Genomic DNA, 288,358 nt, shown 5'->3' with positions numbered 1-288,358 from the left:
CCATATTTCTCTCTTCCTTCTCTCTCTCTCTCTCTCTCTCTCTCTCTCTCTCTCTCTCTCTCTCTCTCTCTCTCTCTCTCTCTCTCTCTCTCTCTCTCTCTCTCTCTCTCTCTCTCTCTCTCTCTCTGGCTCTCTCTCTGGCTCTCTCTCTCTCTCTCTCTCTCTGGCTCTCTCTCTCTCTTCTCTCTCTCTCTCTCTCTCTCTCTCTCTCTCTCTCTCTCTCTCTCTCTCTCTCTCTCTCTCTCTCTCTCTCTCTCTCTCTCTCTCTCTCTCTCTCTCTCTCTCTCTCTGTATCTTTCCATGATTTTTTCTCCCTCTCCCTTCTCCATCCCTTTCTCATTGTCTCCTCTTTCTCCCCTCCTGTCCCCTCCCTGTCCTTGCTCCGTCCTCTTGCCATCCCCTGACTCTTCCCCTGGCCTCTTCACCTTTCCCGCTTTTCCCCAACTCCATCCTCCCCTGGGACTCTTCCCCCCGCCCCCACTTTTCTGACTTTTCCATTACCTACTCTCTCATACCTTCCCCTCTTTCGTTGCCACACCCACTCCCTTCCCTTTCCCTTCCTTCCTTCCCTCTGCATCCCCCCTCTCTTCTCCCCTCCCCTCTTTATCTTCTTTCCCAGGTCTATCTCTTTTTTTATTCACGCCTCTCAACCTGTTTTTCTACTTCCCTTTTTACTGGGGCATCTACGAAGGACTCCGGCACTTCATTTACACTCTTGGAGGGCAACAGCAATCGCACATCCAGGATCAGCCAAAGGAAAGAAATCCCTGGCTTCTCCTTGGACAGGGGAAATGCGGGAAAGAGCCTCGCAATGGACAGGCTTGCTTGAAACAACAAAGGACCTCCGCCTTCACCCAGGAGTTTGCTCAGCGGAGCAAACAGGAGTCCATCCGGAGACATTCTCCAGAACACAAAAGGGTCTTCCAACCTCATTTACCAAAGGGATCAGGCAGAAATTAGGGCAAAAGCCATGAAAGGGTTCAAGTCAACAAAATCGAGTGCGTGCCGCTCAAGAAAAGCAGCATAGGAAGCGCCGAGGCTCAGAGCTCACAAAAGACCGATAGTGAAAAAAGACAGGGTCCTTTTCCAAGGGGCTGAAAGGTTTACCTCCGAAGTTGGAGCAAAAGCAGTTCAACTTTTCTCCCAGGAAAACCTGGAGAAACTGAAAGGAACCGCCCACCCAGCAACTGGCAAGCAAGGATTCTGATTGGACGACGGACAGGTCAGTGAATGGCCCAGTGGAGGATTCCAACTTCCCGAGCGGCAGAGGGGCGTGTGTGGGAGGGACCACAAGCTGGGGGTGGCTGCTGGCCCCAGATACCAACACCCCACTTCCACCTGGGGAAACGCAGGACCAAAGGGAGAAACTTGCTGGCCCTTAGCGAGTGCCCAGGTGGCGGGCAACCTCGCATGCCTTCCTGACACGTTTTCCCCCTCGCCAAACTCCCCCGCCCGCTCCAACTTTCTCCCTTGGCTGGCCCTCTTCTCCCTCCAACACTTCCCTTTTCTCTCCCTTTCATTCTCCTTTCCCTCCTTCTAGCCATATGACTCTCCTCTTTGCCCCTCTCTAGACCTCTTTCTAGTCTGTCCTTCGCAACTGTCATCCCCTCTCTCTTCTCCTTTTCTATGCCCCCCTCTTTCTCTTGCTCCTCTCCTCCCTCTTTCATTGCCACACCCACTCCCCACCCTTTCCCTTCTTTCCCTCTGCATCACCTCTCTCTTCTCCCCTCCCCTCCTTACCTTCTTTCCCAGCTCTCTCTCTTTTTTTTATTCTCCCCTCTCAACCCGTTTTCCCACTTCCCAGGTCACAAGAGACTCCAAGAGGAATCCTGTACGCGATATACACTCTGAGAGGGCAGCAACAAACGCACATCCGGGATCTACACTGAGAGCAAAGAAATTCCTGGCTACTCACTCCTTGGATGGGGGAAATGGTGAAAAAAGACCCCCGAGGTACAGGGAGCCCTGAACCAGCAATGGCCCGCTGCTGAGTACCACCGCCCTCACCCAGGATATTTTGCTCCCCGGGGCAAATACCACTTCACCCAGAGATGTCCTCCGGAGCAGAAAGGGGTCTTCACGCCTCATTTACAAAGGGGATCAGGGAGAAATCAGGACAAAAGTCCTTAAGGGGTTCAAGTCCACAAAACCTTGGACAATTTAATGCTCAGGAAAAGAACCACCCAGGCCACTGAGGCTCACAGAAGATTGATGGTGGAAATGACAGTCATTTCTCAAGGGGCAGCAAGATTTACCTCCCAAGTTGGAGCCGGGGGAGTTCCATTTTCTCCCAAGAAAACAGGGAGAAACTAACAAGAACCGCCCACCTAGCAACTCCCAGATTCTGGTTGGACAACCGTCACGTCACTTCCACAGCCCGGACAATTCCAATGGGCCAGGGTCGGGGGGAGCGGCTGGGAGGGGGAGGGACACCTGACAGGGAGGACCCCTCACGGCCTGGCCGCAGGTCCCAGAAACCCAACAGCCCACCTCCACCCGGGGAAACCAAGCACCCAAAAGGAAAACTTGCTGACAATTGGCAAATGCCCAGGTTGCCGCCAACCTCAAATACCTTCCTCACACGTTTTCCCCCTGGCCAACCTCCCCCGCCCGCTCTAACTCTCTCCCTCCCTCCCCCTTCCCCTTTGCTCTCCCTCCAGTCCTATTTCTCCCCTCTTTACCCCTTCCTTTTCGCCTTTTCTACGCCCCACCCCTCTTTCTCTGGTCCTCCCTCCCCCTCCACACTCATACTTTTCCTACTCAGTAGGCAGTCTAGGGGTCTTCAGCCCTCTAGTCTTCTCCTCCCCCCCCTCTTTCCATTCTTTCTTTTTTCTCCCTCTGTCCTCTCCATTCCTTTCTCATTCTCTCCTTTTTCTCCCTTCTTGTCCTCCTCTCTCTCTGTCTCTCTCTCTCTGTCTCTCTCTCTGTCTCTGTCTCTCTCTCTCTTTCTCTCTCTAATTCCTCATTTGTATTAATTAAAATCTCTATAAAACCCAGCTGACAGGGTATATTTAATATTTGGGAATTTTTTCCCTGGCGACCACCTTATATTTGATTTAAAACAAGACACTCTCTTGAAACCATTTTTTCTGAGGTCACAATTTAAGCCAACCACTCTTTTGTCTGCCACAGTTTATAACTCCCACTATTTTAATCATGACAATAGGAAGCAATGGTAGTATCTTCCCCTAATACTGATGTAAATGCAGGGGGAAAAGGTTTAGCCTGTATAGGCTATAGCATCTCAAATGGTGAGATGAGTAGCTCTCCTCTAGGCCTGCTTCTGAGATAAAATAGGGCCAGAGGGAGAATTTCAGGCCATTTTGAATGTGTCTCTGTGCATCATTTTCCAGGCATCATCTTAAGTTCTTTGTTCATCCTTTCCACTTAGCCTGAGCTCTGAGGATCATATGGAACATGGAATTTGGGAGTTTTTCCCAGTCAAGAATATATATGGTTTAGGAGAGAATCACTAAAATGACTTCCTGTATCTGAATCAATACGTGCTGGCAGTCCAAAGCAAAGAATAATTTCTTTTCAAAGTACTTTAGCAACAAAATGCACTGTGGCTTGGGACACAGGAAATGCTTCCAGCCATCTGGTTAGTTGCTCTACAATAACTAGACCAAATCTATAATATCCAGCCTTTGGCATGGTTATGAAATCTATCAGGAATTGTTCTTGTAAGGCAATAATAAGCTTTGTTTGTAGATATAGCAACATGATATATTTGGCAACTCAGGAGAAATTGGTGAATTAGTTTTATGGGGACATTTTCTCTAACTCCTATATTCAATTTCTATCCAAGTATTAAAATTGTACTTCTTGGGTAACTACTGACAAAGTAGAGAGAATCTACTTTGCTTTAACAATTGCAGCTATTATGAAGTGGAATGCTCAGTGTTCAAAGTTCTGAAAGAGAATTTTCTGTGTACTTCTCCAAAGCTATTTCTGTTTCAGAGTCCAGATCAAAGTGTGGCAGATATTTCAGTTGTGATATTACTCAGACCAGAGGGAAAAAGAATCTTTGAGTATTTATATATTTTCAACATTCTGGTGACTGGTAAGAGAACCTATTTGGTTCACTATCCCACATATTTGATTTTCCATGGAGAATATTATATCTAAATAGATTATATAGAATTAGTTATTTAATATTATATATGTAATATAAAAACTATATTATGAGGAAATTATGTTAATTAGATTACATTAAAATATTACATAGAAAGTTAATGTTACTCTGTACAAAGTAAATCCATACTCTTAACATTATTACAAATTTAAGTTACTTAAATAAATTTTCACTTACCACATTGTGTCAAATAATTTTCTCCTCGTTAATCTTCACTTAAGTCATCCAGCATTCAGTTTATCTTTAATAAGTGTCTTTAGCAGTTTTAAAGCTCTAACTAAATTGAAAGTGCTTTGTCGTGCTGATATTGTGCTTAGTAATTCTGATATTGTGCTTAGTAATTCTTATTTTTAAGTGACTTAATAAAGGCAAGATAGATAACATTTTGGTGAAATATCTGAGTAAGAATGTGACTGGATATAATATAGGTTTTGTGATTCCAGGCACAATACTTAAACTCTGCCATAGTGTTCTCCTCAATAAGATGGAAATAAGTCTATACATAAGGTTATATATGTGGTGTAATTTCTAACCCTAGGTACACACAACATAAACATAGTCTCCCAGCTTTGAAGAATAATAGAGATGGGATGGGATGGGAGGCCAGCCCAAAACAAAGACACACTCCTGTTCAAGTCTAAGAGACCCTGAGAACTGTGAGAGACCTTCTTTTCTACCCCTAAGCATTAGAATTTTATAGAGACAAAGAGCAAGGTGAAGACACAGAAGGGGACAGTGAAGGTATGGAAAACACACACAAATTCCAAAAGAAGAATATGGAAAGGAAACAGTCAGGAATAACTAAAAAAATTACTTCACAAACAAATTGAGTTAGGTAGAGGAAAATTTAGGAACAAAAAAGAAAATAATGCAAGAAGAAATTGTGAAGCTTAAAAATTCCCCATTGGGACTATTCCCCATTTTAAACAGTGAAGCTACTTAGATCTAAAATGTGAGAACTCTACTTAGATCAGAAATGGGAAGACCTCTAATCCACCCATACTGAAGACTGTTTTAGGGGAGAAAACTCCTTGCTGAACAATGAAAAGTACTTAAATCCATACTTAAGCCATGCTTATTTTTAGAATTAATACAAAAGGTTGATAAGTACCTATAAAGGTCAGGCAACCTGTGAATTTAGGAACAGAGAACTGGGAAACTTACTCAGAGCTTTCCTGGTGTGAATTACTCAAAAATCCACACCTTCTTAGGTGTGGTCTAAGAATGGTCTGTCCTTTGAAAAATGTCTACTGTGATTGGTAGATAGAAGAACTTAGGGGAGGTGACATAGGAAAAAAAAACCCTATATAAGAAAAAACAGTCTCTTGAGAGACAGTCTCTAAGGAGGTTGTTGAGAGGACAATCTCTAAGGAGGTCTCTCAAGGGAGGCTGACTCTGGCTGGAACTCCCTCTGGGGAGACTCTGTCTCCCTGAATCTTTGCTTGAATAGATCTTATGGTGAGTGATTAAGGACTGACTGATCTTTTCTTTTAGGGTTTGGGGCTGGGTTGGCCAGGACTGCCTGGGCCGGCCTATTCCACTTTGTTTTTTGGTCGGAGTCTGGGTGATACGGGTGGGTTTCCTGTGAATTTAGGTTGCCTCAGACTAGTTCTTCCCAGCCTCCGAGGTTTCTTAGAGCACGGGCCCCTTTGTTCAGCCCAACCACGCAGGCAATCAGTGCGGCCCGCCCAGGTGTTCAGCGCAACCTCCCCGGAGGTCAGCTCCGCAGCCCCCTTGGTCAGCTTAGGATTCTCCCGTGAAAGTGCCCTGAGAGGTTGTTTCCTTACAGTCAGTAGATCCCAAGGATCCTGGTGTGCCCCCTCAGACAGAGACTCTCCTCACTCACTCGCTGTCCCAGTGAGAGCTCTGATAGCTTACTCTGTTTTGTTGGGGGGTGAGCGGGATGTGCAGCTCAGTTCATGTCTTTGTGTGAGCTTTTCCTCCTCCTTATAGTGTAGAAATGTTCAAACCCCACATACCTTCGATTCTGTGGGGGTACTGGAGTGTCCTTCCGTTCTTCCAAAGGTGATTTTCATGCTCTATTCAGGTAGTCTATTTCGTTCGGTGCCGGGGAGGGGAAGCGAGTCGCGTCTAGATTGCAGCCATGATTACCCGGAAATCCCCATCTCTCTGATTATAAGAGATTTAGACCACTTTTTCACATGCTTATTAATCGTTTTGATTTCTTTGGCTGAAAACTGCCTGTTCATGTCCTTTGCCCATTTATCAATTGGAGAATACCTTGATTATTTTGTAGAATTGATTTAGCTCTTTATGATTTGAGTAATTAGACCTTTGTCTGAGGATTTTGTTATGAAGACTGTTTCCCAATTTGTTGCTTATCTTCTTATTTTGGCTATATTGATTTTGTTTGTACAGAAAATTTTAATTTTGATGTAATGAAAATTGTTTATTTTACATTTTGTGACAATTTCTATGTCTTGCTTGGTTTTAACGTTTTCCTCTTCCCACAGGTCTGATATGTAGACTATTCTGTGTTCAGCTAATTTGCTTACACTTTCGTTTTTATGTTCAAATCATTCACCCATTCTGAGTTTATCTTGGTGTAGGGTATGAGGTGTTGATCCAAACCCAATCTCTCCCACACTGTCTTCCAGTTTTCCCAGCAGTTTTTCTCAAATAGTGGATTTTTGTCTCAGAAGCTGGGGTCTTTGGGTTTGTCATATACTATCATGCTGATGTCACTTACCCCAAGTCTATTCCACTCATCCTTTCTGTCTCTTAGCCAGTACCAAATTCTTTTGAGGACCACTGCTTTATAATAGAGTATGAGATCTGGGACTGCCAGGCCACCTTCCTTTTTTATTTATTTTTTCATTATTTCCCTGGATATCCTTGATCCTTTGTTCTTCCAAGTGAACTTTGTTATGTTTTTTTTTTCTAAATCAGTAAAAAAAATTTTTGAGGTCGTTTGTGTCGTTGAGTTTGAGGAAAGGAAGCGAGCCTTGTCTACTGTGCAGCCATGTTTACCTGGAAATCGCTCTGGAGGCTTTTGATCAGATGAAATTCAACTGGGTTGGTCTGGATGTGCCCTGAGGAAAAAAGCTCCTGTGAGACTGCAGCCAGAAGGTATGACCCAGCCGTGGGGCTTCAGGCTCCCTGGGCTCTCCATGGCTTCCTCCCCACTGCCCGCTCTGGACGCCCCACGCCCGGCACCCCAGTGCTCACAAGGTAGACCCTCCAAAACAGCACCTTTGCCCTCCCAGAAGTTCCTGCTGCCACTGGGGGCTCAGGGTTCCGGGCTTGGGGGTGGGGGTAGGGGTCCTGGGACCTTCCTTCTGCTTTCCCCATAGACCCGAGTGTTCTCGGACTCCGACTTTCAGGGGAGCATACCTTTTTTTTTACTTATATAAACATTATTTTATTTGTTCGTTTTCATACATTATTCACTGGAAACAAAGATCATTTTCTTTTCCTCCCCTCCCCACCCCCCACCTGCCATTCCCTCTCCCATAGCCGAATCATGATTCCACTGGTTATCACATGTGTTCTTGACTCGAACCCATTTCCCTGTTGTTGGAATTTGCATTATAGTGTTCATTTAGAGTCTCTCCTCAGTCTTATCTCCTCCAACCCTGTAGTCAAGCTGTCGCTTTTCATCAGTGTTTTTACTCCCACAGTTTATCCTCTGCTTGTGGGTAGTATTTTTTTTAGATCCCTGCAGATTGTTCAGGGAAATTGCATTGATATTAATGGAGACGTTCATCACCTCCGATTGTACCAGAATGTATCAGTCTCTGTGTATAATGTTTTCCTGGTTCTGCTCCGTTCCCTCTGTATCACTTCCTGGAGGTTGTTCCAGTCTCCATGGAATTCCTCCACTTTATTATTCCTTTGAGCACAATAGTATTCCATCACCAACATATACCACAATTTGTTCAGCCATTCTCCAATTGAAGGGCATCCCCTCATTTTCCAATTTTTGGCCACCACAAAGAGCGCAGCTATGAATATTCTTGTACAAGTCTTTTTGCCCATTATCTCTTTGGGGTACAAGCCCAGTAGGGCTATGGCTGGATCAAAGGGCAGACAGTCTTTTATAGACCTTTGGGCATAGTTCCAAATTGCCCTCCAGAATGGTTGGATCAATTCACAACTCCACCAGCAAAGAATTAATGTCCCCACTTTGCCACATCCCCTCCAGCATTCATTACTTTGCATAGCTGTCATGTTAGCCAATCTGCTAGGTGTGAGGTGATACCTCAGAGTTGTTTTGATTTGCATCTCTCTGATTATAAGAGATGTAGAGCACTTTTTCATGTGCTTATTAATAGTTTTGATTTCTTTGGCTGAGAACTGCCTGTTCATGTCCCTTGCCCATTTGTCAATTGGAGAATGGCTTGATTTTTTGTACAATTGATTTAGTTCCTTATAAATTTGAATAATTAAATCTTTGTCAGAGGTTTTTATGAAGATTGTTTCCCAATTTGTTGCTACCCTTCTGATTTTGGTGATATTAGTTTTGTTTGTACAAAAACCTTTTAATTTGATGTAATCCAGATTATTTATTTTGCATTTTGTAACTCTTTCTAATTCTTGCTTGGTTTTGAAGTATTTCCCTTCCCAAAGGTCTGATATGTATACTATTCTGTGTTCGCCTAATTTTCTTATAGTTTCTTTCCTTATGTTCAAGTCATTCACCCATTTTGAATTTATCTTGGTGTAGGGTGTGAAGTGTTGATCTAAGCCTAATCTTTCCCACACTGTCCTCGAATTTTCCCAGCAGTTTTTATGAAATATTGGATTTTTGTCCCAAAAGCTGGGATCTTTGGGTTTGTCATATACTGTCTTGCTGAGGTTGCTTGCCTCCAGTCTATTCCACTGATCCTCCTTTCTGTCTCTTAGCCAGTACCAAATTCTTTTGAGGACCGGTGCTTTGTAATATAGTCTGAGATCTGGGACTGCAAGACCCTCTTCCTTTGTATTTTTTTTTCATTATTTCCCTGGATATCCTTGATCTTTTGTTCTGCCAAATGACCTTTGTTATGGTTTTTTCTAAAAAAAAACTTTTGGAAGTTCCATGGGTATGGCACTAAATAGTTAGATGAGTTTGGGTAGGATGGTCATTTTTATTATATTGGCTTGTCCTACCCATGAGCAGTTAATGTTCTTCCAATTGTTCAAGTCTAGTGTAGTTGTGTTCATATAGATCCAGTGTTTGTCTCAGGAGATAGATTCCTAAGTCTTTTATTTTGTCTAAGGTGATTTTGAATGGGATTCTCTTTCTAGTTCTTGCTGCTGAGCTGTGTTGGAATTACATAGAAATGCTGATGACTTATGCGGGTTAATTTTGTATCCTAGAACTTTGCTAAAGTTGTTGATTATTTCAATTAGCTTTTTGGGTGAATCTCTAGGATTTTTTAAGTAGACCATCATGTCATCTGCAAAGAGCGATAATTTGGTCTCCTCCTTGCCTATTTTGATGCCTTCAATTTCTTTTTCTTCTCTAATTGCTACTGCTAGTGTTTCTAATACAATGTCAAATAATAGAGGTGATAATGGGCATCCTTGTTTCACTCCTGATCTGAATAGAAATGGATTTAGTTTATCCCCATTGCAGATGATATTAGCTGATGGTTTTAGATATATACTGTTTATTATTTTTAGGAAAGACCCTTCTATTCCTATGCTTTCTAGTGTTTTTAGTAGGAATGGGTGTTGTATTTTATCAAAGGCTTTTTCTGCATCTATTGAGATAATCATGTGGTTCTTGTTGGTTTGCTTGTTGATGTGGTCAATTATGTGGATAGTTTTCCTAATGTTGAACCAGCCCTGCATCCCTGGTATAAATCCTACTTGATCATGGTGGATGACCCTTCTAATCACTTGCTGGAGTCTTTTTGCTAGTATCCTATTTAAGATTTTTGCATCTATATTCATTAGGGAGATTGGTGTATAATTTTCTTTCTCTGTTTTTGGCCTGCCTGGTTTTGGAATCAGTACCATGCTTGTGTCATAAAAGGAGTTTGGTAGAACTCCCTCTTTGCTTATTATGTCAAATAGTTTGTATAGTATTGGGATTAACTGTTCTCTGAATGTTTGATAGAATTCGCTGGTGAATCCATCAGCCCCTGGGGATTTTTTCTTAGGAAGTTCTTTGATGGTCTGTGGGATTTCTTTTTCTGATATGGGATTATTTAAGAAAACTATTTCTTCTGTTAGTCTAGGCAATGTATATTTTTGTAAATATTCATCCATATCACCTAGGTTGGTATATTTATTGCCATATAGTTGGGCAAAGTAGTTTTTAATGATTGCCTTAATTTCCTCTTCATTGGAGGTGAGATCCCCCTTTTCATCCTTACTGCTGTTAATTTCCCTTTCTTCTTTCCTTTTTTTAATTAAACTAAGCAGTACTTTGTCTATTTTGTCTGTTTTTTCAAAGTATCACCTTCTAGTCTTGTTTATTAGCTTAATAGTTCCGTCACTTTCTATTTTATTAATTTCTCCCTTAATTTTTAGGATCTCTAGTGTGGTTTTCTTCTGGGGGTTTTTAATTTGTTCATTCTCAAGTTTTTTGATTTGCATTTCCAATTCCTTGGTCTCTGTCCTCCCTAATTCGTTAATATATGCACTCAGGGATATGAATTTTCCTCTAAGTACTGCCTTGGCTGCATCAATTAAGGTTTGAAATTATGTTTCGCCGTTGTTATTTTCTTCAACGAAATTGTTAATTATTTCTATGATTTCTTCTCTAACTATCCGATTTGGGAGTATCATGTTATTTAATTTCAAATTAATTTTTGATTTGGGATTCCATGTACCCTTGCCGATCAATATTTTAATTGCCTTGTGATCTGAAAAGGCTGCAGTTAATATTTCTGCTTTTCTGCATTTGAGTGCCATGTTTCTATGACCTAGTGTATGATCTATTTTTGGGAATGTGCCATGTGGTGCTGAAAAGAAGGTGTATTCTTTTTTGTCCCTATTTATTTTTCTCCATATGTCTATTAACTCTAATTTTTGTAAAATTTTATTCACCTCTTTTACCTCTTTCTTGTTTATTTTTTGGTTTGAGTTATGTAAATTTGATAGTGGTTGGTTCAAGTCTCCCACTAATATGGTTTTCCTATCTATTTCCTCCTTCAATTCTCCTAGTTTCTCCATTAAAAATTTGGATGCTATACCATTTGGTGCATACATGTTGATTAGTGATATTTCCTCATTGTCTATACTCCCTTTTAGCAGAATATATTTACCTTCCCTATCCCTTTTGATCAGGTGTATTTGTGCTTTGGCTTTGTCAGATATCATGATTGCAACTCCTGCCTTCTTTCTATCAGTTGAGGCCCAAAAGATCTTACTCCCACCTTTAATTCTAACCTTGTGAGTGTCAACCCGTCTCATATGTGTTTCTTGAAGAGAACATATGGTAGGGTTTTGGGTTCTAATCCAATCTGCTCTTTGTCTACGTTTTATGGGTAAGTTCATCCCATTCACGTTCAAAGTTATGATTGTTATTTGTGGATTCGCTGGCATTTTGATATCTTCCCCTAGTTCTGACCTTTCTTCTTTAGCTTTCTCCATTTGAACCAGTGATTTACTTTAGGTCAGTCCCCCTAGTCCCCTCCCTTGAGATGCTTCACTTTCTAGCCCCTCCCTTTTTATGCTCCCTTCACCCCCCTCCTTCCCTCCCTTGTTCTACTCCCTCCTCCCTCCCCCTCCCTGATTTTCCTTTCTTTCTTGCTCTAATGGATAACATAGAATTCAGGATCTCATTGGATCTAGATGTTCTTCCCTCTCAGATTTGATTTCACTGAGAGTAAGGTTTAAGTAATTCCACTTCACGCTCTCTTCCTCTCCTTCTCATATGAGAGTTCTTCCCCTCCCTTCCCATGTGTATCTTTATATGGGAAAGATTATTCTATTGATTCCCCCCCTATTTCTTGAAGTTAATCTTAGTATTATCTCGGTTACCCCCTCCCATTTCCTTTCTTTGCCCCAACTTTCCCAAATCTTCTTAATGCCCCAATCTTTCCCTATGCATGTTTCTTCTAACTACTCTTATGATGATACAATTTATGAGAGGTACACAAAACATTTTCCCCACATATTAATATATATAATTTGATGTAAAAGTAGTCCTTATAGAAGAGAGTTTGACTTAAAGAAAAAGATAAGATTTATCTCCTTTTCCCTTTCTTGAATATTTACCTTTGCATGTTTCTATTGCTTTCTGAGCTTGGATATCGAACTTTCCACAGAGCTCTGGTCTTTTCTTAGCCAATGCTTGGAAATCTTCTATTTTGTTGAATGCCCATACTTTCCCCTGGCAGTATATAGTCAGTTTTGCTGGGTAGTTGATTCTTGGTTGGAGACCCAGCTCTCTTGCCTTTCTAAGTATCATGTTCCATGCTTTGCGGTCTCTTAGAGTGTTAGCCGCTAAGTCGTGTGTGATCCTTACGGGAGCCCCCTTATATCTGAAGCTCTTCTTCTTGACTTCTTGTAGGACTTTCTGATTCACTTGGAAGCTCTTGAATTTGGCAAGTACATTCCTAGGGGTTGTCTTTTGGGGATTTAGTATAGAAGGTGTCCTATGAATCCTTTCTTTTTCTATTTTGCCCCCTTGCTCCAGAAAGTGAGGGCAATTTTCTTTTATAATCTCCTGTAGAATAATATCGAGTTTATTGTTTACCTCGGGTTTTTCTGGGAGACCGGTAATTCGGAGATTTTCTCATCTCCCTCTGTTTTCCAGATCTGTGACCTTCTCAGTGAGATATTTTATGTTTTCATCTAATTCATTGATTTTTTGGGTTTGCTTTATTGATTCTTGCTGTTTTATCATCTCGCTTTCTTCGAGGTGCTTAATTCTGGTCGTTAGGGACTGGTTTTGCTTTTCAGCCTTGTCTGCCCTCTATTGGATGCTTTGACTTCTTTTTCCAATTGAGCATTCTTATCTGTCAGACAGCTGATCTCTTTCTCCCATTTTTCTTTCCCGGTTTCCATCTTTTGGATAAGTTCCAGTTTGAGATCTTCCAGAGCTTGTTGATAGTTTCCATTTTGGGAGGAGTGTTCTGAATTTTTTTGGATTTCCTCCTCATTCTCCTCTTTTCCTTGGGTACTTCCACCATAAAAGTTTTCAATAGTCACTTTTTTCCCTTTCGTCCTGGAGGCTTGATTTTGGGTCATGTGAGCCATCCCTTTGGTGGTTATATTCCCCTTTCCTTTTTGGTCTGGGATCTGGGTTATATGGGTGGTTTTTCTATGAAATTTAGGTTGCTTCAGACTAGTTCTTCCCAGCCTCCGAGGTTTCTTAGAGTGCTGGGTACAAGATCACAGCCGCACTGCCCAGGTGTTCAGCTCCTCCCAGACAATCAATGTGTGGTCCTCCCCTGTTCTTTAGCTCTGCGGAGATGTTCCAACCTCTGACCCTCACTTGACACCCATCTCTCACTTGTAGCTCCTAGTAGCTGCTAGCATGCGGCTGCAGCCACATCCCGGGCAAAGGCTTTGACAGGCCGGCTAAACCTTGTGAGGGTAGCCATCGGGTCTCCCTGGTGAACTAAGGCTTTGCTCCCCCAGCATGTGAAGACTGTTTTGGCCAAACAGATGGAAGAAACCAATAAAAAGATTCAGTGGCTGAGAGGGCGATGCAGCAAAGCACTGTGGAGTGTTATGGGCATGTTGGAACACAAAAGACAACCCGGTCCTTCAATCCCGCTGAGGAAGTCTCCATGTGTAATGATTTTTCATGCCAATGGACCCAGGCTTCCAACACTGAGACAGTGGGACTGTCTCTCTGCATCGACTTTTCCTCTTAAATCTCCTTCACGCACAAATGTTTCTGTGCACACCTCTACAACCCAGATGAATGGGCACAAAGACATTCCTCATCCTTGCTTACCGAGAGACTACTACTACACTGGTTACAATAATCACAATATTTCCTGCCCTCGCCTGCACCCACCCTTCACGAAGCCAACACACAATTTCATTGAGTATTACTTGTGTCCTTGACCAGAACCTATTTCTCTGCTGCTTATGTTTGCACTACGATGTTCATTTAGAGTCTACATCACCAACCATATCCCTTCAACGCATGCCATCAAGGAGTTGGTTTTCTTCAGTGTTATTACTCCCACAATGTTTCCTCTGAATGCAGAGAGTTGTTTTTCTCGTGGATTCCCCCATGTTCTTCAGGATCCCTTCATTGCCAATAATGAAGCAGGCCATTATGATCGATTTTACCACAGAGTATCAGTCTCTGTGGACAATGTTCATATCCCTTGCCCATTTATCAAGTGGAGAATGGCTTGAATTTTTGTACAATCGTAGCTCTTTATTAATTGGAGTAATTAGACCTTTGTCAGAGGTTTTTGTAATGAAGATTGTTTCCCAAGTTGTTGCTTCCCCTCTAATTTTGGATGAATGAGTTTTGTTTGTACAAAACCTTTTTAGTTTTATGTAATCAAAATTGTTGATTATACATTTTGTGATTTTTTTCTACCTCTTGCTTGGTTTTAAAGTCTTTCGCAAAGATCTGACAGTTATACTATTCTGTGTTCACCTAATTTGCTTATAGTTTCCTTCTTTTTTAAAAAAATTTTATAATATTTTATTTGATCATATCCAATCATTATTCATTAAAGACAAAGATCATTTTTTCCTCCCCTCCAACCCCCCATAACCGATGCGTGACTCCACTGGGTATCACATGTGTTTTTGATTCGAACCCATTGTGATGTTGTTAATGTTTGCATTAGAGTGTTCGTTTAGAGTCTCTTCTCTGTCATGTCCCCTCAACCACTATAGTCAGGCAGTTGCTTTTCCTCGGTGTTTCTACTCCCACAGCTTGTCCTATGCTTATGAATAGTGTTTTTTCTCCCAGAAAATTATTCCTTTTAGCACAATAGTATTCCATCACCAAAATATAACACAATTTGTTCAGCCATTCCCCAATTGATGGGCATCCACTCGTTTTCTAATTTTTGGCCACCACAAAGAGTGCAGCTAAGAATATTCTCGTACACGTCTTTTTCTCCATTATCTCTTTGGGGCACACACCCAGCAGTGCTATGACTGGATTAAAGAGTAGACATTCTTTTGTCGCCTTTTGAGCATTTGGGCATCCAAATTGCCCTCCAGAATGGTTGGATCCATTCACAACTCAACCAGCAATGAATTAATGTCACTACTTTGCCACGTTCCCCTCCAGCATTCATTACTTTCCTTTGCTGTCATGTTAGCCAATCTGCTAGGCATGAGGTGATACCTCAGAGTTGTTTTGATTTGCATCTCACTGACTCTAAGAGTTTTAGAACATTTCTTCATGTGCTTATTAATAGTTTTGATTTCTTTATCTGAAAACTGCCTGTCCATATCCCTTGCCCATTTATCAATTGGAGAATGCCTTGATTTTTTTGTACAATTGATTTAGCTCTTTATAAATTGGAGCAATTATACCTTTGTCAGAGGTTTCTATAAAGATTATTTTCCCAATTTGTTGTTTCCCTTCTGAATTTAGTTAGATTCGTTTTGTTTGTTAAAAGGTTTTTAATTTGATGTAGTCAACATTATTTATTTTACGTTTTGTGATTCTTTCTATGTCTTGCTTGGTTTTAAAGTTTTTCCCCTCCCAAAGGTCTGACATGTATACTATTCTGTGTTTACCCAATTCACTTATGGTTTCCTTCTTTATGTTTAAGTCAATCACCATTTTGAATTTATCTTGGTGTAGGGTGTGAGGTGTTGATCAATTCCTAATCTCTCCCACACTGTCTTCCAAATTTCCCAGTAGTTTTTATCAAATAGTGGATTTCTGTCCCAAAAGCTGGGATGTTTGAGTTTATCGTATACTGTCTTGCTGAGGTCGCTTGCGCCCATTCTATTCCATTGATCCTCCTTTCTGTCTCTTAGCCAGTAGCAAATTGTTTTGATGACAGCTGCTTTGTAATATAGTTTAAGGTCTGTGACTGCAAGGTCCCCATCATTTGTGTAGGTATTTTATTTTGTCTAAGGTGATTTTGAATGGGATTTCTCTTTCTAGTTTTTGCTGCAGAGCTGTGTTGGAGATATATGGAAATGCTGATGACTAATGCGGGTTTATTTTGTATCCTGCAACTTTGCTAAAGTTGTTCATTATTTCAATTAGCTTTTTGGGTGAATCTCTAGGATTCTTTAAGTAGACCATCATGTCATCTACAAAGAGGGATAATTTGGTCTCCTCCTTGCCTATTTTGATGCCTTCAATTTCTTTTTCTTCTCTAATTGTTACTGCTAGTGTTTCTAGTACAATGTCAAATAGTAGAGGTGATAATGGGCATCCTTGTTTCACTCGTGATCTTATCTTATGCATCTAGTTCATCCCCATTGCAGATGATATTAGCTGATGGTTTTAGATATATACTGTTCATTATTTTTCAGAACGACAGCTCTATTCCTATACTTCCTTGTGTTTTTAAGAGGAATGGGTGTTGTATTTTATCAAAGGCTTTTTCTGCATCTATTGAGATAATCATGTGGTTCTTGTTGGTTTGCTTGTTGATGTGGTCAATGATGTGGATGATTTTCCTAATGTTGAACCAGCCCTGCATCCATTGTATAAATTGTACTTGTTCATGGTGGATGACCCTTCTGATCACTTGCTGGAGTCTTTTTGCTAGTATCCTATTTAAGATTTTTGCATCTATGTTCATTAGGGAGATTGGTGTATAGTGTTCTTTCTCCGTTTTTGACCTGCCTGGTTTTGGAATCAGTACCATGTTTGTGTCATGAAAAGAGTTTGGTAGAACTCCCTCTTTGCTCATTATGTCAAATAGTTTGTCTTGTATTGGGATTCACTGTTCTCTGAATGTTTGATAGAATTCACTTGTGAATCCACGAGGCCCTGGGGATTTTTTCTTAGGAAGTTCTTTGATGGCTTGTTGGATTTCATTTTCTGATATGGGATTATTTACGAATTCTATTTTTTTTTCTGTTAGTCTGGGCAGTTTGTATTTTTATATATATTCATCCCAATCACCTAAATTGGTGCATTTATTGCCATGTATCCCCTTTGGTTTTCCCTTCTCCCTTCCCTTGTTGGGTAACATAGAATTAAAGATCCCAATGGATCTGGATGTTCTTCCCTCTCAGAGTTGGTTTCCCTGAGAGTAAGGTTTAAGTAAAAACTCTCTTCCTCTCCTTCTGATAGGAGTTTTCTTCCTCTCCCCTTCCTGTGTGAATCTTTGCGTGAGAAAGATTATGCTATTTGGTCTTTCTTTTCTCCCAATTTACACATTACATTTTCTCCACATGTTAGTATACATAGATTGATATAAATGTAATCCTTATAGAAGAGAGTTTGAGTAAAAGAAAAAGATAACATTTTTCACCTTTTCCCTTTCCTTCATATTTCCTTTTTAAGGTATTCCATGCTCTTTGCTTTTTGATATCGAAGTTTCCACAGAGCTCTGGTCTTTTCTTTGCAAAAATTTGGATATCTTCTATTTTGTTGAATGCCCATACTCTCCCTTGGAAGTATATAGTCAGTTTTGATGGATAGCTGGTTCTTGGTTGAAGGCCCAGCTTTCTTGCCTTTCTGAAAATCATGTTCCATGCCTTACATTCATTCAGAGTGGAACTTGCAAGGTCCTGTTCAGTAACCCTGGGATTGGCATTCCTTTATATCTAAATTGTATTTTTCTGGCTTCTTGTAAGTTTTCTTTTGCTGGAAAACTTTGGAATTTGGCCATTCCATTCCTGGGAGTTGTCTTTTGGGGATTTAGTGTAGAGGGTATTCTGTGAACTCCTTCATTGCCTGTATTGCCCTCTTCTTCGAGGATCTCTGGGCAATTTTCTTTGATTATATCTTGTATTACGATATCGAGTTTGCTGTTTATTCCTGGCTTTTCTGATGGTCCAAATCATTCTTAAATTGTCTATTTTCCCTCTATTTTCCAAGTCTATGACACTGTCAGTGAGATATTTTATGTTCTCTTCTAATTTCGTAGTCTTTTGGCTTTGCTTTATCAGTTCTTGCTCGTTGTCTTGGAGTTGCCTAATTCTGATCTTTAAAGCCTGGATTTCCTTTTCACTTTGGTCAAACTGGTTTTGTAGATGGGTGAATTTCCTTTGCATTATTTCCCACTTTTCTTCCCAGAAGGCTTCGATCTGTTTGATCCTTTCTGAATTAAATTCTTCATGGGTGTATGGAGAGTTTCTATTTTCTTTGGAAGGGTTCGGAGCATTTGCTTGTGTTTAATCTTCTATCTCCTCTGTATTTTATATTTCTTCACCATAAAATGTATCCAAAGTCTTCCCTTTCTTGTTGTTTTTCTTGGAATATTGGGGCTTTTGTGCTTCTGTGGAGTTTGCCATCTCTATCTGAGTGGGGAAGGCTAGCATTTCTTATCTCTGTCTGGTGTTCAGAGGTTTTCGCCCCAGGCTGATTGTCTGTTCTATGCAGTTGTTGTTCTGTCTTCCCGGGGAGCCAGGAATTGCTGGTGTTTCCTAGTCACTGCCCTCCTCAGTTCCCTCTCGATGCTTCTCCCTTGCCTTACTTCCAGGCTTGGCCCTTTCTGCTGGGTGTTTGTTTCTGTGCCATAGCTGGCCAGAAGAGCCAGCACTCTGAGGGGGGAGGGGTCGCAACTTCCAGGAGCTCTGAGGGCTCTTGATAGGATTAGTTCTCCCTGGGTTGTACTGAGTATGCCCTGAGGCAGGGACCTTCCCTGAGACTCGGATGGAAGGATCCAGCCAGGGGGTTACAAGCTCCCCCCACACCCCAATGCCCTTTCTCTCTCTGTTTCCCTGATGTCTGTGTTGGGTGCCCACTCGTCTGAGTCAGGTTGTTTTCAGGAAGCATTCTTCAGAATAGCCGGCCCTGAGGCTCTGAGGTTCCTGCTGCTGCCTCAGACTCAGAGCTCTGTGTTGGGGGGGATGGGTCCTGGTACCTTCCTTCTGCCTACCACATAGGTCCAAGTGATCTCGGTTTCTGGCTTTTGGGGGGCCGGACCTTTTGGTCCAGGTCCAGGAGGAGGATTCCTGGGGTCTATGCTGTTGTTCCTTTTGAATTTCTGTGCACAAGGAGCATATAGTTTGAGTTCGGTAGGGAAGATGTACCTACTTTCTTCTCTAGATTTAGGATGATTGCAATCCTGTATGAGGTTTTTAGTGGAGGTGGAAGTTGTAATTTAGGAGGAGTGGGAGGAAGAGAGGATGGAGAGAATCCTTCTAAGGTGAGGGAGGGTCAGACTTCCTCACAGCTTCTGTAGCAGCCTCATGTGAGAAGTTAGGAAAAGAATTGATAGAATCAGTTAAAGCCATAAAAGTTGAAAGAGTAATCGTAATATACAAGTGTCAGTAGAAGTAGGGAAATGTGGGGTCAGAACCTGAGAAACAGCTCAACTCTCCACATTTTGTGCAGTATTCTGCCCAGATTCCATGTGATCCAAATTGCTGGTAATATTCTGTTTTCTTTTTACTTTGTTTCATAGCTTGCCCTATGAAATGCCATTCTTCTTTAGTAAATACTCCTCGTTCTGAAATGTTAGGACAACATTTCAATATAACTTTAGTAAGGCCTTGAGCTAACCTTCTGAAATCTTAATTCCTACTTTTAAGGATTTTACAGTCCTTAAGCCAGCAGGAATCCTCCTTTGGGGCAGCCCTAGCGCCTAGCACTGCAGTCAGTAAATGGTGATCCTTTGCTTACTTGCATTGTCTCTGGGTCTCCATTCTTGGCGGATTTTCCTGTACACTCTTCGTTTACTGTGTCTTTCTCCCTCTCCATTTCTCTCTCCTTCCCTCCCATCTGTGTCTTTTTCTCACTGTCACTTGTCCTCTCTGCCTCATCATCTCTGTGTCTATCCTCTATCTCCATTTTTAATACATCTCATTCTGTTTCTGTCTCTCCCAATCACTGTCTGTCTCTGTGAGCTTTTCTCTGTATCTCACCCTCTGTTCTTTCTGATTCTTTTTCCTTCTATCCACTCCTCTCTCCTCTCCCTTGATTGCTCTTTCCCTGCTTTTGGTTTCTTCCTATTCCTCTCTATGCCCTCCCTGCCTTACTTCTAGTCTCTGTCTCCGTCTCTTTTGCTCTCCCTAAGGACCCTGGGCCCAGAATGGGATCTTGAAGTCTATCTTGCCCTACAGGGTAAGGAAGAAGTACAAACTAAGGGGGGTAGGGAGGAGTGAGTACAAAAAAGGGAGGGAAGGAGAGTGGGGAGGGAACTTAGCAGACCGTAAAGAAACAAGAAGGGAACAAAAAAAGAGGGCCAGAAAGGGAAGCATATGAAGGGAGGGGAATAGGGGGCTTGACTAAAAGTAAATCACGAGGTTTAAAGGATAAAGCAAAAGAAGAAAGGACAGAAGTAGGGAAGGATTTCGAAATGCTAGGAAATTCAAAAGTGACAATCATAACTTTGAACGAGAATGGGATGAACTCACCCATAAAACGTAGAAGAAGAAGAGAGTGGATTAGAATTTAGAATCCTACCATATGTTATCTACGAGAAACACACCTGAGGGGGATAGAGACTCACAAGTGTCAGAAGTAAAGGTTGGAGTAAGACCTATTGGGCCTCAACTGATAGAAAGAAGGCAGGAGTTGCAGTCGAGGTATTTGACAGTCAAACTAGACCTGGTTAAAAGGGACAGGGAAGGTAAATACATCCTGAGGAAAGGGATGATCGATAATGAGGAAAAAACACTCATCAACCGGTATGCACTGTGAATCTTAAAATTTCTCAGAGTCTACCTTAGAACATTTGGTTGGGGCTATTCCCCATTTTAAACAATGAAGGTACTTAAGCAGGAATGTATTGGGAAGTTTAAAATTACTTCACACATACTTAGGCATACTTTAGGGGAAGGTAAAGTTGTAAAATTCCTTACTGAACGATGAAAAATTACTTAACTCATACTTCCAGTGAGGCAAAAGCCCTTAAGTTAGCTCTATTTTTAGATCTAATACAAAAGGGTAAATAAAGTGGAAGGGGAAGTACATAAAGGAGATTAATTCATTTATTCATGCTTTAGGGCACTGACAGAGTCCCTCCAGGACGCCAAGCTGCTCATGCAGGAGGTAGGATAGAATCCAATTAAACTAAGCCTGAGAAAGAAAGATCAGAAAACAAAGGAAGATCAGGACAAACAAAGAGATCACAATGGAATGCAAAGTAACACATTGCTAACTATGGATACCTAATTAGGTATCTGTGAAAGTCAATAACCCCTGAGTTTTATCCACTTATCCCTGACCACACACAACTGTGCATGACCTATGTGCTATCCACTTATCACTTACCACAGACATGTATTCATGATAAGCTTGCTTGGTTGAAAAATAAGGACCTGTATGGGAAAGGAAATAGCCTGGATGCTTGTAACTTATATAAACTGTCTCGCAATGCCAGTCGGATACCATTTCCTCTAGGGTAGACTGTTCCAGTTTGTAGGTATTTTATTCTTTCTCAAACAATAAATAACAATTACAAGAAATAATTTTCTGCTTGTCTGATGTAGCTTTAGGGTCTATCCCACATCACTCTGATGATCATCAATTTTTCTGGAAGTCTCATGATCAATTGCTATATAAAGTCAGCTATTCTGAGAAGAGAAAAATAATCATCAGTAAGAGTAATTATATTCTGAAATCTGAACTCTTTTATTCCCACAAAAAAATTACACCAAGAAACCCAAAAAATGCACATTCAGCTTTTTATCCCTACCTTCAATTTATTTCAACCTTGTCCTGTGTCTACATTTATCTGTGATAACTTGCCTTTCCTTATGAACTGATTTCAGATATTTTGGTAGGAAAATTGCCTGTATAAATATATCTATGTGGTTTCTCTTTTTATTTTCTCAGCAATGAAATTTTTTCATTTGTTTGATGCTAAGAAAATCAATGAATGCATCATCTGTTCTTTCTCGTACAAGAAGAATGAACAAAAATCATTTTATGCTCAACGGGTGTCATAACAATTGTCTTTACTATGAAAACATTAACATATACTGAACTAATTTGTCTAAAATGAGGGGTAATTGCAGGAATGAAAAAGTTTTCTGTTTGCTGATAGTGGAATTGAAAGAACTAGGTGGAGGAAAAAGTAAAATTTTAATTTATAGGAAGAATCCTAAATGTTAAAGATCAAAATCATAGGAATTATTTTTATTGTAAAAGTAGATTTAATTCCTTAGTTTCTGTTTTGAAGATCACACAAAATTTGGAAAACAATATTAAGCTTTCTTTGTAGATAGAGCAACATGATATATTTGACCCACGCTTCCAATGCCGAGAGAGTGGGACTGTCTCTGTGCATCGACTTTTCCACTTCAATCTCCTTCACACACAAGTGTCTTTGTGCACACTCATCTAAACACCATTGTAAACCTCAAAATTTCTCAGACTTATGAATGTTAGGGGTTTCCCCCATTGGGGAATCTTCTACTTAAAAAAAATTCCCTAGCAGATGGTGAGAACTCTACTTAAGTGTGGGGGCTCCTTACCTTGGGAATATCCCTGCAACACCCTACTTAGGCCTGCTTTAGGACAGAGAGGTCCTTGAGAACAATGAAAAGTACTTTGATCGATGCTTATGGAAGGGACAGGAAGTTCTTTGAGTCATGACTGTTTTAGAATTGATACAATGAGATACTGAGTACCTATAAATGTGGGGCAACTTGTAAACTACTTAAACCTAAAAGGGTGATAACTTATTCAGAGGGTTTTTCTAATGAAATTTGTCGACACAGCAGCATTTTTTCCCTGACTTACTAAAGAGATTAAAACTACTCAGCTGTATATTCAAAATGGGCGATCCTTTAGAAAACATCTATAGTGATTGGTAGATGTAAGGACTTAGGGGAGGTGACAGAGAAGATTTTGCCCTTAAAAAGAAGAGCTCAGGGAAGAGCTGGAAAGTAATTCTGAAACATTCAGATTGGAGAGACTCATTCTGAGGACACTGCTTCTGAATCATTCAGATGGAGGAGGGACCTGGTGAAAGCAGCTGAGATGCTGCTGGCCTGTTGTCATTAGAAATCCTTACTTAGGGGGCAGCTGGGTAGCTCAGTGGATTGAGAGCCAGGCCTAGAGATGGGAGGTCCTAGGTTCAAATCTGGCCTCAGCCACTTCCTAGCCTTGTGACCCTGGGCAAGTCACTTGACCCCCATTGCCTAGCCCTTACCACTCTTCTGCCTTGGAGCCAATACACAGTATTGACTCCAAGACAGAAGGTAAGGGTTTAAAAAAAATCCTTACTTAGACAGATCTTATGATGAGTTATAAAAAAACTGTCTGATTTCTCTTTTAAGACTCAGGTCTAGGCCATATTGGCTTTGAGGCCCTTCATACTTATTCCTTTCTTACTCTCTATCTCTTTCTTTGATTACTCATTGTATTGTTAATTAAAATCTCTATAAAACCCAATTGACATGGGTATTTGAATAATTGGGAATATTTCCCTGCCGACCACCTTATATTTGATTTTAAACCCAAGACACTGTAGTGAAACATATTTCTGAGGTCAAATTTTACTCACCCTCTCTTATATCTATCATCATTTATATCTTCCACGATTTTAATCACTACAGTTTAAGACCTCAACCATTTTAAATCTCACACCATAGACGAAAACGCACAGAGAAAATCGTCATCCTCGGTTACCGAGAGACGACTACTACTATATTTGACAATGCAGGAGAAATTGGTGAATTTACCTTAGTTTTATGGGGACATTTTCTCTGACTTCTATATTCAATTTCTAGTCGATTTCTAGCCCTGTATTAAAACTGTACTTCTTGGGTAACTACTGACTACAGAGAGAATCCACTTTGTTGAACAATTGCAGCTATTATGAAGTGGAATGCTCAGTGTTCAAAGTACAAAAAGAGAATTTTCTGTGTACTTCTACAAAGCTATTTCTGTTTCAGAGTCCAGGTCAAAGTGTGCCAGAGATTTCAGTTGATATATTGCTCAGACCAGAGGCAAAAAGATCTTTGAGTACTTATATATTTTCAACATTCTGGTGACTGGTAAGAGAACATATTTGGTTCACTATCCCACATATTTTATGCCCTTTTCTCTCCCACTCTCTTTTCTTCCCTCTAGCCATCTTCAATTCCTCTTTCCCCCTCTACCTTTCCCTGCTCTGTCCTTTCGAAGGTTTATCCCCTCTCCTCTTCTTCTACATCCAAACTTTCTCTGATCCTTCCTACCCCTCTCCCCTTTTGACTACAACTCCTATCCTTTTCCTACTCTGTGTGCTGTCTTGACCTCTTCATCCTTCTACTTTTCTCCTCCCCTTCTCTCTTTTCTTCAACTGTCTTTCCATTCTTTCAATTCAACCTCTTCTGATTCTCTCTTCTTTCTCCCGTCTTGTCCCCTGATCCGTCACTTTGTCACCCTCCTCACTTCTTCCCCTAAGCCTACCATGTCCTGACCTCTCTTTCCCAACCCCACACTACAGCTACCCCCAATTCCAGATTGTTCTCCTCTTTCAATGCACTTTTTTTTATACTCTCTCACAGCATTTTCCTTCCTTTGCTTTCTCCCCTCTGTGTACCGCTTCCCCCCCCACACCCCTGCTTACCTTCCTTCCTCTGTCTTTTCTATTCACCCCTCTCAGAGGGGATTCAGAGCGGGAATCCGGTATTTTATTGACACTCTCAGGGGGGAACAGCAATCACACCTCCATGATCAGCAAAAGGACAGACATCACTGGCTTCTCCGTGGATAGGGGAAATGCAGGAAACAGCCTTGCAATGGACAGGGTTGCTTGAAACAGTACAGGACCACCGCCCCCACCCAGAATTTTCTCACCAGAGCAAACACGAATCCATCCAGACCCACTCTACGGAAGAGAAAGGGGTCTTCCAGCCTCATTTAAAGGAAGGATCCGGGAGTGGGGGTGTGTGTGGGAGGGGAGTAGAATTAGGGCAAAAGTCATGAAAGGGTTCAAGTCAACAAAATCAAGTACATTACTGCTCAGGAAAAGAGCCACAGAAGGCACTTGAGGCTCAGAGAGACGGGCTCAAAAAGACTGATAGTGTCAAAGCCAGAGTTGCTTTCCAAGAGGCTGAAAGGCTTACCTCAGAAGTTGGATCAGAGGCAGTTCAATATTCTTCCAGGAAAACCAGGAGAAAAGAACTGAAAGGAACCCCCTACCTAGCAATGCCAAGCGAAGATTCTGATTGGACAAGGGATAGATCAGTGACCCTAGAGTGAACAATTCCAAGTCCTAAGCAGCAGGGGTGGCGGGGGAATGGGGAGGTGAGAGGCTCCACGAGCCTGGGGTGGATGCAGGCCAGAGATCCCCAACATCCCACCTCTACCGGAGGAAACCGAGTAGGAAAAGGAGAAACGTGCTGGCAATTAACGAGTGCCCTGGTGGAGGGCAACCTGACATATCTCCCGGACTCATTTCCTCCCCTAACCAAACTCCCCCGCCCGCTCCAACAACCTACGTGGGCTGGCCCAATTACCCTCCAACATTTCCCTTTCTGCTCTCTGATTCTCTTCACCTCCTTTTAGCCGCATTTCTCTGCCTTCCGCCCACCCCACCCCCACACACCCCTCTTTCTATTCTGTCCTTCGCAACTTTCATCTCCTCTCTCTTCTCCTTTTCTATCCACCCTCTTTCTCTGCTCCTGCCTTCCTGCTCCCTCAGCCTCCTATACTTGTTCGACTCTGAATCCAGTGTGGGTCTCTTCATCTCAATGCTCTCATCCTCTCCCCTCTCCCCGTCTCTTCCTTTAACTCTCTTTACATTATTTTTTTCCCTCTCCCTTCTCTATCCCTTTTACTCATTTCCTCTTTTCCCTCTCACCTGCCTCTTTGGCGGACTCCCGACTTTCTCCCTGGTCTCCCCGCTTCTGCTGCTCGCTCCTTCTTCTGCCTCCAGCCCCTGCCCTCCCATTTCTCTCCCTCTCTCTCTCTTCTTTCCATTTTCGACCCCCTCATGTCCCCTCCCACCTTCCTCTTGCCATACTCCTCTCCTCTTTCCCCCTCTCTACCTTTTCCTGCTCTGTCTTTCCCAACTTCCATCCCCTCGGCTCTTCTTTTCCATTCAACCTTTCTCTGATCCAAACTCACCCTTCCCCCTTCTTACCTCCACAATAATCCTCATCGTCTTTCTACTCCGTATGCTGTCTAGATTTCCTCAGTCCTCTAGTCTTCACCTCCCGTTTTTTCTTTTCCTTTTCTGTTTTTTCCTCTCTCCTACCTTCCTCTTTCATTGCGAAACCCACTCCACACCCTTTCCCTTCTTTCCCTCTGCATGCGCCTGTTCCCCCTGCCCTCCTTAGGTTCTTTCCTCTGCCTCTCTCTTTTTTATTCACCCCTTCTCAACCTATTTTTCCACTTCCCATTTGACCGGAGATTCCAAGGGGGAATCCTGTATTTTATTGACACTCTCAGGGGGAAACAGCAATCACACCTCCATGATCAGCAAAGGGACAGAAATCAATGGCTTCTCCGTGGATCCGAGAAATGCGGGAAACAGCCTCGCAATGGACAGGGTTGCTCGAAACAGCACAGGACGACCACCTCCACCCAGAATTTTCTCACTGGACCAAACACGAATCCATCCAGACCCATTCTCCGGAAGAGAAAGGGGTCTTCCAGCCTCATTTACAGGAAGGATAAGGGGGAGAGTTAGGGCAAAAGTCCTGAAAGGGTTCAAGTGAACAAAATCAAGTACATTACTGTTCAGGAAAAGAACCACAAGAGGCACTGAGGCTCAGAGATACAAGCTCACAAAAGACCGATAGTGAAGAAGAGAGAGTCATTTTCTAAGGGGCTGAAGGACTTACCTCAGAAGTTGGATCAAAGGGAGTTACATTTCCTCCTTGGAAAACCCAGAGAATCTAAAAGGAACCGCCCAGGTAGCAATGCCAAAGGAAGATTCTGATTGGACAACGGACACGCCCATGAACTGCAGTTCACTAGACTGTTCCAAAGGCAAAAGCTGTGGGGGGCGGGGAGGTGGGAGGTCCTGGGAGGGACCACAAAGGGGCGGGGGTGGAGAAGGTGGCTGCAGGCCCCAGAGGTAAAATGCTACACTTCCACCTCAGGAAACCTGGAGGACTAACAGGAGAAATGTGCTGGCAATTAGCTAGTGCCCTGGTGGCGGGCAACCTGACATGCCTTCCAGACTCGTTTTCCCACTCGCCAACCTCCCCAGCCCTCTCCAACAACTTACCTGGGCTGGCCCAATTACCCTCCAACAATTCCTTTTCGCTCTGTCTCATTCTCTTCACCTCCTTCTAGTCGGATTTCTCTGCCCTTCGCCCCCCCTTCCCTCTTTCCATTCTGTCCCTCCCAACTTTCTCTCCTTTTCTAACCACCCTCTTGTTCATCTGTCCCTGACCTCACTCATACTTTTTCTACTCTTCATCCAGTCTAGGTGTCTTCATCGCTCGAGTCTACCACCATGGAAAATTGAAAGAAGAGAGAGAGGGAGAGAAATGGGAGGGCGGGGGCTGGAGGCAGAAGGAGGGGAGAGCAGGAGAAGCGGGCGAGACCAAGGAGAAAGTTGGGAGTCCGCCAAAGAGGGAGGAGAGAGTGAAAAGAGGAAATGAGAAAAAGGTACAGAGAAGGGAGAGGGGGAAAAATAATGCAAAGAGAGTTAAAGGAAGAGACGGGGAGAGGGGAGAGGATGAGAGTTGTAGGATGAAGAGACCCACACTGGATACAGAGTCGAACAAGTATAGGAGGCTGAGGTAAGGGAGCAGGAAGGGAGGAGCAGAGAAAGAGGGTGGATAGAAAAGGAGAAGAAAGAGGAGATGAAAGTTGCGAAGGTCAGAATAGAAAGAGGGGTGTGTGGGGTTGGGGTGGGCAGAAGGCAGAGAAATACTGCTAAAAGGAGCTGAAGAGAATGAGAGGGAGCCAAAAGGGAAATGTTAGAGGGTAATTGGGCCAGCCCACGGAGGTTGCTGGAGTGGGGGGGGGGAGTTTGGCGAGGGGAGGAAACGAGTCTGGCACACATGTCAGGTTACCCTGCACCAGGGCACTCGCTAATTACCATCACGTTTCTCTTTTGCTACTCGGTTTCCTCGGGTAGAGGTGGGGTGTTGGGGATCTCTGGCCTGCAGCCACCCCAGGCTCGTGGCGCTTCTCACGTCCCCATTCCCCCGCCACCCCCGCTGCTTAGGACTTTGGAATTGTCCACTCTAGGGTCACTGACATGTCACTTGTCCAATCAGAATCTTCGCTTGGCATTGATAGGTGGGCGGTTCCTTTCAGTTCTTTTCTCCTGGTTGTCCTGGGAGAAAATTGAACTGCCTCTGATCCAACTTCTGAGGTAAGGCTTTCAGCCCATTGGAAAGCAACTCTGGCTTTGACACTATCGGTCTTTTGTGAGCATGTAATCCTGAGCCTCAAGTGCCTTCCGTGGTTCTTTTCCTGAGGATCACGTACTTGATTTTGCGGACCCGAACGCTTTCATGACTTTTACGCTCATTTTCCCCGAATCCCTTTTGTAGAAGAGGCTTGAAGACCCTTTTCCCTTCTAGAGAATGTCTCTGGATGAAGTCGTGTTTGCTTCGGTGAGCAAAATCCTGGGTGAAGGCGGGGGTACTCAGCAGGGTCCCATGGTGGTAGACTCGAGCAATGAAGAGATCTACACTGTATGAAGAGTAGAAAAAGTATAAGGGTGAGGTCAGGGAGGAGCAGAGAAAGAGGGTGGTTAGAAAAGGAGAGAAAGTTGGGAGGGACAGAATGGAAAGAGGGGTGGGGGGGCGAAGGGCAGAGAAATCCGGCTAGAAGGAGGTGAAGAGAATGAGAGGGAGCGAAAAGGAAATGTTGGAGGGTAATTGAGCCAGCCCACAGAGGTTGTTGGAGCGGGCTGGGGAGGTTGGCGAGGGGGAAAACGAGTCTGGAAGGCATGTCAGGTTGCCCGCCACCAGGGCACTCGCTAATTGGCAGCACGTTTCTCCTGTTAATCCTCGGTTTCCCGAGGTGGAGGTGTAACCTTTTACATCTGGGGCCTGCAGCCACCTTCTCCACCCCCGCCCCTTTGTGGTCCCTCCCACGACCTCCCACCTCCCCGCCCCCCACAGCTTTCGCCTTTGGAACAGTCCTCTCTGCAGTTCATGGGCGTGTCTGTTATCCCTTGGGAATCTTTGTTTGGCGTTGCTATGGGGACGGTTTCTTTTAGATTCTCTGGGTTTTCAGAGGAGGAAATGTAAATTCCTTTGATCCAACTTCTGAGGTAAGTCCTTCAGCCCCTTAGAAAATGACTCGGTCTTCTTCACTATCGGTCTTTTGTGAGCCTGTATCTCTGAGCCTCAGTGCCTCCTGTGGTTCTTTTCCTGAGCAGTAATGTACTTGATTTTGTTGACTTGAACACTTTCAGGACTTTTGCCCTAACTCCCCCCTGATCCTTCCTGTAAATGACGCTGGAAGACCCCTTTCTCTTCCGGAGAATGGGTCTGGATGGATTCGTGTTTGGTCCAGTGAGAAAATTCTGGGTGGAGGCGGTCGTCCTGTGCTGTTTCGAGCAACCCTGTCCATTGCGGGGCTGTTTCCCGCATTTCCCCTATCCACGGAGAAGCCAGTGATGTCTGTCCCTTTTGCTGATCATGGAGGTGTGATTGCTGTTGACCCCTGAGAGTGTCAATAAAATACCGGATTCCCCCTTGGAATCTCCGGTCAAATGGGAAGTGGAAAAATAGGTTGAGAGGGGTGAATAGAAAAGACAGAGGAAGGAAGGTAAGGAGGGGGGTGGGGGGGAAGCGGTCCACAGAGGGGAGAAAGCAAAGGAAGGAAAAGGCCGTGAGAGAGTATCAAAAAAAAGTGCATTGAAAGAGGAGAACCATCAGGAAATGGGGGGGCGCTGTAGTGTGGAGTTGGGAAGGAGAGGTCAGGACACGGTAGGCTTAGGGGAAGGAGTGAGGAGGGTGACAAAGTGACGGATCAGGGGACAAGACGGGAGAAAGAAGAGAGAATCAGAAGAGGGTGAAATGAAAGAATGGAAAGAAAGTTGAAGAAAAGAGAGAAGGGGAGGAGAAAAGTAGAGGGATGAAGAGATCGAGAAAGCACACAGAGTAGGAAAAGGATAGGAGTTGTAGTCAAAAGGGGAGAGGGGTAGGATGGATCAGAGAAAGGTTGGATGTAGAAGAAGAGGAGAGGGAATGAACCTTCGAAAGGACAGAGCAGGGAAAGGTAGAGGGGGAAAGAGGAATTGAAGATGGCTAGAGGGAAGAAAAGAGAGTGGGAGAGAAAAGGGCATAAAATATGTGGGATAGTGAACCAAATATGTTCTCTTACCAGTCACCAGAATGTTGAAAATATATAAGTATTCAAAGATCTTTTTGCCTCTGGTCTGAGCAATATAACAACTGAAATCTCTGCCACACTTTGACCTGGCTCTGAAACAGAAATAGCTTTGGAGAAGTACACAGAAAATTCTCTTTCAGAACTTTGAACACTGAGCATTCCACTTCATAATAGCTGCAATTGTTCAACAAAGTAGATTCTCTCTGTAGTCAGTAGTTACCCAAGAAGTACAGTTTTAATACAGGGCTAGAAATCGACAAGAAATTGAATATAGAAGTCAGAGAAAATGTCCCCATAAAACTAAGGTAAATTCACCAATTTCTCCTGCGTTGTCAAATATAGTAGTAGTCGTCTCTCGGTAACCGAGGATGAAGATTTTCTCTGTGAGTTTTCGTTCATGGTGTGAGATTTAAAATGGTTGAGGGTTTAAACTGTAGTGATTAAAATCGTGGAAGATATAAATGATGATACATATAAGAGAGGGTGAGTAAAATTTGACCTCAGAAATATGTTTCACTACAGTGTCTTGGGTTTAAAATCAAATATAAGGTGGTCGCCAGGGAAATATTCCCAATTTTTCAAATACCCAAGTCAATTGGGTTTTATAGAGATTTTAATTAACAATACAATGAATAATCAAAGAAAGAGATAGAGAGTAAGAAAGGAATAAGTATGAAGGGCCTCAAAGCCAATATGGCCTAGACCTGAGTCTTAAAAGAGAAATCAGACAGTTTTTTATAACTCATCATAAGATCTGTCTAAGTAAGGATTTTTTTTTAAACCCTTACCTTCTGTCTTGGAGTTAATACTGTGTATTGGCTCCAAGGCAGAAGAGTGGTAAGGGCTAGGCAATGGGGGTCAAGTGACTTGCCCAGGGTCACAAGGCTAGGAAGTGGCTGAGGCCAGATTTGAACCTAGGACCTCCCATCTCTAGGCCTGGCTCTCAATCCACTGAGCTACCCAGCAGCCACCTAAGTAAGGATTCCTAATGACACCAGGCCAGCAGCATCTCAGCTACTTTCACCAGCTCCCTCCTCCATCTGAATGTTTCAGAAGCAGTCTCCTCAGAATGAGTCTCAGGCTTAGTTTAATTGGATTCCATCCTACCTCCTGCATGAGCAGCTTGGCGTCCTGGAGGGACTCTGTCAGTGCCCTAAAGCATGAATAAATGAATTAATCTCCTTTATGTACTTCCCCTTCCACTTTATTTACCCTTTTGTATTAGATCTAAAAATAGAACTAACTTAAGGGCTTTTGCCTCACTCGAAGTATGAGTTAAGTAATTTTTCATCGTTCAGTAAGGAGTTTTACAACTTTACCTTCCCCTAAAGTATGCCTAAGTATGGGTGAAGTAATTTTAAAGTTCCCAATACATTCCTGCTTAAGTACCTTCATTGTTTAAAATGGGGAATAGCCCTAACGAAATGTCCTAAGGTAGACTCTGAGAAATTTTAAGATTCACAGTGCATATTGGTTGATGAGTGTTTTTTCCTCATTATCGATCATCCCTTTCCTCAGGATGTATTTACCTTCCCTGTCCCTTCTAACCAGGTCTATTTTGATTTTGTCAAATACCGTGATTGCAACTCCTGCCTTCTTTCTATCAGGTGAGGCCCAATAGTTCTTACCCCAACCATTAATTCTGACACTTGTGAGTCTCTATCCCCCTCAGGTGTGTTTCTCGTAGATACCATATGGTAGGATTCTGAATTCTAATCCACTCTCTTCTTCTTCTACGTTTTATGGGTGAGTTTATCCCATTCTCGTTCAAAGTTATGATTGTCACTTTTGAATTTCCTAGCATTTCGAAATCCTTCCCTACTTCTGTCCTTTCTTCTTTTGCTTTATCCTTTAAACCTCGTGATTTACTTTTAGTCAAGCCCCCTATTCCCCTCCCTTCATATGCTTCCCTTTCTGGCCCTCTTTTTTTGTTCCCTTCTTGTTTCTTTACGGTCTGCTAAGTTCCCTCCCCACTCTCCTTCCCTCCCTTTTTTGTACTCACTCCTCCCTACCCCCCTTACTTTGCACTTCTTCCTTACCCTGTAGGACAAGATAGACTTCAAGATCCCATTCTGGGCCCAGGGTCCTTAGGGAGAGCAAAAGAGACGGAGACAGAGACTAGAAGTAAGGCAGGGAGGTCATAGAGAGGAAGAGGAAGACACCAAAAGCAGGGAAAGAGCAATCAAGGGAGAGGAGAGAGGAGTGGATAGAAGGAAAAAGAATCAGAAAGAACAGAGGGTGAGATACAGAGAAAAGCTCACAGAGACAGACAGTGATTGGGAGAGACAGAAACAGAATGAGATGTATTAAAAATGGAGATAGAGGATAGACACAGAGATGATGAGGCAGAGAGGACAAGTGACAGTGAGAAAAAGACACAGATGGGAGGGAAGGAGAGAGAAATGTAGAGGGAGAAAGACATAGTAAACGAAGAGTGTAGGGTTCAGGAAAATCCGCCAAGAATGGAGACCCGGAGACAATGCAAGTAAGCAAAGGATCACCATTTACTGACTGCAGTGCTAGGCGCTAGGGCTGCCCCAAAGGAGGATTCCTGCTGGCTTAAGGACTGTAAAATCCTTAAAAGTAGGAATTAAGATTTCAGAAGGTTAGCTCAAGGCCTTATTTAAAGTTATATTGAAATGTTGTCCTAACATTTCAGAACAAGGAGTATTTACTAAAGAAGAATGGCATTTCATAGGGCAAGCTATGAAACAAAGTAAAAAGAAAACAGAATATTACCAGCAATTTGGATCACATGGAATCTGGGCAGAATACTGCACAAAATGTGGAGAGTTGAGCTGTTTCTCAGGTTTTGACCCCACATTTCCCTACTTCTACTGACACTTGTATATTACGATTACTCTTTCAACTTTTATGGCTTTAACTGATTCTATCAATTCTTTTCCTAACTTCTCACTGGAGACTGCTACAGAAGCTGTGAGGAAGTCTGACCCTCCCTCACCTTAGAAGGATTCTCTCCATCCTCTTTTCCTCCCACTCCTCCTAAATTACAACCTCCACCTCCACTAAAAACCTCATGCAGGATTGCAATCATCCTAAATCTAGAGAAGAAAGTAGGTACATCAGCTTCTCCAATAGAAATTAGGGATCAATCTGAGAATGCAGAAGAAATTTAGAACAGCACAATAATGTTGCCAGTGCCTAGTTCTGCAATTCATCAATTCATGTCAGAGGAGAGTCCTGGAGAAGACCATATTTCAGGATATAGCATCAATTTAAAAGACACCCATGATATCTATCCTCTTTAGATCCTGCTCTAATTCCTGTCATTCTGTTCCTCCTCACCACTATTTCAAAAACTAGTGATCATTTTTTCCCTGAAAGAAGATACTCATTTTACTGGTTGCTGACTCTACATTACAAACCAATGCAAAGGAGCAGGAATAATCAGTGTAACCTTCTCAGATCACAATGCAATGAAAACAACAATGAGTAAGGTTACATGGAGAGGCCACTCCAAAATTTACTGGAAATTAAACAATCTGATCTCCAAAATTGGTTAAAGTACAAATCACAGAAACAATAATTTCTTTGAAGAAAATGACAATGATCAGACAGACGAAGAAATAGAATACCTAAACAACCCTATATCAGAAAAATAAATTGAACAAGCCATCAAAGAACTCCCTAAGAAAAAATCCCCGTGACCCGATGCATTGACAAATTAATTCTATCAAATATTCAAAGAGCAATGAATCCCAATTTTATATAAACTATGTGACAGAATGAGCAAAGAAGGACTTCTACCAAATTCCTATTATGACACAAATATGGTACTGATTCCAAAGTCAGGCAGGAAAAAACTGAAAAAAAACCCCAACAACTACAGATCAATCTCCTTAATGAACATAGATGCAAAAACCTTAACAAGAATACTAGAGGAGACTTCCGGTTAAGATGGCGGCTTAGAGAAAGCTAAAGTTCAGATCTCCGGAAAACCCTTCCCAACCAATCTCAAACTATAAGCTCCTAAGGCGCCGAAATTCAAAACGATCAACAGCACAGACCCTGGGAACCCTCCTCCTGGACCTGGACCCAGATCGAAAGGTACGGCTCCCCTCAAAAGCCAGAACCCAAGATCACTCTGACCTACGGGGTAGGAGCGCAGAGTCCAAGGCTCCCGGAAGACGCAGCCCGGCCTGGCTCAGAGAGCAGGGTCCTCGGAACAACAACCCTCAGGGCCTTCTATCCAAGTCCCAGTGAAAGTCACTGCCTGGAGCAAGACAGCCTCAAGGGCTGGATCCTGCTATCCAAGTCTCAGTGAAAGTCCCTGCCCTCGGAGCTTGGGGAAGCTGCAGCCCATCCCCCCGCATGCCGACGAAACATCCTCACGGCCAGCGATTCTGAAGGCAACTTCCGGAAAGCAACGTGGTCCGACCCTTCCATTCCAGTTCCAGTGAGGCATATTCAATTTAACCCAGGGAAAGCTTACAGAACCGACAATCTGCCCAGGACTAAAGCCTCTGAACACCAGACAGAGATAAGAAAAGCTAATCCTCCACTTTCAGAGATGGCAAACTCCACAGAAGCACAGAAGCTCCAAAATACCAAGAAAAATAAGAAGAAAGGGGCGACTTTGGACACATTCTATGGAGCCAAAATACAAAACACAGAGCAGATAGAAGATAATATACAAGAAAATGCTCCAAAACCTTCCAAAGGAAATGGAAACTCTCCACAAACCTATGAAGAATTTGAATCAGAAATGACCAAAAAGATGGAAGCCTTCTGGGAGGAAAAGTTGGAAATAATGCAAAAGAAATTCACGCATCTACAAAACCGGTATGATGAAACTGAAAAGGAAAACCAGGCTTTAAAGGCTAGAATCAGACAGCTGGAAGACAACGATCGTGTAAAAGAGCAAGAATTAATAAAGCAAAGCCAAAATACCAAGAAATTAGAAGAGAACATAAAATATCTCACCGAAAAGGTGATAGATCTGGAAAATAGAGGGAGAAGGGATAATTTAAGAATAATTGGACTCCCAGAAAAGCCAGAAATAAACACCAAACTGGACATGGTGATACAAGATATAATCAAAGAAAATTGCCCAGAGTTTCTAGAACAAGGGGGCAATACAGCCACTGACAGAGCTCACAGAACACCTTCTACACTAAAACCCCAAAAGACAACTCCCAGGAATGTAATTGCCAAATTCCAAAGCTATCAAACAAAAGAAAAAATCCTACAGGAAGCCAGAAAAAGACAATTTAGATATAAAGGAATGCCAATCAGGGTCACACAAGACCTTGCAAGTTCTACTCTGAATGATCGTAAGGCATGGAACATGATCTTCAGAAAGGCAAGAGAGCTGGGTCTCCAACCAAGAATCAGCTACCAAGCAAAACTGACTATATACTTCCAAGGGAAAGTATGGGCATTCAACAAAATAGAAGACTTCCAACTTTTTGCAAAGAAAAGACTCAGTGGAAAGTTCGATACCGAAAATCAAAGAGCAAGGAATACCTGAAAAGGTAAATATTAAGGAAAGGGGAAAAATGTTATCTTCTTCTTTTACTCAAACTCTCTTCTATAAGGACTACATTTATATCAATCTATGTATACTAATATGTGGGGAAAATGTAATGTATAAATAGGGGGTAAAGAAAGACCAAATAAAATAATCTTTCTCACACAAAGATTCACATGGGAAGGGGAGGGGAAGAAAACTCCTATAAGAAGGAGAGGAAGAGGGGGGGGGGTTACTTAAACCTCAGTCTCAGGGAAATCAACTCTGAGAGGGAAAAACATCCAGATCCATTGGGATCCTGAATTCTATCTTACCCAACAAGGGTAAGGAGAAGGGAAAACCAAGGGGGTGAGGGGGAGAGGGAGAACAAAAATGGAGGGAAAGAGAAGGGGGAGTGGGAGGGAAGAAAAAGGGAGGGACTAAAAAGGGAAACATCAAGGGAGGGGACAAGGGGGACTGATTCAAAATAAATCACTGGACTAAAATTTAGAGCCGAAGAAGAAAAGGTTAGAATTAGGGAAGGCAATCAAAATGCCAGGGAGTCCACAAATGACAATCATAACTTTGAACGTGAATGGGATGAACTCACCCATAAAACGTAGACGAATAGCAGAATGGATTAGAATCCAAAACCCTACCATATGTTGTCTTCAAGAAACACACATGAGGCGGGTTGACACCCACAAGGTCAGAATTAAAGAATGGAGTAAGACCTTCTGGGCCTCAACTGATAGAAAGAAGGCAGGAGTGGTAATCATGATATCTGATAAAGCCAATGCAAAAATAGACCTGATCAAAAGGGATAGGGAAGGTAATTACATTTTGTTAAAAGGAACTCTAGACAATGAGGAAATATCATTAATCAACATGTATGCACCAAATAATATAGCACCCAAATTTCTAATGGAGAAACTAGGAGGATTGAAGGAAGAAATAGACAATAAAACCATACTAGTGGGAGACTTAAACCAACCATTATCAAATTTAGATAAATCAAATAAAAAAATAAATAAGAAAGAGGTAAAAGAAGTGAATTAAATCTTAGAAAAATTAGAATTAAGAGACATATGGAGAAAAATAAATAGGGATAAAAACGAATACACCTTCTTCTCAGCACCACATGGCACATTCACAAAAATTGACCATACATTAGGTCACAGAAACATAGCACACAAATGCAAAAAAGCAGAAATAATGAATGCAGCATTCTCAGATCACAAGGCAATAAAAATAATGATTAGTAATGGTACATGGAAAACCAAATCTAAAACCAATTGGAAATTAAACAATATGACACTCCAAAACCGTTTAGTTAAAGAAGAAATCATAGAAACAATTAATAATTTCATCAAGGAAAATGACAATGGTGAAACATCCTTTCAAACCTTTTGGGATGCAGCCAAAGCGGTAATCAGAGGTAAATTCATATCCCTGAATGCTTATATTAACAAACAAGGGAGAGCAGAGATCCATCAATTGGAAATGCAAATGAAAAAACTCAAAAGCGATCAAATTAAAAACCCCCAGCAGAAAACCAAATTAGAAATCCTAAAAATTAAGGGAGAAATTAATAAAATAGAAAGTGATAGAACTATTGATTTAATAAACAAAGTACTGGTCAATCTAATTAAAAAAAGGAAGGAAGAAAAGCAAATTGACAGCATTAAAGATGAAAAGGGGGACAGCACCTCCGATGAAGATCAAATTAAGGCAATCATTAGAAATTACTTTGCCCAATTATATGGCAATAAATACACCAATTTAGGAGAAATGGATGAATATATACAAAAATACAAACTGCCTAGACTAACAGAAGAGGAAATAGAAATCTTAAATAATCCCATATTAGAAATTGAAATCCAACAAGCCATCAAAGAACTTCCTAAGAAAAAATCCCCAGGGCCTGATGGATTCACCTGTGAATTCTATCAAACATTCAGAGAACAGTGAATCCCAATACTCTACAAACTTTTTGACATAATAAACAAAGAGGGAGTTCTACCAAACTCCTTTTACGACACAAGCATGGTACTGATTCCAAAACCAAGCAGGCCAAAAACAGAGAAAGAAAATTCTACACCAATCTCCCTAATGAATATAGATGCAAAAATCTTAAATAGGATACTAGCAAAAAGACTCCAGCAAGTGATCAGAAGGATCATTCACCATGATCAAGTAGGATTCATACCAGGGATGCAGGGCTGGTTCAACATTAGGAAAACCATCCACATCATTGACCACATCAACAAGCAAACCAACAAGAACCACATGATTATCTCAATAGACGCAGAAAAAGCCTTTGATAGAATACAACACCCATTCCTATTAAAAACACTAGAAAGCATAGGAATAGAAGGGTCTTTCCTAAAAATAATAAACAGTATATATCTAAAACCAACAGCTAATATCATCTGCAATGGGGATAAACTAGATGCATTCCCAATAATCTCAGGAGTGAAACAAGGATGCCCATTATCACCTCTACTATTTGACATTGTACTAGAAACACTAGCAGTAGCAATTAGAGAAGATAATGGAATTGAAGGCATCAAAATAGGCAAGGAGGAGACCAAGTTATCACTCTTTGCGGATAACATGATGGTCTTCTTAAAGAATCCTAGAGATTCAACCAAAAAGCTAATTGAAATAATCAACAATTTTAGCAAAGTTGCAGGATACAAAATAAACCCACATAAATCATCAACTTTTCTATATATCTCCAACACAGCTCAGCAGCAAGAACTAGAAAGAGAAATCCCATTCAAAATCACCTTAGACAAAATAAAATACCTAGGAATCTACCTCCCAAGACAAACACAGGAACTATATGAACACAACTACAAAACACTCGCCACACAACTAAAACTAGACTTGAACAAATGGAAAAACATTAACTGCTCATGGATAGGACGAGCCAATATAATAAAAATGACCATCCTACCCAAACTTATTTATCTATTTAGTGCCATACCCATTGAACTACCAAAATACTTCTTCACTGATTTAGAAAAAACCATAACAAAGTTCATTTGGAAGAACAAAAGATCAAGGATATCCAGGGAAATAATGAAAAAAAAACACATATGATGGGGGCCTTGCAGTCCCTGACCTAAAACTATATTACAAAGCAGCAGTCATCAAAACAATTTGGTACTGGCTAAGAAACAGAAAGGAAGATCAGTGGAATAGACTGGGGGAAAGCGACCTCAGCAAGACAGTATACAATAAACCCAAAGATCCCAGCTTTTGGGACAAAAATCCACTATTCGATAAAAACTGCTGGGAAAATTGGAAGACAGTGTGGGAGAGACTAGGAATAGATCAACACCTTACACCCTACACCAAGATAAATTCAAAATGGTGAGTGAATTAAACATAAAGAAGGAAACCATAAGTAAATTGGGTAAACACAGAATAGTATACATGTCAGACCTTTGGGAAGGGAAAGGGTTTAAAACCAAGCAAGATATAGAAAGAATCACAAAATGTAAAATAAATAATCTTGATTACATCAAACTAAAAAGCTTTTGTACAAACAAAACCAATATAACTAAAATCAGAAGGGAAACAACAAATTGGGAAAAAATCTTCATAGAAACCTCTGACAAAGTTTAATTACTCATATTTGTAAGAGCTAAATCAATTGTACAAAAAATCAAGCCATTCTCCAATTGATAAATGGGCAAGGGAAATGGATAGGCAGTTCTCAGATAAAGAAATCAAAACTATTAATAAGCACATGAAGAAGTGTTCTAAATCTCTTATAATCAGAGAGATGCAAATCAAAACAACTCTGAGGTATCACCTCACACCTAGCAGATTGGCTAACATAACAGCAAAGGAAAGTAATGAATGCTGGAGGGGATGTGGCAAAGTAGGGACATTAATTCATTGCTGGTGGAGCTGTGAACTGATCCAACCATTCTGGAGGGCAATTTGGAACTATGCCCAAAGGGCAACAAAAGAATATCTCCTTTTGACCCAGCCATAGCACTGCTGGGTCTGTACCCCAAAGAGATAATGGACAAAAAGACTTGTACAAAAATATTCATAGCTGCGCTCTTTGTGGTAGCCCAAAACTGGAAAACGAGGGGATGCCTATCAATTGGGGAATGCCTGAACAAACTGTGGTATATGTTGGTGATGGAATACTATTGTTCTAAAAGGAATAATAAAGTGGAGAAGTTCCATGGAGACTGGAACAACCTCCAGGAAGTGATGCAGAGCGAGAGGAGCAGAACTAGGAGAACATTGTACACAGAGACTAATACACTGTGGTATAATCGAACATAATGGACTTCTCCATTAGTGGTGGTATAATGTCCCTGAACAACTTGCAGGAATCCAGGAGAAAAAAACACCATTCATAAGCAAAGGATAAACTATGGGAGTGGAAACACCGAGAAAAAGCAACTGCCTGAATACAGAGGTTGAGGGGACATGACAGAGGATAGACTCTAAATGAAAACTCTAATGCAAATACTATCAACAAAGCAATGGGTTCAAATGAAGAAAACATCTAATGCCCAGTGGACTTACGCGTCGGCTATGGGGGGTGGGGGGAGGAAAAGAAAATGATCTATGTCTTTAACGAATAATGCTTGGAAATGATCAAATAAAATATATTTTTTTAAAAAAAGAATACTAGCAAAAGGTGACCCTAGTTTATAAATCAAATCTTTTCCTTCTTGAATAGCATATTCCAAGTCTTTGAATCCTTTAATGTAGAAGCTATTAGGTCCTGGGTGAACCTGATTGTAACTCCAGGGTCCTTCAGTGGTTTCCTTCTGGTCCTTGAAGTACTTTTCCTTGACTGGGTATCAATGTGATGAGGAATTACTTCCTAGTAGTTATCAGTTGGGAATTTAATTCTGAAGGCAATCTATGAATGCTTTTCATTTCAATTTTGTTTTCTTGTTGAAGGATCTATTGGCAGGTATTTAAAATTTTTTTCATAATGAAATTAAAATACTAAATTTAAAAAATAATCTTTATTATGGCCTTAAGGTAATAAAATAATTCTGAGATTTTTTTCCTCATAGATCTATTTTCCAGGTCAGTTGATTTTTTTAATATGATATTTGATTGGCCAGAGTCAAGATGGCACCATCCCAGCAGTAGAAGATAAAAGGTAAGACCTCTGAAAACCCTTCCATACCATTAATAAACAAATGCTCCTAGGGGATTGAAAATCAAACTGAACAACAAGACAGAGCCAAGGAAACCCCCTGCTGGTCTCAATTCAAAAGGTACGACCCCCAAAAGCTGGAAATCGAGGACATTTGGGTTTATGGTGAAGGCAGAAGGAAGATCCCAGGACCCCCCACCCAGCACCAGAGTGCTAAGCCTCCAGAGGGAGCAGGAATGTCTGTGCAGGCAAAGGCACTGGTCTTGAGGGAGTACCTTGCAGGCAGGGCTATGGCATGCTCAGAGCATCAAACTCAGGTGGTGAGGAAGGAGCTGCAGAGGGAGCACAGAGCACGCAGACTGGTCAGAACAGCAGAGACCCTCCATATTGCTCCAGCCTTCCAGGAAGTTTTGGCCTCGGGACAGATCTACTACAACCCAACTGAACTTAATGCCATCAAAAGTCTTCAGAGCTCAGTGAAGCTAAAGGGCCAACACCCCTCCATCACAGACTCCTTGGCTTTAATCCTATCAAAAGCCTCCAGAGGTTGGGCAGCTGAAACTCAAAGTTCAAATGGTAAAAAAAAAATAAATGAGTACTGGCTAAGATAGAGAAAAGAGGATCAGTGGGATAGACTTGGGGTAAATGACCTCAGCAAAACAGTCTATGATAAGCCCCAAATTCCCAGCTTTTGGGACCAAAACCCACTATTTGATAAAAACTGCTGGGAAAATTGGAAGACAGTATGGGAGAGATTAGGTTTGGATCAACATCTCACACCCTACACCGAGATAAACTCAGAATGGGTGAATGACCTGAAAAGAAAGAAGGAAACTCTTTCGAATATTTTCCCACCTTGCTTCCTTAGCCGTCTAAGCAGCCTCCTGTGCACTTCGCTAAATGAATGATCATCTTGACTTCCTGTCAGGATGGCGGCTTAGAGAAAGCTAAAGTTCAGATCTCCAGAAACCCTTCCCTACCGAACTCAAACTATATGCTCCTAGGGCACAGAAATTCAAAAGGAACAACAGCATAGACCCCGGGAATCCGCCTCTAGGATCTGGATCAAAAGGTCCGGCCCCCCAAAAGCCAAAACCCGAGATCACTCGGACCTAAGGGGTAGACAGAAGGAAGGTCCCAGGACCCATCCCCCCCAACCCAGAGCTCTGAGTCTGAGGCAGCAGAAGAAACCTCAGAGCCTCAGGGCCGGCTATTCTGAAGACTGCTTCCTGAAAGCAACCTGACTCAAACGACAGGGCATCCAGCAAAGACAGCAGGGAAACAGAGAGAGAAGGGGCGTGGGGGGGAGCTTTAACCCCCTGGCTGGGTCCTTCCATCCAAGTCGCAGGGAATGTCCCTGCCTCAGGGCATACTCAGTTCAACCCAGGGAAAGCTAATCCTCTCAAGAGCCCTCAGAGCTCCTGGAAGCTGCGGCCCCTCCCCCCTCAGAGTGCTGGCTCTTCTGGCCAGCTAAGGCACAGAAACAAACACCCCGAAGAAAGGGCCAAGCCAGGCTCAGAGCCTGGAAGTAAGGGAACTGAGAAGCATCGAGAGGGAACTGAGGAGGGCAGTGACTCGGAAACACCAGCAATTCCTGGCTTCCCCGGGAAGACAGAACAACAACTGCATAGAACAGACAATCAGCCTGGGGCGAAAACCTCTGAACACCAGACAGAGATAAGAAAAGCTAGCCCTCCCCACTCAGATAGAGATGGCAAACGCCACAGAAGCACAAAAGCCCCAAAATTCCAAGAAAAACAGCAAGAAGGGGGCGACTTTGGATACATTTTATGGAGAAGAAATACAAAATACAGAGGAGATAGAAGAGGAAACACAAGCAAATGCTCCGAACCCTTCCCAAGAAAATAGAAACTCTCCACACACCCATGAAGAATTTGATTCGGAAAGGATCAAACAGATGGAAGCCTTCTGGGAGGAAAAATGGGAAATAATGCAAAAGAAATTCACCCATCTACAAAACCAGTTTGACCAAAGTGAAAAGAAAAACCAGCCTTTAAAGGTCAGAATTAGGCAACTTGAAGTCAACGAGCAAGAACTGATAAAGCAAAGCCAAATGACTAAGAAATTAGAAGAGAACATAAAATATTTCACTGACCACGTCATAGACTTGGAAAATAGAGGGAGAAGAGACTATTTAAGAATGATTGGACTACCAGAAAAGCCAGAAATAAACAGCAAACTCGATATTGTAATACAAGATATAATCAAAGAAAATTACCCAGTGATCCTAGAAGAAGAGGGCAATGAAGTAGTTCACAGAACACCCTCTACACTAAATCCCCCAAAGACAACTCCTAGGAATGGAATGGCCAAATTCCAAAGTTTTCCAGCAACAGAAAACTTACAAGAAGCCAGAAAAATACAATTTAGGTATAAAGGAATGCCAATCCCAGGGTCACTGAAAAAGACCTTCCAAGTTCCACTCTGAATGAACTTAAGGCATGGAACATGATTTTCAGAAAGGCAAGAGAGCTGGGTGTCTTTAATGAATAATGCTTGGAAATGATCAAATAAAATATATTAAAAAACAAAACAAAACAAAAAAACTACTAGGAAGTATAGGAATAGAGCAATCATTCAGAAAAATAATGAACAGTATATATCTAAAACCATCAGCTAATATCATCTGCAATGGGGATCAACTAGATGCATGAGATAAGATCACAAGTGAAACAAGGATGCCCATTATCACCTCTACTATTTAACATTGTACTAGAAACACTAGCAGTAACAATTGGAGAAGAAAAAGAAATTGAAGCCATCAAAATAGGCAAGGAGGAGACCAAGTTATCACTCTTTGCAGATGACATGATGGTCTACTTAAAGAATCCTAGAGATTCAACCAAAAAGCTAATTGAAATAATCAACAACTTTAGCAAATTTGCAGGATACAAAATAAACCCGCATTAGTCATCTGCATTTCTATATATCTCCAACACAGCTCAGCAGAAAAACTAGAAAGAGAAATCCCATTCAAAATCACCATAGACAAAATAAAATACCTAGGAATCTATCTCCCGAGACAAACACAGAAACTATATGAACACAGCTACAAAACACTCTCCACACAACTAAAACTAAACTTGAGCAATTGGAAGAACATTAACTGCTCATGGATAGGACGAGCCAATATAATAAAAATGACCATCCCACGCAAACTTATTTATCTATTTAGTGCCATACTCATTGAACTCCCAAAAAATTTCTTTACTGATTTAGTAAAAAAAAAGTTCATTTGGAATAACAAAAGATCAAGGATATCCAGGGAAATAATGAAAAACAAAACCACAAATGATGGGGCCTTGCAGTCATACATGTCAGACCTTTGGGAGGGGAAAGACTTTAGAACCAAGCAAGACATAGAAAGAATCACAAAACGTAAAATAAATAATGTTGACTACATCAAATTAAAAACCTTTTAACAAACAAAACGAATCTAACTAAATTCAGAAGGGAAACAACAAATTGGGAAAAAAATCTTCATAGAAACCTCTGACAAAGGTATAATTACTCCAATTTATGAAGAGCTAAATCAATTGTACAAAAAAATCAAGCCATTCTCCAATTGATAAATGGGCAAGGGACATGGATAGGCAGTTTTCATATAAAGAAATCAAAACTATTAATAAGCACATGAAGAAGTGTTCTAAAACTCTTAGAGTCAGTGAGATGCAAATCAAAACAACTCTGAGGTATCACCTCATGCCTAGCGGATTGACTAACATGACAGCAAAGGAAAGTAATGAATGCTGGAGGGGAATGTGACAAAGTAGGGACATTAATTCATTGCTGGTGGAGTTGTGAACTGATCCAACCATTCTGGAGGGCAATTTGGATGCCCAAATGCCCAAAGGACGACAAAAGAATGTCTACCCTTTAATCTAGTCATAACACGGCTGGGTCTATACCCCAAAGAGATAATGGAGAAAAAGACTTGTAGGAGAATATTCATAGCTGCGCTCTTTGTGGTGGCCAAAAATTAGAAAACGAGTGGATGCCCATCAATTGGGAAATGGCTGAACAAATTGTGGTATATGTTGGTGATGGAATACTATTGTGCTAAAAGGAATAATTTTCTGGGAGAAGAAACACTATTCATAAGCAGAGGACAAGCTGTGGGAGTAGAAACACCGAGGAAAAGCAACTGCCTGACTATAGCGGTTGAGGGGACATGACAGAGAAGAGACTCTAAACGAACACTCTAATGCAAACATTAACAACATGACAATGGGTTCGAATCAAGAACATATGTGATACCCAGTGGAGTCACACGTCGGCTATGGAGGGTTGGAGGGGAGGAAAAAATGATCTTTGTCTTTAATGAATAATGCTTGGATATGATCAAATAAAATATTATAAAATTTTTAAAAAAAGAAGGAAACTATAAGCAAATTAGGTGAACACAGAATAGTATACCTGTCAGATCTTTGCGAAAGACTTTAAAACTAAGCAAGAGGTAGAAAAAAAATCACAAAATGTATAATCAACAATTTTGATTACATAAAACTAAAAAGGTTTTGTACAAACAAAACTCATTCATCCAAAATTAGAAGGGAAGCAACAAATTGGGAAACAATCTTCATTACAAAAACTTCTGACAAAGGTTTAATTACTCCAATTTATAAAGAGCTACGATTGTACAAAAATTCAAGCCATTCTCCACTTGATAAATGGGCAAGGGATATGAACATTGTCCACAGAGACTGATACTCTGTGGTAAAATCCATCCTAATGGCCTGCTTCATTATTGGCAATGAAGGGATCCTGAAGAACATGGGGGAATCCACGAGAAAAACAACTCTCTGCATTCAGAGGAAACATTGTGGGAGTAATAACACTGAAGAAAACCAACTCCTTGATTGCATGCGTTGAAGGGATATGGTTGGTGATGTAGACTCTAAATGAACATCGTAGTGCAAACATAAACAGCAGAGAAATAGGTTCTGGTCAAGGACACATGTAATACCCAATGAAATTGTGTGTTGGCTTCGTGAAGGGTGGGTGGAGGCGAGGGCGGGAAATATTGTGATTATTGTAACCAGTGTAGTAGTAGTCTCTCGGTAAGCAAGGATGAGGAATGTCTTTGTGCCCTTTCATCTGTGTTGTAGAGGTGTGCACAAAAACACTTGTGCGTGAAGGAGATTTAAGAGGAAAAGTCGATGCAGAGAGCCAGTCCCACTGTCTCAGTGTTGGAAGCCTGGGTCCATTGGCATGAAAAATCGTTACACCTGGAGACTTCCTCAGCGGGATTGAATGGCCGGGTTGTCTTTTGTGCTCCAACATGCCCTAAACACTCCACAGAGTTTTGTTGCGTCGCCCTCTCAGCCACTGAACCTTCTTACTGGTTTCTTCCGTCTGTTTGGACAAAGCAGTCTTCACATGCTGGGGGAGCAAACCCTTAGTTAACCAGGGAGACCCGATGGCTACCCTCACAAGGTTTAGCTGGCCTGTCGAAGCCTTTGGTCGGGGTGTGGCTGCTGCCGCATGCTAGCAGCTACTAGGAGCTACAAGTGAGAGCTGGGTGTCAGGTGAGGGTCAGAGGTTGGATAGCTGCCCTAAGAGGGCACGACAAGCCCTCCATACCAGAGATACTACTCCTCCCTGAGCACCCCACACACCCCTGTAATCAAGGAATAATGTTCTAAATTGGCTAAATAAATTAATTTTAAAAATAAGATATTTGATGTTTTTCATTATCATTCCTTTGAATTTCCTTCATTTTTTGTTGACTTCTCAAGATGATATTAGTTTCTCGATAGTCAGTTCTCATTTTAAGGCCTTATTTCCTTCTGTCAGTTTTTGATTCCCCTTTCCCAATTGGCCCATTTCTTCTTGCATTCTTTTCTTTTTTTGTTCCTAACTTTTCCACTACCTCTCTCAATTTGTTTTTGAAGTCATTTTTCAGCTGTTCCGGACTCTGTGTCCATTGCATATTTTTCTTTTGGAATTTGTATGTTTTTTCTGTACATTCCCTGTCCCCTTCTGTATCTTCACCTTGCTCTTATTCTATAAAAAATTCTTATTGGAAGGGGGTGGAGTCAAGATGGGGGCTTAGAAGCAGCCGAAGTTCAGACCTCTGAAAACCCTTCCTTACTGATCAGAAACTGAATGCTGCTAGGGGACTGGAATTCAGACTTAACAATAGGACACAGGTGGGGAACCCTCCTTCTGGACTCAAATCAAAAGGTATGCCCCCGGACTTCCGGGTAATCATGGCTGCAATCTAGAAGCCACATGCTTCCTATCCCTGGCAACGAACGAAATAGACTACATCAAAGGAGCATAAAATCACCTTTGGAGGAACAGTAGGACTCCCCAATACCCCACACAGGCAAAGGTATTTGGGGCTTGAACATTTCCACACTAAAATAAGAAGGAAAAGCTTGCACAGAAAAGTGAACTGAGCCGCCCTTCCCTCACCACACCTCCCCCACTAAACCAGAGTGAGCTACCTGAGTGCTCACCGGGACAGTGAGTGAGTGGGGAACGTCTCTGTCGGGGGGAGGGGGGGCACTCTAGGGTCCTTGGGATCTGGGGACTGCCAGGAAAAAACGTCTCAGAGTGGTTTCATTGGAGAATCCAGCGCTTCAGCGGAGCTGTACTTGGGGCGGCTGCGCGGAACATCTCCCTGGAGCTAAACAACAGGGGGGGACCACGCGTTGATTCTCTGAGCGGAGCTGAACACCTGGGCAGTGTGGCTGTGATCAGGGACCCAGCACTCTAAGAAACCTCGGAGGCTGGGAAGAACTAGTCTGAAGCAACCTAAATTCACAGAAAAACCACCCATATAACCCAGATCCCAGACCAAAAAGGAAAGGGGAATATAACCACCAAAGGGATGGCTCACATGGCCCAAAATCAAGCCTCCAGGAAGAAAGGGAAAAAGTGACTATTGAAAAGTTTTATGGTGGAAGTACCCAAGGAAAAGAGGAGAATGAGGAAGAAATCCAAAAAAATTCAGAACACGCCTCCCAAAATGGAAACTATCAACAAGCTCTGGAAGATCTCAAACTGGAACTTATCCAAAAGATGGAAACCTGGAAAGAAAAATGGGAGAAAGAAATCAGCTGTCTGACAGATAAGAATGCTCAATTGGAAAAAGAACTGAAAGCATCCAATAGAAGGGCAGACAAGGCTGAAAAGCAAAACCAGTCCCTAACGACCAGAATTATGCACCTCGAAGAAAGCGAGATGATAAAACAGCAAGAATCAATAAAGCAAACCCCAAAAAATAATGAATTAGAAGAAAACATAAAATATCTCACTGAGAAGGTCACAGATCTGGAAAACAGAGGGAGACGAGAAAATCTCCGAATTATCGGTCTCCCAGAAAAACCAGAGGTAAACAATAAACTCCATATTATTCTACAGGAGATTATAAAAGAAAATTGCCCTCATGTTCTGGAGCAAGGGGGCAAAATAGAAATAGAAAGGATTCATAGAACACCTTCTATACTCAATCCCCAAAAGACAACCCCCAGGAATGTAATTGCCAAATTCAAGAGCTTCCAAGTAAAGGAGAAAATCCTACAAGAAGCCAAGAAGAAGAGCTTCGGATATAAGGGGGCTACCATAAGGATCACACACGACTTAGCGGCTAATACACTAAGAGACCGCAAAGCATGGAACACGATATTTAGAAAGGCAACAGAGCTGGGTCTCCAACCAAGAATCAACTACCCAGCAAAACTGACTATATACTTCCAGGGGAAAGTGTGGGCCTTCAACAAAATAGAAGATTTCCAAGCATTTGCTAAGAAAAGGCCAGAGCTCTGTGGAAAGTTCGATATCCAAGCACAGAAAGCAAGAGAAACATGAAAAGGTAAATATTCAAGAAAGGGAAAAGGAGATAAATCTTATCTTTTTTTTAAGTCAAACTCTCTTCTATAAGGACTACATTTACATCAAATTATATATATATTAATATGTGGGGAAAATGTTTTGTGTAACTCTCATAAATTGTATCATCATAAGAGTAGTTAGAAGAAACATGCATAGGGAAAGATTGGGGCATTAAGAAGATTTGGGGAAAGTTGGGGCAAAGAAAAGAAAAGGGTGGGGGGTGTCAGAGACCATGTGTGGGGCAAAAACTTATGACCAAGAATGAGATAATTGTCAGAGACTATGTGTGGGGACAAACTTATGACCAGGAACGAGATAAGGGTTTCTGAGAATATGAACAAATAGGTCACCTCCTGGAAACTGGCGTCGTTAAGACCAATGGCCACAAACCATAAAAATTCTTCACATTCCCTTTCTATTACAACCTGTCCTTATTCACCACACCCCCGCTACTTCAAGTGTATATATTCTCGCGCTGCGCCTGCCATAAACGAGCCTTGCCACTATCAGACAGACTCTTTGTCTTTCTTGCGTGCTCAGTCTCCTCTCTCTCCCCCTATGGTCTTTTAGGTGGCTGGGTCACGGACCCCACAATTGTATCTGGGCAGGACCAGGATATCTGGCGCCCAACGTGTGCGGGTTTGAGTAAGACAGCTTACCGGACAACTGAGAAACAAATTCCGCGGACAAATTAACGGTAGAGGCTGAACTGACAGCCTTGAGATAAGGGTAAGTCGTCCCATCCCCCATAGGCATAAAAAATTGAGAGTGATTACCCCAGAGTGTCTGTAAGTGTGACTGTGTGTGTGATTGCAGAGAGGAGAGGAAAACTCAGTCCACGATTCACATAGGAGTAACAGGGCGATCTCCTGATGGGGGTTTATACCATCCGCCTAAGCTCAAGCGACGTGGTCCATCCCGTTCTGGGGTGAGTGAAAGGCCTTGGCCGGACCGACTTTGACTGAGCCCTCGAATCGCTCACGAGTGTTGACCCATTAGTATCCGTTTCTATACCCTCGAGAGAGGATTGGCGAGAAAGTGGGGAAGAGTATGTGATAACTGTGTGAATGAGATGGGGAAGACACTCTCAAAAGAAGCTCTATTTGTTAAAGAGTTAAAAAATAGTCTCAGGGAGAGAGATATTAGGGTAAAAAAGAAAATTTTATTTAAGTTCTTCTGCTTTATAGAGGAACGTTGCCCCTGGCTTATTCTATATGGCCCAGGAATTCACCCCCTTACTTGGAACAAAGTGGGCAAAGAACTGAACGGCCTAATAAAATCAGGCCAAGAGATCCCCGATGAATATTTTTCTTACTATGGACTAATCCGTGATATTCTTAAAGAAGCTGACACTAATAAACAGGTCTCCCACCTCCTTAGCTTAGCTGAAGATGCTATCTTAGACCATAAAACAAAAATTGAGGAAGAGGAAATACCACCAGAAAAAGACAAACGCCCTCCTTCTCTCTTAGATGAACCAATTGAAAATCCCTCCCTTAGGGAACCTCTTGTCCCTTCCAAACCCAAACCCCACCTGTACCCCGTTCTATATACAAACCCTGATTCAGAAGACACACTTAATCCCACTTATCAGACAGAACTAGAAGAAGAGGCCGCCTGCTATCAGGACAGTAATCGCCTGGAAAACAGACCTCCCCCGCAGTATAAAAATAAGTCTCCCCCATACAATCTCTGTGGCAGCCTCACTCTTCCTGTTTTCCCCGTACTCCCTGGCTCTGAGAATCTTAAAGAGGCCACAAAACAACTCAGCTGGCAAATTGCTGACCTTAAATATTTCTTAGGACTTCAAAAGGAGGTGCATACATTAACAAACCAATTACATGATCTGCAAATAGATATTTTCCGGCCTCTGATTCCTAAGTCCAAGCCACCTCAATTAAAAGATAAGACTGCTCTCGCCTTCCCGATTGTTACTAGGCAGCAACAGGCTGCTCAGATTCCACCTGAGGACATTTCCCTCCCCCCTTCTGCCGAATCCTCTGACTCCGAAGGAGCAGAGGGAAATGAGACCGATGGTGAAAACCCTAGGGGGGCTGATACTTCTGGCTTCCCACAGTCCCGTACTCCGATCTATAAAAAATTAAAATTCAAAAACATTAAAGACCTCCATTCAGCTGTTAAAAATTATGCCTTAACGCCCCATTTAAGCTCTCCATTCTGGAGGGGCTTGGAGGAGAAGGACACATGCTCCCCTCCGAATGGTCCAAGGTAGTACAATCTGTCCTCTCCAGGGGACAATTCTTAATTTGGAAGGCAGAGTTCCTTGAAAGGGCAGAAAATCAGGCTAAACTTAACTCAAAAAATGCCCAGACAGCCGCTTGGACGATTGATAAAATCGTCGGTCTTGACCACTTTGCATTAGAAAACCAGCAAATGAGACTACCCCCTGGCTTGCTCATGCAAACAGCGCATGCTGCTATGGCTGCTTGGCGGGCAGTTCCTGCCGCTGGGTCAGTCACAGCACCCCTCTCAAAAATTCACCAGGGACCCAATGAACCATAAGCTCAATTTGTTGCAAAACTTTTAGAAACTGCCGAAAGGGTCTTGGGCCAGGATGGAGCAGATAACCCGATGGTGAGACATTTGGCAATCGAAAATGCTAATTCTGCCTGTAAGGCTGTCCAAAGAGGAAAGGCAAGAGAACTTGATCTAGATGGGATGATCCGTCTATGCAATGATATTGACGCTTATGATCATAAAATTAACAAGTCCATCTCCTTAGCCATAGGGGCTGCCATTCAGGCTTCTCGCCCCAACACCCCTCAAAATTGTTTTCAATGCAGGCAACCTGGCCATTTTGCACGTCAATGCCCATTCGGACAAAATCCTAGGCAGACCCCCGCACCAATAGTAGCCCCCCCTAAACCACCACCTAGCATTTGCCCGAAGTGTAGGAAGGGCCGGCACTGGGCCCGAGATTGCCGATCCAGAACCACCTTTGATGGGCAGATACTTCCCCCAGTACAGGGAAATGGGATGCGGGGCTCCCTCGGGAGCCCCTGTCCAGCTCCCTTACTCGAGCCACAGCAGGTAGCGCAGGCCTGGACCTCTGTGCCTCCACCACCAGAATATTGACACCTGAGGAAGTCCCAATAGTTCTCCCTACTGGCAAATTCGGACCACCACCCCCTGGCATGTTTTTCTTGGTCATCAGCAGAGCGCTCACCACCCTGCAAGGTGTGGTGGTGCATCCCACCCTTGTCAATAATGATTATAAAGGGGAAATAAAAATTATCATAGAATCCCCACATGGCCCTGTCACCATCCCTGCAGGCAGACGCTTAACTCAAGCCCTCCCCCTCCCTATGATTGGTAATTTCCCTGTGGTAGCCCACACACGGGACCCTTCCTCTCCAGGCTCCTCCAATATTTACTGGGTGCAGCAACTTACTGAGTCCCAGCCCACTCTCCAGTTGAAAATCGAACGGAAAACCTTCATTGCATTACTAGATACAGGAGCGGATTCCACTGTTATCTCTCAGGCTCACTGGCCCCGCTCCTGGCCCCTTTCATCTACCCATCTATCAGGAATAGGCCAAGTCCAAGACACCCTGCAGAGTTCTAAGGTCCTTACTTGGCAAGATACTGAGGTCAATAGAGGCATCACACGCCCATATGTAGTTGCAGGGCTTCCTGTCAATCTCTGGGCAGAGACATCCTAACCCAAATGCGACTTCTCATGGTTAGCCCTAGTGACCCTGTCACCACCATGATGTTAAAATCTGGATACCTTCCAGGAAAGGGCCTTGGAAAAAGGGAACAAGGCCTCCCCTACCCCATTTCCTTTCGACCTCATAAGGAAAAGGAAGGTCTGGGGTTGCAAAGTTTTTCACAAAATTTTTCATAAGGGTCACTGATCCCCCTGCACTCCAGGCTGATAAAATCACGTGGAAATCTGACTCCCCTGTCTGGATTGATCAGTGGCCTTTAACATCTGAGAAGGTTCAGGCTGCCATAACGTTGGTGCAGGAGCAACTTTCCTTGGGCCACCTCGAACTTTCTACCTCCCCTTGGAACACACCCATTTTTGTTATCAAAAAGAAATCTGGGGGATGGAGGCTCTTGCAGGACCTAAGAGAGGTCAATAAAACTATGCTTCCCATGGGGGCTTTACAACCAGGCCTTCCATCTGCAACTGCTATCCCAAAAGGTTTTAGTAAAATAGTCATCGACATCAAGGATTGTTTCTTTTCCATTCCCCTTGACCCAGCCGACAGTCCCCGCTTCGCATTTTCTATCCCCGTAGTTAATCACATTGGGCCCAACCCTCGGTTCCAATGGCGTGTCCTCCCCCAGGGAATGGCTAACTCCCCCACCTTATGTCAAAAATTTGTAGCTCAGTCCATTGACCCTGTAAGAACACAACACCCTTCAGCTTACATCATTCATTATATGGATGACCTCTTTATAGCAGCTTCATCCTCCCCCTTAACACAAACTATAGCTCAGACCATCATATGTGCACTTCAGGCCCGAGGCTTCAGAATAGCCCCTGACAAGGTCCAGACCCAGTATCCCTTCATCTTCCTGGGATTTCGTCTTGAGCTTGACTCCTTATTTTCACATAAGGTTTCACTTACACGCTCCACTCTCAAAACCCTTAATGATTTCCAGAAACTTCTAGGGGACATTAATTGGCTCCGCCCCTATTTGCAACTTTCCAAAGCGGACCTTCGCCCTCTGGAGGACATCCTTCGAGGAGATGCTGACCCCTCCTCTCCTCGTTCCCTAACCCCAGCAGGCGAAGCTTCCCTTAAGAAAGTAGAGCAAGCTATAGCTACACAGAACATTGGATATTTTTCTCCCCACCTTCCTCTTTACCTTCTCATCTTTCCCACTGAATTCTCCCCCACGGGACTTCTATGGCAAGATCCCTCTCCCCTCATTTGGATCCACCTCCCTATGTATAACCGAAAAATTCTAGCCCCTTATCCTGACCTGATCGCCCGATTAGCAATGGTGGGTATCCGTCTCTCCACCCGGCATTTCGGCCGCTCCCCTGACCATGTGGTTTCCCCTATAACAAGGAGCAACTTGACTGGCTCAAATCTCAAAATGATAATTGGGCTATACTCATCTCTACCTACCAGGGCAGCTTGGACAACCACATGCCCAGTAATAAATTATTGCAGTTTTTCTCTCTTACCCCCTTCATACTTACACGCCAAACCCGATCCTCGCCTATCCCGGGGGCACCCATGGTCTTTGTGGACGGCTCTAAAACTGGTCTTGCCGCCATAGTTATGAATAACCACCCCCGCTCTATTAAAACCCCTTATGAGTCTGCACAGTTAGTAGAGCTTTATGCTGCTCTAACTGTCTTCCATTCCCTGCCTGTTACCCCATTTAACCTCTACTCAGATAGCAGATACGTTGTTCAATCCCTATTCCGACTCGAGATTGTTCCCTCTGTTCAGCCAACAACCGCCACCTTTTCCCTTTTTTCCCAACTTCAACAAGCCATTAGACGGCGGTCCTGTCCCTTTTTCACGGGTCACATACGTGCCCACTCCGGCCTCCCAGGTCCTTTGTCTTTGACTATATTATAAAGCAGTGGTCCAGAGGAGATGAAAGTTGCGAAGGACAGAATAGAAAGAGGGGTGTGTGGGGGTGGGGTGGGCTGAAGGCAGAGAAATACCTCTAAAAGGAGGTGAAGAGATAGAGAGAGAGCCAAAAGGGAAATGTTGGAGGGTAATTGGGCCAGCCATGGAGGTTGTTGGAGCGGGCGGGGGAGTTTGGCGAGGGGAGGAAACGAGCCCGGAAGACATGTCAGGTTGCCCTCCACCAGGGCACTCGCTAATTGCCAGCACGTTTCTCCTTTTACTCCTCCAAATTTCTCCAGTTGCTTTTCCTCGGTGATTTTCCTCCCATAATTTATCCTCTGCTCGTAGATAGTGTTTCTTAGATCCCTGCAGATTTTTCAGGGACATTGCATTGATACTAATGGAGAAGGCCATGGCCTTCGATTATACCACAAGGTATTAGTCTCTGTGTACAATGTTCTCCTGGTTCTGCTCCTCTCCTTCAGCATCGCTTCCTGGAGGTCGTTCCAGTCTCCATGGCAGTGCTATGGCTGGAGCAAAGGGCAGACAGTCTTTGATCACCCTTTGGGCATAGCTACAAATTGCCCTCCAGAATGGTTGGATCAATTCACAACTCCACCTGCAATGAATTAATGTCCCTACTTTGCCACATCCCCTCCAGCATTCATTACTTTCCTTTGCTGTCATGTTAGCCCATCTGCTAGGTGTGAGGTGATACCTCAGAGTTGTTTTGATTTGCAGCTCTCTGATCATAAGAGATGTAGAACACTGTTTCATGTGCTTATTAAGAATTTTGATTTCTTTGGCTGAGAACTGCCTGTTCCTGTCCCTTGCCCATTTACCAATTGGAGAATGGCTTGATTTTTGGTACAATTGATTTAGCTCTTTGTAAATTTGAGTAATTAAACCTTTGTCAGAGGTTTTTATGAAGATTGTTTCCCAATGTGTTGCTTCCCCTCTGATTTTAGTTACATTGGTTTTGTTTGTACAAAAACTTTTTAATTTGCTGTAGTCCAGATTATTTATTTTGCATTTTGTGACTCTTTCTAAGTTTTGCTTGGTTTTAAAGCCTCTCCCTTTCCAAAGGTCTGACGTGTATACTATTCTGTGTTTGCCTCATTTTCTCATAGTTTCCTTCTTTATGTTCAAGTCATTCACCCATTTTGAATTTATCTTGGTGTAGGGTGTGAGGTGTTGATTTAATCCAATCTTTCCCACACTGTCCTCCAACTTTCCCAGCAGTTTTTTGAAATAGTGGATTTTTGTCCCCAAAGCTGGGGTCTTTGGGTTTGTCATATACTGTCTTGCTGAGGTCACTTGCCCCGAGTCTATTCCACTGATCCTCCTTTCTGTCTCTTAGCCAGTACCAAATTGTTTTGATGACCGCTGCTTTGTTCTATAGTCTGAGATCTGGGACTGCAAGAACGCCTTCCTTTGTATTTTTTTTTTCATTATTTCCCTGGATATCCTTGATCTTTTGTTATTCCAAATGAACTTTGTTATGGTTTTTTCTAAATGAGTAAAAAAATTTTTTTGGAAGTTCAATGGATATGGCACTAAATAGATAGATGAGTTTGGGTAGGATGGTCATTTTTATAATATTGGCTCGTCCTACCCATGACAGTTAATGTTCTTCCAATTGTTCAAGTCTAGTTTTAGTTGGGTGAAAAGTGTTTTGTAGTAGTGTTCATATAGATCCTGTGTTTGTCTCAGGAGATAGATTCCTAAGTATTTTATTTTGTCTAGGGTAATTTTGAATGGGATTTCTCTTTCTAGTTCTTGCTGCTGAGCTGTGTTGGAATTATATAGAAATGCTGATGACTTATATGGGTTTATTTTGTATCCTGCAACTTTGCTAAAGTTGTTGATTATTTCAATTAGCTTTTTGCTTGATTCTCTAGGATTCTTTAAGTAGACCATCATGTCATCTGCAAAGAGCGATAATTTGGTCTCCTCCTTGCCTATTTTGATGCCTTCAATTTCTTTTTCTTCTCTAATTGCTACTGCTAGTGTTTCTAATACAATGTCAAATAATAGAGGTGATGATGGGCATCCTTGTTTCACTCCTGATCTCAATGGGAATGGATTTAGTGTATCCCCATTGCAGATGATATTAGATGATGGTTTTAGATATATACTGTTTATTATTTTTAGGAATGACCCTTCTATTCCTATACTTCCTAGTGTTTTTAAGAGGAATGGGTGTTGTATTTTATCAAAGCCTTTTTCTGCATCTATTGAGATAATCATGTGGTTCTTGTTGGTTTGCTTGTTAACGTGGTCAATTATGTGGATAGTTTTCCTAATGTTGAACCAGCCCTGCATCCCTGGTATAAATCCTACTTGATCATGGTGGATGACCCTTCTAATCACTTGCTGGAATCTTTTTGCTAGTATCCTATTTAAGATTTTTGCATCTATATTCATTAGGGAGATTGGTGTATAATTTTCTTTCTTTGTTTTTGGCCTGCCTGGTTTTGGAATCAGTACCATGCTTGTGTCATAAAAGGAGTTTGGTAGAACTCTCTCTTTGCTTATTATGTCAAATAGTTTGTATAGTATTGGGATTAACTGTTCTCTGAATGTTTGATAGAATGCGCCGTTGAATCCATCAGGCCCTGGGGATTTTTTCTTAGGAAGTTCTTTGATAGCCTGTTGGATTTCTTTTTCTGATATGGGATGATTTAAGAAAACTATTTCTTCTTCTGTTAGTCTAGGCAATTTATATTTTTGTAAATATTCATCCATATCACCTAGGTTGGTATATTTATTGCCATATAGTTGGGCAAAGTAGTTTTTAATGATTGCCTTAATTTCCTCTTCAGTGGAGGTGAGATCCCCCTTTTCATCCTTGATGCTGTTAATTTGCCTTTCTTCTTTCCTTTTTTTAATTAAATTAACCAGTACTTTGTCTATTTTGTCTGTTTTTTCAAAGTACCAGCTTCTAGTCTTGTTTATTAGCTTAATAGTTCTGTCACTTTCTATTTTATTAATTTCTCCCTTAATTTTTAGGATCTCTAGTATGGTTTTCTTCTGGGGGTTTTTAATTTGTTCATTCTCAAGTTTTTTGATTTGCATTTCCAATTCCTTGGTCTCTGTCCTCCCTAATTTGTTAATATATGCACTCAGGGATATGAATTTTCCTCTAAGTATTGCCTTGGCTGCATCCCATAAGGTTTGAAAGGATGTTTCGCCATTGTCATTTTGTTCAATGAAATTGTTAATTGTTTCCATGATTTCTTCTCTAACTATCCGATTTTGGAGTATCATGTTATTTAATTTCCAATTAATTTTTGATTTGGGTCTCCATGTACCCTTGGCGATCAATATTTTAATTGCCTTGTGATCTGAAAAGGCTGCAGTTAATATTTCTGCTTTTCTGCATTTGAGTGCCATGTTTCTATGACCTAGTGTATGATCTATTTTTGTGAATGTGCCATGTGGCGCTGAAAAGAAGGTGTATTCTTTTTTGTCCCTATTTATTTTTCTCCATATGTCTATTAACTCTAATTTTTCTAATATTTCATTCACCTCTTTTACCTCTTTCTTGTTTATTTTTTGGTTTGAGTTATCTAAATTTGATACTGGTTGGTTCAAGTCTCCCACTAATATGGTTTTACTGTCTATTTCCTCCTTCAATTCTCCTAGTTTCTCCATTAAAAATTTGGATGCTATACCATTTGGTGCATACATGTTGATTAGTGATGTTTAATCATTGTCTATACTCCCTTTTAGCAGAATATATTTACCTTCCCTATCCCTTTTGATCAGGTGTATTTGTGCTTTGGCTTTGTCAGATATCATGATTGCAACTCCTGCCTTCTTTCTATCAGTTGAGGCCCAAAAGGCCTTACTCCAACCTTTAATTCTAACCTTATGAGTGTCAACCCGTCTCATATGTGTTTCTTGAAGACAACATATGGTAGGGTTTTGGGTTCTAATCCAATCTGCTATTTGTCTACGTTTTATGGGTGAGTTCATTCCATTCACGTTCAAAGTTATGATTGTTATTTGTGGATTCACTGGCATTTTGATATCTTCCCCTAGTTCTGACCTTTCTTCTTTTGCTTTCTCCTTTTGAACCAGTGATTTACTTTAGGTCAGTCCCCGGAGTCCCCTCCCTTGAGATGCTTCCCTTTCTAGCCCCTCCCTTTTTATGCTCCCTTCCCCCCCTCTCCTTCCCTCCCTTTTTGTAGTCCCTTCTCCCTCCCCCTCCCTGGTTTTCCTTTCTTTCTTGCCCTAATGGATAAGATAGAATTCAGGATCCCACTGGATCTAGATGTTCTTCCCTCTCAGATTTGATTTCACTGAGAGTAAGGTTTAAGTAATTCCACTTCACGCTCTCTTCCTCTCCTTCTTATATGAGAGTTCTTCCCCTCCCCTTCCCATGTGTATCTTTATATGGGAAAGATTATTCTATTGATTCCCCCCCTATTACTTGAAGTTAATCTTAGTATTATCGCGGTTCCCCCCTCCCTTTTCCTTTCTTTGCCCCAACTTTCCCCAAATCTTCTTAATGCCCCAATCTTTCCCTATGCATGTTTCTTCTAACTACTCTTATGATGATACAATTTATGAGAGTTACACAAAACATTTTCCCCACATATTAATATATATAATTTGATGTAAATGTAGTCCTTATAGAAGAGAGTTTGACTTAAAGAAAAAGATAAGATTTATCTCCTTTTCCCTTTCTTGAATATTTACCTTTTCATGTTTCTCTTGCTTTCTGTGCTTGGATATCGAAGTTTCCACAGAGCTCTGGTCTTTTCTTAGCATATGGTTGGAAATCTTCTATTTTGTTGAATGCCCATACTTTCCCCTGGAAGTATATAGTCAGTTTTGCTGGGTAGTTGATTCTTGGTTGGAGACCCAGCTCTGTTGCCTTTCTAAATATCGTGTTCCATGCTTTGCGGTCTCTTAGTGTGTTAGCCGCTAAGTTGTGTGTGATCCTTATGGGAGCCCCCTTATATCTGAAGCTCTTCTTCTTGGCTTCTTGTAGGATTTTCTCCTTTAGTTGGAAGCTCTTGAATTTGGCAATTACATTCCTGGGGGTTGTGTTTTGGGGATTTAGTATAGAAGGTGTTCTATGAATCCTTTCTATTTCTATTTTGCCCCCGTGCTCCAAAACGTGAGGGCAATTTTCTTTTATAATCTCCTGTATAATAATATCGAGTTAATTGTTCAAAATTTAATTATTTGAGAATATGACCTCCAACAGACATGTACAAAGCCACAGACCTCTGGGCGGTCCTGGGTTGACCTAGAGCCACCATTGGCACAGGGAAAATGGACAGTGATTGGTAGATGTGAGAACAGAGGGGAGGGAACTTGGATAGTTTCCTTAAAGATAGAGGGGTCTGAGGACTGAGGGGGTTGGTTGGAGAGTTTTGGCTCTGAGTGGTTGGAGAGGTGCTCTGAGAAGCTTGCTCTGAAGGAAGCTGGAGGTGGAGGCCCCGGAGACTGTTTCTCCATTTTGGTCACGTGAGTAATAGGGACTGATCTCCTTTCTTTGCCCAAGCTATATAAGGGCTTGGGCCTTTTGGCCCAGCCTAAACAGAGGAGGTATTTAAGCCCTATTCACTTCTCTCCCCTCTCTCTCTCTGTCTCTCTCTGTCTCTCTCTCTCTGTCTCTCTCTCTCTGTCTCTCTGTCTCTCTGTCTCTCTCTCTCTCTCTCTGTCTCTCTCTCTCTCTCTCTCTCTCTCTCTCTCTCTCTCTCTCTCTCTCTCTCAATTCCTTTCTTCCTCCTGTTTGTAATTAAACTCTATAAAAGGTTGACGGCTGACTTGAGTTTTCATTTAGGAATTACATAGCTGAATTCCTTGGCGACCTTAAATTAATATATATCAGTCTTTTAAAGTGATTTCCATGTCACAAGGGTTAGTGTTAGGGTTAGCGTTAGAGTTAGGGTTATGGTTAGATTTAGGGTTAGAAACATATTTATGGTTTAAAAACCTATTTAGGTTTAGTGGTAGGTTTATGGTTTGACAGTACAGGACAGAAATCGGCAAAAATCGGCAGGAATCGGTAGGACAGAAATTGGCAGAAATCTGCACATATTTAGGTTTAGTGTTAGGGTTAGGGTTAGGGTAAGGGTTAAAGTGAGGGTTAGGGTTAAGGTTAGAAACATATTTAGTGTTTGGGTTAGGGATAGAAACGCAATTAGGGTTAGGTTTACGGTTAGAGACTTATTTAAAGTTAGGGTTAGTGTTAGTGTTGGTTTTAGGGTTTGAATTGTATTTTGGGTTAGAGTTAGAAACCGTCAGAAATCGGCACATATTTAGGGTTAGAGTTAGGGTAGGGTTAGGATTTGGGTTAAGGTTAGGACAGAAATCGGCAGAAATCGGCACAAAGTTAGGGTTAGAGATAGGGTTAGGGTTAGGGTTAGGATTAAGATTAGGGTTAGATTTAGGGTTACGTTTAGGTTTATGGATAGGTTTAGGGTTAGCTTTAGTGTTAGCTTTAGTGTTAGGGTTAGGGTATTAAGGGTTAGGGTTATGTTTAGGGTTAGGGTTTGGGTTAGAGTTAGGGTTAGAGTTAGGGTTAGGGTTAAGGTTAGTGCCAGAGTTAGGTTTATAGTTAGAGTTAGGGTTAGAAACATATTTATGTTTTAAACACGTATTTAGGGTTAGGGATAAGTTTAGGGTTTGACAGTATTTAGGGTTAGGGTTAGGGTTAGGTTTAGTGTTAGGGATATCAGTAGGGTTAGGGTTAGGGTTAGGGTAGGACAGAAATCGGCACATATTAAGGGTTAGAGATAGGGTTAGGGTTAACGTTAGGGTTAGATTTAGGGTTAGGTTTAGGTTTATGGTTAGGGTTAGGGTTAGGTTTAGTATTAAGTTTAGTGTTAGAGTTAGGGTATTTAGGGGTAGGGTAAGGGGTAGGATGGGTTTGGGTTAGGGTTAGGGGTAGGATTTGGGTTAGGGATTAGGGTTATGGTTATGGTTAGGGTTAGAAACGAATTTAGGGTTAGGGTCATGGTTAGGGCTAGGGTTATGTTTATGGTTAGGGTTAGGGTTAGGTTTAGGGTTATGCTAGGACAGAAATTGGCTCATATTTAGCGTTAGGGTTAGAGTTAGGGTTTGGGTTAGGGTAAGGGTTAGGGTTTGGTTTTTGGTTAGGGTTAGGGGTTAGTGTTAGGGGTAGATGTAGGGGTAGGGTTAAAAATGTATTTAGGGTTAGGGTTAGGGCTTAGTGTTATGGTAAGTGTTAGTTTTAGGGTTTTGGTTTGGGTTAGAAATGTATTTAGGTTTAGGGTTTAGGGATAGGGTTATAGTTATGGTTAGGGTTATAGTTAAGTTCAGAAACATATTTAGAGTTAGGGTTAGATTTTGGCTTAGGGTTAATGTTACGTAGGACAGAAATCGGGATAAATCGGCACATATTTAGGGTTAGGGTTAAGATTAGGGTTAGCTTTAGGGTTAGAGTTAGGGTTAGATTTAGGGATAGGGTTAAGGTTAGTGTTAGAGTTAGGTTTATGGTTAGAGTTAGGGTTAGAAACATTTATGTTTTAAAAACGTATTTAGGTTTAGGGTTAGGGTTAGTGTTAAGGTTAGTGTTAGAGTTAGGTTTATGGTTAGAGTTAGGCTTAGAAACATATTTATGTTTTAAAAACGTATTTAGGGTTAGAGATAAGTTTAGGGTTTGACAGTATTTAGGGTTAGGGTTAGGGTTAGGGTTAAAGTGATGGACAGAAATTGGCACGTATTTTAGGGTTAGAGTTTGGGGTAGGGTTAGTGTTAGCTTTATGGTTGGGTTAGGATTAGAAATGTATTTATGGTTTAAAAACCTATTTAGTATTTGGGATAAGGTTAGAGTTAGGGTTATGGTTAAGGTTCGTGTTAGATTTAGGGTTAGGTTTAGGTTTATGGTTTGGGTTAGAGTTAGGTTTAGTGTTAGCTTTAGTGTTATCGTTATGGTTATGATTAGGGTTAGGGTTAAGGTTAATGTTAGGGTTAGAGCTAGGTTTTGAGTTAGGGTTAGGGTTAAGGTTAGTGTTAGAGTTAGTTTTATGGTTAGAGTTAGGGTTAGAAACATATTTATATTTTAAAAATCTATTTAGGGTTAGGGATAAGTTTAGGGTTTGAGAGTATTTAGGCTTAGGGTTAGGATTAGGGTTAAGGTTAGGGTTAGGGTTAGCATTAGGATTTAGGGTTAGGGTTAGGTTTTGGGTTAGGGTTAGGGTTAGAAATGTATGTATTGTTAGGGTTAGGGTTAGGTTTAGGGTTAAGGTTAGTGTTAGAGTTTGGTTTATGGTTAGAGTTAGGGTTAGAAACATTTATATTTTAAACATCTATTTAGGGTTAGGGATAAGTTTAGGGTTTGACAGTATTTACTGTTAGGATTATGGTTAGGGTTAGGGGTAGTGTTAGAAATGTATTTAGGCTTAGTTTAAGGGCTTAGGGATAGGGTTATAGTTATGGTTAGGGTTATAGTTAGGTTCAGAAACATATATAGAGTTAGGTTTAGAGTTTGGCTTAGGGTTAATGTTAGGACAGAAATCAGGATAAATCGGCAGATATTTAGGGTTAGGTTTAATGTTAGGGTTAGAGTTAAGGTTAGATTTAGGCTTAGGGTAAGGTTAGTGTTAGAGTTAGGTTTATGGTTAGAGTTAGGGTTAGATACACATTTATGTTTTAAAAACCTATATAGGGTTAGGGATAAGTTTAAGGTTTGACAGTATTTACTGTTAGGATTAAGTTTAGGGTTAGGGTTACTGGTAGGGTTGGAAATGCATTTAGGCTTAGGTTAAGGGCTTAGGGATAGGGTTTAGTTATGGTTAGGGTTATAGTTAGATTTAGAAACATATATAGAGTTAGGTTTAGAGTTTGGCTTAGGGTTAATATTAGGTAGGATAGAAATCCTGATAAATCGGCATATATTTAGGGTTAGGGTTAAGTTTAGGGTTAGCGTTAGGGTTAAAACCATATTTAGTTTTAGGTATAGGATTAGGCTTGCTGTTAGGGTTAGTGTTAGGGGTAGATTTAGGCTTAGGGTTAGGGTTAGAAAAGTATTTAATATTAGGGTTAGGAATAGAAACCCAAATATGGTAAGGGTTAGAAACTTATTTATGGTTTGGGATAGTGTTAGAGTTCGGGTTAGTTTAAGGTTATGGTTAGAAACATATTTACATTTTAAAAACCTATTTAGGGTTAGAGATAAGTTTAGGGTTTGACAGTATTTATTTTTAGGGTTAGGGTTTGGGTTAGGGTTAGGGGTAGGGTTAGAAATGTATTTAGGCTTAGGTTTAGGGCTTAGGGATTGGGTTATAGTTATGGTTAGGGTTATAGTTAGGTTCAGAAACATATTTAGAGTTAGGGTTAGAGTTTGGCTTATGGTTAATGTTAAGTAGGATAGAAATCGGGATAAATCGGCACATATTTAGGGTTAGGGTTAAGGTTAGGGTTAAAACCATATTTAGTTTTAGGTGTAGGATTTGGGTTACGGTTAGTGTTAGTGTTAGGGATAGATTTAGGCTTAGGGTTAGGGTTAGAAAAGTATTTAATGTTAGGGTTAGGGATAGAAACCCAATTCTGGTAAGGGTTAGAAACGTATTTATAGTTTGGTTTAATGTTAGAGTTAGGGTGTAAACCTTAAAATTTCTTAGACTCGTAAATGTTGGAAATTTCACCATTGGGAAATTTCATACTTGAAAAATTTCCTATTGATAGTGGGTCTTGGCTATTGGAACGTGAACCCCATTGGCATGGGAGGTTCCTCCTCCTCCCTTCTTAAGATTACTTTAGGACAGAAACCTTTTGCTGAACAATGGAAAGGACTTTGACCTATGCTTAAGCACAGAACAGAAATTTCTTTGAGTCATGATTGATTTTAGAATTGATACAATAGAGATACTTGGAATGACAGAAACAGGTCTTGGAAAATAGAATTTCCACCCCACTCAGTCCTAACAGGATTTAGGAAGGGCTGCAGCATAGATAAAAATTTAATTATTTGAGAATATGACCTCCAACAGACATGTACAAAGCCACAGACCTCTGGGCGGTCCTGGGTTAACCTAGAGCCACCATTGGCACAGGGAAAATGATGGACAGTGATTGGTAGATTGAGAACAGAGGGGAGGGAACTTGGATAGTTTCCTTAAAGATAGAGGGGTCTGAGGACTGAGGGGGTTGGTTGGAGAGTTTTGGCTCTGAGTGGTTGGAGAGGTGCTCTGAGAAGCTTGCTCTGAAGGAAGCTGGAGGTGGAGGCCCCGGAGACTGTTTCTCCATTTTGGTCACGTGAGTAATAGGGACTGATCTCCTTTCTTTGCCCAAGCTATATAAGGGCTTGGGCCTTTTGGCCCAGCCTAAACAGAGGAGGTATTTAAGCCCTATTCACTTCTCTCCCCTCTCTCTCTCTGTCTCTCTCTGTCTCTCTCTCTCTGTCTCTCTCTCTCTGTCTCTCTGTCTCTCTGTCTCTCTCTCTCTCTCTCTGTCTCTCTCTCTCTCTCTCTCTCTCTCTCTCTCTCTCTCTCTCTCTCTCTCTCCAATTCCTTTCTTCCTCCTGTTTGTAATTAAACTCTATAAAAGGTTGACGGCTGACTTGAGTTTTCATTTAGGAATTACATAGCTGAATTCCTTGGCGACCTTAAATTAATATATATCAGTCTTTTAAAGTGATTTCCATGTCACAAGGGTTAGTGTTAGGGTTAGCGTTAGAGTTAGGGTTATGGTTAGATTTAGGGTTAGAAACATATTTATGGTTTAAAAACCTATTTAGGTTTAGTGGTAGGTTTATGGTTTGACAGTACAGGACAGAAATCGGCAAAAATCGGCAGGAATCGGTAGGACAGAAATTGGCAGAAATCTGCACATATTTAGGTTTAGTGTTAGGGTTAGGGTTAGGGTAAGGGTTAAAGTGAGGGTTAGGGTTAAGGTTAGAAACATATTTAGTGTTTGGGTTAGGGATAGAAACGCAATTAGGGTTAGGTTTACGGTTAGAGACTTATTTAAAGTTAGGGTTAGTGTTAGTGTTGGTTTTAGGGTTTGAATTGTATTTTGGGTTAGAGTTAGAAACCGTCAGAAATCGGCACATATTTAGGGTTAGAGTTAGGGTAGGGTTAGGATTTGGGTTAAGGTTAGGACAGAAATCGGCAGAAATCGGCACAAAGTTAGGGTTAGAGATAGGGTTAGGGTTAGGGTTAGGATTAAGATTAGGGTTAGATTTAGGGTTACGTTTAGGTTTATGGATAGGGTTAGGTTTAGTGTTAGCTTTAGTGTTAGGGTTAGGGTTAGGGTATTAAGGGTTAGGGTTATGTTTAGGGTTAGGGTTTGGGTTAGAGTTAGGGTTAGGGTTAAGGTTAGTGTTAGAGTTAGGTTTATGGTTAGAGTTAGGGTTAGAAACATTTATGTTTTAAAAACGTATTTAGGGTTAGGGATAAGTTTAGGGTTTGACCGTATTTAGGGTTAGGGTTAGGGTTAGTGTTAGGGTTATCATTAGGGTTAGGGTTAGGGTTAGGGTAGGACAGAAATCGGCAGAAATCGGCACATATTTAGGGTTAGGGTTAGGGTTAGATTTAGGGTTAGGTTTAGGTTTATGGTTAGGGTTAGGGTTAGGTTTAGTATTAGCTTTAGTGTTAGTGTTAGGGTTAGGGTATTTAGGGTTAGGATTAGGGTTATGGTTATGGTTAGGGTTAGAGTTAAAGTGAGGGTTAGGGTTAGTAACGAATTTATGGTTAGGGTTAGGGTTATGGTTAGGGTTAGGTTCATGGTTATGGTTAGGGTTTGAGTTAGGGTTCGGGTTAGGGTAGGACTGAAATTGGCACATATTTAGGGTTAGGGTTAGAGTTAGGGTTTGGGTAAGGTAAGGGTTAGGGTTTGGTTTCGGGTTAGGGTTAGGGGTTAGTGTTAGACTTAGGGGTTGGGGTAGGGTTAAAAATGTATTTAGGGTTAGGGTTAGGGTTAAGATTAATGTTAGGGTTAGAGGTAGGGTTTGAGTTATGGTTAGGGTTAAGGTTAGTGTTAGAGTTAGGTTTATGGTTAGAGTTAGGGTTAGAAACATTTATATTTTAAAAATCTATTTAGGGTTAGGGATAAGTTTAGGGTTTGAGAGTATTTAGGGTTAGGGTTAGGGTCAGCATTAGGGTTTAGGGTTAGGGTTAGGGTTAGGGTTAGAAATGTATGTATTGTTAGGGTTAGGGTTAGGGTTAAGTTTAGTGTTAGAGTTAGGTTTATGGTTAGAGTTAAGGTTAGAAACATATTTACATTTTAAAAACATATATAGGGTTAGGGATAAGTTTAGGGTTTGCAGTATTTACGGTTAGGGTTAGGGATAAGGTTAGGGTTACGGGTACAGTTAGAAATGTATTTAGGTTTAGGTTTAGGGCATAGGGATAGGGTTATAGTTATGGTTAGGGTTATAGTTAGGTTCACAAACATATTTAGAGTTAGGGTTAGAGTTTGGCTTAGGGTTAATGTTAGGAAGGACAGAAATCGGGATAAATCGGCACATATTTATGGTTATGGTTAAGGTTAGGGTTAGCGTTAGGGTTAAAACCATATTTAGTTTTAGGTGTAGGATTAGGGTTACATTTAGGGTTAGTGTTAGGGGTAGATTTAGGGTTAGGGTTAGAAAAGTATTTAATATTAGGATTAGGGATAGAAACACAATTCTGGTAAGGGTTAGAAACGTATTTATGGTTTGGGTTAATGTTAGAGTTAGGGTTAATGTTAGGGTTAGCATTAGAGTTAGGGTTATAGTTAGATTTAGTGTCAGAAACGTATTTATGGTTTAAAAACCTATTTAGGTTTAGTGGTGTAATGGTGGAAATTTTAGGCCTCTGGGAGAGGGTTATAATATTGTAATGGCTAAAATGTGGCTACAAGATTTCTGTAATATTGAACAATGGCCGCCAAGGAATTTACTTATGAAATTCCTAAAATGAACACTCAAGTCAGAATGGAGTTTATGGAGGTTTAATCACAATGGGAGTAGGGAAAAGGAGAGGGAGAGAAGGAGAAAAGAGAAAAGGGAAAAGAGGCTACTCAACCTCTGACCAAGGCAGAGGGAGTTTTAGGCCTAAAGGCCCAGGTGGAAAGAATCAGTCCTTAACTCACGTGACCGATCTGAAGGAAAGCTGTCTGCGGGCGTCCTCTCTCTCCAAGCTCCTAACACCAACCCCCTCTAGCTCTCTCCACAGGAAGTCCGCGAATTCCAGAGGCTGTTCCCTACCTCACTTCCTGTGTCTCACAAAATCCAATAGTTGGTTTTAGCTTGGCTTAGGACAGCCCAGGTGGGCAGTTAGTTATTTCTGATTTGTCATTGACTAGCGCATGCCCGTGTAGTGTGGGTGTGCACAATTTTTCGGTGCTAGACCAAGATGGAGACTTTTAAAATTCACAATCCCCCCTGATGATGATTGGGAGACTAGTCTCCCCAATTGATCACTAAACATAAGCATACTGCACCCCAAAAATTTCTAACTATAAGTGTATACAAAAATTTTTTCCACTAAGAGGAAAATTGTAATAGTTGTAAATATGGGGAAATAGAGGAGAGAGAAGGACAGCAAACCAATGTTTTGCTGGGCGCATTGACAAAAGCCAATTAGGGGGCAGTCCCCTTTGGCATAAGAGTGTACATTCAAAAATGTTCAATCAACCACACCCCAAGGTTCATTCTGGATCTTCCTGTAGTGAAAAGCTTTAGATATCTTTCTGCAAACAGTTCATTCTCTGGATTCAGTTAGTTAGCAAGCTTCTTCTCTGAAGATTTCTCTCTCGAACAAAATTTAAATTTTGGATTTGATGAAATACAATCCCCCCTGAAGAAAGTGTTGAAAAAACACTGAGTCCAGCTGAGGATTCAAGTTTTTGTTGTGGGAGTGTGTGAGTTAATCCAAAAGAAAACAAAACAAAATGAAAATAAAATAAAAATTCAAAATCAAAAGAAGAAAAAGGGAAAAATTAAGGGAAAAATATAGACCCTTTCTATATGCATATTTATATTAATGAAGAATTCAAAATCAGTATCAAAATCAAAAAATCTATGTATACAAAATTTGAGAAAGCAAGAATAAAAAAAAAAAACTTTTTTTTTATTTTTCCACAGGCCCCTGTATTAGGGTCCAGTTAAGTAATTTCTAATCCCACAAGTCTGTAGGACAGAATGCAGTATATTTTACTTCCCCATTTGCAGCCAAGGCTACAGGAAGTTGCCATACTATAGGAGAGAAAAAAGAGGACCAGATTTTTATTTTATATCTAGGGAAGTGTTATTCCCTCGTCTGATTTTACCTTCGTTCTCAGGGATGGATGGAGCCAGGATGGTAGCCAACCTTAGGTACTTGTCTGTAGGTATTTTCACGAAGAGTGTGGATACAGGGAAGGCCTACATCTTAACGTCTGTCAAGTGTCGCAACCCCGAGTCTCACACTAGGTTCAAGTCCTTAGTATTGGCTTAGAAATGCATTAATCCTACCTGGATTGGTCTTTTGATTTTTAGACCTGTGAGCTCTTTTGGCATTATCCAGGTTATCTCTGTGCTCCTTGTTTGATCTCGTTCCTAGAATCAGACACAAACATTAATCATAGTCCCACAACAATTATCAATAAATGGCAGGTTCCCATAGTCTAAAGCTGTTTGGGTGCGTATTAATAATAACAGCAAGTATATATATTTAAACTAATATTGTAGAATAAAATTAATATTGATCATATGTACCTTAAGTACATAGAAATGAGAAAAAGGGAAAAAATAAAATAATGTAAAAATAATAATAATAAAATAAGGAAAAAAGGAAAAAAGGAAAAAAATTAAATTTAGGAATTCAATGTGTCAAAAGCAGAATAAAACAGTTCCACTTGTCAATGGGTAGTTATCTCCAATGCATGTATAGGATACAGTCAATCAGTCTCAACAGAAGATGCTCTCTTTACATGAGAACAGTGAATCCAAGAGTCCTTTTCTCCAACCTTTATAGATGTTGGAGTAGTTAACAATATTTGGAATGGTCCTTCCCAGGAAGGCTGGGTTGCTCCTGTACGCTTGAAATTCTTAATATAAACTTTATCTCCTGGGTTCAGGTCATGCAGAGAAAAGTCTAATGGTCCAGCTTGTACTGCAGCTCCGGATTCATGTAGCTCACGCAGTTTGTGCTGTAATTCCTGTATATAGGAAGCAATAGTAATATCTCCCCCTAATAGCGATGTATAAGCCGGGGAGAAAGGCTTAGCCTGTATAGGCGGATGTCCAAAAAGCATCTCAAATGGTGAAATATGTAAGTCTCCTCTAGGCCTGCTTCTAAGATAAAATAGGGCCAGAGGGAGAATTTCAGGCCATTTTAAATGTGTCTCAGTGCATAATTTTCCAATCATAGTTTTAAGTTCTTTGTTCATCCTCTCAACTTGGCCTGAGCTCTGGGGATGATATGGAACATGGAATTTTGGAGTTATCCCCAAGCAAGAATATATCTGGTTTAAAACAGAATCAGTAAAATGACTCCCCCTATTGGAATCAATACGTGCTGGTAGGCCAAAGCGAGGAATAATTTCTTTTAAAAGCACCTTAGCAACAAAAGCTGCTGTGGCTCGGGCTGTAGGAAATGCTTCTGTCCATCTGGTCAGTTGGTCTACTATGACCAAACAAAATTTATATTGTCCAGCCTTTGGCATCGTTATAAAATCTATCTGCAGGTGCTCAAAAGGTGTGTAAGCCAGAGGACGTCCACCAAAGGCTTTACCACGAAAGGCATGTTGGTTATATGCCTGGCAGGTAGGGCAGGATGAACACACTTTAGAGGCTATGGTAGTTATACCAGGGGCTATCCATACTCTCTTAACAGAGTCCACGATGCCCTGGGTACCAAAGTGGCCATTATTATGAACAGATTGGCAAATTTGGTGATAGAAACTTCTAGGGAGCAGGGGTTTTCCTTCAGATGACACCCATACTCCATTAATTTGTTTTGCTTTAAATTTTTGTTTCCATTTTTCCACTTCCTTTTCATTATAGGAGAGTGATAAATTTAAATTATCTATGGTCGTTAATGTTAAAATTAATCCAGGTCCTTCTATGGCTGCTAGTTTTGCAGTGGCATCTGCTCGGTCATTTCCTCTAGAGACAGGGTCAGAGCCACCTGTATGGGCAGAGCAATGAACTATAGCTAGGGCTTTAGGCAGTTTGAGAGCAGAAAGAACTTCATTAATAATTTCTGCATTAGCTATGGATTTTCCAGCTGAGGTTAAAAATCCTCTCTGGAGCCATAGCATCCCGACTGAGTGACAAATGCCGAAAGCATATCTAGAATCTGTATAAATTGTTGCCTTTTTATCCTTGGCAATTATACAGGCATGTTTCAGAGCTATGAGCTCTGCTCCTTGAGCGCTAATGTTAGAAGGTAGTGAAGCTGACCATTCAGTGGCAAATTCTGAGACTACGGCAGCTCCAGTGTAACGTATGCCATCCCTCATAAAAGAGGAACCATCGGTAAATAAAATCAGATCTGCATTGTCTAAGGGAGTGTCCAAGAGATTATCTCGAGGCTTTTCTGCCATGGACACTAATGTTTCACAGTTATGTAATGGTTCTCCTGAAGTGGGTAAATCTGGAAGCAAGGTGGCAGGGTTAAGAGTTGAACAGCGTTTCAAGGTAATATTTTCACTATTTAATAAGGTTATTTCATACCTTGTAATTCTCTGATCCGAGAATGCCTGTGTTCTATGTTTTACCAATAATGCTTCAATCTCATGTGGGCACATTATTGTTAATGGACATCCCAATACTAAATCAACGGTTTTTGTTACTAGTAAGGCTGTAGCAGCTACTCCTCTAAGGCATGGTGGTGCTCCTGCTGCTACTGGGTCTAGCTGGGCTGAATAATAAGCAATTGGGCGCTGAGAAGGTCCCAAAGTCTGAGTTAAAACACCAGAGGCTACTCCTCTTCGTTCATGTACATACAAAGTAAATGGCTTGTTGTAATTTGGGATGCCTAGAGCAGGGGCAGATAAGATAGCCTTTTTTAGCTCTGATAGAGCTGACAGGTGTTCAGGCTCTAATTTGAGGGGTTCAGGGACTACATCCCTTGTTAGTGCTATAAGAGGTTTAGTAATTTCCCCATAGCAAGGAATCCATTGTCTGCAAAACCCTGATGCTCCCAGAATTGCTCTTAACTGTTTTTTAGTGGTAGGAGCACTCAATTTTTGAATATTCTCAATTCGCTTGGGAGAAATAGAGCGGGCACCAGCTGTCAGAATGAACCCCAAATATTCTACTTTGGGGAGACACCACTGAACTTTGTCCTTCGAGATCTTATGACCTCTTTTGTGCAATTCCAAAAGAAGGTGTTTGCTATCTTCTTGACATGTTTTTGCATCTGTTGAAGCCAAGAGTAGATCATCTACATATTTGATTAATTTGCTATTTGTAAATGTTATATTGTCTGTGTCTTGGCTCAAAATTTGCTCAAATAAGCTCGGACTTTCGACATAACCCTGTGGCAGCCGACACCAGGTATATTGTGAGCCCTTCCAGGTGAAAGCAAAAATATGCCTGGAGTTTTCATGTATTGGTATGGAAAAGAAAGCCGAACACAAGTCTACTACTGTAAAGTATGTAGCTGTGCTAGGAATAGATGAAATAATAGTATGTATGTTAGAAACTACGGAGTGTCTCTTTATAACGTGATTATTCACTGCCCTTAGATCCTGTATAAATCTATAGATGTGCTTGCCATCGGGCCCTTTTTTTGGTTTTTTAATTGGCAGGATGGGCGTGTTGTATTCAGATTTGCAAGGGATTATTATTCCCTGTTCTATTAATGAGTTAATAACTGGTGTAATACCCTCAATTGCCTCCTTTGAGAGGGGATACTGAGGGATAGAAGGAGGTGGGCTAGATTTAGTTTTTATCTGCACAGGAACAGCAGATTAAAGTAAGCCTACATCAGAAGAAGATGTGGCCCAAAGAGACTCAGGTATATCTTTAGGTATTTCAAAAATGGAAGGCTCTTTTGCCTCCTGGTTTTCCGAGAGAAGTACAGGGAGTAATTTTAAAGATTCCTCTGGTACTTCTAATGATAATGAGCCATCGGGGGAGCAGGTTATTGTGGCTCTGAGTTTGCATAGAAGGTCCCTCCCCAGCAAATTTAAAGGGGAGTCAGGCATCAAAAGGAAGGAGTGTTGTACCTCTAGGGGTCCTACAGACACCATTCTAGGAGGAAGTCTTTTAACTCTTTGGGTTATTCCTGATACTCCCATTACATTCTCTGAGCCAATAGAATAACATTGTAAATCAGGTTTTCTCTTTAATACAGACCAGGAAGCTCCGGTGTCTAATAGACAATCATAATAGGTGTTACCCACCTTTAAGGTAACATGGGGTTCATTAGTATGGGGAGGGCAGTGGATAGGGACAACGGGTAGTAGGACATCAGGGTCCGGGAAATCAAAGGTTGTATCCTCTGATTCCTGTGCCCCAGCCCCCGCTGGACACCATCATTGTGTTTGGGATATTCCTTGGGCACCCCCCTGAAGGGCACCTCTCTGAGGGTCATTAGTACCTCGAGTAGTTTTTGGACGAGCGCCATTTCTCATATATTGTTGAGTATTATCATTAAAATTTTCTTCAATTTGAGCATTGTCATTAATTTCCCAATTCCTATTTCTATAATTCTGGTTTCTAAAGTTCTTATTTCTATATTCATTATAGTTATTATTTCTAAAACTATTATTAAACTGTGTATTCCTTCCAAACATCTTAAGAAAGGTTCTACATTCCATCATTTTGTGGCCCTTCTTCTCACAGAAGTGGCAAGTAATGGATTGATAATTGGATTTCTGGAGAGGGGCAATTGTCGTTGGTTCATTATCATGCCCACTTTCTAATTTAGTTATCCTATCTATTAAATATTTCATTTTTTTCTTCATTTCCTCCATGTCATCATTATTTTCTATCTCCTTTTCTTCGTTTCCCTTTAAAACATATATAGCTGTTTTTTGCAATTCTTCAAGGTCCATATCTGACCATCTTGGGCATTGTGTTTTGAAATAATTTTTAATTGCTTTGCAAGAATTGTTTACAAAGATTCTTCTAACTTGTCTTAAACTACTCTCTTTAGTTAAGTCCCAATCTAAGTATCTGTCCCCAAACTCGATAATTCTGTCCATAAATCTGGAGGGTGTTTCGTCTTCCTTTTGCTTAATTTTTTCCAGTTCCATCCACTTATCTGTATTGTCTGCACATTCCTTCATGGACGTGAGGATGGCCTCTCTACAACGGTATAGTTGTAGATAATCATCAGGATTGTTATAGTCCCATTCGGGATCCTGAGATGGCCAATGTGCTGCATTACGCCCCCTGGTTTTGTTGACATGAGCAATTATTTTATTTTTTTCACGTTCACTTAAAAAAGCCTGTAGTAAGCTCTCAACGTCCTTGTAAGATGGATTATACTGAAAAAATATGTCTCCCATCTTTTTTGTTACTAGAAAAGGATCTTGTTCATATGTGGGGATATTTCGTGTAAATTCATTTATTTCTTGGGGAGTAAACGGTATCCTATGTCTTAAAGTCACCACATCCCCATTTCGTCCTATTTCAGGTACTTCTCTTAGAGGAAACAGGCCTCTAGTTGAATTTTGCACCTGTGGGTCAGTTTGACAAGAACAGGTTTTTCTAGGAGGACAAGATTTCTCTTGCATTGGAATTTGGTTTTCTGTAGGAGAAGGAACATGAGAAGCTGGGATTGCAGGGGAAGGGTTTTGGGGATTAAATTCAGACAAGATTTGCACTACACGAGAGAAGCAGTCTGTTAACTTGGCTATAGGGAAGGTGTTTTCCATCTCTATTTCAGGGAAGGAAATTTCCTCATTCAAAGGTAAAGAAACAGGTCTGTTTCTGGTAGAGTGGTTGTCAATTGATCCTGTAAGAGACTTTTTAGATCTTCTAATTGGGCTTGCATTTTATCCTCAATTTTTCTTATTTTTTCATCTCTAAATATAGTATTGAGGATTACAAAAATGACAGTACCTATTAATATAAAAATTTGGAGGTATCCTTCATTCCTCAATGCCCCTACTTCTTCTGCTGCCATATAATTGTCAAAGAATGTAGTACTCATTTTTATATGTATATTTTGTAATTTCACAAAGTACGTGGGGAGCAGGGCAAAGCAACAAACTTTCCACAGGTTTTTTTTACAGTAGGTGGCTCCCTAGTCTACAACCCTATACAGGCTAAGGGCCTATTGTATTGTAAATTCTCCTTCTTTACAAAATGTATGTGGGTGGGTCCCAGCAATCTTCTTTGGCCCTCAGGCTAAAACAGTTAGGACCATGTGCTATCTTCCTTGAGCAAAGCCCACTTAAATTTTTAAGACTAGAAAGGCCAGGAAACAGAAAAAAATAGGTTTTAAGTTAGCTCCCTAGCTGTATTCAGCTGTTTTTTGCGGGCTAGGAGCTCCTAAGAGCTCCTTCTCCTGAGGTTCCTCGTTGCTAATCAGTTGATTAGGTAAGCCTGGCCTGCCTCTCAATCTACTGAGCCACCTCCTTAAAGTAAAAGGAGACGGAAATGAGAGACAAACAGAAGGAAAAAAAATCCTGTTGACCCCAATTTAACTTAAGGGGTAAAGGGAAAAGAGAAAAGGTGTTTTATACTCACCTGTTCTGGCAGCTGTGTCTTTAAGCCAAGGTATTTGGTAAAAGGACTGACGGAGTGAGCAATAAGTGGGGTGAAAAGGCAAGAAAATTCAGGAAATTTATTGAGGTTCTAGAAACCTTCCAAGCACTAAGGCAGGGCCAAGAGCCAGAGGGGGTAGCCGGGGTGGGACTTCTCACATGTGATTATTAAGGAGATCTGAAGACTGATAGTTCTTTTTTCCGTAGTGGTTCGCCAAAACTGTAATGGTGGAAATTTTAGGCCTCTGGGAGAGGGTTATAATATTGTAATGGCTAAAATGTGGCTACAAGATTTCTGTAATATTGAACAATGGCCGCCAAGGAATTTACTTATGAAATTCCTAAAATGAACACTCAAGTCAGAATGGAGTTTATGGAGGTTTAATCACAACGGGAGTAGGGAAAAGGAGAGGGAGAGAAGGAGAAAAGAGAAAAGGGAAAAGAGGCTACTCAACCTCTGACCAAGGCAGAGGGAGTTTTAGGCCTAAAGGCCCAGGTGGAAAGAATCAGTCCTTAACTCACGTGACCGATCTGAAGGAAAGCTGTCTGCGGGCGTCCTCTCTCTCCAAGCTCCTAACACCAACCCCCTCTAGCTCTCTCCACAGGAAGTCCGCGAATTCCAGAGGCTGTTCCCTACCTCACTTCCTGTGTCTCACAAAATCCAATAGTTGGTTTTAGCTTGGCTTAGGACAGCCCAGGTGGGCAGTTAGTTATTTCTGATTTGTCATTGACTAGCGCATGCCCGTGTAGTGTGGGTGTGCACAATTTTTCGGTGCTAGACCAAGATGGAGACTTTTAAAATTCACAGTGGTAGGTTCATGGTTTGACAGTACAGGACAGAAATCTGCACTTATTTAGGGTTAGGGTTAGGGTTAGAGTTAGGGTTAGAGTTAGGGTTAGGGTTAAGGTTAGTGTTAGAGTTAGGTTTATGGTTAGAATTAGGGTTAGGGTTAGGTTTAGGGTTAAGGTTAGGGTTAGGGTTAGCATTAGGGTTTAGGGTTAGGGTTAGGGTTAGTGCTAGGATTAGGGTTAGGGTTAGGGTTAGTGTAGGACAGAATTCGGCACATATTAAGGGTTAGGGTTAGGGTTAGGTTTAGAGTTAGTGTTAGAGTTAGGTTTATGGTTAGAGTTAGGGTTAGAAACATATTTATGTTTTATAAACGTATGTAGGGTTAGGGATAAGTTTAGGGTTTGACAGTATTTAGGGTTAGGGTTAGGATTAAGTTCAGTGTTAGGGTTAGCATTAGTATTTAGGGTTAGGGTTCGGCACGTATTTAGGGTTAGGGTTAGGGTTAGGGTTAGAAAAGTATTTAGTGTTTGGGTTAGGGATAGAAACACAATTATGGTTTGGTTTAGGGTTAAAGACTTATTTAAAGTTAGGGTTAGTGTTAGTGTTATTTTTAGGGTTTGAATGGTATTTTGGGTTAGAGTTAGAAACCGGCAGAAATCGGCACATATTTAGTGTTATGGTTATGGTTATGGTTGGTGTTAGGGTTCAAATTAGGGTTAAGATTTGGACAGAAATCGGCTCATATTTAGGGTTAGAGATAGGGTTAGGGTTAAGGTAAGGATTTGATTTAGGGTTAGGTTTAGGTATATGGTTAGGGTTAGGGTTAGGTTTAGTGTTAGCTTTAGTGTTAGGGTTAGGGTTAGTGTTAGAGTTAGGTTAATGGTTAGAGTTAGGGTTAGAAATATATTTATATCTAAAAACCTTTTTAGGGTTAGGGATAAGTTTAGGGTTTGACAGTATTTAGGGTTAGGGTTAAGGTTTAGTTTTATGGTTAGGGTTAGGGTTACAGTTAAAGTTTGTGTTAGAGTTAGGTTTAGGGTTAGGGCTAGGGTTAAGGTTAGGGTTAGCGTTAGGTTTAAAACCATATTTAATGTTAGGGTTCAGGTAAGTGTTATGTTTAGGGTTAGGGTTAGATTTAGGGTTAGGTTTACGGTTAGAAAAGTATTTAATATTAGGATTAGGGATAGAAACACAATTAGGGTTAGGTTTAGAAACATATTTAGGGTTAGGGTTAGAGTTAGGGTTAGGGTTAGGGTTAGAGTTAGGTTTATGGTTATGGTTAGGTTTAGAAACGTAATTTTAGTTTAAAAACCTATTTAGGGTTTGGGATAGGTTTAGTGCTTGACAGTACAGGAAAGAAATCGGTACGTATTTATTGTTAGGGTTAGGGATAGAAACATAATGAGGGTTAGTTTAGTGTTAGAAACGTATTTAGGGTTAGTGTTAGTGTTAGTGTTAGTGTTAGAATCGTATTTAGGGTGAGAGTTAGAAACATATTTAGGGTTAGGGTTAGGGTCTTGGTTAGAGTTAGGGTTTGGTTTAGGGTTAGGGTAAGAATTAGGGTTATGCATAGGGTTACGGTTAGAAATGCATTTCGGGTTTGAAACGTATTTAGGGGTATCGATAAGGTTAGGTTTGGACAGGACAGGACAGAATTAGACAAAAATCGGCAGAAATCGGTAGGACAGAATATGGCACGTTTTTAGGGTTAGGGTTAGTGTTACGGTTAGCGTTAGGTTTAAACACATATTTAGTGTTACATATAGGGTAAGGGTTAAGGTTAATGTTAGGGTTCAGGTTAGATTTAGGGTAAGGGTTAGGGTGAGAAAAATATAGTGTTAGGGTTTGGTAAAGAAATGTAATCAGTGTTAGGGTTCGGGTTAGAAAAATATTTAGGGTTAGTGTTAGTGTTATGGTAAGTGTTAGGGTTTGAATCATATCTAGGGTTACAGTTAGAAACATATTTAGGTTTAGAAACATATTTAGGGTTAGAGTAAGAAAAGTATTTAATGTTAGGATTAGGATAAGAGTTAGGGTTAGGTTTATGGTTAGGGTTAGAGTTAGCTTTATGGTTGGGTTAAGATTAGAAATGTATTTAAGGTTTAAAATCCTATTTAGCATTTGGGTTAGGATTATGGTTATGGTTAGGGTTTAGGGTTATGGTTAGGGTTAGGGTTAGTGTTAAAGTGACGGACAGAAATCGGCACGTATTTTAGGGTTAGGGTTAAGGTTAGTGTTAGGATTAGGGTTAGGGTATTTAGGGTTAGGGTTAGGGTAAGGGTTAGAGTTAGGGTTAGGGTTAAGGTTAGTGTTAGAGTTAGATTTATGGTTAGAGTTAGGGTTAGAAACATATTTATGTTTTAAGAACATATTTAGGGTTAGGAATAAGTTTAGGGTTTGACAGTATTTAGGGTTATGGTTAAGGTTAGGGTTAGGGTTAGGGATAGGGTTAGGTTTAGTTTTAGGGGTAGCATTAGGGTTTAGGGTTAGGTTTAGGGTTATTGTTAGGGTTAGGGTTAGGTTTAGGGTTAGGGTAGGACAGAAATCGGCACATATTTACTGTTAGGGTTAAGGTTAGGGTTAGAGTTAGGGTTAAGGTTAGAAAAGTATTTATTGTTAGGGTTAGGGTTAGGGTTAGTGTTAGGGCAGAAATCGGCAGAAATCGGCAGGACAGAAATCGGCACAGGACAGAAATCGGCAGAAATAGGCAAGTATTTAGGGTTAGGGTTAGGGTTAGGTTTTGGGTTAGGGTTGTGTTAGGGATAGGGTTAGGGTTAGGTTTAGGGTTAGGGTAAGGGTTAGGTTTAGGGTTAGGGTTAGGGTTAGGTTTAGGCTTAGGTTTATCGTTAGAAATGTATTTATTGTTAGGGTTAGCGTTAGTATTAGAAATGTATTTAGTGTTAAGGTTAGTTATAGAAACGTATTCATGTTTTAGGGTTAGGGTTAGGGTTTAGTTTTATGGTTAGGGTTAGGGTTAGAAATATATTTATGGTTTAAAAACCTATTTAGCTCTAGGTATAGGTTTAGGGTTGGACAGTACAGGATAGAAATCAGCAGAAATTGGCAGGAATCGGTAGGACAGAAATCGGCAGAAATTGGTACTTATTTAGGGTTAGGGTTTGGGTTAGGATTAGGGTTAGGTTTTGGGATAGGGATTAGGGTTATGGTTATGGTTAAGGGTTAGGTTAGGGTTAAAGTTAATGTTAGAGTTAGGTTTACGGTGAGAGTTAGGGTTAGAAACATATTTATGTTTTAATAACGAATTTAGGGTTAGGGATAAGTTTAGGGTTCGACAGTATTTAGGGTTAGGATTAGGGTTAGGTTTAGTGTTAGCTTTAGTGTTAGGTTAGGGTTAGGGTATTTAGGGTTAGGGTTAGGGTTAGATTTAAGGCTAGGGTTTTGGTTAGTGTTAGGTTTAGAGTTAGGGTTAGGGTTAAGGTTAGTGTTAGAGATAGGTTTATGGTTAGTGTTAGGGTTAGAAACATATTTATGTTTTAAAATCGTATTTAGCATTAGCATTAGGTTTAGGGTTAGGGTTAGGTTTAGTGTTAGGATTAGCCTTAAGGTTTAGGGTTAGGGTTAGCGTTATGGTTAGGGTTAGCTTTAGGTTTAGGGTTAGTGTTAGTGTTAGTGTTAGGGTTAGGGTTAGTGTTAGGGTTAAGGTTAGGGTTAGAAATGTATTTATTGTTAGGGTTAGTGTTTGGATTAGAAATGTATTTAGTGTTAGGGTTAGATATAGAAATGTATTTATGGTTTAGGGTTAGAGTTAGGTTTAGTGTTACGGTTAGGGTTAGTTTTGGGTTAGGTTTAGGGTTAGAAATGTATTTATTGTTAGGCTTAGGGTTAGGTTTAAGGTTAGGGTTAGAGTTAGGGTTAGAGTTAGGGTTAGGGTTAGTGTTAGGTTTAGGGTTAGGGTTAGTGTTAGGGTTAAGGTTAGGGTTAGAAATGTATTTATTGTTAGGGTTAATGTTTGGATTAGAAATGTATTTAGTGTTAGGGTTAGATATAGAAACGTATTTATGGTTTAGGGTTAGAATTAGGGTTAAGGTTAGGGTTAGAAATGTATTTATTGTTAGGGTTAGTATTTGGAGTAGAAATGTATTTATTGTTAGGGTTAGGGTTAGGGTTAGGTTTAAGGTTAGGGTTAGAGTTAGGGTTAGGGTTAGGATTAGTGTTAGTTTTAGGGTTAGGGTTAGGGTTAGGGTTTAGTTTTATGATTAGGGTTAAGGTTAGAAATTTATTTATGGTTTAAAAACCTATTTAGCTCTAGGTATATGTTTAGGGTTGGACAGTACAGGTCAGAAATCACCAGAAATCGGCACGTATTTAGGGTTAGGGTTAGGGTTTAGTTTAGTTTTATGATTAGGGTTAAGGTTAGAAATGCATTTAGGGTTTAAAAACCTATTTAGCTCTAGGTATATGGTTAGGGTTGGACAGTACAGGTCAGAAATCACCAGAAATTGGCAGGAATCGGTAGGACAGGAATCGGTACTTATTTAGGGTTAGGTTTTGGGTTAGGGATTAGGGTTATGGTTATGGTTAAGGTTAAGTTTAGGTTAAAATGAGGGTTAGGGTTAGGGTTAGAAACGAATTTAGGGTTAGGTTTAGGCTGAGCATTAGAGTTAGGGTTAGGGAAGGGATAGCATTAGGGTTTGTGTTAGGGTTAGATTAGAGTTAGGGTCAGGGTTAAAGTTAATGTTAGAGTTAGGTTCATGTTGAGAGTTAGGGTTAGAAACATATTTATGTTTTAAAATCGTATTTAGGGTTAGGGATAAGTTTAGGGTTCGACAGTATTTAGGGTTAGGGTTAGGTTTAGTGTTAGCTTTAGTGTTTGGTTTAGGGTTACGGTATTTAGGGTTAGGATTAGTGTATTTAGGGTTAGGGTTAGGGTTAGGGTTATAGTTAGGGTCCTGGGAGAAAATTGAACTGCCTCTGATCCAACTTCTGAGGTAAGCCTTTCAGCCCCTTGGAAAGCAACTCTGGCTTTGACACTATCGGTCTTTTGTGAGCTCGTCTCTCTGAGACTCAACTGCCTTCTGTGGTTCTTTTCCTGAGCATCACGTACTTGATTTTGCAGACCCGAACGATTTCATGACTTTTGCGCTCATTTGCCCCGAATCCCTTTTGCAGAAGAGGCTTGAACACCCTTTTCCCTTCTGGAGAATGTCTCTGGATGAAGTCGTGTTTGCTTCGGTGAGCAAAATCCTCGGTGAAGGCGGGGGTACTCAGCAGGGTCCCACGGTGGTAGACTCGAGCGATGAAGAGACCTAGACTGGATGAAGAGTAGAAAAAGTATAAGAGTGAGGTCAGGGAGGAGCAGAGAAAGAGGGTGGTTAGAAAAGGAGAGAAAGTTGGGAGGGACAGAATGGAAAGAGGGAGGGGGGGCGAAGGGCCGAGAAATCCGGCTAGAAGGAGGTGAAGAGAATGAGAGGGAGCGAAAAGGAATTGTTGGAGGGTAATTGGGCCAGCCCACCGAGGTTGTTGGAGCGGGCTGGGGAGGTTGGCGAGGGGGAAAACGAGTCTGGAGGCATGTCAGGTTGCCCGCCACCAGGGCACTCGCCTTAGTAACGCCAAATAAAGATTCAGATTGGAAAACGCACACACCCATGAACTGCACAATCAAAATCAAGCCATTCTCCAATTGATAAATGGGCAAGGGACATGAACAGGCAGTTCTCAGCCAAAGAAATCAAAACTATTAATAAGCACATGAAAAAGTGCTCTACATCTCTTATAATCAGAGAGATGCAAATCAAAACAACTCTGAGGTGTCACCTCACACCTAGCAGATTGGCTAACATGACAGCTATGCAAACTAATGAATGCTGGAAGGGATGTGGCAAAGTGGGGACATTAATTCTTTGCTGGTGGAGTTGTGAATTGATCCAACCATTCTGGAGGGCAATTTGGAACTATGCCCAAAGGTCTATAAAAGACTGTCTGCCCTTTCATCCAGCCATAGCACTGCTGGGCTTGTACCCCAAAGAGATAATGGACAAAAAGACTTGTACAAGAATATTCATAGCTGTGCTCTTTGTGGTGGCCAAAAATTGGAAAATGAGGGGATGCCCTTCAATTGGAGAATGGCTGAACAAATTGTGGTATATGTTGGTGATGGAATACTATTGTGCTCAAAGGAATAATAAAGTGGAGGAGTTCCATGGAGACTGGAACAACCTCCAGGAAGTGATGCAGAGCGAAAGAAGCAGAACCAGGAAAACATTATACACAGAGCCTGATACATTGTGGTACAATCGGAGGTGATGGACTTCTCCATTAGTATCAATGCAATTTCCCTGAACAATCTGCAGGGATCTAAAAAAAAAATATAATACTACCACAAGCAGAGGATAAACTGTGGGAGTAAAAACACCGATGAAAAACAACTGCTTGACTACAGGGTTGGAGGAGATAAGACTGAGGAGAGACTCTAAATGAACACTATAATGCAAATTCCAAGAACAGGGAAATGGGTTCGAGTCAAGAACACATGTGATAACCAGTGGAATCATGCGTCAGCTATGGGAGAGGGAAAGGCGGAGGCGGGGGGCAAGAGGAGAGGAGGAAAAGAAAACTATCATTGTTTGCAATGAATAATGTATGAAAACGACCAAATAAAATAATGTTTTAAAAAAATGAAAAAAAAAATTTTATAATATTTTATTTTATCATATCCAAGCATTATTCATTAAAGACAAAGATCATTTTTTCCTCCCCTCTAACCCCCCCTAGCCGACATGTGACTCCACTGGGTATCAAATGTGTTTTTGATTCGAACCCATTGTCATGTTGTTAATGTTTGCATTAGAGTGTTCGTTTAGAGTCTCTTCTCTGTCATGTCCCCTCAACCGCTATAGTCAGGCAGCTGCTTTTCCTCGGTGTTTCTACTCCCACAGCTTGACTTCTGCTTATGAATAGTGTTTTTTCTCCCAGAAAATTATTCCTTTTAGCACAATAGTATTCCATCACCAACATATACCACAATTTGTTCAGTCATTCCCCAATTGATGGCCATCCCCTCATTTTCTAATTTTTGGCCACTACAAAGAGCACAGCTATGAATATTCTCGTACAGGTCTTTTTCTCCATTATCTCTTTGGGATACAGACCCAGCAGTGCTATGACTGGATTAAAGGGTAGACATTCTTTTGTCGCCTTTTGGGCATTTGGGCATTCAAATTGCCCTCCAGAATGGTTGGATCCGTTCACAACGGCACCAGCAATTAATTAATGTCCCTATTTTGCCACATTCCCCTCCAGCATTCATTACTTTCCTTTGCTGTCATGTTAGCCAATCTGCTAGACATGAGGTGATACCTCAGAGTGGTTTTGATTTGCATCTCACTGATTATAAGAGTTTTAGAACACTTCTTCATGTGTTTATTAATAGTTTTGATTTCTTTATCTGAAAACTGCCTATCCATGTCCCTTCCCCATTTATCAATTGGAGAATGGCTTGATTTTTTTGTACAATTGATTTAGCTCTTTATAAATTGGAGCAATTATACCTTTGTCAGAAGTTTCTATGAAGATTTTTTCCCCAATTTGTTGTTTCCCTTCTGAATTTAGTTACATTGTTTTTTTTTTTGTTAAAAGCTTTTTAATTAGATGTAGTCAACATTATTTATTTTAAGTTTTGTGATTCTTTCTATGTCTTGCTTGGTTTTAAAGTCTTTCCCCTCCCAAAGGTCTGACATGTATAGTATTCTGTGTTTACCGAATTTACTTATGGTTTCCTTCTTTATGTTTAAGTCATTCACCCATTTTGAATTTATTTTGGTGTAGGGTGTGAGGTGTTGATCAATTCCTAGTTTCTCCCACACTGTCTTCCAAATTTCCCAGTAGTTTTTATCGAATAGTGGATTTTTGTCCCAAAAGTTGGGATTTTTGGGTTTATCGTATACTGTCTTGCTGAGGTCGCTTGCCCCCAGTCTATTCCATTGATCCTCCTTTCTGTCTCTTAGCCAGTAGCACATTGTTTCGATGACAGCTGCTTTGTAATATAGTTTAAGGTCTGGGACTGCAAGGCCCCCATCATTTGTGGTTTTGTTTTTCATTATTTCCCTGGATATCCTTGATCTTTTGTTATTCCAAATGAACTTTGTTATGGTATTTACTAAATCAGTAAAGAAAATTTTTGGGAGTTCAATGAGTATGGCACTAAATAGATAAATGAGTTTGGGTGGGATGGTCATTTTTATTATATTGGCTCATCCTATCCATGAGCAGTTAATGTTTTCCCAATTGCTCAAGTTTAGTTTTAATTGTGTGGAGAGTGTTTTGTAGCTGTTTTCATATAGTTCCTGTGTTTGTTTCCGGAGATAGATTTCTAGGTATTTTATTTTGTCTAAGGTGATTTCGAATGGGATTTCTCTTTCTAGTTTTTGCTGCTGTAGCAGTCTCCAGTGAGAAGTTACGAAAAGAATTGATAGAATCAGTTAAAGCCATAAAAGTTGAAAGAGTAATCATAATATACAAGTGTCAGTAGAAGTAGGGAAAGGTGGGGTCAGAACCTGAGAAACAGCTCAACTCTCCACATTTTGTGCAGTATTCTGCCCAGATTACATGTGATCCGAATTGCTGGTAATATTCTGTTTTCTTTTTACTTTGTTTCATATGTTGCTCTATGAAATGCCATTCTTCTTTAGTAAATACTCCTCGTTCTGAAATGTTAGGACAACAGTTCAATATAACTTTAAGTAAGGCCTTGAGCTAACCTTCTGAAATCTTAATTCCTACTTTTAAGGACTTTACAGTCCTTAAGCCAGCAGGAATCCTCCTTTGGGGCAGCCCTAGCGCCTAGCACTGCAGTCAGTAAATGGTGATCCTTTGCTTACTTGCATTGTCTCTGGGTCTCCATTCTTGGCGGATTTTCCTGAACCCTACACCCTTCGTTTACTGTGTCTCTCTCCCTCTCCATTTCTCTGTCCCTCCCTCCCATCTGTGTCTTTTTCTCACTGTCACTTGTCCTCTCTGCCTTATCATCTCTGTGTCTATCCTCTCTCTCCATTTTTAATACATCTCATTCTGTTTCTGTCTCTCCCAATCACTCTCTGTCTCTGTGTGCTTTTCTCTGTATCTCACCCTCTGTTTTTTCTGATTCTTTTTCCTTCTATCCACTCCTCTCTCCTCTCCCTTGATTGCTCTTTCCCTGCTTTTGGTGTCTTCCTCTTCCTCTCTGTGCCCTCCCTTCCTTACTTCTAGTCTCTGTCTCCATCTCTTTTGCTCTCCCTAAGGACCCTGGGCCCAGAATGGGATCTTGAAGTCTATCTTGTCCTACAGGGTAAGGAAGAAGTGCAAACTAAGGGGGGTAGGGAGGAGGAAGTGAAAAAAGGGAGGGAAGGAGAGGGGGGAGGGAATTTAGCAGACCCTAAAGAAACAAGAAGGGAACAAAAAAAGAGGGCCAGAAAGGGAAGCATATGAAGGGAGGGGAATAGGGGGCTTTACTAAAAGTAAATCATGAGGTTAAAAGGATAAAGCAAAAGAAGAAAGGTCAGAAGTAGGGGAGGATTTCAAAATGCTAGGAAATTCAAGAGTGACAATCATAACTTTGAACGTGAATGGGATGAACTCACCCATAAAACGTAGAAGAAGAAGAGAGTGGATTAGAATTCAGAATCCTACGATATGGTATCTATGAGAAACACACCTGAGGGGGATAGAGACTCACAAGTGTCAGAACTAAAGGTTGGGGTAAGACCTATTGGGCCTCAACTGATAGAAAGAAGGCAGGAGTTGCAGTCACGGTATTTGACAAAGTCAAACTAGACCTGGTTAAAAGGGACAGGGAAGGTAAATACATCCTGAGGAAAGGGATGATCGATAATGAGGAAAAAACACTCATCAACCGGTATGCACTGTGAATCTTAAAATTTCTCAGAGTCTACCTTAGGACATTTGGTTAGGGATATTCCCCATTTTAAACAATGAAGGTACTTAAGCAGGAATGTATTCGGAAGTTTAAAATTACTTCACCCATACTTAGGCATACTTTAGGGGAAGGTAAAGTTGTAAAACTCCTTACTGAACGATGAAAAATTACTTAACTCATACTTCGAGTGAGGCAAAAGCCCTTAAGTTAGTTCTATTTTTAGATCTAATAGAAAAGGGTAAATAAAGTGGAAGGGGAAGTACATAAAGGAGATTAATTCATTTCTTCATGCTGTAGGGTACTGACAGAGTCCCTCCAGGACACCAAGCTGCTCATGCAGGAGGTAGGATAGAATCCAATTAAACTAAGCCTGAGCCTCATTCTGAGGAGACTGCTTCTGAAATATTCAGATGGAGGAGGGAGCTGGTGAAAGTAGCTGAGATGCTGCTGGCCTGGTGTCATTAGGAATCCTTACTTAGGGGGCAGCTGGGTAGCTCAGTGGATTGAGAGCCAGGCCTAGAGATGGGAGGTCCTAGGTTCAAATCTGGCCTCAGCCACTTCCTAGCCTTGTGACCCTGGGCAAGTCACTTGACCCCCATTGCCTAGCCCTTACCACTCTTCTGCCTTGGAGCCAATACACAGTATTGACTCCAAGACAGAAGGTAAGGGTTTAAAAAAAAAATCCTTACTTAGACAGATCTTATGATGAGTTATAAAAAACTGTCTGATTTCTCTTTTAAGACTCAGGTCTAGGCCATATTGGCTTTGAGGCCCTTCATACTTATTCCTTTCTTACTCTCTATCTCTTTCTTTGATTACTGATTGTATTGTTAATTAAAATCTCTATAAAACCCAATTGACTTGGGTATTTGAATAATTGGGAATATTTCCCTGCCGACCACCTCATATTTGATTTTAAACCCAAGACACTGTAGTGAAACATATTTCTGAGGTCAAATTTTACTCACCCTCTCTTTTATCTATCATCATTTATATCTTCCACGATTTTAATCACTACAGTTTAAGACCTCAACCATTTTAAATCTCACACCATAAACGAAAACGCACAGAGAAAATCCTCATCCTCGGTTACCCAGAGCCAAAAACTACTATATTTGACAACGCAGGAGAAATTGGTGAATTTACCTTAGTTTTATGGGGACATTTTCTCTGACTTCTATATTCAATTTCTAGTCGATTTCTAGCCCTGTATTAAAACTGTACTTCTTGGGTAACTACTGACTACAGAGAGAATCTACTTTGTTGAACAATTGCAGCTATTATGAAGTGGAATGCTCAGTGTTCAAAGTTCAAAAAGAAAATTTTCTGTGTACTTCTCCAAAGCTATTTCTGTTTCAGAGCCAGGTCAAAGTGTGGCAGAGATTTCAGTTGTTATATTGCTCAGACCAGAGGCAAAAAGATCTTTGAGTACTTATATATTTTCAACATTCTGGTGACTGGTAAGAGAACATATTTGTTTCACTATCCCACATATTTTGTGCCCTTTTCTCTCCCACTCTTTTTTCTTCCCTCTAGCCATCTTCAATTCCTCTTTCCCCCTCTACCTTTCCCTGCTCTGTCCTTTCCAAGGTTTATCCCCTCTCCTCTTCTTCTACATCCAACCTTTCTCTGATCCATCCTACCCCTCTCCCTTTTTGACTACAACTCCTATCCTTTTCCTACTCTGTGTGCTGTCTCGACCTCTTCATCCCTCTACTCTTCTCCTTCCCTTCTCTCTTTTCTTCAACTGTCTTTCCATTCTTTCATTTCACCCTCTCCTGATTCTCTATTCTTTCTCCAGTCTTGTACCCTGATCCGTCACTTTGTCACCCTCCTCACTCCTTCCACTAAGCCTACCGTATCCTGACCTCCCTTTCCCAACTCCACACTACAGCGCCCCGCATTTCCTGATGGTTCTCCTCTTTCAATGCACCTTTTTTTTAATACTCTCTCACGGCCTTTTCCTTCCTTTGCTTTCTCCCCTCTGTGTACCGCTTCCCCCCCACACCCCTCCTTACCTTCCTTCCTCTGTCTTTTCTATTCACCCCTCTCAACCTATTTTTCCACTTACCATTTGACCGGAGATTCCAAGTTCTCTGGGTTTTCGGAGGAGGAAATGTAACTCCCTTTGATCCAACTTCTGAGGTAAGTCCTTCAGCCCCTTAGAAAATGACTCCATCTTCTTCACTATCGGTCTTTTGTGAGCCTGTATCTCTGAGCCTCAGTGCCTCTAGTGGTTCTTTTCCTGAGCAGTAATGTACTTGATTTTGTTGACTTGAACCCTTTCATGACTTTTGCCCTAACTCCCCCCCCCATCCTTCCTGTAAATGAGGCTCGAAGACCCCTTTCTCTTCCGGAGAATGGGTCTGGATGGATTCGTGTTTGCTCTGGTGAGAAAATTCTGGGTGGAGGCGGTCGTCCTGTGCTGTTTCGAGCAACCCTGTCCATTGCGAGGCTGTTTCCCGCATTTCCCCTATCCACGGAGAAGCCAGTGATTTCTGTCCCTTTGCTGATCATGGAGGTGTGATTGCTGTTCCCCCCTGAGAGTGTCAATAAAATACCGGATTCCCCCTTGGAATCTCCGGTCAAATGGGAAGTGGAAAGATAGGTTGAGAGGGGTGAGTAGAAAAGACAGAGGAAGGGGGAAGTGGTACACAGAGGGGAGAAAGCAAAGGAAGGAAAAGGCCGTGAGAGAGTATCAAAAAAAGAAGTGGATTGAAAGAGGAAAACAATCAGGAAATGGGGGCGCGTAGTGTGGATTTCGGAAAGAGAGGTCAGGAGAGGGTAGGCTTAGGGGAAGGAGTGAGGAGGTTGACAAAGTGACGGATCAGGGGACAAGACGGGAGAAAGAAGAGAGAATCAGAAGAGGGTGAAATGAAAGAATGGAAAGACAGTTGAAGAAAAGAGAGAAGGGGAGAAGAAGAGTAAAGGGATGAAGAGATCAGGACAGCACACAGTAGGAAAAGATAAGAGTTGTGGTAAAAAGGGGAGAGAGGTAGGATGAATCAGAGAAAGGTTGGATTTAGAAGAAGAGGAGAGGTGATGAACGTTGGGAAGAACAGCAGGAAAAGGTAGAGGCAGAAAGAGGAATTGAACATGGCTAGAGGGAAGAAAAGAGAGTGGGAGAGAAAAGGGAAGTGGTGTAACAGTTGAAAGAGTGGTTGCCTTAAATTGTGATTGCCAAAACTGTCAAGATAAGTTTTTGTGTCTTGATTTTTTATTAAAAATAAAGTGGTCGGCGGCGTGGGAAAAATTCTGAAATATGAAATACCCCAGTCAGCTGGGTTTTTATGGAGATGTTAATTAGTACAATTAAGCAATCAAGGAACGGGAGAGAGAGTAAGAGGAAATAATGTATGAGAGACCAGTCAGTCTTTTATCCACTCACCAGAAGATTTGTCCCAAGGAAGAATTCTGGTGTTCAGAGAGACCCTCCAGTTTAGTTCCTCAGCTCCACTATGTTCAGCCACAGAGTTCCCACCTTCCTGAACAAAGTCCATTCATTGTTTTAAAATGGGTTTAGCTTAACCAAATCTTCTGAAATAGAGTCTGAGAAGAGGGAGAAGAGTGGATAGAAGGAAAAAAATCTGAGAAAACACAGGGTGAGATACAGAGAGAAGCACCCAGAGATACTGATAAAGGTAGAATAACACAGTGATTGGGAGAGAGATAAACAGAATGAGATGTATAAAAATGGAGACAGAGGATAGACACAGAGAGAGTGAGGCAGAGAGGACAAGTGACAGTGGGAGAAAGTGACACAGATGGGTGGGAGGGAGGGAGAGAGAAATGGAGAGGGAGAGAGACACAGTAAACAAAGGGTGTAGGGTTGGAGGTAGGAATGCAAGTAAGCAAAGGATCACCTTTTATTTCCTAGCCCACTAGGCACTAGGTCTGCCCAAAGAGAAGTCCTGTTGGCTTGGCTAGGGGAACGCCTTTTATAGTATAGGGGGTTAAGATGAAATGTTGAACAGTAGGATGTGGTGATTTGGCAGTTGCAGCTAGCCGAGGGGTTCACAATACAGGGAGTGTCTGCTTAGCTGCTGGAACAGTTATGCTGTCTTGTGTAAAAGTTTACTCCTGGCCCCCAGAGGGACGTTGTTCTGACCTCCTTGATTCCACACTTCTACTATATATGAGGAATCTTCCTCATGAGACCATATCCTCATAAGGGCATTCAGTGGGAGACAGAGTTTGATATCGCTTGTGAAGCATATTTGAGTGGAGTGATTGCTGATGTATTGTTAATTCAGAAGTCAACTGGTTTAGTCCTCAGGTACCAAATGACAGTAATTTGTTCAAACCAGTTTGACACCATGATGTCATAATATCACACTCAGGCTTTTGCTGACCAATGTAAAGCCAAATATGATATAGTTCTTCATGGGAATGAAAACATACAAATGAAAAGTTGTAATGTTTTACATCCAGCCACACTATGACCTGATTTGTGTACAAATGTAGAGTCATTACGTGACTAAACTGAAGCAGTCCAATTAATAGAACAAGTAAGGCTGCATTTGAAAGATACACAATTAGACAATCCTGACATTCTACTTTATATAGATGGTTTGTCTTTCATGCAGAATGATATCTTTTATATCACTTGCAAAGAATGATAGTTTCGTCTCTTCATTGTCTATTTTAATACGTTCAATTACTTTTTCTTCTCAAATTGCTACTACTAGTCTTTCTATTACTATGTTAAATAGCAAACACCTCCTTTTGGAATTACACAAAAGAGGGCATAAGATGTTGAAGGATACGGTTCAGTGTTTCCTCCCTAAAGTAGAATATTTGGGGTTCATCCTGACTATAGGTATATGCTTTATTTCTGAGACACTCACCTGTGAATATCTCAAGAAGAGAGAAAGGATAGTAGTTTAAATTCCACGAGGGGCAAGACGGAGCTGGGAGACACAGCACAACTCCGGATACTGGAAATCTCAAAGGAAAGAACCATCCAGTAGTCCAAAATTAACACCACTCAGGTCAGAGAAATGATAGAGCTTAGCTCAGAGATTAGAGTAGGTTCCTCAGACTAGTTGCCAAGCAGGAACCCTAGGGCTGAGAGAATAGGGTGTAGATAATAGGATGAATTAGAAAGAGCTAGGTATTAGCATTGGAAAAGGAAAGCCCCTGGCCAAAGGCCAGGTCCCAGGTGAGAGAGAGAGAAGAGAAGTAGAGAAGAGACAGTGTAAGGCAATGTGTGACATCCGAGATATCTCCCCCTTTTTGTCTGACATAAAAATAAGTAGTGCAATATCAAAATGTGACAAAACACACCTTAACAAATACAAACATACTGGTGCATAATCATAACATGATTCAAAGGTGAAAAACCAAACCAGATTGTAAAACCTAAATATAAAAATCAAGTGTGATCATCAGCATAAACTGATTCAGTGATAAATCTAACAAATTTAAAATTGAACTCCCTATCTACCTATCTGCTTATCAAAATAAATGTAACAGTCTTAGTAAATATAAACTATTAAGAAAATATTTTTCACTCTAGCGATCCTGGTTCGATGAGATAGAAGTTTTTTGGCTCACAAGACAGGTGCAATAATCAGACATGCCACCTTTCATAGTCAGGACTATCAGAAGCTGTCAGCCTTTTCAACAGTTATCAAAAAGACTATCTCTGGAGATGAAGGATGAGTCCTTCCTTTCTCTTGTACTGATACTGCATCTTAGGGATCTATTTGTGCTCACTTCCAGATGCCTGCCACATAGGAAAACGGTTGGAAGTTTAATGCCAGGACAACCAGTGACTGAGAGCGTCAGTATACCATGTCTCTGCATCCCGAACTTTAAACATCCATTTCATATGGAATTTGCATCGGTGGGTGGCTATGGCTGTCTCGTCCATAATGATATATTCATTATGGTTCCCCTTTCATGCAGTCAGACATCACTCTCCAGAATAGTCATCTGAAAATTAACAAATGCTGCCATGTTCTCATGGTTGCAGACTTTCGGGTGTCTGCAATAGTAAAATACTTGCACCTTCATAGCCCAGGAACAGTGTTAACAGTACTTTCCACGTACTAAAAATTTTGGCAGCAGTTCTGCAAAAGAAAAATCAAAGTTAAATAGTTTAAAGTGAATCAAAGTGTTCTATAATATGAAAATACTGACATCTTTAAGATTCTTCTCCCTTTTTTCTTTTTACTTTTTTGTTGTTATTGTTGGGAGAGATCCCTTTAAAGAAAAACATCCTCTCTGAGCAATCTTGGAGGATCATGTGTATAACATACAAAATGATCCTGGGAACATGATCCCAAAAATTAATACACAATTTTAGACTCTTGGCTCACTGTTTCTGTGGTATGTTTGAAGCTGAACCAATATGTAATATCAGAATTTACAATCCCAATGATTTCTAATTCCTAATCTAAATTGACCAAAATTCACCTTGTACATGAACATAATTTTGCACCAATAAAGGCCTTGCAAAAACATTAATACAACAATTATTGTGAACTTTTTAAACAAATACCAATATTCCCATACACATTACATTCTGATTTGTAGTTTAAATAACCCGGATGAGGATAATGAAGTGACATTTCAAGTTCTGACTGCATATTTCTTATCTCAACCTTATTTAAATCTGTGCTTGTCTAAATAAACCCATCACTTCCGGTCAACATGGCAGCGTAGAAGCAGCAAAAGTTCAGACCTTGGAAACCCTTCCTTACTGATCACAAACAGAGTGCTCCCAGGACACCGAAATTCAAGCTGAACAACAGGATAGACCTGGGGAAATCTCCTCCTGGACCTGGATCAAAAGGTACCGCACCCCAAAAGCCAGAATCCTAGATCACTTGGATCTAAGGAAGGTCCCAGGACCCATCCCCCCAACCCAGAGTGCTGAGCCCATGGCAGCAGCGAGAACGTCAGGGCTCTGAGGACTCACCTTGAAAGCAACCTGAGCTAGTCTCCCGGGCGCCCAACACAGACGGCAGGGAAACATAGAGAGAAGGGGGATGCCCGTAACCCCCAGGCTAGGACCTTCCATCTGAGTCTCAAGGAAGATCCCAGCTTTAGGGCACCAGCTGAACCCAATCGCATCAGGAGCCCTCAGAGCTACTGAAAGGACAGAAAACTCAGGGCTGGCAAAGGGGTTGCTCCGAAAAGCTTACCTTGAAAGGAACCTGGGCAAGTCTCTGGGCATTCAACTCAGACTGTGGAGGAGGAGGGTTTTTTTTTCTCCCTTTTTTTGGCTCTGGGATCATTCCGCCCACACCACTTGAACCTAATCCCATCAGGAGCCCTCAGAGCTTCTGAAAGAACAAAAACCTCAGGGCCTGTAAAGGGCTTACCTTGAAAACAACCGGGCCAGTCTCCAGGCTTCAACACAGATTGTGAGGAGGTTTTTTGCATGAGGGCTCATCTGGCCCAAACCAAGTGAACCTAATCCCATCAGGAGCACTCAGAGCCCAGGGAGGCCATGCACCTCACCCCTTAGAGAGCAGGGTCTTCTGAAAAAACAGAAACCTAGAGGCAAAGTCAAGATGGCAGCCTAGAAGGAGCATAGACCTGGCAGCCTGGCCAGAGCTTTGGAGATCCTCCATATCTGCTCCAGCCGTCCAGGAAGTTTAAAACTCAGAGTAAGCCCAGCCCAACTAAGCTGAACTCAATCCCACCAAAAGTCTCCAGAATGCAAGGAAGCCCAGGCTCCCCATCCATCCTCATTGACTGCTGGACTTTAAGCCAATCAAAAGCCTCCAGAGGACAAGAAAGCTCAAACCCCCAAAAACCCTCCCCCAGAGATAACACCACGACATCTTCTGTTAAAGCTCCAAGAGCGAAGACCAATAGAAGTCCCCAAAAAGCAAAAAAAAAAAAAAAAGAGAGAGAGAGAGAGAGAGAGAGAGAGGAACAAGAGCACAGACAAATATGGGGAGGAAAGAAGGGGTGAATTTGAACAAACAACCGAAACAGAAGAAAGAAACTACAATAGACAGCTACTACTCACCAAATGGAACAGAGGGGGAGAGATCAGCAAACGATAAACCAGAAATCCCAGCAAATTGGATATAAGCTGTGGAAGAACTCAAAACACAACTAAGAGAGGCTGAAGACAATTGGGAAAAGAACTTAAAAATTAAGATAAGTCATCTGGAAACAGAGGCACTTGAACTAAACCAAGAAAATAGTGTCCTGAAAGCCAAAATCATCCAGTTGGAAAGTGAGGCAAAGGAGATGAAAGACGAGGTAAAGAAGATGAAAGATGATCTTCAAAGAAAATCAGACCAGAAGGAAAAAGACGACCAAAAAGCCAGAGATGAAATCCAATCTTTAAGAACCAGAGTAAAACAACTAGAATCAAGTGCCCTCACAAGGCAGCAGGACACTATAAAACAAAACAAAAAGAATGAAAAAAATTGAGGAAAATGTGAAGCATCTCATTCACAAAACAGATGATTTAGAAAATCGTTCAAGACGAGACAATTTAAGAATAATTGGACTACCAGAAGACCACGACAAAAGAAAAAGCCTGGACATAATACTAGAGGAAATTATCCAGGAAAACTGTCCTGAGGTCCTAGAACAAGAGGGGAAAGTGGAGATTGAAAGAATCCACAGATCACCCCCTGTATTTAATCCCCAACTGACAACACCAAGAAATGTTATAGCCAAATTCAAAAGCAATCAGATGAAAGAACAGATATTACAAGCTGCCAAGAAGAAGCCATTCAGATACCATGGAAACTCAGTGACGATAACACAGGATCTGTCTGCATCCACACTGAAGGACCCAAAGGCATGGAATAGGATATTCCGGAAAGGAAGGGAACTAGGTCTACAGCCAAGAATAAAATACCCATCAAAACTGACTATATTCTTACAGGGGAAAGTATGGTCATTTAACACAACAGAAGAGTTCCAAGCATTCATAAATATAAGACCAGACCTGAAGAGAAAATTTGAAGTCCAACCACAGAACTCAAGAGAATTATCAAAATGTAATTAAAAAAGAGTGGAAAAAAACAACAACCACAACAACAAAAAAATTTTAAGAGACTCAATAAGTTAAAATGATATGTATCTATATAAGAAAAGAGGTCATTGGCAACTCTTAAAAACTGTTGCTATCACCTGAGCAGCTAGAAGAACTACACTCAGAAGGAACAGTGACAAACTGTATAGGATGAAAGGACAAGACATAAACAGGTATATAGATATATGCATGCATAAATACATATACATGTGTATGTATGTATATAGCATATATATGACCAAAGCTAAAAAAGAAAAGTGGTTAATACTAAAAGAAATGGGAAAAGAAACAAATGGGGGTAAATTTATATGTCACAAAGAAGCTCATGGCAGGTGGGGGGAGAACATCGATACACTGGAAGGGTAAAGAGGTTGGAGATAGGAAATACTCAACTCTTATGTACTTTGAAACTGACCCAAAGAGGGAAGAACAATCCAATCCATTGGGGAAGAGAATAGATTTGCACCCTATAGGGGAGTAGAAGGGTAAAAAACAGATTGGTGGGGAGGGAAGCAGTACAAGGGAGAGAGAGGGTGGGGGGGATTTTAAAAAGACTACAGGGGAAAATAAGGGAGGGAATAAGAAGGGAGGGGGTAGAAAGGGAAATACAATGGGGACTGATTTAAAGTAAATCACTGGACTAAAAGTTAGAGCTGAAGAAGAAAGGTTAGAATTAGGGAAGGATATCAAAATGCCAGGGAGTCCACAAGTGACAGTCATAACTTTGAACATGAATGAGATGAACTCACCCATAAGACGTAGACGAATAGCAGAATGGATTAGAATGCAAAACCCTACCATGTGTTGTCTCCAAGAAACACACATGAGGCGGGTAGACACCCACAAGGTCAGAATTAAAGGATGGAGTAAGACCTTCTGAGGCTCAACTGACAGAAAGAAGGCAGGAGTGGCAATCATGATATCTGATAAAGCCAAAGCAAAAATAGACCTGATCAAAAGGGATAGGGAAGTTAATTATATTTTGTTAAAAGGGACATTAGATAATGAGGAAATATCACTAATCAACATGTATGCACCAAATAATATAGCACCCAAATTTCTAATGGAGAAACTAGGAGAATTGAAGGAAGAAATAGACAGTAAAACCATATTAGTGGGAGACTTGAACCAACCATTATCAAATTTAGATAAATCAAATCAAAAAAAAATAAGAAAGAGGTAAAAGAAGTGAATAAAATTTTAGAAAAATTAGAATTAATAGACATATGGAGAAAAATAACTAGGGATAAAAAGGAATACACCTTCTTCTCAGCACCACATGGCACATTCACAAAGATTGACCATCCATTAGGTCACAAAAACATGGCACACAAATGCAGAAAAGCAGAAATAATAAATGCAGCCTTTTCAGACCATAAGGCAATAAAAATAATGATCAGTAATGGTTCATTTAAAACAAAATCAGAAACTAATTGGAAATTAAACAATATGATACTGCAAAATCGTTTAGTTAGAGAAGAAATCATAGAAACCATTAATAATTTCATCGAGGAAAATGACAATGGCGAGACATCCTTTCAAACCCTTTGGGATGCAGCCAAAGCAGTAATCAGAGGTAAATTCATATCCCTGAGTGCATATATTAACAAACTATGGAGAGCAGAGATCGATCAATTGGAAATGGAAATAAAAAAACTTGAAAGCGATCAAATTAAAACCCCCAGCAGAAAACCAAACTAGAAATCCTAAAAATTAAGGGAGAAATTAATAAAATCGAAAGTGATAGAACCTTTGAGCTAATAAACAATACAAGAAGCTGGTACTTTGAAAAAAACAAACAAACAAAATAGACAAAGTACTGGTCAGTCTAATTTAAAAAAGGAAGGAAGAAAAGCAAATTAATAGCATCAAAGATGAAAAGGGGGACATCACCTCTGATGAAGAGGAAATTAAGGCAATCATTAAAAATTACTTTGCCCAATTACATGGCAATAAATACACCAATTTAGGTGATATGGATGAATATATACAAAAATAAAAACTGCCTAGACTAACAGAAGAAGAAATAGAATTCTTAAATAATACCATATCAGAAAATGAAGTCCAACAAGCCATCAAAGAACTTCCGAAGAAAAAAATCCCCAGGGCCTGATGGATTCACCAGTGAATTCTATCAAACATTCAGAGAACAGTTAATCCCAATTCTATATAAACTATTTGACATAATAAGCAATGAGGGAGTTCTACCAAACTCCTTTCATGACACAAACATGATACTGATTCCAAAACCAGGCAGGTCAAAAACAGAGAAAGAAAACTATAGACCAATCTCCCTAATGACTATAGATGTAAAAATCTTAAATAGGATACTAGCAAAAAGACTCCAGCAAGTGATCAGAAGGGTCATCCACCATGATCAAGTAGGATTTATACCAGGGATGCAGGGCTGGTACAACATTAGGAAAACTATCCACATAATTGACCACGTCAACAAGCAAACCAACAAGAACCACATGATTATCTCAATAGATGCAGAAAAAGGCTTTGATAAAATACAACACCCATTCCTATTAAAAAACACTAGAAAGCATAGGAATAGAAGGGTCGCTTCCAAAAATAATAAACAGTATATATCTAAAACCATCAGCTAATATCATCTGCAATGGGGATAAACTAAATGCATTCCTAATAAGATCAGGAGTGAAACAAAGGATACCCATTATCACCTCTACTATTTGACATTGTACTAGAAACACAAGCAGTAGCAATTAGAAAAGAAAAAGAAATTGAAGGCATCAAAATACGCACAATTCTTTATAAGTTCTGTAATCACTTTTGCTCACTTCTTCATTTTGAGCTTAAATCCATAAACCAGGAGAGTAAGTATCTCCCATCACCTTGCCATGATTAACCTTTTTTATTTCAGGAGCATGTTGGAATGCATCCTTTGTTCCAAAATCTGCAGTGGATACCTTTCAGAGCTGAAAATAATCCACCACATTTTGCATTGGCAAGGAATATCATTTGCTTATACAGGATATAGGTGTACAATAGATGAGGCCCTCTGTTATAGCAGAGAATGCTAGCAGCCATCTGCTCAAAGCAAGCAGTTTCACAGCTAGTTTTGTTTGACTTTGCAAAACAGAATGCATGGATGCATAAACATTTGCTTTTTTAAACCAATAATCATAAAACCGTCATACCATAAATCATGTATGATTTTACCCATTTGTGCTGTGATCTTAAGTATTTGTCTATCTGTATACAATTTTTGCTTTTTCCAAAATTCATATTATTGGGGCAGCTGGGTAGCTCAGTGGATTGAGAGCCAGGCTTGGAGATGGGAGGTCCTAGGTTCAAATCTGGCCTCAGACACTTCCCAGCTGTGTGACCCTGGGCAAGTCACTTAACTCCCATTGCCTAGCCCTTACCACTCTTCTGCCTTGGAGCCAATACACAGTATTGACTCCAAGACAGAAGGTAAGGGTTTAAAAAAAATTCATATTGTGCAATCATTAATATTACAGTTCGGTCTTATGCTGTAAAAGTATATGCAGCATTATCAAGTGGTTGTACAGGTGTTATTATTTCTAAACTATAACAGTTAGCTTCATAACTGAAAATATCTTGATACTGTGTCTAGAATTATTAGTTTTATATATCAACTTTGCAAAATTTTACTGCAAAAATAGATAACATTGGGCAAATAACATTTAAATTTGCATTATTATCATAGGTCTCATCTTACTATCATGATCAGCTTCAATATCTGTAATTTGAGTAAGTGGCAGTATTGCCCATTTTAAATCATTAATAAATCACTGGACTGATTAACAAATTACTGGATAACCTTAATAATTAACTACTGGTTAACAGATTGAATCCTTCCAACCATGCTTCCACTCTGCTGAGAATGTGTCTTATTTTTATAATGGAAACTATACTAGTTATAAATCATTTGCTTTTTGGATAAAGTTGCAGTAATATGTACTTTATATAACGTTTTTGAACTTCATTCAGGTTCTTTAAATAATCTCTACTAAATTTTTTTTATCTTTGCTGCTCTTATGTCCTGTTTTAAAAAATTTTAATAATTCCTCCATAGTTAAAAACTTGTAACGTCAGTGGCAGGGATGCTACCCTCTAGGTTGCTAGGTCACCTTATGTTTAAAGGTAAGTCACATGGCTGAGAGAAAAAAATCCATGCAGCTTCATATCTAAGCCCAAAGCTTAAAAATTCCTGTTTGCACCTTAACTACATTGTAATTTATACCAAAATTTCATTGTAAATAAAACATCTCTTGTCCCAATATTCTGTAGGATATCACAAAAGTCAGAGAAAGATTTTTAACTCTTCTAACTTTCTCTATTACGAAATATAATCAGACATTCCTTTATAATTTTGCCATGTCCAACCTAAATTAGAACAATGTAAATTCTTAAATTTTATTTCACTGTGATTTCATCCTGTTGTAATTATCTTTGTAAAGTCAGATTTTTCCTCCTTCCTTTACCTGGCAGAACCTCAACCAAAGGACTTCCTAGATCCCTTTTTCAATGCTAAAAGAGTGTAGAGGTTTGCTGATAAAAAAAAAAATCTTTTACTGTTTGACTACAGAATCGCAAAATATCTTTTCAAACTAGGCTTTTCTGAATTTTTAAAGTGTCTCAGAATTATTTCATTAAGTTATTAATTTTGCTTAGACCTGTGGTTTTATTAGCAAAGGTGTTTAGAAATTATCTCTGTTGCAAATTGATTCTGATACTTAAAGTGTCCTGGTTTGTTTGAGTCAAAGCAAACAGGAGGTGTTCCTATTCAGATGAATTGCATTTAAATTCCTCATAACAATGGCCTGTTAAGCCTTCATAATTTACCTGCTTACCTTCTGATTTGGCATATGAATTTCCTTATGATTTTTAGTTTGATCCTTGCATGAATTTAGAAGGAAGTAATTTTTTAAATAAGTAAATTTTTTTTGCAATAAACTTAGATTTGCTTGAGATGAATAATCTGGCTATGTAAATAGCTGTCTTTGCCTAACTCAGTAAACTGAAGTGACAAGAACCTGATTAACATATAGTCTGATTTGCATTTGTTTAGAAGGCTGGATTTCAATGCCTCTTTCTTAGGCCTTAGTGAATTAACCTTTGCAGCTTCCAAATTAAATCTTAATTCCTGTTGGAGAAGTATTCTTTACCTGCCTTTTACTTCTATTGTAGATGTGACATTTTTATTTTCCCTTGGTAATACAGGGAAAGCTAAATATCCTGCTTCCTCTTTTACTGCAGAAGGGAAGAGAACTCCATGAAGTTGGGGGGAGGGGTGGCCAAGAGAGAGGTTAGTGAAAGGGACTGATAGTCTGGAGGAGGGGGAGGAGAGTGGCATGCCCCATTGTCTAAGGGAGGGTAAAGCTTTGGAGTTGTAAATGACTCTTTTGTGTCACTCCCTTCTGAGTTGTGGCCCCCAGAACCATTGGAGGCTCCCTAGGGAATGGGCGACTCTCCTCCTCTTCTCCTACTTCAGCATTCTCTGATGCCTGAGGAGTGCCCGGTTTCAAAGCCTGCTGTTTTGATTCCTGAGTTTGCAAAGGTCCTTTCTCCCCAGAACTAGAAGTTTGGAAAGGTAAATCAGCCAAGATCATTCTCATGACCGACCACATGTTAAATATTGTTTGCCTGACCTTTTTTCCCTCATTCTTATATTCTTTCAGTCTTTTGTCCTATCAGGTCCCATTGCTTAACCTCTAAAACCCCCATTGGCAGGAATTCTGGATAAGCTGTCTGAATCACTTTAACAAAGCTTTGAGTTTAGCTTTAGAGACCTTACTTCCTCCCTTTTCAATCAAGGACATTAAGAGTCGAACCTAACAGGTTTGAGAGGAAACAGATTGCCCCATCTCTGGTAGAGAGAGCCTTACCTTCTTTGGCCACAAGAGAAGTAAGCCTCCTCAGACTCTGCCCCGACCATCCTTTGTCAGTTCCCTCGTGTGATGGGACAACTCCTGCCAAGGCTGTGTGAAATAAAAGGTTAAGAGCCCACATGTGGCACCATATGAGACACCACCTGCGAATATCTCAAGAAGAGAGAAAGGATAGTAGTTTAAATTCCACGAGGGGCGAGACGGAGCTGGGAGATGGCAGAATTGAGTCAGAAACCAAGATGGGTTGATTTTAATGGAGCCCACAGCACAACTCCAGCTACTGGAAATCTCAAAGGAAAAAACCATCCAGTAGTCCAAAATTAACACCATAATCCAGGAGAAAAACAACTAAATACATTCACAGCAAACACTGTGGGAGTAATAACCCTGAAGAAAACCAACTGCTTGATTACATGGGTTGAAGGGATATGGTTGGGGATGTAGGCTGTAAATGAACATCATAGTGCAAACATCAACAGCATAGAAAGAGGTTCTGATCAAGGAAAATACCCAATGAAATTGTGTGTCAGCTGGGTGAAGGGTGGGTGGAAGCGAGGGTGGGAAATATTGTAATTATTGTAACCAAGGAACAATATTCTAAATTGACTAAATAATTAATTTTAAAAATAAGATATTTGATGTTTTTCATTATCATTCCTTTGAATTTCCTTTATTGTTTCTTGATTTCTCAAGATATTAGTTTCTTGATAGTCGATTCTCATTTTTAAGAACTTATATCCTTCTGTCAGTTTTTGATTCTCCTTTCCCAATTGGCCCATTTCTTCTTGCATCATTTTTATTTCTTCTTGCATTCTTTTCTTTTTTTGTTTCTGCCTTTATCACTACCTCTCTCAATTTGTTTTTGAAGTCATTTTTGAGGTATTACACACTCTGTGTCCTTTGCATATTCTTCTTTTGGAATTTGTGTGTGTTTTCTGTAATCTTTTTGTCTACCAAATTCTAATTGGAGAGAGGCAGAGTCAAGATGGTGGCTTAGAAGCAGCAAAACTTCAGACCGCTGAAAACCCTTCCTTACCGACAAACTGAATGCTCCTAGGGGACTGAAATTCAAACTTAAGAACAGGAGAGAGGCGGGGACCAATCTCCCTAATGAATATAGATGCAAAAATCTTAAATAGGATAGTAGCAAAAAGACTCCAGCAAGTGATCAGAAGGGTCATCCACCATGATCAAGTAGGATTTATACCAGGGATGCAGGGCTGGTTCAATATTAGGAAAAACATCCATATAATCGACCATATAAGCAAGCAAACCAACAAAAATAACATGATTATTTCAATAGATGCAGAAAAAGCCTTTGATAACATACAACATCCATTCCTATTGAAAACACTAGAGAGCATAGGAATAGGAGGGTCATTCCTAAAAATAATAAACAGTATATATCATGAGGGCACAACAAACCCTCCATAAAGAAGTTATTACTCCTCCCTGAGCATCCCATACACCCTGGGGGGAGGGGGGTGGTAGTGGTGCTAAGGGACCATAAAAAGGGAAGGGCTAAAAAGGGAAGCATATCAAGGGAGGGGACTAGGGGTGTTGACCTAAAGTAAATCACTGGTTTAAAAGGATATAGCTACAGAAGAAAGGTCAGAACTAGGGGAATATATCAAAATTACCCATAAAATGTAGACAAATAGCAGATTGGATTAGAAACCCAAACCCTACCATTTGTTGTCTTCAAGAAACACATATGAGGTGGGTTGATACTCTCAAGGTTAGAATTAAAGGATGAAGTAAGACCTTTTGGGCTTCAACTGATCGAAAGAAGGCAGGAGTTGCAATCATGATATCTGACAAAGCCAAAGCACAAATAGACCTGATCAAAAGGGATAGGGGAGGTAAACAGATTCTCTTAAAAGGGTGTATAGACAATGAGGAAATATCACTAATCAACATGTATGCACCAAATGGTATAGCATGCAAATTTTTAATGGAGAAACTAGGAGAAATGAAGGAGGAAATAGACAGTAAAACCATATTAGTGGGAGACTTGAACCAACCACTTTCAAATTTAGATAAAATCAAATCAAAAAATAAATAAGAAAGAAGTAAAAGAGGTGAATGAAGTCTTAGAAAAATTAGAGTTAATAGATATATGGAGAAAAATAAATAGGGACACAAAGGAATAAACCTTCCTCTCAGCACCATATGGCACATTCACAAAAATAGATCATACACTAGGTCACAGAAACATGGCACTCAAATGCAGAAAAGCAGAAATAATAAATGCAACCTTTTCAGATCATAAAGCAATGAAAATATTGATCAGTATGGGTACATGGAAAGCCAAATCAAAAATTAATTGGAAATTAAATAATATGATACTCCAAAATCGGTTAGTTAGAGAAGAAATCATAGAAACAATTAATAATTTCATTGAGGAAAATGACAATGGTGAGACATCCTTTTAAACCTTATGGAATGCAGCCAAAGCTGTACTTAGAGGAAAATTCATACCCATGAGTGCATATATTAACAAATTAGGGCGGGCAGAGATCAACGAATTGGAAATGAAAATCAAAAACTTGAGAATGAACTACTTAAAAACCCCAAGAAGAAAACCAAACTAGAGATCCTAAAAATTAAGGGAGAAATTAATAAAATCAAAAGTGATAGAACCATTAAGTTAATAAACAAGACTAGAAGCTGGTACTTTGAAAAAAACAGACAAAATAGAAAAAGTACTGGTTAATCTAATTTAAATAAGGAAAGAAGAAAGGCAAATTAACAGCATCAAGGATGAAAAGGGGGACCTCATCTCCGATGAAGAGGAAATTAAGGCAATTATTAAAAACTACTTTGCCCAACTATATGGCAATAAATATACCAACCTAGGTGATATGGATGAATATTTACAAAAATATAAATTGCCTAGACTAACAGAAGAAGAAATAGTTTTCTTAAATCATCCCATATCAGAAAAAGAAATCCAACAGGCCATCAAAGAACTTCCTAAGAAAAAATCCCCAGGGCCTGATGGATTCACCAGCGAATTCTATCAAACATTCAGAGAACAGTTAATCCCAATACTATACAAACTATTTGACATAAGAAGCAAAGGGGGAGTTTTACCAAACGCCTTTTATGACACAAGCATGGTACTGATTCCAAAACCAGGCAGGCCAAAAACAGAGAAAGAAAATTATAGACCAATCTCCCTAATGAATATAGATGCAAAAATCTTAAATAGGATACTAGCAAAAAGACTCCCGCAAGTGATTAGAAGGGTCATCCACCATGATCAAGTAGGATTTATACCAGGGATGCAGGGCTGGTACAACATTAGGAAAACTATCCACATAATTGACCACATCAACAAGCAAACCAACAAGAACCACATGATTATCTCAATAGATACAGAAAAAGCCTTTGATAAAATACAACACCCATTCCTACTAAAAACACTAGAAAGCATAGGAATAGAAGGGTCATTCCTAAAAATAATAAACAGTATATATCTAAAACCATCAGCTAATATCATCTGCAATGGGGATAAAGTAAATCCATTCCCATTAAGATCAGGAGTGAAACAAGGATGCCCATTATCACCTCTATTATTTGACATTGTATTAGAAACACTAGCAGTAGCAATTAGAGAAGAAAAAGAAATTGAAGGCATCAAAATAGGCAAGGAGGAGACCAAATTATCACTCTTTGCAGATGACATGATGGTCTACTTAAATCAACAACTTTAGCAAAGTTGCCGGATACAGAATAAACCGGCATAAGTCATCAGCATTTCTATATATTCCAAACACAGCTCAGCAGCAAGAACTAGAAAGAGAAATCCCATTCAAAATAACCTTAGACAAAATAAAATACTTAGGAATCTATCTCCGGAGGCAAACACAGGAACTTTAAGAACACGACTACAAGGCACTCTCCACACAACTAAAACTAGACTCGAACACTTTGAAAAAGCATTAACTGCTCATGGGTAGGACGAGCCAATATAATAAAAATGACCATCCTACCCAAACTTTCATCTATCTATTTAGCGACATACCCATGGAACTTCCAAAAATTTTTTTGTTACTGATCTAGAAAAAACCATCACAAATTTCTTTTGGAAGAACAAAGGATCAAGGATATCCAGGGAAATACGGCTAAAAGGAGGTGAAGAGATAGAGAGCCAAAAGGGAAATGTTGGAGGGTAATTGGGCCAGCCCATGGAGGTTGTTGGAGCGGGCGGGGGAGTTTGGTGAGGGGAGGAAACGAGTCCGGAAGACATGTCAGATTGCCCTCCACCAGGGCACTCGCTAATTGCCAGCACGTTCCTCCTTTTGCTCCTCGGTTTCCCCAAGTAGAGGTGGGGTGTTGGGTATCTCTGGCCTGCAGCCAACCCAGGCTCGTGGCGCCTCTCGCCTCCCCATTCCCCCGCCACCCCCACTGCTTACGATGTTGGAATTGTCCACTCTAGGGTCACTGACTTGTCCCTTTTCCAATCAGAATCTTCTCTTGGCATTGCTAGGTGGGCGGTTCCTTTCAGTTCTTTTCTCCCAGTAGTCCTGGGAGAAAATTGAACTGCCTCTGATCCAACTTCCGAGTTAAGCCTTTCAGGCCCTTGGAAAGCAACTCTGGCTTTGACACTATCGGTCTTTTGTGAGCTCGTCTCTCTGAGCCTCAAGTGCCTTCCCTTGTTCTTTTCCTGAGCATCAAGTACTTGATTTTGCGGACCCGAACCCTTTCATGACTTTTGCGCTCATTAGCCCCGAATCCTTTTGCAGAAGATGCTTGAAGACCCTTTTCCCTTCTGGAGAATGTCTCTGGATGAAGTCGTGTTTGCTTCGGTGAGCAAAATCCTGGGTGAAGGCGGGGATACTCAGGATGGGGCCCACGGTGGTAGACTCGAGCGATGAAGAGAGCTAGACTGGATGAAGAGTATAAAAAGTATAAGAGTGAGGTCAGGGAGGAGCAGAGAAAGAGGGTGGTTAGAAAAGGAGAGAAAGTTGGGAGGGACAGAATGGAAAGGGGGGGAAGGGGGCGAAGGGCAGAGAAATCTGGCTAGAAGGAGCTGAAGAAAATGAGAGGGAGCTAAAAGGGAAATGTTGGAGTGTAATTGGGCCAGCCCACGGAGGTTGTTGGAGCGGGCTGGGGAGGTTGGCGAGGGGGAAAACGAGTCTGGAAGGCATGTCAGGTTGCCGGCCACCAGGGCACTCGCTAATTGGCAGCCCGTTTCTCCTGTTAATCCTCGGTTTCCCGGGGTGGAGGGGTAGCTTTTTACATCTGGGACCTGAAGCCACCTTCTCTACCCCCGCCCCTTTGTGGTCCCTCCCACGACCTCCCACCTCCCCGCTCCCCACATCTTTCTCCTTGGAACAGTCCTCAGTGCAGTTCATGGGCGTGTCCGTTGTCCAATCGGAATCTTTGTTTGGCATTGCTATGGGGACGGTTCCTTTTAGGTTCTCTGGGTTTTCCCAGGAGGAAATGTAACTTCCTTTGATCCAACTTCCGAGGTAAGTCCTTCAGCCCCTTAGAAAATGACTCCATCTTCTTCACTATCGGTCTTTTGTGAGCCTGTATCTCTGAGCCTCAGTGCCTCTAGTGGTTCTTTTCCTGAGCAGTAATGTACTTGATTTTGTTGACTTGAACCCTTTCATGACTTTTGCCCTAACTCCCCCCCTGATCCTTCCTGTAAATGAGGCTGGAAGACCCCTTTCTCTTCCAGAGAATGGGTCTGGATGGATTCGTGTTTGCTCCAGTGAGAAAATTCTGGGTGGAGTCGGTCGTCCTGTGCTGTTTCGAGCAACCCTGTCCATTGCGAGGATGTTTCCCACATTTCTCCGATCCACTGAGAAGCCAGTGATTTCTGTCCCTTTGCTGATCATGGAGGTGTGATCGCTGTTCCCCCCTGAGAGTGTCAATAAAATACCGGTTTCCCCCTTGGAATCTCCGGTCAAATGGGAAGTGGAAAAATAGGTTGAGAGGGGTGAATAGAAAAAACAGAGGAAGGAAGGTAAGGAGGGGGGTGGGGGGGAAGCGGTACACAGAGGGGAGAAAGCAAAGGAAGGAAAAGCCATGAGAGAGTATTAAAATAAAGTGCATTGAAAGAGGAGAACTATCTGGAAATGGGGGGGCGCTGTAGTGTGGAGTTGGGAAAGAGAGGTCAGGACACTGTAGGCTTAGGGGAAGGAGTGAGGAGGGTGACAAAGTGACGGATCAGGGGACAAGACGGGAGAAAGAATAGAGAATCAGAAGAGGGTGAAATGAAAGAATGGAAAGACAGTTGAAGAAAAGAGAGAAGGGGAGGAGAAGAGTAGAGGGATGAAGAGATCGAGACAGCAAACAGAGTAGGAAAAGGATAGGAGTTGTAGTCAAAAGGGGAGAGGGGTAGGATGGATCAGAGAAAGGTTGGATGTAGAAGAAGAGGAGAGGGGATGAACCTTCAAAAGGACAGAGCAGGGAAAGGTAGAGGGGGAAAGAGGAATTGAAGATGGCTAGAGGGAAGAAAAGAGAGTAGGAGAGAAAAGGGCATAAAATATGTGGGATAGTGAACCAAATATGTTCTCTTACCAGTCACCAGAATGTTGAAAATATATAAGTACTCAAAGATCTTTTTGCCTCTGGTCTGAGCAATATAACAACTGAAATCTCTGCCACACTTTGACCTGGACACTAAAACAGAAATAGCTTTGGAGAAGTACACAGAAAATTCTCTTTCAGAACTTTGAACACTGAGCATTCCACTTCATAATAGCTGCAATTGTTCAACAAAGAAGATTCTCTCTGTAGTCAGTAGTTACCCAAGAAGTACAGTTTTAATACAGGGCTAGAAATCGACTAGAAATTGAATATAGAAGTCAGAGAAAATGTCCCCATAAAACTAAGGTAAATTCACCAATTTCTCCTGCGTTGTCAAATATAGTAGTTGTTGGCTCTCGGTAACCGAGGATGACGATTTTCTCTGTGTGTTTTCGTTTATGGTGTGAGATTTAAAATGGTTGAGGTCTTAAACTGTAGTGATTAAAATCGTGGAAGATATAAATGATGATAGATATAAGAGAGGGTTAGTAAAATTTGACCTCAGAAATATGTTTCACTACAGTGTCTTGTGTTTAAAATCAAATATAAGGTGGTGGCCAGGGAAATATTCCCAATTATTCAAATACTCAAGTCAATTGCGTATTATAGAGATTTTAATTAACAATAGAATGAGTAATCAAAGAAAGAGATAGAGAGTAAGAAAGGAATAAGTATGAAGGGCCTCAAAGCCAATATGGCCTATACCTGAATCTTAAAAGAGAAATCAGACAGTTTTTTATAACTCATCATATGATCCGTCTAAGTAAGGATTTTTTTTTAAACCCTTACCTTCTGTCTTGGAGTCAATACTCTGTATTGGCTCCAAGGCAGAAGAGTGGTAAGGGCTAGGCAATGGGGGTCAAGTGACTTGCCCAGGGTCACAAGGCTAGGAAGTGGCTGAGACCAGATTTGAATCTAGGACCTCCCATCTCTAGGCCTGGCTCTCAATCCACTGAGCTACCCAGCTGCCCCCTAAGTAAGGATTCCTAATGACACCAGGCCAGCAGCATCTCAGCTACTTTCACCAGCTCCCTCCTCCATCTGAATGTTTCAGAAGCAGTCTCCTCAGAATGAGTCTCAGGCTTAGTTTAATTGGATTCTATCCTACCTCCTGCATGAGCAGCTTGGTGTCCTGGAGGGACTCTGTTAGTGCCCTACAGCATGAAGAAATGAATTAATCTCCTTTATGTACTTCCCCTTCCACTTTATTTACCCTTTTTTATTAGATCTAAAAATAGAACTAACTTAAGGGCTTTTGCCTCACTCGAAGTATGAGTTAAGTAATTTTTCATCGTTCAGTAAGGAGTTTTACAACTTTACCTTCCCCTAAAGTATGCCTAAGTATGGGTGAAGTAATTTTGAAGTTCCCAATATATTCCTGCTTAAGTACCTTCATTGTTTAAAATGGGGAATAGCCCTAACGAAATGTCCTAAGGTAGACTCTGAGGCAGTTTTCAGATAAAGAAATCAAAACTATTAACAAGCACATGAAGAAGTGTTCTAAATCTCTGATAATCAGAGAGATGCAAATAAAAACAACTCTGAGGTATCTCCTCACACCTAGCAGATTGGCTAACATAACAGCAAAGGAGAGTAATGATTGCTGGAGGGGATGTGGCAAAATTGGCATATTAATGTATTGCTAGTAGAGTTGTGAATTGATCCAACCATTCTGGAGGGCAATTTGGAGCTATGCCCAAAGGGCGACAAAAGAATATCTACCCTTTGATCCAGCCATAGCACTGCTGGGTCTGTACCCCAAAGAGATAATGGACAAAAAGACTTGTACAAAAATATTCATAGCTGCGCTCTTTGTGGTGGCCAAAAACTGGAAAATAAGGGGATGCCCATCAATTGGGGAATGGCTGAGCAAATTGTGGTATATGTTGGTGATGGAATACTATTGTGCTCAAAGGAATAATAAAGTGGAAGAGTTCCATGGAGACTGGAACAACCTCCAGGAAGTGATGCAGAGCGAGAGGAGCAGAACCAGAAGAACATTGTACACAGAGACTAATACACTGTAGTATAATCGAACGTAATGGACATCTCCATTAATGGCGGTGTAATGTCCTTGAACAATTTGCAGGGATCCAGGAGAAAAAAACACTATTCATAAGCAAAGGATAAACTATGGTTGTGGAAACACCGAGGAAAAGCAACTGCCTGAATACAGCGGTTGAGGGGACATGACAGAGGAGAGACTAAATGAATACTCTAATGCAAATATTATCAACAAAGCAATGGGTTCAAATCAAGAAAACATCTAATGCCCAGTGGATTTACGCATCGGCTATGGGGGGTGAGGCGGAGGAAAAGAAAATGATCTATGTCTTTAACGAATAATTCTTGGAAATGATCAAATAAAATATATTAAAAAGAAAACAACATAAATATGTTTCTGCCCCTAACTCTAAACATAAACCTAACTCTAAAACTAACCTTAACCTTAACCGTAACTCTAACCGTAAGTCTAACACTAAACCTAACCCTAACCCTAACCCTAACCCTAACTCTAACCCTAACCCTAACCTTAAACCTAACCCTAATTCTAACCATAACCCAAATTCTAAATAGCTTTTTAAAGCATAAATACATTTCTAATCCTAACCCAACCATAAAGCTAACACTAACCCTAACCCTAACACTATCCCTAAATACTGTCAAAACTTAAACTTATCCCTAACCCTAAATACGTTTTTAAAACATAAATATGTTTCTAAGCCTAACTCTAACCATAAACCTAACTCTAACACTAACCTTAACCCTAACCCTAACCCTAACCCTAAATACGTTTTTAAAACATAAATGTTTCTAACCCTAACTCTAATCATAAACCTAACTCTAACACTAACCTTAACCCTATCCTTACTCTAACCTAACTCTAACCCTAACCCTAACCCTATCTCTAACCCTAAATATGTGCCGATTTCTGCTGATTTATGTCCTACCCTAACCCTAACCCTAAACCCTAATGATAACCCTAACACTAAACTTAACCCTAAATACTGTCAAACCCTAAACTTATCCCTAACCCTAAATACGTTTTTAAAACATAAATATGTTTCTAAGCCTAACTCTAACCATAAACCTAACTCTAACACTAACCTTAACCCTAACCCTAACCCTAACCCTAAATACGTTTTTAAAACATAAATGTTTCTAACCCTAACTCTAATCATAAACCTAACTCTAACACTAACCTTAACCCTATCCTTACTCTAACCTAACTCTAACCCTAACCCTAACCCTATCTCTAACCCTAAATATGTGCCGATTTCTGCTGATTTATGTCCTACCCTAACCCTAACCCTAAACCCTAATGATAACCCTAACACTAAACTTAACCCTAAATACTGTCAAACCCTAAACTTATCCCTAACCCTAAATACGTTTTTAAAACATAAATATGTTTCTAAGCCTAACTCTAACCATAAACCTAACTCTAACACTAACCTTAACCCTAACCCTAACTCTAACCCAAACCCTAACCCTAAACCTAACCCTAACCCTTAATACCCTAACCCTAACCCTATCCATAAACCTAAACGTAACCCTAAATCTAACCCTAATCTTAATCCTAACCCTAACCCTAACCCTATCTCTAACCCTAACTTTGTGCCGATTTCTGCCGATTTCTGTCCTAACCTTAACCCAAATCCTAACCCTACCCTAACTCTAACCCTAAATATGTGCCAATTTCTGACGGTTTCTAACTCTAACCCAAAATACAATTCAAACCCTAAAACCAACACTAACACTAACCCTAACTTTAAATAAGTCTCTAACCGTAAACCTAACCCTAATTGCGTTTCTATCCCTAACCCAAACACTAAATACGTTTCTAACCTTAACCCTAACTCTCACTTTAACCCTTACCCTAACCCTAAACCTAACACTAAGCCTAAATATGTGCAGATTTTTGCCGATTTCTGTCCTGTACTGTCAAACCATAAACCTACCACTAAACCTAAATAGGTTTTTAAACCATAAATGTTTCTAACCCTAAATCTAACCATAACCCTAACTCTAACGCTAACCCTAACACTAACCCTTGTGACATGGAAATCACTTTAAAAGACTGATATATATTAATTTAAGGTCGCCAAGGAATTCAGCTATGTAATTCCTAAATGAAAACTCAAGTCAGCCGTCAACCTTTTATAGAGTTTAATTACAAGCAGGAGGAAGAAAGGAATTAGAGAGAGAGAAAGACAGAGACAGAGAGAGAGGGGGGGGGGGGAGAAGTGAATAGGGCTTAAATACCTCCTCTGTTTAGGCTGGGCCAAAAGGCCCAAGCCCTTATATAGCTTGGGCAAAGAAAGGAGATCAGTCCCTATTACTCACGTGACCAAAATGGAGAAACAGTCTCCCGGGCCTCCACCTCCAGCTTCCTTCAGAGCAAGCTTCTCAGAGCACCTCTCCAACCACTCAGAGCCAAAACTCTCCAACCAACCCCCTCAGTCCTCAGACCCCTCTATCTTTAAGGAAACTATCCAAGTTCCCTCCCCTCTGTTCTCACATCTACCAATCACTGTCCAGCATTTTCCCTGTGCCAATGGGTAGGTTAACCCAGGACCGCCCAGAGGTCTGTGGGTTTGTACATGTCTGTTGGAGTTCATATTCTCAAATAATTAAATTTTGATCTATGTTGCAGCCCTTCCTAAATCCTGTTAGGACTGAGTGGGGTGGAAATTCTATTTTCCAAGACCTGTTTCTGTCATTCCAAGTATCTCTATTGTATCAATTCTAAAATCAATCATGACTCAAAGAAATTTCTGTTCTGTGCTTAAGCATAGGTCAAAGTCCTTTCCATTGTTCAGCAAAAGGTTTCTGTCCTAAAGTAATCTTAAGAAGGGAGGAGGAGGAACCTCCCATGCCAATGGGGTTCACGTTCCAATAGCCAAGACCCACTATCAATAGGAAATTTTTCAAGTATGAAATTTCCCAATGGTGAAATTTCCAACATTTATAAGTCTAAGAAATTTTATGGTTTACAGCCTAACTCTAACATTAACCCAAACTATAAATACGTTTCTAACCCTTACCAGAATTGGGTTTCTATCCCTAACCCAACATTAAATACTTTTCTAACCCTAACCCTAAGCCTAAATCTATCCCTAACACTAACCCTAACCGTAACCCAAATCTTACACCTAAAACTAAATATGGTTTTAACCCTAACCTTAACCCTAACCCTAAATATGTGCCGATTTATCCCGATTTCTATCCTACTTAACAATAACCATATGCCAAACTCTAACCCTAACTCTAAATATGTTTCTGAACCTAACTATAACCCTAACCATAACTATAACCCAATCCCTAAACCTTAAACCTAAGCCTAAATACATTTCTAACCCTACCCCTAACCCTAACCCTAACCCTAACAGTAAATACTGTCAAACCCTAAAATTAGCCCTAACCCTAAATAGGTTTTTAAAATGTAAATATGTTTCTAACCCGAACTCTAACCATAAACCAAACTCTAACACTAACACTAACCATAACCCTAATCCTAACCCTAACAATACATACATTTCTAACCCTAACCCTAACCCTAAAACTAACCCTCACCCTAATCCTAAACCAAACCATAAGCCTAAACCATAAATACGTTTCTATAACTAACCTTAACACTAAATAGATTTCTAATCCTAACGCTAACTCTAACAATAAATACATTTCTAAAATTAACCCTAACCCTAACCCTAACACTAACCCTAAACCCTAACCCTAACCCTATCCCTAAATATTGTCAAAACCTAAACTTATCCCTAACCCTAACTAGGTTTTTAAAACATAAATATGTTTCTAAGCCTAACTCTAACCATAAACCTAACTCTAACACTAACCTTAAACCTAACCCTAACTCTAACCCTAACCCTAATTCTAACCGTAACCCAAATTCTAAATAGGTTTTTAAAGCATAAATACATTTCTAATCCTAACCCAACCATAAAGCTAACACTAACCCGAACCCTAACCCAATCCCGAAATACTGTCAAAACCTAAACTTATCCCTAACCCTAACTAGGCTTTTAAAACATAAATATGTTTCTAACCCTAACTCTAACCATAAACCTAACTCTAACACTAACCTTAACCCTAACCCAAACTTCTAACCCTAACTCTAACCCTAACCCTAACCCCAACCCAAAATCTAAACCCTAATGCTAACCCTAAGCCTAACCCTAACCCTAACCCTAAATACTCTCAAACCCAAACTTATCCCTAACCCTAAATAGGTTTTTAAAATATAAATATGTTTCTAACCCTAACTCTAAACATAAACCTAACTCTAACACTAACCTTAACCCTAACCCTAACTCAAACCCTAACTCGAACCCTAACACTAACCTTAACTCTAACCCTAACTCTAACTGTAACCCAAATGCTAAATAGGTTTTTAAACCACAAATGCATTTCTAATCCTAACTCAACCATAAAGCTAACTCTACCCCTAATCCTAACCCTAACCCTTAAATATGTGCCGAATTCTGTTCCTCACTTTAACACTAACCATAACCCTAACCAAAACCCTAACCCTAACCCTAACTGTAACCCTAACCCTAACTGTAACCCTAAACCTAACCCTAAATCTAACCCTAACCTTAATCCTAACCCTAACTCTAACCATAACCCAAATACTAAAAAGGATTTTAAACCATAAATGCATTTCTAATCCTAACCCAACCATAAAGCTAACACTAACCCTAACCCAAACCATAAAATATGTGCTGATTTCGGTCCGTCACTTTAAAACTAACCCTAACCCAACCATAAAGCTAACACTAACCTTAACCCAAACCATAAAATAAGTGCCGATTTCTGTACGTCACTTTAAAACTAACCCTAACCCTAACCATAACCTTAACCCTAACCCTAACCCTAAATACTGTAAAACCCTAAACTTATCCCTAACCTTAAATACGTTTTTAAAACATTAATATGTTTCTAAACCTAACTCTAACCATAAACCTAACTCTAACACTAACCCTAACCCTAACCCTAAATACGTGCCAATTTCTGCCCTAACCGTAACCCTAAACCTAACCCTAAATATCTGCCAATTTCTGTCCTACCCTAACCCTAAACCCTAATGCTAACCCTAACATTAAACGTAACCCTAACCCTAACCGTAACCCTAAATACTCTCAAACCCTAAACTTATCCCTAAACTTAAATTGGTTTTTAAAACATAAATGTTTCTAACCCTAACTCTAACCATAAACCTAACCTTAACTCTAACCCTAACTCTAACCATGAACCTAATTCTAACCCTAAGCTTAACCCTAACCCTATATCTAACCCTAAATATGTGCCGATTTCTGCCGATTTCTGTCCTAAACTTAACCCTAATTTGAACCCTAACACCAACCCTAACCATCACCATAAACCTAAATCCATGCCAATTTCTGTCGATTTCTGTCCTAAGCTTAACACAAATCCTACCCCTAACCCTAACTCTAACCCTAAATATGTGCCGATTTCTGCCGATTTCTAACTCTAACCCAAAATATGATTCAAACCCAAAACTAAAACTAACACTAATCCTAACTTTAAATAAGTCTCTAACCCTAAACCTAAACCTAATTGCGTTTCTATCCCTAACCCAAACACTAAATAGGTTTCTAAACTTAACCCTAACCCTCACTTTAACCCTTACCCTAACACTATCCCTAACACAAAACCTAAATAAGTGCAGATTTCTGCCAATTTCTGTCCTACATATTCTTGCCAATTTTTCCTATTTCTGTCCTGTACTGAAATCGAGTCCAAGAGGCCTTTCAGCCTCTTGGAAAGCAACTCTGGCTTTGACACTATCGGTCTTTTGTGAGCACGTCTCTCTGAGCCTCAAGTGCCTTCCGTGGTTCTTTTCCTGAGCAGTAATGTACTTGATTTTGTTGACTTGAACCCTTTCATGACTTTTGCCCTAATTCCACTCCCCTCCCACCGCGCTATCCCCATCCTTCCTTTAAATGAGGCTGGAAGACCCCTTTCTATTCTGGAGAATGGATCTGGATGGATTCGTGTTTGCTCTGGTGAGAAAATTCTGGGTGGAGGCGGTGGTCCTGTGCTGTTTCAAGCAACCCTGTCCATTGCGAGGCTGTTTCCCGCATTTCCCCTATCCACGGAGAAGCCAGTGATTTCTGTCCCTTTGCTGATCATGGAGGTGTGATTGCTGTTGCCCCCTGAGAGTGTCAATAAAATATCAGATTCCCCCTTGGAATCTCCGGTCAAATGGGAAGTGGAAAAATAGGTTGAGAGGGGTGAATAGAAAAGACAGAGGAAGGAAGGTAAGGAGGGGGGTGGGGGGGAAGTGGTACACAGCGGGGAGAAAGCAAAGGAAGGAAAAGGCCGTGAGAGAGTATCAAAAAAAAGGTGCATTGAAAGAGGAGAACCATCAGGAAATGGGGGGCGCTGTAGTGTGGAGTTGGGTAAGGGAGGTCAGGACATGGTAGGCTTAGGGGAAGGAGTGAGGAGGGTGACAAAGTGACGGATCAGGGGACAAGACTAGAAAAAGAAGAGAGAATCAGGAGAGGGTGAAATGAAAGAATGGAAAGACAGTTGAAGAAAAGAGAGAAGGGGAGGAGAAGAGTAGAGGGATGAAGAGGTCGAGACAGCACACAGAGTAGGAAAAGGATAGGAGTTGTAGTCAAAAGGGGAGAGGGGTAGGATGGATCAGAGAAAGGTTGGATGTAGAAGAAAAAGACAGGGGATGAACCTTCAAAAGGACAGAGCAGGGAAAGGTAGAGGGGGAAAGAGGAATTGAAGATGGCTAGAGGGAAGAAAAGAGAGTGGGAGAGAAAAGGGCATAAAATATGTGGGATAGTGAACCAAATATGTTCTCTTACCAGTCACCAGAATGTTGAAAATATATAAGTACTCAAAGATCTTTTTGCCTCTGGTCTGAGCAATATAACAACTGAAATCTCTGCCACACTTTGACCTGGACTCTGAAACAGAAATAGCTTTGGAGAAGTACACAGAAAATTCTCTTTCAGAACTTTGAACACTGAGCATTCCACTTCATAATAGCAGCAATTGTTCAACAAAGTAGATTCTCTCTGTAGTCAGTAGTTACCCAAGAAGTACAGTTTTAATACAGGGCTAGAAATCGACTAGAAATTAGAGAAAATGTCCCCATAAAACTAAGGGAAATTCACCAATTTCTCCTGCGTTGTCAACTATAGTAGTTGTTGGCTCTCGGTAACCGAGGATGACGATTTTCTCTGTGCGTTTTAGACTATGGTGTGAGATTTAAAATGGTTGAGGTCTTAAACTGTAGTGATTAAAATCATGGAAGATATAAATGATGATAGATATAAGAGAGGGTGAGTAAAATTTGACCTCAGAAATATGTTTCACTACAGTATCTTGGGTTCAAAATCAAATATAAGGTGGTCGGCAGGGAAATATTCCCAATTATTCAAATACCCATGTCAATTGGGTTTTATAGAGATTTTAATTAACAATACAATGAGTAATCAAAGAAAGAGATAGAGAGTAAGAAAGGAATAAGTATGAAGGGCTTCAAAGCCAATATGGCCTAGACCTGAGTCTTAAAAGAGAAATCAGACAGTTTTTTATAACTCATCATAAGATCTGTCTAAGTAAGGATTTTTTTTTAAACCCTTACCTTCTGTCTTGGAGTCAATACTGTGTATTGGCTCCAAGGCAGAAGAGTGATAAGGGCTAGGCAATGGGGGTCAAGTGACTTGCCCAGGGTCACAAGGCTAGGAAGTGGCTGAGGCCAGATTTGAACCTAGGACCTCCCATCTCTAGGCCTGGCTCTCAATCCACTGAGCTACCCAGCTGCCCCCTAAGTAACGATTTCTAATGACACCAGGCCAGCAGCATCTCAGCTGCTTTCACCAGCTCCCTCCTCCATCTGAATGTTTCAGAAGCAGCGTCCTCAGAATGAGTCTCTCCAATCTGAATGTTTCAGAATAACTTTCCAGCTCTTCCCTGAGCTCTTCTTTTTAAGGGCAAAATCTTCTCTGTCACCTCCCCTAAGTCCTTACATCTACCAATCACTATAGATGTTTTCTAAAGGACCGCCCATTTTGAATTCACAGCTGAGTAGTTTTAATCTCTTTAGTAAGTCAGGGAAAAAATGCTGCTGTGTCAACAAATTTCATTAGAAAAAACCTCTGAATAAGTTATCACCCTTTTAGGTTTAAGTAGTTTACAAGTTGCCCCACATTTATAGGTACTCAGTATCTCATTGTATCAATTCTAAAACAGTCATGACCCAAAGAACTTCCTGTCCCTTCCATAAGCATGGATCAAAGTACTTTTCATTGTTCTCAAGGAGCTCTCTGTCCTAAAGCAGGCCTAAGTAGGGTGTTGTAGGGATATTCCCAAGGCAAGGAGCCCCCACACTCAAGTAGATTTCTCACCATCTGGTAGGGAATTTTTTTTATGTAGTACATTCCCCAATGGGGGAAACCCCTAACATTCATATGTCTGAGAAATTTTGAGGTTTACAATGGTGTTTAGATGAGTGTGCACAAAGACACTTGTGTGTGAAGGAGATTGAAGTGGAAAAGTCAATGCACAGAGACAGTCCCACTCTCTCGGCATTGGAAGCCTGGGTCAAATATATCATGTTGCTCTATCTACAAACAAAGGTTAATATTGCTTTACAAATTTTGTTTGATCTTCAAAACAGAAACTAAGGAATTAAATCTACTTTTACAATAAAAACAATTCCTATGATTTTGATCTTTAACATTTAGGATTCTTACTATAAATTAAAATTTTATTTTTTCCTCCACTTAGTTCTTTCAATTCCACTATCAGCAAACAGAAAACTTTTTAATTCCTGCGATTACCCTTCATTTTAGACAAATTAGTTCAGTATATGTTAATGTTTTCATAGTAAAGACAATTGTTATGACACCCGTTGAGCATAAAATGATTTTTGTTCATTCTTCTGGTACGAGAAAGAACAGATGATGCATTCATTGATTTTCTTAGCATCAAACAAATGAAAAAATTTCATTGCTGAGAAAATAAAAAGAGAAACCACATAGATATAGTTATACAGGCAATTTTCCTACCAAAATATCTGAAATCAGTTCATAAGGAAAGGCAAGTTATCACAGATGAATGTAGACACAGGACAAGGTTGAAATAAATTGAAGCTAGGGATAAAAAGCTGAATGTGCATTTTTTGGGGTTTCTTGGTTTAATTTTTTTGTGGGAATAAAAGAGTTCAGATTTCAGAATATAATTACTCTTACTGATGATTAATTTTCTCTTCTCAGATTAGCTGACTTTATATAGCAATTGATCATGAGACTTCCAGAAAAATTGATGATCATCAGAGTGATTGTGGGATACACCCTAAAGCTAAGTCAGACAACCAGAAATTCATTTCTTGTAATTGTTATTTATTGTTTGAGAAAGAATAAAATACCTACAAACTGGAACAGTCTACCCTAGAGGAAATGGTATCCGACTGGCATTACGAGACAGTTTATATAAGTTACGAGCATCCAGGCTATTTCCTTTCCCATACAGGTCCTTATTTTTCAACCAAGCAAGCTTATCATGAATACATGTCTGTGGTAAGTGATAAGTGGATAGCACATAGGTCATGCACAGTTGCGTGTGGTCAGGGATAAGTGGATAAAACTCAGGGGTTATTGACTTTCAGAGATACCTAATTAGTTATCCATAGTTAGCAATGTGTTACTTTGCATTCCATTGTGATCTCTTTGTTTGTCTTGATCTTCCTTTGTTTCCTGATCTTCCTTTCTCAGGGTTAGTTTAATTGGATTCTATCCTACCTCCTTCATGAGCAGCTTGGTGTCCTGGAGGGACTCTGTCAGTGCCCTAAAACATGAAGAAATGAATTAATCTCCTTTATGTACTTTCCGTTCCACTTTATTTACCCTTTTGTATTAGAAAATGTGTCCAAAGTCAACCCCTTCTTCTTGCTTTTCTTGGTGTTTAGATGTTGTTACTCCTGTGCACTGTTTGCCATCTCTATGGTTTTCTTTTTCTCCCCTTTCCAGTCAGAAATCTGAGTAAGGAGGGCTGGCTTTCTGTGTATGGGTCTACTGATCCGTAGCTTTATCCACAGGCAAATTCTCCATTCTCTGCAGCAGCGCTATCTTCCCCGGGATGCCCAGGGTCTGCCCTCCCCTTCCTACTGGCATTTCGGTTGTTACAGCTCTCAGGTGTGGGCCTTTGTTGTTTTTAGTTAACTCCCAAGACCTGTGGGTGCCACTTGCTCACTTCAGGGGATCCCTTTGTGCACCCGTTGATGATAGCACACTAGTTCTGGGAGCCCGGGATCTGAGTTCCCCTTGTCGTCCTGCCGGTGTTTCGGGTTTTACTGCTCATAGGAGGGGGGTTCTTGGTGATCTTATTCAGGTTCCCAGATGTGGGGCTGCCCATTGTTCAGTCCTGGGGTGCCGCTCCCTCACTTATTGATTCTGGCCAGTGTAGACTTAAACTCTGACTCACTCGGAGTGGTGCGCTGGGGGATGGTGGGTCAGCTATTCATTCCCTTATATTGTGGAAATGCCGAAGTCTCACCTACCTTCAGTGCTTCGACTTAGTATGGGGTCTCTCCACTCTTATGAAGATGGTTGTTTTTGTTTCTTGAGGGGTCTTTTGAGGTCATTTGTGTAGTTCGGATTGAGGAAAGGAAGCGAGCCTTGTCTACTGTGCAGCCATGCTTACCAGGAAATCGCTCTGGAGGCTTTTGATCGGATTAAATTCAACTGGGTTGGTCTGGATGTGCCCTGAGGAAAAAAGCTACTGTGAGACTGCAGCCAGAATGTATGATCCAGCTGTGGGGCTTCAGGCTCCCTGGTCTCTCCACGGCTTCCTCCCCACTGCCCGCTCTGAACGCTCCACGCCCGGCACCCCAGTGCTCACAAGGTAGACCCTCCAAAACAGCACCTTTGCCCTCCCAGAAGTTCCTGTTGCCAATGGCGGCTCAGCATTCCGGGCTTGGGGGTGGTGGTAGGGGTCCTGGGACCTTCCTTCTGCCTTCCCCATAGACCAGAGTGTTCTCGGACTCCAACTTTCAGGGGGGCATACCTTTTTTTTTACTTATTTAAACATTATTTTATTTGGTCATTTTCATACATTATTCACTGGAAACAAAGATCATTTTCTTTTCCTCCCCTCCCCCCCCCCGTCATTCCCTCTTCCATAGCCGAATCATGATTCCACTGGTTATCACATGTGTTCTTGACTCGAACCCATTTCCCTGTTGTTGGAATTTGCATTATAGTGTTCATTTGGAGTCTCTCATCAGTCTTATCTCCTCCAACCCTGTAGTCAAGCGATTGCTTTTCATCGGTGTTTTTACTCCCACAATTTATCCTCTGCTTGTGGGTAGTATTTTTTTTAGATCCCTGCAGATTGTTCAGGGAAATTGCATTGATACTAATGGAGAAGTCCATCACCTCCGATTGTACCACAATGTATCAGTCTCTGTGTATAATGTTTGCCTGGTTCTGCTCCTTTCGCTCTGCATCACTTCCTGGAGGTTGTTCCAGTCTCCATGGAATTCCTCCACTTTATTATTCCTTTTACCACAATAGTATTCCATCACCAACATATACCACAATTTGTTCAGCCATTCTCCAATTGAAGGGCATCCCCTCATTTTCCAATTTTTGCCCACCACAAAGAGCGCAGCTATGAATATTCTTGTACTAGTCTTTTTGACCATTATCTCTTTGGGGTACAAGCCCAGCAGTGCTATGGCTGGATCAAAGGGCAGACAGTCTTTTATAGCCCTTTGGATAGTTCCAAATTGCCCTCCAGAATGGTTGGATCACTTCACAACTCCACCAGCAAAGAATTAATGTCCCCTTTGCCACATCCCCTCCAGCATTCATTACTTTGCATAGCTGTCATGGTAGCCAATCTGCTAGATGTGAGGTGATACCTCAGAGTTGTTTTCATTTGCATCTCTCTGATTATAAGAGATGTAGAGCACTTTTTCATGTGCTTATTAATAGTTTTGATTTCTTTGGCTGAGAACTGCCTGTTCATGTCCCTTGCCCATATGTCAATTGGAGAATGGCTTGATTTTTTGTACAATTGATTTAGTTCCTTATAAATTTGAGTAATTAAATCTTTGTCAGAGGTTTTTATGAAGATTGTTTCCCAATTTGTTGCTACCCTTCTGATTTTGGTTACATTAGTTTTGTTTGTACAAAAACCTTTTAATTTGATGTAATCCAGATTATTTATTTTGCATTTTGTAACTCTTTCTAATTCTTGCTTGGTTTTGAAGTATTTCCCTTCCCAAAGGTCTGATATGTATAGTATTCTGTGTTCGCCTAATTTTCTTATAGTTTCCTTCCTTATGTTCAAGTCATTCACCCATTTTGAATTTATCTTGGTGTAGGGTGTGAGGTGTTGATCTAAGCCTAATATTTCCCACACTGTCCTCCAATTTTCCCAGCAGTTTTTATGAAATAGTGGATTTTTGTCCCAAAAGTTGGGATCTTTGGGTTTGTCATATACTGTCTTGCTGAGGTCGCTTGCCCCCAGTCTATTCCACTGATCCTCCTTTCTGTCTCTTAGCCAGTACCAAATTCTTTTGAGGACCGGTGCTTTGTAATATAGTCTGAGATCTGGGACTGCAAGACCCCCTTCCTTTGAATTTTTTTTCATTATTTCCATGGATATCCTTGATCTTTTGTTATTCCAAATGAACTTTGTTATGTTTTTTTCTAAATCAGTAAAAAAAATTTTTTTGGAAGTTCCATGGGTATGGCACTAAATAGATAGATAACTTTGGGTAGGATGGTCATTTTGATTATATTGGCTCGTCCTACCCATGAGCAGTTAATGTTCTTCCAATTGTTCAAGTCTAGTTTTAGTTGTGTGGAAAGTGTTTTGTAGTTGTGTTCATATAGATCCTGTGTTTGTCTCGGGAGATAGATTCCTAAGGCTTTTATTTTGTCTGGAGTAATTTTGAATGGGATTTCTCTTTCTAGTTCTTGCTGCTGAGCTGTGTTGGAATTATATAGAAATGCTGATGACTTATGCGGGTTTATTTTGTATCCTGCAACTTTGCTAAAGTTGTTGATTATTTCAATTAGCTTTTTGGTTGAATCTCTAGGATTCTTTAAGTAGACCATCATGTCATCTGCAAAGAGCGATAATTTGGTCTCCTCCTTGCCTATTTTGATGCCTTCAATTTCTTTTTCTTCTCTAATTGCTACTGCTAGTGTTTCTAATACAATGTCAAATAATAGAGGTGATAATGGGCATCCTTGTTTCACTCCTGATCTTAATGGGAATGGATTTAGTTTATCCCCATTGCAGATGATATTAGCTGATGGTTTTAGATATATACTGTTTATTATTTTTAGGAATGACCCTTCTATTCCTATGCTTTCTAGTGTTTTTAGTAGGAATGGGTGTTTTATTTTATCAAAGGCTTTTTCTGCATCTATTGAGATAATCATGTGGTTCTTGTTGGTTTGCTTGTTGATGTGGTCAATTATGTGGATAGTTTTCCATTTGCATTTCCAATTGATTGATCTCTGCTCTCCCTTGTTTGTTAATATAAGCATTCAGGGATATGAATTTACCTCTGATTACCGCTTTGGCTGCATCCCAAAAGGTTTGAAAGGATGTTTCGCCATTGTCATTTTCCTCGATGAAATTATTAATTGTTTCTATGATTTCTTCTTTAACTAAACGGTTTTGGAGTATCATATTGTTTAATTTCCAATTGGTTTTAGATTTGGTTTTCCATGTACCATTACTAATCATTATTTTTATTGCCTTGTGATCTGAGAAGGCTGTATTCATTATTTCTGCTTTTCTGCATTTGTGTGCTATGTTTCTGTGACCTAATGTATGGTCAATTTTTGTGAATGTGCCATGTGGTGCTGAGAAGAAGGTGTATTCCTTTTTATCCCTATTTATTTTTCTCCATATGTCTCTTAATTCTAATTTTTCTAAGATTTCATTCACTTCTTTTACCTCTTTCTTATTTATTTTTGATTTGATTTATCTAAATTTGATAATGGTTGGTTTAAGTCTCCCACTAGTATGGTTTTATTGTCTATTTCTTCCTTCAATTCTCCTAGTTTCTCCATTAGAAATTTGGGTGCTATATTATTTGGTGCATTCATATTGATTAATGATATTTCCTCATTGTCTATAGTCCCTTTTAACAAAATATAATTACCTTCCCTATCCCTTTTGATCAGGTCTATTTTTGCATTGGCTTTATCAGATATCATGATTACCACTCCTGCCTTCTTTCTATCAGTTGAAGCCCAGAAGGTCTTACTCCATCCTTTAATTCTGACCTTGTGGGTGTCAACCCGCCTCATGTGTGTTTCTTGAAGACAACATATGGTAGGGTTTTGGATTCTAATCCATTCTGCTATTCGTCTACGTTTTATGGGTGAGTTCATCCCATTCACGTTCAAAGTTATGATTGTCATTTGTGGACTCCCTGGCATTTTGATTGCCTTCCCTAATTCTAACCTTTTCTTCTTCGGCTCTACCTTTTAGTCCAGTGATTTACTTTGAAACAGTCCCCCTTGTCCCCTCCCTTGATGTTTCCCTTTTTAGTCCCTTCCTTTTTGTTCCCTCCCCCTCCCCCCTCTCTTTCCCTCCCTTTTTGTTCTCCCTCTCCCCCTCCCCCCCTTGGTTTTCCCTTCTCCTTACCCTTGTTGGGTAAGATAGAATTCAAGATCCCAATGGATCTGGATGTTTTTCCCTCTCAGAGCTGATTTCCCTGAGATTGAGGTTTAAGTAACCCCCCACCCTCTTCCTCTCCTTCTTATAGGAGTTTTCTTCCCCTCCCCTTCCCATGTGAATCTTTGTGTGAGAATGATTATTCTATTTGGTCTTTCTTTACCCCCTATTTATACATTACATTTTCCCCACATGTTAGTATACATAGGTTGATATAAATGTAGTCCTTATAGAAGAGAGTTTGAGTAAAAGAAGAAGATAACATTTTCCCCTTTCCTTAATATTTACCTTTTCAGGTATTCCTTGCTCTTTGATTTTCGGTATCAAACTTTCCACAGAGCTCTGGTCTTTTCTTTGCAAAAAGTTGGAAGTCTTCTATTTTGTTGAATGCCCATACTTTCCCTTGGAAGTATATAGTCAGTTTTGCTGGGTAGCTGATTCTTGGTTGGAGACCCAGCTCTCTTGCCTTTCTGAAGATCATGTTCCATGCCTTACGATCATTCAGAGTAGAACTTGCAAGGTCTTGGGTGACCCTGATTGGCATTCCTTTATATCTAAATTGTCTTTTTCTGACTTCCTGTAGGATTTTTTCTTTTGTTTGATAGCTTTGGAATTTGGCAATTACATTCCTGGGAGTTGTCTTTTGGGGGTTTAGTGTAGAAGGTGTTCTGTGAGCTCTGTCAGTGGCTGTATTGCCCCCTTGTTCTAGAATCTCTGGGCAATTTTCTTTGATTATATCTTGTATCACCATGTCCAGTTTGGTGTTTATTTCTGGCTTATCTGGGAGTCCAATTATTCTTAAATTATCCCTTCTCCCCCTATTTTCCAGATCTATCACCTTGTCGGTGAGATATTTTATGTTCTCTTCTAATTTCTTGGTATTTTGGCTTTGCTTTATTGATTCTTGCTCTTTTACACGATCGTTGTCTTCCAGCTGCCTGATTCTGGCCTTTAAAGCCTGGTTTTCTTTTACAGTTTGGTCAAACTGGTTTTGTAGATGCGTGAATTTCTTTTGCATTATTTCCAACTTTTCCTCCCAGAAGGCTTCCATCTTTTTGGTCATTTCTGATTCAAATTCTTCATAGGTTTGTGGAGAGTTTCCATTTCCTTTGGAAGGTTTTGGAGCATTTTCTTTTATATTATCTTCTGTCTGCTCTGTATTTTGTATTTTGGCTCCATAGAATGTGTCCAAAGTCGCCCCTTTCTTCTTATTTTTCTTGGTATTTTGGGGCTTCTGTGGTTCTGTGGAGTTTGCCATTTCTGAATGTGGAGGATTAGTTTTTCTTGTCTCTTTCTGGTGTTCAGAGGCTTTAGTCCTGGGCAGATAGTTCTATGAGCTTTCCCTGGGTTAAACTGAATATGCCTCACTGGAACTGGAATGGAAGGGTCGGACCACGAGGCCACACTCTCCCCCCGGCTCGCTTTCCGGAAGTTGCCTTCAGAATCGCTGGCCGTGAGGCTGTTTCGTCGGCCTGCGGGGGGATGGGCTGCAGCTTTCCCAAGCTCCGGGCAAGGACTTTCACTGAGACTTGGATAGCAGGATCCAGCCCGTGAGGCTGTCTTGCCCGCCCTGAGGGTTGCTGTTGTTTCGACCAGCTCTCTGCAGCGGAAGCCCCAGGCAGTAACTTTCACCGGGACTGTAGAAGGCCCTGAGGGTTCTGCTCTCTGAGCCCGGCCAGGCTGCGGCTTCCTGGAGCCTTGGACTCTGCGCTCCTACCCCTGAGGTCCGAGTGATCTCGGGTTCTGGCTTTTAAGGGGAGCCGTACCTTTTGAACCGGGTCCAGGTCCAGGAGGAGGGTTCCCAGGGTCTGTGCTGTTGATCGTTTTGAATTTCGGCGCCTTAGGAGCTTATCGTTTGAGATCGGTCGGGAAGGGTTTTCAGGAGATCTGAGCTTTAGCTTTCTCTAAGCCGCCATCTTAACCGGAAGTCTCGTGGATAGTTTTCCTAATATTGAATCAGCCCTGCATCCCTGGTATAAATCCTACTTGATCATGGTGGATGACCCTTCTAATCACTTCCTGGAGTCTTTTTCCTAGTATCCTATTTAAGATTTTTGCATCTACATTCATTAGGGAGATTGGTGTTTAATTTTCTTTCTCTGTTTTTGGCCTGCCTGGTTTTGGAATCAGTACCATGCTTGTGTCATAAAAGGAGTTTGGTAGAACTCCCTCTTTGCTTATTATGTCAAATAGTTTGTATAGTATTGGAATGAACTGTTCTCTGAATGTTTGATAGAATTCGCTGGTGAATCCATCAGGCCCTGGGGATTTTTTCTTAGGAAGTTCTTTGATGGCCTGTTGGATTACTTTTTCTGATATGGGATTATTTAAGAAAACTATTTCTTCTTCTGTTAGTCTAGGCAATTTATATTTTGTAAATGTGCATCCATATCACCTAGGTTGGTATATTTATTGCCATATAGTTGGGCAAAGTAGTTTTTAATGATTGCCTTAATTTCCTCTTCATTGGAGGTGAGATCCCCCTTTTCATCCTTGATGCTGTTAATTTGCCTTTCTTCTTTCCTTTTTTTAATTAAATTAACCAGTACTTTCTCTATTTTGTCTGTTTTTTCAAAGTACCCGTATCTAGTCTTGTTTATAATCTTAATAGTTCTGTCACTTTATATTTTATTAATTTCTCCCTTAATTTTTAGGATCTCTAGTATGGTTTTCTTCTGGAGGTTTTTAATTTGTTCATTCTCAAGTTTTTTGATTTGCATTTCCAATTCCTTGGTCTCTGTCCTCCCTAATTTTAAGGGAGAAATTAATAAAATCGAAAGTGATAGAACCATTGAGCTAATAAACAAGACAAGAAGTTGGTACTTTGAAAAAAAAAAACAAAATAGACAAAGTACCGGTCAGTCTAATTTTAAAAAGGAAGGAAGAAAAGCAAATTAACAGCATCAAAGATGAAAAGGGGGACATCACCCTCGGATGAAGGGGAAATTAAGGCAATCATTAAAAATTACTTTGCCCACTTACATGGCAAAGGTTTAATTACTCATATTTATAATGAGCTAAAACAATTGTACAAAAAATCAAGCCATTCTCCAATTGATAAATGGGCAAGGGAAATGGATAGGCATTTCTCAGATAAAGAAATCAAAACTATTAACAAGCACATGAGGAAGTGTTCTAAATCTCTTATAATCAGAGAGATGCAAATCAAAACAACTCTGAGGTATCACCTCACACCTAGCAGATTGGCTAAGATAACAGCAAAGGAAAGTAATGAATGCTGGAGGGGATGTGGCAAAGTAGGGACATTAATTCATTGCTGGTGGAGCTGTGAACTGATCCAACCATTCTGGAGGGCAATTTGGAACTATGCCCAAAGGGCGACAAAAGAATATCTACCCTTTGACCCAGCCATAGCACTGCTGGGTCTGTACCCCAAAGAGATAATGGACACAAAGACTTGTACAAAAATATTCATAGCTGCGCTCTTTTTGGTGGCCCAAAACTGGAAAACGAGGGGATGCCCATCAATTGGGGAATGGTTGAACAAACTGTGGTATATGTTGGTGATGGAATACTATTGTGCTAAAAGGAATAATAAAGTGGAGGAGTTCCATGGAGACTGGAAAAACCTCCAGGAAGTGATGCAGAGCAAGAGGACCAGAACCAGGAGAACATTGTACACAGAGACTAATACACTGTGGTATAATCGAACGTAATGGACTTCTCCATTAGTGGTGGTGTAATGTCCCTGAACAACTTGCAGGGATCCAGGAGAAAAAAACACCATTCATAAGCAAAGGATAAACTATGGTTGTGGAAACACCGAGAAAAAGCAACTGCCTGAATACAGAAGTTGAGGGGACATGACAGAGGATAGACTCTAAATGAACACTGTAATGCAAATACTATCAAAAAAGCAATGGGTTCAAATCAAGAAAACATCTAATGCCCAGTGGACTTACACTTCGGCTATGGGGGGTGGGGGAGAGGAAAAGAAAATGATCTATGTCTTTAACAAATAATGCTTGGAAATGATCAAATAAAATATATTAAAAAACAAAACAAAACAAAACACTAGGAAGTATAGGAATAGAGCAATCATTCAGAAAAATAATGAACAGTATATATCTAAAACCATCAGCTAATATCATCTGCATTGGGGATAAACTAGATGCATGAGATAAGATCACAAGTGAAACAAGGATGCCCATTATCACCTCTACTATTTGACATTGTACTAGAAACACTAGCAGTAACAATTAGAGAAGAAAAAGAAATTGAAGGCATCAAAATAGGCAAGGAGAAGACCAAGTTATCACTCTTTGCAGATGACATGATGGTCTACTTAAAGAATCCTAGAGATTCAACCAAAAAGCTAATTGAAATAATCAACAACTTTAGCAAAGTTGCAGGATACAAAATAAACCCGCATAAGTCATCTGCATTTCTATATATCTCCAACACAGCTCAGCAGCAAAATCTAGAAAGAGAAATCCCATTCAAAATCACCATAGACAAAATAAAATACCTAGGAATCTATCTCTGGAGACAAACACAGGATCTATATGAACACAACTACAAAACACTCTCCACACAACTAAAACTAAACTAGAGCAATTGGAAGAACATTAACTGCTCATGGATAGGACGAGCCAATATAATAAAAATGACCATCCCACGCAAACTTATTTATCTATTTAGTGCCATACTCATTGAACTCCCAAAAAATTTCTTTACTGATTTAGTAAAAAAAAAGTTCATTTGGAATAACAAAAGATCAGGGATATCCAGGGAATTAATGAAAATCAAAACCACAAATGATGGGGGCCTTGCAGTCATACATGTCAGACCTTTGGGAGGGGAAAGACTTTAAAACCAAGCAAGACATAGAAAGAATCACAAAATGAAAAATAATTTTGACTACATCAAATTAAAAAGCTTTAAACAAACAAAACAAACATAGCTATAATCAGAATGGAAACAACAAATTGGGAAAAAAATCTTCATAGAAACCTCTGACAAAGGTATAATTACTCCAATTTATGAAGAGCTAAATCAATTGTACAAAAAAATCAAACCATTCTCCAATTGATAAATGGGCAAGGGACATGGATAGGCAGTTTTCAGATAAAGAAATCAAAACCATTAATAAGCACATGAAGAAGTGTTCTTAAACTCTTATAGTCAGTGAGATGTGAATCAAAACAACTCTGAGGTATCACCTCATGCCTAGCAGATTGGCTAACATGACAGCAAAGGAAAGTAATGAATGCTGGAGGGGAATGTGACAAAGTAGGGACATTAATTCATTGCTGGTGGAGTTGTGAACTGATCCAACCATTCTGGAGGGCAATTTGGATGCCCAAATGCCCAAAGGACGACAAAAGAATGTCTACCCTTTAATCTAGTCATAACACGGCTGGGTCTATACCCCAAAGAGATAATGGAGAAAAAGACGTGTACGAGAATATTCATAGCTGCGCTCTTTGTGGTGGCCAAAAATTAGAAAATGAGGGGATGGCCATCAATTGGGGAATGACTGAACAAATTGTGGTATATGTTGGTGATGGAATACTATTGTGCTAAAAGGAATAATTTTCTGGGAGAAAAAACACTATTCATAAGCAGAGGACAAGCTGTGGGAGTAGAAACACCGAGGAAAAGCAACTGCCTGACTATAGCAGTTGAGGGGACATGACAGAGAAGAGACTCTAAACGAACACTCTAATGCAAACATTAACAACATGACAATGGGTTCGAATCAAAAACACATGTGATAACCAGTGGAGTCACGGGTCGGCTAGGGGTGGTTGGCTGGGAGGAAAAAATGATCTTTGTCTTTAATGAATAATGCTTGGATATGATCAAATAAAATATTATAAAATTTTTAAAAAAGAAGGAAACTATAAGCAAATTAGGTGAACACAGAATAGTATACCTGTCACATCTTTGCGAAAGACTTTAAAACCAAGCAAGAGGTAGAAAAAAATCTCGGTGTAGGGTGTGAGATGTTGATCCAAACCTAATCTCTCCCATACTGTCTTCCCATTTTCCCAGCAGGTTTTAACAAATAGTGGGTTTTGGTCCCAAAAGCTGGGAATTTGGGGCTTATCATAGACTGTTTTGCTGAGGTCATTTACCCCAAGTCTATCCCACTGATCCTCTTTTCTGTATCTTAGCCAGTACTCATTTATTTTTTTACCATTTGAGCTTTGAGTTTCAGCTGCCCTGACCTCTGGAGGCTTTTGATTGGATTAAAGTCAAGGAGTCTGTGATGGAGGGGTGTTGGACCTTTAGCTTCACTGAGCTCTGAAGACTTTGGATGGCATTAAGTTCAGTTGGGTTGTAGTAGATCTGTCCCGAGGCCAAAACTTCCTGGAAGGCTGGAGCAATATGTAGGGTCTCTGCCGTTCTGACCAGTCTGCGTGCTCTGTGCTCCCTCTGCAGCTCCTTCCTCACCACCTGAGTTTGATGCTCTGAGCATGCCATAGCCCTGCCTGCAAGGTACTCCCTCAAAACTAGTGCCTTTGCCTGCACAGACATTCCTGCTCCCTCTGGAGGCTTAGCACTCTGGTGCTGGGTGGGGGGTCCTGGGATCTTCCTTCTGCTTTCACCATAAACCCAAATGTCCTCGAATTCCAGCTTTTGGGGGACGTACCTTTTGAATTGAGACCAGCAGGGGGTTTCCTTGGCTCTGTCTTGTTGTTCAGTTTGATTTTCAATCCCCTAGGAGCATTTGTTTGTTATTGGTATGGAAGGGTTTTCAGAGGTCTTACCTTTTATCTTTTACTGCCTGGATGGTGCCATCTTGACTCTGGCCAATCAAATATCATATTAAAAAAATCAACTGACCTGGAAAATAGATCTATGAGAAAAAAAATCTCAGAATTATTTTATTACCTGAAGGCCATAATAAAGATTATTTTTTAAATTTAGTATTTTAATTTCATTATGAAAAAATTTTAAATACCTGCCAATAGATCCTTCAACAAGAAAACAAAATTGAAATGAAAAGCATTCAGAGATTGCCTTCAGAATTAAATTCCCAACTGATAACTACTAGGAAGTAATTCCTCATCACATTGATACCCAGTCAAGGAAAAGTACTTCAAGGACCAGAAGGAAACCACTCAAGGAACCTGGAGTTACAATCAGGTTCACTCAGGACCTAATAGCTTCTACATTAAAGGATTCAAAGACTTGGAATATGCTATTCAAGAAGGAAAAAGATTTGATTTATAAACTAGGGTCACCTTTTGCTAGTATTCTTGTTAAGATTTTTGCATCTATGTTCATTAAGGAGATTGATCTATAATTGTTGGGGGGTTTTTTCAGTTTTTTCCTGCCTGACTTTGGAATCAGTACCATATTTGTGTCATAATAGGAATTTGGTAGAAGTCCTTCTTTGCTCATTCTGTCACATAGTTTATATAAAATTGGGATTCATTGTTCTTTGAGTATTTCATAGAATTCATTTGTCAATGCATCCGGTCACGGGGATTTTTTCTTAGGGAGTTCTTTGATGGCCTGTTCAAATTATTTTTCTGATATGGGATTGTTTAGGTATTCTATTTCTTCTTCTGTTATTCAAGGCAAGTTCTATTTTTATAAATATTCATCGATATCACCTAGACTGCCATATTTATTGGTATATAATTGGGCATTATAGTTTTTAATGATTGCCTTACTTTCCTCTTCATTAGTGGGGAGGTCTCACTTTTCATCTTGGATATTGTCAAATTGGATTCCTCTTTCCTTTCATTAATGAGGTGGAGCAGTATTTTGTCTTATTTCTTAAATCAATATTACTTTCACTTTCAATTTTATTAATTTCTCCTTTGATATTTAGGATCTCTAATTTACTTTTCATCCGAGGATTTTTAATTTGTTCATTTTCTATTTTTTTTTAATTAGCAAGCCCAATTCCTTGACCTCTTCCCTCTTTACGTTGTGAATATATGAACTCAAGGACATAAATTTCCCCCTGAGAACTGCTTTGGCTGCATTCCATAGATTTTGAAAGGATGTCTCATCATTGTCATTTTCTTCAAAGAAATTATTGTTTCTGTGATTTGTACTTTAACCAATTTTGGAGAATCAGGTTGTTTAATTTCCAGTAAATTTTTGAGCGGCCTCTACATGTAACCTTACTCATTGTTGTTTTCATTGCATTGTGATCTGAGAAGGTTACACTGAGTATTCCTGCTCTTTTGCACTGGTTTGTAATCTAGAGTCAGCAGCCAGTAAAATGAGTATCTTCTTTCAGGGAAAAAATGGTCACTAGTTTTGGAAATAGTGGTGAGGAGGAACAGAATGACAGGAATTAGAGCAGGATCTAAAGAGGATAGATATCATGGGTGTCTTTTAAATTGATGCTATATCCTGAAATATGGTCTTCTCCAGCACTATCCTCTGACATGAATTGATGAATTGCAGAACTAGGCACTGGCAACATTATTGTGCTGTTCTAAATTTCTTCTGCATTCTCAGATTGATCCCTAATTTCTATTGGAGAAGCTGATGTACCTACGTTCTTCTCTAGATTTAGGATGATTGCAATCCTGCATAAGGTTTTTAGTGGAGGTGGAGGTTGTAATTTAGGAGGAGTGGGAGGAAGAGAGGATGAAGAGAATCCTTCTAAGGTGAGGGAGGGTCAGACTTCCTCACAGCTTCTGTAGCACTCTCCAGTGAGAAGTTAGGAAAAGAATTGATAGAATCAGTTAAAGCCATAAAAGTTGAAAGAGTAATCATAATATACAAGTGTCAGTAGAAGTAGGGAAATGTGGGGCCAGAACCTGAGAAACAGCTCAACTCTCCACATTTTGTGCAGTATTCTGCCCAGATTCCATGTGATCCGATTGCTGGTAATATTCTGTTTTCTTTTTACTTTGTTTCATAGCTTGCCCTATGCAATGCCATTCTTCTTTAGTAAATACTCCTCGTTCTGAAATGTTAGGACGACATTTCAATATAACTTTAAGTAAGGCCTTGAGCTAACCTTCTGAAATCTTAATTCCTACTTTTAAGGACTTTACAGTTCTTAAGCCAGCAGGAATCCTCCTTTGGGGCAGCCCTAGCGCCTAGCACTGCAGTCAGTAAATGGTGATCCTTTGCTTACTTCCATTGTCTCTGGGTCTCCATTCTTGGCGGATTTTCCTGAACCCTACACCCTTCGTTTACTGTGTCTCTCTCCCTCTCCATTTCTCTGTCCCTCCCTCCCATCTGTGTCTTTTTCTCACTGTCACTTGTCCTCTCTGCCTTATCATCTCTGTGTCTATCCTCTCTCTCCATTTTTAATACATCTCATTCTGTTTCTGTCTCTCCCAATCACTCTCTGTCTCTGTGTGCTTTTCTCTGTATCTCACCCTCTATTCATTCTGATTCTTTTTCCTTCTATCCACTCCTCTCTCCTCTCCCTTTATTGCTCTTTCCCTGCTTTTGGTGTCTTCCTCTGCCTCTCTGTGCCCTCCCTGCCTTACTTCTAGTCTCTGTCTCCGTCTCTTTTGCTCTCCCTAAGGACCGTGGGCCCAGAATGCGATCTTGAAGTCTATCTTATCCTACAGGGTAAGGAAGAAGTGCAAACTAAGGGGGGTAGGGAGGAGGGAGTGAAAAAAGGGAGGGAAAAAGAGGGGGGAGGGAACTTAACAGACCCTAATGAAACAAGAAGGGAACAAAAAAAAGAGGGCCAGAAAGGGAAGCATATGAACAGAGGGGAATAGGGGGCTTTACTAAAAGTAAATCACGAGGTTAAAAGGATAAAGCAAAAGAAGAAAGGACAGAAGTAGGGAAGGATTTCGAAATGCTAGGAAATTCAAAAGTGACAATCATAACTTTGAACATGAATGGGATGAACTCACCCATAAAACATAGAAGAAGAAGAGAGTGGATTAGAATTCAGAATCCTACCATATGTTATCTACGAGAAACACACCTGAGGGGGATAGAGACTCACAAGTGTCAGAATTAAAGGTTGGGGTAAGACCTATTGGGCCTCAACTGATAGAAAGAAGGCAGGAGTTGCAGTCACGGTATTTGACAAAGTCAAACTAGACCTGGTTAAAAGGGACAGGGAAGGTAAATACATCCTGAGGAAAGGGATGATCGATAATGAGGAAAAAACACTCATCAACCAGTATGCACTGTGAATATTAAAATTTCTCAGAATCTCCCTTAGGACAATTGGTTAGGGCTATTCCCCATTTTAAACAATGAAGGTACTTAAGCAGGAATGTATTGGGAACTTTAAAATTATTTCACCCAAACTTAGGCATACTTTAGGGGAAGGTAAAGTTGTAAAACTCCTTACTGAACGATGAAAAATTACTTAACTCATACTTCAAATAAGGAAAAAGCCCTTAAGTTAGCTCTATTTTTAGATCTATTACAAAAGGGTAAATAAAGTGGAAGGGGAAGTACATAAAGGAGATTAATTCATTTCTTCAGGCTGTAGGGCACTGACAGAGTCCCTCCAGGACACCAAGCTACTCATGCAGGAGGCAGGATAGAATCCAATTAAACTAAGCCTGAGACTCATTCTGAGGAGACTGCTTCTGAAACATTCAGATGGAGGAGGGAGCTGGTGAAAGCAGCTGAGATGCTGCTGGCCTGGTGTCATTAGGAATCCTTACTTAGGGGGCAGCTGGGTAGCTCAGTGGATTGAGAGCCAGGCCTAGAGTTGGGAGGTCCTAGGTTCAAATCTGGCCTCAGCCACTTCCTAGCCTTGTGACCCTGGGGAAGTCACTTGACCCCCATTGCCTAGCCCTTACCACTCTTCTGCCTTGGAGCCAATACACAGTATTGACTCCAAGACAGAAGGTAAGGGTTTAAAAAAAAAATCCTTACTTAGACAGATCTTATGATGAGTTATAAAAAACTGTCTGATTTCTCTTTTAAGACTCAGGTCTAGGCCATATTGGCTTTGAAGCCCTTCATACTTATTCCTTTCTTACTCTCTATCTCTTTCTTTGATTATTCATTGTATTGTTAATTAAAATCTCTATAAAACCCAATTGACTTGGGTATTTGAAAAATTGGGAATATTTCCCTGCCAACCACCTTATATTTGATTTTAAACCCAAGACACTGTAGTGAAACATATTTCTGAGGTCAAATTTTACTCACCCTCTCTTATATCTATCATCATTTATATCTTCCACGATTTTAATCACTACAGTTTAAGACCTCAACCATTTTAAATCTCACACCATAAACGAAAACGCACAGAGAAAATCGTCATCCTCGGTTATTGGGAGACGACTACTACTATATTTGACAATGCAGGAGAAATTGGTGAATTTACGTTAGTTTTATGGGGACATTTTCTCTGACTTCTATATTCAATTTCTAGTCGATTTCTAGCCCTGTATTAAAACTGTACTTCGTGGGTAACTACTGACTACAGAGAGAATCTACTTTGTTGAACAATTGCAGCTATTATGTAGTGGAATGCTCAGTGTTCAAAGTTCAAAAAGAGAATTTTCTGTGTACTTCTCCAAAGCTATTTCTGTTTCAGAGTCCAGGTCAAAGTGTGCCAGAGATTTCAGTTGTTATATTGCTCAGACCAGAGGCAAAAAGATCTTTGAGGACTTATATATTTTCAACATTCTGGTGACTGGTAAGAGAACATATTTGGTTCACTATCCCACATATTTTATGCCCTTTTCTCTCCCACTCTCTTTTCTTCCCTCTAGCCATCTTCAATTCCTCTTTCCCCCTCTACCTTTCCCTGCTCTGTCCTTTCCAAGGTTTATCCCCTCTCCTCTTCTTCTACATCCAACCTTTCTCTGATCCATCCTACCCCTCTCCCCTTTTGACTACAACTCCTATCCTTTTCCTACTCTGTGTGCTTTCTCGATCTCTTCATCCCTCTACTCTTCTCCTCCCCGTCTCTCTTTTCTTCAACTGTCTTTCCATTCTTTCATTTCACCCTCTTCTGATTCTCTCTTCTTTCTCCCGTCTTGTCCCCTGATCCGTCACTTTGTCACCCTCCTCACTCCTTCCCCTAAGCCTACCCTGTCCTGACCTCTCTTTCCCAACTCCACACTACAGCGCCCCCCATTTCCTGATGGTTCTCCTCTTTCAATGCACTTTTTTTTGATACTCTCTCAGGGCCTTTTCCTTCCTTTGCTTTCTCCCCTCTGTGTACCGCTTCCCCCCCACCCCCCTCCTTACCTTCCTTCCTCTGTCTTTTCTATTCACCCCTCTCAACCTATTTTTCCACTTCCCATTTGACCGGAGATTCCAAGGGGGAAACCGGTATTTTATTGACACTCTCAGGGGGGAACAGCAATCACACCTCCATGATCAGCAAAGGGACAGAAATCACTGGCTTCTCCGTGGATCGGAGAAATGCGGGAAACAGCCTCGCAATGGACAGGGTTGCTCGAAACAGCACAGGACGACCGACTCCACCCAGAATTTTCTCACCTGAGCAAACACAAATTCATCCAGACCCATTCTCCGGAAGAGAAAGGGGTCTTCCAGCATCATATACAGGAAGGAAGGGGGGGTAGGGGGGGTGGAGTTAGGGCAAAAGTCATGAAATGGTTCAAGTCAACAAAATCAAGTACATTACTGCTCAGGAAAAGAACCACAGGAGGCACTGAGGCTCAGAGATACAGGCTCAAAAAAGACCCATAGTGAAGAAGACGGAATCATTTTCTAAGGGGCTGAAGGACTTACCTCAGAAGTTGTATCAAAGGGAGTTACATTTCCTCCTCGGAAAACCCAGAGAATCTAAAAGGAACCGCCCCCGTAGCAACGCCAAACAAAGATTCCGATTGGACAACGGACACGCCCATGAACTGCACAGTGGACTATTCCAAAGGCGAAAGCCGTGGGGGGCAGGGAAGGGGGAGTTCCTGGGAGGGGCCACAAAGGGGGGGGGTGGAGACGGTGGCTGCAGGCCCCAGATGTAAAACTTTACACCTCCACCCCCGGAAACCGAGGATTAACAGGAGAAACGGGCTGGCAATTAGCGTTGCCCTGGTGGCGGGCAACCTGACATGACTTCCAGACTCGTTTTCCCCCTCGCCAACCTCCCCAGCCCGCTCCAACAACCTCGGTGGGCTGGCCCAATTACCCTCCAACAATTCCTTTTCGCTCCTTCTCATTCTCTTCACCTCCTTCTAGCCGGATTTCTCTGCCCTTCGCCCCCCCCACCCTTTCCATTCTGTCCCTCCCAACTTTCTCTCCTTTTCTAACCACCCTCTTTCTCTGCTCCTCCCTGACCTCACTCTTATACTTTTTATACTCTTCATCCAGTCTAACTCTCTTCATCGCTCGAGTCTACCACCGTGGGCCCCCTGCTGAGTACCCCCGCCTTCACCCAGGATTTTGCTATCCGAAGCAAACACGACTTCATCCAGAGACATTCTCCAGAAGGGAAAAGGGTGTTCAAGCCTCTTCTGCAAAAGGGATTCGGGGCAAATGAGCGCAAAAGTCATGAAAGCGTTCGGGTCCGCAAAATCAAGTACGTGATGCTCAGGAAAAGAACCACGGAAGGCAGTTGAGGCTCAGAGAGACGAGCTCACAAAAGACCGATAGTGTCAAAGCCAGAGTTGCTTTCCAAGGGGCTGAAAGGCTTACATTGGAAGTTGGATCAGAGGGAGTTCAATTTTCTCCCAGGACTACCAGGAGAAAAGAACTGAAAGGAACCGCCCACCTAGCAATGCCAAGCGAAGATTCTGATTGGACAAGGGACAAGTCAGTGACCCTAGAGTGGACAATTCCAATGCCTTAAGCAGTGGGGGTGGTGGGGGAATGGGGAGGTGAGAGGCGCCACGAGCCTGGCGTGGCTGCAGGCCAGAGATCCCCAACACCCCACCTCTACCCGGGGAAACCGAGGAGCAAAAGGAGGAACGTGCTGGCAATTAGCGAGTGCCCTGGTGCAGGGCAACCTGACATGTCTTCCGGACTCGTTTCCTCCCCTCGCCAAACTCCCCCGCCCGCTCCAACAACCTCCATGGGCTGGCCCAATTACCCTCCAACATTTCCCTCTTGGCTCTCTCTCTATCTCTTCACTTCCTTTTAGCCGTATTTCTCTGCCTTCTGCCCTCCCCACCCCCACACACCCCTCTTTCTATTCTGTCCTTCGCAACTTTCATCTCCTCTCTCTTCTCCTTTTCTATCCACCCTCTTTCTCTGCTCCTCCCTTCCTGCTCCCTATGTCAGCCTCCTATACGTGTTCGACTCTGTATCCTGTGTGGGTCTCTTCATCCCACTGCTCTCATCCTCTTCCCTCTCCCCGTCTCTTCCTTTAACTCTCTTTGCATTATTTTTCCCCCTCTCCCTTCTCTATTCCTTTTTCTCATTTCCTCTTTTCCCTCTCGCCTGCCTCTTTGGCGGACTCCCAAAGTTCTCCCTGGTCTCGCCCGCTTCTGCTGCTTGCTCCTTCTTCTGCCTCCAGCCCCTGCCCTCCCATTTCTCTCCCTCTATCTCTCTTCTTTCCATTTTCGACACTTCATGTACCCTCCCCCCTTCCTCTAGCCATACTCCTCTCCTCTTTCCCCCTCTCTACCTTTTCCTGCTCTGTCTCTCCCAAGGTCCATCCCCTCGGCTCTTCTTTTCCATCCAACCTTTCTCTGATCCACACTCACCCTTCCCCCTTCTTAACTCCAAAATAATCCTCATGGTCTTTCTAATCGGTATGCTGTCTAGATCTCCTCAGTCCTCTAGTCTTCTCCTCCCGTTTTTTCTTTTCCTTTTCTGTTTTCTCCTCTCTCGTACCTTCCTCTTTCATTGCCAAACCCACCCCTCACCCTTTCTTTCCCTTCTTTCTGTCTGCATGCGCCTGTTCTCCCCTGCCCTCCTTAGCTTCTTTCCTCTGCCTGTTTCTTTTTTATTCACCCCTCTCAACCTCGTTCTCCAAAAGTCATGAGAGGATTCAAGTCAAATAAATCAAGTACATTACTGCTCAGGAAAAGAACCACAGGAGGCACTGAGGCTCAGAGATACAGGCTTCCACTAAGGAAGGCCCTCCCAGCTCGTAGATAATTCATTCTTTCTTAAATAATAAATAATGGTTCCAGAATTGAATGTCTGGGTTTCTATTCTAGCTTTATGAACTATTTGACATCACTGTTGATCATCCATTTTTCTGGAAGTCTCATGACCAATTCCTATATAAAGTTGGTTCTTCTGAGAAGAGAACAATGTAATTAAATAAGAGTAATTATATTCTGAAATCTGAACTCTTCTTTTAGTTATTTTTCCCCCACCAAAAAAAGATCAAACCAAGAATCAAAAAATATAGATTCAGTTTTTTATCCCTATCTTCAACGTATTTCAACCGCGTACTGTGCCTATATTTATCCATGATAGCTTATCCTTGCTTGATGAACATATTTTAGATATTTTGGTAGGACAATTCCCTGTATCACTATAGTATTATATCTACGTATTTTATCTTATATTGTAATCAATGGAACTTTTCCCACTTTTGTCGATTTTAAGCAAATAAATGAATGTATAATCTGTTCTTTCTAGTACATGAAGGGTTCACAGAAGGTCATTTTATGTTCAAAAGGTGTCATAACAATTGTCTTTCCGCTGCAAATCTTAACACATACCAAACTAATTTATCTAAAATGAGAGGTAATAGCAGGATTTGCTAAAAGGTTTGCTGATAGAGGAATTCAAAGAACCAAGTAGAGGAAAAATTAGAGTTTTAATTCATAGAAAGACTCCTAAATGTATTAGGAACGATCAAAATCATAAAAATTATTTTTTATTGCAAAATTAGATTTAGTACCTTAGTTTCTGTTTTGAAAATGATACAATTTTTTAAAAGCAATATTAAGCTTTGTTTGTAGACATAGCAACATGATTTATTTGACAACTCAGGAGAAACTGTTCAATTTACCTTAGTTATATGTGGACATTTTCTCTGTCTCCTATAATTATAGTCCAATTTCCAGCCCATTATTAAAATTCTACTTCTGGTCTAACTTCTGACTACATACAGAATCTTTGTTGCTTGAAAATTGCAGGTATTATAGAATGGAATGCTCCGAGTTCAAAGTTCAGAAACAGAATTTTCTGTAAGCTTCCCCAAAGCTACTTCTGTTTCTGAGTCCAGATCCAAGTGTGGCAGATATTTCAGTTATGGTTTTTCTCAGAGCATACCCAAAAGTGAACACATTTGATTTACTATCCCACATATTTTATTTTCGATGGAGATATTATATCTAAATAGATTATATAGATTTTATTCATTGAATATTACATATGCAATATAGAAATTATATTATGATGAAATTATGTTTCATAGATTACATAGAAATATTACAAAGAAGTCATATGATTCTGAAGAATGTCAATTAATCACTTAGTGTTATTACAGATGTAAGTTACTTAAATAGATTTTCATTTTCCACAGTTTTGTCAAGTAATTTCCTTCTTGTTTATCTTCACTTCAGTCATCCAGCAGTCACTTTATCTTTAATAAATGTCTTAGGCAGTTTACAAAGATCTAACTAAGTTGAAAGTGCTTTGTAGTTTGCTTTTTGTGATTATTTCATGTTGTTGGTATTTGCATTAGAGTGTTCATTTAGAGTCTCTCCTCAGTCGTATCCCCTGCCCCCCTGTAGTCAAGCAGTTGTTTTTCCTCGGTGTTTTTCCTCCCATAATTTATCCTCTGCTCGTAGATAGTGTTTTTTAGATCCCTGCAGATTGTTCAGGGACATTGCATTGATACTAATGGAGAAGGCCATGGCCTTCGATTATACCACAAGGTATTAGTCTCTGTGTACAATGTTCTCCTGGTTCGGCTCCTCTTGCTCTGCATCGCTTCCTGGAGGTCTTTCCAGTCTCCATGGCAGTGCTATAGCTGGATCAAAGGGCAGACAGTCTTTAATCACCCTTTGGGAATAGTTACAAATTGCCCTCCAGAATGGTTGGATCAATTCACAACTCCACCAGCAATGAATTAATGTCCCTACTTTGCCACATCCCCTCCAGCATTCATTACTTTCCTTTGCTGTCATGTTAGCCCATCTGCTAGGTGTGAGGTGATACCTCAGGGTTGTTTTGATTTGCACCTCTCTGATCATAAGAGATGTAGAACACTTTTTCATGTGGTTATTAAGAATTTTGATTTCTTTGGCTGAGAACTGCCTGTTCCTGTCCATTGCCCATTTACCAATTGGAGAATGGATTGATTTTTGGTACAATTGATTTAGCTCTTTGTAAAGTTGAGTAATTAAACATTTGTCAGAGGTTTTTATGAAGACTGTTTCCCAATGTGTTGCTTCCCCTCTGATTTTAGTTACATTAGTTTTGTTGGTACAAAAACTTTTTAATTTGTTGTAGTCCAGATTATTTAATTTGCATTTTGTGACTCTTTCTAAGTCTTGCTTGGTTTTAAAGCCTCTCCCTGCCCAAAGGTATGAAGTGTATACTATTCTGTGTTTGCCTCATTTTCTTATAGTTTCCTTCTTTATGTTCAAGTCATTCACCCATTTTGAATTTATCTTGGTGTAGGGTGTGAGGTGTTGATCTAAATCCAATCTTTCCCACATTGTCCTCCAACTTTCCCAGCAGTTTTTATGAAATAGTGGATTTTTGTCCCCAAAGCTGGGGTCTTTGGGTTTGTCATATACTGTCTTGCTGAGGTCACTTGCCCCGAGTCTATTCCACTGATCCTCCTTTCTGTCTCTTAGCCAGTACCAAATTGTTTTGATGACCGCTGCTTTGTACTATAGTCTGAGATCTGGGACTGCAAGAACCCCTTCCTTTCTTTTTTTTTTTTCATTATTTCCCTGGATATCCTTGATCTTTTGTTCTTCCAAATGAACTTTGTTATGGTTTTATCTAAATCAGTAAAAAAAATTTTTTGGAAGTTCCATGGTATGGCACTAAATAGATAGATGAGTTTGGGTAGGATGGTCATTTTTATTATATTGGCTCGTCCTACCCATGAGCAGTTAATGTTCTTCCAATTGTTCAAGTCTAGTTTTAGTTGTGTGGAAAGTGTTTTGTAGTTGTGTTCATATAGATCCTGTGTTTGTCTCGGGAGATAGATTCCTAAGGCTTTTATTTTGTCTAGGGTAATTTTGAATGGGATTTCTCTTTCTAGTTCTTGCTGCTGAGCTGTGTTGGAATTATATAGAAATGCTGATGACTTATGTGGGTTTATTTTGTATCCTGCAACTTTGCTAAAGTTGTTGATTATTTCAATTAGCTTTTTGGTTGATTCTCTAGGATTCTTTAAGTAGACCATCATGTCATCTGCAAAGAGCAATAATTTGGTCTCCTCTTTGCCTATTTTGATGCCTTCAATTTCTTTTTCTTCTCTAATTAATCTAAGATCTGACAGGTATACTATTCTGTGTTCACCTAATTTGCTTATAGTTTCCTTCTTTTTTAAAAATTTTATAATATTTTATTTGATCATATCCAAGCATTATTCATTAAAGACAAAGATCATTTTTTCCTCCCCTCCAACCCTCCATAGCCGACTCCTGACTCCACTGGGTATCACATGTGTTCTTGATTCGAACCCATTGTCATGTTGTTAATGTTTGCATTAGAGTGTTCGTTTAGAGTCTCTTCTCTGTCATGTCCCCTCAACCGCTAGAGTCAGGCAATTGCTTTCCCTCGGTGTTTCTACTCCCACAGCTTGTCCTTTGCTTATGAATAGTGTTTTTTCTCCCAGAAAATTATTCCTTTTAGCACAATAGTATTCCATCACCAACATATACCACAATTTGTTCAGCCATTCCCCAATTGATGGGCATCCACTCGTTTTCTAATTTTTGGCCACCACAAACAGCGCAGCTATGAATATTCTCGTACATGTCTTTTTCTCCATTATCTCTTTGGGGTACAGACCCAGCAGTGCTATGATTGGATTAAAGCGTAGACATTCTTTTGTCGACTTTTGGGCATTTGGGCATCCAAATTGCCCTCCAGAATGGTTGGATCCGTCCACTACTCCACCAGCAATGAATTAATATCCGTACTTTGCCACATTCCCCTCCAGCATTCATTACTTTCCTTTGTTGTCGTGTTAGCCAATCTGCTAGGCATGAGGTGATACCTCAGAGTTGTTTTGATTTGCATCTCACTGACTATAAGAGTTTAAGAACACTTCTTCATGTGCTTATTAATGGTTTTGATTTCTTTATCTGAAAACTGCCTATCCATGTCCCTTCCCCATTTATCAATTGGAGAATGGCTTGATTTTTTTGTACAATTGATTTAGCTCTTTATAAATTGGAGCAATTATACCTTTGTCAGAGGTTTCTATGAAGATTTTTTTCCCAATTTGTTGTTTCCCTTCTGATTTTAGGTACATTGGTTTTGTTTGTTAAAAGCTTTTTAATTTGATCTAGTCAACATTATTTATTTTAAGTTTTGTGATTCTTTCTATGTCTTGCTTGGTTTTAAAGTCTTTCCCCTCCCAAAGGTCTGACATGTATACTATTCTGTGTTTACCCAATTTACTTATGGTTTCCTTCTTTATGTTTAAGTCATATACCCATTTTGAATTTATCTTGGTGTAGGGTGTGAGGTGTTGATCAATTCCTAATCTCTCCCACACTGTCTTCCAAATTTCCCAGTAGTTTTCATCGAATAGTGGATTTCTGTCCCAAAAGCTGGGATTTTTGGGTTTATCGAATACTGTCTTGCTGAGGTCGCTTGCCCCCAGTCTATTCCATTGATCCTCCTTTCTGTCTCTTAGCCAGCAGCAAATTGTTTCGATGACAGCTGCTTTGTAATATAGTTTAAAGTCTGGGACTGCAAGGCCCCCATCATTTGTGGTTTTTTTTTCATTATTTCCCTGGATATCCTTGATCTTTTGTTATTCCAAAACCTTAAACCTAACCCTAACCCTAACCCTAACCCTAACAATAAATACATTTCTAACCCTAACCCTAACCCTAAAACTAACCCTAAACGTCACACTAAACCTAACCCTAAACCTAAACCATAAATACGTTTCTATATCTAACCCTAACACTAAATACATTTCTAATCCAAATACTAACCCTAACACTAAATACATTTCTAACCCTAACCCTAACCCTAAAACTAACCCTAACCCTAAACCTAACACTAACCCTAACCGTAACTCTAAACCTAACCCTAACTCTAACCCTAACCTTAAACCTAACCCTAACCCTAACAATAAATACATTTCTAACCCTAAACCTAACCCTAAAACTAACCCTAACTGTAACACTAAACCTAACTCTAACCCTAAACCATAAATACGTTTCTATATCTAACCCTAACACTAAATACATTTCTAATCCAAACACTAACCCTAACAATAAATACATTTCTAACCGTAACCTTAACCCTAACACTAACCCTAACCCTAACACTAACCCTAAACCTAATGCTAACCCTAACCCTAACCCTAATGCTAACCCTAAATACTGTCAAACTCTGAACTTATCCCTAACCCTAAATACGATTTTAAAACATAAATATGTTTCTAACCCTAACACTAACCATAAACCTATCTCTAACACTAACCCTAACCCTAACCCTAACCCTAACCCTAACCCTAAATACCCTAACCCTAACCTAACACTAAAGCTAACACTAAACCTAACCCTAATCCTAACCCTAAATACTGTCGAACCCTAAACTTATCCCTAACCCTAAATTCGTTATTAAAACATAAATATGTTTCTAACCCTAACTCTCACCGTAAACCAAACTCTAACATTAACTTTAACCCTAACCCTAACCCTTAACCATAACCCTAATCCCTATCCCCAAACCTAACCCTAATCCTAACCCAAACCCTAACCCTAAATAAGTACTGATTTCTGCCAATTTCTGTCTTACCGATTCCTGCTGATTTCTATCCTGTACTGTCCAACCCTAAATCTATACCTAGAGCTAAATAGGTTTTTAAACCATAAATATATTTCTAACCCTAACCCTAACCATAAAACTAAACCCTAACCCTAAACCTAACACTAAACCATGAATACGTTTCTATAACTAACCTTAACACTAAATACATTTCTAATACTTACGCTAACCCTAACAATACATTTCTAACCCTAAACCTAAGCCTAAACCTAACCCTAACACTAACCCTAAATACGTGCCGATTTCTGCCCTAACCCTAAACCTAACCCTAACCCTAACCTTAACCAGAACCCCAACCCTAACCCTAACCCTAAACCTAACCCTAAATACTAATGCTAACCCTAACAATAAATACATTTCTAACCTTAAACCTAAGCCTAAACCTAACCCTAACCCTAACCCTAACCATAAATACGTGCCGATTTCTGCCCTAACCCTAAACATAACCCTAACCCTAACCTTACCCAGAACCCTAACCCTAACCCTAATCCTAAACCTAACCATAACCCTATCCCTAACACAACCCTAACCCAAAACCTAACCCTAACCCTAACCCTAACCCTAAATACGTGCCGATTTCTGCCGATTTCTGTCCTGTGCCGATTTCTGTCCTGCCGATTTCTGCCGATTTCTGCCCTAACCCTCACCCTGATCCTAACAGTAAATACTGTCAAACCCTAAACTTATCCCTAACCCTAAATAGGTTTTTAAAATGTAAATATGTTTCTAACCCTTACTCTAACCATAAACCAAACTCTAACACTAACCTTAACCCTAACCCTAATCCTAAACCTAACCCTAACAATACATACATTTCTAACCCTAACCCTAACCCTAAAACTAACCCACACTCTAATCCTAAACCAAACGGTAACCCTAAACCATAAATACATTTCTATAACTAACCTTAACAATAAATAGATTACTAATCCTAACGCTAACTCTAACAATAAATACATTTCTAAAATTAACCCTAACCCTAACCCTAAACCATAATGCTAACCCTAACCCTAACCCTAACCCTATCCCTAAATACTGTCAAAACCTAAAATTATCCCTAACCCTAACTCGGTTTTTAAAACATAAATATGTTTCTAACCCTAACTCTAACCATAAACCTAACTCTAACACTAACCTTAACCCTAACCCTAACTCTAACCCTAACCCTAACCTTAAACCTAACCCTAACTCTAACCGTAACCCAAATTCTAAATAGGTTTTTAAAGCATGAATACATTTCTAATCCTAACCCAACCAACTCAGCAAGACAGTATTCGATAAACCCAAAGATCCCAGCTTTTGGGACAGAAATCCACTATTCGATAAAAACTACTGGGAAATTTGGAAGACAGTGTGGGAGAGATTAGGAATTGATCAACAGCTCACACCCTACACCAAGATAAATTCAAAATGGGTGAGTGACTTAAACATAAAGAAGGAAACCATAAGTAAATTGGGTAAACACAGAATAGTATACCGAAGCACGATTCCACTGGGTATCACATGTGTTTTGGGTTTGAATCCATTTCCATGTTGTTGGTATTTGAATTAGAGTGTTCATTTAGAGTCTCTCCTCAGTCCTATCCCCTGTCCCCCTGTAGTCAAGCAGTTGCTTTTCCTCGGTGTTTCTCCTCCTATAGTTTATCCTCTGCTCGTAGATAGTGTTTTTTAGATCCCTGCAGATTGTTCAGGGACATTGCATTGATACTAATGGAGAAGTCCATGGCCTTCGATTATACCACAAGGTATTAGTCTCTGTGTACAATGTTCTCCTGGTTCTGCTCCTCTCGTTCTGCTTCGCTTCCTGGAGGTCGTTCCAGTCTCCATGGCAGTGCTATAGCTGGATCAAAGGGCAGACAGACTTTTATCACCCTTTGGGCATAGTTACAAATTGCCCTCCAGAATGGTTGGATCAATTCACAACTCCACCAGCAATGAATTAATGTCCCTACTTTGCCACATCCCCTCCAGCATTCATTACTTTCCTTTGCTGTCATGTTAGCCCATCTGCTAGGTGTGAGGTGATACCTCAGGGTTGTTTTGATTTGCAGCTCTCTGATCATAAGACATGTAGAACACTTTTTCATGTGGTTATTAAGAATTTTGATTTCTTTGGCTGAGAACTGCCTGTTCCTGTCCATTGCCCATTTACCAACTGGAGAATGGCTTGATTTTTGGTACAATTGATTTAGCTCTTTGTAAATTTGAGTAATTAAACATTTGTCAGAGGTTTTTATGAAGACTGTTTCCCAATGTGTTGCTTCCCGTCTGATATTAGTTACATTGGTTTTGTTGGTACAAAAACTTTTTAATTTGCTGTAGTCCAGATTATTTATTTTGCATTTTGTGACTCTTTCTAAGTCTTGCTTGGTTTTAAAGCCTCTCCCTTCCCAAAGGGCTGACGTGTATACTATTCTGTGTTTGCCTCATTTTCTTATAGTTTCCTTCTTTATGTTCAAGTCATTAACACATTTTGAATTCATCTTCGTGTAGGGTGTGAGGTGTTAATCTAAATCCAATCTTTCCCACACTGTCCTCTAACTTTCCCAGCAGTTTTTATGAAATAGTGGATTTTTGTCCGCAAAGCTGGGGTCTTTGGGTTTGTCATATACTGTCTTGCTGAGGTCACTTACCCCGAATCTATTCCACTGATCCTCCTTTCTGTCTCTTAGCCAGTACCAAATTGTTTCGATGACAGCTGCTTTGTAATATAGTTTAAGGTCTGGACTGCAAGGCCCCCATCATTTGTGGGGTTTTTTTTTTTCATTATTTCCCTGGATATCATTGATCTTTTGTTATTCAAAATGAACTTTGTTATGGTTTTTACTAAATCAGTAAAGAAATTTTTTGGGAGTTCAATGAGTATGGCACTAAATAGATAAATAAGTTTGGGTGGGATGGTCATTTTTATTATATTGGCTCGTCCTATCCACGAGCAGTTAATGTTTTCCCAATTGTTCAAGTTTAGTTTAGTTGTGTGGAGAGTGTTTTGTAGCTGTGTTCATATAGTTCCTGTGTTTGGCTCTGGAGATAGATTCCTAGGTATTTTATTTTGTCTCAGGTGATTTTGAATGGGATTTCCCTTTCTAGTTTTTGCTGCTGAGCTGTGTTGGAGATATATAGAAATGCTGATGACTTATGGGGGTTTATTTTGTATCCTGCAACTTTCCTAAATTTGTTGATTATTTCCATTAGCTTTTTGGTTGAATCTCTAGGATTCTTTAAGTAGACCATCATGTCATCTGCAAAGAGTGATAACTTGGTCTCCTCCTTGCCTATTTTGATGCCTTCAATTTCTTTTTCTTCTCTAATTGTTACTGCTAGTGTTTCTAGTACAATGTCAAATACTTGAGGTGATAATGGGCATCCTTGTTTCACTCGTGATCTTATCTTATGCATCTAGTTGATCCCCATTGCAGATGATATTAGCTGATGGTTTTAGATATATACTGTTTATTATTTTTCGGAACGACAGCTCTATTCCTATACTTCCTTGTGTTTTTAAGAGGAATGGGTGTTGTATTTTATCAAAGGCTTTTTCTGGGTCTATTGAGATAATCATGTGGTTCTTGTTGGTTTGCTTGTTGATGTGGTCAATGATGTGGATGGTTTTCCTAATACTGAACCAGCCCTGCATCCCTGGTATAAATCATACTTGTTCATGGTGGATGACCCTTCTGATCATTTGCTGGAGTCTTTTTGCTAGTATCCTATTTAAGATTTTTGCATCTATATTCATTAGGGAGATTGGTGTATAGTGTTCTCTCTCCGTTTTTGACCTGCCTGGTTTTGGAATCAGTACCATGTTTGTGTCATGAAAGGAGTTTGGTAGAACTCCCTCTTTGCTCATTATGTCAAATAGTTTGTCTTGTATTGGGATTCACTGTTCTCTGAATGTTTGATAGAATTCACTGGTGAATCCACGAGGCCCTGGGGATTTTTCCTTAGGAAGTTCTTTGATGGCTTGTTGGATTTCATTTTCTGATATGGGATTATTTAAGAATTCTATTTCTTCTTCTGTTAGTCTGGGTAGTTTGTGTTTTTGTATATATTTATCCCTATCACCTACATTGGTGTATTTATTGCCATGTAAGTGGGCAAAGTAATTTTTAATGAATGCCTTAATTTCCTCTTCATCCGAGGTGATGTCCCCCCTTTCATCTTAGATGCTGTTAATTTGCTTTTCTTCCTTCCTTTTTAAAATTAGACTGACCAGTACTTTGTCAATTTTGTTTGTTTGGTTTTTTTTTCAAAGTACCAGCTTCTTGTCTTGTTTATTAGCTCAATGGATCTATCACTTTCGATTTTATTGATTTCTCCCTTAATTTTTAGGTTTTCTAGTTTGGTTTTCTGCTGGGGGTTTTTAATTTGATCGCTTTCAAGTTTTTTTTATTTCCATTTCCAATTGATTGATCTCTGCTCTCCCTAATTTGTTAGTATATATATGCACTCAGGGAAATGAATTTACCTCTGATTACTGCTTTGGCTGCCTCCCAAAAGGTTTGAAAGGAAGTCTCGCCATTGTCATTTTCCTCGATGAAATTATTAATTGTTTCTATGACTTCTCTAACTAAACGATTTTGCAGTATCATGTTGTTTAATTTCCAATTAGTTTCTGATTTGGTTTTCCATGTACCATTACTGATCATTATTTTTATTGCCTTGTGATCTGAAAAGGCTGCATTTATTATTTCTGCTTTTCTGCATTTGTATGCCATGTTTCTGTGACCTAATGTATGGTCAATCTTTGTGAATGTGACATGTGGTGCTGAGAAAAGGTGTATTCCTTTTTATCCCTATTTATTTTTCTCCACATGTCTCTTAATTGTAATTTTTCTAAGATTTCATTCACTTCTTTTACCTCTTTCTTATTTATTTTTTGATATATGTAATTTTAATAATGGTTGGTTTAAGTCTCGAACTAATACGGTTTTATTGTCTATTTCTTCCTTCAATTCTCCTAATTTTTCCATTAGAAATTTGGGTGCTACCCAATGAAAGATGAAAAATTACTTAACTCATACTCCGAGTAAGGCAAAAGCCCTTAAGTTAGCTCTATTTTTAGATCTATTACAAAAGGGTAAATAAAGTGGTAGGGGAAGTACATAAAGGAGATTAATTCATTTCTTCATGCTTTAGGACACTGACAGAGTCCCTCCAGGACACCAAGCTGCTCATGCAGGAGGTAGGATAGAATCTAATTAAACTAAGCCTGAGACTCATTCTGAGGAGACTGCTTCTGAAATATTCATATGGAGGAGGGAGCTGGTGAAAGCAGCTGAGATGCTGCTGGCCTGGTGTCATTAGGAATCCTTACTTAGGGGGCAGCTGGGTAGCTCAGTGGATTGAGAGCCAGGCCTAGAGATGGGAGGTCCTAGGTTCAAATCTGGCCTCAGCCACTTCCTAGCCTTGTGACCCTGGGCAAGTCACTTGACCCCCATTGCCTAGCCCTTACCACTCTTCTGCCTTGGAGCCAATACACAGTATTGACTCCAAGACAGAAGGTAAGGGATTAAAAAAAAAATCCTTACTTAGACAGATCTTATGATGAGTTATAAAAAACTGTCTGATTTCTCTTTTAAGACTCAGGTCTAGGCCATATTGGCTTTGAGGCCCTTCATACTTATTCCTTTCTTACTCTCTATCTCTTTCTTTGATTACTGATTGTATTGTTAATTAAAATCTCTATAAAACCCAACTGACTTGGGTATTTGAAAAATTCGGAATATTTCCCTGCCAACCACCTTATATTTGATTTTAAACCCAAGACACTGTAGTGAAACATATTTCTGAGGTCAAAATTTTACTCACCCTCTCTTATATCTATCATCATTTATATCTTCCACGATTTTAATCACTACAGTTTAAGACCTCAACCATTTTAAATCTCACACCATGAACGAAAACGCACTGAGAAAATCGTCATCCTCAGTTATTGGGTGACGACTACTACTATATTTGACATCGCAGGAGAAATTGGTGAATTTACCTTAGTTTTATGGGGACATTTTCTCTGACTTCTATATTCAATTTCTAGTCCATTTCTAGCCCTGTATTAAAACTGTACTTCGTGGGTAACTACTGACTACAGAGAGAATCTTCTTTGTTGAACAATTGCAGCTATTATGAAGTGGAATGCTCAGTGTTCAAAGTTCAAAAAGAGAATTTTCTGTGTACTTCTCCAAAGCTATTTCTGTTTTAGAGTCCAGGTCAAAGTGTGCCAGAGATTTCAGTTGTTATATTGCTCAGACCAGAGGCAAAAAGATCTTTTAGTACTTATATATTTTCAACATTCTGGTGACTGGTAAGAGAACATATTTGTTTCACTATCCCACATATTTTATGCCCTTTTCTCTCCCACTCTTTTTTCTTCCCTCTAGCCATCTTCAATTCCCCTTTCCCCCTCTACCTTTCCCTGCTCTGTCCTTTCGAAGGTTCATTCCCTCTCCTCTTCTTCTACATCCAACCTTTCTCTGATCCATCCTACCCCTCTCCCCTTTTGACTACAACTCCTATCCTTTTCCTACTCTGTGTGCTTTCTCGATCTCTTCATCCCTCTACTCTTCTCCTCCCCTTCTCTCTTTTCTTCAACTGTCTTTCCATTCTTTCATTTCACCCTCTTCTGATTCTCTCTTCTTTCTCCACTCTTGTCCCCTGATCCATCACTTTGTCACCCTCCTCACTCCTTCCCCTACGCCTACCGTGTCCTGACCTCTCTTTCCCAACTCCACACTACAGCGTCCCCCATTTCCTGATGGTTCTCCTCTTTCAATGCACTTTTTTTTGATACTCTCTCACAGCCTTTTCCTTACTTTGCTTTCTCCCCTCTGTGTACCGCTTCCCCCCCCCACCCCCCTCCTTACCTTCCTTCCTCTGTCTTTTCTATTCACCCCTCTCAACCTATTTTTCCACTTCCCATTTGACCGGAGATTCCAAGGGGGAAACCGGTATTTTATTGACACTCTCAGGGGGGAACAGCAATCACACCTCCATGATCAGCAAAGGGACAGACATCACTGGCTTCTCCGTGGATCGGAGAAATGCGGGAAACAGCCTCGCAATGGACAGGGTTGCTCGAAACAGCACAGGACGACCGACTCCACCCAGAATTTTCTCACCTGAGCAATCACGAATCCATCCAGACCCATTCTCCGGAAGAGAAAGGGGTCTTCAAGCCTCATTTACAGGAAGGATCAGGGGGGGAGTTAGGGCAAAAGTCATGAAATGGTTCAAGTCAACAAAATCAAGTACATTACTGCTCAGGAAAAGAACCACAGGAGGCACTGAGGCTCAGAGATACAGGCTCACAAAAGACCCATAGTGAAGAAGATGGAATCATTTTCTAAGGGGCTGAAGGACTTACCTCAGAAGTTGGATCAAAGGGAGTTACATTTCCTCCTCGGAAAACCCAGAGAACCTAAAAGGAACCGCCTCCTTAGCAACGCCAAACAAAGATTCCGATTGGACAACGGACACGCCCATGAACTGCACAGTGGACTGTTCAAAAGGCGAAAGCCCTGGGGGGCAGGGAAGGGGGAGTTCCTGGGAGGGGTCACAAAGGGGCGGGGGTGGAGACGGTGGCTGCTGGCCCCATATGTAAAACCTTACACCTCCACCCCGGGAAACCGAGGATTAACAGGAGAAACGTGCTGGCAATTAGCGAGTGCCCTGGTGGCGGGCAACCTGACATGACTTCCAGACTCGTTTTCCCCCTCGCCAACCTCCCCAGCCCGCTTCAATAACCTCGGTGGGCTGGCCCAATTACCCTCCAACAATTCCTTTTCGCTCCATCTCATTCTCTTCACCTCCTTCTAGCCGGATTTCTCGGCCCTTCGCCCCCCTCCCCTTTCTATTCTGTCCCTCCCAATTTTCTATCCTTTTCTAACCACCCTCTTTCTCTGCTCCTCCCTGACCTCACTCTTATACTTTTTATACTCTTCATCCAGTCTAGGTCTCTTCATCGCTCGAGTCTACCACCGTGGGACCCCGGCTGAGTACCTCCGCCTTCACCCAGGATTTTGCTCACCGAAGCAAACACGACTTCATCCAGAGACATTCTCCAGAAGGGAAAAGCGTCTTCAAGCCTCTTCTGCAAAAGGGATTCGGGGCTAATGAGCGCAAAAGTCATGAAAGCGTTCGGGTCCGCAAAATCAAGTACGTGATGCTCAGGAAAAGAAGCACGGAAGGCAGTTGAGGCTCAGAGAGACGAGCTCACAAAAGACCGATAGTTTCAAAGCCAGAGTTGCTTTCCAAGGGGCTGAAAGGCTTACCTCGGAAGTTGGATCAGAGGGAGTTCAATTTTCTCCCAGGACTACGGGGAGATTGGAAAAGGGACAAGTCAGTGACCCTAGAGTGGACAATTCCAACGTCGTAAGCAGCAGGGGTGGCGGGGGAATGGGGAGGTGAGAGGCGCCACCAGCCTGGGTTGGCTGCAGGCCAGAGATACCCAACACCCCACCTCTACCCGGGGAAACCGAGGAGCAAAAGGAGGAACGTGCTGGCAATTAGCGAGTGCCCTGGTGGAGGGCAACCTGACATGTCTTCCGGACTCGTTTCCTCCCCTCGCCAAACTCCCCCGCCCGCTCCAACAACCTCCATGGGCTGGCCCAATTACCCTCCAACATTTCCCTTTTGGCTCTCTCTCTATCTCTTCACCTCCTTTTAGCCATATTTCTCTGCCTTCAGCCCCCCACCCCCACCCCCCTCTTTCTATTCTGTCCTTCGCAACTTTCATCTCCTCTGGACCACTGCTTTATAATATAGTCTGAGATCTGGGACTGCCAGGCTCCCTTCCTTTGTATTTTTTTTTTCATTATTTCCCTGGATATCCTTGATACTTTGTTCTTCCAAAAGAAATTTGTGATGGTTTTTTCTAGATCAGTAACAAAAATTTTTTGGAAGTTCCATGGGTATGTCACTAAATAGATAGATGAAAGTTTGGGTAGGATGGTCATTTTTATTATATTGGCTCGTCCTACCCATGAGCAGTTAATGTTTTTTCAAAGTGTTCGAGTCTAGTTTTAGTTGTGTGGAGAGTGCCTTGTAGTCGTGTTCTTAAAGTTCCTATGTTTGTCTCCGGAGATAGATTCCTAAGTATTTTATTTTGTCTAAGGTTATTTTGAATGGGATTTCTCTTTCTAGTTCTTGCTGCTGAGCTGTGTTTGGAATATATAGAAATGCTGATGACTTATGCCGGTTTATTCTGTATCCGGCAACTTTGCTAATGTTGTTGATTTAAGTAGACCATCATGTCATCTGCAAAGAGTGATAATTTGGTCTCCTCCTTGCCTATTTTGATGCCTTCAATTACTTTTTCTTCTCTAATTGCTACTGCTAGTGTTTCTAATACAATGTCAAATAATAGAGGTGATAATGGGCATCCTTGTTTCACTCCTGATCTTAATGGGAATGGATTTACTTTATCCCCATTGCAGATGATATTAGCTGATGGTTTTAGATATATACTTGTCGCGGACCAGCCCCTTACGACCCCTGAGAGGGGAGGGGGAGAGAGAGAAGGAAAGGGGAAGCGACAAAGAAGGTACGGACAGCTTTCACATAGTATGCAAAGAGGAGTCGTTTATTGAGGCAAAAGCATGGTATATAAAGGAAAGGGGGAGAGAGAGAGATTAAAGATGGAGCTTGGCCAGAGGCCAAGCTCCTGCAAGGACAGCCATCAGCTAGCCTGAAAGGGAGAGAGAGGAGAGAGAGCGAGGCGGAGCTTGCTGGGCCATAAATACCATTTGCTACGTAGTAGATAGGGATGACCCTCATTGGTCAATGACAAGGCATAGGTGTGGTTTCTCTTGACCAGGGGAGAACAAAGAAACCTGTTTTCCCGCCTAACCTGGGAGAAGCTGGGGTCAAGGGTCAGGGGCCTTCCCAGCCATGAGCACTACTGAGCATGCCCAAGACTGACTGTTCCCCTTGCCCCTGGGCTGCTACATCTCCCCCTTTTTGTTTTACACACAAATGAATAGTGTAATATCAAAATGTAGCAACATTACAGCATTAACAAATACAAACACTCTGGTGCATAATCATATTCTGATACAGAGATGAAAAACCTATCCTGATTGTATAACTTAGATATCCCAATCAAGAATGAACATCAGCATAAACTGATTCAGTGATCAATCTTAAAAAATTCCCAAACTGATCTTTCTATCTGTCTGTCTGCATTTCAAGATCAATGCAACAGTCTTAGTAGATATAAAGATGTTAAGAAAATAATTTCCACGCTACTGATCCTGATCTAATGAGGTAGAATTCTATGGTTCACATGACAGGTGCAATAACCAAACATGCCACCATTCACAGTCTGGACTATCAGAAGTTGTCAGCCTTTTCAACAGTTAGCAAAATACTATCCCTGGAGAAGAAGGATAAGTCCTTCCTTTCTCTCGTACTGATACTGCATCTTGGGGATCTTTCCGTGCTCACTGCCAGATGCCTGCCACATAGGAAACTGGTTGGTAGCTCGATGCCAGGACATCCAGCGACTGAGGGTGTCAGTACGCCATGTCTCTGCATTTCCCAACCTCCAACATCCATTTCACATGGAAAATGTAACCGTGGCTGAGGCTGTCTGATCCATAATGAAAGATTCATTATGATTCCCCTTACATGCTGTCAGACATCACTCTCCAGTATGGTCATCTGAAAATTAACAATTGCTGTCATGTTCTCATGTTCACCGACTGTTAGGTGACTGTAATTCTAGAAATCTTTGCACCTTCATAATTCTGGATCAGAGCATTAACAGTACTTTCTTTGTACTCAAAAATTCTGGCCTTAATAGTGTAAAAGAAAAAATCAAGGTTGATCAATCAAGAGTGACTTTAACAAGTGTCCTCTAAAAATATAAATACTGATCTCTATAAGATTCCTCTCCCTTTTCTTTTTGTTTGTGTGTTGGGAGAGATCCCTTCAAAGAAAAACATCCTCTCTTAACAATTCTGGAGGATCATGTTATCACATGTCAAATGATCTTAGAAAATCGATCCTGGGAACCTGATCCCAAAATTAATACAAGATTCTCTTGGCTCTTGGCTCACAGTCTATGTGGTATCTTTGAAACTGAGCCAATGTGAAATATCAGAACTTACATTCCCAATGATTTCTAATTCCTGATCTAAATAGATCAAAATTCGCCTTGTATATGAACATAATTTTGCACCATTACAGGCTTTGCAAAAACATCAATACATCAATCACAGTGCAATTTTTAACAAATACCAATATTCCCATCCATTTTACATTCTCAATTGTAGCTTAAATAACCATGATGGTGATAATGAAGTAATATTTCAAGTTCTGACTGCATATTCCTAATGTCTTCCTTATTTTTAAATCTCTGCTTGTATAAATAAATCCATCAATATGGTAACCAAGCCTATACCATTACCAATATTTGCAAAATTCATTCCACCAAACCAATGTTTGGGTAAATAGAAGCTTAAGTTGTTTCCCATGTAGAAACAATTTCTACAGTTTCTTGTACCTACAGCATTTGACATAGCTTTTTCATTCCTAATTGTCAGTGTATAATATTCAATGTGCTTTTTCTACAAGCTTATCTGTGCCTATTGTGTCATGTTTTTAATCCATACTCCAAAACAGTAAAACTTAGATTATACTTTGCCCTTGCTCCATGTTTTTGAGCAATAATAATTTTTTTCCACCTAGGAGAGACAATGACTGCGCGTCCACAGAAATTGTCAAACCTAGAGCCCTCAGTTTTTCATGAGGTCTTACTTCCATATACCAGAACGTCTTCCAGTATATGAAAGGGAAGCCAATAGATCCCGAATCCAGCGGCCGTCTGAATTCTGGGACTGTTGGAGGAGAGCAAGACATTTTTCCTATTAAGATATTACCCACAAAGACAGGGTATCAGGAGTAATGGCTAGCAATGGTATTAACACTCAACTACTGCTATGGTAGTCAGCCCTTAATGTAATGTCAGGAACATAATCTTTGCCTGGATGTCAATGATCTCTTACAATAACTCAGGTTCCTGATTAAAGATTTCCTAGTGTCTTTTCCCTGATCTCTCATCCTTTCTTGAGAGTAACATCAGTGTCATCTGTCCATTAAACCTGTCTGTGCATCATTTTCTGCTTAGCACCTCATTTTTGATGTCAGAGGTATCAGATCTATCCTATGGATGAGAGTTTTCTATCTCCTACTCTTTGGAGAGTCCTACCAAGGTCTATACCCTTGTTGATAACAGCATTTCTTACAATACAAGTGGTAGCTTTACAATGCATACAATTCATAATGCATACAAAATTCCCTTTGACAGTATCATATACAAAATACAAGGTATACATTAGTAGCTAGACAATTTGTAGCTATGTCATCTCAATCCCATCGCAAAGTCTTTGGAATGTGGGATGTATCTGGTGTCTTGTACAGACACAAGTGTGATTTAGTCCTTCTGAGTTAGCATACTTGATGTTGCTCTGGGTACCCCATCTCAATGGATGTCAGCATGACAAGTGTCCATCAGTGGCCTAATAGCAAATGTCTCTAATAGTGTAATGTCATTGTTCTGGAGTGATATTAGTCACCAAAGAAGTGTCCCTCCAGCGTGCCTGGTTTGTGGCTGGCATGTAGATAGCTGATGCCATCACCTTCCGTCTGCTTCTCTTCCTGGTCTGTATCAGCTGGCATGAAGCATGACGTGGGAGACCAGATGTTTTCATTATCTGTGAACATATAAACAAGACCTCGACCCAACGTTATCATCCCCTTGGGTCCCTTACAGTCTTAATATCTTGATGATTTTTAACCCAATTCAGGTATCTCACACAATGTGATCTTTATCATTAAATTCAATATTGATTATTACAAAGCTTTAACTTATATTCTTTCTGGGGTGTAGAAAAGATAGATGATTAGTGATACCATATCCACCTCTTTCCTTATGAAAGTGGAACAGTCACAGCTTAACAAAATTGACTTCTAGATAAGTCTGATTCTAATAGAGACATGTTGTTCGCAAATATAATGTACCCTTTAAGATCATAATCATCATTACATTTTGGATAGTAATACCCATTTGTGCTGCAAGTGGACAGCATTCCTTATACTGTCATAACATTCCCAATTATACCCTTTTGATATTTGATCAAATTTGGCTAACATGGAACAATTCCAATAAAATGATTTCAAGTTATACATTGTACCAGTACCATTCAAAATTTTCAGGCATGTAATAGTTAGATCTTTTACCAAATACCCATATATTCCTAGAACAGAATATCTGTTAGTGACTCAATGATACTCTTCTGTAGTCAAATTGTTTCGCATACAATTACATGTGTGTGTGGATAGTGTGTTAAACCTGCCTATAGGGCAATCATAGGCTTTACAATCCATGTGCTGCATTTTTGGTGTCCTGTGCCAGACACCTCTGCCATCTGTCCTTCTTCTGGGCAGATTGTCTTGCCATCAGATGCTCTTGATCATCTTCCATGGACTTCATGTATCTGAGAAAATAAAACAGAAAACCTCGACCCCAAATGAAAGCCTCATTGGGTCTTAGAGAGTTAGAAAGTGACAGAACATATATACTTTCAGTTTTTGAACCTTGGGGCTCATGAATTCCTTTGAGCTCTATTTACCATAGCTTGCATGTAAGCCATGAGCTATGTAATTTAGCCTTTGCATTGCTGTTAAAAGCCCTGCTATTCCAAGCTGTTTGGAATAGACAGTTGTGCACAGTTATTTGTAAAATCTGCAATCACTTTGCTCACTTCTTCATTTGAGCTTGAACCCATAAACCAGGAGAGTAAGTATCTCCCATCACTTTTCACAGTTCAACCTTTGTGCCAGGAGCATACTGAAATGTATCCTTTGCTCCAAAATATACAGTGGATATCTATCAGGGCTGAAATTAATCCACAGCAGTTTGCATTGATAAGCGATATCACCTGCTTGTTCAGGATATAGATGTACCATAGACTTTGCAAAGCAGCATGTATAGATGCTTAAATATTTGCTTTTTCAAATCCATAATCATAAAAATATCATTCTATAAATCACTTATGAATTGACCCATGTGTGCTGGGATCTTAAGTCTTTGTCTGCCTGCACACAATTTTTGCTTTTTGAAAAATTTCCACCTTGTGCAGTTATTAAAATTATAGCATTGTCCTATGCTAGAAAAATGTGCACAGAATTATCAAACAATTGCACAGAAGTTGTTATTTCTGAACTACTGCCCTTAGCTTCATAACTGAAAAGATCTTAATACTGTGAATAAAATCATTACTTCCATCTGCTAATTCTGCAAATCTTCACTGCAGAAATAAATCAAATTATGCCAGTAATCTTTGAATTTGCATTATTATCATAGGTCTCTTTTCAATATCATGATCAGCTTCAATATCTGCAATTTCAATACATGATAGTATTGCCTCTTTCAAATCCTTAATAAATCACTGTACTGAGTAACAGAGTTCCTGATAACCTTAATAATTAACCACTGGTAAACAGATTAAATCCTTCTAACCATGCTTTTACTCTGCTGAGCATGTGTCTAAATTTTCCATAGTAAAAGCTATTCTAGTTATAAATCATTTGCTTTCTGGATACAGGTATAGTAATATGCCCAGTAAAAAGTTTCTGAACTGCATACAGGTTGTTTGAATAAGCTCTGCTCAAGATTCATCCTGTTGCTTTATGTCCTGCTTAGAAAAGTGTTAATAATTCCTCCATAGTTAAAATTAGAAAGCTTTAGAAATTCCTTTAAATCATATTCCAATTCATGCTTATTATATCTTAGTATTAAATTTCTTCTTCTAGCCAATTACAGCCTTAGTGATAAAACTTGCAACCTCAGTTGCTCTGATGCTATCTTCCACGTGGCTCAAGCCACGTGGCCGGTAGAGAAAAAATCTCAAGCTGCTTCGGATCTAAGCCCAAACCTTAAAAGTTTTCTGTGTGCACTTTAGCTACCTTGAGATATATACCAAAATTTCTCTACAGATAAAACATTTCTCGTCCTGATATTCTGTGGCATATAACAAAAGTCAGAGAAAGATATTTAATTCTCCTTTTTTAACTTCCTTTATCAAAAAATATAAGCAGACATTCCTTTATAATGTTGCCTACATCCAACCTAAATTAAAATTCAAATTCCCAAATCTTACTTTACTGTATTTGCAATCGCCCAGGTAAAGCCTGCCTTTACCTGGCTGGACCTCAAAGAGTTCCTAGGACCTTTTTTCAAATGCTAAATGAGTGTAGAGGCTTGCCCTTTTTAAAAAAAATCTTCTGCCTTTGGTTACAGAATGGCAATATCTTTTTACAACCTAGGCTGTTCTGAATTTAACCTAATTCAGGCCTTTAAGTGTCCTGCTTTGAGTCAAAGCAGTTACTTCCTGATAAGCCTTTTAAAAGCATCCCAGGAATTTGCCTGTGAAGATTAGCTTGCTCCTTGCTTCTGGTCTGCTAGCCTTTCCTGCTTTTGCATATGAATAGCAGCCTGGCTCTAGGAGCCTTTTGTCTCAGGAGCTGGTAAATTTGACTTTGCTTTCCTGATGAAATTTTAACTCCTGCTTTTTCTTTTCCCAGTTGCTCCTTTTGAAATTCACTATGCTCTAGCAACTGTTTGTTTCAGAGTGAGATTTTTCGAGTTCTCAATCGCCCCTAGTGAGGGTTTCCCTGGGTCCAATTTTCTTTTTCCTTCCCTCCCCCTCAGACCGCTCCTCAGGTGTTTCTTAACCTCCGGAGATCCAGGTCCGAGAGAGGAGGCCTCCGACTAGCAGACCCAGGTGGGGGAGGGAAACTGCACTTCATATATATAAGGGGACTGTTATTCCGTTGCCATCAAAACACACATACATTCGACCATTCACACAATGGGGTTTGAGAGGGAGATATGAATGGGACGACCTACCCTTCCTCAGGATCGTGTTCGATCCCTACCCGTTACTGTAGCCTCGATTTCCTCAGGATCGTATTCGATCCCTACCCGTTACTGTAGTCTCGATTTCGGCGCCGAATTTTTCCTCAGTCGTCCGGTGGTCGCTCGGGCCCCACGTTGGAGCGCCAGATATGTCGGGGACCAGCCCCTTACGACCCCTGAGAGGGGAGGGGGAGAGAGAGAAGGAAAGGGGAAGCGACAAAGAAGGTACGGACAGCTTTCACATAGTATGCAAAGAGGAGTCGTTTATTGAGGCAAAAGCATGGTATATAAAGGAAAGGGGGAGAGAGAGAGATTAAAGATGGAGCTCTCGCCAAGCTCCTGCAAGGACAGCCATCAGCTATCCTGAAAGGGAGAGAGAGGAGAGAGAGCGAGGCGGAGCTTGCTGGGCCATAAATACCATTTGCTACGTAGTACATAGGGATGACCCTCATTGGTCAATGACAAGGCATAGGTGTGGTTTCTCTTGACCAGGGGAGAACAAAGAAACCTGTTTTCCCGCCTAACCTGGGAGAAGCTGGGGTCAAGGGTCGGGGGCCTTCCTAGCCATGAGCACTACTGAGCATGCCCAAGACTGACTGTTCCCCTTGCCCCTGGGCTGCTACATATACTGTTTATTATTTTTAGGAATGACCCATCTATTCCAATGCTTTCTAGTGTTTTTAGTAGGAATGGGTGTTGTATTTTATCAAAGGCTTTTTCTGTATCTATTGAATTAATCATGTGGTGCTTGTTGGTTTGCTTGTTGATGTGGTCAATTATGTGGATAGTTTTCCTAATGTGGTACCAGCCCTGCATCCCTGGTATAAATCCTACTTGATCATGGTGGAAGACCCTTCTAATCACTTGCTGGAGTCTTTTTGCTAGTATCCTATTTAAGATTTTTGCATCTATATTCATTAGGGAGATTGGTCTATAATTTTCTTTCTCTGTTTTTGGCCTGCCTGGTTTTGGAATCAGTACCATGCTTGTGTCATAAAAGGAGTTTGGTAGAACTCCCTCTTTGCTTATTATGTCAAATAGTTTGTATAGTATTGGGATTAACTGTTCTCTGAATGTTTGATAGAATTCACAGGTGAATCCATCAGGCCCTGGGGATTTTTTCTTAGGAAGTTCTTTGATGGCCTGTTGGATTTCTTTTTCTGATATGGGATGATTTAAGAAAACTATTTCTTCTTCTGTTAGTCTAGGCAATTTATATTTTTGTAAATATTCATCCATATCACCTAGGTTGGTATATTTATTGCCATATAGTTGGGCAAAGTAGTTTTTAAGAATGTCCTTAATTTCCTCTTCATCGGAGGTGAGGTCCCCCTTTTCATCCTTGATGCTGTTAATTTGCCTTTCTTCTTTCCTTATTTAAATTAGATTAACCAGTACTTTTTCTATTTTGTCTGTTTTTTTCAAAGTACCAGCTTCTAGTCTTGTTTATTAACTTAATGGTTCTATCACTTTTGATTTTATTAATTTCTCCCTTAATTTTTAGGATCTCTAGTTTGGTTTTCTTCTTGGGGTTTTTAAGTAGTTCATTCTCAAGTTTTTGATTTTCATTTCCAATTCGTTGATCTCTGCCCGCCCTAATTTGTTAATATATGCACTCATGGGTATGAATTTTCCTCTAAGTACAGCTTTGGCTGCATTCCATAAGGTTTAAAAGGATGTCTCACCATTGTCATTTTCCTCAATGAAATTATTAATTGTTTCTATGATTTCTTCTCTAACTAACCGATTTTGGAGTATCATATTATTTAATTTCCAATTAATTTTTGATTTGGCTTTCCATGTACCCATACTGATCAATATTTTCATTGCTTTATGATCTGAAAAGGTTGCATTTATTATTTCTGCTTTTCTGCATTTGAGTGCCATGTTTCTGTGACCTAGTGTATGATCTATTTTTGTGAATGTGCCATATGGTGCTGAGAGGAAGGTTTATTCCTTTGTGTCCCTATTTATTTTTCTCCATATATCTATTAACTCTAATTTTTCTAAGACTTCATTCACCTCTTTTACTTCTTTCTTATTTATTTTTTGATTTGATTTTATCTAAATTTGAAAGTGGTTGGTTCAAGTCTCCCACTAATATGGTTTTACTGTCTATTTCCTCCTTCAATTCTCCTAGTTTCTCCATTAAAAATTTGCATGCTATACCATTTGGTGCATACATGTTGATTAGTGATATTTCCTCATTGTCTATACACCCTTTTAAGAGAATCTGTTTACCTCCCCTATCCCTTTTGATCAGGTCTATTTGTGCTTTGGCTTTGTCAGATATCATGATTGCAACTCCTGCCTTCTTTCGATCAGTTGAAGCCCAAAAGGTCTTACTTCATCCTTTAATTCTAACCTTGAGAGTATCAACCCACCTCATATGTGTTTCTTGAAGACAACAAATGGTAGGGTTTGGGTTTCTAATCCAATCTGCTATTTGTCTACATTTTATGGGTAATTTTGATACATTCCCCTAGTTCTGACCTTTCTTCTGTAGCTATATCCTTTTAAACCAGTGATTTACTTTAGGTCAACACCCCTAGTCCCCTCCCTTGATATGCTTCCCTTTTTAGCCCTTCCCTTTTTATGGTCCCTTAGCACCACTACCACCCCCCTCCCCCCAGGGTGTATGGGATGCTCAGGGAGGAGTAATAACTTCTTTATGGAGGGTTTGTTGTGCCCTCATGATATATACTGTTTATTATTTTTAGGAATGACCCTCCTATTCCTATGCTCTCTAGTGTTTTCAATAGGAATGGATGTTGTATGTTATCAAAGGCTTTTTCTGCATCTATTGAAATAATCATGTTATTTTTGTTGGTTTGCTTGCTTATATGGTCGATTATATGGATGTTTTTCCTAATATTGAACCAGCCCTGCATCCCTGGTATAAATCCTACTTGATCATGGTGGATGACCCTTCTGATCACTTGCTGGAGTCTTTTTGCTACTATCCTATTTAAGATTTTTGCATCTATATTCATTAGGGAGATTGGTCCCCGCCTCTCTCCTGTTCTTAAGTTTGAATTTCAGTCCCCTAGGAGCATTCAGTTTGTCGGTAAGGAAGGGTTTTCAGCGGTCTGAAGTTTTGCTGCTTCTAAGCCACCATCTTGACTCTGCCTCTCTCCAATTAGAATTTGGTAGACAAAAAGATTACAGAAAACACACACAAATTCCAAAAGAAGAATATGCAAAGGACACAGAGTGTGTAATACCTCAAAAATGACTTCAAAAACAAATTGAGAGAGGTAGTGATAAAGGCAGAAACAAAAAAAGAAAAGAATGCAAGAAGAAATAAAAATGATGCAAGAAGAAATGGGCCAATTGGGAAAGGAGAATCAAAAACTGACAGAAGGATATAAGTTCTTAAAAATGAGAATCGACTATCAAGAAACTAATATCTTGAGAAATCAAGAAACAATAAAGGAAATTCAAAGGAATGATAATGAAAAACATCAAATATCTTATTTTTAAAATTAATTATTTAGTCAATTTAGAATATTGTTCCTTGGTTACAATAATTACAATATTTCCCACCCTCGCTTCCACCCACCCTTCACCCAGCTGACACACAATTTCATTGGGTATTTTCCTTGATCAGAACCTCTTTCTATGCTGTTGATGTTTGCACTATGATGTTCATTTACAGCCTACATCCCCAACCATATCCCTTCAACCCATGTAATCAAGCAGTTGGTTTTCTTCAGGGTTATTACTCCCACAGTGTTTGCTGTGAATGTATTTAGTTGTTTTTCTCCTGGATTATGGTGTTAATTTTGGACTACTGGATGGTTTTTTCCTTTGAGATTTCCAGTAGCTGGAGTTGTGCTGTGGGCTCCATTAAAATCAACCCATCTTGGTTTCTGACTCAATTCTGCCATCTCCCAGCTCCGTCTCGCCCCTCGTGGAATTTAAACTACTATCCTTTCTCTCTTCTTGAGATATTCGCAGGTGGTGTCTCATATGGTGCCACATGTGGGCTCTTAACCTTTTATTTCACACAGCCTTGGCAGGAGTTGTCCCATCACACGAGGGAACTGACAAAGGATGGTCGGGGCAGAGTCTGAGGAGGCTTACTTCTCTTGTGGCCAAAGAAGGTAAGGCTCTCTCTACCAGAGATGGGGCAATCTGTTTCCTCTCAAACCTGTTAGGTTCGACTCTTAATGTCCTTGATTGAAAAGGGAGGAAGTAAGGTCTCTAAAGCTAAACTCAAAGCTTTGTTAAAGTGATTCAGACAGCTTATCCAGAATTCCTGCCAATGGGGGTTTTAGAGGTTAAGCAATGGGACCTGATAGGACAAAAGACTGAAAGAATATAAGAATGAGGGAAAAAAGGTCAGGCAAACAATATTTAACATGTGGTCGGTCATGAGAATGATCTTGGCTGATTTACCTTTCCAAACTTCTAGTTCTGGGGAGAAAGGACCTTTGCAAACTCAGGAATCAAAACAGCAGGCTTTGAAACCGGGCACTCCTCAGGCATCAGAGAATGCTGAAGTAGGAGAAGAGGAGGAGAGTCGCCCATTCCCTAGGGAGCCTCCAATGGTTCTGGGGACCACAACTCAGAAGGGAGTGACACAAAAGAGTCATTTACAACTCCAAAGCTTTACCCTCCCTTAGACAATGGGGCATGCCACTCTCCTCCCCCTCCTCCAGACTATCAGTCCCTTTCACTAACCTCTCTCTTGGCCACCCCTCCCCCCAACTTCATGGAGTTCTCTTCCCTTCTGCAGTAAAAGAGGAAGCAGGATATTTAGCTTTCCCTGTATTACCAAGGGAAAATAAAAATGTCACATCTACAATAGAAGTAAAAGGCAGGTAAAGAATACTTCTCCAACAGGAATTAAGATTTAATTTGGAAGCTGCAAAGGTTAATTCACTAAGGCCTAAGAAAGAGGCATTGAAATCCAGCCTTCTAAACAAATGCAAATCAGACTATATGTTAATCAGGTTCTTGTCACTTCAGTTTACTGAGTTAGGCAAAGACAGCTATTTACATAGCCAGATTATTCATCTCAAGCAAATCTAAGTTTATTGCAAAAAAAATTTACTTATTTAAAAAATTACTTCCTTCTAAATTCATGCAAGGATCAAACTAAAAATCATAAGGAAATTCATATGCCAAATCAGAAGGTAAGCAGGTAAATTATGAAGGCTTAACAGGCCATTGTTATGAGGAATTTAAATGCAATTCATCTGAATAGGAACACCTCCTGTTTGCTTTGACTCAAACAAACCAGGACACTTTAAGTATCAGAATCAATTTGCAACAGAGATAATTTCTAAACACCTTTGCTAATAAAACCACAGGTCTAAGCAAAATTAATAACTTAATGAAACAATTCTGAGACACTTTAAAAATTCAGAAAAGCCTAGTTTGAAAAGATATTTTGCGATTCTGTAGTCAAACAGTAAAAGATTTTTTTTTTTTATCAGCAAACCTCTACACTCTTTTAGCATTGAAAAAGGGATCTAGGAAGTCCTTTGGTTGAGGTTCTGCCAGGTAAAGGAAGGAGGAAAAATCTGACTTTACAAAGATAATTACAACAGGATGAAATCACAGTGAAATAAAATTTAAGAATTTAAATTGTTCTAATTTAGGTTGGACATGGCAAAATTATAAAGGAATGTCTGATTATATTTCGTAATAGAGAAAGTTAGAAGAGTTAAAAATCTTTCTCTGACTTTTGTGATATCCTACAGAATATTGGGACAAGAGATGTTTTATTTACAATGAAATTTTGGTATAAATTACAATGTAGTTAAGGTGCAAACAGGAATTTTTAAGCTTTGGGCTTAGATATGAAGCTGCATGGATTTTTTTCTCTCAGCCATCTAGGAAGTCCTTTGGTTGAGGTTCTGCCAGGTAAAGGAAGGAGGAAAAATCTGACTTTACAAAGATAATTACAACAGGATGAAATCACAGTGAAATAAAATTTAAGAATTTAAATTGTTCTAATTTAGGTTGGACATGGCAAAATTATAAAGGAATGTCTGATTATATTTCGTAATAGAGAAAGTTAGAAGAGTTAAAAATCTTTCTCTGACTTTTGTGATATCCTACAGAATATTGGGACAAGAGATGTTTTATTTACAATGAAATTTTGGTATAAATTACAATGTAGTTAAGATGACTTACCTTTAAACATAAGGTGACCTAGCAACCTAGAGGGTAGCATCCCTGCCACTGACGTTACAAGTTTTTAACTATGGAGGAATTATTAAAATTTTTTAAAACAGGACATAAGAGCAGCAAAGATAAAAAAAATTTAGTAGAGATTATTTAAAGAACCTGAATGAAGTTCAAAAACGTTATATAAAGTACATATTACTGCAACTTTATCCAAAAAGCAAATGATTTATAACTAGTATAGTTTCCATTATAAAAATAAGACACATTCTCAGCAGAGTGGAAGCATGGTTGGAAGGATTCAATCTGTTAACCAGTAGTTAATTATTAAGGTTATCCAGTAATTTGTTAATCAGTCCAGTGATTTATTAATGATTTAAAATGGGCAATACTGCCACTTACTCAAATTACAGATATTGAAGCTGATCATGATAGTAAGATGAGACCTATGATAATAATGCAAATTTAAATGTTACTTGCCCAATGTGATCTATTTTTGCAGTAAAATTTTGCAAAGTTGATATATAAAACTAATAATTCTAGACACAGTATCAAGATATTTTCAGTTATGAAGCTAACTGTTATAGTTTAGAAATAATAACACCTGTACAACCACTTGATAATGCTGCATATACTTTTACAGCATAAGACCGAACTGTAATATTAATGATTGCACAATATGAATTTTTTTTAAACCCTTACCTTCTGTCTTGGAGTCAATACTGTGTATTGGCTCCAAGGCAGAAGAGTGGTAAGGGCTAGGCAATGGGAGTTAAGTGACTTGCCCAGGGTCACACAGCTGGGAAGTGTCTGAGGCCAGATTTGAACCTAGGACCTCCCATCTCCAAGCCTGGCTCTCAATCCACTGAGCTACCCAGCTGCCCTGATAATATGAATTTTGGAAAAATCAAAAATTGTATACAGATAGACAAATACTTAAGATCACAGCACAAATGGGTAAAATCATACGTGATTTATGGTATGATGGTTTTATGATTATTGGTTTAAAAAAGCAAATGTTTATGCATCCATGCATTCTGTTTTGCAAAGTCAAACAAAACTAGCTGTGAAACTGCTTGCTTTGAGCAGATGGCTGCTAGCATTCTCTGCTATAACAGAGGGCCTCATCTATTGTACATCTATATCCTGTATAAGCAAATGATATTCCTTGCCAATGCAAAATGTTGTGGATTATTTTCAGCTCTGAAAGGTATCCACTGCAGATTTTGGAACAAAGGATGCATTCCAACATGCTCCTGAAATAAAAAAAGGTTAATCATGGCAAGGTGATGGGAGATACTTACTCTCCTGGTTTATGGATTTAAGCTCAAAATGAAGAAGTGAGCAAAAGTGATTACAGAACTTATAAAGAATTGTGCGTATTTTGATGCCTTCAATTTCTTTTTCTTTTCTAATTGCTACTGCTTGTGTTTCTAGTACAATGTCAAATAGTAGAGGTGATAATGGGTATCCTTGTTTCACTCCTGATCTTATTAGAAATGCATTTAGTTTATCCACATTGCAGATGATATTAGCTGATGGTTTTAGATATATACTGTTTATTATTTTTGGAAGCGACCCTTCTATTCCTATGCTTTCTAGTGTTTTTTAATAGGAATGGGTGTTGTATTTTATCAAAGCCTTTTTCTGCATCTATTGAGATAATCATGTGGTTCTTGTTGGTTTGCTTGTTGATGTGGTCAATTATGTGGATTGTTTTCCTAATATTGAACTGGCCCTGCATCCCTGGTATAAATCCTACTTGATCATGGTGGATGACCCTTCTGATCACTTGCTGGAGTCTTTTTGCTAGTATCCTATTTAAGATTTTTACATCTATAGTCATTAGGGAGATTGGTCTATAGTTTTCTTTCTCTGTTTTTGACCTGCCTGGTTTTGGAATCAGTATCATGTTTGTGTCATGAAAGGAGTTTGGTAGAACTCCCTCATTGCTTATTATGTCAAATAGTTTATATAGAATTGGGATTAACTGTTCTCTGAATGTTTGATAGAATTCACAGGTGAATCCATCAGGCCCTGGGGATTTTTTTCTTCGGAAGTTCTTTGATGGCTTGTTGGACTTCATTTTCTGATATGGTATTATTTAAGAATTCTATTTCTTCTTCTGTTAGTCTAGGCAGTTTTTATTTTTGTATATATTCATCCATATCACCTAAATTGGTGTATTTATTGCCATGTAATTGGGCAAAGTAATTTTTAATGATTGCCTTAATTTCCTCTTCATCAGAGGTGATGTCCCCCTTTTCATCTTTGATGCTATTAATTTGCTTTTCTTCCTTCCTTTTTTAAATTAGACTGACCAGTACTTTGTCTATTTTGTTTGTTTGTTTTTTTCAAAGTACCAGCTTCTTGTATTGTTTATTAGCTCAAAGGTTCTATCACTTTCGATTTTATTAATTTCTCCCTTAATTTTTAGGATTTCTAGTTTGGTTTTCTGCTGGGGGTTTTAATTTGATCGCTTTCAAGTTTTTTTATTTCCATTTCCAATTGATCGATCTCTGCTCTCCATAGTTTGTTAATATATGCACTCAGGGATATGAATTTACCTCTGATTACCGCTTTGGCTGCATCCCAAAGGGTTTGAAAGGATGTCTCGCCATTGTCATTTTCCTCGATGAAATTATTAATGGTTTCTATGATTTCTTCTCTAACTAAACGATTTTGCAGTATCATATTGTTTAATTTCCAATTAGTTTCTGATTTTGTTTTAAATGAACCATTACTGATCATTATTTTTATTGCCTTATGGTCTGAAAAGGCTGCATTTATTATTTCTGCTTTTCTGCATTTGTGTGCCATGTTTTTGTGACCTAATGGATGGTCAATCTTTGTGAATGTGCCATGTGGTGCTGAGAAGAAGGTGTATTCCTTTTTATCCCTAGTTATTTTTCCCTATGTCTATTAATTCTAATTTTTCTAAAATTTTATTCACTTCTTTTACCTCTTTCTTATTTATTTTTTGATTTGATTTATCTAAATTTGATAATGGTTGGTTCAAGTCTCCCACTAATATGGTTTTACTGTCTATTTCTTCCTTCAATTCTCCTAGTTTCTCCATTAGAAATTTGGGTGCTATATTATTTGGTGCATACATGTTGATTAGTGATATTTCCTCATTATCTAATGTCCCTTTTAACAAAATATAATTAACTTCCCTATCCCTTTTGATCAGGTCTATTTTTGCTTTGGCTTTATCAGATATCATGATTGCCACTCCTGCCTTCTTTCTGTCAGTTGAGCCTCAGAAGGTCTTACTCCATCCTTTAATTCTGACCTTGTGGGTGTCTACCCGCCTCATGTGTGTTTCTTGGAGACAACACATGGTAGGGTTTTGCATTCTAATCCATTCTGCTATTCGTCTACGTCTTATGGGTGAGTTCATCTCATTCATGTTCAAAGTTATGACTGTCACTTGTGGACTCCCTGGCATTTTGATATCCTTCCCTAATTCTAACCTTTCTTCTTCAGCTCTAACTTTTAGTCCAGTGATTTACTTTAAATCAGTCCCCATTGTATTTCCCTTTCTACCCCCTCCCTTCTTATTCCCTCCCTTATTTTCCCCTGTAGTCTTTATAAAATCCCCCCACCCTCTCTCTCCCTTGTACTGCTTCCCTCCCCACCAATCTGTTTTTTACCCTTCTACTCCCCTATAGGGTGCAAATCTATTCTCTTCCCCAATGGATTGGATTGTTCTTCCCTCTTTGGGTCAGTTTCAAAGTACATAAGAGTTGAGTATTTCCTATCTCCAACCTCTTTACCCTTCCAGTGTATCGATGTTCTCCCCCCACCCGCCGTGAGCTTCTTTGTGACATATAAATTTACCCCCATTTGTTTCTTTTCCCATTTCTTTTAGTATTAACCACTTTTCTTTTTTAGCTTTGGTCATATATATGCTATATACATACATACACATGTATATGTATTTATGCATGCATATATCTATATACCTGTTTATGTCTTGTCCTTTCATCCTATACAGTTTGTCACTGTTCCCTCTGAGTGTAGTTCTTCTAGCTGCTCAGGTGATAGCAACAGTTTTTAAGAGTTGCCAATGACCTCTTTTCTTATATAGATACATATCATTTTAACTTATTGAGTCTCTTAAAATTTTTTTTGTTGTTGTGGTTGTTGTTTTTTCCACTCTTTTTTAATTACATTTTGATAATTCTCTTGAATTCTGTGGTTGGACTTCAAATTTTCTCTTCAGGTCTGGTCTTATATTTATGAATGCTTGGAACTCTTCTGTTGTGTTAAATGACCATACTTTCCCCTGTAAGAATATAGTCAGTTTTGATGGGTATTTTATTCTTGGCTGTAGACCTAGTTCCCTTCCTTTCCGGAATATCCTATTCCATGCCTTTGGGTCCTTCAGTGTGGATGCAGACAGATCCTGTGTTATCGTCACTGAGTTTCCATGGTATCTGAATGGCTTCTTCTTGGCAACTTGTAATATCTGTTCTTTCATCTGATTGCTTTTGAATTTGGCTATAACATTTCTTGGTGTTGTCAGTTGGGGATTAAATACAGGGGGTGATCTGTGGATTCTTTCAATCTCCACTTTCCCCTCTTGTTCTAGGATCTCGGGACAGTTTTCCTGGATAATTTCCTCTAGTATTATGTCCAGGCTTTTTCTTTTGTCGTGGTCTTCTGGTAGTCCAATTATTCTTAAATTGTCTCGTCTTGAACGATTTTCTAAATCATCTGTTTTGTGAATGAGATGCTTCACATTTTCCTCAATTTTTTTCATTCTTTTTGTTTTGTTTTATAGTGTCCTGCTGCCTTGTGAGGGCACTTGATTCTAGTTGTTTTACTCTGGTTCTTAAAGATTGGATTTCATCTCTGGCTTTTTGGTCGTCTTTTTCCTTCTGGTCTGATTTTCTTTGAAGATCATCTTTCATCTTCTTTACCTCGTCTTTCATCTCCTTTGCCTCACTTTCCAACTGGATGATTTTGGCTTTCAGGACACTATTTTCTTGGTTTAGTTCAAGTGCCTCTGTTTCCAGATGACTTATCTTAATTTTTAAGTTCTTTTCCCAATTGTCTTCAGCCTCTCTTAGTTGTGTTTTGAGTTCTTCCACAGCTTATATCCAATTTGCTGGGATTTCTGGTTTATCGTTTGCTGATCTCTCCCCCTCTGTTCCATTTGGTGAGTAGTAGCTGTCTATTGTAGTTTCTTTCTTCTGTTTCGGTTGTTTGTTCAAATTCACCCCTTCTTTCCTCCCCATATTTGTCTGTGCTCTTGTTCCTCTCTCTCTCTCTCTCTCTCTCTCTTTTTTTTTTTTTTTTTTTTTTTTTTTTTTTGCTTTTTGGGGACTTCTATTGGTCTTCGCTCTTGGAGCTTTAACAGAAGATGTCGTGGTGTTATCTCTGGGGGAGGGTTTTTGGGGGTTTGAGCTTTCTTGTCCTCTGGAGGCTTTTGATTGGCTTAAAGTCCAGCAGTCAATGAGGATGGATGGGGAGCCTGGGCTTCCTTGCATTCTGGAGACTTTTGGTGGGATTGAGTTCAGCTTAGTTGGGCTGGGTTTACTCTGAGTTTTAAACTTCCTGGACGGCTGGAGCAGATATGGAGGATCTCCAAAGCTCTGGCCAGGCTGCCAGGTCTATGCTCCTTCTAGGCTGCCATCTTGACTTTGCCTCTAGGTTTCTGTTTTTTCAGAAGACCCTGCTCTCTAAGGGGTGAGGTGCATGGCCTCCCTGGGCTCTGAGTGCTCCTGATGGGATTAGGTTCACTTGGTTTGGGCCAGATGAGCCCTCATGCAAAAAACCTCCTCACAATCTGTGTTGAAGCCTGGAGACTGGCCCGGTTGTTTTCAAGGTAAGCCCTTTACAGGCCCTGAGGTTTTTGTTCTTTCAGAAGCTCTGAGGGCTCCTGATGGGATTAGGTTCAAGTGGTGTGGGCGGAATGATCCCAGAGCCAAAAAAAGGGAGAAAAAAAAACCCTCCTCCTCCACAGTCTGAGTTGAATGCCCAGAGACTTGCCCAGGTTCCTTTCAAGGTAAGCTTTTCGGAGCAACCCCTTTGCCAGCCCTGAGTTTTCTGTCCTTTCAGTAGCTCTGAGGGCTCCTGATGCGATTGGGTTCAGCTGGTGCCCTAAAGCTGGGATCTTCCTTGAGACTCAGATGGAAGGTCCTAGCCTGGGGGTTACGGGCATCCCCCTTCTCTCTATGTTTCCCTGCCGTCTGTGTTGGGCGCCCGGGAGACTAGCTCAGGTTGCTTTCAAGGTGAGTCCTCAGAGCCCTGACGTTCTCGCTGCTGCCATGGGCTCAGCACTCTGGGTTGGGGGGATGGGTCCTGGGACCTTCCTTAGATCCAAGTGATCTAGGATTCTGGCTTTTGGGGTGCGGTACCTTTTGATCCAGGTCCAGGAGGAGATTTCCCCAGGTCTATCCTGTTGTTCAGCTTGAATTTCGGTGTCCTGGGAGCACTCTGTTTGTGATCAGTAAGGAAGGGTTTCCAAGGTCTGAACTTTTGCTGCTTCTACGCTGCCATGTTGACCGGAAGTGATGGGTTTATTTAGACAAGCACAGATTTAAATAAGGTTGAGATAAGAAATATGCAGTCAGAACTTGAAATGTCACTTCATTATCCTCATCCGGGTTATTTAAACTACAAATCAGAATGTAATGTGTATGGGAATATTGGTATTTGTTTAAAAAGTTCACAATAATTGTTGTATTAATGTTTTTGCAAGGCCTTTATTGGTGCAAAATTATGTTCATGTACAAGGTGAATTTTGGTCAATTTAGATTAGGAATTAGAAATCATTGGGATTGTAAATTCTGATATTACATATTGGTTCAGCTTCAAACATACCACAGAAACAGTGAGCCAAGAGTCTAAAATTGTGTATTAATTTTTGGGATCATGTTCCCAGGATCATTTTGTATGTTATACACATGATCCTCCAAGATTGCTCAGAGAGGATGTTTTTCTTTAAAGGGATCTCTCCCAACAATAACAACAAAAAAGTAAAAAGAAAAAAGGGAGAAGAATCTTAAAGATGTCAGTATTTTCATATTATAGAACACTTTGATTCACTTTAAACTATTTAACTTTGATTTTTCTTTTGCAGAACTGCTGCCAAAATTTTTAGTACGTGGAAAGTACTGTTAACACTGTTCCTGGGCTATGAAGGTGCAAGTATTTTACTATTGCAGACACCCGAAAGTCTGCAACCATGAGAACATGGCAGCATTTGTTAATTTTCAGATGACTATTCTGGAGAGTGATGTCTGACTGCATGAAAGGGGAACCATAATGAATATATCATTATGGACGAGACAGCCATAGCCACCCACCGATGCAAATTCCATATGAAATGGATGTTTAAAGTTCGGGATGCAGAGACATGGTATACTGACGCTCTCAGTCACTGGTTGTCCTGGCATTAAACTTCCAACCGTTTTCCTATGTGGCAGGCATCTGGAAGTGAGCACAAATAGATCCCTAAGATGCAGTATCAGTACAAGAGAAAGGAAGGACTCATCCTTCATCTCCAGAGATAGTCTTTTTGATAACTGTTGAAAAGGCTGACAGCTTCTGATAGTCCTGACTATGAAAGGTGGCATGTCTGATTATTGCACCTGTCTTGTGAGCCAAAAAACTTCTATCTCATCGAACCAGGATCGCTAGAGTGAAAAATATTTTCTTAATAGTTTATATTTACTAAGACTGTTACATTTATTTTGATAAGCAGATAGGTAGATAGGGAGTTCAATTTTAAATTTGTTAGATTTATCACTGAATCAGTTTATGCTGATGATCACACTTGATTTTTATATTTAGGTTTTACAATCTGGTTTGGTTTTTCACCTTTGAATCATGTTATGATTATGCACCAGTATGTTTGTATTTGTTAAGGTGTGTTTTGTCACATTTTGATATTGCACTACTTATTTTTATGTCAGACAAAAAGGGGGAGATATCTCGGATGTCACACATTGCCTTACACTGTCTCTTCTCTACTTCTCTTCTCTCTCTCTCACCTGGGACCTGGCCTTTGGCCAGGGGCTTTCCTTTTCCAATGCTAATACCTAGCTCTTTCTAATTCATCCTATTATCTACACCCTATTCTCTCAGCCCTAGGGTTCCTGCTTGGCAACTAGTCTGAGGAACCTACTCTAATCTCTGAGCTAAGCTCTATCATTTCTCTGACCTGAGTGGTGTTAATTTTGGACTACTGGATGGTTCTTTCCTTTGAGATTTCCAGTATCCGGAGTTGTGCTGTGTCTCCCGGCTCCGTCTTGCCCCTCGTGGAATTTAAACTACTATCCTTTCTCTCTTCTTGAGATATTCACAGGTGAGTGTCTCAGAAATAAAGCATATACCTATAGTCAGGATGAACCCCAAATATTCTACTTTAGGGAGGAAACACTGAACCGTATCCTTCAACATCTTATGCCCTCTTTTGTGTAATTCCAAAAGGAGGTGTTTGCTATTTAACATAGTAATAGAAAGACTAGTAGTAGCAATTTGAGAAGAAAAAGTAATTGAACGTATTAAAATAGACAATGAAGAGACGAAACTATCATTCTTTGCAAGTGATATAAAAGATATCATTCTGCATGAAAGACAAACCATCTATATAAAGTAGAATGTCAGGATTGTCTAATTGTGTATCTTTCAAATGCAGCCTTACTTGTTCTATTAATTGGACTGCTTCAGTTTAGTCACGTAATGACTCTACATTTGTACACAAATCAGGTCATAGTGTGGCTGGATGTAAAACATTACAACTTTTCATTTGTATGTTTTCATTCCCATGAAGAACTATATCATATTTGGCTTTACATTGGTCAGCAAAAGCCTGAGTGTGATATTATGACATCATGGTGTCAAACTGGTTTGAACAAATTACTGTCATTTGGTACCTGAGGACTAAACCAGTTGACTTCTGAATTAACAATACATCAGCAATCACTCCACTCAAATATGCTTCACAAGCGATATCAAACTCTGTCTCCCACTGAATGCCCTTATGAGGATATGGTCTCATGAGGAAGATTCCTCATACATAGTAGAAGTGTGGAATCAAGGAGGTCAGAACAACATCCCTCTGGGGGCCAGGAGTAAACTTTTACACAAGACAGCATTAACTGTTCCAGCAGCTAAGCAGACACTCCCTGTATTGTGAACCCCTCGGCTAGCTGCAACTGCCAAATCACCACATCCTACTGTTCAACATTTCATCCTAACCCCCTATACTATAAAAGGTGTTCCCCTAGCCAAGCCAACAGGACTTCTCTTTGGGCAGACCTAGTGCCTAGTGGGCTAGGAAATAAAAGGTGATCCTTTGCTTACTTGCATTCTTACCTCCAACCCTACACCCTTTGTTTACTGTGTCTCTCTCCCTCTCCATTTCCCTCTCCCTCCCTCCCAGAGGATGAGAGTAGTGGGATGAAGAGACCAACACTGGATACAGAGTCAAACAAGTATAGGAGGCTGAGGTAAGGGAGCAGGAAGGGAGGACCAGAGAAAGAGGGTGAATAGAAAAGGAGAATAGAATAGAAGGAATAGAAAAGGAGAAGAGAGAGGAGATGAAAGTTGCGACGGACAGAATAGAAAGAGGGGTGTGTGTGGGTGGGGTGGGCTGAAGGCAGAGAAATACGGCTAAAAGGAGGTGAAGAGATTGAGAGGGAGCCAAAAGGGAAATGTTGGAAGGTAATTGGGCCAGCCAGGGAGGTTGTTGGACCGGGCTGGGGAGGTTGGCGACGGGAGGAAACGAGTCCGGAAGACATGTCAGGTTGCCCTGCACCAGGGCACTCGCTAATTGCCAGCACGTTCCTCCCTTTGCTCCTCGGTTTCCCCGGGTAGAGGTGGGGTGTTGGGTATCTCTGGCCTGCAGCCAACCCAGGCTCCTGGCGCCTCTCACCTCCCCATTCCCCCGCCACCCCCGCTGCTTAGGACTTTGGAATTGTCCATTCTAGGGTCACTGACATGTCCCTTGTCCAATCAGAATCTTAGCTTGGCATTGAGAGGTGGGCGGTTCCTTTCAGTTCTTTTCTCCCGGTAGTCCTGGGAGAAAATTGAATTCCCTCTGATCCAACTTCCGAGGTAAGCCTTTCAGCCCCTTGGAAAGCAACTCTGGCTTTCACTCTATGGGTCTAAAACCATCAGCTAATATCATCTGCAATGGGGATACACTAAATCCATTCCCATTGAGATCAGGAGTGAAACAAGGATGCCCATCATCACCTCTATTATTTGACATTGTACTAGAAACACTAGCAGTAGCACTTAGAGAAGAAAAAGAAATTGAAGGCATCAAAATAGGCAAGGAGGAGACCAAATTATCACTCTTTGCAGATGACATGATGGTCTACTTAAATCAACAACTTTAGCAAAGTTGCCGGATACAGAATAAACCGGCATGAGTCATCAGCATTTCTATATATTCCAAACACAGCTCAGCAGCAAGAACTAGAAAGAGAAATCCCATTCAAAATAACCTTAGACAAAATAAAATACTTAGGAATCTATCTCCGGAGACAAACACAGGAACTTTAAGAACACGACTACAAGGCACTCTCCACACAACTAAAACTAGACTCGAACACTTTGAAAAAACATTAACTGCTCATGGGTAGGACGAGCCAATATAATAAAAATGACCATCCTACCCAAACTTTCATCTATCTATTTAGTGACATACCCATGGAACTTCCAAAAAATTTTTGTTACTGATCTAGAAAAAACCATCACAAATTTCTTTTGGAAGAACAAAGAATCAAGGATATCCAGGGAAATAATGAAAAAAAAAATACAAAGGAAGGGACCCTGGCAGTCCCAGATCTCAGACTATATTATAAAGCAGTGGTCCAGAGGAGATGAAAGTTGCGAAGGACAGAATAGAAAGAGGGGTGTGTGGGGGTGGGTGGGGTGGAGGGCTGAAGGCAGAGAAATACGGCTAAAAGGAGGTGAAGAGATAGAGAGCCAAAAGGGAAATGTTGGAGGGTAATTGGGCCAGCCCACGGAGGTTGTTGGAGCGGGCGGGGGAGTTTGGCGAGGGGAGGAAACGAGTCCGGAAGACATGTCAGGTTGCCCTCCACCAGGGCACTCGCTAATTGCCAGCACGTTCCTCCTTTTGCTCCTCGGTTTCCCCGGGTAGAGGTGGGGTGTTGGGTATCTCTGGCCTGCAGCCAACCCAGGCTCCTGGCGCCTCTCACCTCCCCATTCCCCCGCCACCCCCGCTGCTTAGGACTTTGGAATTGTCCACTCTAGGGTCACTAACCTGTCCCTTTTCCAATCAGAATCTTCGCTTGGCATTGCTAGGTGGGCGGTTCCTTTCAGTTCTTTTCTCCCTGTAGTCCTGGGAGAAAATTGAACTCCCTCTGATCCAACTTCCGAGGTAAGCCTTTCAGTCCCTTGTAAAGCAACTCTGGCTTTGACACTATCGGTCTTTTGTGAGCTCGTCTCTCTGAGCCTCAACTGCCTTCCGTGGTTCTTTTCCTGAGCATCACGTACTTGATTTTGCAGACCCGAACCCTTTATGACTTTTGCGCTCATTAGCCCCGAATCCCTTTTGCAGAAGAGGCTTGAAGACCCTTTTCCTTTCTGGAAAATGTCTCTGGATGAAGTCGTGTTTGCTTCGGATAGCAAAATCCTGGGTGAAGGCGGGGGTACTCAGCAGGGGGCCCACGGTGGTAGACTCGAGCGATGAAGAGAGCTAGACTGGATGAAGAGTATAAAAAGTATAAGAGTGAGGTCAGGGAGGAGCTGAGAAAGAGGGTGGTTAGAAAAGGAGAGAAAGTTGGGAGGGACAGAATGGAAAGGGGGGTGGGGGGCGAAGGGCAGAGAAATCCGGCTAGAAGGAGGTGAAGAGAATGAGATGGAGCGAAAAGGAATTGTTGGAGCATAATTGGGCCAGCCCACGGAGGTTGTTGGAGAGGGCTGGGGAGGTTGGCGAGGGGGAAAACGAGTCTGGAAGTCATGTCAGGTTGCCCGCCACCAGGGCACTCGCTAATTGCCAGCACGTTTCTCCTGTTAATCCTCGGTTTCCCGGGGTGGAGGTGTAACGTTTTACATCTGGGGCCTGCAGCCACGGTCTCTTCCTCCGCCTCTTTGTGGCCCCTCCCAGGAACTCCCCCTTCCCTGCCCCCCATGGCTTTCGCCTTTGGAACAGTCCACTGTGCAGTTCATGGGCGTGTCCGTTGTCCAATCGGAATCTTTGTTTGGCATTGCTATGGGGGCGGTTCCTTTTAGATTCTCTGGGTTTTCCAAGGAGGAAATGTAACTCTCTTTGATACAACTTCTGAGGTAAGTCCTTCAGCCCCTTAGAAAATGATTCCGTCTTCTTCACTATGGGTCTTTTTTGAGCTTGTATCGCTGAGCCTCAGTGCCTCCTGTGGTTCTTTTCCTGAGCAGTAATGTACTTGATTTTGTTGACTTGAACCATTTCATGATTTTGCCCCAACTCCACCCCCCTCACCCCCCACCCCCCGTCCTTCCTGTAAATGAGGCTGGAAGACCCCTTTCTCTTCCGGAGAATGGGTCTGGATGGATTCGTGTTTGCTCCAGTGAGAAAATTCTGGGTGGAGGCGGTCGTCCTGTGCTGTTTCGAGCAACCCTGTCCATTGCGAGGCTGTTTCCCGCATTTCTCCGATCCACGGAGAAGCCAGTGATTTCTGTCCCTTTGCTGATCATGGAGGTGTGATTGCTGTTCCCCCCTGAGAGTGTCAATAAAATACCGGATTCCCCCTTGGAATCTCCGGTCAAATGGGAAGTGGAAAAATAGGTTGAGAGGGGTGAATAGAAAAGACAGAGGAAGGAAGGTAAGGAGGGGGGTGGGGGGCGAAGCGGTACACAGAGGGGAGAAAGCAAAGGAAGGAAAAGGCCCTGAGAGAGTATCAAAAAAAAGTGCATTGAAAGAGGAGAACCATGAGGAAATGGGGGGCGCTGTAGTGTGGAGTTGGGAAGGAGAGGTCAGGACATGGTAGGCTTAGGGGAAGGAGTGAGGAGGGTGACAAAGTGACGGATCAGGGGACAAGACGGGAGAAAGAAGAGAGAATCAGAAGAGGGTGAAATGAAAGAATGGAAAGACAGTTGAAGAAAAGAGAGAAGGGGAGGAGAAGAGTAGAGGGATGAAGAGGTCGAGACAGCACACAGAGTAGGAAAAGGATAGGAGTTGTAGTCAAAAGGGGAGAGGGGTAGGATGGATCAGAGAAAGGTTGGATGTAGAAGAAGAGGAGAGGGAATGAACCTTCGAAAGGACAGAGCAGGGAAAGGTATAGGGGGAAAGAGGGATTGAAGATGGGTAGAGGGAAGAAAAGAGAGTGGGAGAGAAAAGGGCATAAAATATGTGGGATAGTGAACCAAATATGTTCTCTTACCAGTCACCAGAATGTTGAAAATATATAAGTACTCAAAGATCTTTTTGCCTCTGGTCTGAGCAATATAACAACTGAAATCTCTGCCACACTTTGACCTGGCTCTGAAACAGAAATAGCTTTGGAGAAGTACACAGAAAATTCTCTTTTTGAACTTTGAACACTGAGCATTCCACTTCATAATAGCTGCAATTGTTCAACAAAGTGGATTCTCTCTGTAGTCAGTAGTTACCCAAGAAGTACAGTTTTAATACAGGGCTAGAAATCCACTAGAAATTGAATATAGAAGTCAGAGAAAATGTCCCCATAAAACTAAGGTAAATTCACCAATTTCTCCTGCGTTGTCAAATATAGTAGTAGTCGTCTCTCGGTAACCGAGGATGACGATTTTCTCTGTGTGTTTTCGTTTATGGTGTGAGATTTAAAATGGTTGAGGTCTTAAACTGTAGTGATTAAAATCGTGGAAGATATAAATGATGATAGATAAAAGAGAGGTTGAGTAAAATTTGACCTCAGAAATATGTTTCACTACAGTGTCTTGGGTTTAAAATCAAATATAAGGTGGTCGGCAGGGAAATATTCCCAATTATTTAAATACCCAAGTCAATTGGGTTTTGTAGAGATTTTAATTAACAATACAATGAGTAATCAAAGAAAGAGATAGAGAGTAAGAATGGAATAAGTATGAAGGGCTTCAAAGCCAATATGGCCTAGACCTGAGTCTTAAAAGAGAAATCAGACAGTTTTTTATAAGTCATCATAATATCTGTTTAAGTAAGGATTTTTTTTTAAACCCTTACCTTCTGTCTTGGAGTCAATACTGTGTATTGGCTCCAAGGCAGAAGAGTGGTAAGGGCTAGGCAATGGGGGTCAAGTGACTTGCCCAGGGTCACAAGGCTAGGAAGTGTCTGAGGCCAGATTTGAACCTAGGACCTCCCATCTCTAGGCTTGGCTCTCAATCCACTGAGCTACCCAGCGGAACCTAAGTAAGAATTCCTAATGACACCAGGCCAGCAGCATCTCAGCTGCTTTCACCAGTTCCCTCCTCCATCTGAATGTTTCAGAAGCAGTCTCCTCAGAATGAGTCTCAGGCTTAGTTTAATTGGATTCTATCCTACCTCCTGCATGAGCAGCTTGGGGTCCTGGAGGGATTCTGTCAGTGCCCTAAAGCATGAAGAAATGAATTAATCTCCTTTATGTACTTCCCCTTCCACTTTATTTACCCTTTTGTATTAGATCTAAAAATAGAACTAACTTAAGGGCTTTTGCCTCACTCGAAGTATGAGTTAAGTAATTTTTCATCGTTCAGTAAGGAGTTTTACAACTTTACCTTCCCCTAAAGTATGCCTAACTATGGGTGAAGTAATTTGAAATTTCCCAATACATTCCTGCTTAAGTACCTTCATTGTTTAAACTGGGGAATAGCGCTAGCCAAATGTTCTAAGGTAGACTCTGAGAAATTTTAAGATTCACAGTGCATACCGGTTGATAAGTGTTTTTTCCTCATTATCGATCATCCCTTTCCTCAGGATGTATTTACCTTCCCTGTCCCTTTTAACCAGGTCTAGCTTGACTTTGTCAAATACTGTGACTGCAACTCCTGCCTTTTTTCTATCAGTTGAGGCCCAATAGGTCTTACCCCAAAGGTTAATTCTGACACTTGTGAGTCTCTATCCCCCTCAGGTCTGTTTCTCGTAGATAACATATGGTAGGATTCTGAATTCTAATCCACTCTCTTTGTCTTCTACATTTTATGGGTGAGTTCATCCCATTCACGTTCAAAGTTATGATTGTCACTTTTGAATTTCCTAGCATTTCGAAATCCTTCCCTACTTCTGTCCTTTATCTTTTGCTTTATCCTTTTAACCTCGTGATTTACTTTTAGTCAAGCCCCCTATTCCCCTCCCTTCATATGCTTCCCTTTCTGGCCCTCTTTTTTTGTTCCCTTCTTATTTCTTTAGGGTCTGCTAAGTTCCCTCCCCTCTCTCCTTCCCTCCCTTTTTTCACTCCCTCCTCCCTACCCCCCTTAGTTTGCACTTCTTCCTTACCCTGTAGGACAAGATAGACTTCAAGATCCCATTTTGGGCCCAGGGTCCTTAGGGAGAGCAAAAGAGATGGAGACAGAGACTAGAAGTAAGGCAGGGAGGGCACAGAGAGGAAGAGGAAGACACCAAAAGCAGGGAAAGAGCAATCAAGGGAGAGGAGAGAGGAGTGGATAGAAGGAAAAAGAATCAGAAAAAACAGAGGGTAAGATACAGAGAAAAGCACACAGAGACAGAGAGTGATTGGGAGAGACAGAAACAGAATGAGATGTATTAAAAATGGAGATAGAGGATAGACACAGAGATGATAAGGCAGAGAGGACAAGTGACAGTGAGAAGAAGACACAGATGGGAGGGAGGGAGAGAGAAATGGAGAGGGAGAGAGACACAGTAAACGAAGGGTGTAGGGTTCAGGAAAATCCGCCAAGAATGGAGACCCAGAGACAATGTAAGTAAGCAAAGGATCACCATTTACTGACTGCAGTGCTAGGCTCTAGGGCTGCCCCAAAGGAGGATTCCTGCTGGCTTAAGGACTGTAAAGTCCTTAAAAGTAAGAATTAAGATTTCAGAAGGTTAGCTCAAGGCCTTACTTAAAGTTATATTGAACTGTTGTCCTAACATTTCAGAACGAGGAGTATTTACTAAAGAAGAATGGCATTTCATAGAGCAACCTATGAAACAAAGTAAAAAGAAAACAGAATATTACCAGCAATTCGGATCACATGGAATCTGGGCAGAATACTGCACAAAATGTGGAGAGTTGAGCTGTTTCTCAGGTTCTGACCCCACATTTCCCTACTTCTACTGACACTTGTATATTACGATTACTCTTTCAACTTTTATGGCTTTAACTGATTCTATCAATTCTTTTCGTAACTTCTCACTGGAGACTGCTACAGCAGCAAAAACTAGAAAGAGAAATCCCATTCAAAATCACCTTAGACAAAATAAAATACCTAGAAATCTATCTCCGGAAACAAACACAGGAACTATATGAAAACAGCTACAAAACACTCTCCACACAACTAAAACTAAACTTGAGCAATTGGGAAAACATTAACTGCTCATGGGTAGGACGAGCCAATATAATAAAAATGACCATCCCACCCAAACTCATTTATCTATTTAGTGCCATACTCATTGAACTCCCAAAAATTTTCTTTACTGATTTAGTAAATACCATAACAAAGTTCATTTGGAATAACAAAAGATCAAGGATATCCAGGGAAATAATGAAAAACAAAACCATAAATGATAGGGGCCTTGCAGTCCCAGACCTTAAACTATATTACAAAGCAGCTGTCATCGAAACAATTTGCTACTGGCTAAGAGACAGAAAGGAGGATCAATGGAATAGACTGGGGGCAAGCGACCTCAGCAAGACAGTATACGATAAACCCAAAAATCCCACCTTTTGGGACAGAAATCCACTATTTGATAAAAACTACTGGGAAATTTGGAAGACAGTGTGGGAGAGATTAGGAATTGATCAACACCTCACACCCTACACCAAGATAAATTCAAAATGGGTGAATGACTTAAACATAAAGAAGGAAACGATAAGTAAATTGGGTAAACACAGAATACTATACATGTCAGACCTTTGGGAGGGGAAAGACTTTAAAACCAAGCAAGACATAGAAAGAATCACAAAACTTAAAATAAATAATGTTGACTACATCTAATTAAAAAGCTTTTAACAAACAAAACCAATGTAACTAAATTCAGAAGGGAAACAACAAATTGGGGAAAAAATCTTCATAGAAACTTCTGACAAAGGTATAATTGCTCCAATTTATAAAGAGCTAAATCAATTGTACAAAAAAATCAAGCCATTCTCCAATTGATAAATGGGGAAGGGACATGGATAGGCAGTTTTCAGATAAAGAAATCAAAACTATTAATAAACACATGAAGAAGTGTTCTAAAACTCTTATAATCAGTGAGATGCAAATCAAAACCACTCTGAGGTATCACCTCATGCCTAGCGGATTGGCTAACATGACAGCAAAGGAAAGTAATGAATGCTGGAGGGGAATGTGGCAAAATAGGGACATTAATTAATTGCTGGTGCAGTTGTGAACGGATCCAACCATTCTGGAGGGCAATTTGAATGCCCAAATGCCCAAAAGGCGACAAAAGAATGTCTACCCTTTAATCCAGCCATAGCACTGCTGGGCTTGTACCCCAAAAAGATAATGGAGAAAAAGACCTGTACGAGAATATTCATAGCTGTGCTCTTTGTAGTGGCCATCTCCCTCCCACGACCTCCCACCTCCCCGCCCCCCACAGCTTTCGCCTTTGGAACAGTCCACTGTGCAGTTCATGGGCGTGTCCGTTGTCCAATCGAAATCTTTGTTTGGCCTTGCTACAGGAGCGGTTCCTTCTAGGTTCTCTGGGTTTTCCAAGGAGGAAATGTAACTCCCTTTGATCCAACTTCCGAGGTAAGTCCTTCAGCCCCTTAGAAAATGACTCCGTCTTCTTCACTATGGGTCTTTTGTGAGCCTGTATCTCTGAGCCTCAGTGCCAGACCACGGAGGTTGTTGGAGCGGGCGGGGGAGTTTGGCGAGGGGAGGAAACGAGTCCGGAAGGCATGTCAGGTTTCCCTCCGCCAGGGCACTCGCTAATTGCCAGCACGTTTCTCCTGTTAATCCTCGGTTTCCCGGGGTCGAGGTGTGGCTTGTGCATCTGGGGCCTGCAGCCACCTCACCCCAACTTGTGGTCCCTTCCAAGGTCTCCCACGGCCTCCCCCACTGCTTTCCTCATTGGAAAGGTCGGCTGTGCAGTTCATGGGCGTGTCCGTTGTCCAATCGGAATCTTTGTTTGGCGTTGCTAAGGGGGCGGTTCCTTCTAGGTTCTCTGGGTTTTCCGAGGAGGAAATGTAACTCTCTTTGATACAACTTCTGAGGTAAGTCCTTCAGCCCCTTAGAAAATGACTCCGTCTTCTTCACTATGGGTCTTTTGTGAGCCTGTATCTCTGAGCCTCAGTGCCAGCCCACGGAGGTTGTTGGAGCGGGCGGGGGAGTTTGGCGAGGGGAGGAAACGAGCCCGGAAGACATGTCAGGTTGCCCTCCACCAGGGCACTCGCTAATTGCCAGCACGTTTCCCCTTTTGCTCCTCCAAATTTCTCCAGTTGCTTTTCCTCCGTGTTTTTCCTCCCATAGTTTATCCTCTTCTCGTAGATAGTGTTTCTTAGATCCCAGCAGATTGTTCAGGGACATTGCATTGATACTAATGGAGAAGGCCATGGCCTTCGATTATACCACAAGGTATTAGTCTCTGTGTACAATGTTCTCCTGGTTCTGCTCCTCTTGCTCTGCATCGCTTCCTGGAGGTCGTTCCAGTCTCCAAGGCAGTGCTATAGCTGGATCAAAGGGCAGACAGTCTTTTAGCGCCCTTTGGGCATAGTTCCAAATTGCCCTCCAGAATGGTTGGATCAATTCACAACTCCACCAGCAATGAATTAATGTCCCTACTTTGCCACATCACCTCCAACATTCATTACTTTCCTTTGCTGTCATGTTAGCCGATCTGCTAGGTGTGAGGTGATACCTCAGGGTTGTTTTGATTTGCAGCTCTCTGATCATAAGACATGTAGAACACTTTTTCATGTGCTTATTAAGAATTTTGATTTCTTTGGCTGAGAACTGCCTGTTCCTGTCCCTTGCCCATTTACCAATTGGAGAATGGCTTGATTTTTGGTACAATTGATTTAGCTCTTTGTAAATTTGAGTAATTAAACCTTTGTCAGAGGTTTTTATGAAGACTGTTTCCCAATGTGTTGCTTCCCCTCTGATTTTATTGATTACATTGGTTTTGTTGGTACAAAAACTTTTTAATTTGCTGTAGTCCAGATTATTTATTTTGCATTTTGTGACTCTTTCTAAGTCTTGCTTAGTTTTAAAGCCTCTCCCTTCCCAAAGGTCTGACGTGTATACTATTCTGTGTTTGCCTCATTTTCTTATAGTTTCCTTCTTTATGTTCAAGTCATTCACCCATTTTGAATTTATCTTGGTGTAGGGTGTGAGGTGTTGATTTAATCCAATCTTTCCCACACTGTCCTCCAACTTTCCCAGCAGTTTTTTGAAATAGTGGATTTTTGTCCCCAAAGCTGGGGTCTTTGTGTTTGTCATATACTGTCTTGCTGAGGTCACTTGCCCCGAGTCTATTCCACTGATCCTCCTTTCTGTCTCTTAGCCAGTACCAAATTGTTTTGATGACCGCTGCTTTGTTCTATAGTCTGAGATCTGGGACTGCAAGAACCCCTTCCTTTCTATTTTTTTTCATTATTTCCCTGGATATCCTTGATCTTTTGTTATTCCAAATGAACTTTGTTATGGTTTTTTCTAAATGAGTAAAAAAAATTTTTTGGAAGTTCAATGGATATGGCACTAAATAGATAGATGAGTTTGGGTAGGAAGGTCATTTTTATAATATTGGCTCGTCCTACCCATGACAGTTAATGTTCTTCCAATTGTTCAAGTCTAGTTTTAGTTGTGTGAAAAGTGTTTTGTAGTAGTGTTCATATAGATCCTGTGTTTGTCTCAGGAGATAGATTCCTAAGTATTTTATTTTGTCTAGGGTAATTTTGAATGGGATTTCTCTTTCTAGTTCTTGCTGCTGAGCTGTGTTGGAATTATATAGAAATGCTGATGACTTATGTGGGTTTATTTTGTATCCTGCAACTTTGCTAAAGTTGTTGATTATTTCAATTAGCTTTTTGGTTGATTCTCTAGGATTCTTTAAATAGACCATCATGTCATCTGCAAAGAGCGATAATTTGGTCTCCTCCTTGCCTATTTTGATGCCTTCAATTTCTTTTTCTTCTCTAATTGCTACTGCTAGTGTTTCTAATACAATGTCAAGTAATAGAGGTGATAATGGGCATCCTTGTTTCACTCCTGATCTTAATGGGAATGGATTTAGTGTATCCCCATTGCAGATGATATTAGCTGATAATATATACTGTTCATTATTTTTCGGAACGACCGCTCTATTCCTATACTTCCTAGTGTTTTTAAGAGGAATGGGTGTTGTATTTTATCAAAGGATTTTCTGCATCTATTGAGATAATCATGTGGTTCTTGTTGGTTTGCTTGTTGACGTGGTCAATTATGTGGATAGTTTTCCTAATGTTGAACCAGCCCTGCATGGCTGGTATAAATCCTACTTGATCATGGTGGATGATCCTTCTGATCACTTGCTGGAGTCTTTTTGCTAGTATCCTATTTAAGATTTTTGCATCTATATTCATTAGGGAGATTGGTGTTTAATTTTCTTTCTCTGTTTTTGGCCTGCCTGGTTTTGGAATCAGTACCATGCTTGTGTCATAAAAGGAGTTTGGTAGAACTCTCTCTTTGCTTATTATGTCAAATAGTTTGTATAGTATTGGGATTAACTGTTCTCTGAATGTTTGATAGAATGCGCCGTTGAATCCATCAGGCCCTGGGGATTTTTTCTTAAGTAGTTCTTTGATGGCCTGTTGGATTTCTTTTTCTGATATGGGATGATTTAAGAAAACTATTTCTTCTTCTGTTAGTCTAGGCAATTTATATTTTTGTAAATATTCATCCATATCACCTAGGTTGGTATATTTATTGCCATATAGTTGGGCAAAGTAGTTTTTAATGATTGCCTTAATTTCCTCTTCAGTGGAGGTGAGATCCCCCTTTTCATCCTTGATGCTGTTAATTTGCCTTTCTTCTTTCCTTTTTTTAATTAAATTAACCAGTACTTTGTCTATTTTGTCTGTTTTTTCAAAGTACCAGCTTCTAGTCTTGTTTATTAGCTTAATAGTTCTGTCACTTTCTGTTTTATTAATTTCTCCCTTAATTTTTAGGATCTCAAGTATGGTTTTCTTCTGGGGGTTTTTAATTTGTTCATTCTCAAGTTTTTTGATTTGCATTTCCAATTCCTTGGTCTCTGTCCTCCCTAATTTGTTAATATATGCACTCAGGGATATGAATTTTCCTCCAAGTACTGCCTTGGCTGCATCCCATAAGGTTTGAAAGGATGTTTCGCCATTGTCATTTTCTTCAACGAAATTGTTAATTGTTTCTATGATTTTTTCTCCAACTAACCGATTTTGGAGTATCATGTTATTTAATTTCCAATTAATTTTTGATTTGGGTCTCCATGTACCCTTGCCAATCAATATTTTAATTGCCTTGTGATCTGAAAAGGCTGCAGTTAATATTTCTGCTTTTCTGCATTTGAGTGCCATGTTTCTATGACCTAGTGTATGATCTATTCTTGTGAATGTGCCATGTGACGCTGGAAAGAAGGTGTATTCTTTTTTGTCCCTATTTATTTTTCTCCATATGTCTATTAACTCTAATTTTTGTAAAATTTCATTCACCTCTTTTACCTCTTTCTTGTTTATTTTTTGGTTTGAGTTATCTAAATTTGATAGTGGTTGGTTCAAGTCTCCCACTAATATGGTTTTCCTATCTATTTCCTCCTTCAATTCTCCTAGTTTCTCCATTAAAAATTTGGATGCTATACCATTTGGTGCATACATGTTGATTAGTGATATTTCCTCATTGTCTATACTCCCTTTTAGCAGAATATATTTACCTTCCCTATCCCTTTTGATCAGGTGTATTTGTGCTTTGGCTTTGTCAGATATCATGATTGCAACTCCTGCCTTCTTTCTATCAGTTGAGGCCCAAAAGGTCTTACTCCAACCTTTAATTCTAACCTTATGAGTGTCAACCCGTCTCATATGTGTTTCTTGAAGACAACATATGGTAGGGTTTTGGGTTCTAATCCAATCTGCTCTTTGTCTACGTTTTATGGGCCAGTTCATCCCATTCACGTTCAAAGTTATGATTGTTATTTGTGGATTCGCTGGCATTTTGATATCTTCCCCTAGTTCTGACCTTTCTTCTTTAGCTTTCTCCTTTTGAACCAGTGATTTACTTTAGGTCAGTCCCCGGAGTCCCCTCCCTTGTGATGCTTCCCTTTCTAGCCCCTCCCTTTTTATGCTCCCTTCCACCCCCTCCTTCCCTCCCTTTTTGTACTCCCTCCTCCCTCCCCCTCCCTGATTTTCCTTTCTTGCCCTAATGGATAAGATAGAATTCAGGATCCCACTGGATCTAGATGTTCTTCCCTCTCAGATTTGATTTCACTGAGAGTAAGGTTTAAGTAATTCCACTTCACACTCTCTTCCTCTCCTTCTTATATGAGAGTTCTTCCCCTCCCCTTCCCATGTGTATCTTTATATGGGAAAGATTATTCTATTGATTCCCCCCCTATTACTTGAAGTTAATCTTAGTATTATCGTGGTTCCCCCCTCCCTTTTCCTTTCTTTGCCCCAATTTTCCCCAAATCTTCTTAATGCCCCGATCTTTCCCTATGCATGTTTCTTTTAACTACTCTTATGATGATACAATTTATGAGAGTTACACAAAACATTTTCCCCACATATTAATATATATAATTTGATGTAAATGTAGTCCTTATAGAAGAGAGTTTGACTTAAAGAAAAAGATAAGATTTATCTCCTTTTCCCTTTCTTGAATATTTACCTTTTCATGTTTCTCTTGCTTTCTGTGCTTGGATATCGAAGTTTCCACAGAGCTCTGGTCTTTTCTTAGCATATGGTTGGAAATCTTCCATTTTGTTGAATGCCCATACTTTCCCCTGGAAGTATATAGTCAGTTTTGCTGGGTAGTTGATTCTTGGTTGGAGACCCAGCTCTCTTCCCTTTCTAAATATCGTGTTCCATGCTTTGAGGTCTCTTAGTGTGTTAGCCGCTAAGTCATGTGTGATCCTTATGGGAGCCCCCTTATATCTGAAGCTCTTCTTCTTGGCTTCTTGTAGGATTTTCTCCTTTACTTGGAAGCTCTTGAATTTGGCAATTACATTCCTAGGGGTTGTCTTTTGGGGATTTAGTATAGAAGGTGTTCTATGAATCCTTTCTATTTCTATTTTGCCCCCTTGCTCCAAAACGTGAGGGCAATTTTCTTTTATAATCTCCTGTATAATAATATCGAGTTAATTGTTCAAAATTTAATTATTTGAGAATATGACCTCCAACAGGCATGTACAAAGCCACAGACCTCTGGGCGGTCCTGGGTTGACCTAGAGCCACCATTGGCACAGGGAAAATGATGGACAGTGATTGGTAGATGTGAGAACAGAGGGGAGGGAACTTGGATAGTTTCCTTAAAGATAGAGGGGTCTGAGGACTGAGGGGGTTGGTTGGAGAGTTTTGGCTCTGAGTGGTTGGAGAGGTACTCTGAGAAGCTTGCTCTGAAGGAAGCTGGAGGTGGAGGCCCGGGAGACTGTTTCTCCATTTTGGTCACGTGAGTAATAGGGACTGATCTCCTTTCTTTGCCCAAGCTATATAAGGGCTTGGGCCTTTTGGCCCAGCCTAAACAGAGGAGGTATTTAAGCCCTATTCACTTCTCTCCCCTCTCTCTCTCTCTCTCTCTAATTCCTTTCTTCTTCCTGTTTGTAATTAAACTCTATAAAAGGTTGACGGCTGACTTGAGTTTTCATTTAGGAATTACATAGCTGAATTCCTTGGCGACCTTAAATTAATATATATCAGTCTTTTAAAGTGATTTCCATGTCACAAGGGTTAGTGTTAGGGTTAGCGTTAGAGTTAGGGTTATGGTTAGATTTAGGGTTAGAAACGTATTTATGGTTTAAAAACCTATTTAGGTTTAGTGGTAGGTTTATGGTTTGACAGTACAGGACAGAAATCGGCAAAAATCTGCAGGAATCGGTAGGACAGAAGATAGAAACGCAATTAGGGTTAGGTTTACGGTTAGAGACTTATTTAAAGTTAGGGTTAGTGTTAGTGTTGGTTTTAGGGTTTGAATTATATTTTGGGTTAGAGTTAGAAACCGTCAGAAATCGGCACATATTGAGGGTTAGAGTTAGGGTAGGGTTAGGATTTGGGTTAAGGTTAGGACAGAAATCGGCACATATTTAGGGTTAGAGATAGGGTTAGGTTTAGGATTAAGATTAGGGTTAGATTTAGGGTTACGTTTAGGTTTATGGATAGGTTTAGGGTTAGCTTTAGTGTTAGCTTTAGTGTTAGGGTTAGGGTATTAAGGGTTAGGGTTAGGTTTAGGGTTAGGGTTTGGGTTAGAGTTAGGGTTAGAGTTAGGGTTAGGGTTAAGGTTAGTGCTAGAGTTAGGTTTATGGTTAGAGTTAGGGTTAGAAACATATTTATGTTTTAAAAAACGTATTTAGGGTTAGGGATAAGTTTAGGGTTTGACAGTATTTAGGGTTATGGTTAGGGTTAGGTTTAGTGTTAGGGATATCATTAGGGTTAGGGTTAGGGTTAGGGTAGGACAGAAATCGGCACATATTAAGGGTTAGAGATAGGGTTAGGGTTAACGTTAGGGTTAGATTTAGGGTTAGGGTTAGGATTAGTGTTAGTTGTAGGGTTAGGGTTAAGGGTTAGGGTTAGGGTATTTAGGGGTAGGGTAAGGGGTAGCATGGGTTTGGGTTAGGGTTAGGGTTAGGATTTGGGTTAGGGATTAGGGTTATGGTTATGGTTAGGGTTAAAGTTAAAGTGAGGGTTAGGGTTAGGGTTAGGGTTAGAAACGAATTTAGGGTTAGGGTTATTGTTAGGGCTAGGGTTATGTTTATGGTTAGGGTTACGGTTAGGTTTAGGGTTATGCTAGGACAGAAATTGGCTCATATTTAGCGTTAGGGTTAGAGTTAGGGTTTGGGTTAGGGTAAGGGTTAGGGTTTGGTTTTTGGTTAGGGTTAGGGGTTAGTGTTAGGGGTAGATGTAGGGGTAGGGTTAAAAATGTATTTAGGGTTAGGGTTAGGGCTTAGTGTTATGGTAAGTGTTAGTTTTAGGGTTTTGGTTTGGGTTAGAAATGTATTTAGGTTTAGGGTTTAGGGATAGGGTTATAGTTATGGTTAGGGTTATAGTTAAGTTCAGAAACATATTTAGAGTTAGGGTTAGATTTTGGCTTAGGGTTAATGTTACGTAGGACAGAAATCGGGATAAATCGGCACATATTTAGGGTTAGGGTTAAGATTAGGGTTAGCTTTAGGGTTAGAGTTAGGGTTAGATTTAGGGATAGGGTTAAGGTTAGTGTTAGAGTTAGGTTTATGGTTAGAGTTAGGGTTAGAAACATATTTATGTTTTAAAAACGTATTTAGGGTTAGGGTTAGTGTTAAGGTTAGTGTTAGAGTTAGGTTTATGGTTAGAGTTAGGCTTAGAAACATATTTATGTTTTAAAAACGTATTTAGTGTTAGAGATAAGTTTAGGGTTTGACAGTATTTAGGGTTAGGGTTAGGGTTAAAGTGATGGACAGAAATTGGCACGTATTTTAGGGTTAGAGTTTGGGGTAGGGTTAGTGTTAGCTTTATGGTTGGGTTAGGATTAGAAATGTATTTATGGTTTAAAAACCTATTTAGTATTTGTGATAAGGTTAGAGTTAGGGTTATGGTTAAGGTTCGTGTTAGATTTAGGGTTAGGTTTAGGTTTATGGTTTGGGTTAGAGTTAGGTTTAGTGTTAGCTTTAGTGTTATCGTTATGGTTAGGGTTACGGTTAGGGTTAAGGTTAATGTTAGGGTTAGAGCTAGGTTTTGAATTAGGGTTAGGGTTAAGGTTAGTGTTAGAGTTAGTTTTATGGTTAGAGTTTGGGTTAGAAACATATTTATATTTTAAAAATCTATTTAGGGTTAGGGATAAGTTTAGGGTTTGAGAGTATTTAGGGTTAGGGTTAGGGTTAGGGTTAGCATTAGGGTTTAGGGTTAGGGTTAGGTTTCGGGTTAGGGTTAGGGTTAGAATTTTATGTATTGTTAGGGTTAGGGTTAGGGTTAAGGTTAGTGTTAGAGTTTGGTTTATGGTTAGAGTTAGGGTTAGAAACATATTTATATTTTAAACATCTATTTAGGGTTAGGGATAATTTTAGGGTTTGACAGTATTTACTGTTAGGATTATGGTTAGGGTTAGGGGTAGTGTTAGAAATGTATTTAGGCTTAGTTTAAGGGCTTAGGGATAGGGTTATAGATATGGTTAGGGTTATAGTTAGGTTCAGAAACATATATAGAGTTAGGTTTAGAGTTTGGCTTAGGGTTAATGTTAGGACAGAAATCAGGATAAATCGGCAGATATTTAGGGTTAGGTTTAATGTTAGGGTTAGAGTTAAGGTTAGATTTAGGCTTAGGGTTAAGGTTAGTGTTAGAGTTAGGTTTATGGTTAGAGTTAGGGTTAGATACACATTTATGTTTTAAAAACCTATATAGGGTTAGGGATAAGTTTAGGGTTTGACAGTATTTACTATTAGGATTAAGGTTAGGGTTAGGGTTACTGGTAGGGTTGGAAATGTATTTAGGCTTAGGTTAAGGGCTTAGGGATAGGGTTTAGTTATGGTTAGGGTTATAGTTAGGTTTAGAAACATATATAGAGTTAGGTTTAGAGATTGGCTTAGGGTTAATATTAGGTAGGATAGAAATCCTGATAAATCGGCATATATTTAGGGTTAGGGTTAAGTTTAGGGTTAGCGTTAGGGTTAAAACCATATTTAGTTTTAGGTATAGGATTAGGCTTGCAGTTAGGGTTAGTGTTAGGGGTAGATTTAGGCTTAGGGTTAGGGTTAGAAAAGTATTTAATATTAGGGTTAGGAATAGAAACCCAAATATGGTAAGGGTTAGAAACTTATTTATGGTTTGGGATAGTGTTAGAGTTAGGGTTAGTTTAAGGTTATGGTTAGAAACATATTTACATTTTTAAAACCTATTTAGGATTAGGGATAAGTTTAGGGTTTGACAGTATTTACTTTTAGGGTTAGGGTTTGGGTTAGGGTTAGGGGTAGGGTTAGAAATGTATTTAGGCTTAGGTTTAGGGCTTAGGGATTGGGTTATAGTTATGGTTAGGGTTATAGTTAGGTTCAGAAACATATTTAAAGTTAGGGTTAGAGTTTGGCTTATGGTTAATGTTAAGTAGGATAGAAATCGGGACAAATCAGCACATATTTAGGATTAGGGTTAAGGTTAGGGTTAAAACCATATTTAGTTTTAGGTGTAGGATTTGGGTTACGGTTAGTGTTAGTGTTAGGGATAGATTTAGGCTTAGGGTTAGGGTTAGAAAAGTATTTAATGTTAGGGTTAGGGATAGAAACCCAATTCTGGTAAGGGTTAGAAACGTATTTATAGTTTGGGTTAATGTTAGAGTTAGAGTGTAAACCTTAAAATTTCTTAGACTCATAAATGTTGGAAATTTCACCATTGGGAAATTTCATACTTGAAAAATTTCCTATTGATAGTGGGTCTTGGCCATTGGAACGTGAACCCCATTGGCATGGGAGGTTCCTCCTCCTCCCTTCTTAAGATTACTTTAGGACAGAAACCTTTTGCTGAACAATGGAAAGGACTTTGACCTATGCTTAAGCACAGAACAGAAATTTCTTTGAGTCATGATTGATTTTAGAATTGATACAATAGAGATACTTGGAATGACAGAAACAGCTCTTGGAAAATAGAATTTCCACTCCACTCAGTCCTAACAGGATTTAGGAAGGGCTGCAGCAGCATAGATCAAAATTTAATTATTTGAGAATATGACCTCCAATAGACATGTACAAAGCCACAGACCTCTGGGCAGTCCTGGGTTAACCTAGAGCCACCATTGGCACAGGGAAAATGATGGACAGTGATTGGTAGATTGAGAACAGAGGGGAGGGAACTTGGATAGTTTCCTTAAAGATAGAGGGGTCTGAGGACTGAGGGGGTTGGTTGGAGAGTTTTGGCTCTGAGTGGTTGGAGAGGTGCTCTGAGAAGCTTGCTCTGAAGGAAGCTGGAGGTGGAGGCCCGGGAGACTGTTTCTCCATTTTGGTCACGTGAGTAATAGGGACTGATCTCCTTTCTTTGCCCAAGCTATATAAGGGCTTGGGCCTTTTGGCCCAGCCTAAACAGAGGAGGTATTTAAGCCCTATTCACTTCTCTCCCCTCTCTCTCTCTCTCTCTCTAATTCCTTTCTTCTTCCTGTTTGTAATTAAACTCTATAAAAGGTTGACGGCTGACTTGAGTTTTCATTTAGGAATTACATAGCTGAATTCCTTGGCGACCTTAAATTAATATATATCAATCTTTTAAAGTGATTTCCATGTCACAAGGGTTAGTGTTAGGGTTAGCGTTAGAGTTAGGGTTATGGTTAGATTTAGGGTTAGAAACGTATTTATGGTTTAAAAACCTATTTAGGTTTAGTGGTAGGTTTATGGTTTGACAGTACAGGACAGAAATCGGCAAAAATCGGCAGGAATCGGTAGGACAGAAATTGGCAGAAATCTGCACATATTTAGGTTTAGTGTTAGGGTTAGGGTTAGGGTAAGGGTTAAAGTGAGGGTTAGGGTTTTAGGTTAGAAACATATTTAGTGTTTGGGTTAGGGATAGAAACGCAATTAGGGTTAGGTTTACGGTTAGAGACTTATTTAAAGTTAGGGTTAGTGTTAGTGTTGGTTTTAGGGTTTGAATCGTATTTTGGGTTAGAGTTAGAAACCGTCAGAAATCGGCACATATTTAGGGTTAGAGTTAGGGTAGGGTTAGGATTTGGGTTAAGGTTAGGACAGAAATCGGCACATATTTAGGGTTAGAGATAGGGTTAGGTTTAGGATTAAGATTAGGGTTAGATTTAGGGTTACGTTTAGGTTTATGGATAGGTTTAGGGTTAGGTTTAGTGTTAGCTTTAGTGTTAGGGTTAGGGTATTAAGGGTTAGGGTTAGGTTTAGGGTTAGGGTTTGGGTTAGAGTTAGGGTTAGGGTTAAGGTTAGTGTTAGAGTTAGGTTTATGGTTAGAGTTAGGGTAGAAACATTTATGTTTTAAAAACGTATTTAGGGTTAGGGATAAGTTTAGGGTTTGACAGTATTTAGGGTTACGGTTAGGGTTAGTGTTAGGGTTATCATTAGGGTTAGGGTTAGGGTTAGGGTAGGACAGAAATCGGCAGAAATCGGCACATATTTAGGGTTAGGGTTAGGGTTAGGGTTAGATTTAGGGTTAGGTTTAGGTTTATGGTTAGGGTTAGGGTTAGGTTTAGTATTAGCTTTAGTGTTAGTGTTAGGGTTAGGGTATTTAGGGTTAGGGTTAGGATTAGGGTTAGGGATTAGGGTTATGGTTAGGGTCAGAGTTAAAGTGAGGGTTAGGGTTAGTAACGAATTTACGGTTAGGGTTAGGGTTATGGTTATGGTTAGGTTCATGGTTATGGTTAGGGTTCGAGTTAGGGTTAGGGTTAGGGTAGGACATAAATTGGCACATATTTAGGGTTAGGGTTAGGGTAGGACATAAATTGGCACATATTTAGGGTTAGGGTTAGGGTAGGACAGAAATTGGCACATATTTAGGGTTAGGGTTAGGGTTAGGGTAGGACAGAAATTGGCACATATTTAGCGTTAGGGTTAGAGTTAGGGTTTGGGTAAGGTAAGGGTTAGGGTTTGGTTTCGGGTTGGGGTTAGGGGTTAGTGTTAGAGTTAGGGGTAGGGGTAGGGTTAAAAATGTATTTAGGGTTAGGGTTAAGGTTAATGTTAGGGTAAGAGCTAGGGTTTGAGTTAGGGTTAGGGTTAAGGTTAGTGTTAGAGTTAGGTTTATGGTTAGAGTTAGGGTTAGAAAGATTTATATTTTAAAAATCTATTTAGGGTTAGGGATAAGTTTAGGGTTTGAGAGTATTTAGGGTTAGGGTTAGGGTCAGCATTAGGGTTAGGGTTAGGGTTAGGGTTAGGGTTAGAAATGTATGTATTGTTAGGGTTAGGTTAGGGTTAAGTTTAGTGTTAGAGTTAGGTTTATGGTTAGAGTTAGGGTTAGAAATATATTTACATTTTAAAAACGTATATACGGTTAGGGATAAGTTTAGGGTTTGCAGTATTTACGGTTAGGGTTAGGGATAAGGTTAGGGTTACGGGTACGGATAGAAATGTATTTAGGTTTATGTTTAGGGCTTAGGTATAGGGTTATAGTTATGGTTAGGGTTATAGTTAGGTTCACAAACATATTTAGAGTTAGGGTTAGAGTTTGGCTTAGGGTTAATGTTAGGAAGGACAGAAATCGGGATAAATCGGCACATATTTATGGTTATGGTTAAGGTTAGGGTTAGCGTTAGGGTTAAAACCATATTTAGTTTTAGGTGTAGGATTAGGGTTACGGTTAGGGTTAGCGTTAGGGGTAGATTTAGGGTTAGGGTTAGGGTTAGAAAAGTATTTAATATTAGGATTAGGGATAGAAACACAATTCTGGTAAGGGTTAGAAACGTATTTATGGTTTTGTTTAATGTTAGAGTTAGGGTTAATGTTAGGGTTAGCATTAGAGTTAGGGTTATAGTTAGATTTAGTGTCAGAAACGTATTTATGGTTTAAAAACCTATTTAGGTTTAGTGGTAGGTTCATGGTTTGACAGTACAGGACAGAAATCTGCACTTATTTAGGGTTAGGATTAGGGTTAGGGTTAGAGTTAGGGTTAGAGTTAGGGTTAGGGTTAAGGTTAGTGTTAGAGTTAGGTTTATGGTTAGAATTAGGGTTAGGTTTAGGGTTAAGGTTAGGGTTAGGGTTAGCATTAGGGTTTAGGGTTAGGGTTAGGGTTAGTGCTAGGATTAGGGTTCGGGTTAGGGTTAGTGTAGGACAGAATTCGGCACATATTAAGGGTTAGGGTTAGGTTTAGAGTTAGTGTTAGAGTTAGGTTTATGGTTAGAGTTAGGGTTAGAAACATATTTATGTTTTAAAAATGTATGTAGGGTTAGGTATAAGTTTAGGGTTTGACAGTATTTAGGGTTAGGGTTAGGGTTAAGTTCAGTGTTAGGGTTAGCATTAGTATTTAGGGTTAGGGTTCGGCACGTATTTAGGGTTAGGGTTAGAAAAGTATTTAGTGTTTGGGTTAGGGATAGAAACACAATTATTGTTTGGTTTAGGGTTAAAGACTTATTTAAAGTTAGGGTTAGTGTTATTGTTATTTTTAGGGTTTGAATGGTATTTTGGGTTAGAGTTAGAAACCGGCAGAAATCGGCACATATTTAGTGTTATGGTTATGGTTATGGTTGGTGTTAGGGTTCAAATTAGGGTTAAGATTTGGACAGAAATCGGCTCATATTTAGGGTTAGAGATAGGGTTAGGGTTAAGGTAAGGATTTGATTTAGGGTTAGGTTTAGGTATATGGTTAGGGTTAGGGTTAGGTTTAGTGTTAGCTTTAGTGTTAGGGTTAGGGTTAGTGTTAGAGTTAGGTTAATGGTTAGAGTTAGGGTTAGAAATATATTTATATTTAAAAACCTTTTTAGGGTTAGGGATAAGGTTAGGGTTTGACAGTATTTAGGGTTAGGGTTAAGGTTTAGTTTTATGGTTAGGGTTAGGGTTACGGTTAAAGTTTGTGTTAGAGTTAGGTTTAGGGTTAGGGCTAGGGTTAAGGTTAGGGTTAGCGTTAGGTTTAAAACCATATTTAATGTTAGGGTTCAGGTAAGTGGTATGTTTAGGGTTAGGTTTAGATTTAGGGTTAGGTTTACGGTTAGAAAAGTATTTAATATTAGGATTAGGGATAGAAACACAATTAGGGTTAGGTTTAGAAACATATTTAGGGTTAGGGTTAGAGTTAGGGTTAGGGTTAGGGTTAGAGTTAGGTTTATGGTTATGGTTAGGTTTAGAAACGTAATTTTAGTTTAAAAACCTATTTAGGGTTTGGGATAGGTTTAGTGCTTGACAGTACAGGACAGAAATCGGCACGTATTTATTGTTAGGGTTAGGGATAGAAACATAATGAGGGTTAGTTTAGTGTTAGAAACGTATTTAGGGTTAGTGTTAGTGTTAGTGTTAGTGTTAGAATCGTATTTAGGGTGAGAGTTAGAAACATATTTAGGGTTAGGGTTAGGGTCTTGGTTAGAGTTAGGGTTTGGTTTAGGGTTAGGGTTAGAATTAGGGTTATGCATAGGGTTATGGTTAGAAATGCATTTCGGGTTTGAAACGTATTTAGGGGTATCGATAAGGTTAGGTTTGGACAGGACAGGACAGAATTAGACAAAAATCGGCAGAAATCGGTAGGACAGAATATGGCACGTATTTAGGGTTAGGGTTAGTGTTACGGTTAGCGTTAGGTTTAAACACATATTTAGTGTTACGTATAGGGTAAGGGTTAAGGTTAATGTTAGGGTTCAGGTTAGATTTAGGGTAAGGGTTAGGGTGAGAAAAATATAGTGTTAGGGTTTGGTAAAGAAACGTAATCAGTGTTAGGGTTCGGGTTAGAAAAATATTTAGGGTTAGTGTTAGTGTTATGGTAAGTGTTAGGGTTTGAATCATATCTAGGGTTACAGTTAGAAACATATTTAGGTTTAGAAACATATTTAGGGTTAGAGTAAGAAAAGTATTTAATGTTAGGATTAGGATAAGAGTTAGGGTTAGGTTTATGGTTAGGGTTAGAGTTAGCTTTATGGTTGGGTTAGGATTAGAAATGTATTTAAGGTTTAAAATCCTATTTAGCATTTGGGTTAGGGTTAGGGTTATGGTTAGGGTTTAGGGTTATGGTTAGGGTTAGGGTTAGTGTTAAAGTGACGGACAGAAATCGGCACGTATTTTAGGGTTAGGGTTAAGGTTAGTGTTAGGATTAGGGTTAGGGTATTTAGGGTTAGGGTTAGGGTAAGGGTTAGAGTTAGGGTTAGGGTTAAGGTTAGTGTTAGAGTTAGATTTATGGTTAGTGTTAGGGTTAGAAGCATATTTATGTTTTAAAAACATATTTAGGGTTAGGGATAAGTTTAGGGTTTGACAGTATTTAGGGTTATGGTTAAGGTTAGGGTTAGGGATAGGGTTAGGTTTAGTTTTAGGGGTCGCATTAGGGTTTAGGGTTAGGGTTAGGGTTATTGTTAGGGTTAGGGTTAGGTTTAGGGTTAGGGTAGGACAGAAATCGGCATATATTTACTGTTAGGGTTAAGGTTAGGGTTAGAGTTAGGGTTAAGGTTAGAAAAGTATTTATTGTTAGGGTTAGGGTTAGTGTTAGGGCAGAAATCGGCAGAAATCGGCAGGACAGAAATCGGCAGAAATTGGCAAGTATTTAGGGTTAGGGTTAGGGTTAGGTTTTGGGTTAGAGTTGTGTTAGGGATAGGGTTAGGGTTAGGTTTAGAGTTAGGGTAAGGGTTAGGTTTAGGGTTAGGGTTAGGATTTGGGTTAGGGTTAGGGTTAAGGTTAGGGTTAGGTTTAGGGTTAGGGCAGAAATCGGCACGTATTTAGGGTTAGGGTTAGGGTTAGGTTTAGGGTTAGAAATGTATTTATTGTTAGGGTTAGCGTTAGTATTAGAAATGTATTTCGTGTTAAGGTTAGTTATAGAAACGTATTCATGGTTTAGGGTTAGGGTTAGGGTTTAGTTTTATGGTTAGGGTTAGGGTTAGAAATATATTTATGGTTTAAAAACCTATTTCGCTCTAGGTATAGGTTTAGGGTTGGACAGTACAGGATAGAAATCAGCAGAAATCGGCAGGAATCGGTAGGACAGAAATCGGCAGAAATCGGTACTTATTTAGGGTTAGGGTTTGGGTTAGGATTAGGGTTAGGTTTTAGGATAGGGATTAGGGTTATGGTTATGGTTAAGGGTTAGGGTTAGGGTTAAAGTTAATGTTAGAGTTAGGTTTACGGTGAGAGTTAGGGTTAGAAACATATTTATTTTTTAATAACGAATTTAGGGTTAGGGATAAGTTTAGGGTTCGACAGTATTTAGGGTTAGGATTAGGGTTAGGTTTAGTGTTAGCTTTAGTGTTAGGTTAGGGTTAGGGTATTTAGGGTTAGGGTTAGGTTTAGATTTAAGGCTAGGGTTTTGGTTAGTGTTAGGTTTAGAGTTAGGGTTAGGGTTAAGGTTAGTGTTAGAGATAGGTTTATGGTTAGTATTAGGGTTAGAAACATATTTATGTTTTAAAATCGTATTTAGCATTAGGGTTAGGGTTAGGGTTAGGGTTAGCGTTATGGTTAGGGTTAGCTTTAGGTTTAGGGTTAGTGTTAGTGTTAGGGTTAGGGTTAGTGTTAGGGTTAAGGTTAGGGTTAGAAATGTATTTATTGTTAGGGTTAGTGTTTGGATTAGAAATGTATTTAGTGTTAGGGTTAGATATAGAAACGTATTTATGGTTTAGGGTTAGAGTTAGGTTTAGTGTTATGGTTAGGGTTAGTTTTGGGTTAGGTTTAGGGTTAGAAATGTATTTATTGTTAGGCTTAAGGTTAGGTTTAAGGTTAGGGTTAGAGTTAGGGTTAGGGTTAGTGTTAGGTTTAGGGTTAGGGTTAGGGTTAGTGTTAGGGTTAAGGTTAGGGTTAGAAATGTATTTATTGTTAGGGTTAATGTTTGGATTAGAAATGTATTTAGTGTTAGGGTTAGTGTTTGGATTAGAAATGTATTTAGTGTTAGGGTTAGATATAGAAACGTATTTATGGTTTAGGGTTAGAATTAGGGTTAAGGTTAGGGTTAGAAATGTATTTATTGTTAGGGTTAGTATTTGGAGTAGAAATGTATTTATTGTTAGGGTTAGGGTTAGGGTTAGGTTTAAGTTAGGGTTAGAGTTAGGGTTAGGGTTAGGATTAGGGTTAGGATTAGTGTTAGTTTTAGTGTTAGGGTTAGGGTTAGGGTTTAGTTTTATGATTAGGGTTAAGGTTAGAAATTTATTTATGGTTTAAAAACCTATTTAGCGTTAGGGTTAGGGTTAGGATTAGTTTTAGGGTTAGGGTTAGGGTTTAGTTTTATGATTAGGGTTAAGATTAGAAATTTATTTATGGTTTGAAAACCTATTTAGCTCTAGGTATATGTTTAGGGTTGGACAGTACAGGTCAGAAATCACCAGAAATCAGCACGTATTTAGGGTTAGGGTTAGGGTTAGGGTTAGAAATATATTTATATCTAAAAACCTTTTTAGGGTTAGGGATAAGTTTAGGGTTTGACAGTATTTAGGGTTAGGGTTAAGGTTTAGTTTTATGGTTAGGGTTAGGGTTACGGTTAAAGTTTGTGTTAGAGTTAGGTTTAGGGTTAGGGCTAGGGTTAAGGTTAGGGTTAGCGTTAGGTTTAAAACCATATTTAATGTTAGGGTTCAGGTAAGTGTTATGTTTAGGGTTAGGGTTAGATTTATGGTTAGGTTTACGGTTAGAAAAGTATTTAATATTAGGATTAGGGATAGAAACACAATTAGGGTTAGGTTTAGAAACATATTTACGGTTAGGGTTAGAGTTAGGGTTAGGGTTAGGGTTAGAGTTAGGTTTATGGTTATGGTTAGGTTTAGAAACGTAATTTTAGTTTAAAAACCTATTTAGGGTTTGGGATAAGTTTAGTGCTTGACAGTACAGGAAAGAAATCGGTACGTATTTATTGTTAGGGTTAGGGATAGAAACATAATGAGGGTTAGTTTAGTGTTAGAAACGTATTTAGGGTTAGTGTTAGTGTTAGTGTTAGAATCGTATTTAGGGTGAGAGTTAGAAACATATTTAGGGTTAGGGTTAGGGTCTTGGTTAGAGTTAGGGTTTGGTTTAGGGTTAGGGTTAGAATTAGGGTTATGCATAGGATTACGGTTAGAAATGCATTTCGGGTTTGAAATGTATTTAGGGGTATCGATAAGGTTAGGTTTGGACAGGACAGGACAGAATTAGACAAAAATCGGCAGAAATCGGTAGGACAGAATATGGCACGTATTTAGGGTTAGGGTTAGTGTTACGGTTAGTGTTAGGTTTAAACACATATTTAGTGTTATGTATAGGGTAAGGGTTAAGGTTAATGTTAGGGTTCAGGTTAGATTTAGGGTAAGGGTTAAGGTGAGAAAAATATAGTGTTAGGGTTTGGTAAAGAAACGTAATCAGTGTTAGGGTTCGGGTTAGAAAAATATTTAGGGTTAGTGTTAGTGTTATGGTAAGTGTTAGGGTTTGAATCATATCTAGGGTTACAGTTAGAAACATATTTAGGTTTAGAAACATATTTAGGGTTAGAGTAAGAAAAGTATTTAATGTTAGGATTAGGATAAGAGTTAGGGTTAGGTCTATGGTTTGGGTTAGAGTTAGCTTTATGGTTGGGTTAAGATTAGAAATGTATTTAAGGTTTAAAATCCTATTTAGCATTTGGGTTAGGATTATGGTTATGGTTAGGGTTTAGGGTTATGGTTAGGGTTAGGGTTAGTGTTAAAGTGACGGACAGAAATCGGCACGTATTTTAGGGTTAGGGTTAAGGTTAGTGTTAGGATTAGGGTTAGGGTATTTAGGGTTAGGGTTAGGGTAAGGGTTAGAGTTAGGGTTAGGGTTAAGGTTAGTGTTAGAGTTAGATTTATGGTTAGAGTTAGGGTTAGAAACATATTTATGTTTTAAAAACATATTTAGGGTTAGGGATAAGTTTAGGGTTTGACAGTATTTAGGGTTATGGTTAAGGTTAGGGTTAGGGTTAGGGATAGGGTTAGGTTTAGTTTTAGGGGTAGCATTAGGGTTTAGGGTTAGGTTTAGGGTTATGGTTAGGGTTAGGGTTAGTGTTAAAGTGACGGACAGAAATCGGCACGTATTTTATGGTTAGGGTTAAGGTTAGTGTTAGGATTAGGGTTAGGGTATTTAGGGTTAGGGTTAGGGTAGGGGTTAGAGTTAGGGTTAGGGTTAAGGTTAGTGTTAGAGTTAGATTTATGGTTAGAGTTAGGGTTAGAAACATATTTATGTTTTAAAAACATATTTAGGGTTAGGGATAAGTTTAGGGTTTGACAGTATTTAGGGTTATGGTTAAGGTTAGGGTTAGGGTTAGGGATAGGGTTAGGTTTAGTTTTAGGGGTAGCATTAGGGTTTAGGGTTAGGTTTAGGGTTATTGTTAGGGTTAGGGTTAGGTTTAGGGTTAGGGTAGGACAGAAATCGGCACATATTTACTGTTAGGGTTAAGGTTAGGGTTAGAGTTAGGGTTAAGGTTAGAAAAGTATTTATTGTTAGGGTTAGGGTTAGGGTTAGTGTTAGGGCAGAAATCGGCAGGACAGAAATCGGCACAGGACAGAAATCGGCAGAAATAGGCAAGTATTTAGGGTCAGGGTTAGGGTTAGGTTTTGGGATAGGGTTGTGTTAGGGATAGGGTTAGGGTTAGGTTTAGGGTTAGGGTAAGGGTTAGGTTTAGGGTTAGGGTTAGGGTTAGGTTTAGGCTTAGGTTTATGGTTAGAAATGTATTTATTGTTAGGGTTAGCGTTAGTATTAGAAATGTATTTAGTGTTAAGGTTAGTTATAGAAACGTATTCATGTTTTAGGGTTAGGGTTAGGGTTTAGTTTTATGGTTAGGGTTAGGGTTAGAAATATATTTATGGTTTAAAAACCTATTTAGCTCTAGGTATAGGTTTAGGGTTGGACAGTACAGGATAGAAATCAGCAGAAATTGGCAGGAATCGGTAGGACAGAATATGGCACGTTTTTAGGGTTAGGGTTAGTGTTACGGTTAGCGTTAGGTTTAAACACATATTTAGTGTTACGTATAGGGTAAGGGTTAAGGTTAATGTTAGGGTTCAGGTTAGATTTAGGGTAAGGGTTAAGGTGAGAAAAATATAGTGTTAGCGTTTGGTAAAGAAACGTAATCAGTGTTAGGGTTCGGGTTAGAAAAATATTTAGGGTTAGTGTTAGTGTTATGGTAAGTGTTAGGGTTTGAATCATATCTAGGGTTACAGTTAGAAACATATTTAGGTTTAGAAACATATTTAGGGTTAGAGTAAGAAAAGTATTTAATGTTAGGATTAAGATAAGAGTTAGGGTTAGGTCTATGGTTAGGGTTAGAGTTAGCTTTATGGTTTGGTTAAGATTAGAAATGTATTTAAGGTTTAAAATCCTATTTAGCATTTGGGTTAGGATTATGGTTATGGTTAGGGTTTAGGGTTATGGTTAGGGTTAGGGTTAGTGTTAAAGTGACGGACAGAAATCGGCACGTATTTTAGGGTTAGGGTTAAGGTTAGTGTTAGGATTAGGGTTAGGGTATTTAGGGTTAGGGTTAGGGTAAGGGTTAGAGTTAGGGTTAGGGTTAAGGTTAGTGTTAAGGTTAGTGTTAGAGTTAGATTTATGGTTAGAGTTAGGGTTAGAAACATATTTATGTTTTAAAAACATATTTAGGGTTAGGGATAAGTTTAGGGTTTGACAGTATTTAGGGTTATGGTTAAGGTTAGGGTTAGGGTTAGGGATAGGGTTAGGTTTAGTTTTAGGGGTAGCATTAGGGTTTAGGGTTAGGTTTAGGGTTATTGTTAGGGTTAGGGTTAGGTTTAGGGTTAGGGTAGGACAGAAATCAGCACATATTTACTGTTAGGGTTAAGGTTAGGGTTAGAGTTAGGGTTAAGGTTAGAAAAGTATTTATTGTTAGGGTTAGGGTTAGGGTTAGTGTTAGGGCAGAAATCGGCAGAGATCGGCAGGACAGAAATCGGCACAGGACAGAAATCGGCAGAAATAGGCAAGTATTTAGGGTTAGGGTTAGGGTTAGGTTTTGGGTTAGGGTTGTGTTAGGGATAGGGTTAGGGTTAGGTTTAGGGTTAGGGTAAGGGTTAGGTTTAGGGTTAGGGTTAAGGTTAGTGTTAGGGTTAAGGTTAGGGTTAGAAATGTATTTATTGTTAGGGTTAGTGTTTGGATTAGAAATGTATTTAGTGTTAGGGTTAGATATAGAAACGTATTTATGGTTTAGGGTTATAGTTAGGTTTAGTGTTATGGTTAGGGTTAGTTTTGGGTTAGGTTTAGGGTTACAAATGTATTTATTGTTAGGCTTAGGGTTAGGTTTAAGGTTAGGGTTAGAGTTAGGGTTAGAGTTAGGGTTAGGGTTAGTGTTAGGTTTAGGTTTAGGGTTAGTGTTAGGGTTAAGGTTAGGGTTAGAAATGTATTTATTGTTAGGGTTAATGTTTGGATTAGAAATGTATTTAGTGTTAGGGTTAGATATAGAAACGTATTTATGGTTTAGGGTTAGAATTAGGGTTAAGGTTAGGGTTAGAAATGTATTTATTGTTAGGGTTAGTATTTGGAGTAGAAATGTATTTAGGGTTAGGGTTAGACAAAATAAAATACTTAGGAATCTTGAACACAACTACAAAACACTCTCCACACAACTAAAACTAGACCTGAGCAATTGGAAAAACATGAACTGCTCATGGGTAGGACGAGGCAATATAATAAAAATGACCACCCTACCCAAACATTTTCCTCTATTTAGTGTCATACCCATTGAATTTCCAAAAAAAAAATTTTTTTTACTGATTTAGAAAAAAAAAAACATAACAAAGTTCATTTGGAAGAACAAAAGATTAAGGATATCCAGGGAAATACTGAAAAAAATAAATAAAAAAGGAAGTTGGCCTTGCAGTCCCAGATCTCATACTCTATTATAAAGCAGTGGTCCTCAAAACAATTTGGAACTGGCTAAGAGACAGAAAGGAGGATCAGTGGAATAGACTTGGGGTAAGTGACATCAGCATGATAGTATATGACAAACCCAAAGTCCCCAGCTTCTGAAAAAAAATCCACTATTTGAGAAAAACTGCTGGGAAAACTGGAAGACGGTGTGGGAGAGATTAGGTTTGGATCAACACCTCATACCCTACACCAAGATAAACTCAGAATGGGTGAATGATTTGAACATAAAAACGAAACTGTAAGCAAATTAGCTGAACACAGAATAGTCTACATATCAGACCTGTGGGAAGAGGAAGACGTTAAAACCAAGCAAGACATAGAAAGAGTTACAAAATGTAAAATGAACAATTTTGATTACATCAAATTAAAAAGTTTCTGTACAACCAAAATCAATATAACCAAAATAAGAAGGGAAGCAACAAATTGGGAAACAATCTTCATAACAAAATCCTCAGACAAAGGTCTAATTACACAAATCAGAAAGAGCAAAATCAATTGTACAAAAAAATCAAGGCATTCTCCAATTGATAAATGGGCAAGGGACATGAACAGGCAGTTTTCAGCCAAAGAAATCAAAACGATTAATAAGCCCGTGAAAAAGTGCTCTAAATCTCTTATAATCTGAGAGATGGGGATTTCCAGGTAATCATGGCTGCAATCTAGACGCGACTCGCTTCCCCTCCCCGGCACTGAACGAAATAGACTACCTGAATAGAGCATGAAAATCACCTTTGGAAGAACGGAAGGACACTCCAGTACCCCCACAGAATCGAAGGTATGTGGGGTTTGAACATTTCTACACTATAAGGAGGAGGAAAAGCTCACACAAAGACATGAACTGAGCTGCACATCCCGCTCACCCCCCACCAAACCAGAGTAAGCTATCAGAGCGCTCACTGGGGCAGTGAGTCAGTGAGGAGCGTCTCTGTCTGAGGAGGCATACCAGGATCCTTGGGATCTACTGACTGTAAGGAAACAACCTCTCGGGGCAGTTTCACGGGAGAATCCTACGCTGACCAAGGAGGCTGCAGAGCTGACCTCCGGGGAGGTTGCGCGGAACACCTGGGTGGGCCGCACTGATTGCCTGGGTGGTTGGGCTGAACACAGGGGCCCGTGCTCTAGGAAACCTCGGAGGCTGGGAAGAACTAGTCTGAGGCAGCCTAAATTCACAGAAAACCCACCCGTATCACCCAGACTCCGACCAAAAAACAAAGTGGAATAAAACCACCAAAGGGATGGCTCACACAGCCCAAAATCAAGCCTCCAAACACAAAGGTGGGGGGGAGTGACTATTGAAAACTTTTATGGAGGAAGTACCCAAGGAAATGAAGAGAATGAGGATGAATTCCAAACAAAATCAGAACATGCCTCCCCAAATGGAAACCATCCACAAGCCCTGGAAGATCTCACACTGGAGGTTACCCAAAAGATGGAAACCTTTTGGAAAGAAAAATGGGAGAAAGAGATCAGCAGTCTGATAGACAAGATTTCACAATTAGAGAACGAGCTGGAAGCATCTAAAAGAGGGGCAGACAAAGCTGAAAAGCAAAACCAGTCCCTAATGACCATAATTAAGCAAATGGAAGACAGTGAGATAAGAAAAGAGCAAGAATCAATAAAGCAAAACCAAAAAATTAATGAATTAGAAGAAAACATAAAATATCTCACTGAAAAGGTCACAGACTTGGAAAACAGAGGAAGAAGAGACAACCTCAGAATTATTGGTCTCCCCGAAAACCCAGAGATAAAAAAAAAAACCTCGATGGTATTCTACAGGAGATTATAGAAGAAAATTGCCCACATATTCTGGAGCAAGGGGGCAAAATAGAAATAGAAAGGGTTCAGAGAACATCCTCTACATTAAATCCCCAAAAGCAACCCCCAGGAATGTAATCGCCAAATTAAAGAGCTTCCACGAAAAGGAGAAAATCCTACAAGAAGCCAAGAAGAGGAGCTTCAGATATAGGGGGGCTCCCATAAGGATCACACACGAATTAGCGGCACACATAGTAAGAGACCGCAAAGCTTGGAACACGATATTTAGAAAGGCAAGAGAGCCGGGTCTCCAACCAAGAATCAACTACCCAGCAAAGCTGACTATATACTGCCAGGGGAAAGTATGGGCATTCAACAAAATAGAAGATTTCCAAGCATTTGCTAAGAAAAGACCAGAACTTATTGGAAAATTTGATATTCAATCACAGAAAGCAAGAGAAACATGAAAAGGTAAATATTAAAGAAAGGGAAAAGGAGATATATCTTATCTTTTTCTTTAAGTCAAACTCTCTTCTATAAGGACTATATTTATATCAAATTATCTATATATTAATATGCGGGGAAAATATATTGTGTAACACTCAAAAATTGTACGCACCATAAGAGTATTAGAAGAATCATGCATAGGGAAAGATTGGGGCATCAAGAAGATTTGGTGAAAGGGGGGCAAAGAGAGAAAAAGGGAGGGGCGAAATCATCGATAATACTAACATTTACTTCAAGAAATGGGAGGGGACTAAATAGAATAATCTTTCCCATACAAAGATACACATGGGAAGGGGAGGGGAAGAACTCTCATATGAGAAGGAGAGGAAGAGAGCGTGAAGTGGAATTACTTGAACCTTACTCTCAGTGAAATCAAATCTGAAAGGGAAGAACATCTAGATCCAGTTGGATCCTGAATTCTATCTTATCCAACAGGGTAAGAAAGAAAGGAAAATCAATGATGGGGAGCGGGGAGGGAGTATAAAAATGGAGGGAAGGAGAGGGGGGAGGGTAGTAGGAGTAGTAGTCTCTCGGTAACCGAGGATGACTATTGTCTTTGTGTGTTTTTGTGCACAAAGACACTTGTGCATGACGATTTAAGTGTAAAAGTCGATGCACAGAGACAGTCCCACTCTCTCGGCGCTGGAAGCCTGGGTCCAGTGGCGCAAAAAGTCATTACATCTGCAGATTTCCTCAGTTGCATTGGATGGCCTGGGTTGTCTTTTGTGCTCCAACACACCCTAAGCACTCCACAGTGCCTTGCTGCATCACCCTCTCAGCCATTGGACCTTCTTATTAGTTTCTTCCATCTTTTCAGTCGAAGCAATCTTCACATGCTGGGTGAACAAAGTCCTAGTTCACCAGGGGTCCATGATGACCCGATGGCTACCCTCACAAGATTTAGCCGGCCTATCGAAGCCTTTGCCCGTGGTGTGGCTGCTGCCGTTTGCTAACAGCTACTAGGAGCCACAAGTGAGAGCTGGGTGTCAGGTGACGGTCAGAGGCTGGAGAGCTGCCCTAGGAGGGCATGACAAGCCCTCCATACCAAAGAAATCACTCCTCCCAAAGCATCCCATAAACCCCGGGGGTGGGGGTGGTGTTGGTGGTGGTGGTGGTGGTGGTAAGGGAGCATAAAAAGGGAAGGGCTAAAAAGGGAAGCATATCAATAGAGGTGACTGGGGGGGATTGACCTAAAGGAAATCACTGGTGTAAAAGGATATAGCTACAGAAGAAAGGTCAGAACTAGGGGAATATATCAAAATGCCAGGCAATCCACAAGTGACAATCATAACTTTGATCATGAATGGGATGAACTTACCCATAAAACCTAGACAAATAGCAGATTGGATTAGAACCCCAAACCCTACCATTTGTTGTCTTCAAGAAACACACATGAGGCGGGTTAATAATCACAAGGTTAGAATTAAAGGATGAAGTAAGGCCTTTTGGGCTTCAACTGATCAAAAGAAGGCAGGAGTTGCAATCATGATATCTGACAAAGCCAAAGTACAAATAGACCTGATCAAAAGGGATAGGGGAGGTAAATAGATTCTCTTAAAAGGGAGTATAGACAATGAGGAAATATCACTAATCAACATGTATGCACCAAAAGGTATAGCATCCAAATTTTTAATGGAGAAACTAGGAGTATTAAAGGAGGAAACAGACAGTAAAACCATATTAGCGGGAGACTTGAACCAACCACTATCAAATTTAGATAAATCAAATCAAAAAATAAATAAGAAAGAGGTAAAAGAGGTGAATGAAGTCTTAGAAAAATTAGAGTTAATAGACATATGGTGAAAAATAAATAAGGACAAAAAGGAATAAACCTTCTTCTCAGCACCTCACGGCACATTCACAAAAATAGATCATACACTAGGGCACAGAAACATGACACTCAAATGCAGAAAAGCAGAAATAATAAATGCAACCTTTTCAGATCATAAAGCAATGAAAATATTGATCAGTATGGGTACATGGAGAACCAAATAAAAAATTAGTTGGAAATTAAATACTATGATACTCCAAAATCGGTTAGTTAGAGAAGAAATCAGAGAAACAATTAATAATTTCATTGAGGAAAATGACAATGGTGAGGGATGCAGCCAAAGCAGTACTTAGAGGAAAATCCATACCCATGAGTTTATATATTAACAAATTAGGGCTGGCAGAGATCAATGAATTGGAAATGCAAATCAAAAAACTTGAGAACGAACAAATTAAAACCCCCCAGAGGAAAACCAATGTAGAGATTCTAAAAATTAAGGTAGAAATTAATAAAATCGAAAGTGATAGAACCATTGAGCTAATAAACAAGACTAGTAGCTGGTACTTTGAAAAAAACAGACAAAATAGACAAAGTACTGGTCAATCTAATTAAAAAAAGGAAAGAAGAAAGGCAAATTAACAGCATCAAGGATGAAAAGGGGGACCTCACCTCCAACGAAGAGGAAATTAGTGAAATCATTAAAAACTACTTTGCCTAACTATATGGCAATAAATATACAAACGCTAGGTGATATGGATGAATATTTAGAAAAATATACATTGCCTAGTCTAACAGAAGAAGAAATAGATTTCTTAAATAATCCCATATCAGAAAAAGACATCCAACAGGCCATCAAAGAACTTCCTAAGAAAAAAATTCCCAGGGCCTAATGGATTCACCAGTAAATTCTATCAAACATTCAAAGCACAACTAACCCCAATACTATACCAACTATTTGACATAATAAGCAAAGAGGGAGTTCTACCTAATTCCAAAGCCAGGCAGGCCAAAAAGAGAGAAAGAAAACTATAGACCAATCTCCCTAATGAATATAGATGCAAAAATCTTAAATAAGATACTAGCAAAAGGAATCCAGCAAATGATCAGAAGAGTCATTCACCATGACTCCAGCAAATGATCAGAAGAGTCATTCACCATGATCAAGTAGAATTTATACCAGGGATGCAGGGCTGGTTCAATATTAGGAAAACCATTATTGACCACATCAACAAGCAAAACAACAAGAACACTTGATAAGAACAATAGTGGATTTTTTTCCCAAAAGCTGGGATCTTTGGGTTTATCGTATACTTTCTTGCTGAGGTCGCTTTCCCCCAGTCTATTCCATTGATCCTCCTTTCTGTTTCTTAGCCATTACCAAATTATTTTGATGACTGCTGCTTTGTAATATAATTTAAGGTCAGGGACTGCCAGGCCCCCATCATATGTGTTTTTTTTTTTTCATTATTTCCCTGGATATCCTTGATCTTTTGTACTTCAAAATGAACTTTGTTATGGTTTTTTCTAAATCAGTGAAGAAGTATTTTGGTAGTTCAATGGGTATGGCACTAAATAGTTCCATTTTCTCCCAGGAAAACACTGAGAAACTAAGGAGAACCACCCACCTAGCAACTCCCAGCGAAGTTGCTGATTGGACAACCCTCAGGTCACTTCCACAGTGCGGACAATTCCAATGCGCCAGGGTCGGGGGGAGCGGCTGGGAAGGGGAGGGACACCTGACAGGGAGGACCAGTCATAGCCTGGCCGCAGGTCCCAGAAACCCAACAGCCCACCTCCACCCGGGGAAACCAAGCACCCAAAACGAAAACTTGCTGACAATTGGCGAATGCCCAGGTTGCGGGCAACCTCGAATACCTTCCTCACACGTTTTCCCCCTGGCCAACCTCCCCCGCCCGCTCTAACTCTCTCCCTCCCTCCCCCTTCCCCTTTGCTCTCCCTCCAGTCCTATTTCTCCGGTCTTTACCCCTTCCTTTTCGCCTTTTCTACGCCCCACCCCTCTTTCTCTGGTCCTCCCTCCCCCTCCACACTCTTATACTTTTCCTACTCCTTAGCCAGTCTAGGCATCTTCAGCCCTCTAGTCTTCTCCTCCTCCCCCCCCTTTCCATTCTTTCTTTTTTCTCCCTCTGTCCTCTCCATTCCTTTCTCATTCTCTCCTTTTTCTCCCTTCTTGTCCTCCTCTCTCTCTTTCTCTCTCTCTCTCTCTCTGTCTCACACACACACACACACACACACACACACACACGTTTCCTCTAGTCTTCCCCTGACTCTTCCACCGGCTTCGACACCTTTCCCTCTTTTTCTCCAACTCCATCCTCTCCTGACTCACCCACACACACACCTTTCCTAATTTTTCTTTCATCTTCCTTTCCAGTTCCTTTCTTTTTCCTACTCTCACCACCGCCTCTCTTCTTTTACTGCTAAACCCACTCTTCTCCACCTCCCTTTCTCTTCTTTCCCTTTGTTCCCTCCCTTCTGTCCTCCTTCCCCCAGTCTTCTTTTTTTCCTCTGTCTCTTTTTTATTGTCCCCTCGCACTCCCATTCCCCTCTTTTACTTTCTCTCAGTTTCTTCCCCCTCTTCTTATTTTTCTCCATGGGATTTGTGTGAGATGAAATTGTCCCAGCATGCTCCTATTAGTAACTTCCTGTAGAAAAAATGTGGTTCGGAGCCCTCCACTAAGAGAGATCAATATTTCTCCTTTTGAAGAGTAGAAGAAACCCCCCACCCTCCCACCTCTTAGTATAGGCCTTTGATAGTCTCCTCAAATGTGGCAAAAGAGCCCCCCCCCCTCCCTGGTTCCCATGGGAAGAGGTTTGGTGTCCTAATTCCTATGAGAGAAGCCTCAAAACTTACACTTTAGAAAACCTAAAATACATGATTACTAAAACCCAAGAACTGTTATATAATGCTGCAAAAATCCTTCCACAGCCCTACAAACCACAAACCTAATGAGTAACTCCTATAAGTTTGAAAGAGTTGAGAAAGATTAAGGAGGATAGAGAATGGAGGGTTGAAAAGATACTCCATGATGGGAAAATGGACATGGGGCACTTTGATGGATCTCCATAAAATCAGAGGCAAAAAGAATCTTTGAGTATATATATATTTTCAACATTCTGGTGACTGGTAAGAGAACCTATTTGGTTCATTATCCCACATATTTGATTTTCCATGGAGAATATTATATCTAAATAGATTATATAGAATTAGTTATTTAATATTATATATGTAATATAAAAACTATATTATGAGGAAATTATGTTAATTAGATTACATTATAATATTACATAGAAAGTTAATGTTACTCTGTACAAAGTAAATCCATACTCTTAACATTATTACAAATTTAAGTTACTTAAATAAATTTTCACTTACCACATTGTGTCAAATAATTTTCTCCTCGTTAATCTTCACCTAAGTTATCCAGCATTCACTTTATCTTTAATAAGTGTCTTTAGCAGTTTTTAAAGCTCTAACTAAATTGAAAGTGCGTTGTCGTTTGCTTTTCCTTCTGGTATTTGGAAAAAGGAAATCTGGAAATGATATCTTTCTAGTTTAAGCATTCTTCCTGATATTGTGCTTAGTAATTCTTATTTTTAAGTGACTTAATAAAGGCAAGATAGATAACATTTTGGTGAAATATCTGAGTAAGAATGTGACTGAATATAATATAGGTTTTGTGATTCCAGGCACAATACTTAAACTCTGCCATAGTGTTCTCCTCAATAAGATGGAAATAAGTCTATACATAAGGTTATATGTGTGGTGTAATTTCTAACCCTAGGTACACACAACATAAACATAGTCTCCCAGCTTTGAAGAATAATAGAGATGGGATGGGATGGGAGGCCAGCCCAAAACAAAGACACACTCCTGTTCAAGTCTAAGAGACCCTGAGAACTGTGAGAGACCTTCTTTTCTACCCCTAAGCATTAGAATTTTATAGAGACAAAGAGCAAGGTGAAGACACAGAAGGGGACAGTGAAGGTATGGAAAACACACACAAATTCCAAAAGAAGAATATGGAAAGGAAACAGTCAGGAATAACTAAAAAAATTACTTCACAAACAAATTGAGTTAGGTAGAGGAAAATTTAGGAACAAAAAAGAAAATAATGCAAGAAGAAATTGTGAAGCTTAAAAATTCCCCATTGGGACTATTCCCCATTTTAAACAGTGAAGCTACTTAGATCTAAAATGTGAGAACTCTACTTAGATCAGAAATGGGAAGACCTCTACTCCACCCATACTGAAGACTGTTTTAGGGGAGAAAACTCCTTGCTGAACAATGAAAAGTACTTAAATCCATACTTAAGCCATGCTTATTTTTAGAATTAATACAAAAGGTTGATAAGTACCTATAAAGGTCAGGCAACCTGTGAATTTAGGAACAGAGAACTGGGAAACTTACTCAGAGCTTTCCTGGTGTGAATTACTCAAAAATCCACACCTTCTTAGGTGTGGTCTAAGAATGGTCTGTCCTTTGAAAAATGTCTACTGTGATTGGTAGATGGAAGAACTTAGGGGAGGTGACATAGGAAAAAAAAACCCTAATTAAGAAAAAACAGTCTCTTGAGAGACAGTCTCTAAGGAGGTTGTTGAGAGGACAATCTCTAAGGAGGTCTCTCAAGGGAGGCTGACTCTGGCTGGAACTCCCTCTGGGGAGACTCTGTCTCCCTGAATCCTTGCTTGAATAGATCTCATGGTGAGTGACTAAGGACTGAATGATCTTTTCTTTTAGGGTTTGGGGCTGGGTTGGCCAGGACTGCCTGGGCCGGCCTATTCCACTTTGTTTTTTGGTCGGAGTCTGGGTGATACGGGTGGGTTTCCTGTGAATTTAGGTTGCCTCAGACTAGTTCTTCCCAACCTCCGAGGTTTCTTAGAGCACGGGCCCCTTTGTTCAGCCCAACCACGCAGGCGATCAGTGCGGCCCGCCCAGGTGTTCAGCGCAACCTCCCCGGAGGTCAGCTCCGCAGCCCCCTTGGTCAGCTTAGGATTCTCCCGTGAAAGTGCCCTGAGAGGTTGTTTCCTTACAGTCAGTAGATCCCAAGGATCCTGGTGTGCCCCCTCAGACAGAGACTCTCCTCACTCACTCGCTGTCCCAGTGAGAGCTCTGATAGCTTACTCTGGTTTGTTGGGGGGTGAGCGGGATGTGCAGCTCAGTTCATGTCTTTGTGTGAGCTTTTCCTCCTCCTTATAGTGTAGAAATGTTCAAACCCCACATACCTTCGATTCTGTGGGGGTACTGGAGTGTCCTTCCGTTCTTCCAAAGGTGATTTTCATGCTCTATTCAGGTAGTCTATTTCGTTCGGTGCCGGGGAGGGGAAGCGAGTCGAGTCTAGATTGCAGCCATGATTACCCGGAAATCCCCATCTCTCTGATTATAAGAGATTTAGAGCACTTTTTCACATGCTTATTAATCGTTTTGATTTCTTTGGCTGAAAACTGCCTGTTCATGTCCTTTGCCCATTTATCAATTGGAGAATACCTTGATTTTTTTGTAGAATTGATTTAGCTCTTTATGATTTGAGTAATTAGACCTTTGTCTGAGGATTTTGTTATGAAGACTGTTTCCCAATTTGTTGCTTATCTTCTTATTTTGGCTATATTGATTTTGTTTGTACAGAAAATTTTAATTTTGATGTAATGAAAATTGTTTATTTTACATTTTGTGACAATTTCTATGTCTTGCTTGGTTTTAACGTTTTCCTCTTCCCACAGGTCTGATATGTATACTATTCTGTGTTCAGCTAATTTGCTTACACTTTCGTTTTTATGTTCAAATTATTCACCCATTCTGAGTTTATCTTGGTGTAGGGTATGAGGTGTTGATCCAAACCCAATCTCTCCCACACTGTCTTCCAGTTTTCCCAGCAGTTTTTCTCAAATAGTGGATTTTTGTCTCAGAAGCTGGGGTCTTTGGGTTTGTCATATACTATCATGCTGATGTCACTTACCCCAAGTCTATTCCACTCATCCTTTCTGTCTCTTAGCCAGTACCAAATTATTTTGAGGACCACTGCTTTATAATAGAGTATGAGATCTGGGACTGCCAGGCCACCTTCCTTTTTTATTTATTTTTTCATTATTTCCCTGGATATCCTTGATCCTTTGTTCTTCCAAGTGAACTTTGTTATGTTTTTTTTTTTCTAAATCAGTAAAAAAATTTTTTGAGGTCGTTTGTGTCGTTGGGTTTGAGGAAAGGAAGCGAGCCTTGTCTACTGTGTAGCCATGTTTACCTGGAAATCGCTCTGGAGGCTTTTGATCAGATTAAATTCAACTGGGTTGGTCTGGATGTGCCCTGAGGAAAAAAGCTCCTGTGAGACTGCAGCCAGAAGGTATGACCCAGCCGTGGGGCTTCAGGCTCCCTGGGCTCTCCATGGCTTCCTCCCCACTGCCCGCTCTGGACGCCCCACGCCCGGCACCCCAGTGCTCACAAGGTAGACCCTCCAAAACAGCACCTTTGCCCTCCCAGAAGTTCCTGCTGCCACTGGGGGCTCAGGGTTCCGGGCTTGGGGGTGGGGGTAGGGGTCCTGGGACCTTCCTTCTGCTTTCCCCATAGACCCGAGTGTTCTCGGACTCCGACTTTCAGGGGAGCATACCTTTTTTTTTACTTATATAAACATTATTTTATTTGTTCGTTTTCATACATTATTCACTGGAAACAAAGATCATTTTCTTTTCCTCCCCTCCCCACCCCCCACCTGCCATTCCCTCTCCCATAGCCGAATCATGATTCCACTGGTTATCACATGTGTTCTTGACTCGAACCCATTTCCCTGTTGTTGGAATTTGCATTATAGGGTTCATTTAGAGTCTCTCCTCAGTCTTATCTCCTCCAACCCTGTAGTCAAGCTGTCGCTTTTCATCAGTGTTTTTACTCCCACAGTTTATCCTCTGCTTGTGGGTAGTATTTTTTTTAGATCCCTGCAGATTGTTCAGGGAAATTGCATTGATATTAATGGAGACGTTCATCACCTCCGATTGTACCAGAATGTATCAGTCTCTGTGTATAATGTTTTCCTGGTTCTGCTCCGTTCCCTCTGTATCACTTCCTGGAGGTTGTTCCAGTCTCCATGGAATTCCTCCACTTTATTATTCCTTTGAGCACAATAGTATTCCATCACCAACATATACCACAATTTGTTCAGCCATTCTCCAATTGAAGGGCATCCCCTCATTTTCCAATTTTTGGCCACCACAAAGAGCGCAGCTATGAATATTCTTGTACAAGTCTTTTTGCCCATTATCTCTTTGGGGTACAAGCCCAGCAGGGCTATGGCTGGATCAAAGGGCAGACAGTCTTTCATCACCCTTTGGGCATAGTTACAAATTGCCCTCCAGAATGGTTGGATCAATTCACAACTCCACCAGCAAAGAATTAATGTCCCCACTTTGCCACATCCCCTCCAGCATTCATTACTTTGCATAGCTGTCATGTTAGCCAATCTGCTAGGTGTGAGGTGATACCTCAGAGTTGTTTTGATTTGCATCTCTCTGATTATAAGAGATGTAGAGCACTTTTTCATGTGCTTATTAATAGTTTTGATTTCTTTGGCTGAGAACTGCCTGTTCATGTCCCTTGCCCATTTGTCAATTGGAGAATGGCTTGATTTTTTGTACAATTGATTTAGTTCCTTATAAATTTGAATAATTTAAATCTTTTTCAGAGGTTTTTATGAAGATTGTTTCCCAATTTGTTGCTACCCTTCTGATTTTGGTGATATTAGTTTTGTTTGTACAAAAACCTTTTAATTTGATGTAATCCAGATTATTTATTTTGCATTTTGTAACTCTTTCTAATTCTTGCTTGGTTTTGAAGTATTTCCCTTCCCAAAGGTCTGATATGTATACTATTCTGTGTTCGCCTAATTTTCTTATAGTTTCTTTCCTTATGTTCAAGTCATTCACCCATTTTGAATTTATCTTGGTGTAGGGTGTGAAGTGTTGATCTAAGCCTAATCTTTCCCACACTGTCCTCGAATTTTCCCAGCAGTTTTTATGAAATATTGGATTTTTGTGCCAAAAGCTGGAATCTTTGGGTTTGTCATATACTGTCTTACTGAGGTCGCTTGCCCCCAGTCTATTCCACTGATCCTCCTTTCTGTCTCTTAGCCAGTACCAAATTCTTTTGAGGACCGGTGCTTTGTAATATAGTCTGAGATCTGGGACTGCAAGACCCTCTTCCTTTGTATTTTTTTTCATTATTTCCCTGGATATCCTTGATCTTTTGTTCTGCCAAATGACCTTTGTTATGGTTTTTTCTAAATCAGTAAAAAAAAAAACTTTTGGAAGTTCCATGGGTATGGCACTAAATAGTTAGATGAGTTTGGGTAGGATGGTCATTTTTATTATATTGGCTTGTCCTACCCATGAGCAGTTAATGTTCTTCCAATTGTTCAAGTCTAGTGTAGTTGTGTTCATATAGATCCTGTGTTTGTCTCAGGAGATAGATTCCTAAGTCTTTTATTTTCTCTAAGGTGATTTTGAATGGGATTTCTCTTTCTAGTTCTTGCTGCTGAGCTGTGTTGGAATTACATAGAAATGCTGATGACTTATGCGGGTTAATTTTGTATCCTACAACTTTGCTAAAGTTGTTGATTATTTCAATTAGCTTTTTGGGTGAATCTCTAGGATTCTTTAAGTAGACCATCATGTCATCTGCAAAGAGCGATAATTTGGTCTCCTCCTTGCCTATTTTGATGCCTTCAATTTCTTTTTCTTCTCTAATTGCTACTGCTAGTGTTTCTAATACAATGTCAAATAATAGAGGTGATAATGGGCATCCTTGTTTCACTCCTGAATCTATCTGAATAGAAATGGATTTAGTTTATCCCCATTGCAGATGATATTAGCTGATGGTTTTAGATATATACTGTTTATTATTTTTAGGAATGACCCTTCTATTCCTATGCTTTCTAGTGTTTTTAGTAGGAATGGGTGTTGTATTTTATCAAAGGCTTTTTCTGCATCTATTGAGATAATCATGTGGTTCTTGTTGGTTTGTTGTTGATGTGGTCAATTATGTGGATAGTTTTCCTAATGTTGAACCAGCCCTGCATCCCTGGTATAAATCCTACTTGATCATGGTGGATGACCCTTCTAATCACTTGCTGGAGTCTTTTTGCTAGTATCCTATTTAAGATTTTTGCATCTATATTCATTAGGGAGATTGGTGTATAATTTTCTTTCTCTGTTTTTGGCCTGCCTGGTTTTGGAATCAGTACCATGCTTGTGTCATAAAAGGAGTTTGGTAGAACTCCCTCTTTGCTTATTATGTCAAATAGTTTGTATAGTATTGGGATTAACTGTTCTCTGAATGTTTGATAGAATTCGCTGGTGAATCCATCAGCCCCTGGGGATTTTTTCTTAGGAAGTTCTTTGATGGTCTGTGGGATTTCTTTTTCTGATATGGGATTATTTAAGAAAACTATTTCTTCTTCTGTTAGTCTAGGCAATGTATATTTTTGTAAATATTCATCCATATCACCTAGGTTGGTATATTTATTGCCATATAGTTGGGCAAAGTAGTTTTTAATGATTGCCTTAATTTCCTCTTCATTGGAGGTGAGATCCCCCTTTTCATCCTTACTGCTGTTAATTTCCCTTTCTTCTTTCCTTTTTTTAATTAAACTAAGCAGTACTTTGTCTATTTTGTCTGTTTTTTCAAAGTACCACCTTCTAGTCTTGTTTATTAGCTTAATAGTTCCGTCACTTTCTATTTTATTAATTTCTCCCTTAATTTTTAGGATCTCTAGTGTGATTTTCTTCTGGGGGTTTTTAATTTGTTCATTCTCAAGTTTTTTGATTTACATTTCCAATTCCTTGGTCTCTGTCCTCCCTAATTTGTTAATATATGCACTCAGGGATATGAATTTTCCTCTAAGTACTGCCTTGGCTGCATCCCATAAGGTTTGAAAGGATGTTTCGCCGTTGTTATTTTCTTCAACGAAATTGTTAATTATTTCTATGATTTCTTCTCTAACTATCCGATTTGGGAGTATCATGTTATTTAATTTCAAATTAATTTTTGATTTGGGATTCCATGTACCCTTGCCGATCAATATTTTAATTGCCTTGTGATCTGAAAAGGCTGCAGTTAATATTTCTGCTTTTCTGCATTTGAGTGCCATGTTTCTATGACCTAGTGTATGATCTATTTTTGGGAATGTGCCATGTGGTGCTGAAAAGAAGGTGTATCCTTTTGTGTCCCTATTTGTTTTTCTCCATATGTCTATTAACTCTAATTTTTATAAGATTTCATTCACCTCTTTTACCTCTTTCTTGTTTATTTTTTGATTTGATTTATCTAAATTTGATAGTGGTTGGTTCAAGTCTCCCACTAATATGGTTTTACTGTCTATTTACTCCCTCAATTCTCCTAGTTTCTCCATTAAAAATTTGGATGCTATACTATTTGGTTCATACATGTTGATTAGTGATATTTCCTCCTTGTCTATACTCCCTTTTAGCAGAATATATTTACCTTCCCTATCCCTTTTGATCAGGTGTATTTGTGCTTTGGCTTTGTCAGATATCATGATTGAAACTCCTGCCTTCTTTCTATCAGTTGAGGCCCAAAAGATCTTACTCCCACCTTTAATTCTAACCTTGTGAGTGTCAACCCGTCTCATATGTGTTTCTTGAAGAGAACATATGGTAGGGTTTTGGGTTCTAATCCAATCTGCTCTTTGTCTACGTTTTATGGGTAAGTTCATCCCATTCACGTTCAAAGTTATGATTGTTATTTGTGGATTCGCTGGCATTTTGATATCTTCCCCTAGTTCTGACCTTTCTTCTTTAGCTTTCTCCATTTGAACCAGTGATTTACTTTAGGTCAGTCCCCCTAGTCCCCTCCCTTGAGATGCTTCACTTTCTAACCCCTCCCTTTTTATGCTCCCTTCACCCCCCTCCTTCCCTCCCTTTTTCTACTCCCTCCTCCCTCCCCCTCCCTGATTTTCCTTTCTTTCTTGCTCTAATGGATAACATAGAATTCAGGATCTCATTGGATCTAGATGTTCTTCCCTCTCAGATTTGATTTCACTGAGAGTAAGGTTTAAGTAATTCCACTTCACGCTCTCTTCCTCTCCTTCTCATATGAGAGTTCTTCCCCTCCCTTCCCATGTGTATCTTTATATGGGAAAGATTATTCTATTGATTCCCCCCCTATTTCTTGAAGTTAATCTTAGTATTATCGCGGTTCCCCCCTCCCATTTCCTTTCTTTGCCCCAACTTTCCCAAATCTTCTTAATGCCCCAATCTTTCCCTATGCATGTTTCTTCTAACTACTCTTATGATGATACAATTTATTAGAGGTACACAAAACATTTTCCCCACATATTAATATATATAATTTGATGTAAAAGTAGTCCTTATAGAAGAGAGTTTGACTTAAAGAAAAAGATAAGATTTATCTCCTTTTCCCTTTCTTGAATATTTACCTTTGCATGTTTCTATTGCTTTCTGAGCTTGGATATCGAACTTTCCACAGAGCTCTGGTCTTTTCTTAGCCAATGCTTGGAAATCTTCTATTTTGTTGAATGCCCATACTTTCCCCTGGCAGTATATAGTCAGTTTTGCTGGGTAGTTGATTCTTGGTTGGAAGCCCAGCTCTCTTGCCTTTCTAAGTATCATGTTCCATGCTTTGCGGTCTCTTAGAGTGTTAGCCGCTAAGTCGTGTGTGATCCTTACGGGAGCCCCCTTATATCGGAAGCTCTTCTTCTTGACTTCTTGTAGGACTTTCTGATTCACTTGGAAGCTCTTGAATTTGGCAAGTACATTCCTAGGGGTTGTCTTTTGGGGATTTAGTATAGAAGGTGTCCTATGAATCCTTTCTATTTCTATTTTGCCCCCTTGCTCCAGAAAGTGAGGGCAATTTTCTTTTATAATCTCCTGTAGAATAATATCGAGTTTATTGTTTACCTCGGGTTTTTCTGGGAGACCGGTAATTCGGAGATTTTCTCATCTCCCTCTGTTTTCCAGATCTGTGACCTTCTCAGTGAGATATTTTATGTTTTCATCTAATTCATTGATTTTTTGGGTTTGCTTTATTGATTCTTGCTGTTTTATCATCTCGCTTTCTTCGAGGTGCTTAATTCTGGTCGTTAGGGACTGGTTTTGCTTTTCAGCCTTGTCTGCCCTTCTATTGGTTGCTTTGACTTCTTTTTCCAATTGAGCATTCTTATCTGTCAGACAGCTGATCTCTTTCTCCCATTTTTCTTTCCCGGTTTCCATCTTTTGGATAAGTTCCAGTTTGAGATCTTCCAGAGCTTGTTGATAGTTTCCATTTTGGGAGGAGTGTTCTGAATTTTTTTGGATTTCCTCCTCATTCTCCTCTTTTCCTTGGGTACTTCCACCATAAAAGTTTTCAATAGTCACTTTTTTCCCTTTCGTCCTGGAGGCTTGATTTTGGGTCATGTGAGCCATCCCTTTGGTGGTTATATTCCCCTTTCCTTTTTGGTCTGGGATCTGGGTTATATGGGTGGTTTTTCTATGAAATTTAGGTTGCTTCAGACTAGTTCTTCCCAGCCTCCGAGGTTTCTTAGAGTGCTGGGTACAAGATCACAGCCGCACTGCCCAGGTGTTCAGCTCCTCCCAGACAATCAATGTGTGGTCCTCCCCTGTTCTTTAGCTCTGCGGAGATGTTCCAACCTCTGACCCTCACTTGACACCCATCTCTCACTTGTAGCTCCTAGTAGCTGCTAGCATGCGGCTGCAGCCACATCACGGGCAAAGGCTTTGACAGGCCGGCTAAACCTTGTGAGGGTAGCCATCGGGTCTCCCTGGTGAACTAAGGCTTTGCTCCCCCAGCATGTGAAGACTGTTTTGGCCAAACAGATGGAAGAAACCAATAAAAAGATTCAGTGGCTGAGAGGGCGATGCAGCAAAGCACTGTGGAGTGTTATGGGCATGTTGGAACACAAAAGACAACCCGGTCATTCAATCCCGCTGAGGAAGTCTCCATGTGTAACGATTTTTCATGCCAATGGACCCAGGCTTCCAACACTGAGACAGTGGGACTGTCTCTCTGCATCGACTTTTCCTCTTAAATCTCCTTCACGCACAAATGTTTCTGTGCACACCTCTACAACCCAGATGAATGGGCACAAAGACATTCCTCATCCTTGCTTACCGAGAGACTACTACTACACTGGTTACAATAATCACAATATTTCCTGCCCTCGCCTCCACCCACCCTTCACGAAGCCAACACACAATTTCATTGAGTATTACTTGTGTCCTTGACCAGAACCTATTTCTCTGCTGCTTATGTTTGCACTACGATGTTCATTTAGAGTCTACATCACCAACCATATCCCTTCAACGCATGCCATCAAGGAGTTGGTTTTCTTCAGTGTTATTATTCCCACAATGTTTCCTCTGAATGCAGAGAGTTGTTTTTCTCGTGGATTCCCCCATGTTCTTCAGGATCCCTTCATTGCCAATAATGAAGCAGGCCATTATGATCGATTTTACCACAGAGTATCAGTCTCTGTGGACAATGTTCATATCCCTTGCCCATTTATCAAGTGGAGAATGGCTTGAATTTTTGTACAATCGTAGCTCTTTATAAATTGGAGTAATTAGACCTTTGTCAGAGGTTTTTGTAATGAAGATTGTTTCCCAAGTTGTTGCTTCCCCTCTAATTTTGGATGAATGAGTTTTGTTTGTACAAAACCTTTTTAGTTTTATGTAATCAAAATTGTTGATTATACATTTTGTGATTTTTTTCTACCTCTTTCTTGGTTTTAAAGTCTTTTGCAAAGATCTGACAGTTATACTATTCTGTGTTCACCTAATTTGCTTATAGTTTCCTTCTTTTTTAAAAAAATTTTATAATATTTTATTTGATCATATCCAAGCATTATTCATTAAAGACAAAGATCATTTTTTCCTCCCCTCCAACCCCCCATAGCCGATGCGTGACTCCACTGGGTATCACATGTGTTCTTGATTCGAACCCATTGTCATGTTGTTAATGTTTGCATTAGAGTGTTCGTTTAGAGTCTCTTCTCTGTCATGTCCCCTCAACCACTATAGTCAGGCAGTTGCTTTTCCTCGGTGTTTCTACTCCCACAGCTTGTCCTTTGCTTATGAATAGTGTTTTTTCTCCCAGAAAATTATTCCTTTTAGCACAATAGTATTCCATCACCAAAATATACCACAATTTGTTCAGCCATTCCCCAATTGATGGGCATCCACTCGTTTTCTAATTTTTGGCCACCACAAAGAGTGCAGCTAAGAATATTCTCGTACACGTCTTTTTCTCCATTATCTCTTTGGGGCACACACCCAGCAGTGCTATGACTGGATTAAAGGGTAGACATTCTTTTGTCGCCTTTTGAGCATTTGGGCATCCAAATTGCCGTCCAGAATGGTTGGATCCGTTCACAACTCAACCAGCAATGAATTAATGTCACTACTTTGCCACGTTCCCCTCCAGCATTCATTACTTTCCTTTGCTGTCATGTTATCCAATCTGCTAGGCATGAGGTGATACCTCAGAGTTGTTTTGATTTGCATCTCACTGACTCTAAGAGTTTTAGAACACTTCTTCATGTGCTTATTAATAGTTTTGATTTCTTTATCTGAAAACTGCCTGTCCATATCCCTTGCCCATTTATCAATTGGAGAATGCCTTGATTTTTTTGTACAATTGATTTAGCTCTTTATAAATTGGAGCAATTATACCTTTGTCAGAGGTTTCTATAAAGATTATTTTCCCAATTTGTTGTTTCCCTTCTGAATTTAGTTAGATTCGTTTTGTTTGTTAAAAGGTTTTTAATTTGATGTAGTCAACATTATTTATTTTACGTTTTGTGATTCTTTCTATGTCTTGCTTGGTTTTAAAGTTTTTCCCCTCCCAAAGTTCTGACATGTATACTATTCTGTGTTTACCCAAATCACTTATGGTTTCCTTCTTTATGTTTAAGTCATTCACCCATTTTGAATTTATCTTGGTGTAGGGTGTGAGGTGTTGATCAATTCCTAATCTCTCCCACACTGTCTTCCAAATTTCCCAGTAGTTTTTATCAAATAGTGGATTTCTGTCCTAAAAGCTGGGATGTTTGAGTTTATCGTATACTGTCTTGCTGAGGTCGCTTGCGCCCATTCTATTCCATTGATCCTCCTTTCTGTCTCTTAGCCAGTAGCAAATTGTTTTGATGACAGCTGCTTTGTAATATAGTTTAAGGTCTGTGACTGCAAGGTGCCCATGATTTGTGTAGGTATTTTATTTTGTCTAAGGTGATTTTGAATGGGATTTCTCTTTCTAGTTTTTGCTGCAGAGCTGTGTTGGAGATATATGGAAATGCTGATGACTAATGCGGGTTTATTTTGTATCCTGCAACTTTGCTAAAGTTGTTGATTATTTCAATTAGCTTTTTGGGTGAATCTCTAGGATTCTTTAAGTAGACCATCATGTCATCTACAAAGAGGGATAATTTGGTCTCCTCCTTGCCTATTTTGATGCCTTCAATTTCTTTTTCTTCTCTAATTGTTACTGCTAGTGTTTCTAGTATAATGTCAAATAGTAGAGGTGATAATGGGCATCCTTGTTTCACTCGTGATCTTATCTTATGCATCTAGTTCATCCCCATTGCAGATGTTATTAGCTGATGGTTTTAGATATATACAGTTCATTTTTTTTCGGAACGACAGCTCTATTCCTATACTTCCTTGTGTTTTTAAGAGGAATGGGTGTTGTATTTTATCAAAGGCTTTTTCTGCATCTATTGAGATAATCATGTGGTTCTTGTTGGTTTGCTTGTTGATGTGGTCAATGATGTGGATGATTTTCCTAATGTTGAACCAGCCCTGCATCCATTGTATAAATTGTACTTGTTCATGGTGGATGACCCTTCTGATCACTTGCTGGAGTCTTTTTGCTAGTATCCTATTTAAGATTTTTGCATCTATGTTCATTAGGGAGATTGGTGTATAGTGTTCTTTCTCCGTTTTTGACCTGCCTGGTTTTGGAATCAGTACCATGTTTGTGTCATGAAAAGAGTTTGGTAGAACTCCCTCTTTGCTCATTATGTCAAATAGTTTGTCTTGTATTGGGATTCACTGTTCTCTGAATGTTTGATAGAATTCACTTGTGAATCCACGAGGCCCTGGGGATTTTTTCTTAGGAAGTTCTTTGATGGCTTGTTGGATTTCATTTTCTGATATGGGATTATTTACGAATTCTATTTTTTTTTCTGTTAGTCTGGGCAGTTTGTATTTTTATATATATTCATCCCAATCACCTAAATTGGTGCATTTATTGCCATGTATCCCCTTTGGTTTTCCCTTCTCCCTTCCCTTGTTGGGTAACATAGAATTAAAGATCCCAATGGATCTGGATGTTCTTCCCTGTCAGAGTTGGTTTCCCTGAGAGTAAGGTTTAAGTAAAAACTCTCTTCCTCTCCTTCTGATAGGAGTTTTCTTCCTCTCCCCTTCCTGTGTGAATCTTTGTGTGAGAAAGATTATGCTATTTGGTCTTTCTTTTCTCCCAATTTACACATTACATTTTCTCCACATGTTAGTATACATAGATTGATATAAATGTAATCCTTATAGAAGAGAGTTTGAGTAAAAGAAAAAGATAACATTTTTCACCTTTTCCCTTTCCTTCATATTTCCTTTTTAAGGTATTCCATGCTCTTTGCTTTTTGATATCGAAGTTTCCACAGAGCTCTGGTCTTTTCTTGCAAAAATTTGGAAATCTTCTATTTTGTTGAATGCCCATACTCTCCCTTGGAAGTATATAGTCAGTTTTGATGGATAGCTGGTTCTTGGTTGAAGGCCCAGCTTTCTTGCCTTTCTGAAAATCATGTTCCATGCCTTACATTCATTCAGAGTGGAACTTGCAAGGTCCTGTTCAGTAACCCTGGGATTGGCATTCCTTTATATCTAAATTGTATTTTTCTGGCTTCTTGTAAGTTTTCTTTTGCTGGAAAACTTTGGAATTTGGCCATTCCATTCCTGGGAGTTGTCTTTTGGGGATTTAGTGTAGAGGGTATTCTGTGAACTCCTTCATTGCCTGTATTGCCCTCTTCTTCGAGGATCTCTGGGCAATTTTCTTTGATTATATCTTGTATTACGATATCGAGTTTGCTGTTTATTCCTGGCTTTTCTGATGGTCCAAATCATTCTTAAATTGTCTATTTTCCCTCTATTTTCCAAGTCTATGACACTGTCAGTGAGATATTTTATGTTCTCTTCTAATTTCGTAGTCTTTTGGCTTTGCTTTATCAGTTCTTGCTCGTTGTCTTGGAGTTGCCTAATTCTGATCTTTAAAGCCTGGATTTCCTTTTCACTTTGGTCAAACTGGTTTTGTAGATGGGTGAATTTCCTTTGCATTATTTCCCACTTTTCTTCCCAGAAGGCTTCCATCTGTTTGATCCTTTCTGAATTAAATTCTTCATGGGTGTATGGAGAGTTTCTATTTTCTTTGGAAGGGTTCGGAGCATTTGCTTGTGTTTAATCTTCTATCTCCTCTGTATTTTATATTTCTTCACCATAAAATGTATCCAAAGTCTTCCCTTTCTTGTTGTTTTTCTTGGAATATTGGGGCTTTTGTGCTTCTGTGGAGTTTGCCATCTCTATCTGAGTGGGGAAGGCTAGCATTTCTTATCTCTGTCTGGTGTTCAGAGGTTTTCGCCCCAGGCTGATTGTCTGTTCTATGCAGTTGTTGTTCTGTCTTCCCGGGTAGCCAGGAATTGCTGGTGTTTCCTAGTCACTGCCCTCCTCAGTTCCCTCTCGATGCTTCTCCCTTGCCTTACTTCCAGGCTTGGCGCTTTCTGCTGGGTGTTTGTTTCTGTGCCATAGCTGGCCAGAAGAGCCAGCACTCTGAGGGGGGAGGGGTCGCAACTTCCAGGAGCTCTGAGGGCTCTTGATAGGATTAGTTCTCCCTGGGTTGTACTGAGTATGCCCTGAGGCAGGGACCTTCCCTGAGACTCGGATGGAAGGATCCAGCCAGGGGGTTACAAGCTCCCCCCACACCCCAATGCCCTTTCTCTCTCTGTTTCCCTGATGTCTCTGTTGGGTGCCCACTCGTCTGAGTCAGGTTGTTTTCAGGAAGCATTCTTCAGAATAGCCGGCCCTGAGGCTCTGAGGTTCCCGCTGCTGCCTCAGACTCAGAGCTCTGTGTTGGGGGGGATGGGTCCTGGTACCTTCCTTCTGCCTACCACATAGGTCCGAGTGATCTCGGTTTCTGGCTTTTGGGGGGCCGGACCTTTTGGTCCAGGTCCAGGAGGAGGATTCCTGGGGTCTATGCTGTTGTTCCTTTTGAATTTCTGTGCACAAGGAGCATATAGTTTGAGTTCGGTAGGGAAGATGTACCTACTTTCTTCTCTAGATTTAGGATGATTGCAATCCTGTATGAGGTTTTTAGTGGAGGTGGAAGTTGTAATTTAGGAGGAGTGGGAGGAAGAGAGGATGGAGAGAATCCTTCTAAGGTGAGGGAGGGTCAGACTTCCTCACAGCTTCTGTAGCAGCCTCATGTGAGAAGTTAGGAAAAGAATTGATAGAATCAGTTAAAGCCATAAAAGTTGAAAGAGTAATCGTAATATACAAGTGTCAGTAGAAGTAGGGAAAGGTGGGGTCAGAACCTGAGAAACAGCTCAACTCTCCACATTTTGTGCAGTATTCTGCCCAGATTCCATGTGATCCGAATTGCTGGTAATATTCTGTTTTCTTTTTACTTTGTTTCATAGCTTGCCCTATGAAATGCCATTCTTCTTTAGTAAATACTCCTCGTTCTGAAATGTTAGGACAACATTTCAATATAACTTTAGTAAGGCCTTGAGCTAACCTTCTGAAATCTTAATTCCTACTTTTATGGATTTTACAGTCCTTAAGCCAGCAGGAATCCTCCTTTGGGACAGCCCTAGCGCCTAGCACTGCAGTCAGTAAATGGTGATCCTTTGCTTACTTGCATTGTCTCTGGGTCTCCATTCTTGGAGGATTTTCCTGAACCCTACACTCTTCGTTTACTGTGTCTTTCTCCCTCTCCATTTCTCTCTCCTTCCCTCCCATCTGTGTCTTTTTCTTACTGTCACTTGTCCTCTCTGCCTCATCATCCCTGTGTCTATCCTCTATCTCCATTTTTAATACATCTCATTCTGTTTCTGTCTCTCCCAATCACTGTCTGTCTCTGTGAGCTTTTCTCTGTATCTCACCCTCTGTTCTTTCTGATTCTTTTTCCTTCTATCCACTCCTCTCTCCTCTCCCTTGATTGCTCTTTCCCTGCTTTTGGTTTCTTCCTATTCCTCTCTATGCCCTCTCTGCCTTACTTCTAGTCTCTGCCTCCGTCTCTTTTGCTCTCCCTAAGGACCCTGGGCCCAGAATGGGATCTTGAAGTCTATCTTGCCCTACAGGGTAAGGAAGAAGTACAAACTAAGGGGGTTAGGGAGGAGTGAGTACAAAAAAGGGAGGGAAGGAGAGTGGGGAGGGAACTTAGCAGACCGTAAAGAAACAAGAAGGGAACAAAAAAAGAGGGCCAGAAAGGGAAGCATATGAAGGGAGGGGAATAGGGGGCTTGACTAAAAGTAAATCACGAGGTTTAAAGGATAAAGCAAAAGAAGAAAGGACAGAAGTAGGGAAGGATTTCGAAATGCTAGGAAATTCAAAAGTGACAATCATAACTTTGAACGAGAATGGGATGAACTCACCCATAAAACGTAGAAGAAGAAGAGAGTGGATTAGAATTTAGAATCCTACCATATGTTATCTATGAGAAACACACCTGAGGGGGATAGAGACTCACAAGTGTCAGAAGTAAAGGTTGGGGTAAGACCTATTGGGCCTCAACTGATAGAAAGAAGGCAGGAGTTGCAGTCGAGGTATTTGACAGTCAAACTAGACCTGGTTAAAAGGGACAGGGAAGGTAAATACATCCTGAGGAAAGGGATGATCGATAATGAGGAAAAACCACTAATCAACCGGTATGCACTATGAATCTTAAAATTTCTCAGAGTCTACCTTAGAACATTTGGTTGGGGCTATTCCCCATTTTAAACAATGAAGGTACTTAAGCAGGAATGTATTGGGAAGTTTAAAATTACTTCACACATACTTAGGCATACTTTAGGGGAAGGTAAAGTTGTAAAATTCCTTACTGAACGATGAAAAATTACTTAACTCATACTTGGAGTGAGACAAAAGCCCTTAAGTTAGCTCTATTTTTAGATCTAATACAAAAGGGTAAATAAAGTGGAATGGGAAGTACATAAAGGAGATTAATTCATTTCTTCAAGCTTTAGGGCACTGAGAGAGTCACTCCAGGACGCCAAGCTGCTCATGCAGGAGGTAGGATAGAATCCAATTAAACTAAGCCTGAGAAAGGAAGATCAGGAAACAAAGGAAGATCAGGACAAACAAAGAGATCACAATGGAATGCAAAGTAACACATTGCTAACTATGGATAACTAATTAGGTATCTGTGAAAGTCAATAACCCCTGAGTTTTATCCACTTATCCCTGACCACACACAAGTGTGCATGACCTATGTGCTATCCACTTATCACTTACCACAGACATGTATTTATGATAAGCTTGCTTGGTTGAAAAATAAGGACCTGTATGGGAAAGGAAATAGCCTGGATGCTTGTAACTTATATAAACTGTCTCGCAATGCCAGTCGGATACCATTTCCTCTAGGGTAGACTGTTCCAGTTTGTAGGTATTTTATTCTTTCTCAAACAATGAATAACAATTACAAGAAATAATTTTCTGCTTGTCTGACGTAGCTTTAGGGTCTATCCCACATCACTCTGATGATCATCAATTTTTCTGGAAGTCTCATGATCAATTGCTATATAAAGTCAGCTATTCTGAGAAGAGAAAAATAATCATCAGTAAGAGTAATTATATTCTGAAATCTGAACTCTTTTATTCCCACAAAAAAATTACACCAAGAAACCCAAAAAATGCACATTCAGCTTTTTATCCCTAGCTTCAATTTATTTCAACCTTGTCCTGTGTCTACATTTATCTGTGATAACTTGCCTTTCCTTATGAACTGATTTCAGATATTTTGGTAGGAAAATTGCCTGTATAAATATATCTATGTGGTTTCTCTTTTTATTTTCTCAGCAATGAAATTTTTTCATTTGTTTGATGCTAAGAAAATCAATGAATGCATCATCTGTTCTTTCTCGTACGAGAAGAATGAACAAAAAGCATTTTATGCTCAACGGGTGTCATAACAATTGTCTTTACTATGAAAACATTAACATATACTGAACTAATTTGTCTAAAATGAGGGGTAATTGCAGGAATGAAAAAGTTTTCTGTTTGCTGATAGTGGAATTGAAAGAACTAGGTGGAGGAAAAAGTAAAATTTTAATTTATAGGAAGAATCCTAAATGTTAAAGATCAAAATCATAGGAATTATTTTTATTGTAAAAGTAGATTTAATTCCTTAGTTTCTGTTTTGAAGATCACACAAAATTTGGAAAACAATATTAAGCTTTCTTTGTAGATAGAGCAACATGATATATTTGACCCACGCTTCCAATGCCGAGAGAGTGGGACTGTCTCTGTGCATCGACTTTTCCACTTCAATCTCCTTCACACAAAAGTGTCTTTGTGCACACTCATCTAAACACCATTGTAAACCTCAAAATTTCTCAGACTTATGAATGTTAGGGGTTTCGCCCATTGGGGAATCTTCTACTTAAAAAAAATTCCCTAGCAGATGGTGAGAACTCTACTTAAGTGTGGGGGCTCCTTACCTTGGGAATATCCCTGCAACACCCTACTTAGGCCTGCTTTAGGACAGAGAGGTCCTTGAGAACAATGAAAAGTACTTTGATCGATGCTTATGGAAGGGACAGGAAGTTCTTTGAGTCATGACTGTTTTAGAATTGATACAATGAGATACTGAGTACCTATAAATGTGGGGCAACTTGTAAACTACTTAAACCTAAAAGGGTGATAACTTATTCAGAGGTTTTTTCTAATGAAATTTGTCGAAACAGCAGCATTTTTTCCCTGACTTACTAAAGAGATTAAAACTACTCAGCTGTATATTCAAAATGGGCGATCCTTTAGAAAACATCTATAGTGATTGGTAGATGTAAGGACTTAGGGGAGGTGACAGAGAAGATTTTGCCCTTAAAAAGAAGAGCTCAGGGAAGAGCTGGAAAGTAATTCTGAAACATTCAGATTGGAGAGACTCATTCTGAGGACACTGCTTCTGAAACATTCAGATGGAGGAGGGACCTGGTGAAAGCAGCTGAGATGCTGCTGGCCTGTTGTCATTAGAAATCCTTACTTAGGGGGCAGCTGGGTAGCTCAGTGGATTGAGAGCCAGGCCTAGAGATGGGAGGTCCTTGGTTCAAATCTGGCCTCAGCCACTTCCTAGCCTTGTGACCCTGGGCAAGTCACTTGACCCCCATTGCCTAGCCCTTACCACTCTTCTGCCTTGGAGCCAATACACAGTATTGACTCCAAGACAGAAGGTAAGGGTTTAAAAAAAAATCCTTACTTAGACGGATCTTATGATGAGTTATAAAAAAACTGTCTGATTTCTCTTTTAAGACTCAGGTCTAGGCCATATTGGCTTTGAGGCCCTTCATACTTATTCCTTTCTTACTCTCTATCTCTTTCTTTGATTACTCATTGTATTGTTAATTAAAATCTCTATAAAACCCAATTGACATGGGTATTTGAATAATTGGGAATATTTCCCTGCCGACCACCTTATATTTGATTTTTAACCCAAGACACTGTAGTGAAACATATTTCTGAGGTCAAATTTTACTCACCCTCTCTTATATCTATCATCATTTATATCTTCCACGATTTTAATCACTACAGTTTAAGACCTCAACCATTTTAAATCTCACACCATAGACGAAAACGCACAGAGAAAATCGTCATCCTCGGTTACCGAGAGACGACTACTACTATATTTGACAACGCAGGAGAAATTGGTGAATTTACCTTAGTTTTATGGGGACATTTTCTCTGACTTCTATATTCAATTTCTAGTCGATTTCTAGCCCTGTATTAAAACTGTACTTCTTGGGTAACTACTGACTACAGAGAGAATCCACTTTGTTGAACAATTGCAGCTATTATGAAGTGGAATGCTCAGTGTTCAAAGTACAAAAAGAGAATTTTCTGTGTACTTCTCCAAAGCTATTTCTGTTTCAGAGTCCAGGTCAAAGTGTGCCAGAGATTTCAGTTGTTATATTGCTCAGACCAGAGGCAAAAAGATCTTTGAGTACTTATATATTTTCAACATTCTGGTGACTGGTAAGAGAACATATTTGGTTAACTATCCCACATATTTTATGCCCTTTTCTCTCCCACTCTCTTTTCTTCCCTCTAGCCATCTTCAATTCCTCTTTCCCCCTATACCTTTCCCTGCTCTGTCCTTTCGAAGGTTTATCCCCTCTCCTCTTCTTCTACATCCAAACTTTCTCTGATCCTTCCTACCCCTCTCCCCTTTTGACTACAAATCCTATCCTTTTCCTACTCTGTGTGCTGTCTCGACCTCTTCATCCTTCTACTTTTCTCCTCCCCTTCTCTTTTCTTCAGCTGTCTTTCCATTCTTTCAATTCAACCTCTTCTGATTCTCTCTTCTTTCTCCCGTCTTGTCCCCTGATCTGTCACTTTGTCACCCTCCTCACTTCTTCCCCTAAGCCTACCATGTCCTGACCTCTCTTTTCCAACCCCACACTACAGCTACCCCCAATTCCAGATTGTTCTCCTCTTTCAATGCACTTTTTTTTTATACTCTCTCACAGCCTTTTCCTTCCTTTGCTTTCTCCCCTCTGTGTACCGCTTCCCCCCCCCCTCCTTACCTTCCTTCCTCTGTCTTTTCTATTCACCCCTCTCAGAGGGGATTCAGAGCGGGAATCCGGTATTTTATTGACACTCTCAGGGGGGGAACAGCAATCACACCTCCATGATCAGCAAAAGGACAGACATCACTGGCTTCTCCGTGGATAGGGGAAATGCGGGAAACAGCCTTGCAATGGACAGGGTTGCTTGAAACAGTACAGGACCACCGCCCCCACCCAGAATTTTCTCACCAGAGCAAACACGAATCCATCCAGACCCACTCTACGGAAGAGAAAGGGGTCTTCCAGCCTCATTTAAAGGAAGGATCCGGGAGTAGGGGTGTGTGTGGGAGGGGAGTAGAATTAGGGCAAAAGTCATGAAAGGGTTCAAGTCAACAAAATCAAGTACATTACTGCTCAGGAAAAGAGCCACAGAAGGCACTTGAGGCTCAGAGAGACGGGCTCAAAAAGACTGATAGTGTCAAAGCCAGAGTTGCTTTCCAAGAGGCTGAAAGGCTTACCTCAGAAGTTGGATCAGAGGCAGTTCAATATTCTCCCAGGAAAACCCGGAGAAAAGAACTGAAAGGAACCCCCCACCTAGCAATGCCAAGCGAAGATTCTGATTGGACAAGGGATAGATCAGTGACCCTAGAGTGAACAATTCCAAGTCCTAAGCAGCAGGGGTGGCGGGGGAATGGGGAGGTGAGAGGCTCCACGAGCCTGGGGTGGATGCAGGCCAGAGATCCCCAACATCCCACCTCTACCGGAGGAAACCGAGTAGGAAAAGGAGAAACGTGCTGGCAATTAACGAGTGCCCTGGTGGAGGGCAACCTGACATATCTCCCGGACTCATTTCCTCCCCTAACCAAACTCCCCCGCCCGCTCCAACAACCTACGTGGGCTGGCCCAATTACCCTCCAACATTTCCCTTTCTGCTCTCTCTGATTCTCTTCACCTCCTTTTAGCCGCATTTCTCTGCCTTCTGCCCACCCCACCCCCACACACCCCTCTTTCTATTCTGTCCTTCGCAACTTTCATCTCCTCTCTCTTCTCCTTTTCTATCCACCCTCTTTCTCTGCTCCTGCCTTCCTGCTCCCTTACGTCAGCCTCCTATACTTGTTCGACTCTGAATCCAGTGTGGGTCTCTTCATCTCAATGCTCTCATCCTCTCCCCTCTCCCCGTCTCTTCCTTTAACTCTCTTTACATTATTTTTTTCCCTCTCCCTTCTCTATCCCTTTTACTCATTTCCTCTTTTCCCTCTCACCTGCCTCTTTGGCGGACTCCCGACTTTCTCCCTGGTCTCCCCGCTTCTGCTGCTCGCTCCTTCTTCTGCCTCCAGCCCCTGCCCTCCCATTTCTCTCCCTCTCTCTCTCTTCTTTCCATTTTCGACCCCCTCATGTCCCCTCCCACCTTCCTCTTGCCATACTCCTCTCCTCTTTCCCCCTCTCTACCTTTTCCTGCTCTGTCTTTCCCAACTTCCATCCCCTCGGCTCTTCTTTTCCATCCAACCTTTCTCTGATCCACACTCACCCTTCCCCCTTCTTACCTCCACAATAATCCTCATCGTCTTTCTACTCCGTATGCTGTCTAGATTTCCTCAGTCCTCTAGTCTTCACCTCCCGTTTTTTCTTTTCCTTTTCTGTTTTCTCCTCTCTCCTACCTTCCTCTTTCATTGCGAAACCCACTCCACAACCTTTCCCTTCTTTCCCTCTGCATGCGCCTGTTCCCCCTGCCCTCCTTAGCTTCTTTCCTCTGCCTCTCTCTTTTTTATTCACCCCTTCTCAACCTATTTTTCCACTTCCCATTTGACCGGAGATTCCAAGGGGGAATCCTGTATTTTATTGACACTCTCAGGGGGAAACAGCAATCACACCTCCATGATCAGCAAAGGGACAGAAATCAATGGCTTCTCCGTGGATCCGAGAAATGCGGGAAACAGCCTCGCAATGGACAGGGTTGCTCGAAACAGCACAGGACGACCACCTCCACCCAGAATTTTCTCACTGGACCAAACAGAAATCCATCCAGACCCATTCTCCGGAAGAGAAAGGGGTCTTCCAGCCTCATTTACAGGAAGGATAAGGGGGAAAGTTAGGGCAAAAGTCATGAAAGGGTTCAAGTCAAAAAATCAAGTACATTACTGTTCAGGAAAAGAACCACAAGAGGCACTGAGGCTCAGAGATACAAGCTCACAAAAGACCCATAGTGAAGAAGACGGAATCATTTTCTAAGGGGCTGAAGGACTTACCTCAGAAGTTGGATTAAAGGGAGTTACATTTCCTCCTTGGAAAACCCAGAGAACCTAAAAGGAACCGCCCCGGTAGCAACGCCAAAGGAAGATTCTGATTGGACGATGGACACGCCCATGAACTGCAGTTCACTAGACTGTTCCAAAGGCAAAAGCTGTGGGGGGCGGGGAGGTGGGAGGTCCTGGGAGGGACCACAAAGGGGCGGGGGTGGAGAAGGTGGCTGCAGGCCCCAGAGGTAAAACGCTACACTTCCACCTCAGGAAACCTGGAGGACTAACAGGAGAAATGTGCTGGCAATTAGCGAGTGCCCTGGTGGCGGGCAACCTGACATGCCTTCCAGACTCGTTTTCCCCCTCGCCAACCTCCCCAGCCCTCTCCAACAACTTACCTGGGCTGGCCCAATTACCCTCCAACAATTCCTTTTCGCTCCCTCTCATTCTCTTCACCTCCTTCTAGTCGGATTTCTCAGCCCTTCGCCCCCCCCTTCCCTCTTTCCATTCTGTCCCTCCCAACTTTCTCTCCTTTTCTAACCACCCTCTTTCTCATCTGTCCCTGACCTCACTCTTATACTTTTTCTACTCTTCATCCAGTCTAGGTGTCTTCATCGCTCGAGTCTACCACCATGGAAAATTGAAAGAAGAGAGAGAGGGAGAGAAATGGGAGGGCGGGGGCTGGAGGCAGAAGGAGGGGAGAGCAGGAGAAGCGGGCGAGACCAAGGAGAAAGTTGGGAGTCCGCCAAAGAGGGAGGAGAGAGGGAAAAGAGGAAATGAGAAAAAGGTACAGAGAAGGGAGAGGGGGAAAAATAATGCAAAGAGAGTTAAAGGAAGAGACGGGGAGAGGGGAGAGGATGAGAGTTGTGGGATGAAGAGACCCACACTGGATACAGAGTCGAACAAGTATAGGAGGCTGAGGTAAGGGAGCAGGAAGGGAGGAGCAGAGAAAGAGGGTGGATAGAAAAGGAGAAGAGAGAGGAGATGAAAGTTGCGAAGGACAGAATAGAAAGAGGGGTATGTGGGGTTGGGGTGGGCAGAAGGCAGAGAAATACTGCTAAAAGGAGCTGAAGAGAATGAGAGGGAGCCAAAAGGGAAATGTTAGAGGGTAATTGGGCCAGCCCACGGAGGTTGCTGGAGTGGGGGGGGGGGGAGTTTGGCGAGGGGAGGAAACGAGTCTGGCACACATGTCAGGTTACCCTGCACCAGGGCACTCGCTAATTACCATCACGTTTCTCTTTTGCTACTCGGTTTCCTCGGGTAGAGGTGGGGTGTTGGGGATCTCTGGCCTGCAGCCACCCCAGGCTCGTGGCGCCTCTCACCTCCCCATTCCCCCTCCACCCCCGCTGCTTAGGACTTTGGAATTGTCCACTCTAGGGTCACTGACCTGTACCTTGTCCAATCAGAATCTTCGCTTGGCATTGCTAGGTGGGCGGTTCCTTTCAGTTCTTTTCTCCTGGTTGTCCTGGGAGAAAATTGAACTGCCTCTGATCCAACTTCTGAGGTAAGGCTTTCAGCCCCTTGGAAATCAACTCTGGCTTTGACACTATCGGTCTTTTGTGAGCTCGTCTCCCTGAGCCTCAAGTGCCTTCCGTGGTTCTTTTCCTAAGGATCACGTACTTGATTTTGCGGACCCGAACGCTTTCATGACTTTTGCGCTCATTTTCCCCGAATCCCTTTTGTAGAAGAGGCTTGAAGACCCTTTTCCCTTCTGGAGAATGTCTCTGGATGAAGTCGTGTTTGCTTTGGTGAGCAAAATCCTGGGTGAAGGCGGGGGTACTCAGCAGGGTCCCACGGTGGTAGACTCGAGCAATGAAGACACTTAGGCTGCATGAAGAGTTGAAAAAGTATAAGAGCGAGGTCAGGGAGGAGCAGAGAAAGAGGGTGGTTAGAAAAGGAGAGAAAGTTGGAAGGGACAGAATGGAAAGAGGGGGGGGGCGAAGGGCAGAGAAATCCGGCTAGAAGGAGGTGAAGAGAATGAGAGGGAGCGAAAAGGAAATGTTGGAGGGTAATTGAGCCAGCCCACAGAGGTTGTTGGAGCGGGCTGGGGAGGTTGGCGAGGGGGAAAACGAGTCTGGAAGGCATGTCAGGTTGCCCGCCACCAGGGCACTCGCTAATTGGCAGCACGTTTCTCCTGTTAATCCTCGGTTTCCCGAGGTGGAGGTGTAACCTTTTACATCTGGGGCCTGCAGCCACCTTCTCCACCCCCGCCCCTTTGTGGTCCCTCCCAGGACCTCCCACCTCCCCGCCCCCCACAGCTTTCGCCTTTGGAACAGTCCTCTGTGCAGTTCATGGGCCTGTCCGTTATCCCATGGGAATCTTTGTTTGGCGTTGCTATGGGGACGGTTTCTTTTAGATTCTCTGGGTTTTCAGAGGAGGAAATGTAACTTCCTTTGATCCAACTTCTGAGGTAAGTCCTTCAGCCCCTTAGAAAATGACTCGGTCTTCTTCACTATCGGTCTTTTGTGAGCCTGTATCTCTGAGCCTCAGTGCCTCTTGTGGTTCTTTTCCTGAACAGTAATGTACTTGATTTTGTTGACTTGAACCCTTTCAGGACTTTTGCCCTAACTCCCCCCCGATCCTTCCTGTAAATGACGCTGGAAGACCCCTTTCTCTTCCGGAGAATGGGTCTGGATGGATTCGTGTTTGGTCCAGTGAGAAAATTCTGGGTGGAGGCGGTCGTCCTGTGCTGTTTCGAGCAACCCTGTCCATTGCGGGGCTGTTTCCCGCATTTCCCCTATCCACGGAGAAGCCAGTGATGTCTGTCCCTTTTGCTGATCATGGAGGTGTGATTGCTGTTTCCCCCTGAGAGTGTCAATAAAATACCGGATTCCCCCTTGGAATCTCCGGTCAAACGGGAAGTGGAAAAATAGGTTGAGAGGGGTGAATAGAAAAGACAGAGGAAGGAAGGTAAGGAGGGGGGGGGGGGAAGAGGTACACAGAGGGGAGAAAGCAAAGGAAGGAAAAGGCCGTGAGAGAGTATCAAAAAAAAGTGCATTGAAAGAGGAGAACCATCAGGAAATGGGGGGGCGCTGTAGTGTGGAGTAGGGAAGGAGAGGTCAGGACACGGTAGGCTTAGGGGAAGGAGTGAGGAGGGTGACAAAGTGACGGATCAGGGGACAAGACGGGAGAAAGAAGAGAGAATCAGAAGAGGGTGAAATGAAAGAATGGAAAGAAAGTTGAAGAAAAGAGAGAAGGGGAGGAGAAAAGTAGAGGGATGAAGAGATCGAGAAAGCACACAGAGTAGGAAAAGGATAGGAGTTGTAGTCAAAAAGGGAGAGGGGTAGGATGGATCAGAGAAAGGTTGGATGTAGAAGAAGAGGAGAGGGTCTGAACCTTCGAAAGGACAGAGCAGTGAAAGGTAGAGGGGGAAAGAGGAATTGAAGATGGCTAGAGGGAAGAAAAGAGAGTGGGAGAGAAAAGGGCATAAAATATGTGGGATAGTTAACCAAATATGTTCTCTTACCAGTCACCAGAATGTTGAAAATATATAAGTATTCAAAGATCTTTTTGCCTCTGGTCTGAGCAATATAACAACTGAAATCTCTGCCACACTTTGACCTGGCTCTGAAACAGAAATAGCTTTGGAGAAGTACACAGAAAATTCTCTTTCAGAACTTTGAACACTGAGCATTCCACTTCATAATAGCTGCAATTGTTCAACAAAGTAGATTCTCTCTGTAGTCAGTAGTTACCCAAGAAGTACAGTTTTAATACAGGGCTAGAAATCGACAAGAAATTGAATAAAGAAGTCAGAGAAAATGTCCCCATAAAACTAAGGTAAATTCACCAATTTCTCCTGCGTTGTCAAATATAGTAGTAGTCGTCTCTCGGTAACCGAGGATGACGATTTTCTCTGTGAGTTTTCGTTCATGGTGTGAGATTTAAAATGGTTGAGGGTTTAAACTGTAGTGATTAAAATCGTGGAAGATATAAATAATGATAGATATAAGAGAGGGTGAGTAAAATTTGACCTCAGAAATATGTTTCACTACAGTGTCTTGGGTTTAAAATCAAATATAAGGTGGTTGGCGGGGAAATATTCCCAATTATTCAAATACCCAAGTCAATTGGGTTTTATAGAGATTTTAATTAACAATACAATGAGTAATCAAAGAAAGAGATAGAGAGTAAGAAAGGAATAAGTATGAAGGGCCTCAAAGCCAATATGGCCTAGACCTGAGTCTTAAAAGAGAAATCAGACAGTTTTTTATAACTCATCATAAGATCTGTCTAAGTAAGGATTTTTTTTAAACCCTTACCTTCTGTCTTGGAGTTAATACTGTGTATTGGCTCCAAGGCAGAAGAGTGGTAAGGGCTAGGCAATGGGGGTCAAGTGACTTGCCCAGGGTCACAAGGCTACGAAGTGGCTGAGGCCAGATTTGAACCTAGGACCTCCCATCTCTAGGCCTGGCTCTCAATCCACTGAGCTACCCAGAAGCCACCTAAGTAAGGATTCCTAATGACACCAGGCCAGCAGCATCTCAGCTACTTTCACCAGCTCCCTCCTCCATCTGAATGTTTCAGAAGCAGTCTCCTCAGAATGAGTCTCAGGCTTAGTTTAATTGGATTCTAACCTACCTCCTGCATGAGCAGCTTGGGGTCCTGGAGGGACTCTGTGAGTGCCCTAAAGCATGAAGAAATGAATTAATCTCCTTTATGTACTTCCCCTTCCACTTTATTTACCCTTTTGTATTAGATCTAAAAATAGAACTAACTTAAGGGCTTTTGTCTCACTCGAAGTATGACTTAAGTAATTTTTCATCGTTCAGTAAGGAGTTTTACAACTTTACCTTCCCCTAAAGTATGCCTAAGTATGGGTGAAGTAATTTTAAAGTTCCCAATACATTCCTGCTTAAGTACCTTCATTGTTTAAAATGGGGAATAGCCCTAACGAAATGTCCTAAGGTAGACTCTGAGAAATTTTAAGATTCACAGTGCATACTGGTTGATGAGTGTTTTTTCCTCATTATCGATCATCCCTTTCATCAGGATGTATTTACCTTCCCTGTCCCTTCTAACCAGGTCTATTTTGATTTTGTCAAATACCGTGATTGCAACTCCTGCCTTCTTTCTATCAGGTGAGGCCCAATACTTCTTACCCCAACCATTAATTCTGACACTTGTGAGTCTCTATCCCCCTCAGGTGTGTTTCTCGTAGATACCATATGGTAGGATTCTGAATTCTAATCCACTCTCTTCTTCTTCTACATTTTATGGGTGAGTTCATCCCATTCTCGTTCAAAGTTATGATTGTCACTTTTTAATTTCCTAGCATTTCGAAATCCTTCCCTACTTCTGTCCTTTCTTCTTTTGCTTTATCCTTTAAACCTCGTGATTTACTTTTAGTCAAGCCCCCTATTCCCCTCCCTTCATATGCTTCCCTTTCTGGCCCTCTTTTTTTGTTCCCTTCTTGTTTCTTTACGGTCTGCTAAGTTCCCTCCCCACTCTCCTTCCCTCCCTTTTTTGTACTCACTCCTCCCTACCCCCCTTACTTTGCACTTCTTCCTTACCCTGTAGGACAAGATAGACTTCAAGATCCCATTCTGGGCCCAGGGTCCTTAGGGAGAGCAAAAGAGATGGAGACAGAGACTAGAAGTAAGGCAGGGAGGTCATAGAGAGGAAGAGGAAGACACCAAAAGCAGGGAAAGAGCAATCAAGGGAGAGGAGAGAGGAGTGGATAGAAGGAAAAAGAATCAGAAAGAACAGAGGGTGAGATACAGAGAAAAGCTCACAGAGACAGACAGTGATTGGGAGAGACAGAAACAGAATGAGATGTATTAAAAATGGAGATAGAGGATAGACACAGAGATGATGAGGCAGAGAGGACAAGTGACAGTGAGAAAAAGACACAGATGGGAGGGAAGGAGAGAGAAATGGAGAGGGAGAAAGACATAGTAAACGAAGAGTGTAGGGTTCAGGAAAATCCGCCAAGAATGGAGACCCGGAGACAATGCAAGTAAGCAAAGGATCACCATTTACTGACTGCAGTGCTAGGCGCTAGGGCTGCCCCAAAGGAGGATTCCTGCTGGCTTAAGGACTGTAAAATCCTTAAAAGTAGGAATTAAGATTTCAGAAGGTTAGCTCAAGGCCTTACTTAAAGTTATATTGAAATGTTGTCCTAACATTTCAGAACGAGGAGTATTTACTAAAGAAGAATTGCATTTCATAGGGCAAGCTATGAAACAAAGTAAAAAGAAAACAGAATATTACCAGCAATTTGGATCACATGGAATCTGGGCAGAATACTGCACAAAATGTGGAGAGTTGAGCTGTTTCTCAGGTTTTGACCCCACATTTCCCTACTTCTACTGACACTTGTATATTACGATTACTCTTTCAACTTTTATGGCTTTAACTGATTCTATCAATTCTTTTCCTAACTTCTCACTGGAGACTGCTACAGAAGCTGTGAGGAAGTCTGACCCTCCCTCACCTTAGAAGGATTCTCTCCATCCTCTTTTCCTCCCACTCCTCCTAAATTACAACCTCCACCTCCACTAAAAACCTCATGCAAGATTGCAATCATCCTAAATCTAGAGAAGAAAGTAGGTACATCAGCTTCTCCAATAGAAATTAGGGATCAATCTGAGAATGCAGAAGAAATTTAGAACAGCACAATAATGTTGCCAGTGCCTAGTTCTGCAATTCATCAATTCATGTCAGAGGATAGTCCTGGAGAAGACCATATTTCAGGATATAGCATCAATTTAAAAGACACCCATGATATCTATCCTCTTTAGATCCTGCTCTAATTCCTGTCATTCTGTTCCTCCTCACCACTATTTCAAAAACTAGTGATCATTTTTTCCCTGAAAGAAGATACTCATTTTACTGGTTGCTGACTCTAGATTACAAACCAATGCAAAGGAGCAGGAATAATCAGTGTAACCTTCTCAGATCACAATGCAATGAAAACAACAATGAGTAAGGTTACATGGAGAGGCCACTCCAAAATTTACTGGAAATTAAACAATCTGATTCTCCAAAATTGGTTAAAGTACAAATCACAGAAACAATAATTTCTTTGACGAAAATGACAATGATCAGACAGACGAAGAAATAGAATACCTAAACAACCCCATATCAGAAAAATAAATTGAAAAAGCCATCAAAGAACTCCCTAAGAAAAAATCCCCGTGACCCGATGCATTGACAAATGAATTCTATCAAATATTCAAAGAGCAATGAATCCCAATTTTATATAAACTATGTGACAGAATGAGGAAAGAAGGACTTCTACCAAATTCCTATTATGACACAAATATGGTACTGATTCCAAAGTCAGGCAGGAAAAAACTGAAAAAAAAAACCCAACAACTATAGATCAATCTCCTTAATGAACATAGATGCAAAAATCTTAACAAGAATACTAGAGGAGACTTCCGGTTAAGATGGCGGCTTAGAGAAAGCTAAAGTTCAGATCTCCGGAAAACCCTTCCCAACCGATCTCAAACTATAAGCTCCTAAGGCGCCGAAATTCAAAACGATCAACAGCACAGACCCTGGGAACCCTCCTCCTGGACCTGGACCCAGATCGAAAGGTACGGCTCCCCTCAAAAGCCAGAACCCAAGATCACTCTGACCTACGGGGTAGGAGCGCAGAGTCCAAGGCTCCCGGAAGACGCAGCCCGGCCTGGCTCAGAGAGCAGGGTCCTCGGAACAACAACCCTCAGGGCCTTCTATCCAAGTCCCAGTGAAAGTCACTGCCTGGAGCAAGACAGCCTCAAGGGCTGGATCCTGCTATCCAAGTCTCAGTGAAAGTCCCTGCCCTCGGAGCTTGGGGAAGCTGCAGCCCATCCCCCCGCATGCCGACGAAACAGCCTCATGGCCAGCGATTCTGAAGGCAACTTCCGGAAAGCAACGTGGTCCGACCCTTCCATTCCAGTTCCAGTGAGGCATATTCAATTTAACCCAGGGAAAGCTTACAGAACCGACAATCTGCCCAGGACTAAAGCCTCTGAACACTAGACAGAGATAAGAAAAGCTAATCCTCCACTTTCAGAGATGGCAAACTCCACAGAAGCACAGAAGCTCCAAAATACCAAGAAAAATAAGAAGAAAGGGGCGACTTTGGACACATTCTATGGAGCCAAAATACAAAACACAGAGCAGATAGAAGATAATATACAAGAAAATGCTCCAAAACCTTCCAAAGGAAATGGAAACTCTCCACAAACCTATGAAGAATTTGAATCAGAAATGACCAAAAAGATGGAAGCCTTCTGGGAGTAAAAGTTGGAAATAATGCAAAAGAAATTCACACATCTACAAAACCGGTATGATGAAACTGAAAAGGAAAACCAGGCTTTAAAGGCTAGAATCAGACAGCTGGAAGACAATGATCGTGTAAAAGAGCAAGAATTAATAAAGCAAAGCCAAAATACCAAGAAATTAGAAGAGAACATAAAATATCTCACCGAAAAGGTGATAGATCTGGAAAATAGAGGGAGAAGGGATAATTTAAGAATAATTGGACTCCCAGAAAAGCCAGAAATAAACACCAAACTGGACATGGTGATACAAGATATAATCAAAGAAAATTGCCCAGAGTTTCTAGAACAAGGGGGCAATACAGCCACTGACAGAGCTCACAGAACACCTTCTACACTAAAACCCCAAAAGACAACTCCCAGGAATGTAATTGCCAAATTCCAAAGCTATCAAACAAAAGAAAAAATACTACAGGAAGCCAGAAAAAGACAATTTAGATATAAAGGAATGCCAATCAGGGTCACACAAGACCTTGCAAGTTCTACTCTGAATGATCGTAAGGCATGGAACATGATCTTCAGAAAGGCAAGAGAGCTGGGTCTCCAACCAAGAATCAGCTACCAAGCAAAACTGACTATATACTTCCAAGGGAAAGTATGGGCATTCAACAAAATAGAAGACTTCCAACTTTTTGCAAAGAAAAGACTCAGTGGAAAGTTCGATACCGAAAATCAAAGAGCAAGGAATACCTGAAAAGGTAAATATTAAGGAAAGGGGAAAAATGTTATCTTCTTCTTTTACTCAAACTCTCTTCTATAAGGACTACATTTATATCAATCTATGTATACTAATATGTGGGGAAAATGTAATGTATAAATAGGGGGTAAAGAAAGACCAAATAAAATAATCTTTCTCACACAAAGATTCACATGGGAAGGGTAGGGGAAGAAAACTCCTATAAGAAGGAGAGGAAGAGGGGGGGGGTACTTAAACCTCAGTCTCAGGGAAATCAACTCTGAGAGGGAAAAACATCCAGATCCATTGGGATCCTGAATTCTATCTTACCCAACAAGGGTAAGGAGAAGGGAAAACCAAGGGGGTGAGGGGGAGAGGGAGAACAAAAAGGGAGGGAAAGAGAAGGGGGAGTGGGAGGGAAGAAAAAGGGAGGGACTAAAAAGGGAAACATCAAGGGAGGGGACAAGGGGGACTGATTCAAAATAAATCACTGGACTAAAATTTAGAGCCGAAGAAGAAAAGGTTAGAATTAGGGAAGGCAATCAAAATGCCAGGGAGTCCACAAATGACAATCATAACTTTGAACGTGAATGGGATGAACTCACCCATAAAACGTAGACGAATAGCAGAATGGATTAGAATCCAAAACCCTACCATATGTTGTCTTCAAGAAACACACATGAGGCGGGTTGACACCCACAAGGTCAGAATTAAAGAATGGAGTAAGACCTTCTGGGCCTCAACTGATAGAAAGAAGGCAGGAGTGGTAATCATGATATCTGATAAAGCCAATGCAAAAATAGACCTGATCAAAAGGGATAGGGAAGGTAATTACATTTTGTTAAAAGGAACTCTAGACAATGAGGAAATATCATTAATCAACATGTATGCACCAAATAATATAGCACCCAAATTTCTAATGGAGAAACTAGGAGGATTGAAGGAAGAAATAGACAATAAAACCATACTAGTGGGAGACTTAAACCAACCATTATCAAATTTAGATAAATCAAATCAAAAAATAAATAAGAAAGAGGTAAAAGAAGTGAATGAAATCTTAGAAAAATTAGAATTAAGAGACATATGGAGAAAAATAAATAGGGATAAAAAGGAATACACCTTCATCTCAGCACCACATGGCACATTCACAAAAATTGACCATACATTAGGTCACAGAAACATAGCACACAAATGCAAAAAAGCAGAAATAATGAATGCAGCATTCTCAGATCACAAGGCAATAAAAATAATGATTAGTAATGGTACATGGAAAACCAAATCTAAAACCAATTGGAAATTAAACAATATGACACTCCAAAACCGTTTAGTTAAAGAAGAAATCATAGAAACAATTAATAATTTCATCAAGGAAAATGACAATGGTGAAACATCCTTTCAAACCTTTTGGGATGCAGCCAAAGCGGTAATCAGAGGTAAATTCATATCCCTGAATGCTTATATTAACAAACAAGGGAGAGCAGAGATCCATCAATTGGAAATGCAAATGAAAAAACTCAAAAGCGATCAAATTAAAAACCCCCAGCAGAAAACCAAATTAGAAATCCTAAATATTAAGGGAGAAATTAATAAAATAGAAAGTGATAGAACTATTGATTTAATAAACAAAGTACTGGTCAATCTAATTAAAAAAAGGAAGGAAGAAAAGCAAATTGAAAACATTAAAGATGAAAAGGGGGACCTCACCTCCGATGAAGATCAAATTAAGGCAATCATTAGAAATTACTTTGCCCAATTATATGGCAATAAATACACCAATTTAGGAGAAATGGATGAATATATACAAAAATACAAACTGCCTAGACTAACAGAAGAGGAAATAGAAATCTTAAATAATCCCATATCAGAAATTGAAATCCAACAAGCCATCAAAGAACTTCCTAAGAAAAAATCCCCAGGGCCTGATGGATTCACCTGTGAATTCTATCAAACATTCAGAGAACAGTGAATCCCAATACTATACAAACTATTTGACATAATAAACAAAGAGGGAGTTCTACCAAACTCCTTTTACGACACAAGCATGGTACTGATTCCAAAACCAGGCAGGCCAAAAACAGAGAAAGAAAATTCTACACCAATCTCCCTAATGAATATAGATGCAAAAATCTTAAATAGGATACTAGCAAAAAGACTCCAGCAAGTGATCAGAAGGATCATTCACCATGATCAAGTAGGATTCATACCAGGGATGCAGGGCTGGTTCAACATTAGGAAAACCATCCACATCATTGACCACATCAACAAGCAAACCAACAAGATCCACATGATTATCTCAATAGACGCAGAAAAAGCCTTTGATAGAATACAACACCCATTCCTATTAAAAACACTAGAAAGTATAGGAATAGAAGGGTCTTTCCTAAAAATAATAAACAGTATATATCTAAAACCAACAGCTAATATCATCTGCAATGGGGATAAACTAGATGCATTCCCAATAATATCAGGAGTGAAACAAAGATGCCCATTATCACCTCTACTATTTGACATTGTACTAGAAACACTAGCAGTAGCAATTAGAGAAGATAAAGGAATTGAAGGCATCAAAATAGGCAAGGAGGAGACCAAGTTATCACTCTTTGCGGATAACATGATGGTCTTCTTAAAGAATCCTAGAGATTCAACCAAAAAGCTAATTGAAATAATCAACAATTTTAGCAAAGTTGCAGGATACAAAATAAACCCACATAAATCATCAACTTTTCTATATATCTCCAACACAGCTCAGCAGCAAGAACTAGAAAGAGAAATCCCATTCAAAATCACCTTAGACAAAATAAAATACCTAGGAATCTACCTCACAAGACAAACACAGGAACTATATGAACACAACTACAAAACACTCGCCACACAACTAAAACTAGACTTGAACAAATGGAAAAACATTAACTGCTCATGGATAGGACGAGCCAATATAATAAAAATGACCATCCTACCCAAACTTATTTATCTATTTAGTGCCATACCCATTGAACTACCAAAATACTTCTTCACTGATTTAGAAAAAACCATAACAAAGTTCATTTGGAAGAACAAAAGATCAAGGATATCCAGGGAAATAATGAAAAAAAACATATGATGGGGGCCTTGCAGTCCCTGACCCAAAACTATATTATAAAGCAGCAGTCATCAAAACAATTTGGTACTGGCTAAGAAACAGAAAGGAAGATCAGTGGAATAGACTGGGGGAAAGCGACCTCAGCAAGACAGTATACAATAAACCCAAAGATCCCAGCTTTTGGGACAAAAATCCACTATTCGATAAAAACTGCTGGGAAAATTGGAAGACAGTGTGGGAGAGACTAGGAATAGATCAACACCTTACACCCTACACCAAGATAAATTCAAAATGGGTGAGTGAATTAAACATAAAGAAGGAAACCATAAGTAAATTGGGTAAACACAGAATAGTATACATGTCAGACCTTTGGGAAGGGAAAGGGTTTAAAACCAAGCAAGATATAGAAAGAATCACAAAATGTAAAATAAATAATCTTGACTACATCAAACTAAAAAGCTTTTGTACAAACAAAACCAATATAACTAAAATCAGAAGGGAAACAACAAATTGGGAAAAAATCTTCATAGAAACCTCTGACAAAGTTTAATTACTCATATTTGTAAGAGCTAAATCAATTGTACAAAAAATCAAGCCATTCTCCAATTGATAAATGGGCAAGGGAAATGGATAGGCAGTTCTCAGATAAAGAAATCAAAACTATTAATAAGCACATGAAGAAGTGTTCTAAATCTCTTATAATCAGAGAGATGCAAATCAAAACAACTCTGAGGTATCACCTCACACCTAGCAGATTGGCTAACATAACAGCAAAGGAAAGTAATGAATGCTGGAGGGGATGTGGCAAAGTAGGGACATTAATTCATTGCTGGTGGAGCTGTGAACTGATCCAACCATTCTGGAGGGCAATTTGGAACTATGCCCAAAGGGCAACAAAAGAATATCTCCTTTTGACCCAGCCATAGCACTGCTGGGTCTGTACCCCAAAGAGATAATGGACAAAAAGACTTGTACAAAAATATTCATAGCTGCGCTCTTTGTGGTAGCCCAAAACTGGAAAACGAGGGGATGCCGATCAATTGGGGAATGCCTGAACAAACTGTGGTATATGTTGGTGATGGAATACTATTGTTCTAAAAGGAATAATAAAGTGGAGAAGTTCCATGGAGCCTGGAACAACCTCCAGGAAGTGATGCAGAACGAGAGGAGCAGAACTAGGAGAACATTGTACACAGAGACTAATACACTGTGGTATAATCGAACGTAATGGACTTCTCCATTAGTGGTGGTATAATATCCCTGAACAACTTGCAGGAATCCAGGAGAAAAAAACACCATTCATAAGCAAAGGATAAACTATGGGAGTGGAAACACCGAGAAAAAGCAACTGCCTGAATACAGAGGTTGAGGGGACATGACAGAGGATAGACTCTAAATGAAAACTCTAATGCAAATACTATCAACAAAGCAATGGGTTCAAATGAAGAAAACATCTAATGCCCAGTGGACTTACGCGTCGGCTATGGGGGGTGGGGGGAGGAAAAGAAAATGATCTATGTCTTTAACGAATAATGCTTGGAAATGATCAAATAAAATATATTTTTTAAAAAAAAGAATACTAGCAAAAGGTGACCCTAGTTTATAAATCAAATCTTTTTCCTTCTTGAATAGCATATTCCAAGTCTTTGAATCCTTTAATGTAGAAGCTATTAGGTCCTGGGTGAACCTGATTGTAACTCCAGGGTCCTTCAGTGGTTTCCTTCTGGTCCTTGAAGTACTTTTCCTTGACTGGGTATCAATGTGATGAGGAATTACTTCCTAGTAGTTATCAGTTGGGAATTTAATTCTGAAGGCAATCTCTGAATGCTTTTCATTTCAATTTTGTTTTCTTGTTAAAGGATCTATTGGCAGGTATTTAAATTTTTTTTCATAATGAAATTAAAATACTAAATTTAAAAAATAATCTTTATTATGGCCTTAAGGTAATAAAATAATTCTGAGATTTTTTTTCTCATAGATCTATTTTCCAGGTCAGTTGATTTTTTTAATATGATATTTGATTGGCCAGAGTCAAGATGGCACCATCCCAGCAGTAGAAGATAAAAGGTAAGACCTCTGAAAACCCTTCCATACCAATAATAAACAAATGCTCCTAGGGGATTGAAAATCAAACTGAACAACAAGACAGAGCCAAGGAAACCCCCTGCTGGTCTCAATTCAAAAGGTGCGACCCCCAAAAGCTGGAATTCGAGGACATTTGGGTTTATGGTGAAGGCAGAAGGAAGATCCCAGGACCCCCCACTCAGCACCAGAGTGCTAAGCCTCCAGAGGGAGCAGGCAAAGGCACTGGTCTTGAGGGAGTACCTTGCAGGCAGGGCTATGGCATGCTCAGAGCATCAAACTCAGGTGGTGAGGAAGGAGCTGCAGAGGGAGCACAGAGCAAGCGGACTGGTCAGAACAGCAGAGACCCTCCATATTGCTCCAGCCTTCCAGGAAGTTTTGGCCTCGGGACAGATCTACTACAACCCAACTGAACTTAATGCCATCAAAAGTCTTCAGAGCTCAGTGAAGCTAAAGGTCCAACACCCCTCCATCACAGACTCCTTGGCTTTAATCCTATCAAAAGCCTCCACAGGTTGGGCAGCTGAAACTCAAAGCTCAAATGGTAAAAAAAAATAAATGAGTACTGGCTAAGATAGAGAAAAGAGGATCAGTGGGATAGACTTGGGGTAAATGACCTCAGCAAAACAGTCTATGATAAGCCCCAAATTCCCAGCTTTTGGGACCAAAACCGACTATTTGATAAAAACTGCTGGGAAAATTGGAAGACAGTATGGGAGAGATTAGGTTTGGATCAACATCTCACACCCTACACCGAGATAAACTCAGAATGGGTGAATGACCTGAAAAGAAAGAAGGAAACTCTTTCGAATATTTTCCCACCTTGCTTCCTTAGCCGTCTAAGCAGCCTCCTGTGCACTTCGCTAAATGAATGATCATCTTGACTTCCTGTCAGGATGGCGGCTCAGAGAAAGCTAAAGTTCAGATCTCCAGAAACCCTTCCCTACCGAACTCAAACTATATGCTCCTAGGGCACAGAAATTCAAAAGGAACAACAGCATAGACCCCGGGAATCCGCCTCTAGGATCTGGATCAAAAGGTCCGGCCCCCCAAAAGCCAAAACCCGAGATCACTCGGACCTAAGGGGTAGACAGAAGGAAGGTCCCAGGACCCATCTCCCCCAAGCCAGAGCTCTGAGTCTGAGGCAGCAGAAGAAACCTCAGAGCCTCAGGGCCGGCTATTCTGAAGACTGCTTCCTGAAAGCAACCTGACTCAAACGACAGGGCATCCAGCAAAGACAGCAGGGAAACAGAGAGAGAAGGGGCGTGGGGGGGAGCTTTAACCCCCTGGCTGGGTCCTTCCATCCGAGTCACAGGGAAGGTCCCTGCCTCAGGGCATACTCAGTTCAACCCAGGGAAAGCTAATCCTCTCAAGAGCCCTCAGAGCTCCTGGAAGCTGCGGCCCCTCCCCCCTCAGAGTGCTGCCTCTTCTGGCCAGCTAAGGCACAGAAACAAACACCCCGCAGAAAGGGCCAAGCCAGGCTCAGAGCCCGGAAGTAAGGGAACTGAGAAGCATCGAGAGGGAACTGAGGAGGGCAGTGACTCGGAAACACCAGCAATTCCTGGCTTCCCCGGGAAGACAGAACAACAACTGCATAGAACAGACAATCAGCCTGGGGCGAAAACCTCTGAACACCAGACAGAGATAAGAAAAGCTAGCCCTCCCCACTCAGATAGAGATGGCAAACTCCACAGAAGCACAAAAGCCCCAAAATTCCAAGAAAAACAGCAAGAAGGGGGCGACTTTGGATACATTTTATGGAGAAGAAATACAAAATACAGAGGAGATAGAAGAGGAAACATAAGCAAATGCTCCGAACCCTTCCCAAGAAAATAGAAACTCTCCACACACCCATGAAGAATTTGATTCGGAAAGGATCAAACAGATGGAAGCCTTCTGGGAGGAAAAATGGGAAATAATGCAAAAGAAATTCACCCATCTACAAAACCAGTTTGACCAAAGTGAAAAGAAAAACCAGCCTTTAAAGGTCAGAATTAGGCAACTTGAAGTCAACGAGCAAGAACTGATAAAGCAAAGTCAAATGACTAAGAAATTAGAAGAGAACATAAAATATTTCACTGACCACATCATAGACTTGGAAAATAGAGGGAGAAGAGACTATTTAAGAATGATTGGACTACCAGAAAAGCCAGAAATAAACAGCAAACTCGATATTGTAATACAAGATATAATCAAAGAAAATTACCCAGTGATCCTAGAAGAAGAGGGCAATGAAGGAGTTCACAGAACACCCTCTACACTAAATCCCCCAAAGACAACTCCCAGGAATGGAATGGCCAAATTCCAAAGTTTTCCAGCAACAGAAAACTTACAAGAAGCCAGAAAAATACAATTTAGATATAAAGGAATGCCAATCCCAGGGTCACTGAACAAGACCTTCCAAGTTCCACTCTGAATGAACTTAAGGCATGGAACATGATTTTCAGAAAGGCAAGAGAGCTGGGTGTCTTTAATGAATAATGCTTGGAAATGATCAAATAAAATATATTAAAAAACAAAACAAAACAAAAAAACTACTAGGAAGTATAGGAATAGAGAAATCATTCAGAAAAATAATGAACAGTGTATATCTAAAACCATCAGCTAATATCATCTGCAATGGGGATAACCTAGATGCATGAGATAAGATCACAAGTGAAACAAGGATGCCCATTATCACCTCTACTATTTAACATTGTACTAGAAACACTAGCAGTAACAATTGGAGAAGAAAAAGAAATTGAAGCCATCAAAATAGGCAAGGAGGAGACCAAGTTATCACTCTTTGCAGATGACATGATGGTCTACTTAAAGAATCCTAGAGATTCAACCAAAAAGCTAATTGAAATAATCAACAACTTTAGCAAATTTGCAGGATACAAAATAAACCCACATTAGTCATCTGCATTTCTATATATCTCTAACACAGCTCAGCAGCAAAAACTAGAAAGAGAAATCCCATTCAAAATCACCATAGACAAAATAAAATACCTAGGAATCTATCTCCGGAGACAAACACAGAAACTATATGAACACAGCTACAAAACACTCTCCACACAACTAAAACTAAACTTGAGCAATTGGAAGAACATTAACTGCTCATGGATAGGACGAGCCAATATAATAAAAATGACCATCCCACGCAAACTTATTTATCTATTTAGTGCCATATTCATTGAACTCCCAAAAAATTTCTTTACTGATTTAGTAAAAAAAAAGTTCATTTGGAATAACAAAAGATCAAGGATATCCAGGGAAATAATGAAAAACAAAACCACAAATGATGGGGCCTTGCAGTCATACATGTCAGACCTTTGGGAGGGGAAAGACTTTAAAACCAAGCAAGACATAGAAAGAATCACAAAACGTAAAATAAATAATGTTGACTACATCAAATTAAAAACCTTTTAACAAACAAAACGAATCTAACTAAATTCAGAAGGGAAACAACAAATTGGGAAAAAAATCTTCATAGAAACCTCTGACAAAGGTATAATTACTCCAATTTATGAAGAGCTAAATCAATTGTACAAAAAAATCAAGCCATTCTCCAATTGATAAATGGGCAAGGGACATGGATAGGCAGTTTTCATATAAAGAAATCAAAACTATTAATAAGCACATGAAGAAGTGTTCTAAAACTCTTAGAGTCAGTGAGATGCAAATCAAAACAACTCTGAGGTATCACCTCATGCCTAGCGGATTGGCTAACATGACAGCAAAGGAAAGTAATGAATGCTGGAGGGGAATGTGACAAAGTAGGGACATTAATTCATTGCTGGTGGAGTTGTGAACTGATCCAACCATTCTGGAGGGCAATTTGGATGCCCAAATGCCCAAAGGACGACAAAAGAATGTCTACCCTTTAATCTAGTCATAACACGGCTGGGTCTATACCCCAAAGAGATAATGGAGAAAAAGGCTTGTAGGAGAATATTCATAGCTGCGCTCTTTGTGGTGGCCAAAAATTAGAAAACGAGTGGATGCCCATCAATTGGGAAATGGCTGAACAAATTGTGGTATATGTTGGTGATGGAATACTATTGTGCTAAAAGGAATAATTTTCTGGGAGAAGAAACACTATTCATAAGCAGAGGACAAGCTGTGGGAGTAGAAACACCGAGGAAAAGCAACTGCCTGACTATAGCGGTTGAGGGGACATGACAGAGAAGAGACTCTAAACGAACACTCTAATGCAAACATTAACAACATGACAATGGGTTCGAATCAAGAACATATGTGATACCCAGTGGAGTCACACATCGGCTATGGGGGGTTGGAGGGGAGGAAAAAATGATCTTTGTCTTTAATGAATAATGCTTGGATATGATCAAATAAAATATTATAAAATTTTTAAAAAAAGAAGGAAACTATAAGCAAATTAGGTGAACACAGAATAGTATACCTGTCAGATCTTTGCGAAAGCCTTTAAAACTAAGCAAGAGGTAGAAAAAAAATCACAAAATGTATAATCAACAATTTTGATTACATAAAACTAAAAAGGTTTTGTACAAACAAAACTCATTCATCCAAAATTAGAAGGGAAGCAACAAATTGGGAAACAATCTTCATTACAAAAACTTCTGACAAAGGTTTAATTACTCCAATTTATAAAGAGCTACGATTGTACAAAAATTCAAGCCATTCTCCACTTGATAAATGGGCAAGGGATATGAACATTGTCCACAGAGACTGATACTCTGTGGTAAAATCGATCCTAATGGCCTGCTTCATTATTGGCAATGAAGGGATCCTGAAGAACATGGGGGAATCCACGAGAAAAACAACTCTCTGCATTCAGAGGAAACATTGTGGGAGTAATAACACTGAAGAAAACCAACTCCTTGATTGCATGCATTGAAGGGATATGGTTGGTGATGTAGACTCTAAATGAACATCGTAGTGCAAACATAAACAGCAGAGAAATAGGTTCTGGTCAAGGACACAAGTAATACCTAATGAAATTGTGTGTTGGCTTCGTGAAGGGTGGGTGGAGGCGAGGGCGGGAAATATTGTGATTATTGTAACCAGTGTAGTAGTAGTCTCTCGGTAAGCAAGGATGAGGAATGTCTTTGTGCCCTTTCATCTGTGTTGTAGAGGTGTGCACAAAAACACTTGTGCGTGAAGGAGATTTAAGAGGAAAAGTCGATGCAGAGAGACAGTCCCACTGTCTCAGTGTTGGAAGCCTGGATCCATTGGCATGAAAAATCGTTACACCTGGAGACTTCCTCAGCGGGATTGAATGGCCGGGTTGTCTTTTGTGCTCCAACATGCCCTAAACACTCCACAGAGTTTTGTTGCGTCGCCCTCTCAGCCACTGAACCTTCTTATTGGTTTCTTCCATCTGTTTGGCCAAAGCAGTCTTCACATGCTGGGTGAGCAAAGCCTTAGTTAACCAGGGGTCTAAGACCCGATGGCTACCCTCACAAGGTTTAGCTGGCCTGTCGAAGCCTTTGGCCGGGGTGTGGCTGCGGCTGCTGCCGCATGCTAGCAGCTACTAGGAGCTACAAGTGAGAGCTGGGTGTCAGGTGAGGGTCAGAGGTTGGATAGCTGCCCTAAGAGGGCACGACAAGCCCTCCATACCAGAGATACTCCTCCTCCCTGAGCACCCCACACACCCCTGTAATCAAGGAATAATGTTCTAAATTGGCTAAATAAATTAATTTTAAAAATAAGATATTTGATGTTTTTCATTATCATTCCTTTGAATTTCCTTCATTTTTTGTTGACTTCTCAAGATGATATTAGTTTCTCGATAGTCAGTTCTCATTTTAAGGCCTTATTTCCTTCTGTCAGTTTTTGATTCCCCTTTCCCAATTGGCCCATTTCTTCTTGCATTCTTTTCTTTTTTTGTTCCTAACTTTTCCACTACCTCTCTCAATTTGTTTTTGAAGTCATTTTTCAGCTGTTCCGGACTCTGTGTCCATTGCATATTTTTCTTTTGGAATTTGTATGTTTTTTCTGTACATTCCCTGTCCCCTTCTGTATCTTCACCTTGCTCTTATTCTATAAAAAATTCTTATTGGAAGGGGGTGGAGTCAAGATGGGGGCTTAGAAGCAGCCGAAGTTCAGACCTCTGAAAACCCTTCCTTACTGATCAGAAACTGAATGCTGCTAGGGGACTGGAATTCAGACTTAACAATAGGACACAGGTGGGGAACCCTCCTTCTGGACTCAAATCAAAAGGTATGCCCCCGGACTTCCGGGTAATCATGGCTGCAATCTAGACGCCACACGCTTCCTCTCCCTGGCACCGAACGAAATAGACTACATCAAATGAGCATAAAATCACCTTTGGAGGAACAGAAGGACTCCCCAATACCCCACAGAAGCAAAGGTATTTGGGGCTTGAACATTTCCACACTAAAATAAGAAGGAAAAGCTTGCACAGAAAAGTGAACTGAGCCGCCCTTCCCTCACCACACCTCCCCCACTAAACCAGAGTGAGCTACCTGAGTGCTCACCGGGACAGCGAATTAGTGGGGTACGTCTCTGTCGGGGGGAGGGGGGGCACTCTAGGGTCCTTGGGATCTGGGGACTGCCAGGAAAAAACATCTCAGGGCGGTTTCATTGGAGAATCCAGCGCTTCAGCGGAGCTGTACTTGGGGCGGCTGCGCTGAACATCTCCCTGGAGCTAAACAACAGGGGGGGACCACGCGTTGATTCTCTGAGCGGAGCTGAACACCTGGGCAGTGTGGCTGTGATCTTGTACCCAGCACTCTAAGAAACCTCGGAGGCTGGGAAGAACTAGTCTGAAGCAACCTAAATTCACAGAAAAACCACCCATATAACCCAGATCCCAGACCAAAAAGGAAAGGGGAATATAACCACCAAAGGGATGGCTCACATGGCCCAAAATCAAGCCTCCAGGAAGAAAGGGAAAAAGTGACTATTGAAAAGTTTTATGGTGGAAGTACCCAAGGAAAAGAGGAGAATGAGGAAGAAATCCAAAAAAATTCAGAACACGCCTCCCAAAATGGAAACTATCAACAAGCTCTGGAAGATCTCAAACTGGAACTTATCCAAAAGATGGAAACCTGGAAAGAAAAATGGGAGAAAGAAATCAGCTGTCTGACAGATAAGAATGCTCAATTGGAAAAAGAACTGAAAGCATCCAATAGAAGGGCAGACAAGGCTGAAAAGCAAAACCAGTCCCTAACGACCAGAATTATGCACCTCGAAGAAAGCGAGATGATAAAACAGCAAGAATCAATAAAGCAAACCCCAAAAAATAATGAATTAGAAGAAAACATAAAATATCTCACTGAGAAGGTCACAGATCTGGAAAACAGAGGGAGACGAGAAAATCTCCGAATTATCGGTCTCCCAGAAAAACCAGAGGTAAACAATAAACTCCATATTATTCTACAGGAGATTATAAAAGAAAATTGCCCTCATGTTCTGGAGCAAGGGGGCAAAATAGAAATAGAAAGGATTCATAGAACACCTTCTATACTCAATCCCCAAAAGACAACCCCCAGGAATGTAATTGCCAAATTCAAGAGCTTCCAAGTAAAGGAGAAAATCCTACAAGAAGCCAAGAAGAAGAGCTTCGGATATAAGGGGGCTACCATAAGGATCACACACGACTTAGCGGCTAATACACTAAGAGACCGCAAAGCATGGAACACGATATTTAGAAAGGCAACAGAGCTGGGTCTCCAACCAAGAATCAACTACCCAGCAAAACTGACTATATACTTCCAGGGGAAAGTGTGGGCCTTCAACAAAATAGAAGATTTCCAAGCATTTGCTAAGAAAAGGCCAGAGCTCTGTGGAAAGTTCGATATCCAAGCACAGAAAGCAAGAGAAACATGAAAAGGTAAATATTCAAGAACGGGAAAAGGAGATAAATCTTATCTTTTTTTAAAGTCAAACTCTGTTCTATAAGGACTACATTTACATCAAATTATATATATATTAATATGTGGGGAAAATGTTTTGTGTAACTCTCATAAATTGTATCATCATAAGAGTAGTTAGAAGAAACATGCATAGGGAAAGATTGGGGCATTAAGAAGATTTGGGGAAAGTTGGGGCAAAGAAAAGAAAAGGGTGGGGGGTGTCAGAGACCATGTGTGGGGCAAAAACTTATGACCAAGAATGAGATAATTGTCAGAGACTATGTGTGGGGACAAACTTATGACCAGGAACGAGATAAGGGTTTCTGAGAATATGAACAAATAGGTCACCTCCTGGAAACTGGCGTCGTTAAGACCAATGGCCACAAACCATAAAAATTCTTCACATTCCCTTTCTCTTACAACCTGTCCTTATTCACCACACCCCCCCTACTTCAAGTGTATATATTCTCGCGCTGCGCCTGCCATAAACGAGCCTTGCCACTATCAGACAGACTCTTTGTCTTTCTTGCGTGCTCGGTCTCCTCTCTCTCCCCCTATGGTCTTTTAGGTGGCTGGGTCACGGACCCCACAATTGTATCTGGGCAGGACCCGGATATCTGGCGCCCAACGTGTGCGGGTTTGAGTAAGACAGCTTACCGGACGACTGAGAAACAAATTCCGCGGACAAATTAACGGTAGAGGCTGAACTGACAGCCTTGAGATAAGGGTAAGTCGTCCCATCCCCCATAGGCATAAAAAATTGAGAGTGATTACCCCAGAGTGTCTGTAAGTGTGACTGTGTGTGTGATTGCAGAGAGGAGAGGAAAACTCAGTCCACGATTCACATAGGAGTAACAGGGCAATCTCCTGATGGGGGTTTATACCATCCGCCTAAGCTCAAGCGATGTGGTCCATCCCGTTCTGGGGTGCGTGAAAGGCCTTGGCCGGACCGACTTTGACTGAGCCCTCGAATCGCTCACGAGTGTTGACCCATTAGTATCCGTTTCAATACCCTCGAGAGAGGATTGGCGAGAAAGTGGGGAAGAGTATGTGATAACTGTGTGAATGAGATGGGGAAGACACTCTCAAAAGAAGCTCTATTTGTTAAAGAGTTAAAAAATAGTCTCAGGGAGAGAGATATTAGGGTAAAAAAGAAAATTTTATTTAAATTCTTCTGCTTTATAGAGGAACGTTGCCCCTGGCTTATTCTATATGGCCCAGGAATTCACCCCCTTACTTGGAACAAAGTGGGCAAAGAACTGAACGGCCTAATAAAATCAGGCCAAGAGATCCCCGATGAATATTTTTCTTACTATGGACTAATCCGTGATATTCTTAAAGAAGCTGACACTAATAAACAGGTCTCCCACCTCCTTAGCTTAGCTGAAGATGCTACCTTAGACCATAAAACAAAAATTGAGGAAGAGGAAATACCACCAGAAAAAGACAAACGCCCTCCTTCTCTCTTAGATGAACCAATTGAAAATCCCTCCCTTAGGGAACCTCTTGTCCCTTCCAAACCCAAACCCCACCTGTACCCCGTTCTATATACAAACCCTGATTCAGAAGACACACTTAATCCCACTTATCAGACAGAACTAGAAGAAGAGGCCGCCTGCTATCAGGACAGTAATCGCCTGGAAAACAGACCTCCCCCGCAGTATAAAAATAAGTCTCCCCCATACAATCTCTGTGGCAGCCTCACTCTTCCTGTTTTCCCCGTACTCCCTGGCTCTGAGAATCTTAAAGAGGCCACAAAACAACTCAGCTGGCAAATTGCTGACCTTAAATATTTCTTAGGACTTCAAAAGGAGGTGCATACATTAACAAACCAATTACATGATCTGCAAATAGATATTTTCTGGCCTCTGATTCCTAAGTCCAAGCCACCTCAATTAAAAGATAAGACTGCTCTCGCCTTCCCGATTGTTACTAGGCAGCAACAGGCTGCTCAGATTCCACCTGAGGACATTTCCCTCCCCCCTTCTGCCGAATCCTCTGACTCCGAAGGAGCAGAGGGAAATGAGACCAATGGTGAAAACCCTAGGGGGGCTGATACTTCTGGCTTCCCACAGTCCCGTACTCCGATCTATAAAAAATTAAAATTCAAAAACATTAAAGACCTCCATTCAGCTGTTAAAAATTATGCCTTAACGCCCCATTTAAGCTCTCCATTCTGGAGGGGCTTGGAGGAGAAGGACACATGCTCCCCTCCGAATGGTCCAAGGTAGTACAATCTGTCCTCTCCAGGGGACAATTCTTAATTTGGAAGGCAGAGTTCCTTGAAAGGGCAGAAAATCAGGCTAAACTTAACTCAAAAAATGCCCAGACAGCCGCTTGGACGATTGATAAAATCGTCGGTCTTGACCACTTTGCATTAGAAAACCAGCAAATGAGACTACCCCCTGGCTTGCTCATGCAAACAGCGCATGCTGCTATGGCTGCTTGGCGGGCAGTTCCTGCCGCTGGGTCAGTCACAGCACCCCTCTCAAAAATTCTCCAGGGACCCAATGAACCATAAGCTCAATTTGTTGCAAAACTTTTAGAAACTGCCGAAAGGGTCTTGGGCCAGGATGGAGCAGATAACCCGATGGTGAGACATTTGGCAATCGAAAATGCTAATTCTGCCTGTAAGGCTGCCCTAAGAGGAAAGGCAAGAGAACTTGATCTAGATGGGATGATCCGTCTATGCAATGATATTGACGCTTATGATCATAAAATTAACAAGTCCATCTCCTTAGCCATAGGGGCTGCCATTCAGGCTTCTCGCCCCAACACCCCTCAAAATTGTTTTAAATGCAGGCAACCTGGCCATTTTGCACGTCAATGCCCATTCGGACAAAATCCTAGGCAGACCCCCGCACCAATAGTAGCCCCCCCTAAACCACCACCTAGCATTTGCCCGAAGTGTAGGAAGGGCCGGCACTGGGCCCGAGATTGCCGATCCAGAACCACCTTTGATGGGCAGATACTTCCCCCAGTACAGGGAAATGGGATGCGGGGCTCCCTCGGGAGCCCCTGTCCAGCTCCCTTACTCAAGCCACAGCAGGTAGCGCAGGCCTGGACCTCTGTGCCTCCACCACCAGAATATTGACACCTGAGGAAGTCCCAATAGTTCTCCCTACTGGCAAATTCAGACCACCACCCCCTGGCATGTTTTTCTTGGTCATCAGCAGAGCGCTCACCACCCTGCAAGGTGTGGTGGTGCATCCCACCCTTGTCAATAATGATTATAAAGGGGAAATAAAAATTATCATAGAATCCCCACATGGCCCTGTCACCATCCCTGCAGGCAGACGCTTAACTCAAGCCCTCCCCCTCCCTATGATTGGCAATTTCCCTGTGGTAGCCCACACACGGGACCCTTCCTCTCCAGGCTCCTCCAATATTTACTGGGTGCAGCAACTTACTGAGTCCCAGCCCACTCTCCAGTTGAAAATCGAAGGGAAAACCTTCATTGGATTACTAGATACAGGAGCGGATTCCACTGTTATCTCTCAGGCTCACTGTCCCCGCTCCTGGCCCCTTTCATCTACCCATCTATCAGGAATAGGCCAAGTCCAAGACACCCTGCAGAGTTCTAAGGTCCTTACTTGGCAAGATACTGAGGTCAATAGAGGCATCACACGCCCATATGTAGTTGCAGGGCTTCCTGTCAATCTCTGGGCAGAGACATCCTAACCCAAATGCGACTTCTCATGGTTAGCCCTAGTGACCCTGTCACCACCATGATGTTAAAATCTGGATACCTTCCAGGAAAGGGCCTTGGAAAAAGGGAACAAGGCCACCCCTACCCCATTTCCTTTCGACCTCATAAGGAAAGGGAAGGTCTGGGGTTGCAAAGTTTTTCACAAAATTTTTCGTAAGGGTCACTGATCCCCCTGCACTCCAGGCTGATAAAATCACGTGGAAATCTGACTCCCCTGTCTGGATTGATCAGTGGCCTTTAACATCTGAGAAGGTTCAGGCTGCCATAACGTTGGTGCAGGAGCAACTTTCCTTGGGCCACCTCGAACCTTCTACCTCCCCTTGGAACACACCCATTTTTGTTATCAACAAGAAATCTGGGGGATGGAGGCTCTTGCAGGACCTAAGAGAGGTCAATAAAACTATGCTTCCCATGGGGGCTTTACAACCAGGCCTTCCATCTGCAACTGCTATCCCAAAAGGTTTTAGTAAAATAGTCATCGACATCAAGGATTGTTTCTTTTCCATTCCCCTTGACCCAGCCGACAGTCCCCGCTTCGCATTTTCTATCCCCGTAGTTAATCACATTGGGCCCAACCCTCGGTTCCAATGGCGTGTCCTCCCCCAGGGAATGGCTAACTCCCCCACCTTATGTCAAAAATTTGTAGCTCAGTCCATTGACCCTGTAAGAACACAACACCCTTCAGCTTACATCATTCATTATATGGAGGACCTCTTTATAGCAGCTTCATCCTCCCCCTTAACACAAACTATAGCTCAGACCATCATATGTGCACTTCAGGCCCGAGGCTTCAGAATAGCCCCTGACAAGGTCCAGACCCAGTATCCCTTCATCTTCCTGGGATTTCGTCTTGAGCTTGACTCCTTATTTTCACATAAGGTTTCACTTACACGCTCCACTCTCAAAACCCTTAATGATTTCCAGAAACTTCTAGGGGACATTAATTGGCTCCTCCCCTATTTGCAACTTTCCAAAGCGGACCTTCGCCCTCTGGAGGACATCCTTCGAGGAGATGCTGACCCCTCCTCTCCTCGTTCCCTAACCCCAGCAGGCGAAGCTTCCCTTAAGAAAGTAGAGCAAGCTATAGCTACACAGAACATTGGATATTTTTCTCCCCACCTTCCTCTTTACCTTCTCATCTTTCCCACTGAATTCTCCCCCACGGGACTTCTATGGCAAGATCCCTCTCCCCTCATTTGGATCCACCTCCCTATGTATAACCGAAAAATTCTAGCCCCTTATCCTGACCTGATCGCCCGATTAGCAATGGTGGGTATCCGTCTCTCCACCCGGCATTTCGGCCGCTCCCCTGACCATGTGGTTTCCCCTATAACAAGGAGCAACTTGACTGGCTCAAATCTCAAAATGATAATTGGGCTATACTCATCTCTACCTACCAGGGCAGCTTGGACAACCACATGCCCAGTAATAAATTATTGCAGTTTTTCTCTCTTACCCCCTTCATAAACCCGATCCTCGCCTATCCCGGGGGCACCCACGGTCTTTGTGGACGGCTCTAAAACTGGTCTTGCCGCCATAGTTATGAATAACCACCCCCCGCTCTATTAAAACCCCTTATGAGTCTGCACAGTTAGTAGAGCTTTATGCTGCTCTAACTGTCTTCCATTCCCTGCCTGTTACCCCATTTAACCTCTACTCAGATAGCAGATACGTTGTTCAATCCCTACTCCGACTCGAGATTGTTCCCTCTGTTCAGCCAACAACCGCCACCTTTTCCCTTTTTTCCCAACTTCAACAAGCCATTAGACGGCGGTCCTGTCCCTTTTTCGCGGGTCACATACGTGCCCACTCCGGCCTCCCAGGCCCTTTGTCTTTCGGGAACGATCTTGCGGATCAACACACTCGCTTAGCTGCCGTGGTTACTGCGACTACCCCTTCTTCCCATCCCTCAACTGACCCTGTCTCCCTTGCAACAGAGGCACATAGACTGCACCACCTCAACTCTCAAACCCTTCGCCTGGCCTACAAAATTACCAGGGAACAGGCCAGGTCAATTGTTAAAGGTTGCAAGAATTGTGTTACTCTTTTGCCTGAGCCCCATCTAGGAATCAACCCCCGAGGTCTTCTCCCTGGCCATCTATGGCAAATGGACGTTACTCACGTCCCCTCTTTTGCTAGACTTAAGTATGTCCATGTCTCCATTGATACGTTTAGCGGCTTTCTTTTTGCATCTGCGCAATCCGGCGAAGCCACAAAGCACGTTATCAAACATATGTTCCTTGCTATGTCCATGATGGGGAAACCCTTCTCCATCAAAACAGATAATGGCCCTGGCTACACCAGCCAGGCCTTTAAACAATTCTGTTCCCAGTTAGGCATAAAACATGTTACAGGTATCCCTTACAACCCACAAGGACAAGGTATTGTCGAACAAGCACATCAAACCCTCAAGAATACCCTCTTCAAACTTAAGTCCCAAGAGACCCTTTACCCATTATGTGGCAATCAGACCCTGCTTCTTGCGCATGCACTTTTTGTTCTTAACTTCCTCACTCTGGACGAGGAGGGGCGCTCCGCTGCTGATCACCACTGGCATCCACATACCACATCTGATCTGGCAAAAGTCCTTTGGCGAGACCCCCTCACAGGCCTTTGGCAAGGCCCTGACCCTGTCCTCACTTGGGGAAAAGGCTCAGCTTGTATCTTTGATGCCAAGGCGAACAACGCCCGTTGGGTCCCCTCCCGTCTGATAAAGACCTTTGACTCCCCTGCCCCTTCCCCTAACACAAACTCTTCAGGGGCCTGCCCCTGAGATTTCTTTTGTTTGTTTTTCAGGAAAATACAAAATGATCCCGATTTGTTTGATCCTGTTCCTGAGCATCTACCCCTCGTCAACGAGCCCTGAGAGTCCTCATCTTCTCGTACACCAAACATGGGAACTCATTAACCCTATTAATCAACTCACCATCACCTCCATCTCTTCTTCAAATTGGCCGCGTGGACACTGGTTCCCCGATATCACAGTTGATCCTTGTACCCTTGGCATTCCCTACATCTCGTCACTTCATTATTGTTCTCCCCTTGTGCCTGGCACCCAGATTCAAGATCAATGGGTCCAGCATACCCAATTCCCATTATACGGGTGCCCTGGCTTTGGACAGCCCGTTCACTGTGGGCGTCACTCAGATGGATTCTGTGCCACTTGGGGATGCGAGACAATTGGCACAGCCCATTGGATTCCCCAAGATAAAGACCTTATCACACTTGCCCGCAAAGGCTCCAAGCCCAAACACTGTTCTTTCAACCAGCCCAATTGCAACCCTCTTATTATTAAATTCACCAACAAGGGTAAAACGGATCCCCGTTGGATGGATGGACTCACCTGGGGACTGCGTCTTTATAAAATTGGCCCTGATGATGTCTTTCTCTTTACACTCAGATTGCGTGTGAGCCCTGTTACCACTCCCATGGGTCCTTATTTTGTTCCTACAGACCAGCGCCACCCCTCATATCAATACCCCCAGCCCTCCCGACCCCTCTCCCCGACCCGAATCCCCCCCTCTACTCTCTCACCTGCCCCTACTCCCAAAGTACCTCCTGGTACCGCTGATAGACTCCTCAACCTCATTAATAGCACCTATTTGGCTTTGAATGCTACCGCCCCGAACCTTACGATCAGCTGTTGGCTATGCCTCCGTCCGCAACCCCCATATTATGAAGGAATCGCTTTTACTGATTACCCTCATCGTACTTCTACCCCTTCCCCTCGCTGCGCCCTGTCCCCCCACCGCCTCACCCTTGCCGAAATCTCCGGAAAAGGCCTTTGCCTAGGTCACCCCCCTCCCTCTCACTCCCATCTTTGTAATGTTACCCTTTCCATCTCCCATTCCCCTCATTATTTAGAAGCCCCCAATAACACCTTTTGGGCCTGCAATACTGGCCTCACCCCCTGTATCGCCCTTCAGGTTTTTAATACCGCCTCCGAATTCTGTGTGCTTATACAATTATGGCCCAGAATTACCTATCACACAAACACCGCCTTGGATAAACTTTTGTCTTCATCCCCTCGGGTTGAACGGGAACCCCTCTCTACTATTGCCATTATTCTAGGTATTGGCGGTCTTGCTGCCGGCATTGGCAGCGGCACTACTGCTCTCCTGCAGGCTCAACACATCACAGCTCTACATTCTGCTATGACATCTGACCTTGTAGCCCTAGAAAAATCTGTTTCTGCTTTAGAGAAATCCCTATCCTCCCTCTCAGAAGTTGTACTACAGAATAGACGAGGCCTCGACCTGCTTAATTTAAAAGAAGGGGGATTGTGTGCAGCCCTTAAAGAAGAATGCTGCTTTTATGCTGACCACACGGGCGTAGTCAGAGAGTCAATGGCAAAATTAAGAGAACGCCTAGCCCTTAGAAAAAAGGAGGCCGAGGCCAAAGAAGGATGGTACAATAATCTTCTGAGAAGCTCCCCTTGGCTTTCAACCCTAATTCCCACCATAATAGTTCCCTTTATTATCATCCTCCTAATCCTCACATTTGGCCCTTGGACTTTCCAACGACTCACTGGATTTATCAAAGGATTTATCAAATGAAATATTGACTCAGCCCTTGTCAAGTACCCTACGGTCCAATATCATCGTATCGAAATAGCAGATACTGACGAACCACACACCCCGTTTGATACCGATCGTCTCCAATTTAATAGCAGGGCGGACGGGAATAGCACAGGTCCACGACCCTACCCAACAAGGGAAGGGAGAAGGGAAAACCAATGGGGTAGGGGGAAGGGAACACGAAACAGGGAGGGAAGAAGAAGGGGGAAGGGGAGGGAACAAAAAGGGAGGGACTAGATAGGGAAACATATCAAGGGAGGGGACAAGGGGGACTGATTTAAAGTAAATCACTGGACTAAAAGGTAGAGCTGAAGAAGAAAGGTTAGAATTAGGGAAGGATATCAATGTGGGGTTTTCCTTAATGGACCTCCCTGACCAGCAGGGTCCCACAAGGGAAGGGGCTCACCTTTGTGATGGGACCCGAGGAGAGGTAGGAACCGAGAACCTGGGTGGAAATGAAAGACAGGGACAAGTCAGTGGTTGGATAGGGCAGGCAATCCCTATGATACTCCCTTTGATAAGAGAGTATGAGTACAAAGGAACTGGGGCGGAGGAGATTAAGGTAGGAAATGCAGGCCGAGATGGTTACAGCCTCGGGGAAGGAGAAGGTCAAGAGGAGAGAGAGACATAGTCATTGAGGAGCCCAGTGGAGCTCCATGGAAGGGAGAAAGGCCAAGAGACAAGAGGAAGTTCATGGGATTGCCTCTGGATTTTATTCCTGTCCTGCTTGGATGGTACTCCCAAGCACGTAGCAATCACATCACAAAGCATAGACAATCATGATTGGGAGGCAAGGTAGAGGGAACACCTTTGGGCGTGTAGATTGCAAACCGCGCTTTCCTGGGGAATTGAGTCCGAGCATGTTAATGAGTTTGTCTTAGCCAAGGGCCGCATGGCCAGTTCAAGGTTACCTTCACAAGCCTCATTGGGATAACCTTATGCTTGGAGACACAGTCGCCATACAGTCATTTATATTTCATAGATGTGAATATGCTTGGGATGCTACAATCAAAATGCCAGGGAGTCCACAAGTGACAGTCATAACTTTGAACGTGAATGGGATGAACTCACCCATAAAATGTAGACGAATAGCAGAATGGATTACAATGCAAAACCCTACCATATGTTGTCTTCAAGAAACACACATGAGGCGGGTAGACACCCACAAGGTCAGAATTAAAGGATGGAGCAATAATTTGGTCTCCTCCTTGCCTATTTTGATGCCTTCAATTTCTTTTCCTTCTCTAATTGTTACTGCTAGTGTTTCTAGTACAATGTCAAATACTTGAGGTGATAATGGGCATCCTTGTTTCACTCGTGATCTTATCTTATGCATCTAGTTTATCCCCATTGCAGATGATATTAGCTGTTGATTTTAGATATATGCTGTTCATTATTTTTCGGAAGGACAGCTCTATTCCTATACTTCCTAGTGTTTTTAAGAGGAATGGGTGTTGTATTTTATCAAAGGCTTTTTCTGCATCTATTGAGATAATCATGTGGTTCTTGTTGGTTTGCTTGTTGATGTGGTCAATGATGTGGATGGTTTTCCTAATACTGAACCAGCCCTGCATCCCTGGTATAAATCGTACTTGTTCATGGTGGATGACCCTTCTGATCACTTGCTGGAGTCTTTTTGCTAGTATCCTATTTAAGATTTTTGCATCTATATTCATTAGGGAGATTGGTCTATAATTTTCTTTCTCGTTTTTGGCCTGCCTGGTTTTGGAATCAGTACCATGCTTGTGTCATAAAAGGAGTTTGGTAGAACTCCCTCTTTGCTTATTATGTCAAATAGTTTGTATAGTATTGGGATGAACTGTTCTCTGAATGTTTGATAGAATTCGCTGGTGAATCCATCAGGCCCTGGGGATTTTTTCTTAGGAAGTTCTTTGATGGCCTGTTGGATTTCTTTTTCTGATATGGGATCATTTAAGAAAACTATTTCTTCTTCTGTTAGTCTAGGCAATTTATATTTTTGTAAATATTCATGAATATCACCTAGATTGGTATATTTATTGCCATATAGTTGGGCAAAGTAGTTTTTAATGATTGCCTTAATTTCCTCTTCAGTGGAGGTGAGATCCCCCTTTTCATCCTTGATGCTGTTAATTTGCCTTTCTTCTTTCCTTTTTTTAATTAAGTTAACAAGTACTTTGTCTATTTTGTGTGTTTTTTCAAAGTACCCGTATCTAGTCTTGTTTATAAGCTTAATAGTTCTGTCACTTTCTATTTTATTAATTTCTCCCTTAATTTTTAGGATCTCTAGTATGGTTTTCTTCTGGAGGTTTTTAATTTGTTCATTCTCAAGTTTTTTGATTTGCATTTCCAATTCCTTGGTCTCTGTCCTCCCTAATTTGTTAATATATGCACTCAGGGATATGAATTTTCCTCTAAGTACTGCCTTGGCTGCATCCCATAAGGTTTGAAAGGATGTTTCGCCATTGTCATTTTCTTCAACGAAATTGTTAATTGTTTCTATGATTTCTTCTCTAACTATCCGATTTTGGAGTATCATGTTATTTAATTTCCAATTAATTTTTGATTTGGGTCTCCATGTACCCTTGCCGATCAATATTTTAATTGCCTTGTGATCTGAAAAGGCTGCAGTTCATATTTCTGCTTTTCTGCATTTGAGTGCCATGTTTCTAAGACCTAGTGTATTATCTATTTTTGTGAATGTGCCATGTGGCGCTGAAAAGAAGGTGTATTCCTTTTTGTCCCTATTTATTTTTCTCCATATGTCTATTAACTCTAATTTTTCTAAGATTTCATTCACCTCTTTTACCTCTTAAAGTATATTTTTTGGTTTGATTTATCTAAATTTGATAGTGGTTGGTTCAAGTCTCCCACTAATATGGTTTTACTGTCTATTTCCTCCTTCAATTCTCCTAGTTTCTCCATTAAAAATTTGGATGCTATGCCATTTGGTGCATACATGTTGATTAGTGATATTTCCTCATTGTCTATACTCCCTTTTAGCGGAATATATTTACCTTCCCTATCCCTTTTGATCAGGTCTATTTGTGTTTTGCCTTTGTCAGATATCATGATTGCAACTCCTGCCTTCTTTCTATCAGTTGAGGCCCAAAAGGTCTTACTCCAACCTTTAATTCTAACCTTGTGAGTGTCAACCTGTCTCATATGTGTTTCTTGAAGAGAACATATGGTAGGGTTTTGGATTCTAATCCAATCTGCTATTTGTCTACGTTTTATGGGTGAGTTCATCCCATTCACGTTCAAAGTTTTGATTGTTATTTGTGGATTTGCTGGCATTTTGATATCTTCCCCTAGTTCTGACTTTCTTCTTTAGCTTTCTCCTTTTGAACCAGTGATTTACTTTAGGTCAGTCCCCCTAGTCCCCTCCCTTGAGATGCTTCCCTTTCTAGCTCCTCCCTTTTTATGCTCCTTCCCCCCTCCTCCTTCCCTCCCTTTTTCTACTCCCTCCTCCCTCCCCCTCCCTGATTTTCCTTTCTTTCTTGCCCTAATGGATGACATAGAATTCAGGATCTCATTGGATCTAGATGTTCTTCCCTCTCAGATTTGATTTCACTGAGAGTAAGGTTTAAGTAATTCCACTTCACGCTCTCTTCCTCTCCTTCTCATATGAGAGTTCTTCCCCTCCCTTCCCATGTGTATCTTTATATGGGAAAGATTATTCTATTGATTCCCCCCCTATTTCTTGAAGTTAATCTTAGTATTATCGCGGTTCCCCCCTCCCATTTCCTTTCTTTGCCCCAACTTTCCCCAAATCTTCTTAATGCCCCAATCTTTCCCTATACATGTTTCTTCTAACTACTCTCATGATGATAAAATTCATGAGAGTTACAGAAAACATTATCCCCACATATTAATATATGTAATTTGATGTAAATGTAGTCCTTATAGAACAGAGTTTGACTTAAAGAAAAAGATAAGATTTATCTCCTTTTCCCTTTCTTGAATATTTACCTTTTCATGTTTCTCTTGCTTTCTGTGCTTGGATATAGAATTTTCCACAGATCTCTGGTCTTTTCTTAGCAAATTCTTGGAAATCTTCTATTTTGTTGAATGCCCATACTTTCCCTGGAAGTATATACTCAGTTTTGCTGGGTAGTTGATTCTTGTTTGGAGACCCAGCTCTCTTGCCTTTCTAAATATCGTGTTCCATGCTTTGCGGTCTCTTAGTGTGTTAGCCGCTAAGTCGTGTGTGATCCTTATGGGAGCCCCCTTATATCTGAAGCTCTTCTTCTTGGCTTCTTGTAGGATTTTCTCCTTTACTTGGAAGCTCTTGAATTTGGCAATTACATGCCTAGGGGTTGTCTTTTGGGGACTTAGTATAGAAGGTGTTCTATGAATCCTTCCTATTTCTATTTTGCCCCCTTGCTCCAGAACGTGAGGGCAATTTTCTTTTATAATCACCTGTAGAATAATATGGAGTTTATTGTTCACCTCTGGTTTTTCTGGGAGACCGATAATTCGGATATTTTCTCATCTCCCTCTGTTTTCCAGATCTGTGACCTTCTCAGTGAGATATTTTATGTTTTCTTCTAATTCATTAATTTTTTGGGATTGCTTTATTGATTCTTGCTGTTTTATCATCTCGCTTTCTTCGAGGTGCTTAATTCTGGTCGTTAGGGACTGGTTTTGCTTTTCAGCCTTGTCTGCCCTTCTATTGGATGCTTCCAGTTCTTATTCTGAGCATTTTTATCTGTCAGACAGCTGATCTCTTTCTCCCATTTTTCTTTCCAGGTTTCCATCTTTTGGGTAAGTTCCAGTTTGAGATCTTTCAGAGCTTGTTGATAGTTTCCATTTTGGGAGGCGTGTTCTGAATTTTTTTGGATTTCCTCCTCATTCTCCTCTTTTCCTTGGGTACTTCCACCATAAAACTTTTCAATAGTCACTTTTTTCCCTTTCTTCGTGGAGGCTTGATTTTGGGCCATGTGAGCCATCCCTTTGGTGGTTATATTCCCCTTTCCTTTTTGGTCTGGGATCTGGGTTATATGGGTGGTTTTTCTGTGAATTTAGGTTGCTTCAGACTAGTTCTTCCCAGCCTCTGATGTTTCTTAGAGTGCTGGTTCCCTGATCACAGCCACACTGCCCAGGTGTTCAGCTCCTCCCAGATAATCAAGGCGTGGTCCACCCCTGTTGTTTAGCTCCATGGAGATGTTCAGCGCAGCCGCCCCAAGTACAGCTCCGCTGAAGATCTTGATTCTCCAGTGAAACCGCCCTGAGATGTTTTTTCCTGGCAGTCCCCAGATCCCAAGGACCCTGGAGTGCCCCCCCCCCAGACAGAGACGTTCCCACTAATTCGCTGTCCCGGTGAGCACTCAGGTAGCTCACTCTGGTTTAGTGGGGGAGGTGTGGTGGAGGAAGGGTGGCTCAGTTCACTTTTCTGTGCAAGCTTTTCCTTCTTATTTTAGTGTGGAAATGTTCAAGCCCCACGTACCTTTGCCTCTGTGGGGTACTGGGGAGTCCTTCTGTTCCTCCAAAGGTGATTTTATGCTCCTTTGATGTAGATTATTTCGTTCGGTGCCTGGGAGAGGAAGCTTGTGGCGTCTAGATTGCAACAATGATTACCCAGAAATCCAGGGGCATACCTTTTGATTTGAGTCCAGAAGGAGGGTTCCCCACCTGTGTCCTATTGTGAAGTGTGAATTCCAGTCCCCTAGCAGCATTCAGTTTGTGATCAGTAAGGAAGGGTTTTCAGAGGTCTGAACTTCAGCTGCTTCTAAGCCCCCAACTTGACTCCACCCCCTTCCAATAAGAATTTTTTATAGAATAAGAGCAAGGTGTAGATACAGAAGGGGACAGGGAATGTACTGAAAAAACATACAAATTCCAAAAGAAAAACATGCAATGGACACAGAGTCCAGAACAGCTGAAAATGACTTCAAAAACAAATTGAGAGAGGTAGTGGAAAAGTTAGGAACAAAAAAAGAAAAGAATGCAAGAAGAAATGGGCCAATTGGGAAAGGGGAATCAAAAACTGACAGAAGGAAATAAGGCCTTAAAATGAGAACTGACTATCGAGAAACTAATATCATCTTGAGAAGTCAAGAAAAAATGAAGGAAATTCAAAGGAATGATAATGAGAAACATCAAATATCTTATTTTTTAAATTAATTTATTTAGCCAATTTAGAACATTATTCCTTGATTACAGGGGTGTGTGAGGTGCTCAAGGAGGAGTAGTATCTCTGGTATGGAGGGCTTGTCGTGCCCTCTTAGGGCAGCTATCCAACCTCTGACCCTCACCTGACACCCAGCTCTCACTTGTAGCTCCTAGTAGCTGCTAGCATGTGGCAGCAGCCACACCCCGGGCAAAGCCTTCGACAGGCTGGCTAAACCTTGTGAGGGTAGCCATTGAGTCGTAGACCCCTGGTGTACTACGGCTTTGCTCCCCCAGCATGTGAAGACTGCTTTGTCCAAACAGACGGAAGAAACCAATAAGAAGGTTCAGTGGCAGAGAGGGCGATGCAGCAAAGCATTGTGGAGTGTTTAGGGCATGTTGGAGCACAAAAGACAACCCGGCCATTCAATCCCGCTGAGGAAGTCTCCATGTGTAATGATTTTTCATGCCAATGGACCCAGGCTTCCAACACTGAGACAGCGGGACTGTCTCTCTGCATCGACTTTTCCTCTTAAATCTCCTTCACGCACAAGTGTTTTTGTGCACACCTCTACAACACAGATGAAAGGGCACAAAGACATTCCTCATCCTCGCTTACCGAGAGACTACTACTACACTGGTTACAATAATCACAATATTTCCCGCCCTCGCCTCCACCCACCCTTCACGAAGCCAACACACAATTTCATTGGGTATTACTTGTGTCCTTGACCAGAACCTATTTCTCTGCTGTTTATGTTTGCACTACGATGTTCATTAGAGTCTACATCACCAACCATATCCCTTCAACGCATGCAGTCAAGGAGTTGGTTTTCTTCAGTGTTATTACTCCCACAATGTTTCCTCTGAATGCGGAGAGTTGTTTTTCTCGTGGATTCCCCCATATTCTTCAGTATCCCTTCATGGCCAATAATGAAGCAGGCCATTATGATCGATTTTACCACAGAGTATCAGTCTCTGTGGACAATGTTCATATCCCTTGCCCATTTATCAAGTGGAGAATGGCTTGAATTTTTGTACAATCGTAGCTCTTTATTAATTGGAGTAATTAGACCTTTGTCAGAGGTTTTTGTAATGAAGATTGTTTCCCAAGTTGTTGCTTCCCTTCTAATTTTGGATGAATGAGTTTTGTTTGTACAAAACCTTTTTAGTTTTATGTAATCAAAATTGTTGATTATACATTTTGTGATTTTTTTCTACCTTTTGCATGGTTTTAAAGTCTTTCGCAAAGATCTGACAGGTATACTATTCTGTGTTCACCTCATTTGCTTATAGTTTCCTTTTTTTAAAAAAATTTTATAATATTTTATTTGATCATATCCAAGCATTATTCATTAAAGACAAAGATCATTTTTTACTCCCAGCCAACCACCCCTAGCCGACGTGTGACTCCACTGGGTATCACATGTGTTCTTGATTCGAACCCATTGTCATGTTGTTAATGTTTGCATTAGAGTGTTCGTTTAGAGTCTCTTCTCTGTCATGTCCCCTCAACCGCTATAGTCAGGCAGTTGCTTTTCCTCGGTGTTTCTACTCCCACAGCTTGTCCTCTGCTTATGAATAGTGTTTTTTCTCCCAGAAAATTATTCCTTTTAGCACAATAGTATTCCATCACCAACATATACCACAATTTGTTCAGCCATTCCCCAATTGATGGGCATCCACTCATTTTCTAATTTTTGGCCACCACAAACAGCGCAGCTATGAATATTCTCGTACAAGTCTTTTTCTCCATTATCTCTTTGGGGTACAGACCCAGCAGTGCTATGATTGGATTAAAGGGTAGACATTCTTTTGTCGACTTTTGGGCATTTGGGCATCCAAATTGCCCTCCAGAATGGTTGGATCCGTCCACAACTCCACCAGCAATGAATTAATATCCGTACTTTGCCACATTCCCCTCCAGCATTCATTACTTTCCTTTGTTGTCGTATTAGCCAATCTGCTAGGCATGAGGTGATACCTCAGAGTTGTTTTGATTTCCATCACACTGACTATGAGAGTTTAAGAACACTTCTTCATGTGCTTATTAATAGTTTTGATTTCTTTATCTGAGAACTGCCTATCCATTTCCCTTGCCCATTTATCAATTGGAGAATGGCTTGATTTTTTGTACAATTGATATAGCTCTTACAAATATGAGTAATTAAACTTTGTCAGAGGTTTCTATGAAGATTTTTTTCCCAATTTGTTGTTTCCCTTCTGATTTTAGGTACATTGGTTTTGTTTGTTAAAAGCTTTTTAATTTGATGTAGTCAACATTATTTATTTTAAGTTTTGTGATTCTTTCTATGTCTTGCTTGGTTTTAAAGTCTTTCCCCTCCCAAAGGTCTGACATGTATACTATTCTGTGTTTACCCAATTTACTTATGGTTTCCTTCTTTATGTTTAAGTCATTCACACATTTTGAATTTATCTTGATGTAGGCTGTGAGGTGTTGATCAAATCCTAATCTCTCCCACACTGTCTTCCAAATTTCCCAATAGTTTTTATCGAATAGTGGATTTCTGTCCCAAAAGCTGGGATTTTTGGGTTTATCGAATACTGTCTTGCTGAGGTCGCTTGCCCCCAGTCTATTCCATTGATCCTCCTTTTTGTCTCTTAGCCAGCAGCAAATTGTTTCGATGACAGCTGCTTTGTAATATAGTTTAAAGTCTGGGACTGCAAGGCCCCCATCATTTGTGGTTTTTTTTTTTCATTATTTCCCTGGATATCCTTGATCTTTTGTTATTCCAAAACCTTAAACCTAACCCTAACCCTAAACCATAAATATGTTTCTATATCTAACCCTAACACTAAATACATTTCTAATCCAAATACTAACCCTAACAATAAATACATTTCTAACCCTAACCTTAACCCTAAAACTAACCCTAATCCTAAACCTAACACTAACCCTAACCCTAACTCTAACCCTAACCCTAACTCTAACCCTAACCTTAAACCTAACCCTAACCCTAACAATAAATACATTTCTAACCCTAAAACTAACCCTAACCGTAACACTAAACCTAACTCTAAACGTAAACCATAAATACGTTTCTATATCTAAACCTAACACTAAATACATTTCTAATCCAAACACTAACCCTAACAATAAATACATTTCTAACCGTAACCTTAACCCTAACACTAACCCTAACCCTAACACTAACCCTAAACCTAATGCTAACCCTAACCATAACGCTAACCGTAACCCTAAACCTTAATGCTAACCCTAACACTAGACCTAACCCTAACCCTAACCCTAATGCTAACCCTAAATACTGTCAAACTCTGAACGTATCCCTAACCCTAAATACGATTTTAAAACATAAATATGTTTCTAACCCTAACACTAACCATAAACCTATCTCTAACACTAACCTTAACCCTAACCCTAACTCTAAACCTAACAATAACCAAAACACTAGCCTTAAATCTAACCCTAACCCTAACCCTAAATAACCTAACCCTAACCTAACACTAAAGCTAACACTAAACCTAACCCTAATCCTAACCCTAAATACTGTCGAACCCTAAACTTATCCCTAACCCTAAATTCGTTATTAAAATATAAATGTTTCTAACCCTAACTCTCACCGTAAACCAAACTCTAACATTAACTTTAACCCTAACCCTAACCCTAACCCTAATCCCTATCCCAAAACCTAACCCTAATCCTAACCCAAACCCTAACCCTAAATAAGTACCGATTTCTGCCAATTTCTGTCCTACCGATTCCTGCCGATTTCTGCTGATTTCTATCCTGTACTGTCCAACCCTAAACCTATACCTAGAGCTAAATAGGTTTTGAAACCATAAATATATTTCTAACCCTAACCCTAACCCTAAAAATAAACCCTAACCCTAACCCTAACCCTAAACCATGAATACGTTTCTATAACTAACCTTAACACTAAATACATTTCTAATACTAACGCTAACCCTAACAATAAATACATTTCTAACCCTAAACCTAAGCCTAAACCTAACTCTAACACTAACCGTAAATACGTGCCGACTTCTGCCCTAACCCTAAACCTAACCCTAACCCTAACCTTAACCAGAACCCTAACCCTAACCCTAACCCTAAATACTAACGCTAACCCTAAATACTAACGCTAACCCTAACAATAAATACATTTCTAACCCTAAACCTAAGCCTAAACCTAACCCTAACCCTAAATACATGCCGATTTCCGCCGATTTTTGTCCTGTGCCGATTTCTGTCCTGCCGATTTCTGCCCTAACACTAACCCTAACAGTAAATACTGTCAAACCCTAAACTTATCCCTAACCCTAAATAGGTTTTTAAAATGTAAATATGTTTCTAACCCTAACTCTAACCATAAACCAAACTCTAACACTAACCTTAACCCTAACCCTAATCCTAAACCTAACCCTAACAATACATACATTTCGAACCCGAACCCTAACCCTAAAACTAACCCTCACTCTAATCCTAAACCAAACCGTAACCCTAAACCATAAATACGTTTCTATAACTAACCTTAACACTAAATAGATTTCTAATCCTAACGCTAACTCTAACAATAAATACATTTCTAAAATTAACCCTAACCCTAACCCTATCCCTAAATACTGTCAAAACCTAAAATTATCCCTAACCCTAACTCGGTTTTTAAAACATAAATATGTTTCTAACCCCAACTCTAACCATAAACCTAACTCTAACACTAACCTTAACCCTAACCCTAACTCTAACCCTAACCCTAAACCTAACCCTAACTCTAACCATAACCCAAATTCTAAATAGGTTTTTAAAGCATAAATACATTTCTAATCCTAACCCAACCAACTCAGCAAGACAGTATTCAATAAACCCAAAGATCCCAGCTTTTGGGACAGAAATCCACTATTCGATAAAAACTACAGGGAAATTTGGAAGACAGTGTGGGAGAGATTAGGAATTGATCAACACCTCACACCCTACACCAAGATAAATTCAAAATGGGTGAGTGACTTAAACATAAAGAAGGAAACCATAAGTAAATTGGGAAAACACAGAATAGTATACCGACGCACGATTCCACTGGGTATCACATGTGTTTTGGGTTTGAATCCATTTCCATGTTGTTGGTATTTGCATTAGAGTGTTCATTTAGAGTCTCTCCTCAGTCCTATCCCCTGTCCCCCTGTAGTCAAGCAGTTGCTTTTCCTCGGTGTTTTTCCTCCCATAGTTTATCCTCTGCTCGTAGATAGTGTTTCTTAGATCCCTGCAGATTGTTCAGGGACATTGCATTGATACTAATGGAGAAGTCCATGGCCTTCGATTATACCACAAGGTATTAGTCATTGTGTACAATGTTCTCCTGGTTCTGCTCCTCTCGTTCTGCTTCGCTTCCTGGAGGTCGTTCCAGTCTCCATGGCAGTGCTATAGCTGGATCAAAGGGCAGACAGTCTTTTATCACCCTTTGGGCATAGTTACAAATTGCCCTCCAAAATGGTTGGATCAATTCACAACTCCACCAGCAATGAATTAATGTCCCTACTTTGCCACATCCCCTCCAGCATTCATTACTTTCCTTTGCTGTCATGTTAGCCCATCTGCTAGGTGTGAGGTGATACCTCAGGGTTGTTTTGATTTGCAGCTCTCTGATCATAAGACATGTAGAACACTTTTTCATGTACTTATTAAGAATTTTGATTTCTTTGGCTGAGAACTGCCTGTTCCTGTCCCTTGCCCATTTACCAATTGGAGAATGGCTTAATTTTTGGTACAATTGATTTAGCTCTTTGTAAATTTGAGTAATTAAACATTTGTCAGAGGTTTTTATGAAGACTGTTTCCCAATGTGTTGCTTCCCCTCTGATATTAGTTACATTGGTTTTGTTGGTACAAAAACTTTTTAATTTGCTGTAGTCCAGATTATTTATTTTGCATTTTGTGACTCTTTCTAAGTCTTGCTTGGTTTTAAAGCCTCTCCCTTCCTAAAGGTCTGACGTGTATACTATTTTGTGTTTGCCTCATTTTCTTATAGTTTCCTTCTTTATGTTCAAGTCATTCATACATTTTGAATTCATCTTCGTGTAGGGTGTGAGGTGTTAATCTAAATCCAATCTTTCCCACACTGTCCTCTAACTTTCCCAGCAGTTTTTATGAAATAGTGGATTTTTGTCCGCAAAGCTGGGGTCTTTGGGTTTGTCATATACTGTCTTGCTGAGGTCACTTACCCCGAATCTATTCCACTGATCCTCCTTTCTGTCTCTTAGCCAGTACCAAATTGTTTCGATGACAGCTGCTTTGTAATATAGTTTAAGGTCTGGACTGCAAGGCCCCCATCATTTGTGGGGTTTTTTTTTTCATTATTTCCCTGGATATCCTTGATCTTTTGTTATTCAAAATGAACTTTGTTATGGTTTTTACTAAATCAGTAAGAAATTTTTTGGGAGTTCAATGAGTATGGCACTAAATAGATAAATAAGTTTGGGTGGGAGGGTCATTTTTATTATATTGGCTCGTCCTATCCACGAGCAGTTAATGTTTTCCCAATTGTTCAAGTTTAGTTTAGTTGTGTGGAGAGTGTTTTGTAGCTGTGTTCATATAGTTCCTCTGTTTGGCTCCGGAGATAGATTCCTAGGTATTTTATTTTGTCTCAGGTGATTTTGAATGGGATTTCTCATTCTAGTTTTTGCTGCTGAGCTGTGTTGGAGATATATAGAAATGCTGATGACTTATGCGGGTTTATTTTGTATCCTGCAACTTTCCTAAATTTGTTGATTATTTCCATTAGCTTTTTGGTTGAATCTCTAGGATACTTTAAGTAGACCATCATGTCATCTGCAAAGAGTGATAACTTGGTCTCCTCCTTGCCTATTTTGATGCCTTCAATTTCTTTTCCTTCTCTAATTGTTACTGCTAGTGTTTCTAGTACAATGTCAAATAGTAGAGGTGATAATGGGCATCCTTGTTTCACTCGTGATCTTATCTTATGCATCTAGTTGATCCCCATTGCAGATGATATTAGCTGATGGTTTTAGATATATACTGTTCATTATTTTTTGGAACGACAGCTCTATTCCTATACTTCCTTGTGTTTTTAAGAGGAATGGGTGTTGTATTTTATCAAAGGCTTTTTCTGCATCTATTGAGATAATCATGTGGTTCTTGTTGGTTTGCTTGTTGACGTGGTCAATTATGTGGATAGTTTTCCTAATGTTGTACCAGCCCTGCATCCCTGGTATAAATCCTACTTGATCATGGTGGATGACCCTTCTGATCACTTGATGGAGTCTTTTTGCTAGTATCCTATTTAAGATTTTTGCATCTATATTCATTAGGGAGATTGGTGTATAGTGTTCTTTCTCCATTTTTGACCTGCCTGGTTTTGGAATCAGTATCATGTTTGTGTCATGAAAGGAGTTTGGTAGAACTCCCTCTTTGCTCATTATGTCAAATAGTTTGTCTTGTATTGGGATTCACTGTTCTCTGAATGTTTGATAGAATTCGCTGGTGAATCCATCAGGCCCTGGGGATTTTTTCTTAGGAAGTTCTTTGATGGCTTGTTGGATTTCATTTTCTGATATGGGATTATTTAAGAATTCTATTTCTTCTTCTGTTAGTCTGGGCAGTTTGTGTTTTTGTATATATTTATCCCTATTACCTAAATTGGTGTATTTATTGCCATGTAAGTGGGCAAAGTAATTTTTAATGAATGCCTTAATTTCTTCTTCATCCGAGGTGATGTCCCCCTTTTCATCTTTGATGCTGTTAATTTGCTTTTCTTCCTTCCTTTTTAAAATTAGACTGACCGGTACTTTGTCTATTTTGTTTGTTTGTTTGTTTTTCAAAGTACCAGCTTCTTGTCTTGTTTATTAGCTCAATGGTTCTATCACTTTCGATTTTATTGATTTCTCCCTTAATTTTTAGGATTTCTAGTTTGGTTTTCTGCTGGGGGGTTTTAATTTGATCGCTTTCAAGTTTTTTTTATTTCCATTTCCAATTGATTGATCTCTGCTCTCCCTAATGTGCTAATATATATATGCACTCAGGGAAATGAATTTACCTCTGACTACTGCTTTGGCTGCCTCCCAAAAGGTTTGAAAGGATGTCTCGTCATTGTCATTTTCCTCGATGAAATTATTAATTGTTTCTATGATTTCTTCTCTAACTAAATGATTTTGCAGTATCATGTTGTTTAATTTCCAATTAGTTTCTGATTTGGTTTTCCATGTACCATTACTGATCATCAATCATTATTTTTATTGCCTTGTGATCTGAAAAGGCTGCATTTATTATTTCTCCTTTTCTGCATTTGTGTGCCATGTTTCTGTAACCTAATGTATGGTCAATCTTTGTGAATGTGACATGTGGTGCTGAGAAAAGGTGTATTCCTTTTTATCCCTATTTATTTTTCTCCACATGTCTCTTAATTCTAATTTTTCTAAGATTTCACTCACTTCTTTTACCTCTTTCTTATTTATTTTTTGATTTATCTAAATTTGATAATGGTTGGTTTAAGTCTCGCACTAATACGGTTTTATTGTCTATTTCTTCCTTCAATTCTCCTAATTTTTCCATTAGAAATTTGGGTGCTACCCAATGAACGATGAAAAATTATTTAACTAATACTTCGAGTAAGGCAAAAGCCCTTAAGTTAGCTCTAATTTTAGATCTATTACAAAAGGGTAAATAAAGTGGAAGGGGAAGTACATAAAGGAGATTAATTCATTTCTTCATGCTTTAGGACACTGACAAAGTCCCTCCAGGACACCAAGCTGCTCATGCAGAAGGTAGGATAGAATCTAATTAAACTAAGCCTGAGACTCATTCTGAGGAGACTGCTTCTGAAACATTCAGATGGAGGAGGGAGCTGGTGAAAGCAGCTGAGATGCTGCTGACCTGGGGTCATTAGGAATCCTTACTTAGGGGGCAGCTGGGTAGCTCAGTGGATTGAGAGCCAGGCCTAGAGATGGGAGGTCCTAGGTTCAAATCTGGCCTCAGCCACTTCCTAGCCTTGTGACCCTGGGCAAGTCACTTGACCCCCATTGCCTAGCCCTTACCACTCTTCTGCCTTGGAGCCAATACACACTATTGACTCCAAGACAGAAGGTAAGGGTTTAAAAAAAAAATCCTTATTTAGACAGATCTTATGATGACTTATAAAAAACTGTCTGATTTCTCTTTTAAGACTCAGGTCTAGGCCATATTGGCTTTGAGGCCCTTCATACTTATTCCTTTCTTACTCTCTATCTCTTTCTTTGATTACTCATTGTATTGTTAATTAAAATCTCTATAAAACCCAATTGACTTGGGTATTTGAAAAATTGGGAATATTTCCGTGCCAACCACCTTATATTTGATTTTAAACCCAAGACACTGTAGTGAAACATATTTCTGAGGTCAAATTTTACTCACCCTCTCTTATATCTATCATCATTTATATCTTCCACGATTTTAATCACTACAGTTTAAGACCTCAACCATTTTAAATCTCACACCATAGACGAAAACGCACAGAGAAAATCGTCATCCTCGGTTACCCAGAGATGACTACTATTATATTTGACAACGCAGGAGAAATTGGTGAATTTACCTTAGTTTTATGGGGACATTTTCTCTGACTTCTATATTCAATTTCTAGTCCATTTCTACCCCTGTATTAAAACTGTACTTCTTCGGTAACTACTGACTACAGAGAGAATCTTCTTTGTTGAACAATTGCAGCTATTATGAAGTGGAATGCTCAGTGTTCAAAGTTCAAAAAGAGAATTTTCTGTGTACTTCTCCAAAGCTATTTCTGTTTCAGAGCCAGGTCAAAGTGTGGCAGAGATTTCAGTTGTTATATTGCTCAGACCAGAGGCAAAAAGATCTTTGAGTACTTATATATTTTCAACATTCTGGTGACTGGTAAGAGAACATATTTGGTTCACTATCCCACATATTTTATGCCCTTTTCTCTCCCACTCTCTTTTCTTCCCTCTAGCCATCTTCAATTCCTCTTTCCCCCTCTACCTTTCCCTGCTCTGTCCTTTCCAAGGTTTATCCCCTCTCCTCTTCTTCTACATCCAACCTTTCTCTGATCCATCCTACCCCTCTCCCCTTTTGACTACAACTCCTATCCTTTTCCTACTCTGTGTGCTGTCTCCATCTCTTCATCCCTCTACTCTTCTCCTCCACTTCTCTCTTTTCTTCAAATGTCTTTCCATTCTTTCATTTCACCCTCTTCTGATCCTCTCTTCTTTCTCCACTCTTGTCCCCTGATCCATCACTTTGTCACCCTCCTCACTCCTTCCCCTAAGCCTACCGTGTCCTGACCTCTCTTTCCCAACTCCACACTATAGCGCCCCCCATTTCCTGAAGGTTCTCTTTCAATGCACTTTTTTTTGATACTCTCTCACGGCCTTTTCCTTCCTTTGCTTTCTCCCCTCTGTGTACCGCTTCCCCCCCACCCCCCGCCTTACCTTACTTCCTCTGTCTTTTCTATTCACCCCTCTCAACCTATTTTTCCACTTCCCATTTGACCGGAGATTCCAAGGGGGAAACCGGTATTTTATTGACACTCTCAGGGGGGAACAGCAATCACACCTCCATGATCAGCAAAGGGACAGAAATCACTGGCTTCTCCGTGGATCCGAGAAATGCGGGAAACAGCCTCACAATGGACAGGGTTGCTCGAAACAGCACAGGACGACCGACTCCACCCAGAATTTTCTCACCTGAGCAAACACAAATTCATCCAGACCCATTCTCCGGAAGAGAAAGGGGTCTTCCAGGCTCATTTACAGGAAGGACGGGGGGGGGGGGGGGGGGGTCAGTGGGGTGGAGTTAGGGCAAAAGTCATGAAATGGTTCAAGTCAACAAAATCAAGTACATTACTGCTCAGGAAAAGAACCACAGGAGGCACTGAGGCTCAGAGATACAGGCTCAAAAAAGACCCATAGTGAAGAAGACGGAATCATTTTCTAAGGGGCTGAAGGACTTACCTCAGAAGTTGTATCAAAGGGAGTTACATTTCCTCCTCAGAAAACCCAGAGACTCTAAAAGGAACCGCCCGCGTAGCAACGCCAAACAAAGATTCCGATTGGACAACGGACACGCCCATGAACTGCACAGTGGACTGTTCCAAAGGCGAAAGCCGTGGGGGGCAGGGAATGGGGAGTTCGTGGGAGGGGCCACAAAGGGGGGGGGGTGGAGACGGTGGCTGATGGCCCCAGATGTAAAACGTTACACCTCCACCCCGGGAAAGCGAGGATTAACAGGAGAAACGGGCTGGCAATTAGCGAGTGCCCTGGTGGCGGGCAACCTGACATGACTTCCAGACTCGTTTTCCCCCTCGCCAACCTCCCCAGCCCGCTCCATTACCTTTTTATGGTCCCTTAGCACCACCACCACCACCCTCCCCCCAGGGTGTATGGGATGCTCAGGGAGGAGTAATATCTTCGTTATGGAGGGTTTGTCGTGCCCTCATGATATATACTGTTTATTATTTTTAGGAATGACCCTCCTATTCCTATGCTCTCTAGTGTTTTCAATAGGAATGGATGTTGTATTTTATCAAAGGCTTTTTCTGCATCTATTGAAATAATCATGTTATTTTTGTTGGTTTGCTTGTTTATATGGTCGATTATGTGGATGTTTTTCCTAATATTGAACCAGCCCTGCATCCCTGGTATAAATCCTACTTGATCATGGTGGATGACCCTTCTGATCACTTGCTGGAGTCTTTTTGCTAATATCCTCTTTAAGATTTTTGCATCTATATTCATTAGGGAGATTGGTCCCCGCCTCTCTCCTGTTCTTAAGTTTGAATTTCAGTCCCCTAGGAGCATTCAGTTTGTCGGTAAGGAAGGGTTTTCAGCGGTCTGAAATTTTGCTGCTTCTAAGCCACCATCTTGACTCTGCCTCTCTCCAATTAGAATTTGGTAGACAAAAAGATTACAGAAAACACACACAAATTCCAAAAGAAGAATATGCAAAGGACACAGAGTGTGTAATACCTCAAAAATGACTTCAAAAACAAATTGAGAGAGGTAGTGATAAAGGCAGAAACAAAAAAAGAAAAGCATGCAAGAAGAAATGAAAATGATGCAAGAAGAAATGGGCCAATTGGGAAAGGAGAATCAAAAACTGACAGAAGGATATAAGTTCTTAAAAATGAGAATCGACCATCAAGAAACTAATATCTTGAGAAATCAAGAAACAATAAAGGAAATTCAAAGGAATGATAATGAAAAACATCAAATATCTTATTTTTAAAATTAATTATTTAGTCAATTTAGAATATTGTTCCTTGGTTACAATAATTACAATATTTCCCACCCTTGCTTCCACCCACCCTTCACCCAGCTGACACACAATTTCATTGGGTATGTTCCTTGATCAGAACCTCTTTCTATGCTGTTGATGTTTGCACTATGATGTTCATTTACAGCCTACATCCCCAACCATATCCCTTCAACCCATGTAATCAAGCAGTTGGTTTTCTTCAGGGTTATTACTCCCACAGTGTTTGCTGTGAATGTATTTAGTTGTTTTTCTCCTGGATTATGGTGTTAATTTTGGACTACTGGATGGTTTTTTCCTTTGAGATTTCCAGTAGCTGGAGTTGTGCTGTGGGCTCCATTAAAATCAACCCATCTTGGTTTCTGACTCAATTCTGCCATCTCCCGGCTCCGTCTCGCCCCTCGTGGAATTTAAACTACTATCCTTTCTCTCTTCTTGAGATATTCGCAGGTGGTGTCTCATATGGTGCCACATGTGGGCTCTTAACCTTTTATTTCACACAGCCTTGGCAGGAGTTGTCCCATCACACGAGGGAACTGACAAAGGATGGTCGGGGCAGAGTCTGAGGAGGCTTACTTCTCTTGTGGCCAAAGAAGGTAAGGCTCTCTCTACCAGAGATGGGGCAATCTGTTTCCTCTCAAACCTGTTAGGTTCGACTCTTAATGTCCTTGATTGAAAAGGGAGGAAGTAAGGTCTCTAAAGCTAAACTCAAAGCTTTGTTAAAGTGATTCAGACAGCTTATCCAGAATTCCTGCCAATGGGGGTTTTAGAGGTTAAGCAATGGGACCTGATAGGACAAAAGACTGAAAGAATATAAGAATGAGGGAAAACAGGTCAGGCAAACAATATTTAACATGTGGTCATGAGAATGATCTTGGCTGATTTACCTTTCCAAACTTCTAGTTCTGGGGAGAAAGGACCTTTGCAAACTCAGGAATCAAAACAGCAGGCTTTGAAACCGGCCACTCCTGAGGCATCAGAGAATGCTGAAGTAGAGGAAGAGGAGGAGAGTCGCCCATTCTCTAGGGAGCCTCCAATGGTTCCGGGGCCACAACTCAGAAGGGAGTGACACAAAAGAGTCATTTACAACTCCAAAGCTTTACCCTCCCTTAGACAATGGGGCATGCCACTATCCTCCCCCTCCTCCAGACTATCTTTCCCTTTCACTAACCTCTCTCTTGGCCACCCCTCCCCCCAAATTCATGGAGTTCTCTTCCCTTCTGCAGTAAAAGAGGAAGCAGGATATTTAGCTTTCCCTGTATTAGCAAGGGAAAATAAAAATGTCACATATACAATAGAAGTAAAAGGCAGGTAAAAAATACTTCTCCAACAGGAATTAAGATTTAATTTGGAAGCTGCAAAGGTTAATTCACTAAGGCCTAAGAAAGGCATTGAAATCCAGCCTTCTAAACAAATGCAAATCAGACTATATGTTAATCAGGTTCTTGTCACTTCAGTTTACTGAGTTAGGCAAAGACAGCTATTTACATAGCCAGATTATTCATCTCAAGCAAATCTAAGTTTATTGCAAAAAAATTTTCTTTATTTAAAAAATTACTTCCTTCTAAATTCATGCAAGGATCAAACTAAAAATCATAAGGAAATTCATATGCCAAATCAGAAGGTAAGCAGGTAAACTGTGAAGGCTTAACAGGCCATTGTTATGAGGAATTTAAATGCAATTCACCTGAGTAGGAAGATACTTTAAGTATCAGAATCAATTTGCAACAGAGATAATTTCTAAACACCTTTGCTAATAAAACCACAGGTCTAAGCAAAATTAATAACTTAATGAAACAATTCTGAGACACTTTAAAAATTCAGAAAAGCCTAGTTTGAAAAGATATTTTGCGATTCTGTAGTCAAACAGTAAAAGATTTTTTTTTTTTTATCAGCAAACCTCTACACTCTTTTAGCATTGAAAAAGGGATCTAGGAAGTCCTTTGGTTGAGGTTCTGCCAGGTAAAGGAAGGAGGAAAAATCTGACTTTACAAAGATAATTACAACAGGATGAAATCACAGTGAAATAAAATTTAAGAATTTAAATTGTTCTAATTTAGGTTGGACATGGCAAAATTATAAAGGAATGTCTGATTATATTTCGTGATAGAGAAAGTTAGAAGAGTTAAAAATCTTTCTCTGACTTTTGTGATATCCTACAGAATATTGGGACAAGAGATGTTTTATTTACAATGAAATTTTGGTATAAATGACAATGTAGTTAAGGTGCAAACAGGAATTTTTAAGGTTTGGGCTTAGATATGAAGCTGCATGGATTTTTTTCTCTCAGCCATGTGACTTACCTTTAAACATAAGGTGACCTAGCAACCTAGAGGGTAGCATCCCTGCCACTGACGTTACAAGTTTTTAACTATGGAGGAATTATTAAAATTTTTTAAAACAGGACATAAGAGCAGCAAAGATAAAAAAAATTTAGTAGAGATTATTTAAAGAACCTGAATGAAGTTCAAAAACGTTATATAAAGTACATATTACTGCAACTTTATCCAAAAAGCAAATGATTTATAACTAGTATAGTTTCAATTATAAAAATAAGACACATTCTCAGCAGAGTGGAAGCATGGTTGGAAGGATTCAATCTGTTAACCAGTAGTTAATTATTAAGGTTATCCAGTAATTTGTTAATTAGTCCAGTGACTTATTAATGATTTAAAATGGACAATACTGCCACTTACTCAAATTACAGATATTGAAGCTGATCATGATAGTAAGATGAGACCTATGATAATAATGCAAATTTAAATGTTACTTGCACAATGTGATCTATTTTTGCAGTAAAATTTTACAAAGTTGATATATAAAACTAATAATTCTAGACACAGTATCAAGATATTTTCAGTTATGAAGCTAACTGTTATAGTTTAGAAATAATAACACCTGTACAACCACTTGATAATGCTGCATATACTTTTACAGCATAAGACCGAACTGTAATATTAATGATTGCACAATATGAATTTTTTTTTAAACCCTTACCTTCTGTCTTGGAGTCAATACTGTGTATTGGCTCCAAGGCAGAAGAGTGGTAAGGGCTAGGCAATGGGAGTTAAGTGACTTGCCCAGGGTCACACAGCTGGGAAGTGTCTGAGGCCAGATTTGAACCTAGGACCTCCCATCTCTAAGCCTGGCTCTCAATCCACTGAGCTACCCAGCTGCCCTGATAATATGAATTTTGGAAAAATCAAAAATTGTATACAGATAGACAAATACTTAAGATCACAGCACAAATGGGTAAAATCATACGTGATTTATGGTATGATGGTTTTATGATTATTGGTTTAAAAAAGCAAATGTTGATGCATCCATGCATTCTGTTTTGCAAAGTCAAACAAAACTAGCT

At 40.6% G+C, this 288,358-nt stretch overlaps 1 long non-coding RNA gene across 2 annotated transcripts in view; it reads left to right on the top strand.

Annotated features, from left to right (window-relative positions):
• The first annotated feature begins 282,493 nt into the window (after positions 1 to 282,493).
• The window catches only part of LOC130456222 (uncharacterized), a 6,629-nt gene continuing 764 nt past the window's right edge, over positions 282,494 to 288,358 (top strand). The window contains exons 1-2 of one of the 2 annotated variants that reach the window (XR_008914814.1): positions 282,494 to 282,621; positions 285,501 to 285,593. This is a non-coding gene — a long non-coding RNA (uncharacterized LOC130456222). Of the gene's footprint in view, positions 282,622 to 285,169; positions 285,594 to 288,358 lie in introns of those variants that run through there. The other variant, XR_008914813.1, reaches the window with a different exon arrangement.

Source organism: Monodelphis domestica, chromosome Y, assembly GCF_027887165.1.
Source record: "Monodelphis domestica isolate mMonDom1 chromosome Y, mMonDom1.pri, whole genome shotgun sequence".
In the NCBI taxonomy this organism is placed as follows: domain Eukaryota; kingdom Metazoa; phylum Chordata; class Mammalia; order Didelphimorphia; family Didelphidae; genus Monodelphis; species Monodelphis domestica.
Note: the sequence above shows the minus strand (reverse complement) of the source record. Positions and strands in the feature narration are given on the sequence as shown.